Raw genomic sequence first — 288,358 nt, 5'->3', positions numbered from 1 at the left:
TGCAACCTCCTCACCACAGAGAAAGCCTAAAAAGAATAACACACCCCACAGCCCCCAAGGAGAGGTCCCTTTTCCCCCAGAGGATATGCCAGCTGTGCTTAAGGGCCAAAGCTAAACCCAGACAGGAAGCGTGGGTGGAGAAGAGGGCCAGAGAAAGAGGTCGCTGGGTTGCTGGCCAACACGTGGCTCGGAGCCCTCAGAAGCCCTGCTAATTCACACTGTCGAACTTCCCCCAGCTCCTCTGTGCCACTACCCAGTCTCACTATGAGAGAAGGAGACTGGTGTTCAGCGAAAGGAATAGCTCCTTTCTTGGGTTGGAGTGGGGGTACTGGGGAGCCTCCTCAACAGTGGCAGGCAATGCAAACAAGGAGCTGAAAAGAGAGGCTGCACATTTTGCTAATGCAGAGATGAGTGGGGGAAAAAAGTGGGGGCCGGAATTTAAGCACATAGAAGTCCCCCCACTGCACTCCCAACACAGAGACATGCAGGAGTAGAAAGACGAAGACCTAGGGTGGCTCTCTGCCGTGTGTCATCTCACCATGAAGTAACAGTCCCCACCTAGCGTACAGGCACACCAGAAATGATGGATTCTGCCTGCTCTCCTCAGCTCTTCAGAAGCAAGAAGTTGTCAGGAATATTCAATTACAAGGAAAGCCAAAACACCGAAACAAAAAGAATCAGAGTGTCTAAATTACAAAATCCATTTACAAAAAATGACCTAACAAAGAAAAAATTAAGATTGGCAGTAAACACCAAATGGAACAAGAATTATGTAATTTGATGGAAACTGGCATAATGAAGAGAAATTGAATAAAACAAAAGACAATACAGATTTTCAAGGAAATCAAACCAAATTAAGAATTCTTAATTTCCTTGTGAGTTCTGAAACTACTTAAAAGTATTGCTATGAACCATCTCTCTATATGTTATTTAGATAAAAGGAGAGGAGAGAGAACACATCACATGTGTGATCCCTACTGTGTGCCAGGGATTTGGGTTACAGTGCTGAATTTTAACATCAGTGAATTTTCTGTCATCTGCCAAATAAACCTGTTATTACCATCCCCACTTTAGGAGGAAAATGAAGCTCGGAGGTCCTGAGGCTTACTGGATATTTGGGTGCATGGACGAAGAGAATTGGGTTGCAGTTTCTATAAGCTGTCTTCCATACTAGGCAGCGTCCTTCCAACAATTTGCTTGTGGGTTATTGAAGTCCTCCCACTTTTTTTACAGCCTGCCCTCATTTATTGTTTCCTGCATGTTGATTAAAACATTCAGCTTTGCTAGATCTGATTATGTAAGTGGTCCGTGACATAACCCGACTTTGGTTCTACTATTTTAGTATGAATTTCTAGCCATCAAGAATCTATAGTTCCTTGCTCATCATAAAGGAACCTTCATTTATGATCTCCTTTGCCAAGTATACCCTCAAGCTTTATCTGTGCAATGGAGCTTATCGCCTGATAAAATTATGTGCAACCTCAGCATGGAAACCGCAAAGTGAATTGTAACTATTGTAATCATTAGGTAGCACATGCCTCATTTTTAAAAAGCCTCTCTGTTCATGATGATGCCATCTAAAGACACCACCAAGCTGTCAGTTCTTATAAACAAACTGCATGTTTTATTATAACAATCATACTAATGTCAATTAACTTGTCCTCTGTAGCAGTGGTTCTCACATTTGAGCATTCATCAGAATCCCCTGGAGAGCTTGTGAAAACAGATCACTGGACCTCACCCCAGAGTTTTTGGGTAAGCAGGTCTGGGATGGAGCCCAAACATTTGCATTTCTAACCAGTTCCCTGGTGATGCTGATGCTGCAGGTCTGGAGACCATATTTTGAGAACCACAGCTCTATAAGAAGGCTATAGAAAATGAACTAGCCATCCCTGCCTTTCTTCCTCAGTAATGAAACCCTGATTTTATTTCGGGATGGAAATGCATCTAGCTAAAAGAGTCTGTTTCTCAACCTCCCTTGCAGCTTGGTATGGCCACGTGACTAAGTTCCAGCCTGGAGCTATAAACAAGTGTTGTGTGGGAATTCCAGGAAGGCTGCTTGAGGGAAGCTGAGTCACTGGGAAGAGGCCTGTGCTACGTAGCCTCTATGATGCCACCTCCTAGGATTCAGGCCCTCGTACAATCCCCTCCGCTTGAGTGTGCATGGGATTTCTAATGGGAGAAGCCAGCTACTATGTCATAAGGCAGCCCTGTGGAGTGGCCCACATAAGTGAGCTTGGAAGGGGACCTTGTGAGGCCTGCCAACAACTGTAGAAGAGAGCTCAGAGGCGGATCCTCCCCACTTGAGCTAGAGATGACTGCAGCCCCTGCTGACACCTTGATTGCAGCCTGTGAGAGCATAAGCCACCACCACATAGCTAAGCTGCTCCCAATGATGAGCCACAGACACTGAGATAGTGTTTATCATCTCCAGCCCTCAAGTGTTGGAGTAATTTATTATACAGCAACACACCACTCATCCAGAACCCCCTGACCTTCCTCAGCTGTTTCATTCTGCTGGACTTGTACCTGGGTACAGGAGTGATCGCTGCACAAGCCTCTCTCCACCATAAGGACAGAAACCACAGGATGAGCAAGGCAGAGTAAAATGAGAGGCGTCTGGGTCCTGGGGATGCCTGAAAGCCAACAGAGGGCTGCACACTTCCTGACTCTCTTTACATGAGGGAGAAATAGACTCCTCTCTTCATTGAAGCTTAAAAAAAAAAAAAAAAAAAAAAAAAACATGTATGCCTGGCTCTTTTCCTTTCATCAAGTCTCTAAAATAGCAATATAATTTTTAATAGACACTTAGCTCTTACTATGTGCCAGACAGCCTCTAAATGCTCTACAGATATTAACCCATGAAATCGTCATCACAACCCTATTGTGAGTTTCACTTTGTAGCAACCTGAAGCTCAAAGAGTTTAAGTGACTTGCTGAAGGTCACCCAGCTAGGAAGTGGCAGAGCCGGGATTATCAACCCAGGCATTCTGGCTGCAAAATCTGTGCTTTTAGCCATGAAGCCCTTCTTGAATGCCGAACATCATGCTCATTGCTTCACACTTTTTACAGATGAGAAATCCGAAGCTCAGAGGGGGTTAAATACCTTTCTCAAAACCCCAATCTGCAAGTGGCAAGTTGACATTCAAATCTACATTTCTTTGCTTCTAGGGCAAGCACTCTTACTACTTGGGAAATGATGCTTCTATTCTGGGCTTCATTTGTCTTCAAGCATTCCCAGTGACTGCGTCATTTAGCCCAGCACTCCCCAAACTTGGCTGTGCTTAGGAATCACCCAGGGTTCTTGGTAAATAGAGATTTTGACTCTATTTACCAAGTAGGTATGAACCTTGGCCTAAGAATCTGCATTTCTCACACACCACCCACCGCCTCTCTTACCAGGTGACTGTAATGCCTCTGGCTCAGGGACCACAGTTTTCATGTCAGGGATCCACTTCCCCCTACACTTCAAGCCATATGGGAACGTCACCTCTCTTGTGGTAGTGCAGGCCAGTCGGCTCATTCCTTCCTGTGTCTTGTGGTCTCCCTGTCTCTGCTGACTGCCGGGGCTGCAGTTCTCCTGAAGGATGGAGTAGACTGACATTCTCCTTAGCAAAGCTTGACCTTAAGTAGCTATAAAACAATAGGGAGCTGGAGGAGGTGGTCAGTCAAGTTCCTTTCAGCTCTCAAAGTTCTTGATTTTGTGCACAATATGATATTCCACCATTTCCCACACCTTCATACTTCTCTGATGAAGCAACGGAGTAATCTGAATTACCACATAATTAAATGCATCTAATTTGACACGGGGAAGATCAGTGTGTCTGACAGAAAAGTGAAAAGACTTGCCAGGTTGTAGAGTTAGGTGACTGGCGAGCTGTGATCAGATGCTGGTGTTTCTCAGGCTTGACTATGCCTCTGGGAGTCCAGTTAAAATACAGAAGCTGGTCCAGGAGGTCTGGGGCAGCACCGGAGCGTCTGCGTTTCTAAGCAGCTCTCAGGTAAAGCCGATGCTGCTGGCCTGGGGACCTCACTTTGAGGGGCACAGTTCAGGGTGCTTTTCTCATGCCACTGTTCTCCTCTCCAGCTGGGCAACCGCAGCATCAGAAATGCAGCCCCCACGCTCAGAAGAGACAGGAAGAACAAAATGAGACAGGAAGGAATGAGCTGAGTGGCCCGAATTTAGGAGGACCACCACCACAAGAGAGGCGAGGTTCCCATATGGCCCGAAGTTCAAGGGGAAGTGGTTAGAGTCCCTGCGAGGGCTGAGAACACAACAAAAGCAAAGAAGTACATACACACAGATGTAACTTCCGGCTCTTGGGCAGAGCTTTTCTGGCATTTCTCTGACACAAGTGCCAGTCCCCCCCAGAGGTGATCTTGGCCTTGTAGGTAGGCACAAATCTGGGTAGCATTGGGAGTACAGAGGCCCAGCCTCAGAAGCCCCCAGGAGACAACCTGGCTTTCAGCCCTGGCTCCTGTGTATCTAGGAAATTTGTGACCTCGATTGAGTCTTGAATAAATAAATGTCCACTTTGTGCCCAGCACTGTGCTAGGTGCTCTGGGAGATATGAATAAAGTATAAAATATTGTCTCAGGCCCAGGAAGAAATATGGTCTTCCCCACATGCACATGTATATTTATTGCAGCACTATTTACAATAGCAAAGACATGGAACCAACCCAAATGCCCATCAATGATAGACTGAATGAGAAAAATGTGGCACATATACACCATGGAATACTATGCAGCCATAAAAAGGAATGAGATCATGTCCTTTGCAGGGATATGAATGAAGCTGGAAACCATCATCCTCAGCCAACTAACACAGGAACAGAAAACCAAACACCACATGTTCTCACACATAAGTGGGAGTTGAACAATGAGAACACATGAACACAGGGAAGGGAACATCATACACCGGGGCCTATTAAGGGTGGAGGCTGAGGGGAGGGAACTTAGAGAACAGGTCAATAGATGCAGCAAACCACCATGACACATGTATATACCTATGTAACAATCCTGCATGTGTATCCCCTTTTTTAGAAGACGAAATACAAAATATATGGTCATCCCCCAGTGGCTCACACCTGTCATCCCAGCACTTTGGGACGCCAAGGCAGGTGGATAACCTGAGGTCAGCAGTTCGAGACCAGCCTGGCCAACATGGCAAAACCTTGTCTCTACTAAAAATACAAAAATTATCTGGGCATGGTGGCACATGCCTGTAATCCCAGCTACTCAGGAGGCTAAGGCAAGAGAATCACTTGACCCAGGAGGTAGAGGTTGCAGTGAGCTGAGATCGTGCCACTGCACTCCAGCCAGTGCAACAGAGTGAGACTCTGTCTCAAAAGGAAAAAAAGAAAGAAAAGAAAAAATACCACACAAATAATATGGTCTCTACCCTCAAGGAATTTGTCATCTAGGTTGGGGAGCCAATATGAAGCAAGCTGGGAATTTAAGAGAGCTCCTAACTTGGCAGTAAGGTTCTGGATGTGCAGTGGGAAGTCTCAGAAAAAAAACAGATATGGGCCGGGTGCGGTGGCTCATGCCTGTAATCCCAGCACTTTAGGAGGCAGATGCGGGTGGATCCCAAGGTCAGGCGTTCGAGATCAGCCTGGCCAACATGATGAAACCCCATCTCTACTAAAAATACAAAAATTAGCTAGGCGTGGTGGTGCACACATATAATCCCAGCTACTCAGGAGGCTGAGGCGGGAGAATTGCTTGACCCTGGGAGGTGGAGGTTGCAGTCAGCTGAGATTGTGCTACTGCACTCTAGCCTGGGTGACAAAGCAAGACTCTGTCTCAAAAAAAAAAAAAAAAAAAAAAAAAAGGATATAGGTCTGAGAAAGTCAGAGAAGGTTTCATGGAAGAGGTGATACCTGAGTCGGGGCCTTAGGTAGATGTGGTCAAGTACTAAAGTGTCCCCAATTCCTCCGTGTTCTCTTCACCCTTTGCCATGAACCTTTGTCGTGCCCCATCCCTGGCCACTTTAATTCTGGACTCAGCCATGTGGCTTGCTTTGGACATTAGGATGTTAAAATTCTTCACAAAGCAGGGATCTGAAAAACTGCTTACAGTTTCCCTTGCCTTTTTTTATGCCTCATTACCACCAGGAAAATATGCCCAAGTGTGTGCCCAGGCAAGCAGGGCACAGCCAATTCACCCCAGTTGTACCAGCCAATAGCCAGCCAGACCCCAGACATAGGAGCAAACTTAATCCAGGTCATCAGAGCCACCTAACCAACCTCCCCAGGAGTGCAAGCACTGAGATCTTATTGTGTATGTCACGCAGGTTCTGTGACTGTTTTTATGCAGCATTATTATGAAAATAGGTAACTGATACAATAGGCAATGAGATTGGAAGAAAAGAACACTCGAACATTTCCTGCAGTGACTCCTTTAGAAAACTGGCGTTGTGTGATATTAACTGCTACTTAAAACAAGTTTCCTTTGGTTAAATGCACTTGAGAACCACAGTAAATGAAGATAACAGATTTCTTGATGAAGGGCTTTCCAGTGCCTTGGCTGTGAAATTGTGCATGGTGAATATTCAGGAGGCAGTATTCAGAATGCAACATGTCCCAAACATTTTTTGAAGTGTTAAGGGTGCCCCTGAACACCAGGTAGGACCTGTTAGTCTCAGCAAATCATGTGTCGTTTCTCAACTAGCAGATCAGTTGCCCCAGGACAGAGATCTTGTCTTTCTTGTCTAGTGCTGTGTCTGGAGACCAAGGGCAATGCTTGCCATATGCGCACCCAGTAAGTATGTGTGCAAGGAAGGCAGGAGGGAAGGAAGAAGGGAGGCAGCACAGATATGGTGTTTCTTGCCTCTGCTCTTCCATTTGTACAATTGCTTCTATGAACCATAAATGTATCAGCATTGTCTACCTGGTGAGCCCCAATTATCCTTCAAAACTCAGCTTACAAGTCATCATTTCCCTGAACACTTCTCTGACCTCCTCAAGCAAAGTTAGTGACTCATTCAGCATTATAGCTACTGTAAGTACCGTTGCTTCTGTCCACATCCCCCGCAGTGCTAGGGGCTGCATTGTCGATTTCACCTTTCCTACTGTGCTAAGTGGAGAGTCCACCATGCTGTAGGTGCTTAATGAGTATGCACTGGAAAGAGGCGAGGAGAGAGGGAGGGAGGGAAAAAGGAAAGAGATGGATGGGGAAGAAAGAGAGAATGAGGGAGGGAGGAAGGAAAAGAGGGAGCGAGGGAGGAAGAAAAAGAGGGAGAGAGGGAGGTAGAAATTAATGAAGCAAACTCAGATCGTTTTCATACTAGCACATGGTTGGTAATTATAGGATTGGAGAGGTTACCTGGGGACAGGTGATGGAGAGACGTGGATATAAGAAAATGAGTTTACCCTATATTCTGTAAGAAGCCACCGATTAATATTCTAAGCAAGAAGGTAGCGTTAGATAAGCTTTCCTCTCCAAATTGTTTTCTGTTGACAGGTAAAACGCTACTATACTATGTATTCCAAGGTAACCTGAATATAATTTAAGTCATTTACTTAATTAAAGGAAATCATATGTAGCAAAAAGAAAAAAAAAAAACATTGCACAAGGCCTTCAACTGCCTTAAACTAACATAAAGATTGCTGGAGATGGAATAGACGTGCTGCACTCAACTGGAGTCGGGTAACCAGAAACGGTCACTCATGAAATTGAACCATGTGTTTACATGGTAAATATTGAATCAAACCTGCCCTGTGTTGCTAAACAGAGGGATGAGTCCCAAGAAGTATAATCTGCAATCAGAGCGCAATTAAATGGTTTCTTTTTTTTTTTAAAGCCAATGACAGTACAAATAAGTGTTTAATCAAGATTCATTCAGCACTAGCCCTTATTAATGGAACATAAAGAGCTAGTCAAATTTACGAGTTCCATTCTCTATCCTTCACATTTTCAATTAGATGCTCACAGTTTCCTCATGGCTATCTTACTTGCCAAAGTTGAAGGAATGATTTGTATTTTTCTGAAAGTGGCCCGGCATCATAGGTATCTTAAATGTTCTACACTAAATAGGGGAAAATCAGAATGTAACAAGTGGGTCTGTTTTATACACTTGTAGTCTCAACTAATTCAAAGGTGGCTGAGAGCACTAAGCAAGCTAAATCTTATTTGTATTGACATTTAGAAGAGGTGAAGATTCAATTCTGCCCGAAAACAAGCCAAACGAATTACAGAAGTACATCAATTATCCAGAAGCTTCCAGAAATATAAGAAACTTCGTGGGGCGAGGCGGAGCGATGTGCACCTGCACTCACCTCCATGTGTTGCGGTGGGTTGGGGAGGCAGGAGAGGTCAGAATGGATTTGAAGAGATTTCAGCATGTGGATATGACAGAGCATCTGTTGCAGTCAATATATGGGGTTGGGGTGACATTATTTAGGCATATCCGGAAATGGCTAAGGTTAAGTAACAGATGTGTTACTTACCAGTATAACCTGTGTAGTCCATGTTAACTGTGGCTGAAAATGTTTGAGGACACCCACATCCCGTCAAAAAGATTTTGAATATAACTAGAAATTTAAAAAACTGATTGGATTATACCATGTTTAAAAAAGATCTTAATGCCAGGAAAAGGATGCTTATATTGGGGTCAAAAAGAAGGCTCGGTCAGAAAGCAAGAATCTGCCAATATCAGTGCAACCACTCAGGAGTGAAGGCACTGCACAGCCAAAATGGACACCCCACCCTACTCAACAGGTCTACCCGCTGCGGTAGGCTATAAAATGGCCCCCTAAAGGATATCCACATTCGAATCCCTGGAACCTGTGAATGTTACCTTACATGGCAAAATTGATTTGGCAGATGTGATTAAATTAGGATCTTCAGATGGGGGATATTCCTGGATTATCCAGGTGGGGCCTAAATTATGCCATCCTACGTATCCTTATAAGAAAGAGGCAGAAGGAGATTTGACGTACACAGAGAACGCAATGTGAAGATGGAAGCAGAGATGGAATGATGCAGCCACAAGCCAAGGAGTGTTGGTTAGCCACCTGGAAGAAACAAGAAACAAGATGTCCCCTGGAGCCTCCAAAGGGAGTGTAGCAACACCTTGATTTGGGCCCAGTGATACTGATTTAGAACTTCTGAACTCCAGATCTGTGAGAGAATACATTTTACTTGTTTTAAGCCACCCAATTTGTGCGAATTTGTTGCAGTGGTTACTGGGGACTAATACAACCCCTACCTCAGGATGAGTTCCTGAGGCTGTCAGAGCTTGAGGACACTAACCACTGCACTCAGACAATTCACCTCTCACCCCTTCCCCTTGTTCCTTCATGCTCTGCTGTCCCAGCTCTGATTTCTATCTCTCCTATTGGCCTTAAGGATTTTAATTTGGCTGTTTTTGCAGATTCAAAAGAGAGAGACTACATCAGTTTGTACCAGAAGGCACAAATTTTTTGGTCTGCTCAGCAGTGAAGTTTTCTATTGTGAATTCACTTCAGATATATGCATCAGTGTCTGTGAGACTGGCTAGAAGAAGCCAATCCCTCAAACTTGGGTCGCCTCAGTCACACTAACAGAATCCATTTTCTGGTGCTGCAGTGTTGAAGTCTCAACATACAGATTCATAATGATCTCTCCAACTTATACAGTGTCACACACCTATAGTCCCAGCTCCTTGGGAGGCTGAGGCAGGAGAATCACTTGAACCTGGGAGGCAGAAGTTGCTTTGAGCTGAGATCGTGCCATTGCACTCCAGCCTGGGCAACAAGAGCAAAGCTCTGTGTCAAAAAAATAAAAATGAGAGAGAGTATTATAATTGAACTCATTTCAGGTACTTGTATGATGCATCTTCTCTCCTCGACACATGTAAGAACATTATGATCAGCACCATAAGATAGAGTGAGAAAAAAATAAAAATAAGAAAAAGCATTAAGAAAATAGGCCTTTGGTGTACTTATCAAGACTCGTTCGGTTGCAAGTGAAAGAAACCCCAAATTATACACACAAGCCAAAAAGAAATTTATTCCCCTTCATAACTGAGAGGTTCAAAAAGAAAGCTTCAGCTTCAGGCATGGCTGGATCCAGGAGTCCAATAATATAATCAGGAATTTGTCCCTTTCTGTCCGTCTCTCAATTCTGTCTTCCTCTTGTTGACTTAGTCTCTGCTAAGCCTTCCTCTCTGGGTAGCAGGAATATCCACTAGAAGTTCAACACTAACTTACCCTTATATCTAGCAATCACAGCCAGAAGGGGTTGCCTCTTTACTATTTGTTGCAGCAAAAATTCTTGGAGAAGTTTTAATTAGGGTTTGAGCTAGGGTTTTAGCTCCATCTAGGGTTATAGCTACATCTTTGAACCAATCACTGTTGCCAAGTTTTGTGTTAAAATGTCTACACAGCCATTAACTTTTAATTAACTTTTAAGATGTTTCAGTATGAACCACCTGCAGTGGCTCACTCCTGTAATCCCAGCACTTTAGGAGGCTGAGGCAGCCGGATCACTTGAGATCAGAAGTTTGAGACCAGCCGGGCCAACATGGTAAAACCCATCTCTACTAAAAATACAAAAATTAGCCAGCCATGGTGGTGCACACCTGTAATCCCAGCTACTCGGGAAGCTGAGGCAGGAGAATCACTTAAACCTAGGGAAGCAGAGTTTGCAGTGAGCTGAGATCTCGCCACTACACTCCAGCCTGAGCAACAGAATGAGACTCTGTCTCAAAAAAAAAAAAGTTTCAGTATGAACAATGTAAAATATGTGTATAAATCAAGTCTGATCTCAGGTGCGATTAATATCTGAAATCCTCTAATCAGGAATCAACACCCCAGGGGTGATAATTAACATGGAACTACTTTCATCAGGAGTCAGCACCTTCCCAAAGTCGCAGCAGGAAAAAGGCAGCCCACTCAAATTAGGATAATTCAAAGACGAGTGTGAATAGAGGATACAGAAATCACAAAGGATAGTGAAGTACTCAAAAACTAGTCGCAACAAGGCTGTTACTACTCATAGGCCGAAAGGGATGAGGGACAGGAACAGTTACCAGAACCAGGCAGGAGAAAGTCATGTAGACAGTGTGCCACCTTGACAAGAACCTTGACCTTCCTGCTGGTCAGTGGGGCAGCCCTGCAGGGATGGGGTTGAAGGAATGATTACCCTAACCCTACTCTCCTCCCCTGTCCAATCATCCGCTGGACTCACCATTAGCCAAACTCACGTAGAAGCCAGAGGGAAAGGGAGCCAGAGTATAAGGGAGTCAGTCCAGACACGTGGGCCTCCCAGGCCAGAGAGCAAGGGAAGAAAGGCAAGCAGTGGCATCTAAACAGTCAAACAGAAAACATTCAGCAGCAAATGTGAGAATGTAGCACTTAAAATATACTATCGAAATCTACACCTAGAGTCTTTCCTAATTATTGATAATATAAAGAATGTTAAGTAAATGTTATTGGTGAAATGAGTAATATTCAAAGTAGTAAATGATTGGGAAAAATGTAGAAGTCCCCCTCTCCCATTTTGCATGAGGACCCGGTAAGCACTCTAAAGGCACAGGCAGCAATCAAAGGCCCAGAGCCCCACTTCCCTGCATCTCTCTACTTCAAGGAGAACCATGTCACCTGGCCCACGTACAGGGCTGGCTTGTCCTACTATCAGAATATTGTGGCATCCAGACAAGACTCTCATGCGAGGTGTTCTTTCAAGTATCCAAGTAAGAATGAAACTTCCAGAACTACAAAACATATTCATGGTGTTTTGGGGGCCTGCTTGCTAATAAATACTCACGCATTTGGTAGTATTTGGTCTAAGAATGGCTTTCATTGTAGGATGCTATCTGGGAATGGGGTTATGGGGAAAGGACACATGGCTTCCACCTGCTGCTGGCCACCAGAGGCTCCCAGCAACTGCCAAGAGAGGCCAACGTTTGTTGAAAGGCCAGTTGAAATCATGTGTCCAACACTGTGGCAAGGAGGAGGGATCATCTCCATCTAATCCATCTGGAATGGATTTTCCAGAAACAAAGTAAGTTCTACAAGAAGAAGGTTGGGGAAGGAAGGACAGGATATTAGGTGGACAATAATACAGCTGCCCCAGTTTACTCCACTTTCATTTATGGATTTAACATTCATGATTCCAACCATTCCTGAGTCACCCCGAATACCCGTGATAGTCATACTTTTTAATTTTGCAAAGGCACAGAACTGCACAACCCATGCCATAAAGCCAGAAAGCAGTAAAAAGGTACGTAGCCAATAAATGAGCCTAGTGACCACTTGTCAGCCACATCTCAGAATGGCTTTGTTCTTCTCTCCTGCATCTACATGGGAAGCTGGCAAAAAAAAAAAAAAAAAAAAAAGGCAAACCTTGTTCCTTAGTGAAAGCATCTCTAGGATGGCAGCAACTATTAATGCTTGTGCTGGAAGTGAAGAAGTGGCAAGATCTTTTATAAACACATTACAAATATGCTATATTAAAATCATCATAAGTCTGAAAGGGCCACTCAAATATTTCAGTCTTATTGACTGCATATTATGAGTGAGTTTAAGTGTCATCATGTATTCAAGAAGGGCCTACAACATACCTCATGAATGATACAGGCCTACTACATAAGCAATATCTGCATAACATTCATGATCCGGGTTTCAGTTATCTACGCTTGCATAGCAAAGTATCCCAAAACTTAGCTTCTTAAAGCAACAAATAGCTTATTTAATCACAGTTCTGCAATCTGGCCTGGACTCAGCTAAGCAGTTCTGCTGGTCTCGCCAGCAATCACTCATGTGCCTGGGCTCAGCTGGGACACTGGGATGCTTGGGTCTCCCTCTCTCTCTCCACATGGCCTCTTCATATGTTCTCTTCAACAGCGGAGTCAGACTTTTTTATGGTGGTTCAGCGCTCCCAAGAGTACAAAAGCAGAAAGTAGCAGGTCTTCCTAATGCTTCATCTTTGAACACACTCTACTAATTAAAATGAGTCACAAGGCCAACCCAGGTTCAAGGGATGGGAACTACACAAGGACAGGAATATAGGCAGACATAATTCATCGAGGCTATGGATGTAATAGACTACCACAACTCCCCTCATACTCTAGTCCTAGGTGCTTTAGGCTATTCTTTCATTAAATAAATCCAGATGGATCTTCATTTTATAGATGATTAAAGTGAGGTTTACAAAGGTGAAGAAAGTATTCCAAAGTCATCCAGTTAGATTTGAATCCAAAGGCAGTGCTCAATCCACTAACCACAGGATGTCATACTAGCTTCAGAATATGCAATTAAATTCAGTTCCTGGGAAGATTTTCATCAGGTGTTTCGATTGGGTGTTCCCTGGCAAAAGGGCAAAATACAGATGCCCTTTTATCTTCTCTTCTCAGCTCTTTATCCTCTACCCCAATATCAGCATCCTCTACTTCTGGACTTCCAGCAACTCAGATTTCAAAGGTAATCTCATCTGTTTTTTTCTAGGCACAAAATTAATGGTACTCACTTCCACATACAAATGGCACCCACTTGATAGCTAAGGCTGAGCTCAAGCACATCTACACCCGGACTTCCCTTGTCCCTGATTCCCCAGCCCTCCATGGCCCAAGGTGAAGGCTCTCAATACTCCTCAAAGGTGCTACTATGCTGCCACTCCCCACTTTGAGGTCCTTGCATCAGCTTTCAGCCCAGGTAGTAGCATCAAGGAGGTCTTGAGGCTGTAGACTGTGGGCCATTGAGCTGAAGGTGACAAGCCTAGACTTACAATCTCAGAAGGAGGAGAGGGCACCTCAGGATACAGAGGCAGGAATCCATGTGTAGGAGTTCCAAAAGCCACCAGGAAAGGGTGTTTTTTAATTAATTGATATCCCCAAAAACTTACCAGAGATTTAATCTATTCATAAATAACTTTAAAACACATTGACATAAAAAAATTGATGTTAACAGCTATTCCTAGCAGACTGGTACCAAGCCAGTACACTGTTCAATTTCAGTTCCCGTTTTCCCTGCCCTGGGCACCAAGATGGCTTGGGAAGATAAAGTACAAAGAAAATGAACAGAGAGCCCACTTGAGTCACACTTGGGCACACTGTTCCTCACATTTCATTAGTACCTCTGTACCCAAGGGTACACCCTCCTCCTATGATGCCACCACTCTCAAGCCCACAGTCTATGACCCAGAGCCTTACAGCCTTAAAACCTCCTTGACACCTACAATCCGGGCTGAAAGCTATTCGAGGATCCCAAGGTGGAAAGCAGCAGCATAGGAACCCTTTTGAGGAACACTGACAATCTCCAACTTGGGCCTTAGAGGGGTGATGAATGAGGGACAAGGGAAGCCCACATGTTTGTATATTTCAGCCCAGCCTCAGCTTTAAGTGAGTGCCATTTTGTGTATGCATGTGACACAATTTGAGATGAGAGAAAAATCTCATCTGCATCAGAGCAAGAAGAGAGAAGCCCAAAAATTGATTCCTCTCTGTAAATGTAATACTAATTACATCATTTAAGTGATCTGATTACCTCTTAAGCTAAATTACCCTTTAGTATTAATAGCAATTATGTACATATCATTAACATGTGTCCTGTTGATATGGTTTCAAGTTATAGTTGATTATGACAATAATCCATGAGACTTACTCTATGAGAAGTAATATATGAATATGAAATCAATCTTTTCGCTTTATAATTATATCATGAATTTTCAGTCTGTAATTTGCTGCTCATAAAATACATTGTAGTCACAGCTTAAACAATTAAAGAAAATGTTAACTATTACTCAAATCATAATGTTTTTTCTCTATTTAATCATTTGTCAAAAATTCTATAATTTTCTATTTAAATTATGATCCTTGGCTGTAGCACCATTAAATATCTTTTTTTTTCTATCAGACACACTTTTAAATACATAGTGATACGGTTTGTCTCTGTCCCCACCCAAATCTCATCTTGAACTGTAGCTCCCATAATCCCCACATGTCATAGGAAGGACCCAGTGTGAGGTAATTGAATCATGGGGGCAGGTTTTTCCCATGCTGTTCTCATGATAGTAAGTCTCATGAGATCTGATGATTTTATAAAGGGAAGTTTCCCTGCACATGTGCTCTTACCTGCTGCCATGTAAGACATGTCTTTGCTGTTCCTTTACCTTCTGCCATGATTGAGAGGCTTCCCCAGCCATATGGAACTGTGCATCCATTAAACCTCTTTTTCTTTATAAATTACCCAGTCTAGAGTATTTCTTCATAGCAGTATGAAAATTGACTATAATATATATGGTGTTTCTCTTCAGCTACACTTAGGCACATCTAACATCTTGTATTTCCTAGGACCAGGGCCTTAGAAGGAAAATGTGGCAGAACATTTCACCTTTACCTTTCATCTATATGTAATTTTTTTTAATTTACCTGAGCTTTATTGCTGGGCATTAGGAAAGCGGTATATGGGAGAAAGTGAAATCCCAGTTATCAAGGTGGTGGAGTACACAGCTGCATAAGAATCTTTTTTTTTTTCCAGTTCTTTTGGGCAGGGGCTATACATTACAAGATGCTAAGGGCCAAGGATGATAGGATTCCTGGGTGAGATCTCAACAAGAAGGCAAGTATCTCCAAACTGAAACAAAGATTGCATGAGCAGGCTTACCCTTCCATTTGCTTCCAATAAGATACCTGCTACAAAATGCCCTAAGCAAATTGGTGATTCACACATTTTAGGATTTTTTGGATGCAGAGGGGTAGCCTTCAAGAGTTACAAATAGGTCTTCTCACCAACAACCTCACTATCAAGTAGTGTGTTATAATAAAAGCAGGTATCAGACCAAATTCTGACACTCATACAAACAGTCATGCAAAGAGACATCTAGACAGCCATCTAATCGGTTCTGGAAGTTCAATGTTCTATCTTGGTGACCCTTTAGCTGCTCCTACTACATCTTACATGAAGGTTCACATGAGAAAAATGTGCAATGCTGATTGAAACTGTTGAATTTACCAAAACTTCTAGTCAGAATCAGGCAATCAAGTCCTCCAATAAATAGCTAAACAAGGGACCAGTCTGGAATCCTAAACCTAGAGTGCCATTTTAGAGGTCTGTGGGTTCTCCGTCTCACTGGATTCTTATACCCCTATTATGCAAGGCCAGGACATCATAGACAGTATTTCTAACAACACATCTTCTTGAATAACACTCATTTCACCAGTGAAAATCATTTCTAACATCCATTAGGCTAATTAACAAAGTCTGTGATATTGAGCTGAGGATTAAGATATTTGAAGGCTTATAGTAGTTGCTTTGGGAATGTTGATTCCTGATTAGACTCTCTTAAAAGCTAATAGTCTCTGGAATGAATATCCTCAATTAGAGGACTTCAAATGTTAACTAACAATCCCTAGGACATAGATTAAAACTAAATGCACAAATACATATTATACTATCTTTGCTGAAGCATTTTAAAGTAAATTATACCACAGCAGCCATACACTATGAGATGCAATGTTATGACAATGACTATAACAGAAGATGGGTTTTAATATTTTTGTTTGTTTAAATGAATAAGCTTTTGTCAAAACGAATGCCTTTGAGCTAGGCTTACAACATGACATTTAGTAGAATTACCATGTGATCCAGTAATTCCACTTCTGGGTATATCTCAAAAAAAAAAAAAAATGAAAGAAGGGTCTCTAACAGATATTTGGACACTCATGTTCATAGAGGCATTATTCACAATAGCTAAAATGTGGAAGCAATGCAAGAGTTCATCAGTAGACAAATAGATATGCAAAATGTGTTATGTACATGCAAAGTAATATTATTCAACCTTTAAAAAGCAGGGAACTCTGACATGCTACAACGTAGTTGAACCTTGAGGACATTATGCTAAGTGAAATAAGTCAATCACAAAAGTCCAATTACCATGTGGTTCCTCTTATATGAGGTACCTAGAATAGTCTAAATTATACAGACAGAAAGTAGAAGGGTAGTTGTCAGAGGCTGAGGGGAGGGAGAATAGGAAAGTATTAATGTTTAGTGAGTATGCAGTTTCAGTCTTGCAAGATGAAAAGAGTTTGAAAATGGATGGTAATGACAACTGATCAACATGAATGTACTTAATATCACTGAACTACACATTTAAAATGGTTAAGATAGTAAATTTTATGTTATGTGTATTCTACCACAATAAAAAAAAAATTGAAGAAAAAACCCCATCCACTGCTCTCTTGATGTTTGTGATTCATCATGAGATGAATGCTACCTGCATTTCTGTCACTCTGTCATTACCCTGACACTCCAGAGTAGTCTGCTGCTAAGGCAGGTGTTACGATAACCGTTCAGGGGTCTGCAAGCAGCCCATGTGTTAGAAATAAGGACTTGAGTGAGGATGTGATGAGAAATGAGACCAGAAAGGGTAGCAGGAGCCCTTGCAAAGGCAAAGCAACTAGCATGGGACAAGCAAGATATCTAGGGATTAACATTGAAGGTGACACTCACTGTCAAATGCCAACACTGCACTCGATGATCCTAAGAGTGAGTGTCTCCTTAGGTTTTGTACTCAAGGCAACTTGCTTGCCTCACCCTACTTCTATTCCTGCACTAGGGGCTTCATTTTCAAGGGCCCAATGAGATAGTTCACACCTGTAATCTCAGCTACTCAGGAGGCTGAGGCAAAAGAATCACTGGAGCCCAGGGGTTCAAGGCTGCAGTAAGCTATGATCACGCCACTTCCCTCCAAGCTGGGGCACAGACCTAGACTCTGCCTCAAAACAAAAACGAAGTGAGGAACTTGGATTACTTCCTGATTACTATGAGGAAGTTTCAAGGAGCCTAAGCAAAAGATTTAGGTTTTCAAAAGTCTTGCCACTGTGTAGACCAGGCGTCCCCAACCTTTTTACACAGGGGGCCAGTTCACTGTCCCTCGGACCGTTGGAGGGCCACCACATACTGTGCTCCTCTCACTGACCACCAATGAAAGAGGTGCCCCTTCCTGAAGTGCGGAGGGGTTGGGGGGGGCCGGATAAATGGCCTCAGGGGGCTGCATGCAGCCCGCGGGCCGTAGTTTGGGGGCGCCTGTTGTAGACAATTGATTAGAAGGAGGTAAGACTGGGAACAGGAAGATTAATTCAGACAAGAAATTAAGAAGGCCTGATCTAAGGCAGTTGCCTTTAGGCTAAAAAACAATGGATGCTTAAACAGGTATTCAAAAGGCAGGATTGGCAGTGTCAGGGCTAATTCAGCGTGGTGGTGAGAAAGAAAGGAATGGTCAACATAACTTGTTTTCTCACTTGGGCAATTTGGTAACATAGTGATGCTATCACCAAGAAGGGATATGGGAAGAAGAGATATGTGGGAGAAACAATGCATTTCATTTTAAGCATACAGTTTGAGGTATATGTTTTATATCCAAGTATCTACTCCCAAGAAATAGTTGGATTTAAGAATCTGAATTTAAGAGTCTGGAGCTCAGAAGAAAAGGCAGGACTAGAGGATAGATACAGGAACCACCATAGAGGGATAATTTTTGAAGCCAAAAGTGGGACTAAATCACCAAGAGCACACACAGAGAAACATGATCAGAGATAAGATTGTAGGCAGATCAACATCTAAAGCCTTGGTTCTTAACCAGAGGCGAGTTAGCCCCCCAGGGGACATTAGGCAATGTTTGAAGATGTTTCTGGTTGTCGCAATCTGGGGAGGAATGCTGCTAGTAACTAATGGGCAGAAGCCAGGACTGCTGCTCAGCGTTCTACAGTATACAGGATGGCCTCCCACAGTAGAGAATTATCCTGCCCAAAGTGGCAGTAGTGCCAAGTATGACTTACCCTGATCTGAGGAGATCATGAGAGGACTTGTCACTTGTCTCATTGAAATCTAAATACACTGTTTCTAACATCTATCTCCGATTATGTTTTAAATTGTATTTACCATTTCAAAGTAAGAAATGAGATTCTCTCTTCCTAGAAAAACACTCCTTATCCTTTTGTCTTCAGATTTGCCCAGAGAATGAGCTTTCTACTTCCCTTTCCATTTTAATCTCTTGGTCTTCTCCAAAGGAAGAGGAGATGTGAATATGAGTGGTGTTTGCCTAACCTGACAATATTTACCACTGGGGGGGACTACCTGCCTCTGACAGGAGAACATAGCTCCACACTGCCTCTTTGAAAGCCTGCTTTGTGGGTTGGATAGCGAGACCAGGACTTGCCTCTGCTTCCAGCTCCTATGATGTAAGCCCCCCAAGCAGGTCTTTCCCATTACTCTCTCCCTCCAACTTGTTGGGACGCAGGAGCATGGACTTCTCCAGCTCTTGCCAACCTTTTCACTCCCCGTCTCCATAGAGAAGGAACACCAAACAAGGTATCCTCATGATGGGACACCTGTGTTATCTAGTACACTCTATCCAAGCCATGACTAGGAAGGAGGCAGGCCTCTGGTCAAGAGCTGGCTGATTACTGAGCCCTCTCTGCAGTCAGATCCCCATGGGTATATCTGGATGTGTACCCAAACAGTATATACATTTGGGGTAGGATGTAAGAAGCCTCAGGTATATGCCACATTAGTCACACAATTCATCAGAAGCCTTACTTTTTATCAGATTGTAGAAACTTTGCGGAGGGAGCCAAGATGGCCAATTAGAAGCAATTGCGAAGTGACGCACTCACGGAGAGCAATGAAAGGGGCAAGTGAATACAGCACCTTCAACTGAAACATCCAGGGTCTTGCACTGGGACTAATCAGGGAAACAACTTGACCCACACAGAATGAAGAATTGCAAGGAGGGGTAACAGCCCACCTGGGAGCGACGCAGAGCCAAGGGAACCCCCACCCTCAGCCAAGGGAAGTGGTGAGTGAACGTGTAACCCTGAGAAACCACAGTTCCCCCCAGATCTTTGCAACCCTTGGATCAGGAAATCCCCTTGTGAGCCCACGCCACTAGGGCCTTGGGTTTGACACACAGAGCTATGTGAAGTCTTGGCACAGCAGCTGCTCAGGAACCACAGAGACCCAGGAGCTTTACATACTCCAGTCCCGGAATCCTCAACAAAGGTAACCGCAACTCAGGCAAGGTGGGAGGTCCATACATCTCCTAGAAAGGGGGCTAAATCCCAGGTGCTGAGCAGTGTTGGTCTGTGGGCCCCACTTCCAAGGCACCTCACAAGGTAAGACCCACTGGCTTGGAATTCCAGTCAGCCACCAGCAACAGGGTGAAGCCTGCCTGAGACAGAGTGGAGCCCCTAGGGTAAGGGGCAGGCCACCATCTTTGCTGTTTGATCAACTCAGCCATCCCAGCCTGCAGGCTTCAGAGAGTCCAAATGGTCCCCACAGGAAGGGTCTCCCCAGTGCAGCGCAGCTGCTTTGCCAGAATGTGGCCAGACTGCTTCTTCAAGCAGGACCCTGATCCATTCCTCCTCACTGGGTGGGACTTCCCAACTGGGGCCTCCAGCCACCCCTGCCCGCTTAGCTTATGGACAGAACTCTGATCTCTCCCTGGAATGGAGTGCTCAGGAGGAAGGGCAGGCCACTACCTTTGTCATTTGGACGACTCAGCCATTCCACCCTATGGGCTTTGGAGAGTCCAAAGGGTCCTGACTAGGAAGGGACCCCCCCTTCCTCCCAGCATAGCACAGCTGCTTTACCAAAGTGTGGCCAGACTGCTTCTTCAAGCAGGACCTGATCCATTCCTCCTCACTGGGTGGGACCTCCCAGCTGGGGCCTCCAGCCACCCCTGCCCTTACAGACAGAGCTCTGTTCTCTCCCTAGGACAGAAGACTGTTAGGGGGAGGGGGAAGAGGGGAGCAGAGCGGGCTGCCAACTTAGTTGTTTGGATGCTGTTCCAGCCTGTGGGCTTTGGAGATTCCAAGCTGACAGGGGCAGAGGCAATTTCCCAACACAGCACAACTGTTTTGCTGAGGCGTGGCCAGACTGCTTCTTTAAATGGGACCGATCCATTCCTCCTTGCTGGGCAGATCCTCCCAGCTGGGGCCTCCGGCAACCCCTGCCTGTGTTCTACAGCCAACCAGAGTTCTAATTTCTGCCTGGGACAGGGTGCCCAGTGGAGTGATGCAGGCCACCTCCTCTGCTGTTTGGGCTTCTCAGCTGGTCCAGCCTGCAGACCTGGGAGAGCCCAAACTGATCAGGGGCTGAAGGGATCCCCAGCATGGCGCAGCTGCTCTATGAAAACACAGCCACACTGCTTCTTTAAGTGGGTTCCTGATTCCATTCTTCCTGACTGGGTGAGACCTCCCAACTGGGGTCTCCAGCCACCTCCTACAGGTGCGCTCAGGCTGGCAGCTGGTCAGTACATCTTGGGAAGGAGCTCCCAGAGGAAGAGACAGGCTGCCATCGTTGATGTCTCACAGCCTTCACTGGTAATGGAAAAACTAAGGTGACTAGTCTGGAGAGGACCCAGCAGCCTTAGGGAAGAGAGGCTAGATTGTTAAAAGAAAAACCAACAAACAAAAACCACGTAAAACCTCAATCTAAAGGTCAGCAGCCTCAAAGATCAAAGGTAACAGCCCACAGAGAAGAGAAAGAATCAACACAAAAACACTAAAAACTCAAAAAGCCAGAGTGGCCCCTTTCCTCCAAAAGACCGCAACACCTCACCAGCAAGGGTTCAGAACTGGGCGGAGGCTGAAATGGCTGAAATGACAGAAGTAGGCTTCAGAATGTAGACAACAATGAAATTCACTGATTTAAAGTATAATAGCATGTTGTCCCAATGCGAGGAAGCTAAGAATCATGATAAACAATGCAGGTGCTGACAGCCAAAATAGCCAGCATAGAGAGGAACATAACCGCCTTGATAGAGCTGAAAAACACACTACAAGAACTTCACAGTGCAATCACAGGTATTAATAGCAGAATGGACCAAGTGGAGGAAGGAATCTCAGAGCTTCAACACTGTCTTTCTGAAATAAGATAGGCAGACAAAGAGAGATTTAAAAAAAAAAAAAAAAGAATGAAAAGGAACGAACACAACCTCTGAGAAATATGGGATTATGTAAAAAGACTGAATCTATGACTGATTGGGGTACCTGAAAGAGACAAGGAGAATGGAACCAATTTGGAAAACGTATTTCAGGATATCATCCAGGAGAACGTCCCCAACCTAGCTAGACAGGCCAACATTCAAATTCAGGTAATGCAGAGAATCCCAGTAAGATACTCCACAAGAAGGCTGTCTACAAGATACATAATCATCAGATTCTCCAGGGTTAAAATGAAAGAAAAAATGTTAAGGGCAGCCAGAGAAAAAGGCCAGGTCACCTACAAAGGGAAACTCACAGACTAACTGCAGATCTCTCAGCCAGAAGAGACTGGTGGCCAATATTCAACATTCTTAAAGAAAAAAAAAAAAATCTAACCCAGAATTTCGTACTGGGGCACAGTAAGCTTTATAAGTGAAGGAGAAATAAGATCCTTTTCAGACAAGCAAATGCTGAGGGAATTCATCACCACCAGACCTGCGTTGCAAGAGCTCCTGAAGGAAGCACTAACTATGGAAAGGAAAAACTGTTACCAGCCACTACAAAAACACATCGAAGTATACAGACCAGTGACACTATGAAGCAAGCACATAAACAAGTCTTCAAAATAACCAGCTAGCATCATGATGACAGAATCAAATCCATACATAAAAATACTAACCTTAAATGTAAATGGGCCAAATGCCCCAATTACAAGACACAGAGCGGCAAGCTGGATGAAGGACCAATACCCATCAGTATGCTGTCTTCAAAAGACCCATGTCACATGCAAAGACACACATAGGCTCAAAATAAAGAGATGGAGGAAAATTTACCAAGCAGATGGAAAACAGAAAAAGTATAGGTACAATGCTAGTTTCTGACTAAACAGACTTTAAGCCAACAAAGATCAAAAAAGACAAAGAAAGACATTACATATGGTAAAGGGTTCAATTCAACAAGAAGAGCTAACTATCCTAAATATATATGCACCCAATACAGTAACACCCAGATTCATAAAGCAATTTCTTAGAGAGCTTCAAAGAGACTTAGACTCCCACACAATAATAGTAGGAGACTTTGACATCCCACTGACAATATTAGACAGATTATTGAGACAGAAAATTAACAAAGATATTCAGGACCTGAACTCAGCACTCAATCAAGTGGACATATGACTACATGGAAATTGAACAACCTGCTCCTAAATGACTTTGGGTAAGTAATAAAATTAAGACAAAAATCAAGAAGTTCTTTGAAACTAATGAGAACAAACATACAATGTAACAGAATGTCTGGAACACAGCTAAAGCAGTGTCAGGAAGGAAATTTATATCACTAAATGCCCATATCGAAAAGCTAGAAAGACCTCAAGTTGACAACCTAACATCACAGCTAAATGAATTAGAGAACCAAGAGCAAACAAACCCCAAAGCTAGTAGAAGACAAGAAATAACCAAGATAAGAACAGAACTGAAGGAGATAGAAACATGAAAAAAAAACTTCAAAAAAATAAACAAATCCAAGAGCTGATTTTTGAAAAATCAATAACATAGATTTACCACTAGGTAAACTAATGAAGAAGATTCCAATAAACACAATCAGAAATGATAAAGGGGATATTACCACTGACCCCACAGAAATACACACAATCATCAGACAACACTAGAAATACCTCTTTGCACATAAACTAGAAAACTTAGAAGAAATTGATAAATTCCTGAACACATACACCCTCCCAAGACTGAACCAGGAAGAAATTGAACCCCTGAATAGACAAATAACAAGTTCTGAAATTGAGGCCATAATAAATAGCCTACCAACCAAAAAAAAAAAGCCCAGAGCCAGATGGATTCACAGCTGAATTGTGCCAGAGGTACAAAGAAGAGCTGGTACCATTCCTACTGAAACTATTCAAAAAAAATTAAAAAGGAGGGACTCCTCCCTAACTCATTCTATGAGGCCAGTATCATCCTGACACCAAAACCTGGCAGAGATACAACAAAAAAAGGAAACTTCAGGCCAACATCCTTGATGAATATTGATGTAAAAATTCTTAACAAAATACTAGCAAACCAAATCCAGTGCTATGTCACAAAGCTTACCTGTCATGATCAAGTAGTCTTCATCTTCAGGATACAAGGTTGGTTTAACACATGCAAATCAATGAATGTGATTAATCACATAAACAAAACTAAAGACAAAAACCACATGATTATTTCAATAGACACAAAAAAGGCCTTCAATAAAATTCAACACCCCTTCATGTTAAAAACTCTTGGTAAACTAGGTAGGGTAGGAATATATCTCAAAGTAATAAGAGCCATATATGACAAACCTACAGCCAATATCATACTGAATGGGCAAAAGCTGGAAGCATTCCCCTTGAAAACTGGCACAAGACAAGGTTGACCTCTCTCACCACTCCTATTCAACATGGGATTGAAAGTTCTGTCTAGGGCAAACAGGTGAGAGAAAGAAATAAAGTGTATTCAAATAGGAAGAGAGGAAGTCAAACTATCTTTGTTTGCAGTTGACATGATCCTATATCCAGAAAACCCCATAGTCTCAGCCCTAAAGCTTCTTAAGCTGATAAGCAACTTCAGCAAAGTCTTAAGATACAAAATCAATGTGCAAAAGTCACTAGCATTCCTATACACCACCAACAAGCAAGCTGAGAGCCAAATCACGAATCAACTTCCTTTCACAATTGCTACAAAAAGAATAAAATACCTAGAAATACAGCTAACAAGGGAAGTGAAGGATGAAGGACTTCTTCAAGGAGAACTACAAACCACTGCTCAAAGAAAACTGAGAGGACACAAATGGAGAAACATTCCATGCTCACGGATGGGAATAATCAATATCATGAAAATGGTCTTACTGCCTAAAGCAATTTATAGATTCAAGGCTTTTCCCATTCAACTACTATGGACATTCCTCACAGAATTAGAAAAAACTATTTTGAAATTCATGTGGAACCAAACAAAGGAGCCTAAATAGCCAAGACAATCCTAAGAAAAAAGAACAAAGCTGGAGGAGGCATCATACTACCCAACTTCAAACTATACTGCAGGGCTACAGTAATCAAAAGAGCATGGTACTGGTACAAGAACAGACACATAGACCAATGGAACAGAATAGAGAACTCATAAATAAGACTGCACACCTACAACCATCTGATCTTGGACAAACCTGACAAAAACAAGTAATGGGAAAAGGATTCCCTATTTAATAAATGGTGCTGGGAGAACTGGCTAGCCACATGAAGAAATTATACAAAATCAACTCAAGATGAATTAAAGACTTACATGTAAAACCCCAAACTATAAAAACTCTAGAAGAAAACCTAGGTAATACCATTCAGGACATAGGCACAGACAAAGATTTCATGACAAAGATACCAAAAGCAACTGCAACAAAAGCAAAAATTGACAAATGGGATCTAATGAAACAAAAGAGCTTCTTCACAGCAAAAGAAACTACCAACAGAATAAATAGACAACCTACAGGATGGGAGAAAAATTTTGCAAACTATGCATCTGACAAAGGTCTAATATAAGGAACTTAAACAAATTTACAAGAAAAATCAACTCCATTCAAAAGTGGGCAAAGGACATGAACTGACACTTTTCAAAAGAAGACATACATGTGGCCAACTATGATATGAAAAAAAAAAGCTCAATATCACTGATCATTAGAGAAAAGCAAATCAAAACCCCAGTGAGATACTGTCTCACACCAGTCAGAAAGGCTATTATTAAAAAGTCAAAAAATAACATGCTGACGAGGTCGCAGAGAAAAGGGAACACATACACTGCTGTGGGAATGTAAATGAGTTCAACTACTGTGCAAAGCAGTATAGCAATTCCTCAAAAGGCTAAAAACAGAACTACCATTTCACCCAGCAACTCCATTACTGGTGTATACCCAAAGGAATATAAATCATTCTATCATAAAGACACATGCACATATGTTCATTGTGGCACTATGCACAATAGCAAAGACATAGAATAAACCTAAATGCCCATCAATAATAGGCTGGATAAATAAACTGTGGTACATATACACTGCGGAATACTATGTAGCCATAAAAAAGAATGAGATCATGTCCTTTGCAGGGACATGGATGGAGCTGGAGGCCATTATCCTCAGCAAACTAACACAGGAACAGACAACCAAATACTGCATGTTCTTACTTATAAGTGGGAGCTAGTGATGAGAAGATGCGGACATATGGGGAGCAACAACACACACTAGGGCATATTGAAGGGTGGTGGGTGGGAGGAGGGAGAACATCAGGAAGAAAAGCTAATGGATACTGGGCCTAATACCTGGGTGATGGGATGATCTGTGCAGCAAGCCACCATGATGCACGTTGACCTATGTAACAAACCTGCACATCCTATACATGTACCTCTGAACTTAAAAAAGTTGGGGAAAAAGAAACTTTGGACTATACTATCTTAGCCTATATGCCACACAAAATAGAGCCTGAGGCCAGGTGCAGTGGCTCACGCCTGTAATCCCAACATTTTGGGAAGCCGGGGTGGGTGGATCACCTAAGATCAGGAGTTCAAGACCAGCCTAACCAACATAGTGAAACCCTGTCTCTACTTAAAATACAAAATTAGCTGGACGTGGTGGCTCATGCCTGTAATCCCAGCTACTTGGGAGGATGAGGCAGGAGAATCACTTGAACCCAGGAAGTGAAAGTTGCAGTGAGCAAAGATGGCACCATTGTATTCCTGCCTGGGCAACAAGAGCAAAACTTCATCTCAAAACAAACAAACAAATAAATAAATAAACATAATAAAATAGAGCCTGAGTCAGGCCTAAATTTTAAGACTACCAGGATGTGCAACCCTAGGACAAGGAGAGTGAAGGAATAGGGAAGTGAGGCAGCGAAAGATGAAAAGCAAAGGTAAAGATGATGCATTCCTGAGCTAACACCGCTTCTCGAAGAGACACAGCCAGTCACTTAGCCGTGCAAGATACCTCTGAACAATCTACCTGCAAAAAAGGGGGGAAAAAAACAACCTTGGTGTTTCAGAATAGTCCATGGAAGGGAGGTAGGGAGAGGGAATGTATCTGCTGATTAACCTCTGCTGTTTCCCATAGGTCAAAGTTCACCCCATGTGGAGTTAAGTCACCTGCACTTTCCCATTGCATCACTTGAGTTCTCTGACAGTTAGTCACTGGGAAAATCAGATCCCACACCCTGAGGTTGTACTTGAGTTGGGAAATGGTGAGAGGAGCCAAGAGTCTGGACCCTAGGCTCAAGAAAAAGACCACTTAGGCCTACACAGAGAGGATTGCCATGGAAACACAAATAGCAGAGGGTCCAGGAGACAAATGAGGCTGAGAGAATCTGAAGAGGAAGATAAGATGGTCTAACAGACAAGGAACTTTCAGATGCCATTAACTAAAACCCAGAAAGGAGGGGGAATCACTTTTCCATCCTTAGCATTTCTGTCATGATTGCTTAGAAAATGCATGCTGGATTCTACTGGAATGGACAAAGCATCTGGAGCAGATACTATTTGTTGCTTACTCCAAAATCTATCCTGCCCTTCTCTGTAATAAAACTTCCAACTCTTAGGTGAGCACATGGCCACCCAAAATTAAGACTACATTTTCTGGTGTAGGTATGACTCTATGGTTTAGGTTTAGCCGATGAGACGTAAGTGAGGTTGTATGGCAGCATCCAGAAAACCTCTTTAAAAGATTAGATGAATTATTTCCCCTTCTCCACTTTTTAAAAATATTCTGGAATGTAGATGCGATTATTGGAACTCTAGCCATCACTGTGGATCATAAGGATAAGGATAAAGCGGGTGGAATAATGAGCTGAAAAGAACATGAGTCCTCAATGACTTCATGAAGCCACCATATCCGCCTCGTGGTCTATGTTTTATTTACACAGAGAGAAAAATAATCTTCCATATTTTATGCTTTTGTTATTTTGATTTCTAACACATGCAGCTGAACCTAATCATTCTAATAAAATCTTTCAGCATCTTGCTTGGGATCAAAATCAAATTTTGCAGTGATTCCACTTTCTTTACAGTTTTGAAAATGGCCAATAACGTTTACCTGTCTCCAGATTTCTGGGACATCCCTGTTTTCCATAATTCTTGAAAGCTGTTTATTGATTTTTCAGCAATCTCTTTTACAATATTCATGTCAGGCTCAACTTTGAACTAATTCAGATTGTTTACCAACATCCAAACTAATTAACTAGTTGTCTTTCCTGATGCAATCTTTTCACTTATCCTACTTTACTCATGCCTCTTACCATTGTTTTATTCTCCATGTCAATTATTACATAGACAATAAGGTGAATTAAAGATGGCCAGAAATTATTTGTTATTCTCCCATCAAAAGATGGAGTTTATTTCCCCTCCTCTTGAATCAAGGATGGCTCCGTGGCTGCTTACCAAGAGAATCCAGCACCAGTAGCACTGAGCCAACTCTTGGCCTACCTTGTAAGAAGACTGGGCAGCTTCCACTTTTGTTTCCTCTCTCTTCAAATACTCACATTTAAGACGTTCCCTTTTGGAAGCCATCTGCCATGCTGTGAGAAGCAACGTGGAGAGTCCATGGGTAGGTTCTACTCAACAGTCCTGACTGAGCTCCCAGCCAACAGCCAGCATCAACAACCAGCCATGTTAGTGAGCCATTGTGATGTCCGGCCAGGTCAAGCCCCCAGATGATTACAGCCCAGTCAATATCACATGGAGCAGAAGAATTACCCAGCTGAGTCCAGTCAACCCTGAAAATCATGAGAGATAATAAATGGCTATTATTTTGAAACTACTAAATTTGGGGGTGGTTTGCTACACAGAAATAATTTCTGTGCAGTAATAATTTTATGATACAGTAGTTGGCAATTGAAGTGGAATTTTTTAAATGACAAAATTCCCAGAAATGCTAGTGATTTAAGGGAGGAGAAAGCTTTATTGAGGATGCGATATTTCATTATTTCATGCATTCATTCAGCTCACATTTATTACCTCTGCCAGGTATCTGTTAAGTGCTGAATTACCACAAGGCACATTTCTTGATCTTAAGGGACTCACAGAGTAGTAGAATTTGAACTAAATGGAAACAATTCAAATCATTTTACATATTTCTGAACTATTTTTTCTAAGAGTCATACAGTGAAAATTCCTCACACTGAATTTGACAAAAGAACACCTATTTCTGTCCATGTATTTCTCGGGAGCAAATCTTGAAGGCCATTTCAGATAGAATCAACTATAGTCAACCCCTGAAATTCTGTGCCACTGAGGGCTCAAGAGAGGTTAAAAACTAGCTTACAAGAAATGCTGCCAGGTGCAGTGGCTCACATCTGTACTCCCAGCACTTTGGGAGGCTGAGGCAGGCAGATCATGAGGTCAGGAGATCGAGACCATCCTGGCCAACACGGTGAAACCCCATCTCTAAAAAAATAAATAAATAAAATAAAAAATAATAAAAAAAGAAATGCTATTGCCCTTGATCCAGAGCAGGTGTCCCCAAACTACGGCCCGCGGGCCGCATGCAGCCCCCTGAGGCCATTTATCCGGCCCCCCGCCGCACTTCAGGAAGGGGCACCTCTTTCATTGGTGGTCAGTGAGAGGAGCACAGTATGTGGCGGCCCTCCAACGGTCTGAGGGACTGTGAACTGGCCCCCTGTGTAAAAAGTTTGGGAATGCCTGATCCAGAGCAATAGTGCTACTAGCTTTTGAGGGTGTGGTCAAAGCAGACGCTTTAACATTTCTGATGGGTTCAGCATTTTTCCTTTCAGTAATGATCAGTTTATATAAATAAGGGCACAGGCCTCCCCACCTCCCATCCTACACCTTCCCACATCAGAATAGGCGGTCTGAAACTGTCTCAGCGAGGACTTTAGACTACAGCTGGAGAGACAGTAAATCTTCACAGTTCTATAGAAACAGGGAGACAGGAAGGGAAAGAAATATTGCAGAAACTTCCAGGAGAATTATGTGAAGAAGTCCTGCCAGGACAATACAGCTGGGCAACAGCTTGCCTTTCTTTTTTCTATGGAAACTCTGCTCAAAACACACACACACACACACACACACACACACACACACATCATACACGCAACAACAACACACACGCAGTAAGCAGAATTTGCCAGTTTTGCTAGCCAGGCTTAGTTTTGCAATCAGTGATAAACCTCAACAGGACCAGCTTCTGCGTGGCTATATTGGAGTAACCCGGGGCAACCAAAACAGATGGCCAAAATACTCTTCAGAATTCAAGCACGGGTTTCTGTTGCCAGGCCAAGTGGAACCCCCAGGAAGTAAGGCTTGGGAGAAGAGTGAAAAATGCGAATTTCACTTATTTTTCAGCTACACATATTAGGAAACTGCCGTGTCAATAGTTTTGGGTTAACTACCCAAAGAAGGATATCAAGATGTAAAGAACCCAGTCCTTGCCCTCTCTATGAGAAAAAGTTCTTTCTTCTCTCTCTCTGCCTCCTTGGCCCTTACATAGATAGTTCTCCTAAGACTTCCTCAGAGAAGCAGTAGACAGAAGCTTTCCCCCTACACTCCCCTCCCACATGAGACATTTCATGAATACAGACAGAAGTCTAACATCCGTTCATCTTTCCTCAGGTGGCAAAAATGTTAGCAGAAATGCCCCTTTTCTCGCACCTGATTTTCTTGATCCAGCCTTGCTGTCTTTCTCCATTATGAGCACACCAGGACAGGGCTTCCTTACCTTGCAAAAGAGACCTTCCATTTTCTACTTTTCCCGCCCTTTACTTGGGCAATTAAAGGCTAAAATAGTAGACAGATTGATGTGAGCCTTAGTTCTGATGAGAGGCCCTCTTTCTCGCTTCTTTTATCACCATGAGAAGAAGAGATCACGATTAAGCCAATAATTCAAGAAGGATGAGAGACACGTGAAGAAAACCTCAACTCAACCTACAGTTAGAGCTGCCCAGCTGAATCTAGCTGGAATCAGTAACGCTGCCCCCACCAAGCTGCAAACGTGTGGAAACTTAAAGCTTATTATCATGTGCCACTGAGATTTCGTGGTTAGTTGCAACAATAGCCAGTTGATACAGAAACTGGTGATCATAGGTAATTGAAAGGCTGAACTCTGGATTCCAGTTGCTTGGGTTCAATGGCAAACTCTCCAAACCAAAAACTGATAAACTCAGACAAGTTACTCGCACTCTGTGTGCTTCTGTTTGCATATCAATAAACCAGGATAAGACTGTTTTCTTTCCTCAGAGGATTGTTGTGAAAACCAGATTTCTCAACACACTCGAAGTATATGAAGCAATACCTGGCACACAGTAAACATTCAATAAATGTTTTCCAGCATTATTTTATCTAACAAAGCTGATGTTGTATTTTGGCACATGAATACAAATTTTTTAATCAACTTCCAAACTTCCACCAAAAAATTCTGCAGGGATTTTTTTTGGGGGGATTGCATTAAATCTATAGGTCAAGTAAGAGGAAATTGGCATCTTGATACTGAGTCTTTCAATCCATAAATGTGCTGTATCTCTCCATTTATTTAGGTCTTTAGTTTTTCTCAGCCATGTTTTCTAATGTTTAGCATTAAAATCTTGCGTGTATTTTTTTACATTTATACCTTAGTATTTCACATTTTAACAATATTGTAAATGGCATTATTTCAATTTCTAATTATTTATTTTTGGGACCTAATTAAATTAAAGCACTTCTGCATGGCAAAGGAAACTATGAACAGAGTAAACAGACAACCTACAGAATGGGAGAAAATTTTTGCAAACTATGCATCTAACGGAAGTCCAGCATCTATAAGGAACTGAAACAAATTTACAAGAAAAAGGCAAACAACCTCATTAAAAAGCGGGCAAAGACATAAACAGACACTTCTCAAAAGAAAACACACATGCGGCCAACAAACATATTTTAAAAAGCTCAATATCACTGATCATTAGAGAAATACAAATCAAAACCACAATGAGATACCGTCTCACACCAGTCAGAAAGGCTGTTATTAAAAAGTCAAAAAATAGCAGATGCTGACAAGGCTGTGGAGAAAAGGGAACATTTATACACTGCTGGTGGGAGTGTAAATTAGTTAAACCATTGTGGAAAGCAGTGTGGCAATTTCTCAAAGGGCTAAAAACAAAACTACCATTTGACCCAGCAATCCCATTACTGGGTATATACCCAAAGGGACATAAATTTTTCTATCATAAAGACACATGAACACATATGTTCACTGTGGCATTATGCACAACAGCAAAGACGTGGAATCAACCTAAATGCCCATCAATAATAGACTGGATAAAGAAAATGTGGAACCTAAACACCATGGAATACTATGCAGTCATTAAAAAGAATGAAATAAGGCCGGGCGCAGTGGCTCATGCCTGTAATCCTAGCACTTTGGGAGGCCAAGGTGGGTGGATCACCTGAAGTCAGGAGTTCAAGACCAGCCTGGCCATCATGGTGAAACCCCATCTTAAAAAAAAAAAAAAAAAAGAATGAGATCATATCTTTTGCAGGAACATGGATGGAGCTGAAGGCCCTCATCCTTAGCAAACTAACACAGGAACAAAAAAACAAATGCCACATGTTCTCACTTGTAAGTGGGAGCTAAATGATGAGAACACATGGACACATAGAGAGACAGAATGCACACTGGTGCCTACTTGAGGAAAGAGGGTGGAGGGTAGGAGGAGGGAGACGAGCTGGAAAGATAACTAACGGGTACTAGGCTTAGTACCTGGTTGATGAAACAAACCCCCATGACACAAGTTTACCTATATAACAAACCTGTACATGTAGCTCTGAACCTAAAATAAATGTTTTTGAAAAAAATATTCATTGCTAGGATAGTGTATTTTGATCTTGTATCATGCAATGTTGCTAAACTCACTTAGGAGTTTTAATAGCTTTTTGACAGAATCTTTTAAATTTTCTAACTAGATGATCATTTTATCTGTTCACAAAAACAATTTTATTTCTTCCTTTCCAATTCGTATGCCTTTATTTCTTTTTCTTGCCTTCTTATACTAGCTAGGACCTTCAGTACAATGTTGAATAGAAATGGCCAACACAATATACTTGCATCGTTCTTGACCCAGGGGAGGAAGCATAGCCTTTCGCCATTAAATTTAGCTGTAGATTTGTCAGAGGTGCCCCTTACCAGGTTGAGGAAATTCCCTTCTATTCCTAGTGTCCTGAGAGTTTTTGTCAAAAATGAGTGTTGAATTTTGTCAAAAAAAATTTGCAACAATTAAACTAATATTTTTCTTCTTAATCTGTTAATACTGCAAATTTTATTGATTGAAACAACCTTGCATTCCTCAGATAAACCCCACTTCTTTGAGGTACAGTATTTTCACAGGTTGTTGGATATGATATGCTAACATTTCATTTGCTCGTTTTGAGAAGGAGTCTTGCTCTGTTGCCCAGGCTGGAGTGCAGTGGCACTATCTCAGCTCACTGCAACCTCCACCTCCCTGATTCAAGCAATTCTCCTGCCCCAGCCTCCTGAGCATCTTAGATTACAGGTGCCCACCATCACGCCTGGCTACTTTTTGTATTTTTAGTAGAGAAGGTGTTTTGCCATGTTGGCCAGGCTGGTCTCTAACTCTTGACCTCAGGTCATCTGCCTGCCTCAGCCTCCCAAAGTGCTGGGATTACAGGCGTGAAAACCATGCCCAGCCTGATAATATGCTAACATTTTGTTCAGAATTTTTGCATCTGTGTTCATGAGGGATAGTAGGCTACAGATTTCTTTTCCTGTTATGTCTTTGTGTGGTTTTAGTAACAGGGTAATGCTGACCCTATAAAGTAAATTGAGAAAATTTTACTCCTATTTGATGGAAGAGTTTGTATCGCAATGATATTATTGTTTCCTTAAGTGTTTACTACAATTCACCAATAAAGTTCTTTTGGGTGGGGGAGAGGGAGGTTTTACACTGTGAAAGCAATTTCTTTAACAGCTATAAGGTGATCCTGATATTCATTTCTTCTTGAGTGAGCTTTTGATAATTGCAGCTTTCAAAACTTTTTATCTAGTTTATAAAATTTATTGGCCTAAGGCTGTCCACAAAATAGTCTTTTGGTACCTATACACCATGGAATACTATGCAGTCATTAAAAATGAATGAGATCATGTCTTTTGTGGGACCATGAATGGAGCTGGAGGCCATTATCCTTAGCAAACCAACACAGCAACAGAAAACCAAACACTGCATGTTCTCACTTATAAAAGGATCGGTTCCAGGACCCCCACCGCTGATATGAAAATCCTCAGATGCTCAAGTCTCCCGGCTGGCTGTGTATACTCTTCCATATGAAAAGTCTGCCCTTGGTGTCCACAATTTCTGCATCCAGTGATTACTATGTTTTATATTCACAGTTGGTTGAGTCTGTGGATGCAGAATTCATGGATACAGAGGGCCAACTGTATTCTCTTATTATCCCTTTAATGTCTATATAATCTTTAGTGATGTCCTTTCTTTAATTCCTGATGTTACTAATTTCAGTCTTCTCTTTTTTTCTTGATTAGTCTGGCTAGAAGTTTATAAATTTTATTGATCTTTTCGAGCCAACTATTAGTTTCACCTATTTTTTCTATTTTTTTCTGCTTTCTATTTCATTGATTTCTGCTATTATTATTATTATTATTATTATTATTATTATTTTGAGACAGGGTCTCACTCTGTCACCCAGGCTGGAGTGAAGTGGTGTGATCATAGCTCACTACAGCCTCGACCTCCTGAGCTCAAGTGATTCTCCCACCTCATCCTCCTGAGTAGCTGGGACTATAAGTTCATGCCACCATGCCCAGATAATTTTTTTTTTTTTGTAGAGATGGAGTCTGCCCAGGCTAGTCTCAAACTCCTGGCCTCAAAAAATTCTCCCACCTCGGCCGCCCAAAGTGCTGAAATTATTCTTATTTTTATTCTTTCCTTCCTTCTCCTTGCTTTGGATTTAATTTGCTCTTCTTTTACTACTTTCTTAAGGTAGAAACTTGACCCATTGATTTGATCATCTTTTTTTATTTCTAATGTAGGCATTCAATGCTATAGATTTTCCTCTAGACACTGCATTACCAGCATCCCACAATTTTTGATATATTCAATTACAAGTATTTTCTGATTTCCCTTGCAGTTTCTTCTTTGGCAATGATGATATTATTTAATTGCCACATGGATCTTGCATCTATTTCTCAGTTGGTTCACAGTGTATATGACCAAGGAGTGTGTACTATTAGTATCCCCAACCCAATTACCCACCAGGATCTTACTGTTAATATGTGAGGTCAGATGCATGAAGGAAGTGCTAAAGACCAGTGGATCCTATAGACCTCATGTATAATAATTGCCTAAGTCATTTTTTAAAATACGGATTGATGACTTCTACCCTCAGAGATTCTAATTCGGTATATTTGAAGTGGAGATACAGAAATCTACGTTTAAAAAAAAAAAAAAAACAAAACACTACAATAATTCCCTAGGGAACCAGGATTTTCAGCTAGATTTGATAACTCATGTTAAGGTATAGAAAAAGTGTTTTCAGTAGAGCCTGGACTAGAGGGAGGCAAGATAAACACCTAGGGTACAAAATTTAAGGAGACACTCACTCTGGGGGTCTCAGGTATACTTGTCCATACCTGAAAGTGAGTGCCACCTTAAATTTTGTGCCTGGGCAGTTCTCTTGCCTCACCCTAGTACCAGCCCTGGTTTTTAGCATAGGGTGGGTGGGGGGAGTGCACAAGTAGCAGGAATCCCTACTCAGCCTGACTCCTTGTCCCACTTAGCTCCGAGGGTTGCTCTACAAACCATCCTGAAGTTACACTAAGTTCAAGTGATTCTCCTGCCTCAGCCTCCTGAGTAGCTGGGACTATATAGGTGTGTGCCACCATGACGAGCTACTTTTTTTTTTTTTTTTTTTTTTGTAGAGATGGAGTCTGCCCAGGCTGTTCTCAAACTCCTAGCCTCACTTGCTTGCCAACTTGAATGAACCCTTTCTGTAGGTTCTATCTTCTTAGCCAATCCCAGCACCCACATTCTTATCTTTTGCCTCCTATGTGACCACACCTCAGCCTTGTGTTATTATCTCCTAACCACTAAATACTACCTTGTTCCTAGCTCTTTTCCCCAACTTGAGAATGAGTTGCTTCCAAGTCTGTTCATATGCCAGTTGTTTAGGATTTGAAGGATTTCAATCTTAATTCTAAGGACAATGGAAAGTCATTAGGAAATAACTGAAGAGTTTTAAGCACGTATCATAAATTCCACGTCTCAAACTGAATTCTCCTGCTAAACCTGCTCCTTTTGTATTCCCAAAGTAAATAATACCACTGTCTACCCAAACTAAAAATCTGAGGATCATTCTACACTCTTTTCTTTATTTCAGCTTCAGTTTCCAACTAGCCACCAAATCCTGTCACTTCTACCTCCTAAATATCTCCAGACGTATCCAATTCTGTCTATCCCCACAGTTCAAGCTGTCCTCATCTCCTACCTGGAGGCAGTAACCTCCTAAGTGGTCTTAATACTTCTAACATCCATAGTGTGATAATTTATTGGGACAGTTGAGTAAAAAAGAGAACCAAAAAGAATTAAAATTATGTAATTTTAGAAATGTTTACTTGATCAATAAATTAGCATTGTTATATTGCTATAGAATAAAACCATAAGATAGTTCTATTCAGAAACTATTTTAAGTAAAATTCTAATAATAAAAGTTTTGTGTATCTATACATATCAAAGCAAAAACTCTTTAAGTATATTTATTCTTTGACCATTAAACACACACAGCCAGAAATTATTCTCAGTGCATATTCACATATACATCTTGACATACTTTAATTGGTTTCTTCACCATATACATCTCTGAATAATATTTCATTGTATGGAAAGACCACATTTGGTTATCCATTCATCAGTTGATGGACATATGGGTTGTTTCGCATTTTGGTTATTATGAATAATGCTGCTATGAGCATTCATGTACAAGTTTTTACATGAACATGTTTTTAATTCTCTTGGGTATGTACCTAGGAGTGCAACTGGTAGGTCAAATGATAACTCTGTTTAAATTTTTGAGGAGCTGCCAAACTACTTTTCATAGGGGCTGCACCATTTTACATTCCCACCAGCAGAGTATGCGGGTTCCAATTCTACACATCCTTGCCAACACTTACTTTTCAGTTTTTGTTTGCTTGTTTGTTTCTTCTTACAGCCATCTTAGTGGGTATAAAGTGGAATATCTGAAAGATATTCTCAATTTATTTTTTGTTGAAATATATGAATATATAAGCCCAAATATTTTCTCAGGTAGTGTCTTTTTTACTCCATTTGGAATACCTTTCTTTGACAAATATTTTTATGAGACAAAACTAATTAAATAAATGGTTTCAATGATCTTTCTTACTTCTTTGCTCAACTTAGAGGCTGCTCAATTTCTATTTATTTTGGTACAAACTATAAATTTTTCCAATTAAAAATAGCAGCTTCATCAAAAGCCACTTCAGAGTTAAGATATTCTAACATTCAATTATAGAATTGTGAAACTAAAATCTTATAAAGCATTTGAAATCTCATTATTTAATTTATTTAGTTCCCCTCTTGTTTTGAAGGAATAAATCTCAATGTCTTTCTGTTTGAAAGCTTTGTTTTCGATGATTTTACTTTCCTAAAATCTTCAAATGTGAACCTTCTTTGAATACTTTGATTAAACATTTCCAAATGGCTTTGAGAAAACAATGAAATAAGATTTAGAGGACTCGTAAAACTGTTCAATGCCAATGTAGGACACTTAGACTGATTTGCAAAGTAGTTCTTCAAAGGCTAAAACATTTCTAAAGTCCACTTGATGACGCACGTGCTGTCATGCTAAGTATTTTACTTCAACATAAGTTTTATTGTACAATTTTTGTATTTCAGTTACTCTAACATTGTATAAATAGAAATATTTGTAAATTTTGACAACTACAGCTTCTATTTTGATTAGTATAATATTGCAGCTTGTTTGTACATAATTAATTAGGAATTATGTATGCACCATGACTATAGTTTACTTCCATGAATTTTAAAATTTTAGTTAAGAACATCGTTTTCATCATGATGTTATTATGCTGCACCAAATTTGTATTTTAACCATCATCCCCAAAACAAATAATTTTATCTTCAAATGTTGAATTTTTTTTTTTTTTTTTTTTTTTTGAGACAGAGTTTCGCTCTTTTTGTCCAGGCTGGAGTGCAATGGCTCTAACTCAGCTCACTGCAACCTCTGCCTCCTAGGTTCAGGTGATTTTCCTGCCTCAGTCTATGGAGTAGCTGGGATTACAGGTGCACACCACCACACTCAGCTAATTTTGTATTTTTAGTAGAGACAAGGTTTAAACAAATTGGCCAGGCTGGTCTCGAACTCCTGACCTCAGGTGATCTGCCCGCCTTGGACTCCCAAAGTGTTGGGATTACACACTTGAGCCACAGCATCCAGCCTAAATGTTGAACTTTTAAAATGAACTTACTATACTGTTTACAACAGTGTGTCACCTTTGACAGACCGAACCTCCAAAAGCTTATTTTAGATCCATGAATTGAATGAAAATATCAAATTATAATCGGAATGAACTGGTTTTTTTTCTTCAAAACATCTGAAGACACTAATAGAAAACTGGTATCACTTATCTGTGAACTTTATCTTCAGATGGAGTTAACACATTGACAGCTATCGCTTGACTTCTTTTATATATATACTTTAAGTTCTGGGATAAATGTGCTGAACGTGCAGGTTTGTTCCATAGGTATACCATGTGCCATGGTGGTTTGCTGCACCCAACAACCCGTCATCTATATGAGGTATTTTTCCTAATGCTGTCCTTCCCTAGCCCCTCACCCCATGACGGGCCCCATTGTGTGATGCTCCCCTCCCTGTGTCCGTGTGTTCTCATTTTTCAACTCCCACTTATGAGTGAGAACATGCAGTGTTTGGTTTTCTGTTCCTGTGTTAGTTTGCTAAGGATGATGCTTTCCGACTTCATCCATGTCCCTGCAAAGGACGTGAACTCATCCTTTTTATGGCTACATAGTATTCCATGGTGTACATGTGCCACATTTTCCTTATCCAGTCTATCATTGATGGGCATTTGGGTTGGTTCCAAGTCTTTGCTATTGTGAATAGTGCTGCAATAAACATACATGTGCATGTGTCTTTATAGTAGAATGATTTATAATCCTTTGGGTATAGACCCAGTAATGGGAGTGCCGGGTCAAATGGTATTTTTGGTTCTAGATCCTTGAGGAATCGCCACACTGTCTTCCACAATGGTTGAACTAATTTACACTCCCACCAACAATATAAAAGCTTTCCTATATCTCCACATCCTCTCCAGCATCTGTTGTTTCCAGACTTTTTAATGATCGCCATTCTAACTGGTGTGAGATGGTATCTCACTGTGATTTTGATTTGCGTTTCTCTAAGGACCAGTGATGATGAGCTTTTTCTTGTGCACAAGAAAAACCCAGAATAAAGTTCAGCCAGTAGAGCTATATGAAAATATATGCTGCAAGAAGTGATATGTACATACCCTTAGACAAGAACAAGGATGACCCCTTCTGGGTCCAGAACTCTAGGGAGCCTAGCATATCACAAACACATATCAAAAAATAAGTACATTAAAAAACTGATGGGCAGTCCTCTCACTGGAGATCCAAAATTCAGTGCTGGCAGACTGCAAACCAACACCCTAAATGTCCACACTCAAGACATACTTTTCAAAGTTCAGGAATCTTTTTTCCACAACTCCTTCCAAGTATTCTAGAAAGAAAAAGTAGCTGCATCCAAATGCTATTACTGAAATCAGAGACAGAAACAGTTTTAGAGTGCAAAGAGGAGGTGAGCAGTGGAGAGACTTATATAAGAGAAAAAGGAAATTAATTAACGTGTCAAATGTGTTTCCCTACAGATAGAGAGAATGCTATGGATTTATGCATGACCAAGTATCATTTTCCATTAATGCTGAGCACCTTGCTTTTCTTTTTGTTCCACTTCTTGGTTCCAGAGATACTAATGATTTAGTGTCTATTTGTAACATTTTCCAATATTAAACAGTTCATATTATTCTTAAATGCGTATGTCCACATATATATGCATTTATTTAGTTTTATATATTTATGTACAAGTATATATAAATCCAGCTGTAATATGGATAAAGCATGCTTCAGATTCTTTACACTGGCAACTAGACACTGAACCCCAGAATTATGAATAGTTTTATTTTTATAAAAATCCTTAGCATACTTGGATTTTAATTTCAATTTCAAAGATTAAATAAAATTTTTCACTTTTATTTAATTTTGATTTTAAAATTTCATGATATGCATTATAACTTGCATGTTGCCTTTTATTTTTAATTGATAAATTTTAATATTTTCTAAGAAAAATATTTTTAAGAACATGAAGTCACTTAATTTTTTACATTTTAAAGTTAATTTACACATTTGAATGAACATGAATTCAAATTGTATATATTTTGAATGTAATTAGATTTTAGTTTTTAATCCTTTAGATCTTTACTGTCAATAGAATGCAAACTATATGAAAATCTTGAATACAGAAATATTAATGGTTTTGCTGAAATGAAGAAGACTAAATTTTATGGAATAAACATCTATTAATTTATGAATTATATATTGCTTTACTTGTCTTACTCCTCTAAACTTTGCCAAGCCATCAAGACAACATTCAGACATGTTCAATATTTAAGTTCAGTCATCTTTGAGTTTTTGCCAACTCCATATAAAAACCATAGCTTTACACATTTTTTTAAAATTTTGTCATAATGAAGGTATTTTTGTTAAGGTAGGAGCATAGAGCGTATTTTACTTAACAGCTTGCTTGCTTGATTTATAACTTGTAAATATTTAAACCTAATGGAATGTAGGCTTTCATTTGTCCTCTTGTTGCCCCAGGCCCACAAATGCCAGGGGCAGCCAGAACACACCGTCTGCAGCTGCATGTGGTAAATCACCATCCCAGGCAGTCTTCTCACGGTGACAACTACTTTTGAAGCAGATAATAATGCTTCTTCAGCATCTTTGTGCCTTCTGTTTTCCATGTGGTCAGTGACATTTCTATGGCCTCCATGGCAGGTGATAAATGTCCACAAACACTTTGTGCAGATTATACACTCAACATCAATGTTCTTGAGAAGTGAGAATTCAGTACTTCATTTTTCACTTAACATTCCCTTGAGTTCATTGCTGCCAAAAGGATTTATTGAAAAAAAAAAAAAAAAAGGATTAGCTAACAATACAATAAATAAGTAAATAGATTTTGTGTTATACAATAAATGACAAAAGCCTGTGGGAAGAACAGAAAACCAAACACCGCATGTTTTCACCCATAGGCGGGTGATGAACAATGAGAACACTTGGGCACAGGCGAGGAAACAACACTCACTGAGCTAGGTGGGGAGGTGGAGGGGAAGGGAGGGGAGGGGAGGGGAGGGGAGGGGAGGGGAGGGGAGGGAGAGCAGGGGCGGGGCAGATGGGAAGGGATAACACCGGGAGAAATGCCTGATGTAAGTGAGGTGGGGGGGCGGGATGTGGCATGTATGTTCTTACACAACAATCCTGCAGGATGCAGTATGTGCACATGTACCCCAGAGCCCAAAGTACAATAATAATTAAAAAAAAAAAAAAAAAAAAAAAGCCTTGTGGGAAAAGCATTGAGATGACTCTTTCTATCCTCCATAGCAGAATTGCTCAGCCTTTCTTTCCTACATATACTACACATACATCTAACCTATGTTGTCCCACGTTTCTCACTGACATTGCCAAGAGGTAGCCTATGCAGCTTCACATATGTCTCAGGCTGCAGCATGAATCATAGCAACTGCCTGGTAGACAAAGAGGCTGGCAGGGACAGTGGCTTCAAGTATTTCTCCCATCATCACCAGAGACCAGAAGGACTTTGATCAGAACCACTTGGTCTTATCAGGGAACAGCCTACATGTTCCCCTTCATTGAAAGGCGGATATTAACCACCTTGCATCTGGAAAGGGTAAGAAGAAGAGAATCACGCTCATTGGTTTTATTCCAGATTTATCTGCATGATAGAGACCTCTGCTCAGTGAATATTCATCGAAATACTAGATAAGACCATGACAGAAAATGAAAGTACTAAATGGAGGTTTACCAAATTTGCCCCAACTTATTTTAATGCTTAATAAATATACTTGATCTAAAAATGAAAAACCTACGACAAATGCTAAACTGGGCAGAATCCCAGGACAAGGGTAAATCAAAACTGCCTCAGGCCAACCCAGACCTAAAGTCACTCTAAGTATCCCCCCCCCCCCCGATTCATTCTCCAGAATACAGCCAGGGTGATTTTTCTAAAGCATAGCCCTGATCAGATAGTCCTCTGTTTATAACTCATTAATTACTCTCCACTACTCTAAAGTTAAAGTGTAACCCCCTTGATGCAATAGGCTCTCTGAACCCTGCCCACCACCTCATCTTTGACCACTTCTCCCCATCCCTCCACTTGGCCTGAACTGAGTCTCACCTGATCTTCCCTCTTCTTAGACTATTCCCCACCCCCCATGACCTGTCTTTGATTGACAAACTGTCCATTCGTCAAGATGCATGTTAGCCATCCTCCTTTCTGGTAAGATTTCCTGACCCCTCTCTTCCAGCCAGGCTGTCTGTCCCCTCTTTGCCAATAATGCCTTTTACGTATTCCTAACATGAGGTTTATATCACAAATCTATTTATTCGTCCCTTCCTCCTCGTCTGCGAGCACTCTGAAGATAGAAACCTTGTCATCTCTGTATCCTCAACACGTAACACTTTAGTCTAGACAGAGCTGGGTTGGATTGGGTTGGGTTGGACACGATTTGAAAATAAATACTTGAAGCCCAAATATGGAGAAATGTTGGTGCCTGACTGATAAAATGACGCTGTGGTAGATGGCTGATGAAGACAAACGGGGAGATTTTGAGCAGAAGTCATGTTGACAGTATTATTTTTAGGAAAATCAGTCTGGAGGTGTATAGAGGGTGAACTGAATTTCCGCTCACTGTAACATGCTCCCCACTAATAATGTTCCCAGTCTCTCTCCGCCCACTCCATCCAAGCCTATCAAAGTAGCTAGCACAGGAGAATATGGAAGGCTTTTCTAAGTTAATATTTTTCATTTTTAATGGGAAATGTGAATATCCTTACTCTATAAACAGAGAACCCATATAAATAAATAGGAAAAACACTAACACCAATTGGACACCAAGAAGAGGCCACAAATAGAAAGTTCACAAAAGAAGAAATTGGACCAAGTCACCAAAGAGACAGCAAGCTAAATGAATAACGAGATGCCAGTTTTGCCTATCAAGTTGTGAGAAATTATAAAACTAATAATAGTCAGCATTGGCAAGGGTTTAGAAAAAATGGCCTGAAATAAGAATTTCACTCTTATACATTAGACAGAGACATGGAAATTAGCCCAAGGTTTCTGGAGAGGAAAAAAATCAGAGATAAGGTCAAAGATACATGAACAAGATATTCAGCATATTTATAAATACTCAGAAATGTGTAAAACAATTAAATGACAGACAAGAAAAGAATTTAAACTATCATAATGATTTGATTTTGTTTAAAATCACATTATAACAGAATATTAAGGACTTAGGGAATTTCATATTTATATGATAATTTTAGTTTTAAAAACAGAATACAGACATAGACACACATAAAGTCACACCGAATACGTGTTTTGGATGAATGTTAAGTGGCTGAGTATTGAAATTGATATTTGTCTGAAACTGAATCTCACTATCACAGAAGGAACTTCAGGAATACAAGAATAAATCAAGACTTTTATCCAAAATTTAACTATAATTATTATCATACTATTAAAATTTTTAGTAGTCAAAAACTTAAAGTCACCATTATAGTACCGGGACAATAATTTGGAATATTCAATAAATGCTCAAATTCTGCTTGAAGCTGGTAGAAGAGCAAGATATTTCTGTGTCATTCATTTTTCTTCCAGGACAATTTCCTCATATTTTTATGCTCTTTGTATTTTTTAATCATGTAGGGATTGAGGGCAACATGTCCGAAATGTTGTTATATATAAGTTTAGACTTTCTCCTTTCATATTATTTACATTTTCATAAACATTTATAGGCTAAAAAAGAATATCATGAAGTCCCTGAAGTTTTGAGCTAACACTTTTTCTTAATATCCTATCATCTTTACACTTTTTTCTTCATCTATTTTAGGATTCCTAATTATTTTATTTAAAATTAACAGATTTTACAATCTTATAATAATAAATAAACATTTATATTACACCTGATAAGTGAGTTTTCACTACAAAATGCACATAAGATATTCACTTCAAGTTATATCTAGAATGCTTATCCATATTTGAAAGCAAACAAGTAATTAAAAAATCAAATAAATACAATTGGCAGACCATCTTCTTATTTCTGAGATAGCTGAGTTTTTAAAAATTTAATCTAACAATTTCTGCCTTTCAGTTGAGGTTATTTAGAACATTTATACTTAAACATATTACTGATATGGTTGTATACAAATCTGTCATCTTGCTATTTGTCCCGTTTGTTTCATCTGTTCTCTGTTCCCTTTTTTTCTTTTCTTCTGCCTTCTTTGGGATTGAGGTTTTTTACGATTCTGTTCTTTTTTGTTGGCTTATTAGCTGAAGTTATTTGTCATTCTATTGTTTGCTTTAGGGTTAATAGTACACCCTTTAACTTATCACAGTCTCTCTTCAAGTAATAGACGACTTTACATATAAGAACCTTACAATATACTTCCATTTTCTCCCGGCTAGCCTTTGGCACTCAGAATCTGTAAGACTCCACATCTGCCCTCTGCCTGCTTGTCCCTTCATTCCTCCTCCATTTTTCACTCAGCTTCACTTACCCCAGTAATACGTCTTTCCTCCTGATACACTTTGACCCTGTAACACTTTGAAAAAAAAACAACAAAAAACAGTGGAGTAGGCTGAATGATAACCCCTAAAAACATCCACGAATTAGTCCCCAGGACCTGTGAATGTTACCTTATCGGTATAGCAAAAGGAATTTTGCAGACATGATTAACAAAGCATCTTGAAATGGAGAGATTATCCTGGACTACCTGAGTGAGCCCTAAATGCAATCACAGGGTCCTTATAAAAGGAAGGCAAGAAGGTTAAAGGAGACAGTAGAATCTGTGATGATAAAGGCAAGAGGTTCGAATGAAGAAATTAGAGTGATGTGAGTAAAGGATCATGAGCCAAGGAAAGCAGATGACTTCTAATGATCTAGAGGCGAGGAAACGAATTCACCCCTGAAGCCTCCGGAAGGAATACTACCCTGCCAACACATTGACTTTAGCTCAGTGACACTGGTTCTTGATTTCTGACCTCTGGAACTGTAAGACAATAAATTTATGTTGTTTAAAGCTACAAGCTTTGTGGTTATTTGTTACAGAAGCAATAAGAAACTAATATACTCATTAAGTTGCAATTTTGAAATATGTATGCGTTTCATGAAGACGTTTATACATAAATACATTTTTTTTTTTTTTTTTTTTTGAGACAGAGTTTCGCTCTTGTTACCCAGGCTGGAGTGCAATGGCGCGATCTCGGCTCACCGCAACCTCCGCCTCCTGGGTTCAGGCAATTCTCCTGCCTCAGCCTCCTGAGTAGCTTGGATTACAGGCATGTGCCACCATGCCCAGCTAATGTTTTGTATTTTTAGTAGAGACGGGGTTTCACCATGTTGGCCAGGATGGTCTCGATCTCTTGACCTCGTGATCCACCCGCCTCCGCCTCCCAAAGTGCTGGGATTACAGGCTTGAGCCACCGCGCCCGGCCTCATAAATACATTTCTATCAGAAGATTAAGAAAGGGGCTGGGAGCAGTGGCTCACACCTGTAATCCCAGCACTTTGGGCAGCTGAGGCAGGTGGATCACTTGAGGTTAGGAGTTGGAGACTAGCCTGGCCAATATTTTGTAGGCCCCATCTCTACAAAAATTAGCCGGGCATGGTGGTGCACACCTGTAGTCCCAGCTACTTGGGAGGCTGAGGCAGAAAAATCACTTGAACCCAGGAGGTGGAGGTTACAGTGAGCAGAGATTGCACCACTGCACTCCAGCCTGGGCAACAGAGAGACTGTCTCAAACAAAAGAAAAAAAAAGACAAAAAAGAGTCTGAACTCCAAGGCCATTGTCCTAATAGACATTGTTTGGTTGCAGTAAACTTGAACCAATTCACATTTGCATGAGTAAAAGGGAAATGATGACAGTACGGATAGAACAGGCAATAGTGGAGGCAGACATCCAAGGAGGAAGCACAGTCTTGTCAGGCCGTGAGGAGGCAGCCACCAGCAAGTCGAAAAAAGAGACTAATTCTGGGGTCTCCCATGGGTCCCAAAGGGTCTCTCAGCAAGTCTGATTCAGATCCCAGTTTCTTTCAGCTATCACTTTTGAAAGCCAGCGTTAGATAAATTTTCAATTCAAGAGTCCTCCATGGAGTCTCTATCTGGGTTCTTCTGTTTCAGTTGTCAAAAGCGATGATCAAGAGAGAATAAGCCAGTCCGCCTCACGATTAGCTGCCCTGAATCAGGTGTCTATACCCAGCCCAATCCGCTGAGGCCAAGGGTTACACAAAACAAACATGGCTGTCTACGCCCTTCCCTTCAGCAAGGTCAATTGCAAAGGAGAGGAAATTCGGTTGGCATCCCCAAATGGGTGTGACACCTACATGTAAATAAATGTAGTATGAAAGGCCAAGACTGTCAGCTCTATTTCTCTTTGGATAACTCATCAACAGGTGACTAAGTCGCTCAGGCTTGGAAAAAAACTAACATTTGCCCAGCATCCCTTTGAAGTCAAGGAAATTGAGGCAATAATGAGCAACTCTTATCATAATTATTCATATTAGAAGACCTATAAAGCAGCCTGAAGGGAGAGTATCAAAGGGTGTGGAAAAAAGGGAAAGTGAGATATAAACAGAGAAGAAAGAGGAAAAGGAAAGGAATAACTATGTATTGAACACCCACTGAATGCCAGACAATATGCTGGGAGCTTATAGGTTTTCTGGTGTGTTTGTTTGACAAGGAGAAGGAAGGGAGAAGGAAAAGCAGGCTAGAATAAGAAAGGTGAATGCTGCTACCTGTTTTCCCATGGTATGGATTTATTTTAAGAGAACTCACTATTTTTATATTACCTGTAGAGCAAATCTGTTATCAGAAAACCTTAGGTGACAGTTTTTCCAGGTTTAAGCACAAAGCTTCTTTCAATTTTGATCAGTTTACATGGATGAATCTCAAATATTATGCTTAATGAAAGAAGCCAGGCAAAGGACTACCTACTAGGGTTACACAACAACAAATGTACAAAAGTCCTAGAAAGACACACCTGAAAACGATGAATCTCATTGTCTGTAAATTACGCCTCAATAAACCTGTTTTTAATTCTTTTTGTCAGTTTGGATTGAAGTCTTTTGAAATTCTGTTATATGTCATCTTGAATTTTCTGTAGCTAAGCATAATTTTACCTTTATCTATTGATTTGGGATTTGAACAGAATTATGAATTCTAATGATTGTTCTCTTCTGTATAAAACTGATGCCCTCAGAGTCTATTTGCCCTATACCATATGGTCCTAGATGGCTGTGCTTTTGGAGTCTCTGTGACTGCTTTATAATTTTTCTTTCTCCCTCCTCCTATAAGCTCTCAGCAGTGACTCCCCCTGTGAATGTACTCTCCCAAAACAGCATTTCTAAACTGCTGCTTCTAATCTGTTGTGAACTGTTGGGGATAGGAGTGAAGGCAGATAACTACATTGATAAGAACTGTGTGTGTTGTGCATTGAGTACAAATAAATAAGGTCTGATTAAGAGTCTAGGACCAGGCGCCGTGACTTATGCCTATAACCCCAGCACTTTGGGAGGCTGAGGCGGGCAAATCAGTTGAGGTCAGAGGTTCGAGATCAGCCTGGCCAATATGTGAAACCTCATCTCTACTAAAAATGCAAAAATAAGCTGGGCATGGTGGCAGGTTCCTGTAATCCCAGCTACTTGGGAAGTTGAGGCAGGAGAATCCCTTGACCCTGGGAGCCGGAGGCTAAAGTAAGCCGGGATGGCGCCACTGCACTCCAGCCTGAGCGACAAAGCAAGACTCAGTCTCATTAAACAAACAAACAAACAAAAAGGTCTAGAGTCTAGAAAGCGTTTCAATAATAAAGTGAATCAGCTTTTGTGCAAACGTTGAGTGATATCTGATTTAGCTACTAAGAGGTCTGTTTTACTTATTTATTAGTTCTTGACTAAGTTCCCGACAGGTCAGTCTGCTACATCACTGCACTCATTTGAGGAGAAGTGTTATTATAATATTTTATTCATACACACAGTCACACATACATATTTACACACCGAACAAAAGAAAGAAAAGAAAAACACTGCTTAAGCAACAAGCAGAAAGGAAAGCACAAAAAGAAACTTTCCATTCTGGATAATTCAGAATAGGTACAGCATAGAATACTACAGTTTAATAGCAAAAATGACACTAAGAGGTAAAAAATAATGTATTTCTTTAGTTAGACAGAAAGAATATGGTTCATTGCCCACAGGATAAGGTCTCGTATGAATCAACCAACTGATAATGCCAGGAAAGCATTTTTAAAGAAACACAAACAGTAAGGGCTATTTTTTTAATCTCTTCATCAAACAGGATATTTGATTAACCTTTTTTCTAAGATAAAGGAGTCAATTACATGAATATCCTGTTGCATGTGTATCTGCCCACAATGCAACTATTTAAAATCTTTGTAAAAATAAGATTTCCACACTCACAAGTCTAGATGAAATTGTATTAATTCATTCTTAGAGGACATAGTAATTAGTGCAATATTTAAAGTGACAGGAACTAATAATGAAGCTTTGGCGTTCTGGCATAAAATGGCATCATGACTAGAATGCGGAATTCCAAGTCTTGGCTTCTCTGTGCTAAAATCTGCACAGTTCAATTTGTAGATGACATTAGTTACATTCGTCAGACATCCTCATTTTGCATCTCTATCTGCCCTGTAATTGCTATCATTTTCAGAATGGCTTTGTAAGAATGAAGGCATTCATTTCAGATTTATATTCTTCTATTTTTGAACTGCTATTTTGTGTCAGGCACTGTTCAGGCCCTTTTAATCCTCAAAAGGCTAGGTACTAATATTATCTTCATTTTGAAGCTGCAGAAACCAAGGCTCAAAGAGGTTTCAGTAGATTTCCCAAAGACACAAAGCTAGTAAATTGGAAGCTTGTGAATTTGAAGATAGGACACCACACAAATGTCCTTGAGCTCAATGACATTACTTTTATGAAATAAAAAGTAGAGTCCTCCATTTCCTTTCAATTTTCATAGCAGAAAGTCTCTGTGAAGTTCATATATTTGTATATTTTTAAAAGTAATGCTACCTCTTGTGCCTTTGCTCATCCAACGTATTATTCTGTCATCATTCTATGTGAACCAACAAAGTGTTTTTAGTAAATGTGAGCCATAATCTGCCATATCCAGGAATTTCAAATTCTCTCTATAATGGGCCAACTTCTTCAGAACCCTCCTTTCATTGTAAAAACATCAGTTTCATCCTTTCCAAGTATAAAGATGACCACCACAAGGCTAAGCTTTATAAGACTCAGCAAAAGAAAACTAACTTGAGGTCTTCATTTTCTGAAGAAGGTCTGCATACTAAACTGTAGTATTCTACGCTGTACCTATTCTGAACAATCCTCCCTCCCCTCATCAGTAGAAATGATCATCAGATCTTAATATAAAACAACTTTGGCTGTCTTAACAGCTCCACACGATTTAAAGACCCGAAGTAATAGGAATACTTCATCAGTCCCTTGACTTCATCTTTTGATGATTGTGTGTCGTTTTTAAAATTGCTTGGCTCTGCCTCTCTTTTCAAGTGACACTGTAGAAACTGTAGGAAATGGAGGACTCTACTTTTTATTTAGAGCTTTGAGGAAGTTTTACAGAGAAAGAAACTGTTGCCCAAAATGCTGGCCTCAGTCTCACAAATTGATGTAAGAGCCAGTCCTGAAGTTTGCTCCTGTCGTCTTCCTCTTATTTCATGTGACCTTCGGCTGGCCTCATTCCCTCTTGTTTTCTCTTGATATCTGGTTTTCTTCAGTCTCTCTGTCAAACTGCTCAAAGAGAAAGCTGTGTTCATCACTTCCCTAACAGAAATATCTTCCAAAGTTCTAATAGGTACCCATTTGCTTCTCTTAATGATACTTAAGCACTGCCCTGCTGGTGTTGACTTTCCAGATCATCAGATAATGAATTGAGTCACCTCTATGTGCCATGTGGCTGGGACATGAGTTGCTGACTAATGAGAAACTCAATGAAAGGCAGGGAAGCAATTCTGAGGCATGGAATCAGAGGAGTAGATATCGATTCTTTTGGTACAATTCTACTTAAACTTATCAGGTCGAGATAACCTACCCCATTGCCAAAATCTTAACAGGAAAAGAGAAATGGGAATTCCTTGTAGCTCTCTCTAGTCTTGTTTCAGCTTACACGTCTTTCAAAAATTATAAACTAAAATGAAAGCAGGAATGAGAGTAAGGAGAGAAGAGTGATGACCCTAAGGTACAAGAGGAAGTTAAAAGGAGAACATCCACTCCACATTTCCGACACTCCCCGATAAAGAGTTGGCTCTCTTCCTCTATATAAGCAGGAAGACTGCTCCAAGCAATTGGCCACCTGTGAAATATTGCCCCATGCTAGGTTTTCATTGGGAAAAACCAAGCCAAGTTTCCTCATGGAAAATGCAAAACACAATACATACCTCAGAGTGTTGTGAGAATGGTGTGATATAACAAATATGAACATGCTCTAGCAGAGGCCTGACACACAGAGAGCGTTTCTGGAATGTTAAGGCATGCAGTGAATATGGGAGCGTCACTCCCTTCAGTGGTGGGTTCCTGTACCTGCTGCTGGAAGTGCAGTCAGCAGGCAGCCTCCAGCTGCGGGACCCTCTGGAGATGCCTCAGCTGCAAAGAGACTCCTGGGCCCTAAGACACACCCTTCCCTGGGCAGCCTAGACCCTGGAAAGGCAGGATTATGGTGGGCTGACTGTTTAGGCTTGACACAGGGCAACTTCGATGGGCCATTTTAGTAGCCCAGCTCTCTCATGGGAGCTGGGCCCTGAGCTGGGCTCGCTTCACAGGTCAACTTCTCTCTTCTCCTTTTCTCTCCTCCCTTCCACAGGTGTTGGCTCCAAGGGCACGCTTAATAAACATCCTTCCCACTAAACTCTCAGAGCCTGCTTCTTGGAGAACCCAACCTGTAGTAGGAGAATATGGAAACAAATAAATAGTTGGAATTTAGGGTTTTAAATGGTGTATAGCCCTGGCTGGTACTACTAACTTGTCCAAACCTATTACCACAAGACCTGCAGCACCAGGAATCCAGAGCAACTTTCAAAAACGAACTCAAGTTAGTACTACTTGGTAAATAGGACTGGGAAATTGATGTTGGGAAAATTGATTATTTAGGGGGAAAAAAGCATACATATAGGCTTCACTTTCCATGTCTACCAATTAATTTTCAGATACATTTGAGAGTTAGAAGCATCTTTTTAAATACAGGAAAAGAAAAAGGAAATAGAGGCGAGTATTTAGCCAATTCTTGCCTTTTATGAAATTGTAAAAGTAACTTTCACAAGTGTTAAATTTTTAATATTTTTTGAGAAACTTAGAAAGTTACAAAATTACAAAGAAAAACATAAACTCCTCTAGTCCTATCGCCCAGAATTAACAAGTTTATTTTTTTAATTAAGATTTTATAATATTTGCTTCTAGTTATTTGTTAAAATTTGCATGCGTGATATTTTCTCAGTTTGAGTGCTTGGATGCCAGAAAGCAGAAAAAGGAATTACTGGTTATTGGATCATTAGCAGATAGAAGGAAAGTCTGGAGATGGTTTCATAAGACAAGCCAGTGCAAAGACAGCCAGACAATAGGAAGCACAGCGAGGTTATGGCACAGGAACAGTTTTAGCTACCACCATTGCTCCTACCTTCCCTGCACATTAGACACCCCTGCTTCTGGGCTCTCAGTGTGGCTGTTTCAACCACGAGTAAGTTTTCAACTCTTTCTGAATCTTAGCATCACTCTCTCAAGATTCAAAGTCCATTCAGGTGGCCTAGGTTGCACTCTAGCTGCAAAGGCTGGGGAGAGGGGGTATCTGACCCCCTTGCAGAAGCAAGACACTATCTTTCCAAAATCCCCACAACATAGGAGAGTCCCGGTTATGAAGCTATTTTATTGCTGCTTCAAGCTCAGTCTCCTGTATATCCCTTTGTGATGTTAGGGCTGAGGCTCTCTTTTTCTGTAAACTGCATTTCTCCTTCACCACCTGCTCCCTATATTGACTCTGCCAATAGAAGACTCTAAAAGAAAACTAGAAGTCTGGGGAAGAAAGAAAGGTCAATGTTCCTTCCTATTTACTTCCGACGCCTGTCAGCATTACTTTAGTAATGCTTCTTCACCCCAGCAGTGGTGATTCATACCTGTAGTAGCAGTAAATTCCAGATTGCAATATTTCCAACACTCCCAGAACCAGCTCATCATGCCCACTCTAAGCTCAAAGACACCAATACTTTCAGCATTCAGCCCTCATCCTCCTCAGAGGTCCAAGTTTATGCCCCACGGGGCTTCTCCAAGCCTCTACGTTTTAAAGACTCCAACCTTTTCCCTTGGTTCTTCTGTCCTTAGGAGTGGTAGTCCTTCATGGCTCCTTTTTGCTTTCAGTTGTCCAATGCCTAATTAACAATTCTTTAAGTTAAATTCTCTCTGTTAAAATTGCTGGTAGGCTTTCTGTTCTCTGGTTGAAAAAGGGATTCCCCTAAAATAGGAAGAGTGTTTAGAGGGTGAGTATTCCCCACCAAAAATAACCCCAAATGTCTGCTACAGATATTATCCTGTTTCTTCACTATAGAGAGAGAGTATTTAAGTCCTATCCATGCTGATGTAGACACAAATGTTTATCATTTTTAACTACCATATCCTGTTTCATTGCATGAACATGATTTGTTTATTGAGGTACATTTATGTTGTTTCTAATTTTTCACTATTAAAACCAATGCTGTAATTAAGAGAAAAGAGAAAACCTGTGTTTGTCTCAAATGACTCCAGAAAAATGCATTCGACAAAATTCAACACCAACTTGTAATGAAATCTCTCAACAATCTAGGAATAGAAAGGTACTTCCTTAACCTGATAAGAAATATCAATTGAAAAACCTACGGTTTTTATCATACTTAATGGGGAAAGAGTGAATGCTTCCCTCCAAGGTCCAGACCAAAGCAAGAACATCTACTCTTGCCACTTGTATTCAATATTGTACTAAGGGTCCTGGCCAGTGAAATTAAGCAAGAAAAATGAATAATAGAACAGCCTGACAAGCAAAAAGTAAAACTGTATTTATTTGCAGATGACACAATGACATGTGTAGAAAATTCTAAGGAATCTATAGAAAAAGCTATTAGAGCTGACAAATGAGTTTAGTAAGGTCATAGTATATAAGGTCCATATATAAAAATTAATTGTATTTCTATATGCTAGCAATGAGCAATTCGCAATTTAAGTGAAAAATCATTACCATTTACAACGGCATCAAAAATATCAGACATTTAAGTGTAAATTTAACAAACTTGAAATATGGATGCACACTGAAAACCATGAAACATTAATTACTGAATTTAAAGATGACCTAAATAAATGGGAAGACATATCATACTCATGAATTGGAAGACTCAATCTTGTTAAGATGCAATTCTCTCCACATTGACCTATACATTCAATGCAATCACAATCAAAATTCCAAAAAGCTTTTGTTTAGAAACTGACAAGCCAATTCTGAAATTTATATGGAACAAAAATTTATGATGAACAAAATTAGACTTAAAGATGAACAAAATTAGAATTACTACCTAATTTCAAGACTTACTATAAAGCTACAGTAATCAAGACCAGTACTACAGAGCAGTATTGGTGAAATGATAGACATATAGATCAATGGAACAGAGTAGAGTGTCCAGAAATAGATTCACACATATATGACCAATTGATTTTCCATAAAAGTAGCAAGGTAATCACATGGGGAAAGAATCTTTTCAGCAACAGTGCTGGAATAAGATAACCATTTGGAAAATGATTAACCTCAGCTCTTACCTCACATCACTCAAAAAACTTAACTCAAAATGGATCATAGACCTAAATGTAAAGGTAAAATTATAAAATTTCTAAAAGAAAACATAGAAGAATATCTTCATGGCCTTCGTGTAGGCAAAGTTTTCTTAGGGCACAAAAGCATGAACCATAAAAAAAAAATTGGTAAGTTGAACTTCATCAAAATTTAAAACTTTTATTATTCAAAAGAGCCTATGAAGAAAATGAAAAGAGAAGCCATAGCTAAGAGAAAATTTTATACATATCAAAAGACTTATATCCAGGTTTTATAGAGAACTCTTAGAATTTAATAAAAAATCAGACAATCTAATTTTAAAATGGTCCAAAAGAGTCAAACACTTTATAAAAGAATATATGCAAATGGTCAAATAGCACACAAAAAGATCCTTCACATCTTTAGTCACTAGAAAGATGCAAATCAAAATCACATGGAGATACCATTATAGATCCATTAGAACAGCAATGATGCAGAACAACTGGAACCCTTATACATTGCTGGTGTAAATTAAAGATAGCACAACCACTTTGGGGAACAGTTCCATAGTTTTTAAAAACGTTGAACACACAGTTAGGACACAACCCAGCAATTTCACTCCTGTGTACTCCTATGTCCCAAGAAAATCAAATATCTATGTCCATACAAAGACTTGTACATCAATGTTCACAGCAACTTTATTAACTACAGACAAAATTTAGAAACAACTTATGTCAATGAACAGGTGAATGGATAAATAAATTGTGATATGTCCATACAATGGAATGCTAGTCATCAATAAAAAATAATCACTTACTGACACATGCAAATACATTGAGAATTTCAATCACATATGCCAAGCAAAAGAAAACAGATGCATAATGCATTATTCCATTTCTGTGAGACTCTAAAAAAAAGACAAACCTAATCTTTAGTGACAGGGCAGACCAGTGGTTCCCTGAGGATAGGGTTGGGGGCTGGGAGAGAGGATAATTGACTGCGATGGGGCAGAAGAGAATTTGGGGGTGATAGAAACATTCTGTGGCTTGATTGAAATGGTAGTTACATGAGTATACAAATTTGTCAAAACTCATCAAAATGTCCAGGTAAAATGGGTGCATTTTGTTTATAAATTATAGTTCAAAAGACTTCTCAAAAATACTGCCATGAACATTGGTGTACATATCTCCCCCCACCATACTTGTGAAAAAAAATAACCAGAGGATATTTAACTAAAAGTTCATAAGATATGTGCATTTTCTATTTTGTACATGCTATAAATTGTTCTCCAAAGTGGACATTTTTTCTGACTACCCAGCATCTGTGCCACCCCATATTATTAGTCTGAGCCCTGAGCCCATCATGGAAATTCCATCTTCCTTGCCAGTGCTTATTTTGGGAATTGGTGTCTGACTCAATTCTGGCCACTGAGATATGAGAAATTGACTGGGGGCCTTTTGGAGAATGTTTCTTAGATCCTAAGCAAGAGACCTATAGTTCTAAATGTAAATTGCAAATTAGTCTGAATGTTGAACTGCCTAGATGTCACATCTGGAACATCCATGACCCTGTTACTCATCATTATGGACAGAATTATGTCCCCTCAAAATTCATATGTTGAAGCCCTAACCCTCAATTCTTCAACTTGTGGAATCCTTGGATATAGAGCCTTTAAAGGGGTAATTAAGTTCAAAATGTTGGCTGGGTACAATGGCTCACGTCTGTAATCCCAGCACTTTGGGAGGCCAAGGTGGGAAGATCCCTTAAGCCCAGGAGTTTAAGATCAGCCTGGGCAAGATGGTGAGACCCTGTCTCTACAACAAATATTAAATGTTAGCTGTGCATGGTGGTACATGGCCATAGTCCCAGCTACTCAGGAAGCTGAGGCAAGAGAATCATTTGAGCCCAGGAGTCCAAGACTGCAGTAAGCTATGAATGTGCCACTGCATTCCGGCCTGGGCAACTGAGTGAGATACAGTCTCTTAAAAAAAAATGAGGCTCTTAGGGTGGACTCTAATCCAATATCATTCCTATGTTTATAAGAAGGGAAGGATACCATGGATGTGCTGGCACAGAGGGACCACCATGTGAAGAAGCAGCAAGAGTGTGGCCATCCACAGGACAAGAAGAAAGGCCCCAGAGGAAACAAATACCCATGCCCACGCCTTGATCTCAGATTTTCAGCCTCCAGAAGTGTGAGAAAATAGATTTCTGTTGTTTGAGCCACCAGTATATGGTACTTTGTTATGGCAACCCTAGCAAACTAATACACCAGCTGAGACTGAAACCAACATTAAAGATGGCAAAAAGGAAAGACAGAACTTGAATTCTTTTTAGCTATTATCAAGTCACCAAATGAATCAGTACTGGAACCTGTCCTGCCTCAGAACTAATATAAGACAATACATTTTCTTATTGTGTGAGCTAGTTTGAGTGAGTCCTCTGTTACTTGCCTCCAAGTAAGCAAAACACCACATATACTTCCAAAAGCAATGTATGAAAGTTTCATTTCCCCTTGTCCTTGCAAAGACCTGATATGTTTCAACTTCTTTCTTGCTATTTATATGGGTGGACAACAGTATCTCATTGTTGTTTTAAGTTGTACTTTCCTGATAATGAAGTTAAACATCTTTTCATATGTCTATCTGCCACTCAGATTCCTCCTCTGTTGAATCACCTAGCCATATATTTTATTCATTACTATTGCACTATTTGTCTCTTTCTTATTGATTTATAAGAGTTATTGACATATTCTTGATCAATGGCCCCCAACCTTTTTGGTACCAGAGACTGGTTTTATGGAAGACAATTTTTCTACAGACCAGGGGTGGAAGGAAGAGGGCAGGGAGGATGTTTTCAGGATGATTCAAGTGCATTTCATTTATTATGCACTGCACTTTATTTCTATTATTATTACATTGAAATATATAATGAAATAATTGTACAACTCATCATAATGTGGAATCAGTGGGAGCTCTGAACTCCAGGAAAACCTGCAGTTTTCCTGTAACTAGATGGGTCTCATGTGAGGATGATGGGAGACAGCAAACAGATCATCAGGCATTAGATTCTCATAAGGAGCACACAACCTGGATCCCTCACATGCGCAGTTCACAATAAGGTTCATGCTCCTAGGAGAACATAATGCCACTGATCTGACAGGAGGTAGAGCTCGGGCAGTAATGCGAGTGATGGGCAACAGCTGTAGATACAGATGAAGCTTTGCTCAACCACCACTAACCCGTCACTCACTCCTGCTGTGTAGCCCAGTTCCCTAAAGGTCATGGACTGGTATCAGTCCATAGCCCAGGGGTTGGGGACCCCTGTTGCAGATGCTAATCTTTGTCAGTTATATGTATTTTGAATACTTCTGCTCATCATATGGCTTTTAACATGTTTGTGACATCACGTGCCAAACAAATTGTATTTTAATACACAAATTTATCCATGTTTTCTTTTATGTTTGCACTTTCTGTGTCTTATTGAAAGAAATAAAGAAAGGAGGAAGAGTAAAGAGAGAAAGAGAAAAAGAAAGAGAGGGCGGAAGGAAGGAATAAAGAAAGGAAGGAAGCTGACCCAAGATTACTCATTAATTCATTGAACAGATGTTTATTGACTGTCTACTTTCTTCTTTGTTCTACTATTCCATATAGTAGTAAATAAGACAGACAAAGCCCCTGCCATTGTGGAGCTTACATGAAATATAATTGGCTGTCTGGGAGTGAAGAGGATATGAAGAAAAGTAAACAAGGGTAAATGGATAGAGAGGAACTTTACCTTGGGTGGTCAGGGGATGCCACTCTAAGCACAGACGTGGATGGAATAAGAGAATAAGTCAATGCACGTATCGGGGACAAGAGCATTCCAGGCAGAGGGAAAAGTCAAAGAAGAGGCTCTGAGATGGCAAAGATGTCTAAAGTGGTTAAGCAGCAATCAACAAGAAGGCCACTGGGGCTGGAAGTTAGTAAGCAGAGCCAAGCAGTAGGAAACAACGTGAGAGAGGTACACAGGACAGGGGACATCTGTGGGCCACTGTAAAAGAAGCAGAAAAGAGACCTTATCTTACTTACAAGGTAGAAGAGCCAATATGTTATGAGCGAAGAGATAAAGGGAGGCATAAAAGAAGGCAGGGAGATTCATTGGAAGGGTACTGCAGTAACCAGGCAAGAGATAATAGCTGCATATACTAGGTCACCGAGATCTATATATTATTCTCTTTTAGAGCATTGCTTGTTATTGCTGTTGCTGTTGCTGTTGCTGTTGTTGTTGTTGTTGTTTTAACCTTTAGAACTTTAATCTAGCAGAATTTATTTTGAGATGTGATGTAGGGATCTCATTTTAACTTTTTTCCATATGGAGAGCCAATTGTCCCAACACCACTTTGTGAATATAGTCATTCTTTTCCCAATTGATTTGTGAAACAAGTCATGTTAGATACTAATGGTTCTCTTTTAAGGGAGCTCTCCATTCTGGTTCATAGATTCGTTTTTCTATTTCTGTGTGAATGCCATCTTTTCAAATTGCTGTAATCTTGCACTATCTTGATATCTGGTATAGTTCTAAGTTACATATATTGTTCACTCATTCACTCAATAAATATCTCACTCCCCTATCCCACCACCTTTTGTTTCTATTTTTCAAAATTTGTAAAGACTTTTGTGCACTTCATAGTTGCATATTAATTTTAGAATCAATTTGCTTTTGCATTTCCCCAAAACTCTGTAGATGTATTGTGTTTTAACTACACTTAATATTTTTAGATGTCACTTCCCCCTAGGGTAAGTTATAAATTAAGTCTCCCAAGTGTAGACAGAACCAGCTTTCCATTTATCAGTTTCTTCAATAAAGTGTGAAAATTTTCTCTTCATAATCTTTTCAGGAAATGTATAGTTTTTATTGTTATTACAAACATCTTTTTTCCTATTGGGTTTTTTATTGGTTACTACTGATGACAAAAAACTAGACTTTTAGTATCAAGAAATCCTTATCAAGTATAAAAAAGGCAAACCAACAGAAAAATAGGGGACAAAGGACATGCACAAATAATTTTCAGGAGAAACACAAATAACCAATTAACATATTAAAGTTTTTAGCCTAATTCATGATCAAAGAAATGCCAACAACTCTGAGATAATCACTTGACAACTGCCAAAGTAAAAAAGTTTGTTTTTAAATTCTTTTCTTGAGACAGGAGTCTCACTCTGTTGCCCAGTCTGGAATGCAGTGGTACAATCACAACTCACTCCATCCTCAACTTCCTGGGCTCAAGAGATCCTTCTACCTCAGCCTCCTGAGTAGCTAGGATTACAGGCACACACCACCATGCCCAGCCTGTTTTTAAATTCTTGTGCTGACTTTGTTTTAAGGATAATAGTAGCAGGCATCTTAATATCCACTTGGCAAGAGTGTAATTGGTACAACTTGGAGAAAAAGGACTGTAAGAAAATGTTCTAATAACTTTAAAAACTGTTCATGCTCAATCCTAGGGAGTCCAGCCTGAGGGAAAAAAATGCGAGATTGTCATAAGTGAATGTTCATCCAAGAACCATTTCTGATAACAAAAACTTGACAGAATCTAAATGTCTGACACCAGGGGAACACTTAAGAAAGCGTGGTACAAGCCATGTGATAAAATGATGTAGTCATCATCATAACCATGTCTGAAAATCTTTTAATGGCTGAGAAAATTTGCAGGAAGAACCATCAAATGAAAAGAATCTCTAGGTACATATAATTAGATTAGAGAAAATACATCATAATATAATCATATTCATCTCTGACAGTGGACTACCAGTGCTTTTCATATTTTCATTATGGCTTTATTTCCTGAATTTTCTACCATAAGCATGTATTATCAGGACATAAAAATATTAAATAGATAAATGATCAAAACTGCTATAAGAAACTAAAAGTGTGAAAGGATCTATCAGTTTACTTTTCAATGTTTGGTTTATTATTTGCAATAACAGATACACACTACCTGTGGACAGACTATTCTCTGCTTGAAAAGTGTGAAGTGTTGGTTGTAACAATCTAGCTCCTACCAAGAAGGAGCCCACAGGATACTCTTAAGATCCCTGATTAAAGCAAATGCAGTGGTGAGACGCGAGAGCTGAACAGTGTCAGGAACAGGGGGTTTGTCTAGGTGTCTTAAAATGTGCAGGATTTCTTTAAACCAGCAATTCTTTATAGTTCTAAGTTACATATATTGTTCACTCATTCACTCAATAAATATTTCCATGCATATTTGAATCTAGACTTTAATGCAATGTTGACATTTTAAGAGAGATGAGCGTGTTGTTATTTTGGCAAAAACAAACACACTATTTCAAAGGTTTCTGCTGTCACTTGGTCCGGTGTCCAAGTCCAGCGTACCCGCGAATATAATCACACCCACAACCTTGCTGGGTGCTGTAATCCACTCCTCTCGCTCTTGCAGCCAGGAAAGATTTCAGAGTATCCTCTTACACTTACATGTAAATGCCTACCGAGATATTTTTATCGTATCCTCAAAACCACTCATCTCCTTTTCATTTGCCTTTTATACTTAGAATAACTTCAACTCTTTCCTCTTTCTGAAAACAAGGAAGTTCTCTTGATATTTATGTATTTATTTTGCTAGGAAACAAATTGGAATGGAGCCCATATTTCTATTCAGTGTCAATAGAGCTCAAAGAGACCAGCTTCCCCCTCAGTTTAGGCCTCTTGGTCAAATTTACTCAGCTTGCCAGTCAGCAATTCATCCCACTCACAAGCCCTGGGCTCCTCCAGAGAATAAATAACCTAGGCCTGGAGCTCTGTGACTAATCATGTTTGCCCAGTCCTCACCATTCCTTCATTAAACGGCTTTTAGAATTCAGCTTCCTCTGTCTACCAGTGAGTAACAAATACAGAGACGCTCCGGCCCAAACTCCACTCTAACATGGCAGCTTCCTCTTCACTGGTTCCCAGCAGCATGCATGTGGGTGCACTTATTGTTAACGTGCTGTGTGTTCCTGCTCAGCATTTGCTCAACTCTACAGACACCCTCACCCCCGCATCTGCCCCCATTGGCGCTGTCTACATTTAGATGCAAGCCCTCAGTCAACAAGTGCATAGCAAATATCGCTAGGCAGGATTTTTATGCCCACACACACAAAAAAAAATGACGACACTGCATAGATGAGGCACCTAGAATAGTCAGGTTCATAAGGGAAGGAAGTCTAAGGGTGGTTGCCAAGACCTGGGGGAAGCAGGGAAGCGGGCAAGTGGGAGTTGGTGTTTAATGAGTACAGAGTTTCTGTTTGGGAAGGTGACAAAGTTCTGGAGATGAATGCACGGTGGTGGGTGCACATGAGTGGGCATGTATTTAACTGTATTTGAGTGTGCAAAAACTGGACTGAGCACTCAGACATGTAAACGGTAAATTTTATGTTACGCATATTTTAGAACAATTTTTAAAAACTCAGATAGATAGAAAGAAAAATGACCAGGAAAAAGCAGCCCTGTTTCTCTTGTGTAATCCAAGTCCCTTTTATCTAGATGCTGCCTCTTAACATTCCAGATGGGTGAGCTCTTACATTTTCAGAGTTCCACACCAGGTCAACTGGTGACAGGGAGCTGGGAAGAACAGGAGAGAAAAGAGACTTAGATGCACCAGCGCCCGTGAGAGCTTGCAAAGAAACTGCATAAAGAAAGCACCCAGGCGGGCTTTTTTTTTTTTTTTTTTTTTTTTCTTTTTTGCCCCTGGCTTCAGAAGTCCTTTCAAGGCACTTGTTTCTGGACCTTGCCTTCTTTTGGAGTTAGCAGCTTCCTCTCCAACTCCAACCAAGTTAATTCTTGTTATTTGCCCAGCAGCTTCACATACTGCCACCCTGGATAAAAGGTAGTTGGTTTCTCCCTCTCCCCAGCCCTATCCAGCCCCTTGGGACTCTGCCCCAGCTGTGCCTGCCCCTAGCCCAAATATCAAAGACAGACGAGACTGGACAAGTAAATGGCAGCAAGCATCCAACTCTGCATTTTTCTGAGCCTTCTCCCCAATTCCTAAGTAAAATTCCTAAAGTAAAAGTGGAATTTTTGCTGGAACAATTTTTAAATCTAACAAATCTGCCACATTCCTTAAACGACAGCTGCGGTAAGTGCAGCTACCGGGCTGTTGTGCAACATTCAGCCAATATTGGCACAACCGAGCACATGGATAAAACATGACATGCTTTCTCTGTTTTCCATGTTTTGCCACAAAATTCTGTTCACAAAAGTCTGTGACTCTTCAGTGTCTGTCATTTCTGTGGGCTCATCTGGAAATTTACAAAATGCCCTTTCAGTTGAAATTCCTCCCTTGCCAAATGAGAGCGGTCTCTCCTTTGCCTTAGATAACACATTCCTTTCTTACCTGAACAAATGTTTACTTGCATATACTAAAGCAGCAACAATCATTATTTTTGTTTTGAATTTTCAGGGGATAATATGTCAGGTTGAGGATTTTTTTAAATCCTGCTTTCCGAGATAACAGAAGACCCACTAATCTGTAAAGATCAAATTCTTCCACTCAATTAACGTTTTACAACCTCCCTACTCTGTGGCAACAGTACTGGTAACAATTCTAAACAATTTGCAATCTGTTTGAGTAGAAATTGGTAGAAATTAACAGCAAGGTGTTATTTGAAGTGAACTAAAGCAACAAATTTTGAATCTGAAATTATAATTTATGCTTTACAGTTCTGACATATCAAAAAGGGAACGAAAAAATCAGAAAACTACTCATAATGCCACAGGAGTATCTCTAATTTAATTGGACTATCCTCAGCAATAGGAAAAACAAAAATTTTCATTTCTAGGAAATTGATTTTTTAAAAATATTCAGAATGTCTTCTGCCTTCTTGGAAAAAAAATTCATTATTCTTTTAGTTAAAGGATTCTAACAAATTAAAGAGAAAACTAGTAAAGAGAGTTGAAAAGCTTTGTCAGATTAAAAACAAAATATCTACAATGCCAAGCCAAAATATTTTTCCAAAGCCAGGTTCTAAGAAGTGAATTACATTTTTCAAGACCCCAAAGGATCATTCCAGATTGGATTTCATGAAAATAAGTACAATCCTGACCAAAAAATTTATTCAACAATAAGATTGCCAAACCCTAACCAATGACCATGCACTATAACAAAATTTTAACACAATATTAATATTAATGCTTTCAGTGAGCTGTGATCATGCCCATACACTTCAGCCTAGGTGAGAGAGTGGGACTCTGCCTCAAAATAATAATGATTGTAATGCTTAAAGCAGGCCTTGCAAAGCTCATATACAGTAGATGATAAATACAAAACAATACAGAAGCAGCTTGCCTAAATATAATGATGTTTTCCTGCAAAGATGAAGGTAATTTAGATTTCTGTAACATTAAATCATATTTTTAAGATCAAGAAACTCTCCACCTAAAAGAACACTTTGGTAAGCTTATTAAATAAAGTATTTATTTATGTGCTAACTTATCTGCTTATTTCAGACATCAGGCTTTCCTAAATGGGAGATTCCCACATAATACAACCTTCAGACCTTTAACATGGCCCCCTATAAAAGAGTTCATGTCCCCTTTGAACACCTAACTACTAATTATGTAAAATATCCACATTGTGGAGAATCACACTTATATAGGCAACTTTATGTGGTCCAATCGTTTTCGAAAGTAGGATTGAAACAAAAGATTGACAATAACCTAAATGGCCACAAATGGGGAAACTGGTTACAAAATCTATGGTGTTTCCTTACACTGGAATCTTGTGCAGCTGTAGGAAAAAAAAAAAAATGCATGAGGATGCTCTGTATGTGGAAAGTCCTCCAAAATATAATGTAAGGGTAAGGGAAGCGAGATACAGAACACGGAGTTAACAATCTATCATTTGTGTAAAGAGGATGGGAAAAAGAATATAAATCTGTATCTACTTGTCTATGCATTTGTATCTGTATTTGCCTATGCAAATTCTTGGAATGATGTATTAGCAATTAACAACTGCAGTGACCTGTGAAGGGAGGTAAATGGGGAGACAGAGGAATGGGTTAGGAGACTTTTCACCACATCTTATTTTCTACTTTTAGATTTTTGAACCATGTAAATGTATTACTATTTGAAAAACATAAAAATTTTATAAAAACTCCAAGTCAGACCAAGCCATCATGAGTCACGTATTTTCTACAAACTCATTCCGTCCATGGGAGCCTTTGTTTCACTTCCCTGAAGTCAGAGCCATCCACTTTTCTTAGAAGCAGAGCCTGAGACTGGTATTTGAATGCTAATAACTGACTGAAGGAATGCACTCAGGAGAAACCCGTTCTGCTGTTATGGAGTGAAGGAAACAGAATAGAGCAGGGAAAGTGTCAAGCAAGGTTACAGTCTCAGGTAAAATCCAGCCTTGGGCTGAACCACACAGGAACTTAGGAGCATCACAATCTCTCTCTTCAAGAATAAAAGGCCAGCTTTGTGTACCCCAATATCAGACTCTAGGCCCCATAGTAGGAGAAAGTGGGCTTTACCCTCTCAGATTATGTGGCTCCTGTTCAGCTAAGGGCAAGACTTCTGAGATGGGGGGCAACTGTGATGGTTAATTTTATGTGTCAACTTGACGGGGATGCCCAGATATCTGGTAAAACATTATTTCTGGATGTGTCTGTGGGCGTGTTTCCAGAAGAGATTAGTTTTTGACTGGTAAAGTGAGTAAAGCATATGGCCCTCCCCAATGTGGGTGGCCATCACCCAATCCATTGCTGAATGAATAGAATAAAAGGGTAGAGGAAGGTTGATTTCTCTCTCTGCCTGTTAGCTTGCACTGAAACATCAATCTTCTCCTGCCCTTAGTACTCCCAGTTCTCAGGCCTTTAGATTCAGACTGAAATCTACACCATTGGTTCTCTGGCTCTCAGGCCTTCAAACCACACTGACTTTCCTGGGTCTCTACAAAAATCAGATCATGGGACCTCTCACCTTCCATAATTGTATGAGCCAATTCCGTATAATGAATTTCTGTTTCTCTAAAGAACACTGACTAATACAGCTGTATTAGTTCATTTCATGCTGCTGATAAAGACATATTCAAAACTGGGTAATTTACAAGGAAAAAAAGGTTTAATGAACTCACGGTTCCATGTGGCTGGGGAGGCCCCACAATCATGGTGGAAGGCAAAAGGCACATCTTACATGGCAGCAGATGAGAGAATAAGAGCCAAGAGAAGGGGGTTTCTTTCCCCTTATAAAACCATCAGATCTCATGAGGCTTATTCACTACCACTAGAACAGTATGGGAACTTGCCCCCATGATTCAATTATCTCACACCAGGTCCCTTCCACAACACATGGGAATTATGGGAGCTACCATTCAAGATGAGATTTGGGTGGGGATGTAGCCAAACCGTATTACCAGCCAACCAGTATTCACAGCAGCCTGGGGTATTTGGATAGGGTACCAGCAGCATCCACTGCACCAGGGGTCCTCAACCTTCAGTGCATATCACAATCACATGGAGAGTTTCTTAAGGCAATTCACTGGGCACCTGCCCCAGAGTTTCTGATTCAGTAAGTAGAAGAGGGGAGGGGAAGGAATATGGAGGGGCTCAATAATTTGCATTTCTAGCAAGTTCCCAGATGATGCTCTGCTGCTGGTCCTGGGACTGACCATATGAGAACCACTGTCCTACATCATCTTTGCCTCTTGCTTTCTCCTTTACCTCTGTAGCCGATCTCAGTACCTTCTTAATTTCCTTCTAATTCCTTTCTCAATGTACTGTTTCCTCTCTGTTCCTGCTGCTGACACTCCAGTGCAGGTCCTTATTTTGTCTGACCTAGATTAGAGGCAATTATTACATAGACAAAGAAAAAGCAAGACTTTTTATGAATTACCTTTATTGTCTGACTATACCAATTAAAACCCTAAGGTAACTGTCCAACTCGTTTTGTCTGTAAATACCACATGGAGGGCTTGACGTGTGTTCAAGCAGTGAAGGAACTGCTGAAGTTCCTAGCCAAAAATCCACAGGCTACCTTTATTCTTTTCTAGAATAAGTTATAGAGATCACCTAGTTCAATAGTAGCATAGTAGCAATGTGGTACAGAGAACTCGTTCTCAGAACTGGGTGAGCATTGGTCTCCTGGAGTGGAGGAAGCAGAATAGAGCAGGTGAATTGTCAAGCAAGGATACGGTCTCAGGTAAAGTCTACAAACCTTCTACTTTATAGACGAGGAAACTGAGGCCTCATTCACAGGCATATGCCCTAGAGTAATGCGTAACTCCTTGTCCTGGGGGCACCCCAGCTTGGTATCCAGAATGAAGACCTCAGGTTTGGGCCTTTCACAGCCCAATAACTTCCACAGCACTTAGTTCACCAACTTCAGCTCCATCTCCTGCTTTCCAGGATCCTTGTCCTGAAGAAACAATGAAACTAACATTTATTGAGCCCCTAGTTTGTTCAATAAATTGTACCAGGGCTAGCACATATACTATCTCTTTTTCCCCCTTACATAGCTCACCAAGACCAATGTTGGGAGTAGAGTGAGGCAAGAGACATGCCTCATCCCAACACGGATCAAGACTACTACCTTGAGAATGGGAACAACCATCTTCTGGATGCCCTGGTCCTGGTATCCCTGACAAAGTCAAATCATCACAAGTGACACTGTGCATGCAATTATGGCAGTACTACACACCTTGAGAAATTATAGTTGTGTAACAATTGTCAATAAGAAATGACCATTTGGTTCCTACAATCACCAACTCCTTTATAAAATAGGAAGCAGTGGCAGTCACCCAGAAAAGCTATCTGTAACCTCAATTTTATCTCCTAGGCCCTGTCCTTGGGGTCATGTGAGAATGGAGGATTTGTTCTACATGGAGTGTCTCCAATGGGAAGATTTCTTGCTCCTTTGATAGAGTGGCTTCCTTCAGGCAGTTCCAGTGTCTAGAACTCTGTCATCCAATATGGTAGCCACTAGCCACATGTGTCTATTTCAATTTAAATTTAAATCAGTTAAATAATAGCATTAAAAAATTTTATTCCTTAATCTCATTACCCGCAGTTCAAGTGCTCAAGAGCCACATGTGGCTAGTGGCTATGGTATTGGACAGGGCAAATAAACATTTCCACCATTGCAGAAAGTTCTGCAATGGACAGGCTGGACCAGTTTTCCCTATACTTGATTCACTCAAAATCTTATTTCTCAGAGTCACCTAGAAAGAAAAAAACTCATTTCCTCCTTAATTAGACAGAATCTGGCTTTGTCTTTATCATTCCTTAGTTCCTCCATGACTTTTAACTGCCCGAATTCACTTTAAAAATAAGTTTATCTATGTCCACAGTTCTCAAATTGGAATTCAGGGATCCATGAGTGTCCCCAAAACCCTTTCAGGGGGTCTGCAAGGTCAAAACCATTTTCATAGTTATATAACCCACAAAGTAATAGCTCTTTGGGATCCACAATTATTTTCAAGAGCATAAAAGGGAGCCTGAGATGAAAAACTGTCAGCACTGCCAAGCTATGTTATTAGTATTAATGGCATTAGTATTAACGGCCATTTTTGTTTTAATTCTTATTTTTGACATACCCATCACTAGATAAGAAAGACTAGTCCCAGCCCAGAGTTCCATTGTTTTCAGCTTGTCTGCAGCAGCATTAGGCAAGCAGTCATCTCAAATCCCTTGTAGAGCAAAACTGGCATCAATAGGAGACTAAGGGCTCTGTTGTCCCACTTGTAAACAAGCAAAAATGAGCATCTTTTCAGGAAACAGAACAGCAGGCAATAAAAGTGAACCGCAGAAATGTTCCTCTACCCATTATCTTTGCTCTCCCCAGACCCTGTACCTTAGAGAAGAACTGAAAAAAGTCCACAGCTGAGGTGGGTACAGAAGCCAAGCCCAAGGAGTGGGATGTCAAAACAAGACTAGGGTGAGCAAGGGTCACATTTGAATCCATGGCTGCTAATAAGATTGGTATCAAAATAAACTATTTAGAAATCAATTAAGGAGTGAACAAATGTGCACTTGCATGTTTTAGGGGTTAATTTAAAAAAAAAAAAAAAAAAGCCAGTCTGAAGAAGTATCTGTTTCAAGCTGTTTAAACTTAGTGAGATGTACTTTTTTGCTAAAGAGTTCAAATGGCACAGAAATCAGGAACAGAGAAGAAGTAAGGCCTCCTCTAAAAAAAAAAAAGTTGGTATCGGAGAAGATAACAAAATTGAAGAGCATACCAAAGCTATGAATATCAATAAAGTGAAATCTAGGACCTGGAACCCAGGCTGCTAATCTGAGGGAAACTATCAAAAAGTTGAAAGAATTGTATTCTTTTCTGTCCATTTTTCTCTTTGGAATGAGAATTTTAAAAGGGACAAAAGGAAGCTGGGAAGGGGGAAATATTTTCCAAAGGCTTAACTATGCTTCTTCTTCCCCCTTCTTCGTAACTTCACCCTCTCTCATTCCCTCAAATAAAAACAGCAGCAGTAGTGGCAGTAATACCTGCCATGTATTAAAGCCTTGCTGTGTGCAAGGTACTGTTCTAAACACTTCAGATGTAGCAACTCATTTAATCATCACAAGCCTATGAGGTGGGTACTCTTATGAATCTTCCTTTTATAGACAAGGCGAGTGAGGCCCACAAAGGTAAAGAAATTGTCCAAGGTCTTTGCACTTCTAAGCCAAAGAATTCTAAGGGGTGGGGAAAGCATAGGTTTAAGTGGGGTATATGATGCTTGCAGTTTACTATAAGAAAAAGTACCATTGGAGCCTACATTTTTTTCTTTTAAAGTTATTCTTCAGTATATTTAAAAATAATTATTGGAAAATTATTTCATATTTATGCTGTTTAATATTTTCGTGTTTCAACAATTTCCAGATGTTGATGAGGTGGTTAACGGTGCACACACTTGTCAAAACTCATCAAACTACACTAGAGATTTGTGCTTTGTATTGTATATAAATTATGCCTTCATAAATTTTAATACTATAAAATTATTTCATGTTTATACTGTTTAATATTTTCTATTTAAGCCTTAATAGGAAAGAGCGAAATAAAAAGAAAAGAGAATGGTATTTGTATTTCTTTCTCTTTACTGCCCACATTTAAGAAGAACTTAACTGCTAATACTCAGCTGCCTCTTCTGAAAAATGGGGATAAAATACCAACTTGTTAAGGTTGCAGAAGGACTGGATGACAAAAATACAAACAGTGTCTAACACTGCCTGGCACATATTAGGCGACTAATAAGAGGCAGCTGTGACAGTGGTTCTCCCACCTCCACCTCACTTCCACTGTCTGTGTCGATCCTTTTCTTTCTTCAATATTGGTTTCATTCCAAGGCAGACAAGCTCTTCTCTTATGGTGACAAGAGGGCTGCGAGCAGGTTCAAGTTCAAACTCCCATCTCCTCAGAAACTTCAGCAGAAAAGCAACTAAGAGTTACAACCAAAGCATTAAGAACTGTGAAGGATCTGGGATTTTACATTTCTCCATGTTTTGTGAATGCTACATGAAGACAGGAGACACCTAGGTCAGAAATGAAGGACAGTTTCTTACAACAATCGCAGTAGCTAGAGTATCTGCTAACCAGCACTGTGCTGGTTCCCCAATATCCAACTCCCACAGGGCAAGATACAGAGAGCCAGATGACACCTCTGCATACAACGGATTGCATTACAGGAGAGGAGCCTTAAGTTTAATGAACCTGAAACTTTTATAAGGGGCAGAAAGCATGCCTGCTCCTTGTTCTAGACAGAGAAATTATCTTCGTTATACTGGACAGTAAGCGTGCCTGTCTTTTTGGCCTGAGGGAGATAGTATCACAGTCTTTCAAGGTTGTTGATACATGAACCTCCTTGAAAAGATAATCAACAAAGAGCATTTGATACCTCAGTTGTAAGCCATGCAGTAATGCTAGAGACCAATGGAGAACTGGCTCCTAATGCAGAGTTCCAGAAATGCATTTCGTCGGTTTACCTTGGGTCATGTTCTCACCCCTGATCAATCACTGTGATCAAGTGGAATGACTGAATTGAATGGCTGGGCCTGAGCCATATCCCAGAACTGGGGAGAGGGATTGACTCCAAAGGTAAAACAATACAATAGCACCACACCTCCCATTCTCCGATGTGACAAGGGATGGCAAGCATCACGCTATGGTTACACATCTGTGAAAATACCTCTCAATTCATAAGGAAAGTTTCTATTTTGGTACTAGAACCACAAAATTATAGCACATTAGTAATATGTAGCAGCTATAACTAAGTACAATGCAGGAATAATACGAAAAGAAAGTAAAAGTAAAACCAAAGAATATGAGATGACATTTTGAGGATAGCACTCAATAATTAAGAATTCCTCTAGACAGTCTTTCTAAGAATAAACTTTGTAAGATAGTTTGATGAAAGCCACATTGATAAACTGCTACCTTTATGTTTTAACTCATCAAGTTATTCTTTTGTAACTTAATAGTTTAGGTGAGTTCTCCCTTAGAATGTTCAGTGAAATAATGAGAGTCGCCGTGTTGCTCATCTCAGTACCAAGGTCTATTTTTTTAATGCTGTTTTTGAATTTGCCAAGGTAACCATCAAACAAAGTCTGGATGACCAAATGTCTGGCAAGGATGTTATGAATGGGATAGGAGGTTATGATAGATGTGTTTTCCAAACTGAATGGAACCTTTGATTGTCTCATATGTCAACAGGTTTTTGTAAGAAATAAATAAATAAACAAAAGACAAGTTTCGTGGTTAAATTTAAGAAACATGCTACAAAAGTAACCAGGTTTCTTTACTGCAGGCCTTTTCGGTGCCTTTGAAGTGTTAACATGTTGGGAATCTCCACACAAGAGGTATGGATGCAGCATTCCTTATACTTCTTTGACCTCAGAACCACCCTTTTTTTTTTTTTTTTTTTTTTTTTTTTCACAGAATACCTAAAAATAATTCCATGAAACACAGGACAAAATGCATGTTAACAATTCTTACCAAATCCAAGATTTCAGAATTCTATTATTTTATCTTCCATTTCAGACCTAATCGAAATATGACCAGTGATTTGCACTTTGATATAATTAACTGACAATGTGTACAGGACTAAATTTTCCCCAGTAGATTACACAATTCTTCAACAAATTACTGAAATTTTAGTTCAGCTCCAAGTTCTTTTACTGTAACGAAGAATTTAGGGTTTCATATTTCTAACTGAATGTGTCAAAATTAAACATGATTATTACAGACCAACAGACAAAATAAAGTCAAAACTATCTGAACACTGGCATTTTCTTCAGGCTAAAATATACCTTTTCCTATGTGTGTAGCCATAAAACTAGCATTTGTGTCAGGCTAGGATTAGTATTATCGTACTGCAGATGCACTGAGGTGCTTTTAGCAATTTCGAAAGGCAGCTTCATATTCCCAACTGTAATAGTGTGCCTGAGAAATCACACCCGCCTTTCTAAGACCAGCATAATTATGGGAATAAACACAACTAAATAGCTTTGACACAGCCCTTTGGCTGTCTCAAAATACGAAGACATTAAGTTAATGCAGTCTGCTGCTCTGAAGAAATGTGGATTCTGCCCTTCCATTCTAGTTTGAAACAAAAATTGGTAGCATGAAATTGAGAAGTAAATGAGCCAAGATAGATGTCCATATTTTTTGTAATAACCTTGCCCCTGAAGAATAAATCCCACACTGAAAAAGTAGTTAGCCATGGAAAATGAGCAAATCACAGACAATCAGATGCAAAAAGGACCTTAGAGATCATCTGGCAGTATGCAGACCAAGTTGTGCAATTTATTTTTTTGAAAGCAAGAAGTTTGGCCATGGGGAAAAGATGCCTCGAGGTGGATAACATCTTACTACACTTACTATTTCACATTCCTTGCCAGTATGATACTATTCCAACAATTGCACACACTCTTCCCAGACTAAAGTTGGGAACTAACAAAATATAAAAGCTGGGACAGTGGAGAATCCATCTTGGTGTTGGTGGCAACAGCACTGACAGCAATGGCAGCCACATAACTCTACTGGTGTGGTGACACAAGCTGTGGCATCCAGTGTTCACTGGAAGCAGGAGTGTCACATTGAGATGTGATTTTTAGTGAAGTTTTGACCACATCAGCTAATATTTGAGCTAGTTTCCAGCCATCCTGGCAACACTATGAGCTACCCAAAATCTTTTTATGAAATTTTTTCCCACTTAAGTCATCCAGATTTCATTTTATGCTTCCAGAGAAAGAGAGGGTGTGGGATGGTCTCCTAGGGGTGGTCTCACTGAAGTGTACTAAACTCAGGTATCCATGGCAGATAACCCCCCTTTTTTTAACGGTAGGAAGAGCCATTATTGGTTACAACAGGAAGTAGAAGAGGGAATAGGAAAGTTCCCTCTCCTGGGGCAGCATCTGCAGACTTGGTTGTCACCCTCCAAAGGCCAGATACCCTTATTTGACACCAGCCTTTTGTTCAGATTTCAGGAACACTTCTGCTTTTCTGGGTTGCTTCAGAAATATCATCAAATTCTAGGAGCACCATGCTGTACTTTCATATACTGGCCATAGGAGAAAAGGCTAGAAAAGTCTGCAGGGCCAGGCCTAAGAGGACTTTGAATGTCAGACATGAGCTTTGCAAGTTTTTGAACAGAAGGGTAGTATGACTACAGCAGCACTTTCATCAGCTAATGATACACAGAATTAACTGAAAGGAGGCGGGAGCCCTCAGCCCACTTCTGCTTTCCATTGCAGCTGTGTGGACAGTTGCCAGCAGACTACAAGCATTCTACTGTCCCACCTCATGATCTTCTATGTCTCTCAGCTTTTCATTTTTGCCTCGGGACTAAAGCTTTTTCACTAAAGTTTTTTCCAATGTTGTTTCCTCATGCAGAGCAGTCCAGAAGCACAGCTGGGGTGGGGGATGAAGTTATTATCCCAGAGAAAACTCTCAACAAATGGTTAATGAGAGTAGATAAATGCTCCTGTGTCCCCCAACAATAGGGAGACATTTCCAAGGTGTATTCCACACATTGAGCCCCAGTTGACCACTGGAACAACTAGCTCATTAAAGCACATTTGATTGGTTATTCCTGCTTCCCTATCTCACTCACACAACTCCCTCATCCTTACTTCCTGGGGTCATTTCTCAAGCTACCAAGCCCTTGTTTCAGGGTCTGCTTTCAAGGGAACCCTAACTAAGACCACAGTGGACATTTGCTCTGCCCAGCATCTTTTGAACAACTCTCTTATATTTGGGGAATTCCCACCTTAGGTTCCCACATCCCAGAGGTGGAAACCCACATGCTTCTCCACCCTCCCTCACAGCTTGGGCACAGGTGTTTTTCCTAAGCTCAACCAATCACATGCACCCACCTGCAACTTTCATTCAGAAGACAGCTGGGTGAGAAAGTAGGCATTACATAGAATCATTGTTTAAGTGAGTGTGGCAGATGTGACAGAAAGGCGTCGAGCAGTGCTGGCCATAGCATTCGATACAGTTCTGCCATGTTATGAGGCTGTATGGTGACTGTACCCAGCAAGACCTCGACTAGAGCAGACAAGTGGTGTAACTAAAGTATTATTCCTAGCTGTATAGCCTCCAAGTGAGATTGTTTGACCCTCCCCGTGTTTCCCACGACACCAAATTCTTTTGTTGTTGTTTTAGTTTGAGTCTTGCTCTATCACCCAGGCTGGAGTGCAGTGGTACAATCTCGGCTCACTGCAACTTCTGCCTCCTGGGTTCAAGCGATTCTCCTGCCTCAGCCTCCCGAGTAGCTGAGACTACAGGCATGTGCCACCACACCCAGCTAATTTTTGTATTTTTAGTAGAGACAGGGTTTCACCATTTTGGCCAGATTGGTCTCGAACTTCTGATCTCAGGGGATCTGTCAGCCTCAGCCTCCAAAAGTGCTGGGATTACAGGCATGAGCCACCACACCCGGTCTGAATTTTTTGTAATAAATTATCATGGACAAAACTAGCTAGAGTGGTAGGGTAGAGCCTGACTAGTGACTCACCAAATCTCTTCTTCCTGGCAGAAAACAGGATTACATTTCCAAGCCTCTCTTGCAGTTGGCTGTTGCCAAGTATTTGAGTTTGGACAATGAACATGAGTGGAAGTGATGCATTACTTCCAGGTCCAGCCCATCAAAGCCTCTCAGGCATTATCCTGTAGCTTCTTTCACCTTTTCCAGCTGAATGCAGAGAATGCTGAGGCACAAAGCCATAAGAGAGAAGGAACCTGGGTCCTGAGTGGCCACTTGGAAGGCCATCTATGAATCAAGAACACCCATTTTGAGCTTTGCTATGGTCTGAATGTGTCCCCAAAATTCATGTCTTGGAAACTTAATCCCAACTAAGGGACAGATTTATTTAACAGATAAATCCCAACATCTGCATGGCTTTAACACAATACAAACCCATATATCACTCCCATGAAGCCTGTCTTAGTTCATTTGTGCTGCTATAACAGAATATCTAAGACTGGGTAGTTGATAAACACCAGAAATTATTTTCTCACAGATCTGGAGGCTGGGAAGTCCAAGAGCAAGTTACCAGCATCTGATGAGGACCTCCTTGCTGTGTCCTCACGTGGCAGAAAGCAGAAGGACAAAAAGGGATTAATGTTGTATCCTCACATGGCAGAAGAGCAGAAGAGAGTGAACCCACTTCCCAAATCCCTTTTTATAATGGCATTGATCTATTCATGAGGACAGAGCCCTCATGATTTAAACACCTCCCAAAAGGCCCCACCTCCTAACATTGTTGCACTGGGGATTAAGTTTCCAAGACATGAATTTTGGGGACACATTCAGACCATAGCAAAGCTCAAAATGGGTGTTCTTGATTCATAGATGGCCTTCCAAGTGGCCACTCCGGACCCAGGTTCCTCTCTGATGGCTTTGTGCCTCAGCATTCTCTACATTCAGCTGGAAAAGGTGAAAGAAGCTACAGGATAATGCCTGAGAGGCTTTAAGCATTCTACTGTCCCACCTCATGATCTTCTATGTCTCACAGCTTTTCTTTTTTTGCCTCGGGACTAAAGCTTTTTCACTAAAGCTTTAGTGAAAGCATTCCCATAGGTACCCAATTGTGAAAGTAAAGTAGGAAGGGGCTTAAAGTAAGGTAGATTTGGTTGACAGGAACTCCGGAAATCTGTATAAATCAACACAGATCTGCTTCTCTGTGCTCTGGGATGAGTATAGGCAGTGCTAAAGAACAGAAAAGGCTGGTTTCCAGCCAGATGAAATCGTGTTTGGAAGCCTATATCTCTCATAAACTCAGCAGAAATGCCTGGAGTGCTGGCTTTTGATTACAATGAATTGGTGCATCATCATTTGGCAAACTCCAGCACCTTCTTCTTGTCTCTTTGAAAGTACATCAAATGTCAATGATTATTCAACAATCAGTAATTTAATGGGGGAAATTGGTAAGTACAGTAATGGAAAAAATAATAATGGGCAAATAGAAAGTGAGGTGTAAAAGGCTTGCACAAGGTGAGAGAAAAATATGCTAAAATGGGGGAAATTCTGTTTAAAGAGATTATTTGTAAAATACTAGCTATTTCCTTCTTGTTCCCAGAATTAGGGGCTTCCCAGATGGTCCCAGTGTGATCTTTTTCTTACTTAACTCTAACAAAACTGTGTTGTTGCATTCTCTCTGTTATCACAGGCAACATCTTCCCTTATTAGTTCATTCACTGGTTTTCTTAATAGCATTATATTGCACTACATTTGGAAAATTTCAGTATATGGGCTGAACCAGCAAGTCAAGCCTTTACATCTTACAAAACCCTCACAAAAAGCCTTCCATTAAATAGTGTTTGCTGAAAATTATACCATTATCAAGATCCCATGAGGCAAAGAACATTAGACATCCTGGTGAAAATGTCTGCCATCCTCAAGATGCTGACACAACTCTATTATTTTCCCTTTGTGACAGTTCACACTTGCACCGGGAGCAATTATTCTCAGCAAGAGCCACTTCAAGGATTATTTTATGTGGAAGTATGACTGATTAACCCTACCCTCATCTCTCCTCTGGCAACAGGAAGTCTGACCTATGCTTCATGGAAAAGCACACATCTAGCTAATGGCTTGTTTAAGAAATATAATCTGGGTAATTAATTCGGAGAATTTAAGTGAAAATCCAAATTCCTCATTTTTCACTTCAGCTCAGCACCTTTCTTCCAGGTGACTACTGTCACCTGTCAAATGGTGTTGTACATGATGAGCTTTGCTGGTCTCAGGGATGGTGCTAGAGATCAGTACCTTGCTGCCAGAAGGAGCTCCTAGATCTTGTCTACTAACTAAACTTTCTGCCTTGGTCAGATGTGCAATGTTCAAACTCAGTTGGTCATCTAACACTGGTATTTGCCTTCATATGAGTAATCTGAAGCCCTTTAGCTGGACACAGAAAATTATTTTGGAGTTAAACTTCTTCCTCATTTGTTCCTCATCATCTCATTCTTTTTGACAATTCTTTGGTGTTGCACAAGAGCCAAGCATCTCCTATAAATTATTTCATCTGTTACTCTCTACAATCTGTAAGCAGATAAGGCAGATGTTACTTCCACTTTACTTATGAGGAAGCTGAGATATAGAGGGGTTCAGTAATTTGGCCAGGGACATGCAGATAGAAGGTGACAGAGAAGGAACTCAGGTCCACAACTCCTGTCACCTAACCCAGTGCTCTGACAATTATTCCCCTGCTTGCTTGGCCATGATCTTCTATAAGGAATCATCCTTGTGGTTTCTGATTATTTGCCTGAACTATCTTGGCTCTGCTGTCTTTGAGATTGGTATTCTCTTGGTTCTACTTGTCTCATCTTTGACCATTATGTATATGTATACAGCAGATGCTATCAGAGCCTTGCTTATTTCCCCTTGGAATATGCCATCCGTATACATCCTGATTCAATAATTTTCAACTACAAGCACCTGTAACTGTCTGCCTGGGACTTTCTCTGACTACTGGAGGCCTCTTAGCCTGTGTGTAGCTAATTAATACCTCATCCCCTCAACATAACCAGAAACAGCCCTTAACCAAGGGCTGATGGAAGTTGGTAGATAAATTCACCAACTCCCTTACCTCTTTGGTAGACTATGAAGCATATTCTGCATTGTCTCCTACTGTTCTCCAGAAGCCCCAAGTGCTCACAGCAGTTTGCTGCTAATAATCCCTGCCATATTGGTGTATTAGTCTTTTTTCATGCTGCTGATAAAGACATATTCAAGACTGGGAAGAAAAAGAGGTTTAACTGGACTTACAGTTCCACATGGCTGGGAAGGCCTCAGAATCACAGTGGGAAGTGGAAGGCATTTCTTACACGGTGGCAGCAACAGAAAACAGAAGAAGCAAAAGCGGAAATCCCTGATAAACTCATCAGATCTTGTGAAACTTATTCACTATCACAAGAATAGCATGGGAAATACTGGCCCCATGATTCAGTTACACCAATGGGTCCCTCTCACAACACATGGGAGTTCTGGGAGATATAATTTAAGTTGAGATTTGGGTGGGGACACAGCCAAACCCTATCCTTCTGCCTCTGCCCTCCACCAAATCTCATATTTTCACATTTCAAAACCAACCATGCCTTCCCAGCAGTCCCCCAAAGTCTTAACTCATTTCAACATTATCCCAAAAGTCCACAGTCCAGAGTTTCATCTGAGACAAGGCAAGTCCCTTCTGCCTATGAGCTTATAAAATCAAAAGCAAGCTAGTTATTTTCTAGATACAATGGGGGTACAGGTATTGGGTAACTACAGCCATTCCAAATGAGGTAAATTGGCCAAAACAAAGGAGTCACAGGGTCCAAGCAGGTTCAAAATCCAGTGGGGCAGTCAAATTTTAAAACTCCAAAATGATCTCCTTTGACTCCATGTCTCACATCCAGGTTATACTGATGCAAGAGGTGGGTCCCCATGGTCTTGGGCACCTCTACCCTGTGACTTTGCAGGGTACAGCTTCCCTCCTGGCTGCTTTCACAGGCTGGCGTTGAGTGTCTGTTGCTCTTCTGGGTGCACAATGCAAGCTGTTGGTGGATCTACCATTCTGGGATCTGGAAGACAGTGGCCCTCTTCTCACAGCTCCACTAGGCAGTACCCCAGTAGGGACTCTGTGTGGGGGCTCTGACCCCACATTTCCCTTCTGCACTGCCCTAGCAAAGGTTCTCCATGAGGGCCCCACCCCAGCAGCAAACTTCTGCCTGGGCATCCAGGCATTTCCATACATCTTCTGAAATCTAGGTGGAGGTTCCCAAACCTCAATTCTTGACTTCTGTGCACCCACAGGCTCAACACCACGTGGAAGCTGCCAAGGCTTGGGACTTCCATCCTCTGAAGCCACAGCCCAAGCTGTATGTTGGCCCCTTTCAGCCATGGCTGAAGTGGCTGGGACAAGGGTACCAAGTCCCTAGTATGCCCACAGCACAGGAACCCCGGATCCAGCTCATGAAATGACTTTTTCCTCCTGGGCCTCTGGGCCTGTCATAGAAGGGGCTGACATGGCCTGGAGACATTTCCCCCATGGTCTTGGATATTAAGGTCTCTGACATGGCCTGGGGACATTTTCCTCATTATCTTGGGGATTAACATTAGGCTCCTTGTTACGCAAATTTCTGCAGCTGACTTAAACTCTCCCCAGAAATTTTTTTTTTTTTAATCACATAGTCAGGCTGCAAATTTTTCCAAACTTTTATGCTCTGCTTTCCTTATAAAACTGAATGCCTTTAACAGTACCCAAGTCACCTCTTAAATGCTTTGCTCCTTAAAAATTTCTTCCTCTGGATACCCTAAATCATCTTTCTCAAGTTCAAAGTTCCACAAATCTCCCAGGCAGGGGCAAAATGCCACCAGTCTCTTTGCTACAACATAACAAGAATCATCTTTACTCCACTCCTCATCTCCATCTGAGACCACCTCAGCTTGGACCTTATTGTCCATGTCACTATCAGCATTTTGGGCAATGCCACTCAACAAGTCTCTAGGAAGTTCCAAACTTTCCCACATTTTCCTGTTTTTTCTGAGCCCTCCAAACTGTTCCAATCTCTGCCTGTTACCCATTTCCTAAGTTGCTTCCACATTTTCAGGTATCTTTTCAGCAATGTCTCACTCTACTGGTACCAATGTACTGTGTTAGTCTGTTTTCACACTGTTGATAAAGACATACCTAAGACTGGGAAGAAAAAGAGATTTAATTGAACTTACAGTTCCACATGGCTGTGGAGGCCTCAGAATCATGGCAAGAGGTGAAAGGTACTTCTTACATAGTGGCAACAAGAGAAAATGAGGAAGAAGCAAAAGCAGTATCTCCTGATAAAACCACAAGATCTCACAAGACTTATTCATTATCACAAGAATAGCAGGGGAAAAACTCGCCCCCATGATTGAATTACCTCCTTCTGGGTCCCTCCCACAGCACATGGGAACTCTGGGAGATACAATTCAAATTGAGATCTGGGTGGGGAAACAGCCAAATCATATCAATTGGCTTCCTTTCCTTCCCTGTCTCACTTTCTACTTCCTTACCAATGCTTCCTGGTCACCTCCTGCATAAACTGTTTACACTCAAATTCTCATCACTGGGTCTGCTGAGCAAACTCAAATAAAGACAACATACATGTGTTATGCTCTTATCCCAATTTGACTTCCTATGAAGAAACAGTTTTACTCAAAAGCATTCCCTTGGCCTCAAACAATTGCTTCCACCTTGGCTGCTGACTTCCAGATTGATCCTAATTCCAGCCATTCCCATGCCTTTCTCATACAGATGCTCTAAGCACATCTCTTTTCCCTGCACCCTCAGCCAACAGTGCCTCACACTTCCATCACCAATACCATAGCCCGATACATTACTTGGAATTTGACTGTGTAGATGAATGTCGAGGGCAAATTTTTAAAATTAATTTCTTGTCTATCATTCACATCAATTATAAATGAATTTCTATATTTGGATCAGAACACAGGATCTTCTCAGTTAACCTAATACATATTCAGTAACTTTCTAGGTCATTTTGTAGACTGTAAACTTTTTGATCTCATTTTGCAAAATTTAATAACTTAGACCATCGATTGTATAGAAACAATCACATTCTAGAGAAGCATCCTCCTTCCTGTTACATTATTTACATGTGGGTATAGCTGTTTTTGTTAGAACAATGGATTTTAAGAATGCCCTAAAGGGTAGTTGGGGGTGGAGGGGAAGTAGGGATAATTAATGGGTTCCCAAAAAATAGAAAGAATGAATAAGACCTAGCATTTGATAAAATAACAGAGTGACTATAGCCATTAATAATTAAACCATACATTTTAAAATAACTAAAAGAGTACAATTGGATTGTTTGTAACACAAGGGATGAATGCTTGAGGGGATGGATACCCCATTTTCCATGACGTGATTATTGCTTATTGCATGCCTGTATCAAAGTATCTCATGTACCTCATAAATACATACACCTACTATGTACCCACAAAAATTAAAAATTAAAATAAGAATGCCCTAAAACAAATCTCTTATTTTTTTGTTCAAGTACTAGACTATCAATTACTGTCTGGATATCTTTTTAGGAAAATAGTTCTCTCCTCACTTCCTATCCTAAAACCAATTTAGAGGGAAACGCAGGAGGTCCAACTGCACAAACCTCCCTGATCCAAAACACACTAGAGTTCAAATGCCTTTTTCTATACCCCAAGTCTAGGCCCAACCCACTGGTAGTAGAGTAAGGGAATCAGCCTCTGGTGGAAAAGACCTACTACCAACAAATTTCCTCTACCCTACCCAGAATGTTCTAGCATTTCTAGGTGCAAGAAAATGGAAATACACTCAAATTAGCTGAAGGAAAAAGAGATACAAGGTTATGTCTCAGAACTCAATGGCAATAAGCACAGCCAGGTATCAAAGAGGCCTAAAACAGGAAATTGAGAGGCCGGAAGGCTGCTCTCTCCAGGGCTGCTCTCTGAGGTTATATAGGCCTTACTTTGCTTTTTTCTGTGCTAATGTTGCTCTCAATCCCTCTCTAGGGGCTGGCTGTCTCTGCCTTAGGGGGCATGTGATAAAAATGGCCACTCCAGATGCAGCTTACATGACTTACCAGCTTCAAGGCCGAACATTGACCAGCTAAAGTCTCTGTGTCTCAATTCAGATCCCCAAGAGACACTTGGATTGACCTGTTCCTGGTTCTGTGGCCAAGGAGGTAGTCACACAGTACTAACATGAAGGCTAGAACCATCCATCAGCAGGGATTGAGGTTGGAGAGAATGGTTGGTTCTTAGAGACAGGGCTATAGCCTGGGCTTCTTGCTAGCTACCTTGTTAAAGTATCATTTCCAACTATTCAGAATTATGCCTCTGATATTGATTCAATGGCCAATAGAGAGGAAACCTTATTCCATCCATCTATTTTCCTACCACTTCCAGGATGGTAGAATGAAATGAACATTGTCCCAAGTGTCAGAATAACCTGGGTTCCTAAAGTAGTTCTACCCATTATGTTGAACATGTTTCTGCCCTTGTAAAATAGAAATTGCAACAGGGCCTTGCAGCAAGACCTGCTTCAGAATTTTTTATTTCTTAGATTTTAGAAAGGTAATATGGCATAAATGCCATGTTCTTCATATATTACCAATGGGGTCTGGGCAGCACCCAATAATCAAACACCCCAATGTTTCTGTCACAAACATGAATATTCACACTATATGAGCCAAAAATGAACCTAACAACAGCCTGGGGTAGGTTTTGTCACCAAATGATTTTTGGCACACATTTCAGGGAAAAAAATCTTGTTCCTTGGAATATTTTTAGTTTTGGAATTATGGATAAGGCATCATGGGCCTGAAGCTGGCTTTACCTGCCTATATCACAAGGTTGCTATGAGGAAAAATAAATATACATTCAGTAATATTGGTTGCCATGTGATTTGTGCCATGTATTACGCTGAGCTCTAGTGAATCGGAAAGTAATAAAACACAGCCCCTGTTGCAGAAGATCTCACAGTCTAGAGAACACAGTAGGGAAGATGAGGGAATACAGTTGGTATAACAAATACTATAACAGAGATCAGCAGGGGTGTTATAGTTACCAATCAAAGGAGGAGCCCAGAAGAAGGGCACCTTACTGGGTGTTAACCAGTGTAGACACCATACCTTAAGGAAATTTAATTATCTGCCCATATCCCCTTAGATTTCAAACTTCTTGGCTGTTTCTTTTCTTTTCTTTTTTTTTTTTTTAATTTTATTTTAGGTTTTGAGGTACATGTGAAGAACATGCAAGATTGTTACATAGGTACACACATGGCAGTGTGATGTGCTGCCTTCCTCCCCATCACCTATATCTGGCATTTCTCCCCATGCTATCTCTCCCCAACTCCCCAACCCCCACTGTCCCTCCCTTATTTCTCCCTGACAGACCCCAGTGTGTGATGCTCCCCTCCCTGTGTCCATGTGTTCTCATTGTTCAACACCCACCTATGAGTGAGAACATGCAGTGTTTGATTTCCTGTTCTTGTGTCAGTTTGCTGAGAATGATGATTTCCAGGTTCATCCATGTCCATACAAAGGACACAAACTCATCGTTTTTTATGGCTGCATAGTATTCCATGGTGTATATGTGCCACATTTTCCCTGTCCAGTCTATCATCGGTGGGCATTTGGGTTGGTTCCAGGTCTTTGCTATTGTAAACAGTGCTGCAATGAACATTCGTGTGCATGTGTCCTTATAGTAGAACAATTTATAATCCTTTGGATATATACCCAGTAATGGGATTGCTGGGTCAAATGCAATTTCTATATCCAGGTCCTTGAGGAATCACCACACTGTCTTCCACAATGGTTGAATTAATTTACACTCCCACCAACAGTGTAAAAGTGTTCCTATTACTCCACATCCTCTCCAGCATCGGTTGTCTCCAGATTTTTTAATGATCGCCATTCTAACTGGCATGAGATGGTATCTCAATGTAGTTTTGATTTGCATTTTTCTAATGACCAGTAATGACATGCATTTTTTTCATGTTTGTTGGCCTCATGTATGTCTTCTTTTGTAAAGTGTCTGTTCATATCCTTCACCCACTTTTGAATGGGCTTGTTTATTTTTTTCTTGTAAATCTGTTTTAGTTCTTTGTAGATTCTGGGTATTAGCCCTTTGTCAGATGAGTATTGCAAAAATGTTTTCCCATTCTGTTGGTTGCCAATTCAGTCTTTAATCCATCTGGAGTTAATTTTAGTGTAAGGTGTCAGGAAGGGGTCCAGTTTCTGCTTTCTGCACATAGCTAGCCAGTTTTCCCAACACCATTTATTAAACAGGGAATCCTTTCCCTATTGCTTGTGTTTGTCAGGTTTGTCAAAGATCAGATGGTTGTAGATGTGTGGTGTTGCCTCTGAGGCCTCTGTTCTGTTCCATTGGTCTATATCTCTGTTTTGGTACCAGTACCATGCTGTTTTGACTACTGTAGCCTTGTATATAGTTTGAAGTCTGGTAGTGTGATGCCTCCAGCTTTGCTCTTTTTGCTTAGAATTGACTTGGCTATGTGGGCTCTCTTTTGGTTCCGTAAGAAGTTTAAGGTGGTTTTTTCCAATTCTGTGAAGAAGGTCATTGGTAGCTTGATGGGGATAGCATTGAATCTATAAATTACTTTGGGCAGTATGGCCATTTTCATGATATTAATTCTTCCTAACCATGAGCATGGAATGTTTCTCCATCTGTTTGTGTCCTCTCTTACTTCGTTGAGCAGTGGTTTGTAGTTCTCCTTGGAGAGGTCCTTTACGTTCTTTGTTAGTTGTATTCCTAGGTAGTTTATTCTCTTTGTAGCAATTGTGAATGGCAGTTTGTTCTTGATTTGGCTCTCTTTAAGTCTGTTATTGGTATATAGAAATGCCTGTGATTTTTGCACATTGATTTTGTATCCTGAGACTTTGCTGAAGTTGCTTATCAGTTTAAGGAGATTTTGGGCTGAGACGATGGGGTCTTCTAAATATACAATCATGTCATCTGCAAATAGAGACAATTTGACTTCCTCCTTTCCTAATTGAATACCCTTTATTTCTTTTTCTTCCCTGATTGCTCTGGCTAGAACTTCAAATACTATATTGAACAGGAGTGGTGAGAGAGGACATCCTTGTCTAATGCCAGATTTCAAAGGGAATGCTTCCAGTTTTTGCCTGTTCAGTATGATATTGGCTGTTGGTTTGTCATAATAGCTTTTATTATTTTGAGATACATTCCATCAATACCTAGTTTATTGAGGGTTTTAACATAAAGGCTGATGGATTTTGTCAAAGGCTTTCTCTGCATCTATTGAGATAGTCTTGTTGTTTTTGTCTTTGGTTCTGTTTATGTGGTGAATTACGTTTATAGACTTGTGTATGTTGAACCAGCCTTGCATCCCTGGGATGAAGTCTACTTGATCATGGTGGATAAGCTTTTTGATGTGCTGTTGCAATCAGTTTGCCAGTATTTTATTGAAGATTTTTGCATCTGTGTTCATCATGGATATTGGCCTGAAGTTTTCCTTTCTTGCTGAATCTCTGCCGGGTTTTGGTATCAGGATGATGTTGGCCCCATAAAATGATTTGGGAAGGATTCCCTCTTTTTGGATTGTTTGGAATAGTTTCAGAAGGAATGGTACCAGCTCCTCTTTGATGTCTGGTGGAATTCGGCTGTGAAGCCATCTGGACCTGGGCTTTTTCTGGGTGGTAGGCTCTTAATTGCTGCCTCAACTTCTGCCCTTGTTAGTGGTCTATTCAAGGTTTTGACTTCTTCCTGGTTTAGGCTTGGGAGGATGCAGGTGTCCAGGAATTTATCCATTTCTTCCAGGTTTACTAGTTTATGTGCATAGAGTTGTTCGTAATAAACTCTGATGATGGTTTTTATTTCTGTGGAATCTGTGGTGATATCCCCTTTATCATTTTTTATTGCATCTATTTGGTTATTCCCTCTTTTATTTTTTATTAATTTGGCTAGCAGTCTATTTTCTTGATCTTTTCAAAAAACCAGCTCCTAGAGTTATTGATTTTTTGAAGGGTTTTTTGTGTCTCTATCTCCTTCAGTTCTGCTCTGATCTTAGTTATTTCTTGTCTTCTGCTAGGTTTTGAGATTTTTTTATCTTGCTCCTCTAGCTCTTTCAATTTTGATGATAGGGTGTCAATTTTAGATCTTTCCTTACTTCTCATGCAGGCATTTATTGCTATAAATTTCCCCCTAGACACTGCTTTAAATGTGTCCCAGAGATTCTGGTATGTTGTGTCTTCGTTCTCGTTGGTTTCAAAGAACATCTTTATCTCTACTTTCATTTCATTGTTTATCCATTCAACATTTAAGAGCCAATTATTCAGTTTCCATGAAGCTGTGCGGTTCTGAGTTAGTTTTTGAATTCTGAGTTATGATTTCCATTCTTCTGCATTTGCTAAGGGGATTTACTTCCAATTATGTGGTCAATTTCAGAGTAGGTGTGATGTGGTGTTGAGAAGAATGTATATTCTGTGGATTTGGGTGGAGAGTTCTGTAAATGTCTATTAGATTTGCTTGGTCCAGGTCTGAGTTCAAGTCCTGGATATCCTTGTTAATTTTCTGTTTCATTGATCTGTCTAATATTGACAATGGAGTGTTAAAGTCTCCCACTATTATTGTGTGGGAGTCTAAGTCTCTTTGTAAGTCATTAAGAACTTGCTTTATGTATCTGGGTGCTCCTGCATTGGGTGCGTATATATTTAGGATCATTAGCTCTTCTTGTTGAATTGATCCTTTTACTGTTATGTAATGCCCTTCTTCGTCTCTTTTGCTCTTTGTTGGTTTAAAGTCTATTTTATCAGAGATGAGAATTGTAACTCCTGCTTTTTTTTTTTTTTTTTTCTCTCCATTTGCTTGGCAAATCTTCCTCCATCCCCTTATTTTGAGCCTTTGTGTATCCTTGCACGTGAGATAGGTTTCCTGGATACAGCACACCAATGGGTTTTGGCTTTTTATCCAATTTGCCAGTCTGTGTCTTTTGATTGGAGCATTTAGCCCATTTACACTTAGGGTTAATATTGTTATGTGTGAATTTGATCCTGCCATTTTGATGCTAGCTGGCTGTTTTGTCCATTAGTTGATGCAGTTTCTTCACTGTGTTGATGCTCTTTATCATTTGGTATGTTTTTGGAGTGGCTGGTACTGGTTGTTCCTTTCTATGTTTAGTGCTTCTTTCAGGAGCTCTTGTGAAGCAGGCCTGGTGGTGATGAAATCTCTCAGTAATTGCTTGTTCATAAAGGGTTTTATTTCTCCTTCACTTATGAAGCTTAGTTTGGCTGGATGTGAAATTCTGGGTTGAAAGTTCTTTTCTTTAAGGATGTTGAATATTGGCCCTCACTCTCTTCTGGCTTATAGGGTTTCTGATGAGAGATCTGCTGTGAGTCTGATGGGCTTCCCTTTGCAGGTAACCCGACCTTTCTCTCTGGCTGCCCTTAGCATTTTTCTCCTTCATTTCAACCCTGGTGAATCTGATAACTATGTGCCTTGCAGTTGCTCTTCTTGAGGAATATCTTTGTGGTGTTCTCTGTATTTCCTGGACTTGAATATTGGCCTGCCTTGCTAGGTTGGGGAAGTTTTCCTGGATAATATCCTGAAGAGTATTTTCCAGCTTGGGTTCATTCTCTTTGTCACATTCAGGTACACCTATCAAATATAGATTAGGTCTTTTCACATAATCCCATATTTCTTGGAGACTTTGTTCATTCCTTTTTACCCTTTTTTCTCTAATCTTGCCTTCTCGTTTTATTTCATTGAGTTGATATTCGACCTCTGATATCCTTTCTTCTGCTTGGTCAATTCAGCTGTTGAAACTTGTGTATGCTTTGTGAAGCTCTCATGTTGTGTTTTTCAACTCTATCAATTCACTTATATTCCTCTCTAACCTGTTTATTCTCATTAGCATTTTGTCAGATCTTTTTTCAAGGTTCTTAGTTTCTTTGCATTGGGTTAGAACATGTTCTTTAGCTCACAGAATTTTCTTATTACCCACCTTCTGAAGCCTGTTTCTGTCAATTCATCAGATTCATTCTCTGTCCAGCCTTGTTCCCTTGCTGGTGAGGAGTTGTGATCCCTTGTAGGAGGACCGGCGTTCTCGTTTTGGGTGTTTTCATCCTTTTTGCACTGTTTTCTTCCCATCTTTGTGGATTTATCCACCTGCCATCTTTGTAGTTGTTGACTTTCAGATAGGGTCTTTGAGTGTACATCCAGTTTGTTGGTGATGAAATTATTTCTTTCTGTTTCTTAGTTTTCCTTTTAACAGTCAGGCCCCTCTGCTGTAGGACTGCTGAGGTCCACTCCAGGCCCTGCTTGACTGGGGATCACCTGCCGCAGCCTCCGCGCTTTTGCTGGGAGCTGCAATCTTGAACTGCTCCTAATTGGCCATCTTGGATCCATCTCCCACTTCTTGGTTGTTTCTTACTGCAAGCACCTCTGATTCCCTCTCTGAGCCTGCACATACACCAGAAAAGTCAAGGAACTAACGCCCCTAGCCACAGCATGCAATCAAGACAGGTAGGAGTTGGTGGGTTTATAACCCAGTTTCCTCATCCCATGGGAGGGACAATTCTGAAGCCTGGTATATGTAATCTCCCAGAGGTCCCTAGCAAGATTGAACCCCAGTTGCCCACAGTAATAACCTGCTTATTAAACACATCTTGTATTGTCTCATTTCCCCCTTCCCCAGCCAATACTTCCTGGGATCCCCTCCCAAAAATAAGCCACTCACACTCAAATCTCTGTCTCAGCATGTTGTGATTATCTATTGCTGAGTAAAAAATCACCCCAAATCTAGTGGCTCAAAACAATAGCCATTGAAAATACTATAGGAGAGGCAGAAGTGAGTGGAGATATATATGAAATAAGAATGGCCATGAGTTAGTAAGTGTTAAGCTGGATGAGAGGGGCTTTATTCTACTCTACTTTTGCATATGTTTGAAATTCTTCAGAATTATAAATGTTTTCAATCAAAAAAGCAGTTATTTATTGCTCATGATTCCAGGGGTCAGGAATTTGGGTAGGTCTTAGCAGGGATGGTATCTTGGCAAGTTCAGACTGTTATAAAAAAATTACCATAGACTGGATGGCTTAAACAACAAACATTTATTTCTTGCAGCTCTGGAAGTTGAAAGTCTGAGGTCAGGGTGCTAGCAGGGCCAGGTTCTTGGTGAGGGCCCTCTTTCTGGTTTACAGACAGCCATATTCTTGCTGTATCCTCACATGGTGGAAAGAGAGCTAGCTAGCTCTCTGACCCCTTCTTATAAGGGCACTAATCTCATTCATGAGGGCTCAACCCTCATAACTTAATTCCTTCCAAAAGGCCCCATCTCCAAATATCATCACATTAGAGGTTAGGACTTTAGCATATGAATTTTAGGAGGACACAAACATTTAATCCAAAACAGATGACGGTCACTGCTACAAGTGGTGTCACCTGGGTTGTCCTAACTGGGGTGGAGGATTCAAGAAGGACTCACTCCTGGTCTGAGGCCTTGGCTCTAAGCTGTTGACTGGAGCATCTCTGTGGTCCTCCACATCCTCTTTCTCTCCATGGTGTCTCCCTCCAGCAAGACAGCCTGGATTTTTTACATGCCATCTGGGTTGTGAGAGCAACAGTAGGAGCTACAAGAACTCTTAATGATTAGGTTTGAGAGGACCACAATGTCATTTGCACCACATTCCACCGGTCAAAGAAGTCCCAAGTCCAGCCCAGAGTCAAAGATTGGGGAAATAGACTTCACCTCTTGGTGGGAAGAGTGGTAAAGTCATGTTGTAAAGGGGCATGGTAACAGGGAGATCTGATTTGTCAGTGGCCACTATTAATGATCTACCCACAGAGAGCTTGTTTCTGAGAAAATCCAGTCTAAGAGAGCCAGCAAATGGTTTCATGAGAAAGTAACCCTTGAGCAAATTCCTAAGGATGGAGGGGAACCATAAAGTAGATAGATGAGGGTGTATTCTAGCCAGAGACAACAGCATGAACAGAGACAGAGATGCATTTGTGAATGCGAGACTAGCAGAGGTTTCTCTATGTCTGGAGAATTCTGTATATCTAAGGAGAAGAAAAGGCAGGTGATGACTAAGAAGAGGGGAGCAGAGACTACATTTTGAAGGGCCAGGCATGCTCTGTGAAGTTTAAATTTTATCCTGGAGTCAGTGGTCAGCTCTACAAGGTTTCAAGCAGGAAAGTTCCAAGACAAGATTCATATTAAGAAAAATTATACTGAAGCCTCTGTGGAAGGTAGACTAGAATAAAATCTTGTATTAAATCAAATAATGGGTATGAGAGCACAAGATGATTGAAAGCACAAGTAATATATTTTGAGTTCTGGGGTAAATTCCCCTCGAAGTCTTTGTTTACATAATGTAATGCCCTTCCCTGTTCCTCCTCCAACCCAGGCTGGGATCCCTGATGGCAGGAGGCAGCAGTGGATTTATTCCACCATTTGCTCAGTACCTGCTATGTTCCAGGCACTAACTAGGATTGTGTTGGGGATAAATAATACCAGTCCCTTCCCTGGCAGAACTCGCTATTCAACTTCCGGAACTCCCTGCCCCTGGAACCACCCACACGTCCTACCATAGGCCTAATTACAAGAGTTTATAACTAGGCATTCCAAGGCTCTGATTACACTGTACACACTGACAGGAACTCTGGTGTGAGACCAAAAGGGATTGGAAGATGGGGCCAATACCAGATGTGGAGACTATTCTCGACTCTGACAAGCAAGAAGAAATGAAGTAAAGAAAAATAGAGGAAACAGTATGACTGATTGTAGGCATATTGCACACCCACAAGCACTCAACATACCTTGTGTCGTCTGGTTCACACAGCCACCCTGACAATGATACTATTATCCCTGGTATAAAGCACACATCAGAGAAGTAGCAGAGCTGAGAACCCAGAATAGTCCACCATGAAAGGGCATGCTGGTAACGACTACAGCTAATGAGAGATTCAAATAGACCACTGGACCTGGATGGGGAAGAACTAGATGTGAATGTATGAAGGAAGAATGGCTGATCAGAAAAGATAAGACAGGAGGAGTCTTGGAGCAATCGCCTCCAGGGAGGAAATATGAGGTGATGTATTTCCATAGACTTTTTCATATATTTTACATGAAACTGACAATATATTAAAGTATGCATACTCAACCGTCATCCTGCAAAATACCAAAATTCCTAAGACAACACACAATACTGGTGCCTATTATTTTTTACTAAAATCATTATTTTATTTATTTATCCTTTAATTTTAGTGTACCTGCTAGATTATTAATCTTATATTTCCTAATGAATTGTTGAAAGGTAAACTATACAAATAATTTTGCATGGTTTTATATTAACAACAGGAGAGGTTTTCATCATTAAAAATAAAATTTTTACATCGCTGATGTTTCTCTTTTTTTTCTAAAATAAAACATAATGCCACTGAATCTAAATGGGATATATTTTAAAATTCACTGACAGTTATACCAACAGTATGAATAATAACTAAATGATGCATTGCCTGAATGAAACAAGAGCATTTGCTAACTTTAATAATATAAAAAATAAGTTTTTCTATGGATGATGCTAATTCTCTAAATATAATGTTTTTGCATTGTAATATTCTGCATGATAGCTACTTTATAGCTAACATTAATTCTCTAAATATGACTCAACACACAATAGCTTTGCATTTCAATATTCTTGGTAATGGTTGGTTTATGTCAAAGAGAATAAAGGTTATTATTTGATGTAATCACTACATTATATTTTTACATACTATTTTTTATTAAATGTTCCCTTCCAGCATCAGAACTGACCTTTTACAGAAAGGTCTGGTGTAGAGACACCAGAACAGAAATTGGTCTCATAAGGCAAAAGGGATATTAAATAACAGAGCTTGTCAGGAATGTACTATTGCATCCAGGTCTAGCATTTTGCTGCTTTTGTATCTTGCTGACTTCCTACAGATATAGTTAATATTCAAATGTGAACTCATCAAGGTCATTAATAGTAAACACAAGTCAGTGAGATGGATGAAAACCAAGACGTATGTCAATAAGCATCTTGACACATGACTCATAAATTTAAAAAGTAAAACTCAACAAGAGAGAGCTTCAAACTTCATCTTTGGCTATACATTCTGAATCCCTCTTCTACCCTCACACTCAAATGTTTTTGCTTTTAAAAAATCTCAAAATGGAGAATGGATTTGTGCTTCATGTTGTCTGTGTGCACTTTTCTCCTCCATCAGTCTTTACAGGCCTTCATTTCCCATGTGTTTCCTCCAGCTTTAGAATGTTTACAGGGCCCATCCCACTTTTCTTGCTCTTGGGAGGCAGAGACTGGCTCATTTTAGAAGAGATAAGAAGACTTGTACAAAATACAGAAAATGATAATATTACAACTTTTCTAAAGGAAAAAATCTGAAAAAAAAACACACACTTAGATCCTATATTGCAAAGATTTTTAGCTAAAAAGAAAGGATGACAAAGAATCTTTGTCTAGAGCAAAGGACTGTCTTGATAAAAGATTCTTTTTTTTAACTTTCCCAAGGTGAAGCTGATTAAGAAGGTATTGGGGAGAAAGAAACTACGGATTTTTTAGTAAATATAGACTGAGAATAATTGATGACATCATCTGTGTGGGTTTTCCTTACCACTGACTCATTATGTAAGTAATGAATTTTGGCCATGCTTATCTTTCCATCTTTATCATGAGAATTAAGCCCTATACTGACCATCTAGGTAATAGTGATGTTTTGATTCTTCAAATGAGCTCAGTCATCTTTGAGCCCTCAAATGACTAAAGTCAGAAGGTCAATCAAATCTTGGTTTGAATTGCAAATCAAGTATCCTTTCCTCCAAACCCATCCATGTCCCCCTTATATTTTAGTGTTTTCTATAGCCTGGTAACCAATGACTGATATTCCTAAAGAAGAGACATGTCAGGATCAATTTACAGTTTACTAAGCATTTTTGAGCTACTGATAGGTTCAGCGCTCTGAAGGGTGATATGGAATCTCACTACTTGAAGTGAGTACATGGACCAAAGGTATCAACATCCCCTAGGAGCTTGTTAGAAATGCAGATTTTCAGGCCCCTTCTCAGACCTGCTGGATTAGAATCTGCATTTTAACAAGAACCTTAGGGATTCCAATGCACATTAAAGCCTGAGAAGCTCCAATACAAAGGACTGAGGAAAAATAGTGCCCACACAGGCACCAATGTGATAGGACCTTTCTGGAGAAAATCCAGGGACTCAGAGAAAGACCCCAAAATATGCTCATTTGCAGTTAAATACCTCACATCCCTTACATAGGGGTCACGGCATTTCATTCACTCCAGAATCACAATTTTTTTTTTTTTTTTGAGACGGAGTTTCGCTCTTGTTACCCAGGCTGGAGTGCAATGGCGCGATCTCGGCTCACCGCAACCTCCGCCTCCTAGGTTCAGGCAATTCTCCTGCCTCAGCCTCCTGAGTAGCTGGGATTACAGGCACACACCACCACGCCCAGCTAATTTTTTGTATTTTTAGTAGAGACGGGGTTTCACCATGTTGACCAGGATGGTCTCGATCTCTTGACCTCGTGATCCACCCACCTCGGCCTCCCAAAGTGCTGGGATTACAGGCTTGAGCCACCGCACCCAGCTTATGTGTTAAGTCTTTGTTTAACTTTTTGATGAACTGTCAGACTCTTTTCCAAAGCAGCTGCCTCATTTTTCCATTCCCACCAACAGCGTATGAGGGTTTTAGTTTTTCCACATCCTCACCAAGCCTTGTTATTGTCTGTCTTTTTGATTAAAGCCAGACCACATGAAGTGATATCTCATTGTAGTTTTGCAGTCCATACTTTTCGTAGACACCACTTGACCTTGCCTAAGGATGTGGAAGAGAAGACACTCTCATCCCTTTTCCATGGGGAGGGAATGAAGTACCCCACTTAGCACATTGTGCTTCCGTGTGAGGATTTATTACCCCATGACTCCAGCAACTCCCTCCCCACTCTTCAACGTACAGAGATTGGAAGAAATCGTGCCTCCCCGTTTCTCCTCTGCAAGGTGTGATAACTGACAGGAAGGGGGCCCATTCTGTGAAGTGCCTGGTCTTAATAGTTTGTGGCTGTCTTTAGAATGTGGAGCTACCCACTCCTTCTCTGTCCTCAACGTTAGGCCCAAAGTCCCAGTCAACATTCTTTCCTAAAAAAGAACAAATACAAACTTGTAAAACTATTATCAGAACTACTTTAACCCCAAACAAATTGCTCTTTGACCAAAAAGGCTAACTCATTTTGGGGTAGGTTTTTCAATTTATCCTCTGCTCCCCACAAATATGGATGGGATTAGCCTGACTGCTTGGGTCTGATGGTGTCATGTCAGTGGGCAGGAGAGAGAATGCAGAAAGGTCAGAACACGCTTGGCTGAGAGGAATTGAAGCCAGAGACAAGTGAAGTGATCATAAGAGAGCCACAAGCAGCTATAAATGGATTTTCATCTTCTGACACAGAACAAATGACAATATGAGGGAATTTAGACAAATGCAGTTGAAATTGCTGAGCCACTGCTGGTAATTCTGAGGGACTGTGGGGAAGAGAAGAGCTCAAAGATAGGAAAGGGAAAGTGTCCCAATTTCCCAAAAACTGTAACCTCAAACTGGAAATGGAATTCACTCAAAATTCTAAAATGAATTATTAAATTGAGTGGCTTATGGGTACTTAGAAAGGGAAGAGGGGTTGGCCAGCAAACAGCTTGGAACCACTAAATCATGCTGGGTGAGTCCCATTTCCACGTGAATAGAGTTAGTGCCCTGGCAGATTAGGGGCATGTTCTGGCATCCATACTCCACAACTAGATTTTAGATGGGTTTGTCACAGGTTTTTACAAAATTCCATTTCCTGCTAAGATGGAGAATTAAAAATAGGATGAAAAACAGTGGGGGATGGTGCGTGTCTGGAGCTGGTTGAACAACCCTACTCAGAGAGTGCTGATTTAATGCTAACCCAGAAAAACTCTGGTAGTAATAGTAATAATAATGATAACAGCAATGACAGTGATGACACTAATAGTTGCAGCTACTTACTGAGCTCTTACTGTCTTCCAGACATTGCCAGAAATGCTTTTTGTGTATTATGCTACTTAACTCTCACAATTATGTACTCTGTGAGGTAGGAAAGACCCCAAAATATGCCCATTTGCAGGCAAATACCTCACAATTATGTACATCATGACGTGGGAACCGTGATTATGTCTGGGTCTATAGATATGGAAAGTGAGCAATTAAGTTATTTGTCTAAGGCCACACAGCCTTAGACAAATGGTTCTGAAGAGAAAAAAATCTGAACAATCATACTTAGACTTCATATTGCAAAGACTTTTAGCTGAAAAGAATGGCAACGAATCATTGTCCAGAGCAGGTGACTGTCTTGACAAAATATTCTTTTTTTTTTTTAACTTTCTGAGAATGAAGCATTCTAAATGATGAAGCTGGGATTTGAATCCAGTCCTGTAGAGAACATGTGTATATGTTGGCACATACATTCAAGATCTGGCTATAGAAACCCTGACTTCAGGAAGTAGGATTATGTTTCTTCCATAGTAGCTTGCCTCTTTGGGGTTTTTGATTCAATAGGGGTTGGGCTATGAGTGGATAGGTAGATGATACAGCCACTTCTGGCTCAGGCACCACCGTTTTTCCCATTTGCCCAGCATAGGTCATTCTTGCCTTCAGTGGGAAGCCAAGCCGAGGTGGTGGGAGAAACCCAAGCTGTGGAGTCAGAGCAAGCAGGTTGATGTGTGAACTTTCAGTGCCCTTCCTCTTCCAGGAGCCTCTTTTCTTAAAATTTGTGATTCTGGGCCGGGAGCGGTGGTTCAAGCCTGTAATCCCAGCACTTTGGGAGGCCGAGGCGGGTGGATCACGAGGTCAAGAGATCGAGACCATCCTGGTCAACATGGTGAAACCCCGCCTCTACCAAAAATACAAAAAATTACCTGGGCATGGTGGCGCGTGCCTGTAATCCCAGCTACTCAGGAGGCTGAGGCAGGAGAATTGCCTGAACCCAGGAGGCGGAGGTTGCGGTGAGCCGAGATCACGCCATTGCACTCCAGCCTGGGTAACAAGAGCGAAACTCCGTCTCAAAAAAAAAAAAAAAAGACTTAACACATGACCCAGCAATTCAACATATGTCCACACAAAAACTTGTTCACAAATGTTCACCACAGCACTATTCATAATAACCAAAAGTGGAAACAACTCAAATCACCTACTACCTGAGGAATGGATGAACAATATGTGGTCCATCCTTATAATGGAGTATTATTCAGCCACAGAAAGGAATGCAGTCCTGATACAAGCCACAACATGGATGAACCTTGAAAACATTATGCTAAGTGACAGAGGCTGGACAAGAATGATCACATAGTATATGATTCCATTTATATGAAATGTTTAGAATAAGCAAATCCATTAAGATAGAAAGTAGATTAGTGGTTTCCTAGGGCTGGGTAGAGGGGAAGGTGGGGGATAATGGCTAAGTGGTACAGCATTTCTTTTTAGGGTGATGAAAATGTTCTAAAATTGATTGTGGTGATGTTGCAAAAAAAAAAATCCATGAATATATTCAAAGGCATTGAGTTGTACACTTTAAATGGGTGAACTGTATTGTACATTAATTATATCTCAATAAAGCTGTTGTGAAAGAAGAGAAAGAGGAGAAAGGAAGAAAGGGGGTGAAAAAAAGCAGCAACATGGACTGGCTCCCCTTCTCCAGCTGGATGCTTGTCGAGGGGCAGAACCTGCAGGCTCACCCTAGTGCAAACATCAGAGTACGATGAGGGAGTGCTAGGCAATGTCAACACTTATGTGAACAAAGAAACTAGTGCCTACTTCCAGCCTAGAAATATAGAACAAGGTAGGGCAAAGTGGATGCTGGAACAGCCCACCTCGAAATAACAGTGAAAAGGGGTGGCAGTGGACATACCGCTCAAAAAGGCTGCCCACTAGACAAAGGGCTCCCCGCAGCAGCAAAACCCAATGGTAGTAGCTGAGGGAGAGGGAGAAAAAGAGGCTGACCCAGATCCCCCATCAGGCACCTAGAGGTACACTTAGAGGCCCCCAGGTACCTCTAAGGTAGCGTGTCTCAACCTTTCTTATGCCTATGGATTACCTGGGGATCTTATGAAAATGCAGCTCTGATTCAATGGGTCTGGGAAGGGGACTCTGCATTTCTAATGAGATCTCAAATGATTCAGATTCTGCTGGTCCAAATCAACTTGGAACAGCAGAGTTCTGAATCAGTAGTTCTAAAACTCTGGTCTCGGGATCCTTTCATACTCTTGAAAATTATTAAGTATCCTAAGGACTTTTTGTTTATGTGGGTTATAGCTACTGATATTTACTGTATTCGAAAGCAAAACTGATCATTTTTATATTTATTAATTGATTCATTTAAAAGTAACAATAAAGCTCATTACATGTTAACATAAATAACACATTTTGTAAAGAAAACCTTTTTCCTAAAGAAGAATAACTGTGTTTTCCAAAACAAACCAACTAGTGAGTGGCATCATTTTACATTTTTGCCAATCTCTGATTTAACAGAAGACAATTGGATTATCACATCTGCTTCTATATTCAGTCTTTTGCAGCATATTGGCTTTGCTGAAAAATATGAATATCAAACCTCACACAAATATGTAGTTGGAAAAGGAGCATTTTAATAGCCTTTTCAGGTAATTATAAATATTATTTGATACCACACCAAAAACCTTATAACAGATTGTTTCTTAAAGGTTAATGCAATGTGGAATCTGAAACCATAACAGTGAACTTTTCATACTGTGTTACATTAAAATCCATTAGTCTGTCTTGCACTTTGAATGTATCTTTTACATGGTTTTGTAAAATCATGCATTAGTAATTTGAAAATATTGGATTACTGAGTTATGCAGATGTTCCAAATGTTGGTACATTTTATTAGACAATGTCAAAAAGTTGTGTTTGTTAATATCACCACTGATCTCACCAGTTATCTCACCAGAAAACTTTTTAAGTACTAGGAAGCTTTCAAGCTCACAGTAATAAAGACAGGTCTTCCAAAATTTTAATTTTTGCTTGAAAGCTCAAATTGTATCATTGACAACAAACACTATCTGTTTTCCTTGAAGAGACAGGCCTCACTTAAATCACTTGCAAGAAAATGACTCCAATACCCACGCCTGAATAGCCAATTTACCAGTCAGGCATTTCTTCCAGTGAAAATGATGTTCCATGAAAATAAGTGGCTGGTTCAGCTCACAACTCAATCATACACATAATCTTTCTCGAGACAACCATTATACTTCACTATGAGACATAAGTGCTTTATGCATTACTTCTTTATGCATTTTCTTACACAGAATAGTAAAAAGGCATGTGCTCAAAGATCAAAATTTAATATAATTAGCAATTTTTACTGTTTAATCAAGGACATTCTTAATTGCAATTGGAGTTTGTTTTGGTTTGGTTTGGTTTGGTTTGTCACTAGGAGTACACGACAATGAAGAATACCACAACTACTGGTACAGTTTGGTGCTGCTGCCTTGATTTGTGCTAAGGCACTGGCAGTCTTATCCATCACTGCTTTTCCACCATCATTGTCAATGCCAACACAGTTAAATAGACAAATGACATCTTAGTATCAACATGAAAATAGATTTCATTTTGATTTCAAAGACCAAAGAAAAGGTTTCTAAGAACCACTGCCCTAATGAACTCACCATGTGCCCCCTCCGCTCCCCGCCAAGAAAGCTGGCATTTGGAAGCCTGCCATCAGAAGGCACAGAGGCCTGGCAGTGTGCACCAAAGAAGAAACACCAAGCAACAGAGAGAATGACAACAGTAGCCCATTAAGTAAAGAGACCCTTGTCCCTTTTCTTCTCTCACCTGGCCACAGCCAACATGCTTGGCGAGCTGTCTTGAAAGGTGGGTTGGGGATATTTTAGCACTAAACCAGGCCACGCCAACCCAGCTCAATTTAGGCTCGGGCAAGGAGAGAAAATGAGATTGAAATCCAAGTTGATATTGAGATTTTAAAATGGGACTGGATGTCTAATAATCAAAAATGACCGGAAAGTTATAGAATTTGCTCAAGATATTATTAAGAAAATGGGAAGGGCAATAAGACAGAGCACAGCTGGAAGCAGGGATTAAAGCTAAATAAAACACTTTCATGTTTCTATCCCCACCAAGTTGAGACTCTTCATTAAAAAATTATTTCTAGTCACCCTTTCATTTACAATACATACATATCTGAGTTAATTGAAAACTCCTTATGTGACAAGCCATACTCCTTTTCTTCCTTGTCAACACCGCATCATTCATCTATGCAACAAAGTTTGATTGAATGCCTACTGCGCCAGGCAGTCTTCAAAGGGCTTGTGAAACACCAGTGGAAAAAAAACAGATCCATTGGTGGAGCTTCCATTCGTAATTGTTTCTTTCTAAAACTTTTTTTTCCAATTAACCATGCAACCTCAGCTATAAAGCATGCTCGGGCATTGGAGCAACATAGCAGGGTTCAGTGTGGCTTAACTCAATATTATGAGTGGCCCATAAGGCTGGTCCCAAGGAACATCCAGCAATCTATATGGCAATGTTCTGGGGCCTGTCCAGCTGGCTCCAACAGTCAAGGTTATCTGACAATCTAATGGGAAAGATCAATAAGAATGGCAGCATCTTGATTTCAGTGGACTCTAGGAGGCATCCAATCCCAGACAATAGCTGGGTACAAGGAACAGAGTTCCAACTCCCTCTAGTAAGGAGGCTAGTGAAGGCTTAGCAAAGATAAGATCTTAGTCAAATAAGTTGGTGTTCATTTGGGAACTTTAGCTGCAGAAACAAAAATCAACACGTAGGGTAGAATAGACACTCCAGATTGGATTCAGGACAAAGGGTCATTTGGATATGTGACTGTTGCCTGCTGGGGTGTACTCCAGGGCCAGTTTAAAACCATTACAGTCCAGGCGCGGTGGCTCAAGCCTGTAATCCCAGCACTTTGGGAGGCCGAGGCGGGTGGATCATGAGGTCAAGAGATCGAGACCATCCTGGTCAACATGGTGAAACCCCGTCTCTACTAAAAATACAAAAAATTATCCGGGCATGGTGGCGCGTGCCTGTAATCCCAGCTACTCAGGAGGCTGAGGCAGGAGAATTGCCTGAACCCAGGAGGCGGAGGTTGCGGTGAGCCGAGATTGCGCCATTGCACTCCAGCCTGGGTAAGGAGAGCGAAACTCCGTCTAAAAAAAAAAAAAAAAAACAAAAACAAAACAAAAAAAAAACCATTACAGGCAGCTCTGGACCCTGAAAAAGACTTGTAATATAGAATAAAAACAACTCTACACCAGAAAATACATATAAGAAAGTCCAAAGTAGTTCTCTTTTTTCCCATAATGTCTTCTTCAAAGTTGTCTCTTAATATCCCACTCCTTTAACTGTATGTGTATGTGTGTGTGTGTGTGTGTGTGTGTGTGTATGCACGCACGCATGCATATATATACTCTATAGTGTCTGTGTGTACCATGATCTCATGCTTATTCTGTTGTTTAGGAGTCATCTATACTGATCTACCCCCAGCCCAGCAAAGAATGTCAACGATATACAAAGTGAACCACTGGCATCCATGCGATGAACCCTGAATGGATCTTCAATTTTATTACCCCCTCTCCTTACTCTCAGCCTGTTCCTTTACCTCTTTGGCTTTATTTTAGGTCAGCATTTCCAGTCTGTGACCCAACCACCCTACTGCTCCAACACTCTGCAGTCTTATTTCATTCCTGCACTTGTCTTTCTCCACTGCGGTGCTCCCTTGGAACAGCTCTTTCAGGGATGGTTCATTTCAATTTGTCTCTAAGTCCCCTTTGTACACTCTTGACTTTCTAGGAGACCTAACTGGGCACGATCCAGCTTTCTACCCCACCTCAGCTTGGACCCTGGAGGAATGTCATAAGGCCTGAGGGAAATGCCAAGGCTTTAGAAAGTAGACCAATAAAAAGAATGCTAATAACCTTATATTTAATTATCATAAAAGTATTAGAGCGGAGCTTCCCAAAATGTTCTGTCATGCCATGCGCATTGAATCATTGTAGGCTGCTTGTAAAAACAAAATGCAGATTACTGGACTCGACCCCAGACCTACTGTGTTAGTTTGAGTTCTCTGAGCAGAAGACAAGGATTCTATTGCAGAAGTTTGATTTGGGAGGTGGTCCCAGGAAACATTGAGAGGGGAGTGGGGAAATGAGACGGGGAAAAGAAGGCAGCCAATAAAAGGTGCACTCTCAAGCCAGCTACTACTGTGAGCAACTGGAGTTTAGTCCACTGGGAACTTTGGAAACAATATAGTACGTGCATCTCAAAATTGTGCCACTGAAGAGGAGGGGGAGTTGAGGCAATTGGACACCAAGTCCTTCAATAATTGGTCAAAGCTGCGTTGGGGGATCATTAATTCCCTGACACTTCTGGCCTGCAGAATCACAGCCCTCTGGAAAAAGATGTAGGTGCTGGGAGTTGGGGATCAGGCTGGGGTACACTGAAATAATAAGGGCTGAAGAAACATGGGGGGCAACATCATCTGCTATACCAACCAAATCACCATGCCTGAGCATGGGGCTGGAATCTGCATTTTTGAACAAACTCTTCACACTACCGCTGGAGAACACAGGGTGTTAAGAATATGTAGTACAAGTGGGATTGGCTTTCTAATTTCCTAAGGTTTCTGTGAAAGAAGGCACCTTCACCCTATCATCCCTCCCCAACCAAAAAAAAAAAATCCCTAATTTTAGTAAACCCTCTTTTTCTAATAATGAAAGCATAAAACTTGAGTCTACCACTCACCATTATGATCCCTGGGCTGAATTTTCATTTTGTACCTGAGGAGCTATTTTAGACAAACTCTGTGAACTTAAATAGGGAAAGTGATTCATTGGCATGTAAGGTCCGTTTCATGTTGATGTCGGGATGGAGAAATCAGATGGTGCTAAATGTTCTCTCAGGTCAATACTTGATGACTTCATAGCTTTCACCAGCGATCTTAATGGTTCGACATTTAGCACTCAAGTCCAGGAGCTTTTTGTCAGCTCTTTGTGAAGGGGGAGGAAGGGGGAGATGCTATTGAAAGGGTTTTTCAAAAGGTTAGTTAATGCACTAGGGCATGGATTTCATTACATGATCGCATAACACTGAGTAGCAGAACATATAGTGGGCAGTCTAAAAATAATTACTGCTCAGATGTCGATTAACCGAGGGTTGGCCATGAGCTGGGCTTTGGAAATGTGAGGCAGGGGACTGAGAGTGCAGGTTCCTAGGACCCCACGCTTCAATAACACCGAAAGTTGGGAGGAAATACAATCAAATTTCTGCCATTGCCATCCTCACTCCTTCTCCCTTCCTGTTCTCCGTAACTGGCACCTACTCGATACCCACAGGAGCTGCAAAGGGCTAATAAAGGGCTGCCATCATCCTTTTCTACAGTCAGGAGTCATCTTGTGTATGTTCAATATCAATGTAGAACCTCATGAATGCTTGCTTATCTGTGCTGAGTGCCGCGCCCCTAATACTGCCCGGTTTAAAAAGTACGATTGATAACAGACACCAAGGGAAAGAAGAGAAACTAGCCCAGGGTGTGGGGCTGAAGCTTCTCCTAAGAGAACCAGTAAGAAATGCTCAGGAAGGGAAGGGAAGAATGCTCAGGAGAGGAAGGGAAGAAGGATATGTGGAACTGAGTAAGCCATCCTGAGCTTCTGCCCTCTGCCAAAGTTCTCACCATGCTGTCTTGTCCTGATCTCTTTTCCTGCTTCTCTCTCCTCTCTTCTGCTACCCACACTGAGAGTTCCTTGAAGGCAGGGGTCGGGTACTGTTTGTTCTTGAATCTTCTCTGCCTGATACACAGTGAATTCACACTGCATTTTGGTTGAGTGAATAAAGAATTAACTATTTTTTAAAACAGACCTGTAGTGCCAGAAAGTAGGGAAGAGGCCCACACACCCAACACACACACACACACACACACACACACAAATAGGGATATGTCAGAGTGAAATACAAGCCAAATAAAAGAGCTTTCAATAGCCATAGTTGGAACAGTTTGAGCAAAAAATAATAATAAAGTAGTATTCGATTATAATCCGAAGTATAAAATATTCATGAGCCCATACTGATGTAAGTAAATGAACAAATTAGTACAGGGGGAAAAGAAACAAATCTCCCATGCAGAAGAATTTCAAATAAATTTTGTAGATACTCCACCCTAAACAAAGTAGAGCAAAACTCCCCGTTCCTTAAACATGGGCTGCACGTAATGACTTCCCTGCAAAGGGTACAGAATGGAAAGGAGGAATAACAACAACTTTACGGTGGAGAAAACTGAGCAAACAGTATTTCAGCCAAGTGATGAAGGCAAACATCAAGTCATAAATCATCTTGATGGTATGTACACTTGATATGATATGATGAAAATGACACTTTACCTCTGTGGCCTTCCTTCCAAAAACTCACAGACCCCAGCCCAATCATGAGAAAAACACCAGATAAATTCCAATAGAATGGCCACATACCAAATACCTGACTGGTACTCCTCAAACCTGTCAAGGTCATCAGAAGCCAGAAACATCTGAAAAACAATCAGCTAAGATGAGCCTAAGGAGATGTGACAACTAAATGTAACGTGGCATCCTGGATGGGATCCAGAAACAGAAAAAAAGAATTTAGAGAAAATTTGAATGAGCTGTATTGACTTCAGTTAATAATATGTGTTACAATTGGTTTATTAATTGTGATAAATATCCTAATTTTATTCTAATATCAAATGTTAGTATTAATAATAGGGGAACCTATGTGCTGGAGGGGGCGCAGGAAGTATCTGAGAACTATCTGTACTATCAGCTAAATTTTTCTGTAAATATAAAACTGTTCTAAACAATAAAGTCTATTTAAAAAGAGAGAGAGAAGGGAAGGAGTTGTGTGGGGGTCATGTGCTCTAGGTTATGGCCAGACCTGCTTTGGAAAACCTGTAAGAAAATATAAATGTTTTCACTCCTAGGACCCACCACACAAACAAAGTTAAAAGGCCATTGCCCCATGGTGCAGCAGCAAGAATTTCAAGGATCAGATGTGAGCTTTGGGCCTGAGTGAGGAGGTGTATTGAGTACCAGGCCACTGCCTTATTTGGTGGTATGAGTTGTTTCTGGATGGTGACATGCTGGAGTTTAAAAGGCAATGGGAGGTGGGTGTGGTGACTCACACCTGTAATCACAATTACTTGGGAGGCTGAGGTGGGAGCATGACTTGAAGCCGGGAATTCAAGACTAGCCTGGGCAACATAGGAGACCCATATCTACAAAAATTTTTAAAGTTAACCAGGTATGGTGACACATGCCTGTAGTCTCATCTACTCAGGATACTAAGATTGGAGTATCGCAGGAGTCTAGAAGTTTGAGGTTATCATGAGCTATAATTGTGCCACTGCACTCCAGTCTAAACAACAGAATGAGACCCTATCTCAAAAAAAAAAAAAAAAAAAAGGAAAAACAGGGGCAGGAAAATGCAATGGCCCATGACTCTGGGCTCCTCTGGCCTAGGGAACATCTCACTGTTTTCAGGCTGCCAAGATCACTAAGAAAAGCCAGGCAAGTAATGAGGAGTGGTTTCTACAATCCTCTGTTCTTTTCTATACATTTGCATGCCTTGTTAGCTGCTTTGGGAGAAAACAGAAGTAAAAGCAACTTAAACTTGAGTTCATCAATCTGGCTCATCTTTGCCCTCAAGCCAGAATCTAGCCTAATCTCTGTGTAATCATGGACTAGTTTGGCCATGGGGCTGCCTCATCAGGTGAATACTGCTGTCTTCTTCCATTCTGAAAATCTGGCCTGCACAGTGAACTGACATCTACCTAGGGCCTCCTGGGTGCTAGCAGGTTTTATGCGTCAATCCAACTGTACAGCAGGGGTTGTCTTTCCCTACCCGGAAATGAGAATTTGAACTTCTCTGAGAAGTTGAGATCACACCATTAAGGGCAGAGCTGTCTTTACACTTCCCCATTGTGAGGACAGCAGAGTAGACAACCAGTGATCACAGGAGATCCCAGGCCCCTGGTGATCTCACAAGCTCTCCAATCCACAGCTCTACTTCCTCCTGCTCACCTACCCTTACCCCTGGCCCACAATGAACTAATCTGTTGGAAGGTAAATCCCAGATCTGTTCAAACCTCATACAGTGATCAGCATAACTATGGCCTAGAATCAGAGACCATTGGTTTTATTTCAGTTCCGTCACTGACTTGTTACAACAGGCTTTAGTGTTCATGCTGACAGACACTCCAGAGTGGTAACAGCATAGAAAGTGCTGACAAATTGGGCACACGTGTTTGTTTACTCATATTGATAATAACTAGTATTCACATCGTACTTTGCAGTTTGCAGTGTTCACACAAACCTTGTCTCACTGATTTTCAAAAGAATTCTCTAAGATAGAGAGTTATTATTGTCCCTGTTTTACAGAGGAGGAAGCCAAGGCTTGGAGAAATGAAGCAACTGATAAATTAATACGGCAAGAAAGGCAGTAAGGAGGCAGGAACATAGACAGCTCCTCTTGACACCGTTAGGAAGCAGATGAATAAAACTCTAGCTTAATGGTGTCTCCCAGGGTGCCCTTTCTGCTCCCCTGATAATTTCCATTGATTGGACTTATTTTTTTTAAATCTTGAACTCTCACAGGTCTACAAATTGGGGTCATTGTTAAAAATAAAGACAGATTCAAAGTTACTTGCCCAATATCATACAGCTCATAAGATCTCAGCAAATAAGAACCCAGCTCTAATGAGACAACAGAGCTCATGTTCTTCCCTCTGTCACAGTCCTTTCCTAAAGTTACAATCTCCCTGGACGACATTGCTCACACCAAAACCTAAAATGCAATTTAAAAAAAAAAAAAAAATCTGTCTCCAGCCCAGACTTCCTTCCTGAGTTCCAGATCTATTTGTACAATGGTCTAGTAGAAATCTCCTCTTAAGTGTCCCATACACATCTCAAGGCCAACATATCCTAGCCTGAATTCATTATACATACCCCAAGCCAGCTCTTCCTTGAGGTCTTCCAATTGTAGTTAGCAGCACCGTAATCTAGTCCACTGGACAAATCAGAAACATGGAAGTCCTGTGTCATTCCTCTTTGCCCCCACAGTCAAACAGTGAGCCTTCTCAAGCTTTTCTCCTAAACTTGTCTCCAGTCATTCTTCTGCTTCCGCTCCCCAGTGTCTCTCAATCCTTTATCATTGGCAATAGAGTCTCCATTGATTTCCTTGCCGTGAATCTCAGCCCCATCCCTCCCTCCCAGGCTCAAACTCCTCTCAGCCTGACCAAGTAACCCTCTTAGATTTGGCCCCTGCCTAGCTACTGCTCCAGCATCATTACCCTCACTTTACCCCTGGCACATTGTGTTCCAGCAAACCCAAAGTATGTGCAATCTACCAACGGTCATGTACCTTCCACCTAAAATGCCCTGTCCCCATTTCTGCGCTCAATTCAACAACTACTGTCACTTCCCTCATTCCATTCCCCAGGGAAAGTTGCTTGCACATACTTGGTCAGGCAGAGAGGAGTTTGAGCCTGGGAGGGAGGGATGGGGCTGAGACTCATGGCAAGGAAATCAATGAAGACTCTACTGCCAATGATAAAGGATTCAGAGACACCGGGGAGCTGAAGCAGAAGAATGATAGGAGACATGTTGCAGCTATGTTTCCTTTATAACACCATTGTAACTTGAACTTGCCCCCTATCACATCGAACCGTAATTCTTGGCTTACATGCCTGCTCCTCCTGCCTGCCATATTGGGAAATCCTTGAGAATCAAGACCAGGTTCTACCTATCTTTATAGGTGCAGCACCTAGCCCAGTGGTCAACACTTAGCAAGCACTCCGTAAATATTTCATGAAATGTATGCTGGAATTGATCACCACTGCGTTTTAGAATATGAAGGAAACTTAGAGTGAATTGAGTCCACTCCAAAGCCTAATTTTACAGATAATGACACCAAGGCTCACGGATGATGTGACTTGCTAAGCTACATAATGCCTTGGCAGCAATGGTAATAAATAGATTCAAACCTCCAGATTGAATTCACTCCTTTATTAGTTCTTTTTCCATGATTTCTCATTGCCTCTCAGATTCAAAGCAGAAAAGCCATTGAGCCTCTCAGTGTCTCTGTTTTCACTCATAAACAACGGAAATTATTAATGCATTCCCTTTCTATGGCATAGGGATTTTATTTAACTATGGTTGAACGCTGTCTGTAAAACTGCTTTGACTTTGGAGAGAGATACACCACAGCCGCGACTCGGCAGCCCACCACTTTGATTTCAACTTCTCAGTTTACTCTCTCACTTCCTCTATTGACTTTCCCTCCCATGCAGCCTGCAACCCAGCAGAAGCTGGAAGAGAAAGAGGTTTGTGCTTTCCTCTTCCACCCCAACTCTAACTAAGAAGAAAGGTATTGTAAATAAAATGAAACAAAGGTTCTTGAACAACTGCATACAAAATATTGCTATTGATTACAAGTTGAGAATGAGAATAAAAGGAGGTTTAAGTTTGGAGTCTTGCACTGGGAATGATTATGACACTATTTAGAGACTCCACATTTATATATGTATGTCCATATATAAATAAAATAGGCTGCCAAACCTAGGAGGTTTTTAAAATTCTGACATTCTTTTAAAAAGCAGGAGGATGAGAGTTAACTTGGAAAAATAATATCATAAAAGACAAAGAAAGGCTGTGGAAATGTTCCAGATTAAAGGAGGCTAAAGCAACATGACAAGCAAATGTAATACTTGACCCTACTGGATCCTATATTGGAGGGAAAAGATGCCATAAAGGACATTATTGGGTCAATTGTCAAAATTGGAATGAGAACAAAAGATTAAATAAATGTATTGTATCAATCTTAATCAAATGAAAGTTAACAACTATTGTGATTAGGTAACAGACTATTCTTAGGAAATACTCACTGAAGTATTTAAGAACAAAGGCCCATACTGTATGTAACTTACTTTCAAATGCATCAGAAAAGCATTGTGTGTGTGTGTGTGTGTGTGTGTGTGTGTGTGTGTGTGTGTAGAGAAGATATACAGGTAGATATAAAGTAAATGAAGTAAAGTGTAGATAGTAAGTGAATCTAGATAAAACATGTAGATGATATTTGCGTCATTTTTATTCTTGCAACTTTTCTGTAAGTTTGAGATTATTTCCAAATGAAAGTTTTTTAAACATCATGTCTGGGCCAGGTGCAGTGGCTTATGCCTGTAATCCCACCACTTTGAGAGTCTGAGGCAGGAGTTCGAGACCAGCCTGGCATTACAGAGAGACCACATCGCTACTAAAAATGTTTTAAGTTAGCCAGGTGTGATGGTGAGCACCTGAATTCCCCGCTACTTGAAAGACTGAGGCGGGAGGGTTGCTTGAGCCCGGGAGATCGAGGCTGCAGTGAGCTATGATTGCACCAGAGCACTCCAGCCTGGGCAACAAAGCGAGACACTGTCTGAGAAAAAAAAAAAAAAAAAAAGCATGTCTGCACAAGACTTTGCATTTTTGATATTTAACAAGTTATATTGTTACATCTATATTCATCCATCTATCTTCAGTAATCATGTCTCCAGCACTCAGCAAAAATGCTGTAGAGACTGAAGAGAGAAATAGGCATTTTTTCTTTAAGTAGTTCATTTGTAGTTCAGAAGAGAGGACGCAAACACATAAAAAGACAGAAATCATGATTAACAGCAAATGCTGACAACCAAATAAGTAGTAGCGGTAAAGGGAAGACAAAACGGAATTTCAGGGCTTCAAGGAGGAGACGGAAGTTGAGTGAGGGGCTGGGTTTGGAAAAGAGCAGAAGAGCAGAAAGGGCACTCCAAGTGGAGGGCACAGAAAGACCCAAGGTGGCAAGGTAGGAAAGCACACCCTGTTCGAGCAGTGTGATTCAAGAGGTTTCATTGGCAGGGGTGCGGGGAGGATCAGGGTAGGAATGTTAGTTGGGGCCAACTGTGGACACCTGGAAATACCAGGTTAAAGAGTGTGGAGTTGATTGCAGAGGCCAGAAGTCAGCAACAATTTAGAAGTTCTGACCCCTCTTTCTTCTGCTTCTAGACAATACAGTTCAAGCTGTGAGTGGGCTATGTCAATGATGGTGGAAAGACGCCAAGAAGATTCCAATATTTGGAAACATCTTCTTCATAGATCCTACCAACCAGGAATCCATCTGAAAACACAACTATCTTTCAGAAGCAAATCTGGTAGTTATTGTTTACAATTAAGTGCACTTTACTCAGTTAAACACACAGCTGTTTGCAGCTATGTAGTCAGTCACACTGAGGGAATGGAAACGTTTAAAGGAGGATGAAGAGCAGTAATTTTGGAGAATTGGGTGAAGGAAGACTGACAGGACAGGCGTATTAATGAGGGTAATTAATGCTAGCTGCCGTAACAGAAAAAAATCTCAGCGATTTAACATAGTAAAGGTCTATTTTTCTCATTCATTCATGTCAAAATCTGGTACAGGTGGGGCAGCTCTCCTTCGTAGGTCTCTCTTAATTAGTGACTCAAATCAGCTTCTTTCTTGTGAGGCTACCATCTTAAACACATGGCCTCTGAAATCACCATAGGAAGGAAAGATTGAGAGGGATTACCACACCAAGAGTTTTGTGGCCAAGCCTGAAGGTGACATCGATCACTCTGCCCATGACTTCAGTCACATAGGCTCAACCAGACTGCAAAAGCCACTGGAATATGTAGTTGTTCTGTGTGCCCAGGAAGAAGAAATAAGATCATAAGTATCATAGTTTTGAGTTCCCCTAAACTCTGAGACAGGGATATGGGTACGAATAGCTTAGGTGAGAGGTGATCTCGGGAAATGCAAAGAGGAGAACAGGAAAAGGAAGGAAGCCAACGCAGAGTGTGTTCATGAGCCTACCCTGTGTGCCTCAGGCTGAATCCTACTGGAGACTTCTTGGACAAAACTTCTATACAAAACAAGCCCGAAGTTGTTCCACCTGAGAGGTGAAGAAGCTGAGCAATTTCTCCACCAACTCATGTCCTTCATGGGCTGTGGGCTAATCCCTGGGATATTAACTCTGGCATTTCTGGCAGCAGGTCAAGCATGCTCCAGTGGCCAGAGAAAGTCCTCAGGCTGAGAGTCACATGTGCTTCCTTGTGAAGCAAGCAGTGTATACTGAATAGTGAGTGCTGAATGCATGTGAAAGGGACACTAAGATCATCTGCTACACTGAGCACCCACCAGTAGCAGATAACCCTGATCAAAGTGTTCCTTGGGAGCCAGAGAACAGCTTGAGGTCGTGGCTCTGGGGTGAGTCCTGGAAATGCATTTTCAACAACTTTGCCAACATAGGCTCAAGCAGTACATTTATAGATGAGCACTTCGAAATACTTCCCATTCTTTACTCAAACCTTTGTCATTTCACTTCTCTCAAAACCGCTTTAGTGGAACTGTTCCCTATAAGGTCACCACTGCCCTCTACTTCAAATTTCATTGTCTCCTCAAGTCCTCAACTTAGTCAATCTACGAATGTTACTATTTTCTTCTTCTTGAAACACTCCTCTTCCTTACAGGATCGTCTGCTCTCCCAGCACTTCTCCTACCTTCCTGGATGCTCTCTCCGCGCCTAATAACCACGCAGCTCACTTTTCTGTGGAGGTCCGTCATTGCTCCTGCTCACCACACCTAGACTTTGAGAAGAAACCAGAAATGGTAAGTGGATTTATTGGTAATAGCTGCCTGAAGCCATGCATTGAGAAGGATCCTGAGGCTGCATGGCCATTTAGCTATGTCTGCCATGGGTGTTGGCATACAGTGGGCAGATTCAGACTTCAGTCAGCTCTGCTGTATATCTTTCTCAAGTTTCCATCTTCAGTGATCTCTCCTGACAATCTCATCCACTGCTGAGGCACTAGCTATCATTTCTATATAGACACCACCTAAATATATATTTCTATTCATGACCTCTCTCAGGAGTTCCAAACCCATATTTCTAACTTTTCAGGGAACATATTAACCTCGATTTTTATTTTCTAATTACATTCTCTCTCATCTACATTCTCCATGTCACATGATGGATTTACCATCTTTCAAAACACCCCATCTTAAAACCTTGGCAATACCTTCACTCCTTTAATATTTTCTCATCACCTTTCCCTATAGTTTAACATACTGCTCAATGAATTGTTTCGGAATTACTTGCTTACTCTCTGTCTGCCCTAAAACACTGTGGATTCTCTAAATAAAAGAACCAAATCGAATTCATCTAGCATCTTCAGCTGCCAGAACTGTTTCAGGCACAAAGTAGACACTGAGCAAGTGCCTAAGGATATTTACATGTATATGATGTATATGTGTGTGTATATTACATATATATAATTACATGTGTACATTAGGGGTGTGTGTGTGTGTGTGTGTGTGTGTGTGTGTGTGTGTTGTTTCTTCTCTTTAACTTTTCAACCGCTTCCACCCTATACAGCTAATCAGTCAATAAGCTCCATCTATTCAATTGCTTCACAAAGACATCCACATATGCCAGCTTCTTTTCCATCCTCATTGCTTGTCACAGGTTGTGTGCCCTGGAAAACAGACTCAGATAGAGATTTAAATACAGAAATTGTATTAGGAATGCTCTCAGGAACAGCACCTGTGGGGCAGTAAGGGCAGCAGGATTAGGTGGTTGGGCTACAACACAGTCGTAACAAAAGTATCAGTTGACCCTAAGAGGAGCTCTGGAGCTAGGATGGACCTTTGGTGATTTTCCAAATTGGGAATACTGCCTGGGCTTTTGTAACACCCCCTCTCGCCATTGGCAAATTATTAGATGTGGGCTACTCCAAAGAAAGTGTGTGATTTGGGAATAGTAAGTTCTCTTCAGATGAGAGCAAGTCCCAGAAAGAGATTCCACTGAGAGCCATCAGTCACCAACATTTCCTGCCGCTGGGGTAATGAATGTCTCATTCCTGAAATGGGGATCTAAGAAGAACATCACAGCATCCACTACACTACTGGCAACCTAGTTCAGGCCTGCATGACCTCCCCTGCTGCAGGCATTGCTAAGCAGTCTCACTGCCTCCAACCTCTTTTTTCCAATCCATTCTTGGTCCTGCCACCCAGACTAATTTTTCACAAATCAATCTGATATATTCCCGATATCAGAGTCTACACAGCTTATTTAGCAGTATGTGAAAATTCAATTTGCATGGGGGAAGGGAGAGAGAAAAGTTGTGTGTGTGTGTGTGTGTGTGTGTGTGTGTGTGTGTGTGTGTTTATAAATATGCACATAGAAAAGTATTTCTGAAAAAACCCATGGGACATAAAGTAGATTCGTGGTTGCCAAAGGTTGGAGGGAGGGAGAATGAGGAGTGACTGCTAGTGGGTATAAGGTTTCTTTTTGAGGTGATGTAAATACTCTGGAATTAACAGTGATGGTTCCATAACCCTGTGAATATACTAAAACCCACTGAATTGTACACTCTAAAATGGTTAACTTGATGGCATTTGAATTATATCTCAAGTATCTCAGAGTTGACATATGAAAGTGATAGTGGTGATTATATCAGGTTTTTATCCTTTATGTACCCTGGCTTTTCAGACTTTTATAACATATTTTTTAATATTAATTTAGGGAGGATGAAAATTCACCCTTCAAAATCACTTTTCTGCTTTAAAACCTCATCCCTATGCATGGAGTAAAGGCCACACTCCTTGCAAAGTTGTCCCGGCCCTTTCTGAGCAGGTTCCAACCTGCTCTGACAGACACTCATCTTTCACTCCCCTGTGACTCTACTCCCCTGACTTCAGCCACTTCAGATTTCTTCATTTCCCAAACATACCCTGGGCTTCCTTGTCTCTGAGGCTTTCTTCCCTGATACTCACAGCCACCCTTTTCTTTGTCTGCTCTCTGATCCAGCCCTACCTGCAGGAACATTTCCTGGTTCAGAACAACTCTCACTTCCCCAAAGCTGCAGCTGAAATATCTCTCTCTCTCTCTCTCTTCAGCTCTGCTAACAGTTTGTGTAGCACCTGCTTTTACAGCATTTATTACATACTGCCATTTTATATAATCAGTTGTGTATTTCTTGTTAGGCTGATTCACATTTGGTTCCTCTACAATGTATAGTACATGGAGTAGATATTGAATAAAACTTAATTTTTAGTTCAAATTTTTTGGGAAAAAAAGCAAATCTACATTTACACATTTGCTCAGTCAATGAGTTCTTAGTGGTGGCATACTATGTGTCAGGCAATAGTTCCCAAGTCTGAAAATGTCCTCATTCTCATGGAACCTACTTTTGAACTTTTTTATTCATCTATGACATACATCGACTATGCACAGATATTTAGTGTATACCTCAATGACTTCTTAAATATGTATATACCCATGTAATCACCACCCACATCAAGGTATAGAATATTTGTAGCACCCCATGCTCCTTCCCAGCCAATGTCCTCCTATCTAGAGGTAACCACTATTCCAAATCCTACCACCACACATTAGTTTTGCCTGTTCTTGAATGCCATATGAGTGGCATGGAATATTTTGTCTTTTGTGCCAGGCTTCTTTTGTTCATCATAATTTCTGTGAAATTCATCCATGTGGTTGTACGTAGCAGCAGCTCATTCCTTTCATTGCTGTATAGTATTCCATCGAGGATATTCCACTGAATATTTCACAATTTATCTGTTCTCCAATTGATGAATATTTGGTTTGGTCCAGTTATGAATAAAGCTGCAGTAAACATTCCTGTATATGGCTTTTGATGGACATAAGTATCCATTCCTCCTAAATATATATTTAGGAATAAAATTGCTGGGTCAAACGTGGCTTTGCTAGATACCACCTAACAACCTTCCCAGAGGTTTTGTGCCCATTTACACTCTTACCAACAATATATGAAAACAAGCAAACAAATAAATAAGTAAAATATCTAATAGTGAAAAAAGCAATGTGAAAATTAAGATCAGATGATAAAGCTACTTTAGATTTGGTGACCAGGAAAGGCTTCTTCAACAAGGTGAAATTTAAGCCTGAATGACAAGAAGATGACAGTCATGTACATGTCAGAAGAGGAGCATTTCAGACAGGGGGTGAAACCACAAAGGCCCCAGGGCAGGAAGTAACTGGGCTTGTTTAAGGAACAGAGAGGAATCTAGGGACCTTGGGGTAAGTGGGGAAGTGAAGAGAGCAGATAAGGAGTGTGTTATTAAGCTAGTTGCCAGAGTAGGTGACTGGGAGCTTAATTCAGTGGGGGAAATCATGAGGAAGGGATAAAATACATGCTTCAGAATTATCCAAGAAAAGGGAACGCTTATACACTGTTGGTAGGAATGTAAAGTAGCCCAACCTCTGTAGAAAACAGTAGGGAGATTTCTTATTTTCTTTCTTTTTTTTTTGTTTTGTTTTTTGTTTTGTTTTGGTTTTTTTTTTTTGAGACGGAGTTTCACTCTTGTCACCCAGGCTGGAGTGCAATGGCACGATCTCTGTTTACTGCAACCTCCACCAACCTCCACCTCCCGGGTTTAAGTAATTCTCCTGCCTCAGCCTCCCAAGCAGCTGGAATTACAGGTGCCTGATACCATGCCTGGCTAATTTTTTGTATTTTTAGTAAAGACAGGGTTTCACCATGTTGGCCAGGCTTGTCTCAAACTCCTGATCTCAGGTGATCCACAGGCCTCAGCCTCCCAAACTGCTGGGATTATAGGTGTGAGCCACCATGCCTGGCCCAACATTTCTTAAAGAATTAGAAGTAGGTCTACCATTTGATCCAGCAATCCCACTACTGGGTATCTACTCAAAGGAAAAGAATTTATCACATCAGAAAGACACCTGCACGTGTATGTTTATAGCAGCACAATTCACAATTGCAAAGATATGGAACCAGCCTAAGGGCCCATCAATCAATGAGTGGATTTTTAAAATGTGGTATATATATACCATGGAACACTACTCAGCCACAGAAAAAGAATGAAATAATGTCTTTTGCAGCAACTTGGATGGAGCTGGAGGCCATTATTAGAAGTGTAGTAACTCAGGAATGGAAAACCAAATACTGCGTGTTCTCACTTATAAGTGAAAGCTAAACTATGGCTACACAAAAGCATGCAGAATGGTAAAATGGACACTGGAGACTCAGAAGAGGGGAGGGTGGGAGGAACACGAGGGATTTAAAAAACTACATATTGGGTACAACGTACACTACTTGGGTGACGGGTACACTAAATTCTCATACTTCACCTCTAAAAAATGGAAAATAAAAGAATAAATAAATATTTTAAAAGAAACTATTTTTAAAAGAAACTATTTTAAAAGAAATCTTTTAAAATAAATATTTTAAAAGAAATCTTTTAAAATAAATATTTTAAAAGAAATCTTTTAAAATAAATATTTTAAAAGAAATCTTTTAAAATAAAATAAATATTTTAAAAGAAATCTAATTAAATATTTTAAAAGAAATCTTTTAAAATAAAATAAATATTTTAAAAGAAACTATTAAAAAAAAAAAAGAGTTACCCTACCCAAGAGCTGAGAAAGCAGGGATCATTGGTTGAGGATTACTGCTAGCAGCTTGGGGTTGGAGATGTTAATTTCCCAGCAGATCTGTATCTAATATAGGCATTTTCTTCCATGACTGAGATTCAGTATCTTCCTTTTTATCTGGGCCTTTAACTTCATCTTGTTTTCATTGTTCTTTCCTTGACCCTTGGCCCCATACCCAGCTCCTTGAATTCACACTTCTCTACCACCATAAATGTCATCAGCCATTTGGCCCACTTTCATTCCCGTGGTCAGCCTCTCTTAATCAGGTCCACCATTGACTTTTACTTTTCCTGGATGGCCATTCACTAGGTATTCTACTCAGCACAGAATCTTGCTAATACTAGACCCAGTACATGCATGCAGCATAACTGTTGGTAGGGAATCCATAACTACGGTGATTTGCAAAGACTTCAAATTACTGTTAAACCGCAGTTTGATTCTTGCTACTTCCTGCAATCCTTCCAATCCTTAGGTACTTCCTGGATGTTTTCCTGACAACTAAAGCCTCACTTTCTGTATCAGTTATCAATGGCCACATAATTCTGTGTAATAAAACACCCCAAGACTCAGCATTTTTAAACGATAAGCATTTATTTTGTTCACAAGTCTGTCGGTTGGCAATTTAGGCTGGGCTCAGATGAGCAGTGCTTCTGATTTCAACTGGACTCACTCATAGATCTTACAGTCATATGCAGTTCAGCTAATCTAGGATACCCTCAGCTGCAATGACTAGAATGACTCAGCTCTGCTCCTCATGTCCCATCTTCCAGCAGGATAACCTGGTCATGTTCTCGTGAGAAACACAGAACAAGTAAGTGAAAACACTCAAGGCCTTTTGAGGCCTAGACCTGGAACTGGCCCACCACCATTTCCGCCCCATTCTATCACCCAAAACAAGTTACAGGGCCAGCCCAGATTCAAGGGAAAGGAAAATAGACTCTGCCTCCTCAGTGGATGAAATTCCAAGGTCACCTGGTAAGGAAGAGGTGAAGGAAGAGGTGAAGAAGGACGGTCATTAATGTAATCTATCGTACTGTTACACTTGCTTTCTGACTTAGAAGTCTGAGTATATTTTGAATGTCAATCACACCTCAGTAAAATGGTTTTTAAAACAAGAATATTGAATGTTTATTTCCTTTCCTTTCTGGCTCAAAGTTTCTATAGTTTAAAACATCCAAATAGACAGAAAATAAGCAGCGCTGGCTTTTTGGTTTGAATTATTTGCTATTATTTCAGTTCTCCATTTCTATAGATGCAGACATCAAAAAAGTCTGGAAAGTATGATTTCACTCATAAATATCCCCAGTAGACCTTAAAGACAGGATTTTAAGTAACCAAGTCAACACTCATCTTGAACAGAAGTCAGATAACATAACCCACAAATTAGAGTTTATTTTATTTTATATTGAAGATAAGGATGTTCTCCCTACATCTAATGTCTTCACTGGAAGAGAGGCTGTGCGAAAAGGTGCTTAAATTGTGCGTCATTCACAAAAGGGAACAAAGGAGTTGCCACTATTACTGCCGTTGCCATGGTCATATCATATTAAATCAGGATAGAGGAGGTTATTGAAATGGCTTTTCAAATAAGGTGTCTTCTCATAAGACGTCTCTGCCAGTGACACCAGCTGGAACATTGGGTACAGAGTGTCCACTGGAGAGAACATACAAACTATTCAAGCCGATGAAGATCCTGTGAATCAAATGGCCTTGCTATGCTCCACTCAACACTATTTCTGTCTTGCATGAGGTGTGTGTCCTGAATTTGATTTACTATCTTTAATGCCATTCATCCACAGTCCCTGGTATACTATGTGGATGCAGCAAGGCACTCCAATTAGGACCTGGAAGTCCACTATAGTGCAATTAAAGCATAACAATTTGAAACATAGTAAAACAGTGGAGAGAAAGAGGGATGTAAAGGCAGCATGTTCCTAATGTCCTGCTTAGAAAGAAAGAGCAATGCGGAATGGTGATTAAGAAGCCATGTTTCCGTGACAGTCTCAGGTTTGAGTCCAGGCTCTGCCACTGCTCACTATGTGAGTTCAGGTAGGTTTCTTATGGTCTTTAAGCCTCGGTTTCTTTATCTGAAAATGAGAGTACTGTTGAAACAACCTCAAAGGTTTCATGGAAGGGAAAAATCAATATGTAAAACATTTTGCAAGGTGCCTGGCACAAAGTGAGCACTTATTTAATGAGAACTATAATTTTTGTTTTGAGACAGGGTTTCACTCTGTTGTCCAGGCTGGAGTGCAGTGACGTGATTTTGGTTCCCTGCAACCTCTGCCTCCTGGGTTCAAGTGATCTTCCCACCTTAGCCCCCTGAGTAGCTGGGACTATAGGCGCGAGCCACCACACCCAGCTAATTTTTGTATTGTTTGTAGAGACAGGGTCTCACTATGTTGCCCAGGCTGGTATCAAACTACTGAACTCAAGCGATCTACCTGCCTCGGCCTCCCAAAGCACTGGGATTACAGCGTGAGCCATCACACCTGGCCTAAGAACTATAAATTTTTAAACTGGAAGGGGCCTAGGAGGTCACCGTGTAAAAGCTCCTCATTCACAAGATGAAAAACAACCACAGAGAAGGCTAAAGGAGTCCCTCCTCAGTTACACAGCTTAGTGGCACAGTTAGGGCTGAAAACCTAAGACTTTCTGATTTCTCTGCCTCTCTGTATTATCCCTCCACTAACAAGCCCCTCTTGCGTACCCTCTTCCACACTGTGGAACTTCAATAAATAGGTAGGAGTTTTCCCCTGTCTCCTGGAAAGCCACACCTCAGGCACAGGACACGCTGAAAGGTATGGAATTTTCTAATGAGCTATTTGCCGCCTGCTCACTTTAATCCACTGCAAGTGTCTCTGGGAAATAAAATATTGGCAGGTCTGTCCAACAGCTGCTCAGCCTAGAGACCACAGCTTATTTTGGTCCATTTATGTTAACTCATCTGTCTTAAGCTCTTTGTTAGTGACTCACCGCATACTGCTACCAAAAATATACACCAAAAATCTGAGAATCATTCATGTGAAGGGCAAACATCTTCCTTAAAATACCACATTTCTGCCGTCGTGTTTTTGTGAAGTTTTTCCTTCCTCCCGCCTCCACATCACATTTTCTTCTCTCCTTTCTTCCTTCTCCATCTTTGATCGCCTTCAATGGCATGGAAGCTGCATGCGGTGATCAAGAGAATTCTAGAATGGACATCAGAAGGCCTGGTTCTGGTCCTGAGCTGGCAGTCTTTAACTGTAAAAGCCTAGCAAGTCACAACTGGTATGTGACTCGGATTTTTCTTATCCATAATACAGGAGGGTTGTATTAGCTCTACACTTTCCACCAATACAACCGCCAGGAATTTCTTCATTGCTTTCCCTTGAAAAATTCCAAGCTTTGAAAGATTTTCATCTGCCACATAATCTGCCTTTTAAAATAAAAATTAATATTCTAATATTCCCCATTTTCTATAAAGTTTGGGTAAACAACCTAATTTACATTAGAATCAATAAATAACAATAAGCAGGAAATAAAAATGTTTAAAGTATTAAATTAACTTTTTTATTAGGATGGCTGGTATTTCAAATAGTATACCCAGAGGAGTCACAGAAAAGTATATCATCTTTGTAAGAATTGTTGATATATTGAAAATGGTTCAAATACTATGTCATATATTTAAAAATAGGTAGGCACAGTGGCTCACACCCATAATCCCAGCACTTCGGGAGGCTGAGGCAGGAGGTTCACTTGAGGCCAGGAGTTCAAGACCAGCCTGGGCAACATAGGAGACTTCCATCACTACAAAAAATTTTTTTAATTAAAAAAAAAAAATTAGCTAGGCACATTGGTGCAAACCTGTAGTCCTAGCTATTTGGGAGGCTGAGGCAGCAGGATCACTTGAGCCCAGGAGGTTGAGGCAGCAGTGAGCTATAATTGTGCCACTGCACTCCAGCCTGGACAACACAGCAAACCCCCATCTCAAATAAAAATAAAAATAGACATGGTAAGGATACACAGCAACTTCAGGATGATGGTAACTTCCAGGAAAGAGGAAAAGGATGGAGATGGGGAAACAGCCTTCGAGTATATCTGTAATATTTCACTTATTAAGACCTGACACAAATACAGAAAATAATTAGCATAATAAATCTGAGTGATAGATACATGGTTATCAGTTATTAATATTATCCTTTCTTTTATGATTGAAATACTTCAAAATTGAATATTTAAATTTAAAGAAGCTTATCAATGGAAACTCTTATACATTGCTGGTAGGAGTGTAAAATGCTATAACAACTTCAGAAAATTTTAGCAGTTACTTAAAAAAATTAAACCTACCACTACCATACCACCCAGCAATACCCTTCACAGATATGCCCAAAATAAGTGAATACACACATTCATAAAAAGACATGTACAGGAATGTTTATGCCAGCCTTATTCACAGGCCAAAAACAGAAAAGAGCCCAAATGCCTATCAATAGGTGAAAAAATAAACAAATTGTGATATATTAATACACTGAAATACTACTTAGCTATAAGGACAGCATACCTTTTATCCAGTAATATGGATAAATCTCAAAAAACATGCTGAGCAAAAAGTCAGATACAAAAGCAAGAATACATACTGTGTGATTCTATTTACACGAAGTTCTAAACCAGGTCAAACAAATCCATAGTAATAGAAATCAGAGCGGTGTTTGCCTATTGTGTGGGGAGATTGCCTAGAAAGAGGCACAGGGACATTTCTGGAGTAAGGAACATGTCTTGAGGAAATAAGTATCTTTTTAAATTTTTTCTGTATTTTTAGTTTCTGTGGGGACATAGTAGGTATATATATTTATGGGGTACATGAGATATTTTGGTACAGGCATGCAATGCATAATAATCACTTCATGAAAATTGAGTATCCATCCTCTCAAGCATTTATCCTTTGTGTTACAAACAATTCCATTATACTATTTTAATTCTTTTTAAATGCACAATTAAATTATTATTGGCTAGAGTCCCCCTGTTGTCTTGATTGCGGTAGTGGTTACATGAGTGTTTGCATTTGCAAAAAAATAAAAACACCTCTTCAAATTGTGCATTTCAGATCTGTGCATTTCACTCTGGATAAATGTTACCTTGGTTTTTAAAAATACCTAAAGCTCATAAACTCACGTACTAGTATCAAGGACTCCCAGGAGATCTACGGACCTCAAGACAGGAATCAGCCCTGGAATGACGATCCCTGCCGTGATTCTCATTTCTGAACAGTTTAAGATTTTACTTTTCTATATTGCTCTTTACTCTCATTATAAATGAAATCTTTCTTTGAGGAGGTCTTTCAAAGCAATGTGCTGTAACGGAAAGAATACAGACTTTAGAAATCGCCAGAGCCCTGGGTTTGAGCCTGTGCTCCCTAGCTCACTGGCTGTGTGACTCTGGGCACGGGAGTGACCTCCTTAAGTTTATTTTCTTAACCTTCTGCTGAAGCACACAAAGTCTACTTCCCGGGGTTATTCGGAAGATTAAATTAGATCACACAAGCAAAAGTGTATTTCACACAGCCAGGCTCAGCACAGATGCTCCATACATTCTGGTTTCCTTTTCTTCCTTCCTTTACTTTTTATAGACCCTCTGCAGAACGAAAGCTTCGTATCTCCTCCATCATCACAGTTCAAATCCTGAGGCTATAGGAATAGCTTCCTTGTTCCTCCTCAAAGGTAGCAAGCAAAAATGCCACACTCAAAGGTAGCAAGCAGCAAAAGGGGCTGCTTCCCTGAGCCCCATGATTCAACGGGTTCTGCTCTGACACCCCCCCGTAGCCACAGTCTTCCCCACAGGGCAGGAGTCAGTAGAGCTAAAGGGCTATGCCCATCCAGAGGCCGTGCGCCATCTAGCCCACATTCCAGGTTCCAGGACCCCAGAATACACTGCCCGGGTGACCAAGAGCTGGCTTCCACGGGCACCATGGTCCCTCCCCTAGTCCATCTTCCCAATAGCAGCCCCTATCACAAATGAGCACATCCCTAGTCCCAGGGAACCATCAAAGGGCAGTTGTTTGGGGCTGCGTAAACAGAGCTTGGACACATAGGCAGGGTGTCCATCCACATTGTGCAAAACCCCTCGCGGTGTTTGCAGGACTCTGAGGTGGGAAGAGAAAGGGAGCTTGACCTCTGGCCTGGGCGCAGGAGCCAGGGGCTGGCGCACCCCATAGCATCAGGTTCTGGTGCAGAACTCTGAGGAGGCCCAGAACTCTAAATCCAGACTTGGCCTTCTAGGCCAATATTGATATGTCAAGAAGATGAAAGAATACGTTTTATAATATTTTATAACTTTCCACATTTAGACATAGAGTACGTGGGTTTCTGTGTGTGTTCCATTTGCTCTGGGCTTGCCAAATGCTCGGGATAGACCTGCCCAGCATATTCCCCTCTCGGGGCGTTTGTGCTTGTGTTCTTTTACCTTCTCCCCAGATGTCTACTTAGCCTCCTCCCTCCTCATTTCCTTCATGTTCCTCTTCCCCTCTCCCACTTTCACTTCTCTGACCATCATGTTTAAAATAGCTCCCCAGCCCTCATGCTCTATGCCCTTGCTATAATTTCTTTTTCTTATTACAACTTGATATTTTATTCGTTAAGTGCCTGACTCCTACATTAGAGTATAAATGTCAAACCAACTGAAAATTGTCTGCCTTGTTCACTACTGTGTTTCCCTCACTCGGCATAGTATCTGGCACATAGGAGGGGCTGAGCAAGGTAATTATTGCATTAATGCATGAATGATTTCTATTCCCATGCCTTATTCTCTGTTCTGGTCCTAATGTTTCACAACATAAAAGCCAAAAAAAAAAAAAACTTTTTAAACAGGCCAACTCACTTGCATTTCATATTTTATTTCAAATTTAATAAACCTGCTGAACACAACCCCCAGTCTTCCAGCTCTCTTGGTCTATTTTTACCACTGCCGTCTGTTCTTATTACAGAGAACTCTGGCCCCTTGACATCCTCTACTTTGTCTTCATCCATCAACCTTTATCTACCTCCATTTCCTGCCCTTTTCTGCCTAGAACTCACAGCCCATCACTTCAACCATTCTTTGGGTGATACTCTCAAGTACTTTGCCCTTTCGCCTGGCAAAACCCTAACTCTGGATCAAATCAAGGAACGTTTCCATTTCTACCCTTGAGCTACATCACAGGATAATAAATTAACAGGGGTAGCAAAATGATCTAAAAATATAACCGTTTCTTTCCTGGCCAAAACTCTTGCCTACCAACTATTGCACATTCTTTACATGGCTAAAATTAAATATGCAAGTCTTCCGTGGCATTTAATTAGCAATCTGGCAGAAAGAAAATGCTGCTCTACTTTCATTCACAAATTTTAGTTTAATTACATTCCATACCCTTTTCCAAGCCAAGATGGTTGGGTTCAAATTTCTGGTTAAGAAAATCTAAGGTAAATGTTACGTCACTTTTGAAAAGCCTGAAACTCACACAATCAACACATGTTCTCTCTCTCTCTCTCTCTCTCTCTCTCTCTCTCTCTCTCTCTCTTTTTCTCTGACTTCTTCCAGCTAGACTGACTTAGCTTCCTTAGTCCTATTTTGCAATATTCCTATAGAAAATTCCAGATCTCTTTTCAAAAGTGAGTTGACAATAATAAGCAAAATACAAATTTCAGTTATATATGAGGAATAAGTTCAAGAGATCTATTGTATAACATGGTGACTATGGTTAATAACAACATATTGTAGTCTTGAAAACTGTTACAAGTTTACACTTTAAGTATTCTCACCACAAAAACGATAATTATGTAAGATAATGCATATGTTGATTAGCTCAATTTAACCATTCCACAACATACATAGATTTCAAAATGTCATGTTGTACATGACAAATATATACAATTTTATTTGACAATTTAAAAAAATAAAATAAACATTTAAAAAGAATATAATATTGTATATTAAATACAATATATGGGTTGAGTGTGTGTAAGAATACAATACTGTATGATTGCTACTATGTTTAAAAACATAAATGTGTATGGACAAAGAGTAAAAGCCAACAAACAGAAATGATAGTAGTGATAATAGTAGCGATATTAGGAATTTGAGGGTTTTTATCTCTGAACACTTTTAGATGTTATAATATTGTTTTTACAATTGAGAGTGAAGACAGGGTAGGAAGGAGGGAGAGAAAGCCAAATTTACTGCAGAGAGGGTATGATAACCTTTTGAATTTCAAATTACCATTGGTTCCATTGACACCTAGAAGTAGCATTTCTCTGATCTTTAATAAATGTCTTAAATAAGTTAAAGTGGTCATGGTAGTGCCATTATAATCCTGTAGTTTTAATGTCACATGTACTCCACCTATTACAAATATCTTTCTAGCCTGTGCCTTTGTTTGTTTTAATCTCAAAAATACAGAAAATTTAAGCCATGTGACATGAATTCCAGGGTCTAGATCAAGTTGCAAGAGAAAATCACTATTAACTCTACTGAAAATGCAATATTTTAAAGATTATAAATAATAAATGTCTTACTAAAATTACCTTATAATATAGACATATTGCTTTTCCAAGGATAAAAATGAAAGCATAAGAGCCCAGAGGCTCAATTCTTGCAGATGAGAAAACAAACTCCTTAAAACTGGTATTAAATCTCTGAACTTAGAGAAAATATGAGGAAGGGCCTTACCATCCCCTTCAGGTCCATGCCCACAAAGAACCCAGAGTTTCAGTAAACAAACAAGGTACATAATCCGTTTGTGATAGCACCCAATTCATGTGGTTACTTCCTAATCGAGACAAAAATAAACCCTAGATGTACATGCATCTTGCTAGTGGCTTCTCCATAAATAACACTGCAAATCAATAATTATGCTCATTTCCTTAGAAATGCCTTAATTATTACTCCACATTTTTGCGTAGAAATATGAGTAGAAAATAAACAAAACTAAATAGAGAATATTCCAGCATCCCCATAAATTGACTTTCGATATATTTTTCTCAGCAAATCTACTACTGTTCTTTTTTAATTTTCATTTGTATTTTTTCAGACACACATGCTTGTTTACCTAAGGAATCCTTTGGGGGTAGGAGGACCAGACTGGTACAGTTAAATGTCACAGTACATTCTAATAAGGAATGATGATAAGTTATAAACACTTCGGTTGAATTATCAATAGTAACATGTCTCTACTAACATTCAATTTTCTCCCAAGAACAAGCTGTTTATGATTTCATTTATGTATGTGTTCCTTTTATTTTGTGCCAAAATTCGTTTACAGAAATAATGAAAAAGGATTGAAATAAAAATTAAATGGATTGATCACGAACAACTTTTGCAGAGGCAGCAGCAAGGGAATGTGCCACCTCTTATTTCTTAGGTGGCCTGCTTACTCTTTATGTAAAAGAGCATTATTAAGTAAAAAAGCACAAACAGAGTGAAGGATGATGTAATAATTCACACTTCCCACTTTGTGCTCTTTCAGCTCGAATTGAGCTCCAGTCAAGGGACAGTTATACCACTAAATGTGTTTTACTAAGCAACAATAAAGAGTCTTAGGAGATTCTCTTGTAATTCTCACTTTTAATTAATAGCCAAAGAAAAAGAATCATTTCTAACAACACGGGAATCCACTAGGACTTTTTTATACGCATAACTTTCAAATAAAATGTAAATTGTACCCACGGGAGGGAAGCTAGGCCTGGGGAATAATGACGGTGATTCCTCAACTATCTGTGGTGTGTCCCCAGCGGCACAGGTATTCAGTGCAAGCCAATAGGTTGCTTTTGGGTTCTTGACACTTTTAGGTTTCTGTGTTGGGGAGGGGAGTCATAAAAGGAAAATAGGCTAAAGTACTTTTTCAGAGTTTACCTGAATTATTGAAGAGAATGTGTGGAACCTCACAGATGCAAGACAAGTTAGCAAAGAAGAAAGACTGAGTAATAGGCCATGCCATATTCTATCATAGAATGCCTTCCTCCATGCAACATGGACTATCATGGAATATTGGCTTTCTGGGATTCTAGATATTATTCAGTATTTCAAGCTTTATATATCTAAACTAAAGATACTCATATCTTGACAAATTATAAGATTCTTCCACCTCTTCCTGGTTTGAGGCATCCTCTCCTATTTTTTATTGTTGATGTCAATTAATCAAGTAGACATAAATCAATGGTACTCTAGAAATAAGAGATACTATGGGCAGCAAGTACAGTCACCAAAATATCTCTGTAGGTATCAATATTTTTTATCCAATCATGAGAATGAGAGAGAATAAATGAGTGAGAGCATGAGAGAGAAGAAATTTTTCCCACTCCTTTTACATTTTTACCAGTTTTGTTCTGAGATTTCTCTGTGAAACTACACGAAGATGTAGACTATTTAGTGGTTTTCAGCTCTAATACAGTATACTGAAACCAGATTGTCCTCTGCTTTTTACTGCCCCTTCCTAAAATACTCCATTGTCATTACCCAATGATGATGTTCTTTAAGGATATTATACTTTCAACTTGGTGTTTATTGAACAGGGATATTTATTGTCCCTTGGTGGCCTGCTGAATTGCATGGTGAAGGTAACCTAAAGGGAAAATTAGAAGTTGTTTGAAATGATCATTTTAATTTGACTCTTGTTCTGAATATTCTGAACTATTTTCTAACTTTAAGGTTATCATTAAGTCATTTTTAAGATTTCTTATTGGGTGAAATAATAACATCACACAATGCATAACTGAATGAAAACCTACCCTCTTCTTATATGGAGGATGAAACAAGCCCCGAGAGAAAAAAATGACTTACCGAAGTCATAGAACTTCGTAGAAACAGGGATCCAGCACCCAGGTGTTCTTTTTTTCTTTTTTAATGTTTTTTAATAATTTCATTCTCCCACTCTTATGTATATACCCACAGAACCCAGGTGTTCTAACTCCTGGACAAGTTATCTTTGGCCTACACATACAGTACATAACATCTGAACATACCAACTTCAGGCACATGTACCCCCAAACCTAAAATGCAATAAAAAATAAAATTAAATTAAAAAAGAAAGAAAGAAAAAATCAGATTAAAAAAATAAAGCAGAAGCTGTAAAAAAAAAAAAAAAAAGCAAAATTGTTATATTAGATTTGTAGCTTTTCTTTCACTGTTGTCATTCCCAACCCCTAGCAGAGTTTACTTGTCCTAAACTCAGGACCTTTTCTTCTGTGTTTCGGGTGGCATCTAATTACTTAAGTAATTAAGTCATATAATAGTGAGTATCATGTGGCTTCATGCTAAGCTTTCAAATATAGATTACCACCGGTATAAGACCAACTTCTGTGGGTTAAGTTAAGCCAGGGATTAAATATTATGGTCCATCTTCATCAATCATCGAACTTTCTAAAGAAATTAGTTGTGGAAGAGAGTGATGAACATCTTTGCCCCACTCCAGATCCACTCTCTACCCCTCTTTACCTGGTTCTGTGCTCCTGGAGGCTGACCTGTATGGAATGCATCAATGGGCTCCCTTGTCTTCTGCCTCCTAGTTGGGTTTGAAGAACAAGAGGCACCAGTGGGAGATCAGAGGGTGCAGGGAACAGGAGGTTGAAGTATTGATTCTTCCAGCTCTGTCTCTACAGGATCTCTATAGGTTGGCTGCATCTCCCACCATGGAAGGCCACAGCTACTGTCAGACAGCCTTCTACAGGCAGCTGAGTCACAATAGCCACTCTTTCCTTTTGCTCTTCCAGGCCTACAGGTGGTGAGAGCTCCTCAACATTACTTATCCCAGGGTACTGCACTAGCCCTTCCTGGTTTTCCTAACACCTGAGGATGCTTTCGTAAATAGTCCCTCTATTAAACCCTCCTGGGTTACCCAGTTTGAATGGGCCATCTGTTTCCAGGCAAGACCCTAACCAATATAGAGTCAAAAACATTAAATAACTTGACTAAGTAATTTAAATATTTTTATATTTTATTATAAAAATATATTTTATGATATATTTTAATATAAGTATATTTTATAATATCACAAACATTATATATTTTTTATATTATTAAAGCACAAACACAGACATATATAAAAGAGCCAAATGCAAAATATGAATTTATTGTTCTCTGCTAAAGGGCATCTCCATGGAAAATTTCAGGGCTCACTGGCAAATGTCATTCTCTTTCCTTAGGGAAAACGTGTAATAAACAGAGCTCAATCAGAACTTCGGCATTACCACTTTTTCCGGTTCTTTGGCTTGTAGTAAAAGAAGAAATAGGAAAGGAGAAAAAATGAAAAGAATTTCATGGCAGGAATTCACCTTATAAAAATGTTCTCAAATTATGCCCTGAGATCAGAACACTTAATTTCCTATTTTTAAAAAGTGAATCTTTACATTTACAACTTTTTCATTTTTACATTTCTACCCACAAATATAATTTTACAAAAATACATAAATGTGATCTTACTATACACATTTAGATTTTCGGTGCAGTCTTTTTTCCTTCTTTTTCCTGGTCAGCTTGGCTTCCCTCTCCCCTTCTCTTGCCCCACCTCCTGCACATATCCCCCTTCCAAATAATCCATGATCGCAATTACTCTATCCAAACATATATACTCCAAGCTCATATGATTTTATACATAACACGCACATATGTCTATATGCTCATACACAAATAAGGGGTTATTTTGGTCATTGCTTTAGAAAGATGAGATTATATTATACGTGTTTTCTGAATCTTGCTTTTCTCCCTCAAAAATACCATTTGGAAGTTTTCAAGCACACTGGTATACCTCTGATTCGTTTTTTAGCTGACTGAACAGTACTTCATTGGATGGTGATACCATAATGTATTCAACCATTTCCTATTGATGGACATTGACCTTGGTAACCATCTTCTACCACTATAAGGTGTGTGTATATGTGTGTGTGTGTGGGTGTGTGTGTTCACAATTGTTCTTAATTTCTAAGAGTTGGATACCCTGAAAAGGGATGACTCCGTCCAGTGGTATGGGTATTTTTAGTTTTAATAGATGTTGCCAGATTGTCTTGCAAAAAGCTGTAGCAGATCAAATTTACTGTAGCAGATCAAATTTCCTTTAGCAATAAATGAGAGTGCCCTTTTCCCTGCATTCAACCAGCAATAACTGTTATAGATCTTTTCAAATTTTGTACCTGTTTCATGGGCAAAATCTTATTGTTACTTTAATTTGTGTTTCCCTTTGCTAAGAGTATTTTTTCTTGTATTATTGACCATCTGGATTTGCTCTTTGGCCCATTTTTCTATTTGCAGAGAAATTACATGTATAAAATAGAAATGTTGAAAGCTTAGGACATGTAACTGCAATGATTTTTATATTTATCTTCAAATTGCCTATTCTACAAAGGATATTTTTGAAGCCTATAAAGAGTAAGCTGGTCTAGATTTTCAGTGTTTTTCAATTGTTCAGTAAAATGTGTCTCTTCAAAAAATTAGGTTAATAAATTACTTTCAAAAGTGAGTTTTGAAATAACTGCCTCTTTAAACTCTTTGCCCACTTTCATATTGAGTTTAAAAGTTCCTTTTATTAAAAATATTATTGTGTTTGTCTGCTGTTGCCAATGTTTTTCCAAATATATTGTTTGTCCATTAACTTTGTGGGCATTTTTACATATTTATAAAGTTAAATATACCTCAGCTCGGTTCTGGTTGAGAAGGTCTAACCCACTCCAGCTTCTACATGTAGTTTCCTAGATTTTCTAATGGAATGTTCTGTTTTTTATTTACTTGATCCAGCTTAAATTTATTTATCTTTGTCTACAATGTATAAGGTCAAATTATATTTTCTTCCAGATCCACAGGATACTTGTGCATGCCCTAGGTATTTAATATTAAGTCCATCTTTTGGCCGGGCCTGATGACTCATGCCTGTATTCCCAGCACTTTGGGAGGCCAAGGCGGCGGGGGAGGGGGGGATCACCTAAGGCCAGGAGTTCAAGACCAGCCTGACCAACATGGTGAAACCCCATCTATATGAAAAATATTAAAAAATTAGCCGGACGTGGAGGCACACACCTGTAAACCCAGCTACTCAGGAGGCTGAGGCTGGAGAATCTCTTGAACCTGAGAAGCAGAGGTTGCAGTGAGCCGAGATTGCATCATTGCACTCCTGCGTGGGCAGCTGAGCAAGACTTCATCTCAAAAAAAAATTATATATATATATATATATATATATATATATATGTCCATCTTTTACCCACATTTCTTCCTTCTGTTTCATAGTTCTTCCATTCTCTTCCATAACTCCTCGTCTCTCCCACAAGTCTCCACTTTCTCCCCCATTCCTGCTTCTCCCACAATTCCATCTTTCTCACAATTCCCTATTCTCTGCCACAATTCCCCATTCTCTCCCACAATTCCCTATTTCTCCTATAATTCTCCATTTTCTCCCACAATTCTTGGTCTCCCACAATTCTCCACTCTCTTTCAATTTCTAATCATTCGTGCAAATTCTTGTCACTCATTCAATTCCTGGTCTCTCCCACATTTCTATGTTGTCTCCCTCAATTCCCTATTTTCCCCAGAATTCCCTCTCTGTTTCTGCTTTCCTAAAATTCCCTTTCACATAATTCCTTGTTGCTCCTCCAATTCTCTGCTCTCTCCAACAATCCTCCATTCTTTCCAACAATGAATGCCCTGTCCCTCCCACAATTACTTGTCATATATTAAATTCTTGTATTGTTGAAATCTTTTTCTGGACTGTCTATTTTGTTCCATTACTATTTGTCTATTCTTATTTAATTACCATATTGACTGGGCCTTATAATATGTTCACTTATCTGGGAAAACATATTTCCCTTTATATTCTGATATTTTCTAAAATGTTGACTTTTCTCACACATTCTTCTACTCAAGAAAAAAGAATATTTTATTCAGTTTTTTGAAAAGACATACAAAAAATCACCTATTAGGATTCTAGCTTGAATTAACTGATTTTATATGTTAATTTGAAAAGAACAAGGTTTCGGCTTTTTTTAGAGACAGAGTCTTACTCTGTCACGGAGGCTGGAGTGCAGAGGTATGATTATAGCTCACTGCAGCCTCGACCTCCTGGACTCAAGCAATCCTCCTGCTTCCGCCTCTTGAGTACCTGAGACTACAGGTGTGTACCACCACACCTAGATAACTTTTTAGTTTTCTACAGATAGGGTCTCACTGTGTTGCCCAAGCTGATCTTGAACTCCTGGCCTCAAGCCATCCTCCTGCCTTGGCCTCCCAAAGTGCTGGAATTACAGGCGTGAGCCATCGTGCCCAGCTGAGAATCAAGTTTTTTATATTGTCTTCTTTTCTAATATTTGAAGTGTCTTTCCATTTAATCAGGTCTTGTTTTATGATCTGCAATTCAAATTTATAGTGTTTTCATGGCAGCTCTGAATCTGTCTTGATATCTTTCTGTTACGTATCTCATGGGATTTTTTTTACATAGTAAAGCTATCACCATAGCTGGTGTTAGTGGGCAATGGGAACAGTTGTAGAAGATGCAGTCAGAGAAATATCCTTGAACAAGATTACATAGTACTTTATAGGCTTCATCAATTATCTATTACTGAATAACAAACTACCTCAAATTTAGCAACTTAGAGCAACAATAAACATTTAATATCTCACAATATCTGCAGATCAGAAATTTTTTAGTACTTTAGTTGGGAGTTCTGGCTCTTGGTCTCTCTTGAGGTTAATGTCAAAATGTCAGCTGCAGCTTCAGTCATCTGAAGGTTTGGCTGGGGCTGGAGGATCCAATTCTAAGATGGCTTACTTGTAAGAACTCTGCTGCAGTTATTTGTGATTTACACATCCAAAGCCAATTCCTACTTAATGCCTGAAGTAAAACCCTGAAATGTGTGCACATCCACATTTATTTGACTATATGTCCCTGCTTCTGGGCTAATTTTGAAAGACATGTTTTGAATATGAATTCATCTAAATGTCAAATCTTGGCTACAAATGTCATGACTCATGTATATTTCTAAAGCCTGTAAGTAATCTCTTTTGGAAACATAATAGCATTTATAAGTTCAAGGGGACAGTAAGTAAGGAAGCATGAATATTTTAAATCAGGAAATATGGGGAGCCTACAGATTTTTAAGAGAAATTCTTTGACAAAATACTGTATGTAGCTCCTGTTCTCTTGCAAACATACTATCTCTCAGCACAGAGGCTCTATTACAGCCACCTATTTATAAAAGGGGAGGCCCTGTGTAAATGAAATTGGAGCAGACTGGGCTGGAGAAAATTACTTCATCCTCCAGTAGCCAAGTGACTCCTTTCAGAGTTAGGTTACAAGCTTATTCTCAGGCTGTGACCCTAGAATTTGCATAAGTTATTGTTCCATCTTTTTCGTTGTTTTATTAAATTCATTCTTATTATGGGAAGTGGAGTTGCTCTCAGTAGCCAATTTTCTGTGGACCTTCTCCTGATCAAACTTGCTGAACCTGAGAAGTAATAAAGAGCTACAGGTCCAGGAGGTAAAGGCAGAAGCCGAGAACTAGGTGAATCAAGCAAAAGTCAGAAAGAAGACAATGTCTTTGATGAAAACTAACAAAATTCAGGAAGATATCCAGGACCCATCCAGCAGAACAGCTGTCAAGAAAAAAATGTCAGTGCAATGAAAAGGATATTTAGAACTTCCCCACTGACTACAATTTTGTTTTTGAGAAGAGTAGTTCATTAGCATCTAGCAAAACCTGGATACTATATTGCTTATCATCATCTGATTTCCTGTCTCTGTAATTCCATCCTCATCAATGTGACCTTCTGATGAATAAGATGGCTTCTAGGTATACCAGCAAGATAGTACCTTGGAGGAAAGACTCTGTGGTTCAAGTCATCACTAGAAAAGTCTACACCCTTCTGTAAATTAATAAAAGTTTCATTCTGGCTCACAAACTGAACACCTATAAATTTTACTTTATGGTTTGCTGGGACCTGATTGCTTTCCAGAACAAGAGGAAATAAACTGGTGTGCTATTGTTTCTTTTCTTTCTCATTTTATATTCAAAAGGAAAATCAATACACTAATGGTAAAAGCACTTAAAACGTTTTTTAAAATCTTAATAAATACAGATGGAAAAGTCTGAAATAGGGGAAAGTCTGAATTGTAGGCCCCTGCTATGAAACAGACTTTGTCATGTACACGTATACAATAATCTAACCTGCTAACAGACTGTTTGTAAATGGGGGACATGTAGAACTTACTTCATTTAATAGGAGATTCGTGTCTAATTAGCAAAATCCATTTGATCATGAGTAATTACACTAATGCACAGAGGACTTCTTAGCCCCTAGTGAATCCCCTGATATTGCACGGACAGTTTCATGTACATCTGGGTGTATTAGGTAGTACTCTTTCTGATTCAAGTGAGAAATTCTCAAACCAAACTTGTTCAAACAGAAAAAGAGAAGTTAGAATAATGATTTCTCACAAAAATCTAAAATCAGATACATGATTTGCTGAGCCTTAGAAACTATTAGAATAAGAGATACATCGAGATTCTCTTATGAAGTGGATTCTCTCATACTTCTCTATACTCCTTGGCTTTATTCTTCTTCCTTGTTGCAAACTGAGTTCTTCCATGTGATGGGAAACATGGCTAATGATGGGGTTCAGGACACACTACCCCAAAATATGAGACCTTGGCATTTGAGAAAACCACAGAAGCAGGAAGGTTACTCTCTGGCCTTTCCTTCATCTTTATCCCCTGAATCAGGTAATAAAAGCTAGGAAGGATTCTCAAACCTTCTCCTGAAGCAAATCATAAAATCCTCATTCAAGAGATGCCCTCCTTGTATCTATAAGGAACATTGTGGGAACAGGTGCGGTGGCTCATGCCTGTAATCTCAGCACTTTGGGAGGCTGAGGCAGGTGGGTCACTTGAGGTCAGGAGTTCTAGACCAGCCCAGCCAACATGGCAAAACCCCGTCTCCACTAAAAACACAAAAATTAGCCAGGCATGGTGGCAGGTGCCTGTAATCCCAGCTACTCGGGAGGCCGAGATAGGAGAATCGCTTGAGCCTGGGGGACAGAGGTTGCAGTGAGCCAAGATCTGCCACTGCACTCCAGCCTGGGCAATAGAGTGAAACTCCATCTGAAAAAAATAAAAATAATTTTTTTTTGAAAAAAAGAATATTGTGTAGTCTGTTTTGTGTTGCTATAACAGAATGCCACACACTGGATAATATATAAAGAAAATAAACTTATTTATCAAAGTTCTGGTGGCTGGGAAGTCCAAGAGTATAGTGCCAGCATCTGACAAGGAGGGTCTTCTTACTGTGTCATCCCATGACAGAAGGTGGAAGGGCAAGAAAGCACAAGAGAAAGAAAGCAAAAAAGTACCAAACTTGCTTTTATAACAAACTCACTCTCACAATAACAAACCCACTCTCATGATAGCAACATTAATCCATTCATAGTGGCAAAGCCCTCAGACCTAATTGCCTCTTAGAGGCCCCACCTCACACCACCATTGCACTGGGGATTAAGTTTCCAACACATGAACTTTGAGGAACACATTCAAACCATAGCCAACATCCTTATCTCTGAAGACAAAGAATCTGAACAAACAGGTCTTGTTAAATTCCCCTCCAGTTTATTACCATTAGATCATACTTTTTAATCCAATCATACATCTCTAAGACTATTCACTTCTCCATCAAACCTAGCAAAGTACACAATTTTACCTGTTTTTTTGGTGTTTTAATTTCCTTATGAAGGCTCCTCTGTCACATAAAGCTTATATTTTACAAATTTGTATGCTTTTTTCTTGTTTATCTGTCTGTTGTTATAAAGGCCTCAGCCATGAATCTAGCAATGTGTGAGGAAAAGATATTTTTTATCACCTACACTAACAAGTGCTTCTGAGCATTACGTCTTACTTTTTCAAGCATCTGAAGAGAGACTGGCTGTCTTTCTCCCTTCCAGTTCTAGTCTTAGGTTCAGACTCTGATTGGCTTGACTTGGGTCAGGTACCTGCTAACCAATCAAATGCAGACATGGATGGGTTCTTGTTGTTTCAGGGTTGGGGCTCATAGACAACCAAGTGAATGGAAAGGCAGTTCCCAGAAGAGAGGTACTAAGCAGATAATTACAATATGTGTCTGCCACACTGTATGTAGGTTTTGGGGGGAGATAGATGTATAAATTCCATGAAATTCTCATAGGGTCCTGACCTCCAGATGTTTATGAACTCCTGTCTTAGTGCAGCTTATGTTCTTAAACATTCTCCCACCCCAGATCAGATAAACATATACTCCCCTCAATGTTTCTATACTAAATTGTTGCTTAAATTTTGTGAAGGATTGTACAAGGTAAATACAAATAAAATTGCCACAAATTCTAAATTATTAGAATCCAAACTAACAATTTTGTCATGGCAGACATACAGATTCCATAGTCAAACTCTTGACAGTGTTTAATTGTTTTCTCTTGTTATACATTACTATTTAGTTACTGTGATGGTAGGCACCAATCATGTCTTCAGTTGAAAAATCATTATCATTGTGTGTGTGATCTTTTATTAAGGCCTAGCAATTATAGTTCTAAGATTTATACTAGTAAGAAATAGAGCATAAGTAATTTCAGACCGAGAACCAGAGCTCACTAGAGAAGTCCCTGCCTCTGTCCTTGAATACTATTAATATATTTGATAGTTAAGGATTTCTCTCAATACCTTCTCTTGAGCTTCTTTGTAAGGTAATAACTTCTAGAAATTGCATCAACTCTCATGACCTCTTTATTCAGCCTTTATTATGCAAGCCACAAAATAGTATGAGTTATTAATAAACTTAGCATACAGACTTAATAAAATAAGGAGCTATTTTCTGCATCAACCTAAACTTATGCCTAAAGAACATTCAAGTTAGAGTAGATTATATTGTATATAGCTATACCAATTTGTTAAGCATTATTTTATAATTCAGCTGTATTAGCCCAATTTAATGCCCTCATAAACAGAGATAAAATTATGCTATTTTGAAGCACACAGTTAAGGGATTAACAGATATGGAAGGAGTATCTCTTTTTCCATCAAATACTCAAGTCAACTCACTAAAAGGTTATTTACTTGTGACTGGTGATACCTGTAATGTAACTTAAGTCAACAGAAAAAATAGAAATCAGGTTACAACTGTTTGATAGATTTATATCATTAAATAAGCAACATGGAATAAGAAAGAAAGATCTGAGGCCGGGCACGGTGGCTCAAGCTTGTAATCCCAGCACTATGGGAGGCCGAGGCGGGTGGATCACGAGGTCGAGAGATCGAGACCATCCTGGTCAACATGGTGAAACCCCGTCTCTACTAAAAATACAAAAAATTAGCTGGGCATGGTGGCGTGTGCCTGTAATCCCAGCTACTCAGGAGGCTGAGGCAGGAGAATTGCCTGAACCCAGGAGGCGGAGGTTGCGGTGAGCCGAGATTGCGCCATTGCACTCCAGCCTGGGTAACAAGGGCGAAACTCCGTCTCAAAAAAAAAAAAAAGAAAGAAAGAAAGAAAGAAAGATCTGAAGTGAATTGGATTTTAGACCTGGATTTATTCCCATTCTACTTTTGTGATCTTCGTATGATTTAACGTCCCTGGTCATCACCTGTCAAATGAGAGCAGTGAACTGCATAAGCTCTGATTGAGCCATCTTCCAGCTGTAAAACGCTAAAATCTTCTTTCTATTAGTAGGATTCGGTTTGGTAGCAAATAACAAAGACACAAAATAACTGTGGCTTAAACAAGGTAAAGATTTATTCCTCTCACACATAAAAATTGAAAAGTACTCAATTCGGACCCAGTATAGCAACCTTGCTTCACAAAGTCCTCAAGAACCCACACTCCTTACAATCTTGTGGTATGGCCCTCATCCTCACTGTCTAAAATGGTGGCTAAAGCTTACCATCACATCCATGCTTTAAACAGCTGGATAGAGAAAAGGAAAATAAGATGAGAAACAAAGGGCACACACCACCTGTCTTTTAAGGAACATACCTGAAAACTGCCAAGCAGCATTTCCGCCAATATCCCATTGGCCACACCGAGTTGCCAGGGAAATTGGGAAATGTACTGTTCATTTTGGGTGGCCATGTTCCCAACTAAAGGAGGGGAGAATGGTTACTAGGAGCACTTTGAAGTGTCAGACACATACATGATCTAAAACGCTTCTAATAAGGTGCTGGGAAATCTCATTCAATATTTATCAGTGGAGCTATTCACATCCATAAGGAGTTAAGATCCTTTCTGTTTCAATTCACTTCAACAAATATTTGATAATTTCTCTTTACCAGTCAATGGACCAGGTTCTGGGGATACAAAAAATATATAAGACATGTTTAGTCCCATTTCTTATGGGACTCACATTAGAATGGATAAGATTATAAATAAGTAATTATAAGTGTAATGATTATTACAAAAGAGAAAGGACATGGTGCTTTCATATCTGTATCAATTTATCTGCCAATTCATCTATATTCTCCAGATGTGGAAAGAACATGATATTCATTCCCCATCTTTTGTCACAAGGATCAAAAATGAATTTTCTAGGATATTAATTAGTTCCTTTCTCCCGTGTTTCCTTTACTCCTCTTTCTGACAATGCTGGGAAATGGTCTGAGTTCACCAGTTTTCCACAGAACTCTGGCAAATTATTGGCCAGTTTTTACCCTGAGAGTCCAGCATGTTAAAATCTGTGTGGGAGAATAGCACCAGAGGAATTTATGGGTTTTCTTGAGTTTATATTCTTGGGAGGAAGAAGCCCTGAGACAGATTGAATGAATAACTTTATAACTGATTGGACATACTTAGAGAAATTAGATTGTATTGAGAATTCTTCTCTGTTAATTACTGTCCAATAAGAATTTTCCATTTCTGCTTTGGCTTTATTTTAATATAATTTTATTGAAACTTTTCAAATGTATATTTGCCATTAATCATTCACTATGAAGCAAGTTGTCTTCCATCTACAGTATTCATGTAGGGTTTCATATATGTATACATATAGTGCATGAGCAGTTTACAGAGAATTGCTCAATACCTATAACGTATTCAGAGATTTTAAAAGGAGCCCTTCAGAAATAAAACAGGTTTAACAGAATTGTATGTAGAGGAACGTGTTAAACACTTAGGTATGGGAGTATAATTTTTTTTAATAATGAAGGAAGTTCATTACAATGTTCTTCACTTGCCTTCAAGCAGGCAATTGACTTTCCTTTAAAACAATCATTTCTTTCTCATTAAATTACTAAGAGTCAAAGAGCTCTAGAAAGCACTTAACTATAATATTGGATTAAATAGTGTCCCCCCCCCCAATTCGTGTCTACCCAGACCCTCAGAATATGACCTTACTTGGTATAAGCCAAGGAATGCCACAGATTGCCAGCAACCACCAGAAGCTGAGAGATGGAACAGATTCTCCCTTAGAACTTCCAGAAGGAACCACCCTGCTGACCCTGATTTTGGACTTCTAGTTAACAGAACTATGAGAGAATACATTTCTATTGTTTTAAGCCACTCAGTTTGTGGTACTTTGTTTTGTCAACCCTAGGGAACTAATACAACCATCATGCAAGTAAAAAGGAGTCTCAGGAATTGCTGAGTCTATATAGCTGAAGGATGGAATGGAATAGTCTCCAAGATAGGGCAGTCAATAGGAAGTACATTCTGATGTCACTATATTCTAGAGCTTCTGTGGGGACCATTCACAAAGCCAAATACAGTAAACTGATTCTGTGCAATGATGATCTACTCAGTGCCTAAGATTGTGCTAGACACTGTGGGAGGTTGCCAACCCCTGCAGGAAGTTGCCACCTGATAGAGCTAGGTCATGGCCCTGTAGCTTATCTTTTCCCCACTCACCCCACAAACACTACATTTTCCTTCTTTTACCAGCTGACCTGTGTTCAGCACAGGTCCTCTTATTGGCATCTCCTGTGGTTAACATTATTGATTGTCCACCAGCAAGGAATTGCCTGTCCCTACCTTCTTCCTTGCTCATAGAATACAATTTCATTAATTCATTCATCAACAAATATTTCTTGATGTACCTGCCACATAGCTGGCACTGTTGTATGCACTGGAGGCACAGTGGTGAACAAAACATACCACCTTGTTCCAATAGAACTTATAATTTAGCCAGAAAAATATTCCCTCTCTCTCTCTCTTACTCTTGCTCTCACTCTCTCTCTCACTTGCTCTCGCTCTCACTCTCTCTGAGTCTCTCTCTCCTGCTCTCTCTCATTAAGTACTATCAAAAATTAAAACAGGGAAGAAGAATAGAGAACAATGGAGGTGAAGGCTGCTATTTCAGATAGAGTGGTCTCTGTTCGTATGTCAGCTGAAGGAAATGAGGGATTAAGTTATGCAGATACCTGGAGGAAGAGCTGTCTAAGCACTGAGAATAGTATATGCAAAGCCTTCACATACACGTGTCCTGTTAAGAGAACAACAAGGTTGAAAGTGTGGCTGAAGCAGAGAGAGCAAGGGAGAGAGTGGTATGTAATAAAGCTACAGAGAAAAATTTAAAAAAATAAAATAAAATAAATAAAGCTACAGAGAAGGAGGACTATATTGAGTCTTGAAGGTTCTCTAGGCCTTGAAGGCTGCAATTGACAGATACCTGCTTTCCCAGCCTCCATTGCAGCTAGTGCATGGCCATGTAACCAATCCTGGCCACTGGAACATGAGGGGAAATATGCAGGTTGTCAGGTTTATAAAAGGGATTTTCCTCTGATTAAAGAGAAAGAGAGAGAGAGAAAGAGACCTATGGGGAGAAATTCCCCTACAGTTCCTTAGGCTACTATATTATCTACATCTGACAGCTACAACTGTGGGGCACATCTGGCAACCATGATGGGATGAGCCGGAGGACCAAGCAAATCCTCTGAGAATTCTAGGATGAAAAATGTGGAAGCAGCCTGGCCTCTGACTGCATTTTCAAGCCACTGAATTAACTAACCTCACAATCGCCCGACAACTAGTCCTCTTATTATATAAGGAAATGAATACCCTTATTCCTTAAGTTACTTCAATTTGGGTATTCAGTTCTTTGCAGTCAAAAACATTCCAAATGAGAAGCCTTCGTTGGCATAAATACAAAGTACAACACTTTAACTTCATTTTACATTTGCTTTTGTGCACCACTCTAAAAACTTAACCACTGAGATAAAAAGATGAACAGAATAAAAATTTTGTGTGAAAAGGGGCAAATCTCTTCCAAAAAATAACTTGAATAGAGAAAAGATTATTCATCTTCAGTCAAATATGTTTATACAGATAACAATGACATCAGTGGTCTTGAATTATTTAATACTTTGTTCCACACTGTCACTTATGAGCAATGTCTTTTGCAGTTCAAGATCAGAAGCATCTTAACTTTGCATTTAATTTTCCTTGGTCATATAGTCTTCGATCATATATTTTTCCATGTTGGCTATGCTTCAAGTTCTTCTTTCAGTTTATTGAAAACTTCTGGGTTGAACCTGTGCAAAATACAACAGAATACATGCAAAATACAAAAATAAAGAAAATGGGAATAAGTAAATAATCACCCCAAATAAAAATTCACAATCTAAAACATTGATCTTATTATACAAAGAGTTAACACAGCAAGTAAAAAGAACTGTAAATGACCAGCAAACTATGGCAACAAAACTTGTGAATAGTTCTATTAGATAAAAAATACGTTAAAAAGTATGTCTCTCTAAGGTGAAGCTCTTATGACATGAATGGGTTTGGTGAATGAGTCTAGATGCTGAGTAGAAGCTTGAAATAATACCGGAAAAAAAGCATAGTTCAGCAGCAAGGGCTGGAAAACTAGAAAGAATAAGTAAAATGAAGCCAAGGAGGAAGATGAGATCACAAAAAGCAATCTGCTTAAGGTTCAATCTGATATTTGTGTAATTAAAGTGAAAACTTTTCCATTTCAGAGACTGGAATTATGTTTAAATGGATTTTGATAAAACTCACTATTCAAACTTTATGAGTAAAACCCTATAATTGTTGCCTAACCATTATATTGAATATACCCATGGAATTCTGCTGGCCAAATTAGTCATGACTCATTGACATGTTTTTATAACATTTAGATATATTAGTTGCATGAACAGTTCACGGAGTGTTGTTCAAATGTGCCTCAGTCAAAATACTTCAGTAATCCCTAATATTTCCAATAAAACACTAAAACATTAAGAACCATTAATGATATAAAACCATTAATGATACTTTAAAAATTTTAACGTAGACTTGGGTGAGTAAATTATGTCTCATTAATTCCAAAGAAATTTAGCAATAACCTAACTAAGACCATCGTTGGCACTGTTTTTAATATTAATAATACTCCCTTTCAATAGAAATAAATATTGACTTCGTTATTCATTCATTTATTCAACATTCATCAGCATTGCTCTGTGCAAAGCCCTGAAGTATGCCACATGGGGAATGCTCAGATGAATCAGGCAGGGACTCTGCCCATTCTGATGTCATAGTTAATGACATAGTTAAGGAAGATAAAACACACACAAAAAAAAACAACAAAACGTGATATAAGAGGTAGTAAATCCTAAAAGAGACATGAACATAAAATTTAAGGAGCATGAGAGTATATTTCCGTCAGAGAGGTATAGGAAAGGCTTTATGGAGAAAATGTTGAATACATTCCTTCTTTCAAGAAAAATTTGCTGGAAATGCCCCTACTCTCACAGAAAGTGCAACCTGATAGGGAAGATGGACAATGGGCAGATAAAGATTTAGGGGTGGAGTGCTTTAGGGAAATATAAAGAGCTTAGTGAAATCAAGAAACAGAAATAGGGCCAATGTGGGCAGAGGGTAACGGGAAAAAGGGAGAGCCATCAGAGATGAAGTCAAAGATAGGGTTCAGATCATGTAACACCATGTAAGCCATAGAAATAAATTTGAATTTTACTATAAATGCTTTGGAAAGCGACTAATGGGTTGAGCAGGAGGGTAACATGATTTGGTTTTCATTAAAGATCACTGTAGCTTCTGGGTGAAGAATGCATTATAGGGAGGTAAGAGCAGGAGCAGGAACATCTCTCAGGAGGCTACTGAGAGAGTCCCAGTGAAAGATCACAGTAACTTAAATTCTAATGGCAGCAGAGGGGCTAGAGAAAAGTGGATCTATTGTGAAGTCAGAGCCAAAAGGACTTCCTGACGGACTGCATGTGGAGTGTAAGGGAAGTACAAGAATGTAGATGACTCGGCCGGGCGAGGTGGCTCAAGCCTGTAATCCCAGCACTTTGGGAGGCCGAGGCGGGTGGATCACGAGGTCAAGAGATTGAGACCATCCTGGTCAATATGGTGGAACCCCGTCTCTACTAAAAATACAAAAAATTAGCTGGGCATGGTGGCGCGTGCCTGTAATCCCAGCTACTCAGTAGGCTGAGGCAGGAGAATTGCTTGAATCCAGGAGGCGGAGGTTGCGGTGAGCTGAGATCGTGCCATTGCACTCCAGCCTGGGTAACAAGAGCAAAACTCCGTCTCAAAAAAAAAAAAAAAAAAAAAAAATGTAGTTGACTCTCAGACTTTTGGCTTGTGAATGGTGGTGACATTTACTGGAATTGAGAAGGCCTACAGAGAGAGTGAATTTGAGGGGAGAAATAAACAAGAATTCTAATTTGACCATGTTAAGTTAAATGCCTGTTGGACATCCAAGTGGGGTTATCAAGTTGACAGTTACATTTACAAAACTGGAATTCAGTGGAGGAGTAAGAGTTGAAGATTTGTGAGTCATTGGCAAATAGACAGTATTTAAAGCCATGGACCGGGATACGATCAACAGGGAAAAAGTGTTGATAGAGTAGGGCAGAGACCCAGGACCTAGCCCTGGGGCACTTAAAAGATGGATACTATTTTAATAGGTAGAGATGGAAAGCTCACTGAACAGGAAGGAAAAGCTCAGAGACAGCAAAGTGCTTAGCACAAGTGGGGAAGCATGGGCTATTCATTTAGGGAGAATTCATAATAGATACCAAGTCCTCGATTTGGTCCACAGACTTCAGTGAAGAATTGTGTAAGGTTTTAAACTTACAGAATGGTTCTGCATCTGATAATATATGAGTAGCTCCCATATGTGATCACTCTTCTCTAGATAACAACTATAAACATTGGACAAAAATATTTTTTAAACCCTACCTAAAGGCACAGAGAAAAAAACAAAAGCAGGCAGACACTAGAGGAGGTCGATACTTGAAGAAAAACATAAGATTTTTGTGAGTTTCCCATATTGACTTTATAGCTTTTTGCCCAAAGAGCAAGTCCCACTTTTAATCAAGCCTGGGAGATAAAACCAGCAGTATTATTGGCTCGAAGAACCAGAGGACAAAGTTTGGAAAACGGGTGGAAATTTCCAAAAGAAAAGAGCTTGAAAGGGGGTACTTTAAGTTCTGTGTTTAAACTTTGTCTAAATCTCTGGCTGATCCTGGAAGTACACACATATAGGGCAGACTCCAAGAAGCCTAGCTAAGGCTAAAAAAATTGGACTAAGATTTCAGCTGCTCCCTACCACACAGGAGACAGAGTTTGGAATTTGAGCTCAACCAAGTTCACTGCCTGCAAAAACGAACAAAAAGACCTTTGAAGGTACAGAACAGAATCCACAATGCCTAAAATGTGTCATTTACAATATCCAGGATATAATTCAAAGTTGCTAGACATACGAAGAATTAGAAAAACAAGACCCATGTTCAGAGGAAAACGATAATCAAATGGAGAGAATCAATGGAGATAACCCAGATGTTAGAATTAGCAGACAAAAGGAAAATATGCTTGTAGTGAATAAAGCTGAGGAGTAAATTTATTATTCTGTATCTCAGAAGAATGAATCTTTAACTGGTAAATAAGATTAATTTGAGGATGCAGAGGCCAGAGGTGGGAAAAAGGTAGGGAAGCTATTAATAGGCCAGTAGTTCTATAGATACAGAGAGTAAAGTTGACAAAAAGATACTTTGAACTATGTCATTTAATTATAGAAAGAAGAGAGAGGAATTAGATGGCACTGTGGTTTCAAGTATGGTTGAAACAATGGTAGTACTACCAGCAGAAACAGAAACACCAATGGAAAACATAAGGCTTGGATATAGGATGACAAATTCCATCTTGGAAACATTGAGTTTGAAATGCTAACATGATATCCAGTTGTAGTATTCAACATGGAGTTGCAAATTCAAGATGGAGCTATAAGAAAGGCAGGGTCAAGCCTGAGGAGAATAATTTTGAGTCTTTTCAAGTGATGATTGAAGTGTGAAATTATATTAGATTTCCAGAGAAGAATGTATATAATTAAGAGAGAAATAATATGCATTAGTTACCTATTGTCATGTAGCAAATCACAAACGCTTAAGGCAACAACCATTGATTGATTTATACTTCCACAGGCTGGCAATTTGGGCTGGGTTCAGCTGGATGTTTGTACTTGTCTCTTGTGAGCTCATTCATGCATTTGCAGTCAGCTGTCAGGTCAGCTTTGCTGATCTTGACCAGGCACCCTCCCATCTTTCAAGCCTTATCTAAGATGGCTCATCTCTACTCTAGGTGCCCTCTCATCCTTTAATAGTCTAACCTGGGTTTGTTTATACAAATTCCAAGAGAGTAAACCGACATGTGCAAGATTTCTTGAGGCTCAGACTTGGAACCAGTACCACATTGCTTCCATCACATTCTATTGGCCAAAAGCTAGTCATCAGGCTGTCCTAGGTTTAAGTAGTAGGAAAATAAACTTCATAGTTTGATGGGAAACTGTAAAGTCACATTGCAAAGGAGCATGGATACAGGAAGGGGAATACTTTGTGGCCATTTCGCAATCTACCACATCAAGGATAGAACTTTGGATTTGCACACCCATGTTCAGAGCAGAATTATTGACAATATCCGAGAGGTGGAAGCAACCCATGTCCATTGACCATGAATGGATAAACAAAATGTGGCATAAACATTCTGTTTATTATAAAGGACGTTACAAAGGATATGAATGAACAGCCAGTTGAAGAGGTATATGGAGTGAAGTCCAGAAGGGTCCTAAGGCACCACTTTCCTAATACATGGATGTGTTCACCAACCTGGAAGCTAACCAAACCCCATAGTTTAGGGATTTTTTATGGAGGCTTCATCACCTAGGTATGATCAATTATTAACTGAATCTCCAGTTTCTCTCTCTTCCCAGGAGGATGCGGAGTAGGCGGCTTGAAATTTCCAAGTTTCTAATCATGCTCAGTCTTTCTAGTGACTAGCTCTCATCCAAAAGCCCACCAAGAATCACGTCATTAGAACAAAAGACACTCCTATCACTCAGGAAATTATAAGGGCTTTAGGTGCTCTGTGTCAGGAACTGGGGAAAGAGACATAATGTATATTTCTTATTATGTCACAACATGCGATTTGGTATTTTTCAGCCTTAAAAATCCATATTTGGGGGTGAACAGGAAAAAGAGAACAAAAGTAAACAAATTTTGCCCAATCTGGAACTAATGGAAACCAGTTTACCAAGTGGAGTTTGAAAATGGTTCTCTTCTCTTCGTTCTTCTCTACTACTTTCAGATAAGGGGCTCCAGATTTTAGCCTTTCCTCACTGGAGGGAAGATAAGAGCCATCTGCTCATCTGGCCCTCACCTATTCAGGATTCTAGAGTTCACATGATTTATCCTGTTTTCCATCCTTATAATATCTTTATGAAAATTCCAGCCCTGGACCTACCTTCTTTTCTTATTTTTGCCAGTTCCGTCTCCTGATCCTGGACCTCAGTTCTAGCCTTGGCTTCACATCAAAATGACTAACCATTATTAATAATATGGTCTGCCTCCAAGGCTTCACAGAACCACAGCTCCATCTTGCTCCCAGAGAGCAGACATCCCTGGGAGAGTGATACATACCCAGAGTGGTTCTAAAGTTCTGCCACACTCAGGGATTTGTTTACCATGGGCTGTTCTTTTGCCTTGGCCCCTGCTTGCTCATTCATTATATCCAGGATGTTTTGTGATCAGACCTGGAAAACTTCTCACTTGAAGCTACCACAGATGTTAAAGTTGGGGACATGGGCAGATACCAAGAGCCAAATGAGATTCTGAATTGAAGCGACATTTAAAAACAACCGTAACTCTGTCCATAATCATATTTTCATGATGGTCTCAAAAATGTATTTACAATTAGTTTGTTCAAATCAAGATCCAAACAAGGTCCACACAATTCCTCTGGTTGTCTCTCTCAATGCAAAGAATTACCCTTCCTCTTTTTCATTCATTCCATTGACTTGTTGCTGAAAGCGAGTTAACCAAACCTAGAGAATATATCACATTCTGTATTTGTCTATCTGCTTCCGTGTGTGTCATTTAATTTCTTTCTCTAGTCCTTTTGTTCCCCGACAAAAATGAAAGTTGGCTCTAGAGCAATACCTTCCAATAAAACTCTCTGCCATGGTGGCAATGTTCTATAATGTGCACCGTCCAATACCATAGCCGCAGATGAAGATTGACATGTGAAGTGTGGTTAGTGTGAATAAGGAACTGAATTTTTAAAATTTATCATGTTGGACAGTGAAGCTATACAGGATTAACTGAATTCAGTTTCAGGTTTTTGAAAACAATGCTTCATAGGTAGCACTATCTCTTATTGCATGACATAAGAGTCTTACAGTGTCTGGTTGTCTCACCTTTACTGATGCTAAGATTAATCATTGGTTTCAGGTGGTGATAGCCTGATCCTTTCGATTTCAAGTTCCCCATCCACCTTTCATTTAATGGCCTTATTCATTTATGATTGTTGCCTGAATCAATTATTCCATTATGGTTTTCAAAGTGGTGCTTTTTTATTATTATTATACTTTAAGTTCTGGGATACATGTGCAGAATGTGCAGGTTTGTTGCATAGGTATACATGTGCCATGGTGGTTCACTGCACCCAGCAACCCATCATCTACATTAGGTATTTCTCCTAATGCTAGCCCTCCTCTTGTCCCCTACATGCCAACAGGCCCCATTGTGTGATGTTCCCCTCCCTGAGCCAATATGTTCTCATTGTTCAACTTCCACTTATGAGTGAGAACATGCGGTGTTTGGTTTTCTGTTCCTGTGTTAGTTTGCTAAGAATGATGTTTTCCAGCTTCATCCGTGTTTCTGCAAAGGACATGGACTCATCCATTTTGATGGTTGCATAGTATTCCGTGGTGTATATGTACCACATTTTCTTTAACCAGTCTAACATTGATGGGCATTTGGGTTAGTTCCAAGTCTTTGCTATTGTGAATAGTGCTGCAATAAACATATGTGTGCATGTGTCTTAATAATGGAATTATTTATAATCCTTTGGGTATATACCCAGTAATGGGATTGCTGGGTCAAACAGTATTTCTGGTTCTAGATCCTTGAGGAATCGCCATACTACCTTCCACAATGGTTGAACTAATTTACACTGTCACCAACAGCGTAAAAGCATTCCTATTTCTCCACATCCTCTCCAGCATCTGCTGTTTCCTGACTTTTTAATGATCACCATTCTAACTGGCTTGAGATGGTATCTCATTGTGGTTTTGATTAGCATTCTCTAATGACCAGTGATTATGAGCTTTTTTTCATATGTTTGTGGGCCCCATAAATGTCTTCTTTTGAGAAGTGTCTGTTCGTATCCTTCACCCACTTTTTGAGGGGGTTGTTTTTTTCTTGTAAATTTAAGTTCCTTGTAGATTCTGGATATGGCCCTTTGTCAGATGGATAGATTGAAAATTTTTTCTCCATTCTGTAGATTGCCTGTTCACTCTGACAATAGTTTCTTTTGCTGTGTAGAAGCTCTTTAGTTTAATTAGATCCTATTTGTCAATTCTGGCTTTTGTTGCAATCCCTTTTGGTCTTTTAGTCATGAAGTCTTTGCCCATGCCTATGTCCTGAATGGTATTGCCTAGGTTTTCTTCTAGGGTTTTTATGTTTTGGGTCTTACATTTAAATCTTTAATCCATCTGGAGTTAATTTTTTAATAAGGTGTAAGGAAAGGGTCCAGTTTCAGCTTTCTGCATATGGCTAGCCAGTTTTCCCAACACCATTTATTAAATAAAGAATCCTTTCCCAACTGGCTAGCCATGTGCAGAAAGCAGAAACAGGACCCCTTCCTGACACCTTACACCAAAATTAACTCCAGATGGATTAAAGACTTAAACATCAGACCTAATACCATAAAAACCTTAGAAGAAAATCTAGGCAAAACCATTCAGGACATAGGTGTAGGCAAGGACTTCATGACCAAAACGCCAAAAGCAATGGCAACAAAAGCCAAAATAGACAAATGGGACCTAATCAAACTCCACAGCTTCTGCACGGCAAAAGAAACAGTCAGTAGAGTGAATCGGCAACCAACAGAATGGGAAAAAATTTTTGCAGCCTACCCATCTGACAAGGGGCTGATATCCAGAATTTACAAAGAACTAAAGCAGATCTACAAGAAAAAAACAAACAAGCCCATTCAAAAATGGGCAAAGGATATGAACAGATACTTTACAAAAGAAGACATACAGGAGGCCAACAAACATATGAAAAAATGCTCAGCATCACTGGTCATCAGAGAAATGCAAATCAAAACCACATTGAGATACCATCTCACACCAGTTAGAATGGCGATCATTAAAAAATCGGGAAACAACAGATGCTGGAGAGGATGTGGAGAAATAGGAACACTTTTACACTGTTGGTGGGAATGTAAATTAATTCAACCATTGTGGAAGACAGTGTGGCGATTCCTCAAGGACCTAAAAATAGAAATCCCATTTGACCCAGCAATCCCATTACTGGGTATATATCCAAAGGATTATAAATCATTCTACTACAAGGACACATGCACACGAATGTTCATTGCAGCACTGTTTACAATAGCAAAGACCTGGAACCAACCCAAATGCCCAACGATGATAGACTGGATAGGGAAAATGTGGTACATATACACCATGGAATATTATGCAGCCATCAAAAACGATGAGTTCACGTCCTTTATAGGGACATGGATGAACCTGGAAACCATCATTCTCAGCAAACTGACACAAGAGCAGAAAATCAAACACCGTATATTCTCGCTCATAGGCGGGTGTTGAACAATGAGAACACATGGACACAGGGAGGGGAGCACCACACACTGGGGTCTGTTGGGGGGAAATGGGGGAGGGGCGGGGGGTGGGGAGGTGGGAAGAGATAGCATGGGGAGAAATGACAGATACAGGTGAGGGGACGGAAGGCAGCAAAGCACACTGCCATGTGTGTACCTATGCAACAATCTTGCATGTTCATCACATGTACCCCAAAACCTAAAATGCAATAAAAAAAAAAGAAAAAAAAAAAAAGAATCCTTTCCCCATTGCTTGTTTTTGTCAGATTTGTCAAAGATCAGATGGTTGTAGATGTATGATGCTATTTCTGAGGCCTCTGTTCTGTTCCATTGGTCTATATATTTGTTTTGGTACAAGTATTATGCTATCTTGGTTACTGTAGCCTTGTAGTATAGTTTGAAGTCAGGTAGCGTGATGCCTCCAGCTTTGTTCTTTTTGCTTATGATTGTCTTGGCTATATGGGCTCTTTTTTGGTTCCATATGAAATTTAAAGTAGTTTTTTTTTTTTTTTTTCTAATTCTGTGAAGAAGTCAATGGTAGCTTGATGGGAATAGCATTGAATCTATAAATTACTTTGGGCAGTATGGCCATTTTCACGATATTGATTCTTCTTATCCGTGAGCATAGAATGTTTTTCCATTTGTTTGTATCCGTCTTTATTTCCTTAAGCAGTGGTTTGCAGTTCTCCTTTAGGTCCTTCACATCCCTTGTAAGTCGTAGTCCTAGGTATTTTATTGTCTTTGTAGCAATTGTGAATGGGAGTTTGCTCATGATTGGCTTTCTGTTTGTCTATTATTGGTGTATAGGAATGCTTGTGATTTTTGTACACTGATTTTGTATCCTGTGACTTTGCTGAAGTTGCTTACCAGTTTAAGGCGTTTTGGGGCTGAGACGATGGTGTTTTCTAGATACACAATCCTGTCATCTGCAAACAGAGATAATTTGACTTCCTCTCTTCCTATTTGAATACCCTTTATTTCTTTCTATTTCCTGATTGCCCTGGTCAGAACTTCCAATACTGTGTTGAACAGGATGGTGAAAGAGGGCATCCGTGTCTTGTCCTGGCTTTCAAAGGGAATGCTTCCAGCTTTGCCCATTCAGTATGATATTGGCTGTGGATTTGTCATAAATAGCTCTTATTATTTTGAGATATATTTTGTTTCATCAATACCTAGTTTATTGAGTGTTTTTAGCATGAAGGGGTGCTGAATTTTATTGAAGGCTTTTTCTGCGTCTATTGAGATAATCATGTGGTTTTTGTCATTGGTTCTGTTTATGTGATGGATTACATTTATTGATTTGCATATGTTGAACCAGCCTTGCATCCCAGGGATGAAGCCGACTTGATCATGGTGGATAAGCTTTTCGATGTGCCGCTGGATTCGGTTTGCCAGTATTTTATTGAGGATTTTTGCGTTGATGTTCATCAGGGATATTGGCCTGAAATTTTCTTTTTTTGTTGTGTTTCAGCCAGGTTTTGCTATCAAGATGATGCTGGCCTCATAAAATGAGTTAGGGAGGAGTCCCTCTTTTTCTATTGTTTGGAATAATTTCAGAAGGAATGGTACCGGCTTCTCGTTGTACCTCTGGTAGAATTCGGCTGTGAATCTCTCTGGTCCTGGGTTTTTTTTTTTTTTTTTTTTTTTGGTTGGTAGGCTATTAATTAATGCCTCAATTTCAGAACTTGTTATTGGTCTATTCAAGGATTCGACGTCATCCTGGTTTAGTCTTGGGAGGGTGTACGTGTTCAGGAATTTATCCATTTCCTCTAGATCTTCTAGTTTATTTGCATAGAGGTGTTCATTGTATTCTCTGATGGTAGTTTCTATTTCTGTGGGATCAATGGTGATCTCCCCTTTATCATTTTTTATTGTTCCTATTTGATTCTTCTCTCTTTTCTTCTTTATTAGTCTGGCTAGTGGTCTATCTACTTTGTTAATCTTTTCCAAAAACCAGCTCCTGGATTTATTGATTTTCTGAAGGGATTTTTTTGTCTCCATCTCCTTCAGTTCTGCTCTGAACTTAATTATTTCTTATCTTCTGCTAGCTTTTGAATTTGTTTGCTCTTGTTTCTCTAGTTTTCTTTTTTCTTTCTTTCTTTCTTTTTTTTTTTTTTTTTTTTTTTGAGATGGAGTCTTGCTCTTTTGCCAGGCTGGAGTGCAGTGGCACCATCTCAGCTCCATCATCACCTCCATCTCCCGGATTTAAGTGATTTCCTTGCCTCAGCCTCCTGAGTAGCTGGGACTACAGGCATGCGCCACCATGCCAGGCTAAATTTTTGTATTTTAGTAGAGACGGGGTTTCACCATGGCCAGGATGGTCTCGATCTCCTGACTTCATGATCCGCCTTGGCTTCCCAAAGTGCTGGGATTACAGGTGTGAGCCACTGCGCCCAGCCCATCTCTAGTTCTTTTAACGGTAATGTTAGGGTGTTGATTTTAGATCTTTCCCACTTTCTCCTGTGGGCAGTTAGTGCTTTAAATTTCCCTCTAGACACTGTCTTAAATGTGTCCCAGAGATTCTGGTATGTTGTATCTTTGTTCTCATTGGTTTCAAAGAACTTATTTATTTCTGCCTTCATTTCGTTATTTATCCAGTGGTCATTCAGGAGCAGGTTGTTCAGTTTCCATGTAGTTGTGCAGTTTTGAGTGAGTTTCTTAATCCTGAGTTCTAATTTGACTTCACAGTGGTATAAGAGACTGTTACGATTTCGGGTTTTTTTTTTTTTTTTGCATTTGCTGAGGAGTGTTTTGCTTCCAATTATGTGGTCTATTTTAGAATAAGTGTGATGTGGTGCTGAGAAGAATGTATATTCTGTTGATTTGGGGTGGAGAGTTCTGCAGATATCTATTATGTCCACTTGGTCCAGAGTTCAGTTCAAGTTCTGAATATTTTTGTTAATTTTCTGTCTCATTGATCTGTCTAATATTGACAGTGGGGTGTTAAAGTCTCCCACTATTATTGTGTGGGAGTCTATAAGTCTCTTTGAAGTTCTCTAAGAACTTGCTTTATGAATCTGGGTGCTCCTATATTGGGTGCATATATATTTAGGATAGTTAGCTCTTCTTGTTGCATTGATCCCTTTACCATTATGTAATGCCCTTCTTTGTCTTTTAAGTCTGTTTTATCAGAGACTAGATTGCAACCCCTGTTTTTTTTTTCTTTCCATTACTTTGGTGAATCTTCGTCCATCCCTTTATTTTGAGCCTATTATTGTCTTTGCACATGAGATGGGTCTCCTGAATACAGCACACCAAAGAGTCTTGACTCTTTATCAAATTTGCCAGTTTCTGCCTTTTAATTGGCCCATTTACATTTAAGGTTAATATTGTTACATGTGAATTTGATCCTATCATTATGATGCTAGCTGATTATTTTGCCCATTAGATGAATGCAGTATCTTCATCGTGTCAATGGTCTCAAGTAGTGTTTTTCTAAGCCTAGCATTCTTTCCATATTTCTAAGCCAGAATTCTTCTATAAAGACCATTCTTTCATCAACTAATGCTATACAGGTTCACCTGAAATACAGTTTGTACAAGAAAAAGCAAGATAAATTCTAAATTTTTTAATATTGCCATTAATGGCTGGCCAAAAAAAAAAAGAAAGAAAGAAAGAAAAAAGCAGGCATCAGCCGGGCGCGGTGGCTCAAGCCTGTAATCTCAGCACTTTGGGAGGCCGAGGCGGGTGGATCACGAGGTCGAGAGATCGAGACCATCCTGGTCAACATGGTGAAACCCCATCTCTACTAAAAATACAAAAAATTAGCTGGGCATGGTGGCGTGTGCCTGTAATCCCAGCTACTCAGGAGGCTGAGGCAGGAGAATTGCCTGAACCCAGGAGGCGGAGGTTGCGGTGAGCCGAGATCGCGCCATTGCACTCCAGCCTGGGTAACAAGAGTGAAACTCCATCTCAAAAAAAAAAAAAAAAAAAAAAAAAAAAGCAGGCATCTTGCATCTAGGCAAATCTAGGCAAAGGTGCCAGGATTTTATCCTGAGCTATGGAAAGCCATTGTGGATTTTAAGCATGGGATGAACAACATAACATTTTTATTTTAGGATGCACTCTTAAGCCATTTTGTGGAGAATGGGTGAAAGTCAGGAAGGCTCTGAAGGGAGCTGTCGTAATTCAGGCCAAAGATGGTGAAGGCCCAAACTGGGGCGGGGGTAGTGGAATGAGAGAGAGTTTGACAGAATCCAGATTAGAAAGGAGAATCCAAATATCTAGTAAAATAATGTGGGAGGTGCAAGAAGAAGGGGAGACAGAGGAGGGTAGGATGACATAATGAACCCTATATTTCTAATTTAGTGAATTAAATAGATGGTGATGCCACAAAACACCTTGAGAAATACAGAAAAAGAAGTACAGAGGAGATACTTTCTAAATGAAAAACAAAGTCTGTCAAAACATGGACTTCCCAAACAGAAGGAAAGATCTAAGAAGTTACAGTATAATTTTTTTCACTTCAGTCAAATAATAGTGAGTATATACTAGGGGAAAACTACTCATATATAGTGTTGTCTGGATTCTGGAGATCTATAAAGAAGAATCAGGGATTATTTCGTTAGCACTAAATGTTTAACCTGAAGAAATTAAATTCTAGGCTCTATTCCTAATCCATTTGTAAACACATTCCAAATTCCGCTCTATTGTTATTTTTTCCCCTGTTTCTCACAGAGATATGCCTACTGTTTTAGGAAATCCTTCATAGTAGACGTAGTGTTTTCAGAAGTGAAAAATGCTTTGAAAGTGTATAAGCAAAAATCTTCCCATTCGTTGTATTAGTTTCCAAGGACTGCCATAACAAAGTACCGCAAACAAGGTGGCTGAAAACAACAGAAATTTATTGTCTCAGAGTTCCAGAGGCTAGAAATCCAAAATCAAGATGTTGGCAGGGCCGTGTTCTCTCAGACTCTGTGTAGAGTCCTTCCTTGCCTCTTCCTAGCTTCTGGTGGTTTGTCAGCAAATTGCGGCATTCGTTGGCTTGTAGATGCGTCGTTCCAATCTTCTGTCATTACCTGGCATTCTCCCTGTGTCTCTCTCTTCACATGGCTGTCTTCTTAGAAGGAGACCAGTACTAATGCATTAGGGGCCCACCCTACTCAAGTATGACCTCATTTTAACTAATTACATCTGCAACAGTCCTATTTCCAAATAAGGTCACATTCTAAAGTAATGGGGATTAGACCTTCAACATATCTTTTTGGGGGAATCGTAATTCAACCCATAACAGTAGTCTAAAGACCCATAGTAAACTATGAAAACCAAAAATTTCATTTGAAAATTGTCTATTTTAACACCCTTTCAAAAGCTTTATAATGCTCTTTGGAGAAACTAAAACTTATTTTCTTTTTTTTCAAAATGAAATTTCATAGAGTCTTACAGTGTTCACCAAGGTGAAATAAAAAAAGAGAGCAATATGGTATATGAGCATATTTAATAAACATAATCTTTTAAATACTTATTTAATGGTATTTTGGGATACATTTTCCTAAGCATTTTCCTGAAATTTTTGAAAGAACTCATTATAGTAAGAAATATTCATTCTTTATCAGAATGAAACAGTAACCTTTGCTAACAGTACCTATTGTTTAAACAAAATGAGATAATCTATGTAAATCATCTAACAGTTTTCAAGTACTCAACAGCTGTTAGCTGCTTTTTTTTTTTTTTTTTTTTTTTTTTTGAGACACGGTCTCACTCTGTTACCCAGGCTAGAGAGCAGTGGAATGATCTCTGCTCACTTCAACCTCTGCCTCCCAGTTTCAAGGGATTCTCCCGCCTCAGCTTCCTGAGTAGCTGAGACTACAAGAGCACACCACCGCACCTGGCTGATTTTTGTATTTTTAGTAGAGACAGGGTTTCTCTATGTTGACCAGGCTGGTCTTGAACTCCTGACCTCAGGTGATCCTCCCACCTCGGCCTCCCAAAGTGCTGGGATTACAGGCATAAGCCACCATGTCCAGCCCTGTTAGCTGCTACTAATTTATATTTAGTACTCTCAGCATTGCAATGGTGATTAAATTACGTGTAAAACACTTATATCAACATCTGACACATAGTAAGTACTCAATAAGTGTCTAGCCATTGTCATCCTCATCACCACCATTGTAAAAAGTGTCCAAAACTTTTGGTAAAGTGTCCAGAACTGCCAATCCTACTTCCAAATGGCTTATTCTTGTTTAAACATGAACTCACCATTTGCATACAGTCTTATTAGGTGGGGTTTCTTAAAATTTGTAATAAAGCCATTTAATCTATAGAATTAATCTCCTATTTACTAGGCAGTTGTAAACTATTTCAATTTATATTTCTTATTTAAAAAAGGAATTCCTTAATATTTAACCCCTTTCCAGGCATTTATTATTTTACTAGTTGCCAAGAACATGACTTGAAAATAAACTAGTGAAATATAATTGATCTGTTGCCGAATGAAAATGTACTTTATTTACAAATATGGCATTATTAATCCATAGTAGTTTTTCCAGCAATGGACCTGATTTGAAAGTGCCTCACTCACACAACTTTTGTGCTTAAAGCTGCAGAGTTCCCAAACATAGAGATTTGAGATTTAGCTGGTGGTCAAAGAAGGGAGTTCCATTTAATTCCGCAGTGTTCTGCAAACACACTTCCAGTTGAGGTCTGGCTATGGGCTGGTCTTAAATACAAGTCACTAGAAGAATTTTTTTTTAAAGTATCTTTTGCAGCTGCAGACTCAAATTTGCATTCAAAAGCACAACTATAAAGTTTTAAAAAACATAACCACAGTAACAGCCGTGTTTTAAAGCAAGAGTTCCATAAAGTTTGAATTTTTTTTTCATTGTGATGAGTAGGAATTGGTGGTCCTTGGGTTTTTGCTTCTAAATGGTTTGTGGACTGAAAAAAAAAACGTGAGAACCACTGTTCTAACCAGCCAAAGTAAATTGATAGTTATAAAACGGGAATGTTTATTCTCTGAAGGAATACTTTATACTGACATTTTTGCTTAATGTTAAAGCAACCATTTTCAATATCAGTTTGAAAATGAAATTTTAATGTATTATCTCCCTCTTATGAATTAGTGTTTATAAACAAGAACATTTAGAGGGCCTTTTCAGTTCTAGTAAAATGAAAACTAAAGTAAAACAGTAGCATATTAAAGCTCCCAGAATGGCTTCTCAGTTCCTTGTCAAGTATCAAAGCCCCATAATTCTTTCCCTTCAAATGACTCCTGGAACAAAATGACACCTCTAAGGATTAGACATTTTGGAAACCAATAAAAGAAGAAAACATTAAAGCACATCTGACGCAGGCCTCTCTTTCATACTTCCCTGTTCTTCCCATTCTCCCTACGTAACTATGAGTCAGGTAATGTTAACTGTGAATCATACATTTGTTAGTTTATTTTGATCATTATATAAATATAAGGTTTTGATCCTAGCCTACGAAGCCTATGAGGCAACTGACCTGTAATCATTTGCATTTCAACATATGTAGCTCAAAAAACAGAAAAGTTGCTCTACATTCTCTTTTATTTGCTTTTCACAGGAAGTTACTCACAGTATCATTTTTGTGATACAAGAATACCTTAAATAAATAGATCACACTACAATAAAATGCTCACACAACAAATGGAAAGAGGTAACTTTCAAGAGTGAGATATTTGAATTACATTACGTACGCAGGAGTACTCCCTTTCTGAAGCTGATAACAATAGCTCCCTTTATTGAATGTTTCCTACTCGGCAGGCACCATGCTTAATGCTTTACAGACGTTGCCTCCATTTAATGTTCCCACCAATCATACAAAGCAAGTATTATTATCCCTATTTTCAGATGAAAAAAACAAAGCTTATTCTGCAAATATTTGTTGAACAGCAACTACATGCTGGTCTAAGCAAAGTTGAAGCTTAAAGAGATAAAGAAAACTGAAGTTTGGCCACGGGCCTGTCTCTGCTCTTATCATGACCCCATCTTGCCTAACCGGAAAGAATGTTAAACATTTCATGTTTTTGTATTATAGACTGCCTTCACCTTTACAGATTTTACTGTCTTTTCATCACACACAACTCTAAAGTCTTTGAACTTTATATCTGGAAGGGAACCTAGAACCTTACGTTTTCCAAAATTCAAATTTTCTCAAATAAAATGTTCATATTGATGTAGAAATGCCTGTTCTTTAAAATGTGTGTTGATGAGGAAAATAGCCTTAATAATTTTTATTTGAGACATTTCAAGGGAAAAACAAAATTCACACACATGAAACATGGGTCACCATGTATTTTGTTAACCTATTGTCTTATATGAGATAAGATTTAGTGAGATAAGATTTGAGCCTAAATCTTATCTTTCTTTCTCTCTGGAAAGAAAGTTAAATAGTCTCTGATGATTACCTTTCTTTTTTTGATGAAAATAAATAGGCTTTGGATAAATACGGATCCAAATAAATATGCTTTGGATAATATAATTTGGGTAATCTGGATGAAAGAAAGAAACTTTTTCCTGGAGGGGATGATGATTGCACTTTTTGGGTTTTCTATAGCAATGACAAATCTATATGTATAGAGCTGCGAACTTTGGATGTATATGAGGTAGAGATTGCGCCATGAGCCATAGTTAGTCATCTTGCAACTTTTCCAGACTGATGTAACTCCACTTTTGAACAAATGTTATTTTGTTAAATAAATGCCCATTTAAACGTGTATACAAAGGTTATAATTATAGCAGGAAATTGTTGGGGGCAGAGGAGGTTAAATCTAGTTATCCCGTCATACATTAGGAATGATTTCTTGGAAACCTCCTTCAGATTTTCTACTGAGGTTTGCTGTTTCCCTCTACTGTAGTTTCAAGTAATAACTTTCCAATATTTTGGTTCTGACTGAGAGATTTGTTGGGGAGGGTGGGGATCAGTAGGTAACTGAATCAGCCCTTTCTGCTGATTCTGCCCTCAGGAAGCCAAAAAGACGTTGGAATCTGAAGATATCGCTTCACATTATATGACTTGTAGGAATACGTAAAAGGCTCAATGTTAAAAGACAGCTCTAGAGCAGTGCTGTCCTATAGAACTACAGTGTGAATCTTGACAAGAAAGCCACATATGTAAGTATACATTTATAGTGGCCACATTAAAGTTTTTAAAGGGTGAACTTAATTGTAATGAAATATTTTATTTAACCCAATATATTCAAAATATTTCAACATGTTGTCAATATAAAAAATTATTAATGAGATATTTTATATATTTTTTTTTACTGACTCTGAAATCTTGTACGAACTTTGCATCTCAACTTTGACCAGCCAACCTCATTTGAAGTGCTCAGTAGCCATGTGTGGCTACTGACCATATTAACACCTGCAGGTCTATCGACCTGAGACAGCTATTCTTTGAACAGCTACATTTAAAGTTCTCCTTTGTTAAACAGAGGGGAAAGTAATCCTGCCAAGGACAGTCTCAGCTTCAATGTTCAAATAACTCTTTTTGCTGCTACCTACAAGAAAAATCCTCTAGCTTCATTTTATTTTTCCAAATTCTCCTAACCAAAGAGAGTGGTTACACTGCTCTTGGATTTAATAGAAGAAATAAAAGAGATAAAGCTTATTGTTAACAAAAAAAATTCATTTTCTTAGCTTTGGGGGCAAAAGGAAAAATAATGTTCTTCTAAATCAATTCATTCAATTCGCAAATACATATCAAATTGATCCTACGTGCAAGACATCTGTGGTAGTGGTACTTTAACTTTTTTTTTTTTTTTGAAACATTGTCGCCCAGGCTGGAGTGCAATGGCACGATGTCGGCTCACTGCAACCTCCGCCTCCCGGGTTCAAGCGATTCTCCTGCCTCAGCCTCTGGAGTAGCTGGGAGTACAGACATGCACCGCCGTACCCGGCTAATTTTGTATTTTTAGTAGAGACGGGGTTTCACCATGTTGGCCAGGCAAGTCTGAAACTCCTGAGCTCAGGTGATCCACCCACCTCTGCCTCCCAAGGAGCTGGGATTACAGAGGGGAGCCACTGCACCCAGCCACTTTAACCCATTATGAACAGTTCATTTAATACTTAATTAAATGAAATGTGACCACCGCTCACATTACTTTTACAGATCAGGTAACTCTGTTTTAAAAGTTATTCCTCTGGTCCTCAAGGTCAACAGAGATCAATAAGTTGATATTGAAAATGGCATACAATTTGCTTTAAAAATGTCAGTTCGTTCTTTGCGTGGAGTAACTAGCACTAAACAGCGTTAGCCACGTAACTGTCTCTCTTCAACTACGTATGTTTTTACAAAAGCAAGAATGTTAACTAGAATAATTGATCAAAGGGTAGGGAGAGCTAATTTACTTTAAGCCAATCGAATTAACGAACTTCTTTTCGCTATAAGGAGTGGTCATGTGACTCTGCAATGTAAATGAATATATTAAGCATTTTGTGCATAAATGCAAAATAGTACATAACTCCTTATCCTCCTAACTTCTGCAATAGCGTTTTGTCGTCGGGAATTACACAGAGAAGGTGCTGTCAGATTAGCTGAGTTTGGGCCCAGGTTGGATTTGCAGCACCTGAACATAGCATGTTAGGAGAAGTGACAAAATCATGAGCCAAGTTGCCCTATTCGTCTTCTCCCCCAGACCAGGTTGAGTCTGCCCAGATGTTGCCCATCCTGAGCTGTCCCCCTGAGTCCAAAGCTTAGGGAGAACGCTCGCCACGAGGACTTCCTGCCGTCTGCTCAGGCTCTCTATAAACAGTTGGAGCCTCCCGAAATGGCCACGGCTCCCCCGCCTAGAGCCTGTGTCAAGGGGCGCGCTGGCGAAGGCAGCAGAAAGAACCTAACACCTGCCTCTCGCAGGCCCAGCGAGAAACCTTGCACCGCCCGCGCAGACCTGGCCGGCTGGGTGTGGGGCTCTAATCTCATCCTCACGCCTGCTTAGGGAGGCAGGCGAGGGTTCTCCAGGTGTCTGGGTCCCGGGAGGATGAAAGGAAGCTTTTAATAGGCGTTCGCTGGGAGCGCAGCATGGGACGCGCCGCGGTCGCTGGGCGTGGGAAGACCGGGATGCCTGGGCCGCGGCCTGAGGGACTGAAGGGACAGGCCGGCTCGGAGATTTCCCTTTGCTTTTTCTCTTCCCCTCGCCGGGCGACTAGCCAGGGGCTGCAGTAGCTTTCCACTCAGCCCTGCGACTTTTACACGTTTCTGCCCGGGCGCACTTAGCGCGCAGCGTCTCCTGGCGCAGTGAACGCAGGGTCGAGTCCTCCTGGGACGCACCCCGGACGCTCAGGCCTTCCCCCCAACCTCTCCCCGTCCTGTGGGGCTCCGTCGCCGTCGGGGCACTGGGTTTCCTCAACCCAGGGCTTCCCCATCTTGGGCAGGAGGAGGAGTTAGAACCCCTCCCCTCCTTCTGTCGTCCTCCTCCGCCCACGGCCAGCCTGATTTTTTAATCTAATCTCTTATTTAAAGTCAACAGAGGAGCAGGAACCCCGCGCTCCTGCCTACAAGATATTTTTAAATAATTCTCCAACCTCTGCCGAGAGGGATAGCCTTAAGGAACATCCCTGTTTTCTCCCTCTTGAAGATTTAGGTAGCAGAGGTGGGGGGGGGGCAGGGGTTCGAGGGTCTAGGCTGAAGGCCAAGAGCTCTGCGCACTTGAGGAGAATTTGGGCCGGTCAGGGGTGGGGGGTGTGCGAGGGAAGCGACTAATACAAGCTGAATGAATACCAAATAACCACAATTTAACACAAGAGCGTCAACTTGGAGAGACTTGAATCAAGCCGGGAGCCGGGCCCCCAGGAAGCTCCCAGGCAGGAAGCCTCCAGTGCCTCTGTCGGGGGAGGTTGGGGGCAGGTGAATTCCCAGCATGTGACCCTGGAGAGGGTGGGTCTTGGGCCATTACGGGATGCCCCTAGAGACTAGGAGCGCACGCACGCACGCACCCCCGGAGGAGACAGGCCGAAAAGACACTCCACACCCCTCCCCGGGTCCTTGGGTCGGGACTGCGCCCCCAATACTTTGCCCACCTCCCTCCGCAGCTGGGCGGGGACCACTGTTCTCCCTCATTCCCAAGGAGCCTACGACCTGCTTGGACATTTGGCAGTGAAAGCCTCCAAGCCTTTGCCCCTGCTGCCTTTCCCATTTCTTTCCCCCGGCTACCGCCGACGCCCCCAGATCTCTTGGGCTCGCCCTTCCTGAAAGTAGGCGAGGCTCAGAAGCTGAGGTTGGGGCGCAGAAGGAGAGGGGTGGGAAGAGGGAGGAGCGGAGCGCGCAGCGAGGGGCGTGTCCTCCGCTAGCCCAGCCCCTGGGTGCGCGCGGCGGTGGCGGCGGCAGCCGAGCCTCGCTTTGAGAGACAGGTATCGCTTAGGCGCCATGTTGTGAGCGGAAGTGGGGGAGCGCGCGGCTGTCGCTGTTCTGCTGGGAGCGGGCGCGGGAACCGGCGGGGGGGGCGGAGCCGTAGTCTCGGCGGCGGAAGGAGGAGAGGAAGAAAGGGGCGAGACCCGGTGCCCGGCGGAGGCGCGAGGCTCTCGCTCAGCGCGCGGGCGTCTCTAGCCAGGCGCGCGGCTTTCGGGCGGTCGGCGTCGGCGTCGAGCCCTCTGCGGGGCCGCCGCCGCTGCTACTGCTGCTGCTGCTGCTGCTGCTGCCGCCGCTGCCGTGGGGCTCGGGCGGCGACGGAGCGGGGCCGGCCGCGGGGCGGGCGGGGAGGGAGGAGGCGGTGAAGGCGGCGGGCCGGGGGGGAAGATGCCGCTGGCGCAGCTGGCGGACCCGTGGCAGAAGATGGCTGTGGAGAGCCCGTCCGACAGCGCTGAGGTGAGTGCAGCAGGGTGACTGGGGCTGGCGCGCCTCCTCCCCGCGCCCCCGCCGGCTCGCTTCGCTCGCCGGAGCTAGCCACTCGGCCCGTTCTGATCCCGCTCGCGTCTTTCCCCCGGGTTCAGGGTTTTGGTTTGGGTTGTCTGGGTGGGTCTCTTTGCCAGTCTGACTATCTATTCCTCCCACCCGCACCTTCACCTCCTTCCCTCGCTCCGGGGGCTGCCAGTGTGGCGGCGCGTGGGGTTTGGAGTGGGCGCTGGGGCTTTGCAAGAGGCCAATTTTAATCAACTTTGCGTGGGGGAAGCGGGAGGCGGAGCGGGGGCTGGCGGGGAGTTGGGAAGTTTGCCCCAGCCGGGTCGGGGGCTTCCCCGGACCTTACCGATTTGGGGGGATGTGGGAGGGGTAGCGATCGGATTCACCGAGGAGCTGGGACTCTCGAGTCCGGCCGAGGGAGGGGTTGCTGCGGAGAGACCGGCGCGCGGGGCCAGGGGCGGCGACCTGCGGGGGCTTCGGGTAAGGGGTGCAGGGTTTTTGCCTCCCCTTCCCCGTCTGCCGCAGCGGTTTCTGCTGCTGCAAAGGAGAAAGTGGAAGCCCAAGGTCGCCTACCCCCTCCGTTTCTAAGGTCGCAGAGCTCGCCCTCCGTCCCTTCTAGTTTAACTTGAGTTTCCTGTCCATGGAGGTGAGAGGGTGATATTCAAGGAGATCAGCGGCCGCCGTAAAGGGCTAGGTTTTCCTCGCCCGGGATCTGGTGACCGTCCCTGAGACACTTACCCGAGTGCCCAAAACCCAAACAATATACCCAAACAGCGCAAAACAGAATTTCTCAGGGCGCATCGCTGCACCGAGCTTTTCTCAGCACCCCCTATCCCAGAGCATCTCGGGGTCTGCGAAAATAATCCAGACAAGACCCTTTCCAGCCTATCACCGCTCCTCTCCGGAGTGGAAAATCAGTTCCTGATGGTGGCGCGTCTGTGATTCTTCCTTCTTGACTTTTCGCTGCCTTCTCTCCCCGCCTCGGACTTTGGGGGATTACAGGATGATAGGCTGCGTGTGTGTAATAGTTACTGAGTGAGTGACCCCATTTCTGGAAAGCATGACTGAAACGCGGGGGTGGAATGGGGCAGGCTCTGATGAGTGGTGTGCTTGGCGGCAGCCGCTGCCCTGCCGGCCTCCGCAGTGTGAGAGGTAGATAAGGTTACCGGTTACGTCAGTAAAACCGGGGATCAGTTTGATCTGAGATGCGGGACACTTTTATTCTCGGGTATAATGGAGAGGGCGGGAATCAGTTCAAATCGCTTTTCACTTTTTTTCCCCCCAGTCACTTCCACTGTTGTATAAAAATGTTTGCTTGTTCTCTTTAATGCACGAAGAGTTGTAATAGTGCTTATGATTGGTGCTTAGTATTTTGCTACTTGGATCATATTTGTAAAACCTGAACTAAATGCTGCTCTTCAATGGAAAATACACTGATAATATGTTGAAAGAAAAGGAAAGAAAGAAAGGAAATCATGTTTTTAAGACTGGCAGAATTACAAGAGCTTTATTTAAAATTCTTGACCAGACTAATACTATAAATCTTTTATTAAAAAGCCAAATTTTTGATGTTTAATCATCCTTTGAATGGATAGTGTGAAACACAGTGTGCAAGGGCTCTTTTCATATTTTTCCCTGGAAAATTTTTTGCATTAAATAATATAGCTAAAAGATAAATAAAATGTTCTCAAAGTACTGAACTTGTGGAAAGAAATTAAACTTGCTCTGAGCTAATCAAGAAATTAAACTTGATTTTTAGATAGAAACATTAACAATTGCAACTCAAGATCAGTCCACATTTCTGCTTGGCATGTGTCAATGTGTAGGAAAACAATATCATTTAAAATTCCACCTTATCTTTTTTCTACAAGGAATGCATTTGGATAAGGAAGCACAAAACTGATGTTTATTTAGCACAAACTACATGCCAGGTACTGTGCTATGTTACTGTTTCATTTGATCCTTCCTATGACCCAGCAGGGTAGGGTTATGGTCCCCATTGTTATAGATTAGGAAACCAAATCTCAGAAGTTAAAAGGCATAAAGATTATAAATAGTAAATGGCAGAGCATAATGCAGAGCCAGGTGGATACAATTCATGTGTTTCATTTTATATCAGGGTAGCTGCTTCAAATCTTTTGTGGAAAAATTCAGGGTATAAATAAACCAGTAGTTAGAGGTCATGTATTTTCCAGAAACAACTAGAGTATTATAAGAGGTCTCATTTGGTAAAGCCTTATTATTTCAGTTACTATCTTGTTTTCCAGAACTTGACAGATAGGACTCCACAATTTGCTATTTTCAAAGAATTTTGCTATTCTGGCATAAGATATGTCAAACAGAGCCAGTGTTGCCAAGATTTATTAAAACTAAATTCTAACAAATTGCTTTTAGATATTTAGTTTCCTTTGCTTGTTCAGCTATTTCAAGTAAATTGCTTCTGATACAATTTGGAAACAGAGAAGACAGTGAGAGAAAGGTTGAAAAAGTCCACTCAGAGGTCTAATATTTTCACTACTATGCTGTTTCCTCCCCAGTAGGTTCCTTCCTATCAGATAATAATTGTATTTTACCAGAGTAACATCGTTTATTTAAAGAATCATTTACTTGAGTAAATACATCAAAATATTTCTCTCCAGGTTAAAAGATTTCAGGATTAGTCTGTGTAGGAGTTTATATTTATGGTCTCATCCCTAGCACACTGTGAATTCTTGAAAGCAGACTCCCCCCCACCCCCCCACCCCACCCCCCGCCTTTGAATCCTCAGCATTTAACACAATGCCTGGCACTTACATATTGTAGACTTAATAATTATCTGCTGAATGAATCATGAAAGTCAAGAATAGAATGATTATGAATCTTATCTCTTTTTTTTAATCGTTTTAATCTCATTAAAATATGAACAATTTAAAAAGACCTCAGTGCCTCAATAACAACTCGGGTAGTTTCTTTAGTTCCTTTACACTGGCCTTCTTGCTTTAAGACCTCACACGAATCTCATGGTGTTCAAAACAAAAAAACCCTTGTGGTTAAACTCAAACGTGGGTCAGAACATGATAGGCTAGAACTAGGCCAAATGTTTAAAGAAGCAAATTTAGGATAATAAAGGAAGTGCTATGTAAGCAAAGTAAGGGTTGGTACAAGATAAAAAACAAACTAGCTTCCTAACTGGTCTAGGTGAACTCTTTAGTGAGTTACTTAAAAATACTAATATGCTTTGGAATATTTGACTGTTTAGAGGATGAATAGGTAGGAACTATGGCTCTTCTGTTCTACAAATTCCTTGCCACTGCTGTCAGAGACAGCATTTACTGGATCATAAGCCTGACCTAGAGTAATACTTTATTCTTCGTTGCAATAGAGTAGGTATAAATGATAGTAAATCTAAATATGAAGTTTTCAAAATAATAAAATTATGGAGGTTATTTTTGTTTTATAGAAATGTTATATAAAATAGCCACAATATAATGTGTTATATACAATGTGTATTTTACAATGTGTTGTGTGAACATAGCTACCTTTAAATAACAGGTACCCACGATACACTGAAAAATATCGAAAAACATCAGCTATATAAGTATTTTATTATAGAAAATGAGGCTTTTGTGTGGGAGATCGTTTAGTGAATGTGCAGCCATTTTTAACCTCAAAGATTATATAGTATTCTACAGTATAGTACGTAGATTTTATAGTATTTCTACTTTATCAATATATATGGATTTCTTATATTTTATCTATAGGGAAAATGTTCTATTAAAGTATAATCATTGATTTTGAAAAAAATGTTTTATTGTTTCTTTTCCTTTTCCTGTTTTATTTTTACCACCTTTCAGGTTTTTTTCTTTCCCCTAAGTGAAGATCTGAGGAGAGGACAGGTATTGTTACATGTCAACTGTCAAGTAACTGTGACACATTACTGAACACTTCATTGTTTTCAGTGATTATGGTAGAGGGTGTCAGTTTTTTAAAATCTAGAAATCTTTGCTTTATTTTGGCAGCTTGATTCTGTAGTAATGGGGTAGATTCAAAATGTGAAACTTCCTGGATGCATTTAAATTTTATTAATAAGATAAAACTTTAATTACAGAAACAAGTATAGGCAGACCTTGTCTTCTCTTTAGTGTGCATTTCTGGAAACCACAATAAGTATATCTTATTTTTAATAAGAAGGGTGGCATAACTGGACTGTGCACTCCTGACCAAGGATTTGACATTTGCCAAATTATAGAATGATCAAAAATATAGATCACTTATCTAGAAGTTTTAATTCCAGAAGAATTGTCCTAAAGTTTTTAAATATTTTTATTACTAAGAAATTCATACCATTGTGATAATTAACAAGATTTGCTCCAGTTCCGTTCTCAGGGACATGTGGTCTGCCAGGCTGTGAATGATGTACCCAAGGTCACAGTTGCCTGGTTGACCCAGTGCAGAATGGGTTGACCCAGTACAGAATGGGTGATTTAGACCCAGCAGTTCAGATTATGATGAATGACACGCTGACATGTTGGTGGTCTCACTGGTAATTCCTGAGTGTGATAATGCTCAGTTGTTTATGTGCTTTGCTGGATAACACATTTTAAAGCATTGGAATGCAGCTGTGCAAGTACATATATTATACATCCATTCCCCTGTTCACATAAATAGGAAAAAAAAGTATCTAAATTGTAATACCTAGCATTCAATGTCTTTCTTTCCACCCCACTCCCATCACTGTGTTCTTTTGGAATTAATACAGTGACCTGTATCATTACCCTGGAGATACTAGATTTCAGATATTCTGGTTTATCATTTTAACACCCAAAAGCATTAAACCAAGAGAAAACTACCCTATTTAATCATTCAGTAAAAACTACCATATTTAATCATTAAATTTCGTCATGATTTAGCAAAACAAGCACAGATATATCGTGTGTGTTTGTGTGTGTGTGTGTATTTTATAAAACAGATTCAGGATAAAATGTATTCATATAGCACATAATGATTATTTCATACATTTGGCCTATTTATTTTTGACAGTTTATCAAATTGTACAATTTAAAAGCCAATATTTATTAATCCCTAATGTACAGAAACATAGGAGGAAGTTGTCTTTTTTGGTTAAACAAACTTTTAAAAGATAAACTTTGGCACACCAACATTTTTACTTTTTAATTTATAAAAATATTTGTATGTTCTTACGGGGTACATGCAATATTTTGTTCCATGCATAGAATGTGTAATGAGCACATCAGGGTATTTGGGGTATCCATTAATCATTTCTATGTGTTGGGAACTTTTCAAGTCCTTTCTTCTAGCTATTCTGAAATATTCTGAAATATATAATACATTGTTATTAACTATAGTCATCCTACTCTACTCTACTATCCATTATTAGAACTTATTCCTTCTATCCAACTGTATGTTTGTATTATACCTGTTAACCAACCTTTCTTCACCCCCCCTCATAGCCCCCACACTTACCCTATCCTCTAGTAACTCCCATTCTACTCCCTACCTATGAGCTCCCCCATGTTAGTGAAAACATGCAATATTTGTCTTTCTGTCATGTGGCCTGTTTTAAGCAAATACATTAGTTACTACTACTAAAGTATTTTGATTTTTGCTTATTCTTAAAACTTAGAAGGAACTTTGTGGGATTATTTGGATTAATAGCAAAGTGTTAAAGAACATAAGCCCTGGAGCCATAAAGACCTGTGTTTGAGTCCTGGCTCTGTCACTTAATAACTTTGTAACCTTATGCAAGTTATATTTAATATCTCTATACTTCAACATCCTAATTTGTAAAATAGTGATGAAAATAATGTCCACATCATAGAGTTTTGGTGAGAATTAAATGAAATGATACTATATGTATGTAAAGTACTTGGTTCAATACATGGTTTAAGGTTTTAATAAGCAACAGTTACAACAGATCATCTCTCTTAAAAAACTGACTGAGTTCTTTGTTTTTCCTCTGGGGTAATTTTTTAGAATCCAGCAAAGCAATTAAAAGTGATTTATTTGATCGATCGGTTTAGTCATTGTGATATCTGAATGTAATTGAAAGGGCAAGGTGAACAGAAATGTCTTGAATCTTGTCCTTTTTGCATTGATCCCTTCTTCAATATTATCTTTAAAGGGAAAAAACAAAGAACATTGTGAAGAATATGTGGAAGAAGGAAGAAAGGAAAGTTTGTTCACATTTTAATATTGCTCAAATTGGAAGATGTCTCACAGTCCATGGCATGTCACAGTTTATTTACCAGCATGTTTTTTCCTTAACAATATATGAAATAATAGTGTATCTGATACTTGATTGTATCTTTTAATCCATAAAATATAGTATATCCTGGATATCTACCTCTTGAAGGTAATATGTCCCTGAAGAAATGGTTAAAGTCAGTTTATAGCATCAGTAGGTAGAATTTTAACTTTCTTTCTAAAACATACCATCACAAAATGTGCATACCTTTTTATATTTTAGGATGAATCCATTCCATTAATTTAATTTTTAGGGAAAGAAATTAATGTCACACCTCCCTCCCCATTACTATAAACACATTTGTTTTAGTTATTTGGAAATGCCATAGGGTAACTGGGTTTTCCTGTCTAGAAATGTAATCCTTTAGATTTTGTCTGTAATATGCTGTTGGTACTTAAAGAACTCTAAATAGTATAGTATTTTTCAAGCTAAAAAGTCCCTGGAGATGTGATGTTAAAAGGTATATCCATGCCTCAAGAATCACTCCCCTCCAAAAAACAAGGGAGTATGGCATAATCAAGTAACTCTGGGAAATGTGGCATTAAACAAGATTTAACCTGTCTTTACTGTATAACTTAGAACATTTAAGATGTTGTATACAGTGAATCTGCAAAATGGATAGGGCCCACAGCATTTGAGACTTGATGTCAGAACCCCTTTCTTGTGAACCACCTATTGAAGTCTCAGTGGACGCAAAGTGCTTTGCAGAACACAGTTTTGGAAAGTCTGATAACTACAGTAATGTGATCCAGTATTGCCTGGAAATGAGCTGTTACGTTTAATTGACTATATTGAAGTATTTTCTTTAACTGTCAAGAGTTTTGTTTCATTTTGAATTGAAATCTTTCTAAATTAAATTATATTAAAATGTTCCATCTTAATAGTGAATATAAATTTAAATATAATTTAAATAAAAATTAAAAATAATTTACACTTTTGATTTGATGTTCTGAAAATTAATGGTCATATTCTACTTTAATATCAAACTAATTGCCCCTACTAAATGGCCTGTACATTGACTGTTTCTGGAACTTATGTCTAATATCTGTAGTTTAAAACTTCTCTTACTATATGCCACTTTATACTACCGTTTAATCTGCTTTTCTCTCCCATTTTCCTATTTAAATTAATTCTCATTTTCATTTACTAGAGAATAGAGCTAGGGTTAGTAATATAAAAAAGTCACAGTTTTCAGATAATATAAAATAGCATCTTCACCCTTTTTCTGGTCTCTGCTCATCACGTACAAATACCTCTGGGGTCAGGGATATCTGCTGGGCATATTACTGAATAATGAATAGTGGTTTTATGTTTTACATACCATAACAGAATGGCTCAATTGCAGGCATTACCTCCCCTGAATATTTACCTTCCTCTCTTGAAGATGTCAGCTAGAAAGTAGAACATATATGAACTAAAAAACAGGCAGCTATAAAATGGAAAGCTTGCCTACTACCCTGCCTGGAGTCAGGTCTCCACATTGTGAGTCCTTTTCTGTTGTTCTCATAAAATGTGCTAGTTCCCTAAATATTTGTTACTGTACACTTAGGTGTAAATCTAAAAGCACTTTTAGATTTCTTGTCATAATAGATTTACAACCATAGCATAGGTTAAATCGAATTTTCCCATTTTAGCTAGTATATCTGTGGTCTGTCTCTTAAATACCTTAAAAACTAGTTTTGTTTTGTCCACCATGTAAATTGATTTTTATAATCTTAGGTATGATGATGATCTCATCTTCAAATCTGACCTGGTCATCTAGATTTCTGTGAGCTTGGCTCTAATTCTTTGGCCAACAAAGCTTGTTATAGGAAACTTGGTTCAGTCATTTGATATGTGTTAGAAGCAGATGTCAAATGATAGCCTGAAGCAAAAGATCATTTTGACATTAATAGACTGAAATGCATTTCAAGTGCAGTGGTTTGGGATAAATCTTCACTCCAGAAATCTTGTAAAACCTATAGCAAAAACCTCAGCTACCTAGAATGTTACTTCAATTCTTCACATTTAGGAACAGAGACATCTATCTGAAAATAATATAATAAAGATTTACTTAAAATAACAAAAAAAATTCTAGATCAGCACTGTTCAGTACAGTAGCCGCTACCCACATGTAGCTTTTGAGCACTTGAAATGTGGCTAGTGTGGACCTGAATTTTTGAATTTTAACTAATAGTCACCAGTGGCTATTGGCTACCATGTTGAACAGTATAGTTCTACATTATAGGATTAATGCAAATTGAATCCATTTTTTACACCAGTGTTTTTTCGTTCCTACTTTGTATGATTTGTATCTTGAAATTAATAGGCTAAAGCTTTTCTAAAAACAAATATTTAACATGCTTTTTCAAATTATGTTTAATCAGGTTTGTTTTGTCCTTTTCTACCCTGAAGATTCTAATAAACCCCCTAGTGTGGTACATACCCCACAAATCACCATTCTGCTTTTCCTACAACTTTAATAGTTTTACTGTGATATCTAATTCAAGTGATAGCACTGAAGCATTAGGGGAAATTTAAATATCAAAAAATGTTGTAATTATAAGTTTCGTCTTGTGTACCAAGCTTACATAGAGAGATATAAACAGTAAGAATAATATCTCTGGGTAGAAAAATATATAATTATCTTCTATATTATTGGATGAATGAATTACTGTATGGTAATTTGTTTAAGTATTGTGTTGTGTTCACTGTACTGTGCTAGTTAAAACCGAAAAAGTGGATTGGTACATCTTGAAACATGGAAGTATTTAAATTTTTTTAGCATAGAATTTTAGAGCAGAAAACAATTTAGCCCTACCGTATTTATATAAGAAAATTGAGACCTTTTCAGGCAGACCTGCTCCAGGTGATACGTTAACAAAGTCAGAGCCAGGGTGTGCAACACATTCACTTCACTAAAATTTATTTTGCCATCCACAACATATCAATACAGTTTTTAAATTTTATCAAAACTATCTTAAGTACAAATTCTGAAAGAGCCACAATGCATAAAATTTCAAGTATTACCTTTTCTCTACCCTCCACTAATTTTAACTCATTTGCGGTGGCAGAGTACTCAGATCCAAAATAATATACAGCTTTGTCTTAGCCTTAGTTTACAAGTGTGGAAAATATAGTCCTTAGTTTACAAAAACAACTTTAGAATGTTTCTGCCTACAAACAAAGGGTGAGGGGTATGTTGAGATCACTGCTCTTTCTTTCCCAAGTGAAAATGGAAGGCAGCTCACATGTGTTGAATGCTCCCCTTAACAAGTCACTTTGTGTATATCAGCTTGAATGAAGTATACATAATTATCCTCAACTTAGAGATGAGGAAACTGAAGCCTAGAAGGGTTAAATAATGTGCTTATGGTTGCACAGCTACTAACTGGAGGAGCCAGAATTCAAACCCAAGTCTCAGATTGCAAATTCTATTGACTTTTCACTACACAGCCCTGTTTGAGTTGAGAACATCCAGGTGAGTGACTCAGTCTAGATGAAATCTGCTACAAGGGAAAAGGATTCAGATAGTTTACATGAGTAGCTACTGGGAAGATGTAGAGGATAACCTAGAGAGATAGATTACTTCTCATATGTATAAATGTATGTATGTACGTAGCACAAAGCCTTCTTCTCACCAAGGAGGCCTGTAGAGATGACGTGATCCTGGCATGAACTAGGAATGCTGTTCATAATAGAGACAATGCTTAAGTAGTCAGCAGGTAGTTAGAAAAGTTCGTAAACTGAGTGAAGTTGGTATTAGTTTCCAAATACAGTGGGTTAAATAGGCTTTTGTGAGTTGACCTGAAAAACAGCATTTATGACATTGGATGGGAAGACTCTTTGACATTTCTAAGCAGCTGTCTTATAAGTAAAATAAAATGTCTAATGTTTGAAATAAAAATTGCCGTATTTGGGATAAGGGGAATCTTCCTGGATATTACCTAACAGCTGTCCTTACAGAAGCCCCTAGGTATATGCCTGAGTAAATGTGTTCTGCTCTTCGATTGCAGCTTATTAAATCATTACCTCTCTATCTTTTCATCCTCTTTTCAGAAAAATCTACTTGATGTTCCCTCAAAGTTCCAGAAAACAGAATTTGGCTCAACCCAAAAAGGTTAACAATTATCTTGCTATAGTATAAGAAAAGGAAATTTAAAAGGAAAGTTATACAATTATTGCTTTTTTATTTCTTAGACTGTCAAGTCAAATAGTCCTAATTAATTCTTTTTTTGTTTTTTTTTTTTCTTGTTTGTTTGTTTTTGAGACAACTTCTCACTCTGTCACCCAGGCTGGAGTGCAGTGGTGTGATCTGGGCTCACTGTAACCTCTGCCTTCTAAGTTCAAGTGATTCTCCTGCCTCAGCTTCCCTAGTAGCTGGGACTACAGGCACCTGCCATCACGCCTGGCTGATTTTTATATTTTGGGTAGAGATAGGGTTTTACCATGTTGGCCAGGCTGGTCTTGAACTCCTGACCTCAGGTGATCCACCCGCCCCAGCCTCCCAAATTGCTGGGATTAAAGGTGTGAGCCACTGCGTTCTGCCCAATTCCTTTTTTTTTTTTTTTTTTTAGATGGAGTTTCGCTCTTGTTGCCCAGGCTGGAGTGTGCAGTGGTGTGATCTCAGCCACTGTAGCCTCTGCTTCCTGGGTTCAAGTGATTCTCCTGCCTCAGCCTCCCAAGTAGCTGGGATTACAGGCACCTACCACCACCCCCAGCCAATTTTTTGTATTTTTAATAGAGACAGCGTTGCGCCAAGTTGACCAGGCTCATCTCGAACTTCTGGCCTCAGGTGATCCAGCCATCTCGCCCTCACAAAATGCTGGGATTACAAGTGCGACCCACCATGCCCAGCCTAATTCCTTTTTTAATTGAGATATTTACATACTATAAAATTCAGCCTTGTAAAGTATATAATTCAGTGGCTTTTACTATATTCACAAGATTGTGCAACCATCAATACTGTCTATTACTTAGAACATTTTCTTCACCCTAAAAAGAAATTTCATACTCATTAGCAGTCACTCCCCATTTCCTCCATTCCCCCAGCCCCTGGCAATCACTAATCTACTTTCTGTTTCTAGATTCACCTATTCTGGACAATTCGTATTAATGGAATCATACAATATGTGTCATTTGTGTTTGTTTTTAAGGTTCATACATGTTTCAAGGTTTATACATGTTATAGCATGTATCAAGACTTTATTCTTTTATATGGCTGAATAATCTATTTTGTATGGATATACCACAGTTTGTTTATCCATTTATCAGCTGATAGACATTGGAAATTGTTTCTACTTTTTGGCTATTATGAATAATGCTGCTGTGAATATTTGTATTAAGTTTTTATGTGAACATATGTTTCCAGTTTTCTTGGATATATACCTAGGAGTAGAATTGCTGAGTCATATGGTAAGTCTATGTTTAGCTCTTTGAGGTACTGCCAAACTTTTCCAACTGGCCTGCACCATTTTACATTCCCATCAGCAGTGTATGAGAGTTCCAGCTTTTGCACGTACTTGCCAGCACTTATTATTGTCTTTTTTACTATAATCATCCTAGTGGGTGTGAAGTGTTATCTCATTGTGGTTTTGATTTGCATTTCTCTAATGACTAATGATGTTAAGGATCTTTTCATGTGCTGCTTGTCCCTTTGTATACATAACTCTTGTGCTTATTTTGTTACTGTTTTAGGAACTTAAATGGGCTTTGCTCTAATGCTGATATAGAAGTGCCTTGTGTTGTATATGCATTTCTTCTCAGAAAAGTTCGTTTTTCAATATGTGCTTTTAAGATATTTTCTTTGTTTTTAGATTTGGTAAATACAAAGCTTTTCCTAAAATAGTGGTTTTCCACCTCAGTTAATAGAGCTCTAGGTTCTATGAAAGTACCTTAGGATACCTCTAACCTAGGACACCCTGTCTCTCAGCCAGAGAGGAATTCCTAGAGGAATACAACAAAGAGTTAAATATTGGTTATATAACTTTAAAAAAAGAAAGTTCCAGAAATAAAAGATTGGGGCAGTGATATTTTTCCTTAGACTCTCCTTTGCCTAAACTATTCTATGGTTTCTTATTTAAAGCAAAAGTACAGGAGTTAATTTAAGATTAATTATTTATCTTAATAATAGAAAAACAATAAGCCTAGAATCTCTGAAATTAAATATAAGTCAACAGATAAATGAATTCAAGAATCCACCTCAAGTGAAGTAACATATACAGGTATGTTATTTGAATAAGTAAAAATGCAAAGAAAACAAAACCTTATTTGCCTCCCTTCCTTCAAGTTCCTGCTAGCTATTGGTATAATTCAAGAGTAATAGCTATCAAAATGGATGTTCAGGGTCAGGTGCTGTGACTCATGCCTGTAATTTCAGCACTTTGGGAGGGCAAGGTGGGTGGATCACAAGGTCAAGATACCAAGACCATCCTGGCCAACATGGTGAAACCCTGTCATTACTATAAATACAAAAAGTAGCTGGGCATGGTGGTGCGCACCTGTAGTCCCAGCTACTCAGGAGTCTGAGGCAAGAGAATCACTTGAACCTGGGAGGTGGAAGTTGTGGTGAGCTGAGATTGCACTACTGCACCCCAGCCTGGCCACAGAGCAAGACTCCATCTCAAAAAAAAAAAAAAAAAAAAAAAAGATGTTCATGTTAAGTAATCCTTAGAGAAATGTCATCGGCAAATTAAAAATAAGTTTTGCTTTGGATTAATAAAAAAAAAAAGAGCTCATAAATGAGTTTTAAAGCTATCTCCTGCCCCCCACCCTCATTCTTCTGAGTATGTATAGTATAGTACTAGGTGAAAGTGAATTAAATGGAATTCTTTCCTTTGGAACATTAAAATCTGAAAGTACTGGGGTGGACAGGAAGTTTAATAGCATGAAATGAGGTAAACTAGTAAAGAATAATATAAGCAGATGTAATTGGATCTTCAGGAGGAAATTATGACCTGTAACATACAGCAGTTTTCCACAGTACATTTTGAACCATAAAGTGGAAAACTAGAAAATAAATGTTATTTTCAAGATAAAAATTAATCACTTGGAGGACACTTCTGGTTCTGCCAAGATAGCGAACCCCTATTCCTCCTTGATCCTCCCTTACAGCTGAAACACCTTAGACATAACACAACAGAGACACACAGGAACACTCTAAAGGTGGAAAAAGAAGGCAAACAATCTGCAGACCCTGGGACTCAAGAAAATCCAGGGAATTCACTATTTGTATTCTTCCTATTGCCTCCCGAATATCCTCAGCAGGGTGCTATGAAAGCCTCTAAACTAGAACTGCCAACAGACACAGACAAAAAGAACCCTGAGAAAAGCCTGTTTTCTTTAGACAGACAACTGAGGGAAAGGTAGCCAAATAAGACTAAACCTTTTTGACAATACTCAACCTACCCTGGCCAAACACCTTCAGAAGAACCCCACCCCACCCCAAAGAAGCAAAGAACAGTGCTTTCACTCCCCAACCCAGTGGTGTGGGCTAGGGAGATCAGAGACCTAAGCACCCATTTCTTTGCCCAGCAAAAGCAGACAGCACTTTGGTTCCACCTGCTGGGTGGTTTTGGCAGACCAGGCAGGAAGCTTTTTCCCTCATTTCTCTTCAAGCAGAAGGAAGTTGTGCTCTTGCCAGGGTGGTGTCTAGCAGCAGTGGGGTCTAGCAGCAAATTGAGCCTCCACCCCAACCCAGGAGTAATGTTACTTAATAAGCTGGCATGAGCCAGGGCTAATCCATACTCTACCCTCACCTGACGTCAACAAGGCAGAACAACATAGTTGGAGGTAGGATTCTCAACACTGCTTATCTCCACTAATGTCAGTGGGGCCCAGTGGAGAACTGGGCCTTCACTCCCATCTGGGGGTACCAGGGCTAGTTGGCATTCTGCTTCCTCCTCTACCCTCCCCTGTTAGCTGGGTCCTTTGGGGAGCTGAGCTTTTGACTTTTTAGTGCAGCAACAAAGAAATATGAGTCAGCCCTCTGCTTTCCTCCTCCCTGTCATCAGTGGGGCCCAGCAGGGACATGAGCTTACACCCCTACTCAGAGGCAATGAGGTGATACAGGTTGGTGCCCTACTTTCATTGGAACTAAGAGCGGAGCTGAACTTCCACCCATCTGCAACAAAGCAGTGTGAGTCATTGCTCCACTTTTGCCTGGGTGATGTTGGTAGAGCCCAGGGGGAAGCTGAACATACACACTCACCCTCTCCTCACACTCCACCTCAACAGGAGGACTGCCTCCTTCAGAAAAAAAAAAAAAAAAAGATTAAATAGGAAAGAGTCTTATAGTCTCCAAAAATATCCATTAGACAGTCACAAATCACTTCCACCAAAAACCAGAAAAATTGCAACACGAATGAGAAAAGACAATCAACAGACATCAGCACTGTGATAATTCAGATGTTGGAATTATCAGGCCAGAATTTTAAAGCAGCCATCACAAAAATGCCTCAGTGAGCAATCACAAACACACTGAAACAAATGAAAAATTAGTCTCAGAAAAGAAATGGAAGATATAAGGAAGAACCAAATAATACAATAACTGAAATAAACTTACTACATGGGCTAGATAGAATGGAGATGACAGGAAAGAATAACACTGAAGATAAAGCAATAGAAATGAACAATAGAGAAAAAATAAACTAGAAAATGAACAGAGCCTCAAAGGCCTGGTGAACATTAACAAAAGATTTAACATTTATGTCATCAGAGTCCCAGAAAGGGAAGAAAGAAAGTGGACCTGAAGAAATAATGGCTGAAATTTCCCCAAATTTTGCAAAAGACATATTGTACAAATTCGGGAAGCTAACTGAATCCCAAACAAGATAAACCCAAAGTAATCCACTCCTAGACACAATCAAAATCAAACTTGGAAATGAGTAGTTTTTTTTTTTTTTTTTTGTAGTTTTTGTCTAATAAGTATACAGTTTCAGTTGTGCAAGATAGTTCTGGAGATTAGTTGCATGGTGTGAATATACTTAATACTACTAAACCATACACTTAAAAAATAGTTCAGATAGTGAATTTTATGTTATGTGTTCTATGACAATTGAAAATTTGAAATACCAAGCTTTAGAAAATTAAACACAAATCTTTAAAGTAGCTACAGAGAAATAACTATTACCTATAGGGAACAATGGACATGACAGCAGATTTCCCATCAGAATCTACACAGTGGCTTATACCTATAATCCTTGCGTTTTGGGAGGCTTACGCCTGTAATCCCAACACTTTGGAAGGTCGAGGCTAGAAGACTGCTTGAGCGCTGGAGTTGGAGACCAGCTTGGGCAACATGGCAAGACCCTATTTCTACAAATAATAATAACAATAATAAATAGCCAGGCATGGTGGCACATACCTGTAATCCCAGCTACTGGTGAGGCTGAGGCTGGAGGATCACTTGAGCCTAGATAGTCAAGGCCGCAGTGAGCCATGGTCGCACCACTGCACTCCAGCCTTAGCAACACAGTGAGACCTCATCTCAGAACAATTTATGAATTCTAGAAGGATATAGCACAAAATTTTTCAAGTGCTGAAAGAAAATACTATCAACCCAAATTTCCATACTAATTGAAAATATTCTTCAGGAATAAAGGTAAAGTCAGAGTGGTCTTGGATACAGGAATACTAAGAGAATTTGTGAGTAGCGGACCCTGAAAGAGAATGACAAAAGAAGGAAACTTAAGACGATCAGGAATAAAGAATAACAACATAAATTCTACATAATCTCTTCCAGAAAATAGAGAATACTTCACAACTCATTTCATTAGGCCAGTATTACCCTGATAACAAAACCTAAAGATAGTACAGAAAACTACATGTCAATATCCCTGAAGAAGATAGACACAGAATCCGCAACAAAATACTAGCAAAACAAATCCAACAACACATAAGAATTGTATGCCATGACCAAGTGGGTTTTATTCCACATCAGACTCTTTCAGCATTCAAAAATCATTCAAGGTAGTCTATAATATTAAAAGGTTAAAGAAGACAAATCACATGATGTTAGTGAAGAGAACATATTGTTTCTTGGTCATAAAATGGTTTATAGGAAAGAGAAAAAATAAAGTTAGCTAAGTTAAACATTCATTCATAATAAAAACTCAGCCAACTAATGGGGACTTGCTCAACTTGGTAATGAACCCACAGCCAACATAAAACTTAATGGTGAAAGATGGAATGCTTTCCTCTTAAAATCAGGAGCAAGGCAAAGATGTCCACTCTCTCCGCTGCTATTCAACATTGTCCTAGTAGTTCTTACGATGTAATCGGCAAAAAGAAATAAAAGGCATAAAAATATAAAAAGGAAGTAAAACTTCCTATTTGCAGGTGATGTGCAGTTTCTGGTGAAAATCCTTGGAAATCTACAAAAAATTAGAACTAATAAATGAGTTAAACAAGGTTGTAAACAAGATCAGCATACAAGAATAGATTGCATACATGCGAGCAATAAATGTGTGGAAACAAATAAACTATGATTTATAATTGCTAAAAAATACTTGGGCATTAATCTAACAAAACTTGTATAGGACTTGGATGCTGAAATCTGAAAACTGTTGATGAAAGAAATCAAGTGCTAAATCAGGATATATGATGTTCATAGATTGGAAGACTCAATGTAACAAAGATGTCAGTTCTCCCCATATTTGTCTATGGGTTTAACAAGCTTATTCTAAAAGTTATATGGAAAAGCAAAGGAACTAAAATACCTAAAACAAAATAAGGGCTGGGTGTGGTGGTGCATGCCTGTAATTCCAGTGCCTTGGGAGATCTAAGAGGGAGGATCACTTGAGGCCAGGAGTTTAAGACCAGCCTGGGCAATATAGCAAGGCCCTGTCTCAAGAAAAACAATTTTTTAAAAAATTAGCAAGGAATAGTGGCATGCATCTATAGTCTTAGCTACTTGGGAGACTGAGGCAGGAGGATCACTTGAGCCCAGGAGTTCAAGACTGCAGTTAACTATGATCACACCACTGTACTCCAGCCTGGGCGACAGAGCAGGACCCTGTCTCTAAAAATAAAATGGAAGGAATCATTCCACATGATTTTAAGACATGCTGTATAGCTTTACTACTCAAAATACTATAATATTGGCAAGGGGATACACACATAAATGAGTAGAATAAAATAGAGAACAAAAAGTAGACCCACGTAAGTACAGCCAACTGATTTTTGTCAAAGTTACAAAAGCAGTTTGATATAAGGATAAATAGCCTTTTCAGCAATGGTGCATGGAGCAATTACACATCTATAGGTAAAACAACAAGCCTCAACCCAAACCTCACACTATGCAAAAGTTAATTTAAAATGGATCATGGATTTAAATGTAAAACTGGAAAACTTTTAGAATTTAGACATAGGAGAAGATCTTCAGGACTGTGGGCTAAATGAAGCATTTAAACATGAAACCAAAAGCAAATTCTATAAAAGAAAAAAGCAATAAATTGAACTTCTGAAAATTGAAAACCTTTTTATCTACGAAGAAGACTCTGTAAAGAGGATGAACCTGTAACTGAGACCGGACTTGTATCTACAATATTCAAAGAACTCTCAAAACTCAGCAGTAACAAAAACAAGCAATCCAGGCAAAAAATAGACCAAAGAAATGAACAGATACTTTGTTAAAGAGAATAGCAGATAAGCATATAAAAAGATGTTCGGCATGGTTAGCTATCAGGGAAGTGAAAAAAAAAAATGCGATATCACTACATACCTATTAGAGCAGCCAAAATAAAAAATAGTGACAATATCATATAGCGAGGATGCAAACAAACTGGATCACTCGTATATTGCTGGTGAGGATATAAAATGATATAGCCCCTTGGGAAAATAGTTTGACCATTTATTAATAAACATATACTTGCTATACGATCCAGCAGTTGTACTGGGCATTTAACACAGAGAAATAAAAACTTACATCTACGTAAAAGTCTGTGCGCAGATGTTCATAGCAGCTTTATTTGTACTATACAAAAATTAAAAACCAAATGTCCTTGAATGGGAAATGGTCAAACAATCTAGCACATCCACATCATAGAATAATACAACTAGGTAACTAAAAAGGAATGAATTGTTGATACACACAACAGCTTGGATGACTCTCAAGGAAATTATGCTGAGTGAAAAAAGATTACATGCTGTATGATTTATAGGACAGTCTTAAAATGACAGAATCATTGCAATGGAGAATACTGATTGCCAAGAATTAGGAAAAGGGAAAGGAAATGTGGTCATAAAGGGGTCACATGAGGGATTCTGGTGTCAATAAACTGTTCAATATCTTTACTGTAGTGGTGGATATAGAGACCCACACATGGGATAAAATGACCTAGAAAACACATACACCTATATACTTGTAAAACCAGTGAAATCTGTGTAGGATCTGTGCATTGTACCAGCAGCAATTTCCTGACTTTGGCAGGAAGTTATATAAGATGTTACCAGTGGGGTGAAGTGATGGGTGGGACCTCTCTGTATTATTTTTACAACTTCCAGTGACTTTATGATCATTGGATCATTTCTAAAGGTAAGAAAACAAGTTTAAAAAGCATTAGATAAAATGTCTATTCTCAATTAAAAACTTATTCCTAGTAATTTTACTCATAGGAATAAAAGGGTGTGTGCTTAATACTTAAAAAATCATCTCAAACCAATAACCAACATCATGCTTGATAGGGACATTTTATAGGCATTTTCATTAAAGCTATGCCTGCTATTTTCACTTCTATTTTGCATTCTAGAAGAGCTTGCTGATGCAATTAAATAAAATAAAGGAGTATTCAAAAGAATAAAAGATTATTCATATATGATATAATTATCTACTTTGATTATCTAAGGAAATCCTCTAAAAAGGTTTATTAAAACTAACGATAGTCTAGTAAGATGATATTAGACAAAATGTATTCAGAAATCAACAAACAGCTTTCCTGTTTATGAGCCATAAACATAAACTATAATGGAGAAAAGATCTCATTCAAAGTGGCACCAAAAATATTGAGTGCCTAGAAATAAATATAATAAGCAAAGGACAGGACCTAAATGAAGAACTGAATTGTGTTAAAGAACAATTTGAAAAAATGAGAAAAAAAAACTATGGTTTTTTAACGTAATTTAAATTACTTACAAGAGGATTTGAAGTTTGTTTATTCTTGGTTTTTAAGATTTGAGGTAACTTCCTTTGTTTTGAATAAACTCAGATTTTTAGTTTTTAAAAATTTCCTTAGGTTTCTCTAAGTTACTGCTTATGTGAGCAGTTAAAACTTAACAATTTTTAGTAAAAAAAATTTTTTTTTGAGACAAGAGTCTCTGTCACCCAGGCTGGAGTGCAGTGGCACGATCTCAGCTCACTGCAACCTCTGCCTTCTGGGTTCAAGTATTTTTCCTGCCTCAGTCTTCGAGTACCTGAGACTACAGGCATGCACCACCATGCCCAGCTAATTTTTATGTTTTTTGGTAGAGACAGGGTTTCACCATGTTGGCCAGGCTGGTCTTGAACTCCTGGCCTCAAGCGATCCACCCATCTAAAGTGCTGGGATTTCAGGCATGAGCCACCGCGCCCAGCCTAGTATTCTTATTAATACTACTTATGCTGAATACATATACATGTAGAATTAATCATGGAGCTCTAATTAGAAACTATATTTGTGGTTATCTTTTCAGAAATTAGTTTTGGTGGCTTTGCTACTAGGTTATGTTTATACCTAGTTTTAAATATAGATGTACATATTTTAATTAGAGTGAATCATTTGGATTGTTTCTTCCAAAGTCAATTCACCTAGAAACATGTCTAAAACACTTTGTATTGAGATACAGTTGATACTACACAAACAGGAATCCTGTTAAACAGGTTCTGATTCATTGTGTATTTGAGCAAGTACCATTGTATTATACTTGTAAGTTATTAAAGATGTTTGTTAGAGTATATATAAGTGTTAACAGTTATATTATCAATAATGTTTATTAGTTCATTCAGTAGACATTTAGCATCGCTTGTCTTACAGATGGGGAAACAGAGGTTTAAATGATTTTTGCCACAGTCACAGCAAATAAAAACTTGGACTTTGAAGCCCAGCATAATGGTGTATCTGTTTTGGATAGGAGGGCTTCATTAAACCTCTGGAAAACAGAATAAATCACTGGACTTGTTCATAGGACTCCTGAATTAGCTAACCCAAGTAATACGTTAAAAGGTTATCCAGAACTCAGATATTTAGCCGTAGAAATGGAGGTGGACCCATTAGGGCAAGGGGTTCTTAAAATCCGCTCAAATAATAGTAGTTGTCATTTCCCCTGCAAGATGAGCAGGGAGAAAGAGAAGCTGATACCTCCAAAACACCCAATGTGGCTGGGCATACTGAGCTGTACCACAACCTCCAGCATAATTAGTATCCAAATTTTATGGATTAGAAAACTGAGATTCATGTTAAGTCGCTTACCCAAAGTCACACCTATAATAAAGAACAAAGCCAGGCTTTGAAACTTGATATCAGACTCCAGAGCTCATGATCTTTACACTGGCATTTCCCAGTCTTGTCTAATCACAGGTGTCCTCTAACATGCCTGTTTGAAAAATAATATACTTAACCATGGGGCTTCTGGGAATTCTGATTCAGTGTCAAGCTGAGATAGGTCCAGATAATATATATTTAACAGGAACCTTAGGTAATTTTGATCATCATGCAGATTTGAAGAATATTACCAATGCCATCATGTACTGAGGGTTAGGGTTTGAAGGTATTGGAGAAGCAGGAATAGGATTAGGAGTGGATGCCATTTTTTTAATTGTCACTTTACTAGTTTAGTAAAATAGATAAGATTGTAGAAATTATAAAATTGCTTTAAGTTCCTTAATCTGCACAGAAAATATTTTTTTCTTTCAGTTGACAACAGTCGTACATCAGTTCTTTGGCATTATCTATGTTTACATTGGGGAACAAAAGTACCACTGACAAATATAGATAAAACTATTCTGAATCCAGAAGTGGAAGAAAAAGTTATACTTAGAAGTAACATAAAAACAACTTCAAACATAGAATCAGTAATTTCCTTGGGTATGAAAACCCCACGAAATTTTAAATAACTTTAATCTAAAACTATAATTCTTAAAGTTTTATAGAAGATCTTAAAACTTTCAAGCTATGAAAGCTCCTGGATAGTCACATATTTATGGATGAAGCAACCACAACTTAGAGAGGCTTGGGGACTTGCCCACAGTTAGTGGCAGACTTTCAAATCCATGCTGGCCAAGATTACATAGAACTCTTACGGATTACAGATAAGTACCAGAAAAAAGTGACTTTTCCAAGGATACACCAGTTTTTAGAAATAAATGTAGTGGCAAGTCATGTTTTTCGTATATTTCCTACTTTGTTTACCTAATTTTTCTGTTTTCTTTCATTTTTCATTGCCCTAATGAGAATGAATATATTTAAAGGAATTCCTTTTAGGAGATTATATAATTTGAAATATTATATCTGATCAATGATATGTTAGAAAAATGAACCATAACCTTCCTAGAATAGCATATTTAACAAATAGATACTTTCAGAACTTGTTATGTTAAAGAACTCTAGTTTTCTCCACTTTAATTACAAAACTATTTTATGAATGGAGAAAAATGAGCATAGCTAGAAGCCTGTATATGAATTCTTACAGCAATATAACAGTATTTCTATGTAAGTAGTAGGAGCTTTGATTTGAACTTGGGTTTAATTATCTGCAAATTTAATAGCTCCGTGATCTTGGACAAGTTATTAAACTGTCAACTTAACTTTTTTTTCTTCTCTGTGTAGTAAATTACCTCATAGATGGTTTTTAATGATAAATCGGGATTAAATGAGACTATGTGTAACACAGGTAGCACTGTAGTTTGAACAAAATAGGCAATGAATAAATGATAGCTGTTACTTATTTCCTTGACCCAGTAGTTATTTAGAATATTAATTTCTGAGTGACTGCTTTAGTTTTATTTCCTTAATATTTTATTATAATACAAAAATATGATCTGTGTAATTCCTGCCTTTAAGAATTTTAAGCTGGCCAGATGCAGTGGCTCATGCCTGTAATCCTACCACTTTGGAAGGCTGAGGTGGGAGGATTGCTTGAGACCAGGAGTTTGAGGCTGCAGTGAGCCAAGATTGCACCACTGCACTCCAGCCTAGGTGACAGAGTGAGATCCTGTCTCTCAAAAAAAAAAAAAAAAAAAAAAAAAAGTTTTACATTTACTTTATGGCCTAGAACATGGTCAGTTTTTATAACTTTTCGTAGAAACTTAAAAGTTGAAAAGAACCCATATTCTTTTTACATTATAAAATTCAGTATCTAACTGTTCTAATATAAATTATTTCAAATGTTCTGTCCTTTTGTTCATTATGCTAGCTGATATTAGTGCACTAAAATTTTCTCATCCATTTTGTTTCCATTTATTTTATGTCATAGTCTCCAAAGCATCTGCTTTTGTGTTTTGTGGTTGGTTTAGTCATGGTTAAATGTTCAAAGCTATTCATTTGCTGTTTTTAATGACTTTTTTGCTTAAAAAATAACACATGCTAATTGTAGAAAATCTGAAAAATAAACATACACAGAAGGAAATAAACCTCTGCACTTTTACTATGGAATATTATTAGAAGATTTTTATGTGATTAAGAGTAGGGGTTTTAGGGGTATGTGCAGTGGCTCATGCCTGTAATCCCAACACTTTGGGAGGCTGAGGTGGGCGGATCACTTGAGGTCAGGAGTTCGAGACCAGCCTGACCAACATGGTGAAACTCAGTCTCTACTAAAAAATACAAAAATTAGCTGGATGTGGTGGCACGCACCTGTAGTCCCAGTTACTCAGGAGACTGAGGCAGGAGAATCACTGGAACCTGGGAGGTGGAGGTTGCAGTGAGCCAGGATTGTGCCACTGTACTCCAGCCTGAGTGACAGATCCAGGCTCTGTCTCAAAACAAAAAACAAAAGAGTAAGGGAGTTAGAATTAGATTTAGGTTTGAATTTGGGCTCTACTTATTAGCCTTAGGCAATATACTAGACTTTCTCATCTATTCAACAAATATTTATTGAACACCTACTGTATGTGCCAGGCATTTTGCTAGGGGGCTGGGGATCCAGTGCTTAGAAAGATTGACATACCTATCTTGGCTTAATTTCCTCATTTGTAAATTGGTGATAATACCTCATGAAGTTGTTAAGAAGCATCAAAGATAATAGTGCTTAGCATTTGCCTGGTATGCGGGAAGAGCTCAGTAAATGATAGCAATCATTACTGTGTATATTAATATTGATTATATCTTTAATTAAAATGACTTTTAATCAGCATAAAGTCTTTTGCTTTATATTTTATTTTTGGTATTAATGCCATAAACATTTGTTTTAATTTTCTTTATACTTACCTGTTTGGTTTGAGTTTCTCTTTAAAGTAGTAAATAGTTGTTTGTTTACTTTTTTAAAAATATAACTTGATTCTTAAAGTTTTGATTATTGACAATTTTAAACACGTACCAGACTGGAAAGAGTAGTATAATGAACCACCGTATTCCCTTAACCCATCCTCAAGGATTATCAAACTGATGGCCAATTTTGTTCCATTTCTGCTTCCTTTTCTCATTCTGCCAACCACCCCCTTCCCCGATAAATATTTGCATTTATACTTCTTAAAAGATAGACTTTTAAAACTCATAAATACCTTACCATCATCACTCATAAGAATATCAGTAATTCTTTAATAACATCTAGTCACTTCCTTGCATAATTAGACACTTAAACTTTACATTTCTTACATTATTACTTTTGGAATGATTTCTGTCATTTTATATTTTTTATTCTTGTGAGGTTTTTTTTCTTCTTCCATACAAATTGTTTGAGGATGTTATAAAATATAGAAGAAAGAATTATGGAGGTAAAAAGACCTGAGTTTGAATCCTGCTTCTGCCATTCAGTAATTAAGTTGGCTGAGCCTTGGTTTCCTCGACTATAAAATAGGAGGGAGTAATTATACCTGACTCATGTTCTTAGGGTTGAATGTGATGCCTGCAAAAAGTATTATTAATAGTCTCTGCCAGTTATTTCTTTAGTGATTTGGACTGTAATATATATTCTTGGTTACTGTATGGTTTTTCAAAACATTCCAAAATTTATATTTACTGTTACTAAAAATAATGGTTTTAAAATATCCTTCTAGGAAAGAGAATTTAGAATCTTTGCTTCTCCTACTACCTCTTTTATTTTGAGTTCACTTTAATTTAACCTGAGATTACAAATCCTACTTTTAACTTTCTAAAGTGTTTTTTTCTTTTATATTGTTTATATACTTATATCAATTATTCTTCCTTATTGACCCCTTTCCTTTAGTGGGATTAACTATTTTACTCAGTTATTTCTAGATACTAAGTGGGTATCAGTATACTTCTCCAGTTCTTTTCTACCTCAGTATTCTTTATCTCTTTTTTTAATTCTCTTTTGATGGTCTAGGATGTACCTTTGAACAATTTATTTTTTTTTTAAACTACCAGGATGGTGAAAACTTGACTTTGCAGATCTAAGAATAATTTCCTGTGACCTTTGTACATGAAAAGCTAGGATGAGGTATAAAATTCTTAGATCATAACTTTTCCTTTTCAACTCTGTAAGTGATTACTTCATTGTCTTCTGGCATTTTATTGTTGCAGAGGAGAAATCTGAGGTCAGTCTGATTTCAGTTCCTTTGAAATAACCTATTTTTTTTTTCTGCTTGTATGCTTGTAGGATTATATCTTTATCCTTGAAATTTAAAAACATTTGCCAGGACATGTCTTGGTGTTGATGATCTCTGTTGAACCTTCTCAGTCTCCAGTCTCAGGTATTTTTTTCAGAACTGGAAAGTTTTCTTATACTTTTGATTGATTAAACTGCCTGTTTTTTTTTTCTTTAGGAACATCTGTTATTCATAGATTATTTCTATGTCTGTCTTACATAGTTTTTAAAATCTTTTCTTTCTTTTCTTTATTTTTTTTTTCATTTACTCAAGTTTGTTCTCTGTGGCATGGATTCCGTTTTCTGCAGTGTCAATTCTAATACTTGCTATTCACAATGCAGATTTAATTTTGGCTACTATGTTTTCATTTCTTTATTCTTATCTCAACATACTCTTGTTTCATAAGCAGAATTCCCCTTAGAGGGTAACAGTTCAAAAAACATGAGGTGGATCCAGGCCTGAAACTTGGCCACAACCACAGGACCAGGGAAAAAAAGTTTCTGAAAGGGTCCTCCTAAACTTAAAAATGTAGATATAACCAGAGGTCATTCCTACCCTCATCTAGAAAATAGAACAGTGCTGGGTACTAACAGACCTTAAGTAGCTAGAGGAATAGTAAAGCAGGCACAAGGGCACCTTAACTAGAAATAAACTGATTTTTCTAATTACATGTATTGTTTTCTCTTTATAAAATTTATACATAATAAGTGCATATAACTTTGAAAATACAGTACAAAGAAGAAAATCCTATGACCCAGGTAACGACTGATAAGATTTTATATGTTTTGCCAGTTACATGCACACATGTTGGGGGGGGGGATGCAAAATTGGGTCATAGTATATAGTTTTGTATCCTTTTTAATTTAATATATTACAAGCATATTTTTTGCATCATTAAATTTTCTTTGAGGCCCTGATTTTAACCATTGCATAGTATTCCTACATATGAATAGATGTATTATGATTTATTTAACCAGTCCCTTGTTGGTCACTTAGATTGTTTTCTATTTTTCAGTATAATGAGTATGATGAATATCACTGTACATAAGTCTTTATGCACATCTCTGATATTTCCTTAGGATAAATGAGGAGCTGATTCTTAATCCTGTCACATTGGTAAGGATTATATACATTCCTTATTAAGAATATAAAGTGCTTGTTACTTATTGTTTCAATGTGATTGCATAGAAGATTCTTTGGATTCTGAACAATTTGATGGTATCTTAACCAAAGTTTGAGAGAGGTTTCTAATGCCTCATGCTCAGCACCTTCAGGATGGAATTCCTATTGCATAAGCTTTTGGACAGGAAAACTACTGCTGATATCAGGGAGTTTGGACGGTAGATGTACCTGTGGAATTAAAAAAAAAAAAAAAGTATGGTCCTTGCTCATTCCTACAACCTGGGTCTCCATATTAATACACTAGGGCTCTGGATCCTTTCTTTTCCTCCTCCCTTCCTGTTACTTCAGACTGTTACTCTCTGTGAAGATTCTTCTGATGTCCATATGTCCATTTCATTTCTAGGTAGGAGAATGTCAGTAGATGGTATGCCCTGCTGAGTTCAAGGTAGCATTTTATCAGTCACAGATTATTTTTTGGTCCTAACATACTTAGACATGATGATGTCCTGCTGAAATCAAAGTATTTTTTTAACTAATTATATTTTCAGAGGTATCAAACAGCAGACTGGAAAAGGACATTGTTGTAACATGCCATTACAACAAAACAATCTGCTTAATAGAATTGCTTAAAATGCAAGTTTTTAAAGTAATAAAATATTTTTAACATCAGAATTTTCCTTAAAATACTTAGGAATACTCTAGTGTTCCTGACGCCTTGGTTCAGAAATAATTATTTGAATTATTCTTCCTCTATAAGCTTGGAAAATGATCTTAGGTGACAATTTTTACAACATTGAAAGCAATACCTGCTGAAAGTCAAGGGAACAATCTCCTTTATCTGATTTGTTCTGATGAGACCCATATTGTAGGTTATTCTATTGTGTGACTTTATACACATTTCAGGCTAACAAAGTAAAGCATGATTAGCAATTCCTAACCTTTTCCAGTATTTCACATCACATTTGCATATATACAATCTGCCAGGCTCTGAGATTTTTTGGCTGGAAGGCATTATGGTGGGATGAGAGAGGATAAATACATTTGCCTTACTTTTAAACTATTTTTTGTCCATACTCATTCTCTAACTACATTGTATAAAAATATAGCACATATATAAATGATCTCTTCCACCTTGCTTGGTGGAAAATTGACTGTAGTGAATGGAAAATTGAATGTAGTGAACAGGTATTTCAGCACTCTCCTGTACTTCTGCATTGCATTACATCTTTAGAAGTTATCTGTAGAAATGTAAATGTTATACAGTCAATTGAGGCAAAAGAGAGGAAAATAAGTAACATTTACTGAACATAATACTGTCTCTTGGTGGATCTTTTTAATTACAACATCCTTATGAGGTAGATATTATGTGCATCTTGTGAATGAAGAAACTCAGGCTCAAAATATTAAATAACTTACCCAAGTTCAGGTAACTACACCAGTAAGTGACAGAGTTGGAGTTTAAATGTGGTACTGGCCAGCTTTAGAACACTTTTTTTTTCCCACTTGTTTCTTAAAATTAAATGTTTTCTTGTTTAACAGGTACTATTCCTTAAACTTGGGGGAAAATATGAAGTAAAATATTGAGTAAGACTGATAATCCATGTAACCTAATCTCTAATAAAGCCAAGGGTCATTTTCCAAATGGGAAACTTAACTGCAGAAGTAACCTTATCCTCATTTCTAATAGATATCCTTTGAATTCTTGGAGAACATTGGCTCACTGCTTTAAAAATTAAATTGTTCAGTGTTTTAAATTTTTGTTAAACTCAGGATGTAGATATTTTTACAAAAAGTGGAGCATAAAATACCCTTCAGATTATGTTTCACTCAATTTTTTTCTTAGGTTGCTTTGTTAGTATATACTATGCTATTAGCTGGGTGAGTAGTTGAGAAAAGAAAGTTTATTGTAAAATTTGAGATGACATGAAGCTAAAAATAGTGAAGAGGCTGATTGACAGATTTGAAATCTAATCTGTAGAGACTAGCAATGGATCACAGCTGGAAAGAGATGAATGAAAAATTTTAAAGTTTTATTCACGGAATGAAGAGTAACAACAGGTATGGATAGAGGATGCAGGGTGTGGTTGCAGTGCAAGTAAAGAAGACAAGGATTCAGTCAGAAAACCTGATATGTCAGCATTGTGTTGAGGGCATTCCAAAAATAATGCATATGTGAACTGTATTAACATAAGTTTATTTTCTAGGTCAAAGGAGGTAATATGCCCTTTACTCTGCCTTGGTCGTATGAGGGTTGAAATGTTAATTACATATAACTCCATATACCACCCTTTAAGATAAATTGGAGCATGCTCAGAAAAGAAGGTGGTGATGAGTCTTAGCTGTCTTAAAGAAAATGTTTGAAGGAACTTGTTATCTAGAAAAGACAAGAGTCAGGGCGGATTAGAGTCATAGATGTAGATTTATTACTCATCAAAATCACAGACTTCCTGTGACTTTGCAGATAGAATACAGGCAAGTTAGGCATCATTTATTAGTAATCCTCTTAAAGAGAATTTACAGCTGAGAAAAGTTGCTATATAATGAAAAATTTCATGCAGCAGGCAGTACATTTTTAGAGATAGTATAGTGCCTAGTGAGGTAGTACATTCTCGTCCTGGTAGTATTTAAGCATAAGTATAAGAATAAAGTAGAAAGAATTTAAACATATGATGTATAATAGGAACAGAAGACTTTTGAGATGCCGTACTAATTCAAAGATTTTTTTAATTCCAAGATCAAAAGGACTTCACAGAGTATTATTTTATCCTCAGGAGGCTACCTCATCTTAGTAATAGTAATGTACATTGATACAGCTCTTTACCATTTGTAAAGTTTTTTCTTCTGAATTCTCTCATTTTGGAGCCTGGTAATACTCCTTTGGGTAGGTAGACAGGACAAGTATCCTCATTTTGAACAGGTAAAGAAATAGGCTAGCTAAGAGAAAGTCTGAATTGCCTCAAATCATAAAGCTTATAAGCAGCAGCCTAGGGCTCTACCCTTGGTCTACAAATTCCAAGTTTAGTGCTGTTTCTCCTGTACCACTTTTCTTTAAAAGTAAGTTATAAGTTGTGATACTTGTTTTGCATACATTAAAAATTGCAAGGAACAGATGGTTCTTAAATTTTATTCCTAAGAAAAACGTACATGTAGCTCAAGTTAGACTGAGGGTTCTAAATGCCAAGCAGTGGGGAGTCACGGGGGCAAGTCTGTGTTACAGAAAGATAACTGTTTACAATTAATGAAAAAAATCTGGTTTGGGCTGCTAGATGAATGATGGTACCTTTCATTAAGATGGCAAATATAGGAGAGGGAGCAGGTTGGTAGGTAATTGAGCAGGTGAGGTAATTGAATTTTGGACATAAGAAAAATAGGTGACATTGATTGTTTACTAAGTGCCAGACACTATGCTTAGGGTTTTGTATCATTTAACTCATTTAGTCTTTACTACAACCCTCTGAAGATAAACCTTTTCAATCTTTATTTTCCCTATGAAGAATCTGAAAAGCTTAGATTGTTTAAAGAACTTATCCAAGGCTTCATAGGGCAAGAATAGGAATTTAAATCTCTATGTCTGACAACAGAGCCACAATTGTTAGGAGCTAGTTCTTTGGAACATTTGGATAAGAACAACCAGTATTCAGTTGAATAAATGGTTGTCACTTTGAGGAAAATGAAATATTCTAGAGATATATGAGTGTCCTTATACCAAAGAAGAGGACAGTGTTATAGCCTTTGAACATACCTTAGGAGAATAAAGATTTTATACCAGCTTCCACCTTTTCCTGAATTTTGGCACTGTTTCTGTGCTTCGTAGTATTATATAGGCATTCCCTAATCTAGGAACATCTTCTATGAATGGGTGAAAGTGAAAGGTGCCCTTTGTATAAGGTCAATAGACCCTTCTAGGATTGGGGCCATGTTTTATTAACTTTTATCTCCAGCTCAGTTCCTAGAACATAGCTTGAATGAAATGAAATGAATGAATGAACGAATGAATGGTAAATAGGGATGTGAAGAACAAAGAGGGGAGTTCATATTCAGAGCAGCTGCCTCCTGTGTAGTTTGAAGTGATAGGTGGGCTGTCTTTTTTTCCCAGGTAATAATGCTCCAAAGATGGTTAGCTTACATTCTTGTATACTTGTTGAATTAATAGTCAGGGGCTATTCCTTTTCCAACTGAGGGAATGAGAGAAGAAACTATGTGTTCCTGACTTCCGCTTTTGTGATTTTTAAAACTTACACAAATAATACATATTCATTGTAGACATTGTAGACACATTAGAATATTCAAATAAGCAAAAATAAACCATTTAAATTGTCTAAAATTCTACCACCCAGAGATAGCCACTGTTAACATTTTGGTGTATATCCTTCCAGAGTTTTTCCCATAAAAATATATACATTGAAATATGTATATATTTATTTAAAATGCGATCATTACAATCCATATTGTTTTGTAAACTGCTTTTTCACTTATTACATGTGACTGTCTTTCTATGTCAATGAATTTACATCTTTATCATCATTTTAATGACTGCATAGTATTCCATTATAAGGATGTACCATAATATATTTAACTAGTTCTCTATTGTTAAGAATTTAGGTTTCCAATTTGAAGTTCTTTTGGAATAAAAGTTATGGTGAGCATTCTTGTATGTACATCTTTGTACAATTATCTACTTTTAAAAAAATAGAAGTAGAATCAATGAGGCATTTCAAAACTTTATGTGTGCTATTTTGGTTTTTTTAAAACACAGACTCAGAATTGCCTTCCTGAAAGGTTGTGCTGATTGACACTTTCTCCAGCAGTATGTCCAGAGTACTCTTTCCCCGATACCCTCATTAACACTGAGTGGTTTTTTGTTTGTATGTGGTTTGGTTTTTTTGTTTTGTTTTGTTTTTTTGTAAATCATTACCAATTTGAAAGGCAAAAGGTATCTTTGGGTTAAATGCATTTCTTTGATGAGTACTAAGGCTGAACTCTTTTTTCCCTTATTGCTCATTTCTGTTGAGGTTCATCGTTTTTTCTTACAGGTTTGTAAAACAAAGCTCTTTATGTATTGAGGATACCAACCCTTTGTTATATGTTGCCTTTTTTTGTAATCAGTTTGTCTTTTATCTTTTTTCATGTCTGGCAGAAGTTTTAAACTTACAGATTAAAATGTCATTTTTTTCTTTATGATTTCAACCTTCCTTACCCCATGAGTGTTGTTCACTTATATTCTAATGTATAATTTTATTTTTGACATTTAAATGTTTAATCCATCTGGAATTTATTTTGATGTAGAGATTGGGCTTAATTTTCTCTGAAATAATTAATCAGTTCCCTTGATTAATTATGAATGAAGTTGGAATTTAGAATGTGTTTTGCCATACAGTGTTGTAAATGATGTTTGGTGAGGATTAAATAAGACCATTTGTAATGCATTTAACTATTAAACTCAAGGGCTCACGTGGAAAGGTAATAATCATTTATTATATTACTTCCATGGAAAAATGTTTTTATAGTTTCAAATAATTAACCTTTGAAGCACAGCCTGTTGCAAATTTAGCAACTGCATACTCATATGGTGGTTCTACTTCATTAGAGCCCTCTAGGGGTGAAAATCTTCCTCAGTTTTTTTTTGGTTTTTTTTTGTTTTGTTTTTTGGTTTTTTTTTTGGTCTGCCTTCATTTAACTTTAACTGATGTGAGGTCTGTTTTGGTAACTTTCTGCTTGCTGTGCTTTTCACAGAATGGACAGCAAATTATGGATGAACCTATGGGAGAGGAGGAGATTAATCCACAAACTGTAAGTAAAACATTTTATCACAAAGGGTATAGATAAATGAAATACTAAAAAAAGAAAAATATATATAAATAATGGATGAGCACAGACCAAAAAAAAAAGATAAATGAAATAATGTAAAGTTATTCTTATTTTTCACCTGAGCAGAATAATCATTTTACGGTATTAGAAACTCGTTGGTCCTTTCATATTAACTTTATCAAAATACATTATTGAGTATGCCAGGGAGCCCTCTAAAAACTATTTGATAAGAGTGATTTTAAGAGAAAGACAAAATTGCTTTATATTATTGAAAGTTCTTCATTAGTGCCTAAAGCTTATGTTTTTTTGTTTCCTGGGTTTTTTTTTTTTTTTTTTTTTTTTTTTGAGATGGAGTCTATCCTGTCGCCCAGGCTGGAGTGCAATGGGGCAGTCTTGGCTCACTGCAACCTCAGCCTCCTGGGTTCAAACAATTCTCCTGCCACAGACTCCTGAGTAGCTGAGATTACAGGCGCCTGTCACCACACCCGACTCATTTTTGAATTTTTGTATTTTTAGTAGAGTTGGGGTTTCTCCATGTTGGCCAGGCTGGTCTCGAACTCCTGACCTCAGGTGATCTGCCCACCTTGGCCTCCCCAAATGTTGAGATTACAGACGTGAGTCACCGCACCCAGCCTAAAGCTTATGTTTTTAAAGAACCAAACTGATCATAAATTTGTTAAAGACAAATTATAATGGCCATACTTCACAGATATGTTTAACATAGAAAGTGGATGTTCACCATTTTCTCATCTGGTTTTTTGTTGTTGTTTATTCCTGAATCCCCAGTAACTAAACCAATATGCCTGGCACATAATGGACACTCATTAAATTTTACATAACTGACTTAATAAATTGTTCCCTACCACCACACACAGAATAACTATTGTCAGCAGCTCAGTTATAGTCGTCTTGACATTTTTTACATAAGATAATTATTATTTATGATTACAAAATACATATTCTGCAACTCGCTCTTTTTACTTAACATGTCTTGAATATCTTTTTATGACAATACATATAGATCTACCTCTTCTTTGTTTTTGTTTTTTTTTTTTTTGTTTTGGGGGGTTTTTCGAGACAAGGTGTCTCTCTCTTTGTCATCCAGGCTGGAATGCAGTGGTGCAGTCATGACTCACTGTAACCTCAAACTCCTTGGCTCAAGCAACCCTCCCACCTCAGCCTTCCTAGTGGCTAGGACTACAGGCACATGCCATCACGCCCAGATAATTTTTTTTTAATGTTTGTGTTTTTTGTACAAATGGGGTCTTGCTATGTTGCCCAGGCTGGTCTTGAACTCTCGGCCTCAAGCAGTTATCCTGCCTTGGCCTCCCAAAGCATGGGGATTACAGGTGTTAGCCACCACGCCCAGCCAGATCTATCTACCTCTTTTTGAAGTGGTTACACAGTATTCTATTTTATGAATATCCTATATTTAATGTAATTTTCTCCTATTTATTTTTGTGAATTTGTGTTTTAGTAGGATATAGTCTTAGAAAAGGATGTACTGAAACCAAGGTTATAAACATTTAAATCTCAGTAGACATTTATCAAATTTTCCTTCAAAATTTCAGTATATGAGAATACCTGTTTTAGTATTGCCTACTCAACACTAGATATTATTAGAAAATATTTTTAATTTGAGTGACTCTAGATAAATAATACTTTCCCTTTTTTTTTTTTTTTTTTTTTTTTTCTTATTTGAGACAGAGTCTTGCTCTGCCACCCAGGCTGGGGTGCAGTGGTACGATCTCAGCTCACTGCAACCTCTGACTCCTGGGTTCAAGCCATTCTCCTGCCTCAGCCTCCTGAGTAGCTGGACTTATAGGCACCTGCCACTACGCCCGACTAATTTCTACATTTTTAGTAGAGACAGGGTTTCACCATGTTGGCCAAGCTGGCCTCAAACTCCTGACCTCAAGTGATCTACCCATCTCGGTCTCCCAAAGTGCTGGGATTACAGGTGTGAGCCACCATGCCTTGCCAACTTTCCCATTTTAATTTGCATCTCATTTGATTACTAGTGAGGTTGAGTATCCATACATTATTGGCCTTTGTTATTTTATGTTTTGCTCAGTTTTCTTTGGGGTTACTTGTTTTCTTATCAGTCTGTACAGTCTCTGTATATGTTCTGGATATTAACTCCACGTCTATTATATATCTTGTAATTTTTTTTTAAACATTGATTATGTGTCTTTCATTGTAGTACATACAGAAGTTTTCATTTTTAAATAGTCACATCTGACTTCTGGGTTTCTTGCTTTGGTTAGAAAATCCTTCCCTACACTAAGGTTATAAAAATATCCTTTTACATTTTGACCTTTTATGGTTTTTTGGGGGGTTTTCATTTTGTTTTGCATTTAGATCTGTGATCCCCTTGGAATTTAGTACCTGGTATGAGGTAGAAACCTAACTTTTCTTTCCAAATAGATAGCCTATTGTCCTAACTTCTGTTTATGGAATAAATAAAATCTATTCTTTTCCCCACTCATTTGAGATACCTCTTTTATCATGTATAAAATTGCCTTATACCCCTTGTATCAGTTTCCTAATTTGCCATAACAAATTACCACAAACTGGGTGGTTTAAAACAGCAGATGGCTCTCGGGGAGGTTCCTTCCTTGCCTATTCCAGCTTCTAGTGTTTGCCAGCAATGCTTGACATTCCATGGCTTGTAGATACATCATTCCACTCTCTGCCTCAGGCATCAGATGATCTCCCTGTTTGTGTCTGTGTCCAAATTTCCCTCTTCTCATAAGAGCACTAGTCATTGGATTGGGACCATCCCACTCCATTATGACTTTATCTTAATTACATCTGCAAAGGCACTGGTTTCAAATAAGGTCAAATTCATAGGTACCAGGGTTTAGAACTTGAACATACCTTTTTGGAGGGCACAATTCAACCTATAACCCTCCTGAATATTTTGACTTTACATACTTTTTCAATTACTGTCATTTTATTATATGGTTTTTTAATACGGTAAAGCAAGCCTTCCCACCTTTTTTACTTTTGTAAGAACTAGTCTTAAGTCTTATAAATGTAGTCCTATACATTTAATCTTCCAGATAAACTTTACAATCAGTTTGTCAAGTATGTCTGAAAAATTTATTTGGATTTTTGTGAGAATTACCTTAAGTTTACAGACTAACATGAAAAATTATTTTAACAATATTGAGTCTTCACATTCATGAACTTTTTTTTTCTGATTTTCTTTTACATCTTTTTCAAAATTTTGTGGTTTCTTGGCTGGGCGTGGTGGCTTACACCTGTAATCCCAGCACGCGGGAGGCTGAGGTAAGAGGTTCACTTGAACCCAGGAGTTTGAGACCATCCTGGGCAGCAGAGTAAGACCCAGTCTCTAGCACAAATTAAAAAATAAGCCAAGCATGGTGGTGTGTGCCGGTGGTCCCAGCTACTTGGGAGACTGAGGCAGAGAATCACTTGACCCCAGAAGTTTGTGGCTGCAGTGAGCTATGAGCATGCCACTGCATTCTAGCCTGGGCAACAGAGTGAGACCCTGTCTGAAAAAAAAGTTATTTTTTTTTTTTTTACATATAGTTCTTATACATTTGTTAAGGTAAGTTGTGAGCATTTTATAGTTTCATAGTCTTTGTTCTGTTGTAAGTGGGATTTTTTTCTGCTATGTTTTCCATCTGGTTACTGCATATATATATATATATATATATATATATATATATATATGTGTGTGTGTGTTTATGTATGGTTTTTAGCATCTTAGGAGTGTTGACTTTTCAGAAATCAAACAAATTGTCATGAACATTATGTCAGTTGTGGAAGAATAAGATCAGTTTAACCTGCTTACAACACCTCCATAGTTTTATGGTTCCTTTAAATAAAAGCCCAGCCTCCATAACATGACCTGCCAGGCCCTGCATAATAAGGGTTTGTACACTTCTCTCCACATCCTCTCTAGCCACACACCTCTCCCCTCTACCGAAAGTCCAGTCACTCAAATGTATCACCTTTCTTTTGCTTCTGGGCTTTCATAGGGAATGTTCCTTCTCCCAGAATTTTTGTCCTTTACCGCCATCCCCACCACTTAATTCCTGATCATCTTTCAGATCTGTTTAGATATCATTTCAATGGAGACATCTTCCCAGTACAACTACCACTTCCACTTTCACTTTGAGTTAAGTGTTTTTCCTTTTTGCTGCCACAGGACCTATGCATACCCTAAATGGCAACACCATACTAGATTCCACTGCTTTTTTACTTGGTCTGTATTCCCTACTAAACTGTGAATTGAATGAGGCTGTGACTAAGTCTGACATATTCCTTGTTTTATGTCTGTGTCTAGCATCCAGTTAATGTTCAATAAGTATTTGTAAATTAAATGAATAAATGGATTAGGTTTTAACTAGCTTAGGGACCCAGGCATGGAGCCTAGTGCCCAGAGCTACCTTCAGATTCCTACCTTCTCCAAAATCATTTGAGGCAATTTACTTAATTAGTTTATAGTATATATATTTACATGTAAGCAAATGTAAAAATAATCAGAAGGAAAATCTCCAAATTTTTTATTCTCTGTAGTCTAAAAGCATTTTCCATTGTGATGTTACATGGTTTGTACTTTCTCCTACTCATGGCTTTAGTAGCATTTACATCTGCAAGAACCTGCATTCTAGAGATAGGTCAGAAAGATGCAGGACTAAGATATTACCAGCAATGTGGATGAAGCTGTTGAGCAGATCATTCCAGATTATACAAATTAGGCTTAGGTGTCAGATAAAAGCCTGGTATTTAACATTTATTTAATGATATTAAATCCAAATGATTGTCAAAATGTTTATTAACCTTATAATTTAAAGTTGTATTTTTTTAATGTATAACTGAAAGTTTTTCTTTTGCCAACTACTAATACGTTACATAGGGAACTTTGAGATGTTTCAACCAAGATATTTTCAGATACGGACCTACTTTAGGAAGTTGCTGGAAAATGGGTTCTGCCAACACTAGAGGGTTCTTAACTGAGTAAGAGAGACATGGGATTTGGCAAACAAAAGATCAAGTACTGCAAGCATGATGAAAGTTTCTTCCCATTATGATGATAAAAGGAAGCTTCAGAAGACTAGTTCATTTAGTAAGCTTAGAGAGTACTCAGTCCAGATTGAAGTAGACACATAATTCCGGGAATGTTATCTCCAGGAATGGGATTGGGGGAGGAGGTGGGGGAATACAAGTGATGAATCTAAATAGGCTTGAGTATTGAAAATTCAGTTGACAGGCTATTGCAGAGTAGGTAGACATTGAAATAGGTACAAAGAAGAAAAAAGCGAATTAAAAAACAGAGCAACTGTAAACTTAAGGACAAACAAAAATCGTACACAAGAGATGTAACTCAAGTATATTCTTTACTTCAGCAGTGAACAGTGTTTACATAGTCATAATAATTGTAAAGACTAAATATTGATTTAACCAAAATCTGTGATATAAGTGCCAAGTCATCTATAATAGGATGTCTAATGGTAACATCTGAAATTGATGAATCAAGAGAAAGTATTATAAGGTTATTATTTATCATATAAAGGAAAATACCAGAGGGAACAATGAAAAGAGCTCAAAGGATACCAAGAGCATAGAGTACTGCTGCTTTCTCATTGTAAGCCTTGAAATGCTTTTTGACCCTTTAGCCTTTGATAAAAATTTAAGTGGAATTTAAAAAGTAGTTGTAACTGGTACGACCAGGCAAAAATTCACAGAAGGCATGAAATTTAACCTGAGTCTTGAAAAGTAGCTGCAGAATTTTTGAGAAGTAGATGTCAACATTTGGGTAAATGCACATTTATGGGAAAATAGTGTAAACAAAAGTCAAAGAGATGAAAAGTGAGATGTGTTGGAGATAGCTAAGTCAGTTTAGCTAAAAGGATAGTCATAAAGGAGAGCCCGATTTCTCCTGAATATTAAATATCGTAACTCAGACCTTCTTAGTGTATAGAGTTTGTCCTGTGATGTCTTTTGAACGTGTCCCCTAGGTTTCTATTTGTGATAGAGCCATTCTTTTCTGGCTGGACTTTTCTGTTATTTACATACTTCACCTCTTCTTCTCTTGCCTTTGTTCTTTGTCGTTCCATTTGCCTGTCTCCCATATCTCAGATCCACTTCTTTTTGGAAACAGGGTCTCACTCTGTCACCCAGGCTGGAGTGCCATGGCTCACTGCAACCTTCGCCCCCCAGGTTCAAGCAATTCTCCTGCCTCAGCCTCCCAAGTAGCTGGGATCACAGGCACATCCCACCATACCTGGCTAATTTTTATATTTTTTGGTAGAGACAGGGTTTTACTACGTTGGCCAGGCCGGTCTTGAATTCCTGACCTCAAGTGATCCATCCGCCTCAGCCTCCCGAAGTGCTGGGATTACAAGCATGAGCCACCACTTCTTTTCCATCTTCTGGAATTTTAATGCTGTTATTCTTTCTTCTGGCTTTCTAAAGGTTCAACCCTTTCCTGTCTTTACTTACCTGAAGTAAAAACTTTTACTTCACGCAAAGCTGCCTTAAAACTTGCATTTGAGCATCCAAAATGATCCTTACAGCCATGTGTCCAACACACCATTCCACACCTATTATAGTTATTATGATTCAGACACAAACTGTGGGAAGAGAAGCCCTAGCAGAGTAGACAGTAGGCAGTGAATTACTCACTCAACACAGGAAAATACAATAGAGTGCTCATTGGCAGGGAAAATTTGTACCATGGTGTATTAATAACACTTATTGACTAATTGTGTTGAGTGTTGTCTGCCATTCTAACTCTTACTGGCTGAGAGTGTATTTGAGCACTCAGAGCTTGGGGGAAAATACCCTAGTAGATTTGAGTATATACCATTTAGGAAAATATTTCTGAGATAAGTAGCAGTATAATTAGTACTACATGGTGGAATTAAATAGAGTGTGTATACACCAGGAAAATTTTCAAGCACAAGCAAAGGTTTCCCTTTGCTACATTTTTGGCTCTCTTTCAGGGCTATTTTTTCAGTTCCTAGTATCCCGTTCCTCTACCCCTGAGAGCTTAAAAAAAAGACCATCCCCTTTTTATCATGGCTTACCTCCCTCGTGTGGTGCCTCTGACCTAAAATTGCTTCTCTTCTCTTCTAGTGTAGTCAGCACAATACCCATTTCTTCATTTTCCGTGATCTCATCCATATTTTGAAAGAAAGCAAAGTGACGTAATTATGTTCAAATAAGAATGGTTGGTTGAGTCAACCTGAAATACTGGCATATGGAAAGTTGTAACCCCTTTACCTAAATGAGTATTTTAATTTAACTTTTAGACAAGCATGACTAAGTAAAAAGAACTTCAGTCTAAGCAAGAAAAAAAATGTGTGGACAAGGAGAGAAGTGATAACCACGTAGGGTATATTGTGACTTACTGGAAAATTCAGACCTGGGGCTATGGTGCTGCTGCCTCTTACCCTCTCTTCATGCCCACAGGAGATTCAGTGAGTGAAACATAGCATGCTTTCCATTGAGACAGGGCCTGGAAAGTGCTCTAGAAAATCCTGCTCACTGCTCTAGGAAGTCACTACCATTTGTTTCAAGTTGATCAACTTCATGAAACTTATTTCCCATCTCTGGTTTAAAACCTTAGGCTCTTAACACTTTATAACACCATCTGTTGATGGATGCGTGCTTAAAAAAATTAACTCCTGCACATAGATGAAAGTCCTTATAAATTAAATCTTTTAGTGTCTGAAAAAAGGAATGATCCACACAAAAAAGTATCCAATGGAATCAGTTAAGAACATGTTAATTTTAAGTTTTTATCAGATGGGTCTTTTTTTTTTTTTTCAACAGGGTTCAGTCATCATGGGGTCATGAAGATGGTTAATAATTAGGTTTGACCGTGGTTGGGGTTTTGCCAGACAAGTATAATGTATGGTGTAGAAAAGTTTTCAGGAACTCTACCATGGTCCCCATACTCAGCCCTCTTCCTTCAGGGTCTGTTGAAAAGGTTTAGCACCTCCTGTTTTTTTACCTAAGTCAGCCACCAACCATTCATGTGCACTCTCCTTCCCCAAACCAACTCACCTGGTTATGCTTCTACCAACATCATGACCATTTCCACATCCAAACTATAAGAACTTGGGCAGCAAATTATTTAATTTCTCTTTAAGCCTCAGTCTGTTCATCCATAGTGTGGATGGATAATAGTTCATACCTCATTGGTCAGAATCAGGTGAGATAATTTTACATAAAATGCAGTGCCTAGAATATAGTAGTATCTTAAATGTTATTGTTATACTTGAAAGAAAACTTTATTAATAAAAGAATTCAAATAAAGCAACTAATGACTCGGTGAAGGAAACTAGAAAAAAAGATCTACAAAGTAAACCTATAAAAAGCAAGAGGAAGGAATTAAATATAATTTCAAAAATCAGCAAATTAGAAAACAAGGGAAAACACACAAAAGCAAATCCACATTAGGAAAGCAAAACAGGATATAAGCACAGATAGGAAGGAGATTAAGACATCATAACAACCCAAATATTTACAGATACAATGATACAATGTCTGAGATTTGCTTCAAAATAATTACAGGAGTTGGGGAAGTGAGCATAAGAAACAAGATTGGCTACGAGTTGAAAATTATTAAACTTAGGTGATGAGCACGTGAAGGTTATACTATTCTGTCTACTTCTACATATGGTTGAAATTTTTCTTAGGTTTAATTTCAAAAACTTAATAGAATACTAAATGTAACAGTATACTAATATGAAAATTGGTGAAATCTGTGGTTTTTTAGGAAAATCTAAATTTGGAAAGGGAGAGAGAAACAGTATACCAATAGCCTTGGGAGAAATTTAAATCATAAAAAATTAGCACTACCAAACTTTCTGCTCCCCATTATAGTGCCAAGCTCAATGATTTCTTTTTTTATCTTTTTAATATATATTTTTTATTGTACTTTAGGTTCTGGGGTACATGTGCAGATCATGCAGGACTGTTGCATAGGTACATATATGGCAATGTGGTTTGCTGCCTCCATCCCCCCGTCACCTATATCTGGCATTTCTCCCCATGTTACCCCTCCCTAACCTCCCCACCCCCCACTGTCCCTCCCCTAGTCCCCCTAAACAGACCCCAGTGTGTGATGCTTCCCTCTCTGTGTCCGTGTGTTCTCATTGTTCAACACCTGCCTATGAGTGAAAACATGTGGTGTTTGATTTTCTGTTCTTGTGTCAGTTTGCTGAGAATGATGGTTTCCAGATTCATCCATGTCCCTACAAAGGACATGAACTCACTGATTTTTATGGCTGCATAGTATTCCATGGTGTATATGTGCCACATTTTCCTTGATTTCTTAAGAGAAAAATCTTTGAAACTTTGAAGATATAGATCACTCTGTGGTCTTTAAGTTGCCCCAAAACATAGGAAAAAGTCTCCCTTGCCTTCTAGTTTGTTTTATAGAATAAGCATAGCCCTGAAAATGAGTTAGCATAGAAAATGAAACCATATGCCAATTTAATTTATGAATATAAATGCAAAACTCCTAAATAATTTACAAATTAGTATAGAATTATATTAAAACAATGGATTTTTCCCGGAAATATAGGCATAGGTAAGTATTAAGAAATCTCTTTGTCTAAGTAATCTAATCAGTAGATCAAAGGAGGAAAAATTAAGTGACAATATTAATAGACAAAAATACATTACACAAAATTTAACACTCATTCCTCTTTTAGTAAAGAGGAAATTGTCAGACTTTAACATGATATGTCTAAAACCAAATATTCACATTATGTCTGAATGAATTAGTGAGCATATCTACAAGTCGGGATCAAGGTAGCATTTACTACTGCTTACTTTAAGCTCTGTAGACTATGGAAGTTTGGAGTTTGTTCTGTGATGGAAAGCCATTGAAGAATTTGAGGTGGGGACATAACTTGTTCTGATTTCTGTTTTAAGATTATTCTGGCTGCTGTGAAAATAAAGGATTGCACAGGGAAAATTTAGAAGCAGAGAAACCAGTTTTCTGGCAATAGATGATCGTTTGTACTGGGAATGGCAGAGGAAATAGACAGATTTGAGGTTTATTTTTGAGATAAAATTAGAATTTGTTGAGGGGTTGAATATGAAAGGAAGGAAATTAGATAAGAAAGGAAAGACCAAAAAGGACTTAACAGGTTTTTGAGAAAGGTAATAATGTCATTGCCTAAAATGAGTAAGATTGGTTTCCCATTCCACCTGAAATAAAATCCAAACCCAAACATCATTGGTCTAAGGCCTGACTTAATACGGCCCTAAGCTACCTCTTCATCTCCTTTATCTTTCATTGATGTTCCTCTCATTCTAGCCACTGTGGCCTTTCATTTATGTCTTGAATTCATTAAGCTAATTCCTATCTCCATCCTTGGGCATTTGCTGTTCATTCTGTTTGAGGACTCTAGACCATGCGTCAGCAAACTTTGTCTATAATGGGCCAGATAGTAAATAAATATCTTAGGTTTGTAGGCCATATGATCTCTGTTGCAAATACTCAACTCAGCGGTAGCCATTGTAGGGCAAACACAGTTGAAGTTAATATTTAAACAGAGATGGACATGGGCAGATTTGGCCCTTAGGCTGGCCACGCCTGGCTGTAGTTTGCTCCTTCCCAAGGTCTTGATGTGGTTCCCTCCTTATTATTCAGGTTCTTCTTGGAGGACAATGTGCCAAATAAGTTAGGATCAAAAACCCTGATGCTGCATACTCTTGACTTTACAGTTCTACTTCTAGAAATTATTTCTAAATGTGAATGTATACAAAGGACGACGGGACAGCACCATGGGGTAGATCAGAGACCCAACAATAGGAGATTTGTATAATAGAATTTTCAACAGTCATTAATAATGCATTGAAGGCTATTTAATAATAGAGAATGGGGTCAGCAAACTACACTCATGGGCCTGTCACCTGTTTCTGTAAAAGGTGTTTTATTGTAACACAGCCTTACCTATTCGTTTTCTCACTGCATTGGCAAAGTTGGCAGAAACCGTATGTCCTGCAAAGCTGAAAATATTTACTATCTGTCCCTTTACAGAAAAAGTGATACTATGTGTAGTATGGTCCATGTGTGTACATGGAAAAGACTGGAAAGAAAATCACCAAAATAGTGACTTTTTTTTTTCCCTTTTTGTTTATCTTTATTATCTAAGTTTTCTATACTGGGCAAGCGTTATTTTTATAGTAATAGTTACTTTTTAAATAATAAGGTAAATAATTAAATCAGATGTTTAAAACAAATTTTTTTTGAGACAGAATCTTGCTCTGTTGCCCAGGCTGGAGTGCAGTGGTGTGACCTCAGCTTATTGCAGCCTCCGCCTCCCAAGTTCAAGCGATTCTCCTGTCTCAGCCTCCGGAGTAGCTGGGACTACAGCCGTGCACCACTACGCCTGGCTAATTTGTTGTATTTTTAATAGATATGGGGTTTCACCATCTTAGCCAGGATGGTCTCCAATTCCTGACTCCGTGATCCACCCACCTCAGCCTCCCAAAGTGCTGGGATTATAGGTGTGAGCCACCGTGCCCAGCCTAAAACAAAAATTTAGTAAAATAAATTTTAAGAAATGTATGGATGGAAAAAAAGAACAGTATCTAGTTTCATGTGCACCACCACACAAGTAGTATCCATTTCAGATTTCAGCATATGATACTTATTTAGGCAGCCATTTATTTGAGGTCTTATGTGTGATATTTGGTATTAATCTCAAGATTAATCTGGGCAATGGGATGTGCTTAAACAGTAATAAATACCATAAGAGATGTACCAAAGAACTTGAAGAGCTCACATTCTGGTTAGGAGATGGATAACACTGGAATAAAGTAATTTCTCATTGATGATTTGTAATGTGAATATAAGGAATTCCAATCACATGAGCTAGTCTTTTAACTTTGTTTATGGTGCCTTTTGATGTAAAACCCTTTTAAAATTTCATAATCAAATCTGTATTAATACTTTCCTTTATGGTGTCTACATTTTCCAAACATGTAACCATATGTCCTAACATCTTCCTCTGATGTACAGTGCCACATTTACTCTTTTCTGTTGCTCTGTTTGGCTTTTATAGCGATACCACACTGTTTTAATTATGGTATCAATTTCAACTCAGAGACTTATTTCAGATTTTGGTGTCTGAAATATTGCTTCATTTCTTAGTGCCAGTATTAAAAAGCATAACACATGGCAAAATGTGAATTATTAACCTGAGCACTAGTAGTAATTAAAGCCAATTTTCACTAATTCTTTAAGTTTAAAAAACTTTGGTATTTGGTTGCTCACGTTTAAAAATATTACTTGAATAAAGTCGATGACTGCTACTTATAGAGATATCCTACTTCATGAGTTGTGCAGTAAGCATGATGTTTGCTTTTTCCTGGCATAGTTTCAAGAGCCACCTCATGTTCAGATTGCCGTTCTGTGTTAGGTGGTTGTCCTAGCCTCGCTGCCCTTTTAGTGTAAGGAGTCAAGTAATTCCTTTTGGGAGATGGAAGAGTTCCTAAGTACCTCCCTTGCTGAAAAATTGACACATGTGTTTTTAAACAAGAGAAGTATACAATTTTCCAGACAGAATTCAAAGTTCTATATTGGATATTTATTTGGGTTTCTTGTTGCTGCTAATATATTTGGTTATATAAGATAATTTTTTTAATTGAGCAATTTTTTTTTTAGTTATTCTTCAATTTCCATTAGGTTGTTTATAGAACATTTTCATAAATATTTGATAGAGGAGGAAGAGCCCTGGCTTTTTATGTAGGATCTGTAGCACATAATAGGCTCTCTAATGTTTGCTCAATAAATGGGTAATAAACTGGACCCCCATTATAGATAGCTCTATCACCAAATATGGGCCTACCTCGACCGCAGTTTCTTCATCCAGAAAGTGAGCTGATTATTCTTGGTATTTTCTAGAGTGTCTTCAGGTTTTGAAAATTCCATGATTTTATTAAATTCTTACAGGCTGTGTAGGTTAACACTTGAGGTTTTTGTTGGTTCCACATAGATTAAATTGTTCATTAAGTAGAGTGTTATCCCACAACTCTTGAAGCTGCTGTCCTTTGGTTGTTCTAAATGCCACTATTACAGTGATTGTGTCCTGAATATTGGCATACTTATAATTTTCCAAAGCACAGTACCTTAGAAAAACTTCTGTAAGGTATTAGAGGATGAAATGAAATGGAGTAAGGAATTACATGGTAGCTTGACCCCTCCTTCTTTTCCAAGATGGCTTCTTAAGTGTTCCATTTTGCTAATAAACCCAAGGATTGGACTTTTTTTTTAATCTTAGATTTTATCAACTAGGAATATGAATTTTAGCTGTAGACCTTTAAGTCTTTAACCTGGTTGATAATTAATGCTTATAACTAACAAATTCAAAAGTGATTTACTTTCATTTAAGACAGGTAGCATTTGTCCTTACATCACAGTTTTTAAAGTTTCTTGCCTATGATCTTTATTTTCTACCTATAGTTATGAAACTCTTCCTCATTGACAGGGAACACCCATGACATGCCTGTGTATAACCTTAAAATTGCCTTGAGACCACAGCTTGAGTGTGTGTATAAACACCACAAAGGGTCAAATTCCACATGTGCATTAGTTTAGCAACTTTTAGTAGTTTAGTAGTAACAACTAGTTTCAGCTGTTTTAAAGGGTCGTATAGTTAAGAAATTCTGGCATTTCTCAGGATTCTAAAATAACAAGTTTTGTTTCACTGCTTGTGAAAATTGTCCGGATTGCTGGGAACCAGGAGAAAAGAACATTTCAACAGGATTTGGCTATCAGCAAATCTGTTTTGGTTTCCTGTTCTGGCCTGCCTACCTATCCAGCTACATTAGTGCCCCTGCCGGCAGGTTTCTTTCTTTTACCACAGGAAAATTGTCCGGCCTCTTTTTCTAGCATTTTCAGGACCCGCCTGACAGGAAATTTTCTAATTGCCGGAACAGCTGGTAGGAGAAAACTTTGCAAGGGCTTGGCCTTCCCTTTCTAACTTAAGTTTTACTGGCAGAAATTCTTTTGATACCATCATGGTTTCATAGCCATGTTTAAATTTTTGTCTTTTCGTGTTCGCTCTATACAGGTAAGCTCTGTTCAGCTTCTTTTAAAGAATAAAATGTTTTCATTGGTGCTAACTCTAATTATAGTAATTAAATAGTTATTTCGTTTTATATGTTCTTTAAAGCAACTTCAAAATTCAAAGCCAGTTTTGATAGAATTTTTAAAGGATAATATATCTGTTTACTAAAAGTAAGCCAGTTATGTGTATTATACATTTCAATTTGTATATGTTTTCAACTTATTTTTACTTTTTTAGTGCTAGAATAATTTTTATCTTGTTAGTGTTTGTAATTTTGTATAGTAAAACAAATGACTGTAACTTTCAGCATTAAACCAGGCATAAACAGAATTGCAAATTTGCTAATATTTAGGAGATTACTATAATGAGAACAACTTTGGAGGGCAGGAGAGTATGTTTTTTTAAGCAGTCAATAACTTAAAATCACATTTTGGTGGAAATTGGTTCCTGTAAAAGAAAGTTTTTAAGCAACTCCATATTTAAGTAATTTAAGCAAGTAATTTTATCTTAGAGTAGAAACAATTTTCAAAGAATTATTCTGTTAAAATGGGCTTAGTGGATGTTAATTTGCAATATATTTAATCTACAATCCTGCCAAAATCAGCTTGATGTTTTGCCATGAGAATTGTACCATCCAGCAGCTCTTTAAAGAGAATTAAATTTGCCAATCGGTATTCCAGATTGGGAGAAAACTCTGCTCTTTGTGGCAGTGATTAGTAATGTTTATCTGGAGAACCAGCTTGTTGTTTTCTCAAACATGGGTAAAAGGAGCTGACTTAAACGAGCTTAAAGCTCGCTTAAAGAATTTGGTTAAATGAAAAATGTTGAGCTTATTTATCATTCCATTAGCAAATGAAGTAAATTGAATTCAGTCAGATTGTAATCTAGAATATATTAATGCATAGTTTTATACCATGACTTGAATAACCAGCCTAATTTTGTTTCACAGCCAAATAATTTTTATGTATCTTGATTGTCTAAAAAAAGGTTAACATATCTTTTTAAAATTAAAAAACTATGTATTAGAGAACTATAGGTATCTATATAAAGGATGATAGCTTAATTACTTAAATTTAGATTGACATTTAAGGGGTAAATACATTTTTCATTTGTAAGGTCTTTTTTATGGTACAACAAAAAATGGTTACATATCCATGGTTAGAAAATACTTACTGACTTTTACCAAGGAACATTTAAATATTTTACTTCAAGCTTCAGTAATGTTTTCTGGCATTCAAAACAATTTAGAAAATACAAATGCCTCAAGAACACACTTCCTGACTCAAGGGAGGGGAGGAAAAGGAAATTATGTATACAAGGCAGGGCATAATGCCAAATGTTGAATCATTCTTTGAAATCAGTTAATATCTCTCAGTTTGTTTTCTTAGCATGTTACAATATTAGGTTTTTGATAATTCAAATAGATAGCATTAATTTCAGTTTCTTTTCTTTAATCCTTTTTACATTTTAAGATCGAAATGATATTTTTCTTTCACAACTTGAAAACATGAGATTATTTTTCCCCCACTAAAAAGTGGACCTTAAAGACCATTGGGGTATAAACCTAAGACGTTTTGTTGGTCCTGGGAAAAAAAAACTGGATGGCTTTCTGTGTGACTGAGAAACACCGAAAGATTTACCTGCCCATAAATTTTCTCCTCCCATTTTTCCATGATGTCCAAAATGACTCTCTACAGAATTTCTAAAATTACATGTTTCAACTGAACTGACTTTGTTTTATCCATCAGGGGTCCTATCTAATAATAAATCTTTGAGATCCCGGTAAATTATCTTAGTATCTCTAACACCTAGTACAATACCTGGCCCATAATTTGAATGGCCTTCCAACAAAAAGGAATGGTCCTAACAGAGTACGTCATAGATCAGAAACATTTTCATTGGAACTAGGCATTCAGGAAACAACAAAAGCAGGAAAGCCACCTGTGTTTTAGTTCTCTATCTGACCTCAATTCTTCTCTACCCCTCTTTCATACCCTCTGATCCAAACTCTAGTGTCCAGGTGTGCTCCCACTCTGGCCTTTGTACTGGCTTGTCCTTCTGCCGGGAATGCTTTTCCCCTAGGTGGTTGACTTCCTTATCTCCCTCAGATCTTTCTCAAATAGCATATGCTTAATAAAGCCTGTCCTGACTACTTTATTGAAAATTACAACCCTAACTTCCATGTCTGCTATTCTCATCCCTTTACTCAACTCAGTACCTTTTCTTCATAGTATTTATCATGTTCTAACATTTATTTACCTATTATTATTATTTGGTCTGTTGTCAAAAAGGCAAAGGTTTTGTTCCATTTGACTTATTGTATATCTCAGCGCCTAGAAGAGCACCAAGCATGTATAAGGTTCTCAAAACTAAATGTCTGAATGAATGAATGAATTAGTGAATTCCCATACATAGCTTAAGGGTATTGAAAACCTAGGCCAAGGAAGGTGGCAAATGTCTGAAAGGGGTGGAAATGTAGGAAGAATGAAACAGGGCGTGATTGTAGCTCTGCTGCCATCCTCAAAATTTTGCCTACTTTTGCTTATCAAATAAACATAGACTTTGTAAAAACAGTATCATGGAATTTATTATTACTATTTTTAAATGCACAAAGTAAGTTTTTATGATAATGAATGGACAGATATCCATGTGTCATTTAAAATACAGTTGTGCCAGAGAATGTAAAAATATGTGAGCCTCACAGAATAATTAGAATATATATAATTTATATCTATGCTCCAGTTAATTAACAGAATTATTTTTCCATAAAACTATTAATATAGCTGCTTTACCATGTACTTATAGGCAAAAACACAATTTTACAAAATGTCAGGTGAAACTAATTTTATGTTTTTATGTGACAGATTTATTTCAGTAACAGGTGATTTAGTGACATAAGATATGTTTGCCACATGCACATGTCAGTCTGTTCTTGGCTTATTGGTGCCCTTGGAAATCTGATATTCCTTTCTGCATCCATCTCATTAGATTCCAAGTGTGAGGTAGAAAAGTACATTGTTGCTTTCCTACCTGTTGTCTAAGATTGCCCAAACATTAGTATTATGTCCTAGTTGAACCTTAGATTCATTTCTAAAATAGTCATGTTCCCATGACTTGGTGACATTAAGTACAATCTGGGCATGGAGATCTTAACCCAGGATATTTTGCCTATTATACTGCTGTAATTTTGCATATATATAAAGTAGTTAGAAAATAGTTTGCTGCTGTGATTAGTGAAAATTTAGGTCTTACAAAATTTAAACTTGGAACAGAAAAGCATGTTCAGGATAAAACAGTGGCAGGTTTTTGAAACTTGAGCCAATGTCGAACTTGCCACAGAAATTGATCTTTTCTTTCCACCCTCAAGAGTATTTTCCGTACGCTCTGAGCCCTGATTTAGAAAAATATCTTATAAATCCCTGTTTGTGTCCTCAGAGAAATTTGAAATGATTGCATCTATTTTGGGGGTAAGAGGGTAGGGAGTAGAGGAAGATGCTCTTAAAAAAATAACACACGCTCACACTAAGAAAAGGAACACTTGAAAATTTACTTTAAATTAAGATTTGCCAGAATAAAAAATTTAGTATGAAAGTGGAAAGGTAAAGTCAAGAAAGTCTCTCAGAAAAGTAGAGACAGTGCTGGACGTGATGGCTTATTCCTATAATCCCAGCATTTTGGAAGGCCAAGGCAGGTGGATTGTGTGAGCCCAGGAGTTCAAGACCAGTCTGGTGAGACCCTTTCTCTAGAAACAAATCAAAACATTATCCAGGTGTGGTGGCACATCCCTGTAGTTCCAGCAACTGGGGAGGCTGAGGTGGGAGGATTGCTGGAGCCCAGGAGGTCGAGGCTGCAGTGAGCTGAGATCACACCATTGCACTTTAGCCTGGATGACAGAGCGAGACTCCATCTCAAAAAAATAAAAAAAGAGTGGAAACAGAAAATACAATAAAAAATGACATAATGGATTCCATTTCAGACATACAATATTCAACTAGTACAGGAATCACAAAAAGAGAAGCTCTGAAAAATGGATGGAAAGAAATTATCAAAGATATGTTAGAATTCCCCACAAAGATAAAGAATTCAGGTCTTTAGATTATAAAGGTTCACCAAGCATCTAGCATTCTGAAGGGAAGAAAACCCTATTTATCTCACTAGTGTGGAATTTCAGAAACACAAGGACAGAGAAAATCTTTAAAGCTTCCAGAAAGAAAAACCAGACCTAGCAAAAAGTGTGAACAGACTAGCATCACCCATCTCATCAGCAGAACTGGAGGCAAGATTTTTTTTTTTTTTTTTCTGGAATTTGATACCAAGCCAAACTGTACAAATGGGAAGACAAAATAAAAACATTTACAGACGTGTGGCCGGATGCAGTGGCTTACGCCTGTAATCCCAGCACTTTGGGAGGCCAAGGCGGGCGGATCACAAGGTCAGGAGATCGAGACCATCCTGGCCAACATGGTGAAACCCCGTCTCTACTAAAAATACGAAAAAAAACAGCTGTGCATGGTGGTGCACGCCTGTAGTCCCAGCTACTCAGGAGGCTGAGGCCAGAGAATTGCTGGAACCCAGGAGGTGGAGATTGCAGCAAGCCTAGATCGCGTCGCTGCACTACAGCCTGGATGACAGTGTGAGACTCCGTCTCAAATAAATAAATAAATACATTTACAGATGTGTGATGTTCAGAAAGTTTTCCTCCACATCACCTTTCTTAGAAAGTTACAAGAGGGTAATCTAAGAAAGAGACATAGGAAACTGAAAACTGGATTCAACCAGAAAATCACTGAAGAGCTATGCCAACGTGATGACTGTGCAGCGGGCCTACAGAACCACCAGTCCTGATGGGAGGGTGAGAGAGGTCTCCAGGATATAAAAGAGCTCTCAGAAGAATAAAATATACTGCTAAGGACCGAGAAAATAATAAGAATAATGGTCAAGTTACTTCCCCCTTTCTCCAAGAATAGTGGAAGGCTGTTAAAAACAGGAAAAAATAGAAAAGTGCATGAGAAATCCATGATCCTAATAGGAATCAAAGTAAAATTTATCATGAATGTAAACATTTAATGAAGTGGTGGTGGGGTGGGGGGGATTCTCAATACTGTTTGTTTTTTAAAGTCCCCTTGGACTGGCCTGGGAGTCATGGGCTCATATAAAAGGAAATTTAATATATTATCTAGCCTTCCTATGAACCATATATTGTCACAATGATGTGAATGCTGTTGTATATAGGCTTTCAACTTTAGAATCAGGCTCTAGATAGAGTATGAATGATTTGGTTGTGGTTGCAGCAGAAAATGTTAATTTGCTTAAAATTAATAGCCTTAATATTGATAAAATTACAGCTAGAAGTGCAGGAGAAAATGTTAATTTTCTTAAAATTAATAGCCTTAATATTAATAAAATTACATACAGCTACATATTAGCCTCCTTTTTCAAGGGGAAGAGTTAGGATTCTGTCCAACAGAGAAAAGACAAGAAGTTTATGTAAAGGTAATATGATTGCCAAAGAATGGAGAGGAAGATGATGAAATGAAGGGGCATAATATAAGTAAGTCGCTCACCTTTCTTATTTTAAGTCACTAGACATTGTCTTAAGGTTGATAAATTAAGAAATTTTCAAAGTAGATGCAGAACTAATTTTTTTTTTCAAGTCCAGGCATGAGGGTGAGAAGAGACTTGCTTTTCACCATAAGCTATTCTGCCACTGTTTATTACCGGTTTGCATGTATTACTTTGATTTTAAAAACAAAGAGTTTAGGGAATAAGAAATAACCTAGGTTGACAACAGGCTATGTGTAAGAGAATATTGGGAGGTAATATCACAATAGTAGGTTGAGGCCATGTAATGGAGGACCTCGAATGCCAAGGTGAAGTAGTACATCTAATTTGAGAAAGCTTGGAGTTTTTGAACAGCCTGGTCAAATGACTGGAGCTGTATAATTTCAGAAAATGAATTTTTCAGAAAGATAAATTGGACCCAGGCAGAAAGGGATATTGTGAGTAACCAATCTAGTTTCAGTTTTCTAGGTGAAAGGTTATGAAGGCTTGTACCCTGATGATACCACTGGAAATAGAAAAAGAAAGAATGAAAAGTGTTCTCAATACTGTACTTGATACATAGTAAGTGTTTCAGCATGTGGTTGTTGTACCGAAGGGACCAAAGAGAGACACTACTTTTTTTTTTTTTTCTTTTGAGACAGGGTCTTGCTTTGTTGCCCAGGCTGGAGTATAGTGGCATGATCATGGCTCACTGTAGCCTCGACCTCCTGGGCTCAAGCAGTCCTTATGTCTCAGCTTCCTGAGTAGCTGGGACTGCAGGCTTGCACCAACAGCATACCTAGCTAATTTTTAAAATTTTTTGGTAGAGAGGAAGTCTCACTATATTGCCCAACCTAAACTCTACTTTTTTTTGTTGTTATTTTGAGACAATGTCTCACTCTTGTTGCCCAGGCTGGAGTGCAGTGGCACAATCTCAGCTCACTGCAACCTCTGCCTCCCGGGTTTAAGCAATTCTCCTGCCTCAGCCTCCCAAGTAGCTGGGATTACAGGCATCCACCACCATGCCTGGCTAATTTTTGAATTTTTACTAGAGGCAGGGTTTCACCATGTTGACCAGGCTGGTCTCGAACTTCTGACCTTAGGTAATCTACCGGCCTTGGCCTCCCAAAAAGCTGGGGTTACAGGCATGAGCCACCACGCCTGACCAGACTGCAGTTTTTAGTAACTTATTTGACATGAGATGAAAGGAAGGGTAGTCATCAAAGATGAGAGTAGTAATTGCTATGTATTTTGAAATTCATGGCCTGATTGTAGCTCACACTATTTTAGGGTAAGGGTTGATCCTGTATGCCTGCTACAAAATGGAATGTGTTTATAATTCAGTGATTGTTCTTCCCTGCTTGTGTTGCTTCTTTATTTGTGACAAACAATTTTTGTACATACTTGCTATGAAATGTAAGGTGGAAAAATACTGTAACCTGATAAATCACATCCCACTTACCTAAAAAAGAAAAATGGTAAAAAATATTTAACATTACAAAGTAGAGTTCTTCATGACCTCATGATTTAAAGGCATAAATGGCTGCTAGATTCCAGTTAGGCTGTTGAACAGATAGTTGTTTTTTGGGTTTGTTTTTTTTTTAAAATACAAGGCTAACTAACACATACTGGAATCCAGCCCATGAACTTGGCCCCATGAGTTCAAGTCTGTAATCCATTAGTCTTCAAAGTGTGATATGACAGCACTTTGGGGTATAGAAAAGAAGATAACTGCTTTATGTGTATATAATTTTAAGGATACAAGTATTGTGTATGTAGTTTGTTTGTTTGTTGGTTTGTTTTTTTGCTAAGGATGTGTTACCAAAAAGTCCAAAGAACACTGCTGTAATCAACTGAGCCAACAGACCAGTTATAAAGACCAGGGTCATAAGTCTATAGGTTTCCTGTCATTGATCTCAGTGTGGTGTAATGGTACGGGCCTTGTTTTTAAAATCAGGAGACCTAAAATTGAGCCTTAAGTCTACCACTTACTGGCTTGTGATCTTTGGCCTTCAGTTAATCTCTTTAAATTTCAGGCTGTAGAATATTCAAACCAGTTTGTTTTTAGAGAATCTGTCACATTGCTACTGGTAAATGGGGGAAATACATCGAAAACTCTGAAATGTTTATGCTTGTTCTAAGGTTTACTTGTTTGTATCAGTCCTCTCTAACATTAATATGTGGTCAAAGATTTGTCATGAAGCATGAATATAAAACATAAGAAAACACCTAACACAGAGTTGATATGTGGTAGGTGCTCAGTAATAGTATTTGCTAGATTTCTAGTCTTATTTGGAGAAAAGGGTATCTGAAACCCTTGCACCTTGGTCTTACTTGGAGGAAAGAGGTAGCATCTTAAGTGTCAGCTAATGCTTGGTTCTGTGCTAATACCTACTGCACAGGATTGTTGTGAGAATTAAAGGACATAACGCACAGGAAATTATGAAATAAAGACCTAAACTGATGTTAGGAAATGATTTGATAATTGTTGCCGAAGTTCTAGGAGAGTCCAATATGATCGAACTGCCTAAGTAATAAATAACCTACAAATTACAGCCTCTGTCTGAGAAATAAAGTAGTGGGCCTGAATTCCTTTTTCTCCTCTTCTAGGAGTTTTTTTTTTCCTTTTACTACTCATTTTCAAAAGCTACCATGTTAGGATATTCTGGTATGTCCTTTTGAGAAATCTTTGTAATTCTTTATATTGCCAACATTCTAAGGACATCTCAGAAAATGTTAATTGAGCACAAATGTTTATATGGGATACGATAATAACAAAAACAATGGATTATTTATGTTCACATAACACATTGAGATTCTACTAATGGTACTTATGCACCTAGAAAAGAATTATAGTCAAAATAGAAATGATAGTCTTTATTTGACAGGTTTATGTTTCTGATTTGGTCAGATTGTGTTTTGTTGTAATTTTTGACTATAACATATAGTTTGTGTCTTGATTAAATAAGGTAACCTAATCTGCTGATCTCACATAAGTGATTGAAATCCTGTGTATTTCATGTATTTTCTCTTTGTTATACTTTTTCTCAAATACATTAAAATGTCCACTGTCTTTTAAAATCCTTCTCTTAACCTAGATGTCTCTCACTGTTCCATCATACTGAATAGTCGTTTTTTTCCATGTCTGATTCTCCATCCAAATGATAAATCTTTTCTGATTTTGTGTTTTAGAGTTACTCCTTTCTCCCCTCTGAGATCCCAGATTATTCTAGAAGCAGAAAGTAACTTAGACATTTCAAAGGGATAAAACTTCAGTGTACTTAAACAACCACGTTGAGGTTAGAAATCTCCATGTTTACCCTGGAATATTTTTCAACTCCTCTCCTCAATAAATAGTTGGGTTTTTTTTTTTTAATAGCATTAGTTCTGAGTAATATAACCATACACCAGAGCACAGCAGATTACTCCGAACTGTTATTTTCAGACTTCTTTACACCCTCTGCCCCCACCCAATAAAACTATTCTAATTATCTCCAGTAGAGAGAACGAAGACTTGAAAATGCTTAGTACTAAATGTCATGTAGAGGTTAAATTGCCTATGTGATAGGCTGGTATAATACTATCTCTGACATTTACCCTGAAAGTATATATGTGTGGCATATACACTTGATACGTTGGTAAAGGGTGGTTTTTCTGTATGTTAATTTCAGGATTTCTAATATACTTAGAAATTAGATTGATTTCTAATTAATTTCTAGTATGATTAAATTTGTATTGTTTGATTTTTAGCAGGAGAAAACAGCTCTGGCTAACTCTGTTTGCTCCCCTTATATTTACCTCAACAGGAAGAAGTCAGTATCAAAGAAATTGCAATCACACATCATGTAAAGGAAGGACATGAAAAGGCAGATCCTTCCCAGTTTGAACTTTTAAAAGTATTAGGGCAGGGATCATTTGGAAAGGTAAGTCATGAGTGTGTGCTTTTTTAAAAGCTGTTTTTTGGAATTCATATGTATTTCACATACATGGGGAAACAGAAGTATTTTATGAATTGCTACCAGTCTTCCTACTAGCAGTGTTTTCTGTGTTTTTACATTTCTCACTATCATTAAGTGTGGGAAAGTGAATAAAGTCATTCAAAAGTACATTGGAAACTAGTAAATTGGTAGTATTTGCTTCATACTTTATCTTCAAGACCACATGACCTCTCCAATTGTGATTCTTTAATGGTTGAAAATCACAAGATATTCCCTTGATACACTGGTCTCTTTTCAAGTCCTTGGGTAGGGATGGAAGATGATCTTGCAATACAATATAACAGTGCATCTCAGCCTCCCTTCCAGCATACTCTATTACCAGCATAAAGTGAATAATTGCTCCCAAAGAAGTACAGTTGGGGGTTACTGCTACAAGTTTGAAATTTTCTTGACTACTGGCTTGTCTTTAAAATGAATGCAAAGTTTGCATTTTATTCAGTATCATCGTGTTTTTAATATCAAAAAATGTTTCCCAAAGCTACCAAGTGAAATTCCTCTAGAAGACAGAGTCTGCCTCTGTCACCCAGGCCAGAGTTACAGTGGCATGATCTCAGTTCACTACAACCTCTGCCTCCTAGGTTCAAGCGATTCTCCAGCCTCAGCCTCTTGAGTTGCTAGGACCACAGGCACATGCTATCACGCCCAGCTAATTTGTGTGTTTTTTGTAGAGATGGGGTTTCGCCATGTTGCCTAGGCTGGTCTCAAACTCCTGCACTCAAAGCTATCCACTCGCTTCAGCCTCCCAAAGTGCTGGGATTACAGGTGTGAGCAACCACGGCCGGCCAAAGATGCAACATCTTTATCAGTGTTTTTCATGTAGTGCTTGCCTCCCACCCCGTACATACATACTTCACACCTCAGGGGCACTTCTGTACTCCATTTTGAGAAGTACAGCATTATAATTACTAGTACTTGATCTGTCTAGACCAGGAGTCCCCAACACCTGGATGAGCATTGCTGCCTGAGCTTTACCTTCTGTCAGATCAGTGGCAGTATTTGATTCTCATAGGAGCACGAACCCTATTGTGAAGTGCACATGCGAGGGATCTACGTTGTGCACTCCTTATGAAAATCTAATGCCTGATCATCTGAGGTGGAATAGTTTCATCCCAACATCATCTCCCCCTTTCACTGTGCGAGTCTGTGAAAAAATTGTCTTCCATGAAACCGGTCCCTGGTGCCAAAAAGGTTGGGGTTCACTGGTCTAGATTGTTTCTTGGCAAGAGGAAAATTTGGAAATTGTATTCAACTTTCATGATGCAGTGATTCCTTACCACCTCTCTGTAAGGAGACATTTGAAGATACCATGCTTTGCAAGTTTCAGAGCAGTGCCAGTTTAACTCTCTTGTGTATTTTACTGGGACTATTTAGCAATTCTTGGCTAACATAGGTAATTTCTTACAGTTGTTAACCTCTTTTGAACCCAAAATGATGCTTTTAATCCAAATATAGAATAAGTAGCCAGCAGAGCATAATGGTTGTAAGTTTGGACTCTAGGTCAGCCAGACTTCGATTCAAGTTTTTTCTTCTATTTATTCACTGTGTGTGCTTGAGCAAGTGTGTGTACTTAACCTCTTGGGTCCATTTCCTTCCTCTAGCCGGTCATTAATATTGAAGTTCAAGGTTCCATTCTAGGTTACCTTCTTCTCTATTACTGATACTCTACTGATTGATTTTCTCTGTGCCTGCTGTCTTAATTGTCACTCACATACAGCTGACGTAACAGATTTACGTCTCCAATCTCGATTGCTCCTCCAAGCCCTGAATTATTATGCACAGCTGCTTATTCTTTTTCTGTGTCACAAAAGCACTTTAAAGTCAACATGTCTGAGACCAAACTCATCTTTCCCTAAGCCTCAGACTGTTCTATTTCATTTTTCTCTCATTAAGCAATTCAGAAATTTGGGAAGCATTCTTGATGTATATTTCTAGTCCCTACCTCCCCTATCCCACTCTATTCTGGCCCCAATCTTATCTATCACCAAGTGCTGTAGATTCAGTAAAGATTTCTCAAAGCCTGCCTGCCACCCCTCCAGAATATGCTACCACCTTTCTTCGTGGTCTTTCAAAGGGGTCTCCTAACTGGGTCTTTCCAAATGTATTTTTGCCTTGATCCATTATTTACTGATAGCCAGCATGAATTAATCTTTTACTCTACCCCTATAACCCTTCAGTGGCCTCCCGCCTCCCTTTGCTTTTTCAATAACAACGAATCTTTTTTTTTAGACAGAGTTTCACTCTTGTTACCCAGGCTGGAGTGCAATGGCGCAATCTCGGCTCACTGCAACCTCCACCTCCTGGGTTCAGGCAATTCTCCTGCCTCAGCCTCCTGAGTAGCTGGGATTACAGGCACGTGCCACCACGCCCAGCTACTTTTTTGTATTTTTTTTTTTTTTTTTTTTTTGAGATGGAGTTTCGCTCTTGTTACCCAGGCTGGAGTGGAATGGCGCGATCTCGGCTCACTGCAACCTCCGCCTCCCGGGTTCAGGCAATTCTCCTGCCTCAGCCTCCTGAGTAGCTGGGATTACAGGCACGCGCCACCATGCCCAGCTAATTTTTTGTATTTTTTTTTTAGTAGAGACGGGGTTTCACCAAGTTGACCAGGATGGTCTAGATCTCTTGACCTCGTGATCCACCCGCCTCGGCCTCCCAAAGTGCTGGGATTACAGGCTTGAGCCACCGCGCCCGGCCCTTTTTTGTATTTTTAATAGAGACGGGGTTTCACCATGTTGACCAGGATGGTCTCGATCTCTTGACCTCATGATCCACCCGCCTCGGCCTCCCAAAGTGCTGGGATTACAGGCTTGAGCCACCGCGCCTGGCCAATAACAACGAATTCTTAAGATGACTGAGGAGCCCCTCAGTCTGGCCTCTAGCTACCTCTCCAGGATCAGTTTACATACTTTTCACTCTTTGTGTTCTGGTCACATTGGCAGCCTTTTTTGATCCTTAAGCAGGACCCAAGTCCTTAAGCTCCGTCCCACTAGAAAGCCTTTCCATATTTGATTCCTTCTGCCTGAAACACTCTGCTCTACCCCTACCTCTTCCTCAGCTGGTTAGCTCCTTTTGCACCTGTGATCTCAAGGAAGCTTCCCTGCCATCCTGCCCAGGTCATGTTCCCTGGTTATACCCTCTCAGAACATTATATACCTCATCTTCATGGTACTTGCCATAATTGCAGTTTTTCATTTGTTTAGTTATTTGTTTAGTGGCTGTCTCCCCTACTAAACTAAACTAAATGTTCCATGAGTGAAGGGTCATGCTTTGTATCAGTCTCAGCATTGAACCAGTAGAACAATGCCTGGCATATAATTCTGGAAATAATTAATGAGTGTGTAATAGCTTTGACCCCATAGGATAGTAATGATAATTAAATGATAAAAGGTCAAGCACATAATATCTGGTATTAAATTGAATTATCACACCACTCAGTAAATTCAAATAGATGAGTAATTTTTATACATTAGATTTTCAGGGAACGCAATATTTAAGTTATTGGAATTAGCATGCTTCTCCCTTTATATTTTTAAAAGTATCTTAAATATCATACTATAATTACCAGACATTCAAAATAGGATGTCTCCTTTCTTACTCATTCTGAAAGGCTAGAGTAAGCCAAGGAAACAGGAATGACCTGTCAGAGACTAGAATAGCTTCATGGGGGAGTGAGAAAAGGTCAGAAACGCTCTGGTGGAGGAAGTGATGGCAGCTGGGACCGCTATTGCTCCTGCTGGGCTTGGCTGGTTTACTGGGAAGGGAACAGATAAAGAGCACCCTGAGCAGAAGCAGAATACTGGGTGACTAACATGGACTTTGTCCCAATACCTCCACTCTGACACTGAGCAAATTACTTAACCCCATAAGCCCTAGTTTGGACAGCTATAAAATAGGCATTGCTTAGTAGGTCTGCCTCCCAAAGTTGACACGATGATTTATTACAAATGGTTGTGAAAGTGCTTTGCAAACTAAGAATTGCTGAAGTATTAAGAAGATGCATTCAAAAAACATTTGGAAGTTTGGAATTCACCAGGAGAATTTTTCTTACAGAATGGAACAAAAAACTTGGTTAGGGAATCTTAAGGATGATTACATATCAAATAAATCCTAAGCCGGGCACGGTGGCTCAAGCCTGTAATCCCAGCACTTTGGGAGGCCAAGGCGGGTGGATCACGAGGTCGAGAGATCGAGACCATCCTGGTCAACATGGTGAAACCCCGTCTCTACTAAAAATACAAAAAATTAGCTGGGCATGGTGGCACGTGCCTGTCATCCCAGCTACTGAGGAGGCTGAGGCAGGAGAATTGCTTGAACCCAGGAGGCGGAGGTTGCGGTGAGCCAAGATCGCGCCATTGCACTCCAGCCTGGGTAACAAGAGCGAAACTCCGTCTCAAAAAAAAAAAAAAAAAAAAAATCCTAATTATCTCCACCTAATTAAATTTTATTTCCATCAAAAATATTAATATTATCTCTGATTACCTTTAATACTTAAACATCATTCGAGAACTTAGATCTACCCTGATTAAGGATGCTTTTCTCTCCCCATGTTGGCTCCTCACTAACTGGCTGAAAGGAGCTAAAATGTGGGGCATAGTGAAGGGGGTGGTGATTATAGGAGAGCAACACACCCTGTATCAGGCTTTCTCTGCAAGTTTTGGTGCTCTTCACTTGATTTGGGGTCATTTCCCATTGACTTGGCACAGTTTCTCAAAGTGAAAGACTGCCTTGTCCTAGAATCAGTTGAATGAATCATTTTTTAATTTTGTGCTGATAGCCTGATGTCCTAATTCACATGAATGAAGGCTGATCCTAAACTTAATTCCTGATTGTGATTGCCTTTCTTCTTCCCACCTGTGGCAGCTTAAGAACACTGCTACAAAAGAATGGATAGGGAAAAAGAGTTGAAATTCAAGTCTATTTGGCATATCTATTTAAAGTTTCAATGGAAATGATTATGAATCTAATGGTTAAAATTAGTAGGAGGGATATACTGGTAGTCTTGTATTAGCCACGTTATAGAATGACTATGAATTATTTAGAACAGGCTTTATTCATTTTGCACAAATATTTGGGAAGTCAGGATGCCCAGTAACATACCTAAGAATTGTGTTCTCCATATTTAGGTATATGTGATAATTTGACCATAAAAAGGTGGGGAGATGGATTTCGACTTAAGTCACATCAACTAATTTGTGCATAGGATTCTTCAATTTAAGTGTTTTCAATTGTTCTGCCGAGCAGTGAGATTTATGTGCAGCTTTTGTATACAGAAAAGACCCTTCATCAGTTAATACTTGTATCAACAGGAAATTGTTGTCAAGAGGAACCCCTGTATAACAATTTTGATGGACTCAGTAGAATTTTAGTTTTGTTAAAAGCAGAGCCATCATACCACCTGTGCTGTACTTTAAACATTTTGGGCTTTTTACCATCTAATTCATACATATGTAGTTTCAGGATTTTTTTCTGCCTTAAAGTGTTACATGCTCTTTGGGAACTGGCAAACAACAAGATGAAAAAAATGTATTCACTTATATTGACACTTTAAGTTATAACCACTGTTTATGACTAGTATTTATATTTGATACACTTTAGGGGAAATAATCTACAGTATATCAGGATCTATATTATATTAATAAACTGTATTACAACAGGGTCTTATTTTAACAAAAGTATAGTTTATAATACTTTGTAATATTTATTTTCTCTTATTTAAATGCAGGTTTTCTTAGTTAAAAAAATCTCAGGCTCTGATGCTAGGCAGCTTTATGCCATGAAGGTATTGAAGAAGGCCACACTGAAAGGTAAGTGCTGCTGCTATTTGTAATGTTCATGTAGTCTAAACAAACTGAAAGGTCTCAGTAGAACTCATGGGACTCCTTGGCATGTTATTTACATTCTGAATAGGTTCCTGTTACCAGCTTTAAATTTAGACTGACTTTTAGTGAATTTTTCCTGCTGGGCTAGGAGTCATATGTCTAGTGAGAACCAGAGTTACCACGTTACAAAAGAAGTGTTATAAATTCATACTGGGTTTTATACAAGTAGACATTTAAAAGATTAAAACTGGGTTTGATTCATCTTCAAATTTATATAATTAATGTTTTTTAAAACTTACTGATTTACTGGATGCAGAATAGCTTTTATTCTAAAGGTCTTTATTATCTTGACTTCTGGTCTCCAAATAAGTTTTTATTCTGAGCCTGTGATTTTGAAAACCCTAATGCAAGATTTGGCTCTCATAGGTAGAAAGTAGTTAAGAAGAAATTGTATATACATTTAAAAATACTTAACTCTTCCTTTTAATTTAGTGGTATCACTTATTTTAACCTCATAACCTCTAGATGTTTTATGTATTGATTACTAAAAGTCTATTTTTTCCTCTTCAATTTGCGTGTCATTTATAAAGCTTTTAAAATATTTTGGAATATTTGCAATGATCATTTATTACTTCCGTTTTTCCCAGTTAGTCACCCACCGTGGATATCCCAAGAAATTTCACCACTCTCTATAAACACTGTCCTTTGCTTCCATTGTGTTGCTCCCTTCCTGAACATATTTTCTTTCCTATTCAGTCTTACCCCATGGCATTACCACTTACTTGATTCTTGCTAGGACCAGAAAATTAAATTACATCCTCAATGCCCTACCTTTCCATCGCTGCGTTTGTTACTTTATACTAATGAATCCCATGTTACAAAGCTGCATAGATGAAACTCAGAGAGCTCATACACAAAACCAACAAAAGTAGTTTGATTTTATGTATTTAACAGGATTCGTATTGTGCATAATGTACATAAAGAAAACTACAAAACTCTGAGAAACCTAAAAGATACTAGGAAAGGAAATAAATGCCCAATTCCTATTAGAGAAGGCTAACTGTTAAGAATCTCACTACTCCTCTAGCCATTCGGTTAGCTCAATGTCATTAAGATTCCAGTTGCAGTTCCCTTAAAAGTTAACAAAATAATTCAGAATTTTATTTCTGAATCCAGAATATTTTGGAAAAGAATAATAATAAGGGAACAGGCTCTCTCAGATGCTAAAGCTTAAAATAGCAGTAACAGTGTGTTATTGGGGGGAGTAATACAGGCATAGAATCAGTGGAACAAAATATATATATCAAATTTTAGTATATGTTACAAAAATATTGAGTACCTGCCATGCTGTATGACAAAACAGGCATACAGAACAATGGCAAATTAAGTAATGATTTCATAAATTTTGTTTGAAATACCCCTGAGCTCAGCTGGGCATGGTGCTCACGCCTGTAATACCAGTGCTTTGGGAGGCTGAGGAGGGCAGATCACCTGAGATCAAGAGTTTGAGATTAGCCTGACCAACATGGTGAAACCCTGTCTCTACTAAAAATACAAAAAAAAATTAGCTGGGCATGGTGATGGTGGGTGCCTGTAATCCCAGCTACTCAGGAGGCTGAGGCAGGAGAATCACTTGACCCCTGGAGGCAGAGGTTGCAGTGAGCCAAGATCGAACCACTGCACTCCAGCCTGGGTGACAAGAGCAAAAGTCCATCTCAAAAAAAAAAAAAAGAAAGAAAGAAATACCCCTGAGCAACCTGGAAAACAATTTAGTCTTCTCTTAAACCCTGCATCATAACAAACTATACCCTAACTGAATTTTACAACTTAACATATCTAGGACACTTGTAAGGAAATATTGAGCAAATTACAAACAAATTGGTAATACAAAAATTGTTAACATTTCATACAATGAAAAATAGTATAAATAGGAAAACAGGGAAATGTTTACCTCAAATATGAATATGAGGAGTTGGCTAAGGGGCTTCTGCTGGCCAAATCTGGGACAACTTAAACATTGCAATAATAAATGATAGTGATAGATTACAACCCAGTTGAATAAAATAAGAATCCATAGGTTAATTCATAAATTAATTAATGGGGGAAAAGGGAAAACTCTTTCTTGCAATAGAGTTCCAACTAATAAATATAAAAAGAATGAAGGAGTTGAGAATTGATAAGAATTATCATTTTATCCTCCATCTGGAGGGTTTTTGAATAAAGTTTACACAAGGAGGTAAATAATCTTTGAGGCAATGTTCATTTTTGGTGAAAGTCAAAGATGCATATTAAAATAATAAAGCTGGGCCCAGTGGCTCACACCTGTAATCCTAGCACTTTGGGAGGCTGAGGCAGGAGGACGGCATAAGGCCAGGAGGTCGAGACCAGCTAGAGCAATATAGCAAGACCCTGTCTCTAAAAAAAAAAAAAAAAATCAGATGGTTGTAGTGGTGCAAGCCTGTGATTTTAGCTACTCTGGAGGCTGAGGCAAGAGGATCTCTTGAGCCTAGGAGTTTGAGCTTGCAGTGAGCTGTGATCACACCACTGTACTCCAGCCTGAGTGACAGAGTGAGAACTTTTCTCTAAGTGAATGAATGCATGTTATCATTTCATATGATGGCAGCATAAATTGGAAAATAGTTTTGAAATAAGTAAGAAGAGCCATTATTGCTGCTACATTAACCTGAGGAAATAACTTCAAAAAAGGATTCATAGGCTTGAAAATTCTTGTTGCAACATTATTTACAATAGCAAGAAGTTAGAAGTCACATACGTACTGGAAAAATAAAGGAATGTGGCCAGGCATAGTGGCTCATGCCTGTAATTCCAGCACTTTGGGAGGCTGAGGTGGGAGGATTGCCTGAGCCCAGGAGTTCAAGACCAGGCTGGGCAGCACAGTGAGACCTTATCTCTAGAAAAAATACAGTAATAGGCCGGGCGCGGTGGCTCAAGCCTGTAATCCCAGCACTTTGGGAGGCCGAGGCGGGTGGATCACGAGGTCAAGAGATCAAGACCATCCTGGTCAACATGGTGAAACCCCGTCTCTACTAAAAATACTAAAAATTAGCTGGGCATGGTGGCGTGTGCCTGTAATCTCAGCTACTCAGGAGGCTGAGGCAGGAGAATTGCCTGAACCCAGGAGGCGGAGGTTGCGGTGAGCCGAGATCGCGCCATTGCACTCCAGCCTGGGCAACAAGAGCGAAACTCCGTCTCAAAAAAAAAAAAAAAAAAAAAAAAAGAAAAAATACAGTAATTAGCCAGGTATAGCATGGTGGCCTGTGCCTGTAGTCCCAGCTAACTGGGGGCACTGAAGCAAGAGGATCACTTGAGCCCAAGTATTCAAGGTTACAGTGAGCTTTGATTGTACCACGGTCTTCTACCCTAGGTGAAGGGAGATCCCTTTCCTAAAAAAATTTTTTTAATAAGGAAAAATAGAGGAATGTTACAAAATTATGGTTTACCACTTAATAGGATATTACTAAAACAAAGTATCTTAAATGTAATTACAAAAATGATGTAGTGAAAATTATAACAAACTGAGCTACTACAAATATGTAAAAACTTTGTAGATACAAGCTATAAAAGAGATCATAGAAAAGTGAAAATATTTGGCTTATTGGAATTTTAGACTGCTTAATAATTCTGAATGTGTTCTTAAATTTAGTTTTTATTTTTATCAGAAGAATATCTATAGAGTCTTATCATGTAACATAGCAATGCTTTGCCCAGCCTCCTGCCTATTCTAATTCTTGGATAGGCAGAGACTATGACTTTCATCTCTTTAGCTGCTGGCATTTACATTTATATTCAACACTTCTATATTGCATTTCTTTATTTTTGTTTGGAGACATAATCTATTGCCTTTCTAACATGGACAACTAAGATTCAGTTCTCTCATGCTACCACCCACTCACAATTTCCCTTTTCACATCTTCCCAATATTGTTTTCATTGTTCCAGCTTTATAAAAATTGTTCCAATCTGAATGAAATAGTATACTAGAGTCCGATTTCCTTCACTTCTTTTCTGTATTCAATCTCTTTTCCTAAATTCTGTACCTACCTTTTTCTCAGTTTACTTTCTAGTTTTGATGGAACACATCTTCTCATAGCTACCTCAAAATGAATAAATGGATACTAAATTTTTTGTGACCCTGCATGTCTGGAAATGGCTTTATTCTATCCCCTCACTTGGTTTCTAATCTGGCTGAGTGTAAAATTCTAGGTCAGAAGGAATTTTCCACCAGCTGTTTGAAGGTATTGCTTCTTTTGTCTTCTAGTTTCCTGTGTGGCAGTGATGAAGTTAATTGCTGGTCTCACTCCCAATCCTTTGTGTGTAAGCTGCTTTTCCTCTTTGGAAGTCTTTAGAATCTACTCTTTATCCTGGTGTTCTGAAATTTATATAATGGCATTCTTTTTTTTTTTTTTTTTTTTTTTTTTTTTTTTTTTTTTTTGTGAGAGTCTCACTCTGTCGCCCAAGCTGGATTGCAGTGGCATGATCTCAGCTCACTGCAACTTCCAACTGCCAGGTTCAAGTGATCCTCCTGCCTCAGCCTCCTTAGTAGCTAGGACTACAAGCACACACCACAATGCCTGGCTAATTTTTGCATTTTTGGTAGAGACAGGGTTTCACCATGTTGGCCAGGCTAGTCTTGAACTCTTGACCTCATGATCCGCACACCTCAGCCTCCCAAAGTGCTGGGATTATAGGCATAAGCCACCGCGCGTGACCTTATAGTGGTATTCCTGAGTGTGGGTTTCTAAAATTTTATGGTATCATATATGAGGTGGTCTCTTTCAACCTAAAAACTCACTTCTTCAGTCTTGGGAAAGTTTTTGTCATTTATTCTTCATTTTGTAAGTGCTGCTCTTTGGATTTGTTGGTTAAACCTCCTGAATTGTTCCTTAATTTTCTTTATTGTTCCACCTTCTATTTTCTGTTTTTTCTATTTTCTGTGAAATTGCTTCAACCATCTTCCAACCCTTCTATTGACCTTTTTGTTTCTGCCATCACTTTTCATTTCCTAGATTTTCTTGTTCTCTGATTATTTCAATAAAACAATTTTTTAATTATGGAAAGTGTCAAACATTTAAGAAAGAGGCATAAGAGAGGTGGGGACTCACTTGAACCCTGGAGACAGAGATTGCAGTGAGCCGAGATTGCGCCACTGCTCTTCAGCCTAGTGACAGAGTGAGACTTCGTCTCAAAAAAAAAAAAAGAGACAGAAGAATATAGTGAACCCCCATATACCCTTCTCTCTGCTTCAACATTTATCAACTCATGGCAACTTTTTTTCATCAATGTTTTTCTTCTTCTCCTCTTGATATTTTGAATGAAAGCCCAGACACTATAGAATTTATTTCATAAATATTATATATCTCTAAAAGATAGACTCCTGTCCAGGCACAGCGGCTCACGCCTATAATCCCAGCACTTTGGGAGGCCAAGGAGGGCAGATCACGAAGTTAGGAGTGCGAGACCAGCCTGGCCAACATGATGAAACCCTGCCTCTACTAAAAATACAAAGATTAGGTGGGCATGGTGGGGTAGAAGGGGCTCCTGTAATCTCAGCTACTCGGGAGGGTTAGGCAGGAGAATTGTTTGAACCCAGGAGGCAGAGGTTGCAGTGAGCGGAGATCACACCATTGCACTCCAACCTAGGTGACAGAGCGAGACTCCATCTCAAAAAATAAAAAAATAAAAAAAGGCTCCTAAAAGAAATAATACAACTCTGTTACCATACCTTAAAAATGAGCATAAAGATATCTAGTCTGTGTACAAATTACTGTTGTCCCTGATATTAAAATTTATGTTTCTTTATGCAATTGGTTTAAATTAGGATTCATACATAGAAGGTCTCAACTTTGCAATTGGTTGATACCTTTTTAAGTCTTTTCATCTATGAGCTCTTTCTACATTTCTTATCTTTTCCTTGTAGTTTATTTGTTGAGGATACTTGTTCCTTCCTCCACCCTAACACCCTTTTTAAACAAGAACTCTTTTTAAACAAGAAACTTTTAAAAAGATGAGGTGCCATATCATCTTTGCTCCCACACTGGATATAAATTACAAGATTGAGTTTTCTTTTGTTGTATTGTGTTTAAGTTATCTTCTGTTCCTCACATCATCTCTGTTTCCCTTTATTCCGTTTTTCTGTTTATGTTTTTCATGTTTAGAGCCTTTCTCCAAATGCCTGGGGATCTTTTGTTATCTTTCCATAAGAGTCAGTTGCTAGAAAACTGATTAGAAAGAGTTCAATGGCAAGAATTTGCCTATTTTTCATTGGCTTCTTTTCCTTAGGCTTAGATTTTCAGTTTTCTCTGGTCTGCTTGGTCTGCTGGTAGTTACCACTTGCCCATCTTCTGCTATTGCTTCCTGTCCTTGTGAGTTTATGCAGTTTTTCCATTATTGTCATTTCCATGAGGTTTTGGAAGAATATAGAGAGTAAAAGATCCATGTTTAACCAGAAGTCTCTTCCCATCTTAAGGTTCCTATTAGTACCGTAAATGGGATCAAATAGAAGTTAATAACATAAGACAAAGTTAATTGGGACTTCTGTCCTATTAAGGTGGTCTGTTTGTCTAAAAGGTTTTGTAAACTGCTTTAAAAGGTCTCTTAATACGTAGTCCTAGAAACATAAACAACATTTATTCTTCTTCATTCTCATATTGAGTCAAGGAGGGCTTAAATCTAATAACTGCTGTAGAAGAAAAAATATTTCAGAGGAATCTAGTTGCTTTGCCAGCATGAGTCAGTATTAACCAATTCTATGTTTGGATTAGAAGTTGGCCCATATAAAACAAGCCTTCTTATGAATTAGTATATTCTAATCAAAATTGCTCATGATGGGATGATTTAGGATTGTCACTAGGTCTTTACATAGGCAAAAGAAACAGAATTATGACACAGTCCTACCTCAGACAAAATGAAGGAATCTTAAGTGAAGGAATCTCACTGCTCGTTTTCAGCTAAACAGTGTCTCATCAGTGTTACATATAAGGAAATGATGAAAAGAAAACTATCTCAAAAGAATATTTCCTCTATAAAATGAAGGGTTCTAACCCTTCATTTATAATCATTTAAATCATTTCATTGCTCAGGAAATCCCTGAGCAATGAAATGATTTGACCAAGGTAACTCATCTAGTTATTAGTATGCCACTAAACTGTAGTTCTTGACTCCCAAATAATTGTTCTTTCCTTTGTGATAAAATAATAGAAGAGGGAGATGCAGTGCATCTATTGGTGGATATTTTTGCTGCTTACTGAGCAGAGGAGTTATATAAGTGACAAGCCTTGTATACTGATTGAAAGAGGTAGAACTTTGGAATCCACCTTTAAGGTAATAGGAACTAATCCAAAATTGTGTGGTATTAATGAGAAAAGGACAGATTTAGGCTAGACTAGAAAGGAACTATCAGCAGGCCTTGGAGATGAACTTTACTCACATAAAAAGTAGAAAAGACATATCAGGCTGGACGTGGCCCACGCCTGTAATCCCAGCACTTTGGGAGACTGAGGTGGGCAGATCACTTGAGGTCAGGAGTTCAAGACCAGCCTGGCCAACATGATGAAATGCTGTCTCTACTAAAAATACAAAAATTAGCTGGGCATGGTGGCGTACACCTGTAATCCCAGCTACTTGGGAAGCCGAGGCAGGAGAATTGCTTGAACCTGGGAGGTGGAGGTTGCAGTAAGCCAAGATCACACACCACTGCACTCCAGCCTGGGTGACAGCAATAACCTATCTCAAAAATAAAAAGGGGGCATATCAGATGTAACAAGAAAGACACCAGAGTTGTAGTGATAGGGCAAGGTAATGAAATCAGAGATTGCTATTGAATTTGGTATACTAACTGGACAAGTCAGTTAAAAGAGCTGCCTAGATATCAAGAGCAGTTTATTCCTATTTCTGATTTGCCCATTTTTATTCAGTGGCATGAAAATCTCCCAGTTAGGATTAGAAAATTGGTAGAATGGGAAAAAATAGGGCATTTTTTAGTTCCTCTATTTTCCCCAGATGTCTTATTTCTATATTTTAAATATCTGCAGTCACAAACTGAAAATAAAACCAACTCAACATTATTTCTCTTCCAAAGATTCTCCTATTCTTTCTGTTTTAATCTTTGATATAACCATTCACAGAACTTAGAATGTATTATAATCATTTATTTACTTGTCTATCCTTCCCACTGGATCATGAGCTTCTTGAAGATTATCTTATTTGTAGGTATATCCCTAGTGCATTGCACATATACTTTGCTCAGGAAATATTTTGTTGCTGAAAAAGAGCTTTGCTCACCAGGTCAAATAAAAAATCATCTTGGCATTCCAACTTGTCAAGAATCTGGATCCTCCCCATTTCACCTTGGCGCAGTAGTAAATCTCATTTGGTTCCTCCCTGTTCATCATTCAGGCCTTTATGTCTTTATTTGCACTGGGTACTCCATGCTTGGACTCTTGTTTTCTAGGCCCTATTGTTCCTACCAGTCTAAATTCCACTCAAAAAGTATTAAAGCTTGTGCCGTGATCCTACATCTTTCTTCTAGCCTTCCTATGCAAGTTAAGACTGACCTTGCCCTTCCCTGAATCCCACAGTACTCATTGCTGTAGTAAATTGGTTTTTTCTTTTTTGCACTAACAAATTTTTATTTCACTCAAAGTAGAGCAAAAAATCTTCAATACATAAGTATCTTCCCTGCCCAATAATTCAAAGAAAAAACATCCAAAATTATTAGTAAAGAAAAATATAAAAATTAACAGACCCTTTAAATTTGTTTTAAATATTTTTAAGGTTAAAAAGTGTTTAATGTTGGTAATAGGAAAACATTATCTGAATGAATACCCTAATGGCAAACCACTGTAAAATGCTTCAGCTGCATTTTGGGGAGAGGAGTAGGGATTATCTTCGGAGCACCCCAGCTCTTGATGAAAAGGTCGGAGGTACACTTGTTTGTATTATTGCAATATCCATAAGGTGATCTAGGTTGCTTTTCCTTCAGCAAAGACTTTATTTATCAGAAGGACGTTACGCTTGACCTCCAAATTTGGCTGACAATTTGCTAATAAGATTCATAACCTTTGGGTTGTTCTGGTATTTTGACATATTTGCTGAGTTCTGAGCCACATCCTGGAAGGCCACCATAACTTCTGGATCCTGCATGGCTGCAAGAACCTCTGGATCACTAAGAATTTCATTGAGTCCAGGCATTCCGGCCATTCCAGGCATGCCCCCTCCCATTCCAGGCATTCCTCCAGGAAAACCAGACATTTCCCCCAGGAAAGCCACCTGGAAAAGAGCCATACTGAGCTCCTGACTGTCGTCTGGCTTCTTCCTCCCTCTGGGCTCTCTTGAGCTTTCTTAACTTTTTCTATTCTTTCTTTGATCTCTCGCTCTTCACGTTTTTGCTCATACTTTCTCTGATGTTCTGCAATTTTCTGTGCCCTAAGTTGAACTTTCAGCATTGCACTCCCATCTTCATCGTCATCCAATTTACAGGCGAGGGCAAGATCATGGGCTGTTTCTTCCCAGTGACCTAGATGTCTGTGTGCTTTCCCTCGCCACTTGTAAGGCTGAGCTGAATCAGTATTTATTTCAATGGCTCTGTCACAGTCTCAGATGGCAGCATTTGTGTTCTGTAATTTGACAAACACACTGGCCCTCTTGGCATACAAAATGGCCAAGCAAGGATTCAGCTTGATGGCATATGTGAATAAGTCAATGGCTTTCTGCAATTCACCATCATTTAAGCCTTCAATAGCAGCCACTTTCTTATCATTTGCCTGATCGATCATCTCCTCTGTTATCTCTGCATTTTCATCTCCCATTTCTTGAGGGACATCAATGTCTGCTTCAATCACACCTTCATTATCAATTTCTAGATCACTTTCCTCACTTGATAGTTCATTTGCCTTTAAGTCTTCCTCTATCTTCTTACTATCAGGTTTTTCTTCCTTGGTATTTTCTTCTGATTTAGCTTTCTGAGTAGCAGGTGGTATTTTACCCCCCCATACTCTCCACCCACTCCCTCAGGAAGCGCATTTCCTTGGTGTGCAGAACGCTTGGATCCTGCTTACACAACATCTTCACAAAGGCCCGAAGCTCGTTCACTTTGTGGGAGTCCATGGTTGGGAGGCGGTGGGCGAAACTGAGGGTCTGTGGCCTACTTCCAGGCCCAGGCACTGGCTCAGCATGACCGTGCAAAAGGGGCTGCTTTAGTAAATTGTTTTATCCCTTAATCATAGTCATGGTGCTACCTTGGATATAATAGCAATAGCTACCATTTAATTGAATATCTCATACATACCAGGCTGTAGGTATATACCTTATCTCAAATGGGCTCTTGCTCCTCAAATCTACAATAGTGTTATCCCCATTATGTAGCCAAAAGGTAACTGTGGCTCAAAGAGTTTAAATAAGTATCTTGCTTGTGATTGCACAGATCCTATATTGCTTTTGTCAAAAAATAATGATTACACAGATCTGAATTCATATCTTTCTGTCTAAACTCCAAAAAACATTTGCTCCTTCAGCCATACAACAGTATGTCCTCTCTCTCCCTCTTGCTTCCTTCTCTCCTTCCCTCAAAATAGACCTCTTTGGATATAACTGTTCTTTCCCCCATGTCTGCCACATTTTAGGTATACTTAATGAATGTTGAGTTTCATTGATAGGACTGATGGAATGTTGAAACCTATTTGGTATTTGGTTTATTTATTTATTTGTTTTTTTGAGACAGAGTCTTGCTCTGTCGCCAGGCACCGGGCAGGAGGGCAGTGGCGCAATCTCAGCTCACTGCAACCTCCGCCTCCCGGGTTCAAGCAATTCTCCTGCCTCAGCCTCACAAGTAGCTGGGACTACAGGCGTGCGCCACCACGCCCAGCTAATTTTTGTATTTTAGTAGAGATGGGGTTTCACCATGTTGGCCAGGATGGTCTCGATCTCTTGACCTCGTGATCTGCCCGCCTCGGCCTCCCAAAGTGCTGGGATTATAGGCATGAGCCACCACGCCCGGCCAGGATGCCTTCTTGTTTTTAACAGTTGCATGCTTTTTTGCCATTTTCCACAGCTGTAATTAAAATGTGTGCATTTGATGTTAAAGCCAATACCTAATGTTTTCTCTGTATTTTTTCCAACTTAAAAGCATGGATTTTGGCCGGGCGCGGTGGCTCAAGCCTGTAATCTCAGCACTTTGGGAGGCCGAGGCGGGTGGATCACGAGGTCGAAAGATCGAGACCATCCTGGTCAACATGGTGAAACCCCGTCTCTACTAAAAATACAAAAAAAACTAGCTGGGCGTGGTGGTGCATGCCTGTAATCCCAGCTACTTAGGAGGCTGAGGCAGGAGAATTGCCTGAGCCCAGGAGGCGGAGGTTGCGGTGAGCCAAGATCGCACCATTGCACTCCAGCCTGGGTAACAAGAGTGAAACTCCGTCTCAAAAAAAAAAAAAAAAAAAAAAAAAAGCATGGATTTTGTAAATATGTACAACTTCCTTTGGTTATTGATTTTGTAAATTCAAAAACTATAAAACATTCGCATTTTAGTACATATCAGCAAAATTTTATTTAACATGGGCACCAAAAAGAATTTGCTTTGAAGATTATCTTTGAAAGATATTACAATGTAGCATACATACAATCTTTTATAGTTCGAGACCGAGTTCGGACAAAAATGGAACGTGATATCTTGGTAGAAGTTAATCATCCTTTTATTGTCAAGTTGCATTATGGTAAGTATGAACCATCTCCCACGTCATCCCTTCACCTCATTTCTCAAAATCCCTGAGGACATTCAGATATACTAATATAAATAAATATATATTTGTATTTGATTAGCAGATCTATATAGTAAAATATCATGGAAATTAAACCATTATTTCTTACACAAACTTTAGAACCTTTTATTGTGTTTAGCTTATGTTTTTCTTAAATATTATAATTTCTGAGTGGTAGCTGTAGGAACAGGTAATGATAATCATTGCTTTTTTATTATAACAATAATGAATAATAGTATGCCAGCTTTTTATAGCCTATATGTGTTAGCCCACCCTAAAAGCCAAACATATCTCTAATGTCAAGGTCCTAAAACCGTTGTCACTGCTGTTCTTTTCCCCAAAGCCATATGCTTTTTCTCAGTGGATATGGTGATTCTTACTATGTGTAATTAAAACTAACCAACCCACATTTTTTCCTGTAGCTAGTGGCATGGTTTTTGTATGTTATTTCATGGTTAAGTTGTTTTTATTGTTAGAATTTTTTCTTATATATCATGGGTTTAGAACTGTTGTATTCCTGAGTGACTTGCCTGTAAAAAATCTAGTGGTTCCATAATAAGAAACACTGCATTTAACATTTCCACATGGAAACTAAGATAAATCAGTGGTTTTCTTCTAAGTAAAAGTAAGTTTAGACATTTGATATAATTAATTTGCTAAAATATTCATTTATGAATAACCTAATATAAGCCTAAAAGAATTATGGTGGACTAAATGAAAATTTTCGTTTCTTCATTCAGCTTTTCAAACTGAAGGGAAGTTGTATCTTATTTTGGATTTTCTCAGGGGAGGAGATTTGTTTACACGCTTATCCAAAGAGGTATATATAATTAATCTGTTTTCAATCTATTTATATACATCCTGTTTGAACTAAAGTTTTGTTATATTTCAGTATTATGCTTACTGCATTTTCTCTAGTGACACAACATTCTTGAAGAATCAGACCCAAAAAGAGTTCTTTTCCTACCTCTTGAATTTATTTTTAAAGCAGGACTTTAAATTGACAAGCAATCTTTGTCTTAATCCTGCCTCTTTGATAGTTTTTTCCAGAAGCAATAATACATCAACAAGGTATCCTTAAACAATTAGTACTAGAAATTCAGCATGCATTTTAAAGACTACTTTTCATTTCTAAAATGTTACTGTCATGGGACAACAGTGGCACAACCTGAATATACTTGTTACTGAACAACAAAATGTAAAATCATTTCTCCCATAGTGCATAGTTAATATTTAGTAAGTGATTGGTTGACTGATTAGATAACTTTGCAAATTCCTTTCATGAGTAAATTGTAGATAAAGTTATGTATAATTATCAGATTTATAAAATTTTTAGAATATTTAAACTCTGGAACTTTAAAAATTACACAAAAAAAATAAATTTAGAAAAATTATTGTTTTATTTTAGGTGATGTTCACAGAAGATGATGTCAAATTCTACTTGGCTGAACTTGCACTTGCTTTAGACCATCTACATAGCCTGGGAATAATCTATAGAGACTTAAAACCAGAAAAGTAAGGAATCATGCTACTAAGTTGAATACAATGTAATATAATTGTTTAGGAGGTTATAAAAAAGAAAGTGATTTCATGACGCCCCCATAGTATTGCACTAGCATTCCTATGCTTCACATCTCTGCTAACACTGTATTTTCATACTTTAAAAATCTCAGTTAATCAAAAAATATTGTTTTCATGTGCATTCTTCTTTTTTTTTTTTTTAAGATGGAGTTTTGTTCTTGTTGCCCAGGCTGGAGTGCAGTGGTGCAATCTTGGCTCACTGCGCCCTCCACCTCCCGGGTTCACGCAATTCTCCTTTCTCAGCCTCCCAAGTACCTGGGATTACAGGTACCTGCCAACACACCCAGCTAAGTTTTGTATTTTTAGTAGAGACAGGGTTTCGCCATGTTGGCCAGGCTGGTCTGGAACTCCTGACCTCAGATTATCCACCTGCCTTGGCCTCCCAAAGTGTTGGAATTACAGGCATGAGCCACCACGGTCGGCCCATTCTTTCATTTTTAATGAGGTTGAAATCTACATTCATTGGCAATTTGTATTTTTGTGTGAGTTTCTGTTCATTACCTTTGTTCATTTTTCTTTTAGAACGTTGTTTTTGGCCTAGCATGGTGGTTCTGTAATCTCAGCACTTTGCGAGGCCAAATCACATGAGCCCAGAAGTTGGAGACCAGTGTGGGCAACGTGGTGAAACCCTGTCTCTACAAAAAATTAGCTGAGCATGGTGGCACACACCTGTAGTCCCAGCTAGTCAGGAAGCTGAGGCAGGAGGATTGCTTGAGCCTGGGACATCGAAGTTGCAATGAGCCAGGATCGCGCCACTACACCTCCAGCCTGGGCAACAGAGTGAGACCCCGTCTCAACAACAACAACAAAAAATTACATTTTTCCAGTCTTTTAATTTAAACTTTATGTTGTTCAATATATGCGCTATTTTTTCCTTCAGGCAAATAGACCAATCTTCTTTCACCATTTATTTTGACTTTTATTCTTAGGCTTTCCCCAAGTCTATGATCAGATATTTTCCTTCTGCTTTTATAGTTTCTTTTGTTTTCTTTTAACTCCATTTTTTAGAATTTTTTTGGTGAGAGGGATGGTATAAAGCTAACCCTTTCTTTCTCCCCAAATACCACTTATTGAAAATTTACTTCTCCATGTAATTTCAAATTGTAAGTGTGAGTTGAGCAACTTTCCCACAGGTTTAATAATAACAGTCATCAAGAAGCAGATATCATTTAAATTGTACATATTTCTCTTTAATTTGTTGCTATTTATTTACCACTGAGTAAGAAAGATTAGGGGTTTTTTTTTTTTTCCTTTTTAAAGCATTATAAGCAAGAGCCTTGCTCTACCAGGAATATTTTTTAATAGCTTTATTGAATTATAATTAATATATTATACAAATCGTCAGCTGGGTGCAGTGGCTCACACCTGTAATCCCAGCACTTTGGGAGGCCGAGGCGGACAGATCACTTGAGCTCAGGAGTTCAAGACCAGCCTGGCCAAAATGGTGAAACCCTGTCTCTACTAAAAGTACAAAAATTAGCCGGGCGTGGTGGCATGCACCTGTAATCCCAGCTAGTTAGAAGACTGCGGCAGGAGAATCGCTTGAACCTGGGAGGTGGAGGTTGCAGTGAGCCGAGATCGTGCCACTGCCCTCCAGCCTGGGTGACAAGTGTGAAACTCAGTCTCAAAAAAAAGTGTACAATTCATTGATATTTAGTATATTCACAGAATTGTACAACCATAATTATCAAGAATTTCAAATATTACAGATATGAACAGGCACTTCTCAAAAGTAGACATTTATGCAGCCAACAAACACATGAAAAAAAGCTTATCATCACTGGTCATTAGAGAAATGCAAATCAAAACCACAGTGAGATACCATCTCATGCCAGCTAGAATGGCAATCATTAAAAAGTCAGGAAACAACAGATGCTGGAGAGGATGTAGAGAAATAGAAATGCTTTTATACTGTTGGTGGGCATGTAAATTAGTTCAACCATTGTGAAAGATAGTGTGGCGATTCCTCAAGGATCTAGAACCAGAAATACCATTTGACCCAGCAATCCCATTACTGGGTATATACTCAAAGGATTAGAAATCATTCTACTATAAAGACACATGCACACATATGTTTATTGTAGCACTGTTCACAATAGCAAAGACTTGGAACCAACCCAAATGCCCACCAGTGATAGATGGGATAAAGAAAATGTGGCAAATTTACACCACGGAGTACTACAAAGCCGTTAAAAAGGATGAGAGTTCATGTCCTTTGCAGGGACATGGATGAAGCTGGAAACCATCATTCTTAGCAAACTAACACAAGAGCAGAAAGCCAAACACCGCAAGTTCTCACTCACAAGTAGGAGTTGAACAATGAGAACACATGGACATAGAGAGTGGAACATCACATACTGGGGCCTGTCAGTGGGGGGCTAGGGGAGTGATAGCATTACAAGAAATACCTAATGTAGTGGACGAGTTGATGGGTGCAACAAACCACTATGGCAAGTGTATACCTGTGTAACAAACCTGCAAGTTCTGCACAGGTACCCCAGAACTTAGAGTTAAAAAAAATGTTAGTACAGAATTTCAATTATATATTAAGACAGGAAGAGAGAAAATGTTCATCTGGAACTCTTCTCAGTGATCATTTAGAAATTGTTGTACTTTTATATTTTACTTTGTTTTTCATGTGTTTTTGGATAAGTTTCATATGGTTTTGTTTATTTCCCAAATAATTGCTGAGTTTTCCTGATTATTTTCCCAACTTATAACTATCATGACACAAAATATAATTATTGGCGAGAATGAATATTGAAGCATATAGTCCTTAGAAAAATTACTATAAATATAAGATTAAACATTCATAAAAAGTATGTGTTTTATACTATTTAATTGAATATATTTACCAGAGACAATTGTATTGGCATTGGTCATAAAGTTATATTAAAATATGAGCCCTGTCTCAAGAATTAAATAAGATGAGATGTAGATAAGATTGCTTATATATTAAGATCTTAAACATACATGTCTAGATGATGCTATTAACTTGAAATAACACTTACTTGGTAAATTATACAAGTAAATACCACCATACAAAACTTGGGAGAAATTTAAATTTTAAGGCCCAATGTTTTATTAACTGTTAGGTGTTTTTAAGATTCTTTTAAACTAGAACTCTGTTATAGTAAATATGACTAAAAATAATTATTAACAATTGAAAGGGCATGTTATTTACAGTTGACTTTTTTTTCAAAGATAACATATAGGCATCATTTTCTTAAAATAATGCATTTGCTACAAAAGGCATAACTAATGCCCTTTTAGCCGTATTGTCTTTTTTTTCCTTTCAGAATTACCAAGAATGACTTGAAGGTTGTTTTGTTTTTAGAATTGTTTTTCATTTATTCATTAGAAGGGGGGATGATTTCTACAATACCTAATAATGCCATATATATTCTCTAGATGTGTTGATTGCTTCATAGTCAAGTATAATCAATATTAATACTTTTTCATAACAAGTACTTGTGATAAAGGAAACGTGAAAAATATGTCTCTACTGAATTACGTTCAGTGGTAAACATTGTTTTAATTATGTTTTTATGAAATAGATTGATAATATTTTTGTCATAGTAAAATTTTATAACAAAATTTGACTTGCACATTTTTTAGTGAAAATAAAAGTAAGGAAATGCCTATATTGTGGGATAGCTTTAAATATAAGTGAAACAGTTTATTGACCCCATACCTATCCAGAAATAATTAAGTTGGTGCAAAAGCAGTTGCGGTTTTTGCCATTACTTTTAATTAATTTTTGCACCAACTTAACATAATTATTGACTTACAGCTTAGTACGCTCTCCTTTCTGTAGCTCCTTGATTAATAGCATTACTCTCCACTCAAGTACCTGCTCAAGCCAGAAACCTGAGTGTCATTCTCCATTTGTTCTTTATCATGACCCAGTGAGCTAACTAAATGCCCTTTATTTTCTCTATAAATTTATCTATCCTCCATGAACGTATACCTTTTATGGTCTCCCTTGTCCTTAAGAGGAAGCCTAAACTATTTGGAATGCCCGGTAGGCCCTTTACAAACAGGCCTTACTCATTCAACATTTCTTATTTGTACTGTTCTCTGCCAGACCCTGAGCTATAAAGATGAATAAGGTCAAACCTTCTGGGAACTCACAGTTTACTGGGGAAGAGAGAAAACTGTGGAGCATGTATATAGTGAAGGGAGGGGTCAATGAAAAGGAGTATGGGAAAGGAGGAGAGGATTGTGTAGGTCATGTCAGGAAAATAAATAAGGAAACAATGATTGAGTCAGATACCTTTAAAATGACCAAGATAGCTGGCCACGCAGTGGCTCACACCTTAGGGAGTAATCCCAGCACTTAGGGAGGCAGAAGCAAGAGGATAGCTTGAGCCCAGCAGTTCAAGACCTGCCTGGGCATCATAGTGAGACCCTATTCTCCACAAAAAGGAAAGAAAGGCAAAATGAGATAACCAATAGCATGACAAGTCTGATGTTTTTGAATTAAATGTGTGGACCTTCTGTCTATTATGCAGGCACTAGGGGGTTTAGTCAGACCACGTTTGCAGAAAGGCATTAGAAAGAGCAACTGGGAGCCGGGCGCGGTGGCTCAAGCCTGTAATCCCAGCACTTTGGGAGGCCGAGGCGGGTAGATCACAAGGTCGAGAGATCGAGACCATCCTGGTCAACATGGTGAAACCCCGTCTCTACTAAAAATACAAAAAAAAAAACCCCAAAAACTAGCTGGGTGTGGTGGCGCGTGCCTGTAATCCCAGCTACTTAGGAGGCTGAGACAGGAGAATTGCCTGAGCCCAGGAGGCGGAGGTTGCGGTGAGCCGAGATCGCGCCATTGCACTCCAGCCTGGGTAACAAGAGCGAAACTCCGTCTCAAAAAAAAAAAAAAAAAAAAAAAAAAAAGAGCAACTGGGAAGAATACAGATGATTTCTTTTCCTAATAATTTTCAGGTGCCCCTGGCATATTAATAGAAGTTTATGGCATTGCCTTTGGGATTTGTTATAAATGTGTGTCAAAAAAATAATTTGTTTTTCCTTTACCTTTGACATCTTATTCACAGTCTAAAGCAATATTTTAGAATAAATGTGGTGATCTGATGCTTAAGGACATAATTTCAATCTTAGCTTCTGTAAATCTTTAGTATTTTTTAAAGATTTTCTTTGTTTTTTTCAGCATACTTCTTGATGAAGAAGGTCACATCAAGTTAACAGGTAAAAAATCCTCATTTTATTAAAATATTTTTTCCTACAATTTATACTTTCCTTTAAGATTGATTGTGGTACAAATACTGAGTAATACACTGTATTAAAATTAAAAACTTATATTAGGGCCAGGTGTGGTGGCTCACCCCTGTAATCCCAGCACTCTGGGAGGCCAAGGCAGGTGGATCCCTTGAGGTCAGGAATTCAAGATTAGCCTGGCCAATGTGGTGAAACCTGTCACTTCTAAAAATACAAAAAATGAGCTGGGCATCGTGCACGCCTGTAATCCGAGTTACTTGGGAGGCTAAGACAGGAGAATCGATTGAACTGGGAGGCAGAGGTTGCATTGAGCCAAGTTTGCCCCACTGTATTCCAGCCTGGGTAGCAGGGCGAGACTCTGTCTCAAAAAAACAAAACAAAATTTAAAAACTTGTATTAGAAATTTTAAATGATTAATATAAATGTCAGAACTCAAAGTTTAAAATTTACATATGCAAATTTATGTAGGTTATTTATGATACTTGTTTCGGCAGATTTCGGCCTAAGTAAGGAGTCTATTGACCATGAAAAGAAGGCATATTCTTTTTGTGGAACTGTGGAGTATATGGCTCCAGAAGTAGTTAATCGTCGAGGTCATACTCAGAGTGCTGACTGGTGGTCTTTTGGTGTGTTAATGGTAAGGTTTGGATTTGGGGTTTTTTGAGGGGAAGGGGTTTGTTTGTTAAGTGAGCATCAGCAGTGAATGTTACAAGAGAGAAACTGGTATTTTTATTTTGTGTATTTTATACCATATGTAATAACCAAGAAAAATTATTACATGCAGTTATAGAAGGACTGAAATCTATTAACTTCTTCTATCTCATCCTAATTTGAAAAGGAAAAAAGATATTACCATAGATTTCCTGCTAATAATAACAGTCTAAACTATTAATGATGTTTAGTCTTTTGGAGAAACTGGTCCAGAAATCTATTAGCAAATGACCCTTAAAAATAGGCCGGGCGCGGTGGCTCAAGCCTGTAATCCCAGCACTTTGGGAGGCTGAGGTGGGTGGATCACGAGGTCAAGAGATCGAGATCATCCTGGTCAACATGGTGAAACCCCATCTCTACTAAAAAATACAAAAAATTAGCTGGGCATGGTGGTGCGTGCCTGTAATCCCAGCTACTCAGGAGGCTGAGGCAGGAGAATTGCCTGAAACCAGGAGGCGGAGATTGCGGTGAGCCGAGATTGCGCCATTGCACTCCAGCCTGGGCAACAAGAGAGAAACTCCGTCTCAAAAAATAAAATAAAATTAAATAAATAAATAAATAAAATAAGTTTGTTTGGCCAGGTGCAGTGGCTCACACCTGTAATCCTAGCACTTTGGGAGGCCAAGGCGGGTGGATCACCTGACATCAGGAGTTCAAGACCAGCCTAGCCAACACGGCAAAACCCCATCTTCACTAAAAATACAAAAATTAGCCAAGCAGGATGGCACACACCTGTAATCCCAGCCACTCAGAAGGCTGAGGCAGGCAAATTGCTAGAACTTTGAAGGCAGAGGTTTCAGTGAGCGAAGATTACACCACTGCTCCAGCCTGGGCAACAGAGTGAGACTCTGTCTCAAAAAAAATAAATTCTCTGGGCGCAATGGCTCACACCTGCAAATCCAGCATTTTGGGAGACCAAGGCAGGCAGATCACTTAAAGTCAGAAGTTCAAGACCATCCTGGCCAACATGGTGAAACCCCATTTCTACTAAAAATACAAAAATTAGGCTGGGTGCAGTGGCTAATGCCTGTAACACCAGCCTGGACAGCAAAGTGAAACCCCATCTCTATTAAAACTACAAAAAATTAGCTGAGCATGGTGACACATACCTATAATCCCAGCTACTCAAGAGGCTGAGGCAGGAGAATCACTTGAACCCAGGAGATGGAGATTACAGTGAGCCAGGATTGTACCACTGCATTCCAGCCTGGGTGACAGAGTAAGACTACATCTCAAAAAAAATAAATAAGTTCATATGAAATTGGCATATCTGTCAAATTGTTCAAATATCTATACTTTAAAATTGCCATTTGAAATGTGATTGATGAAGCTGAGCATGGTGGCCCATGCCTGTAATCCCAGCACTTTGGGAGGCTGAGGTCAGGGGATCCCTTGAGTCCAGGAGTTCAAGACCAACCTGGGCAACATACTGAGACCATGTTTCTACAAAAAAAAAAAAAAAAAAAATACAGAATTACCCATTCATGGTGGCACGGGCCTGTAGTCCCAGCTACTCGGGAAACTGAGGTGGGAGAATTGCTTGAGCCTGGGAGATGGAAGCTGCAGTGAGCCGAGATTGTGCCATTGCACTCCAGCTTGGGCAACAGCGCCAGGCCCTGTCTCATAAAAAAAAAAAAAATGTGATTAATTTTTACTAAACTGTATATAGCTCAGTTGTTTTAGGAATCATCAAGTTCAGTAACAAATATGGTAGAAATAGAAAGCACTTGTTTTATTATGTAGCAATTTTAGAAGATTTGGTTATAATTAAGATGATGCTTTTTTTAACCTTCTGACCTTGAAATTTTATATTTATTGACTAATACTTCTGATTATTTTGCCTTTCTATAGTTTGAAATGCTTACTGGTACACTACCTTTCCAAGGAAAAGATCGAAAAGAAACAATGACTATGATTCTTAAGTAAGTACTCCCTTAATGTAGATGTCTTGATGAGATTTTAACATAAAAGCTTCAGGCTGAGCACTGTGGCTCAGGCCTGTAATTTCAGCACTTTGGGAGGCGGAGGTAGGTGGATCACTTGAGATCAGGAGTTCAAGACCAGCCTGACCAACGTGGTGAAACCCCATCTCTACTACAAATATAAAACTTAGCCGGGCATGGTGGTGCACACCTGTAGTCTCAGCTACTAGGGAGGCTGAGACAGGGAATCCCTTGAACTCAGGAGGTGGAGGTTGCAGTGAGCTAATATCACACCACTGCACTCCATCAGGAACAATAGAACGAGACTCCTTCTCAAAAAAATAAATCCTTCACACTAAAAAATGAGATTTTACAGTGTTGGCATGTTAATAATGAAATACTGAAAACTTTACTTTTGAGATTTGTAATATGTCCAGGATGCCCATTATTTCATTTCTGTCTGCATTGTCCTGGAAGTCCTAGCCAATATGATAAGTCAAGCAAAAAATTAAAGCGTAAGGTTTAAAAAGAAGAAATAAAATTATCATTATTTAGAAAACATAACCTTATCCATAGAAGATCCATTCATAATAAGCCTGTACCACATAGCAAAACCCCATCTCTACAAAAAATGCAAAAATTAGCCAGGCATGGTGGTGAACACCTGTAGTCCCAGCTACTTTGTGGAGTGGGGAATGGGGGCTAAGACTGGGGGATCATTTGAGCCCAGGATGTTGAGGCTGCAGTGAGCTGAGATGATGCCCCTGCACCCCAACCTGAATGACAGAGCAAAATCCTGTCTCAAAAAAAAGAAAATCCAGTGATGACATAAATTCTTGGAATTAATAAGAATTTAGCGAAATTATTGGATACAACAAAAATGTATTTATTGTCTCTATACTAATAATTAGAAAATAGAATTTTTATCCGGGCACAGTGGCTCACACCTGTAAGCCCAGTGCTTTGAAAGGCTGAGGTGGACAGATCTCCTGAGGTCCAGAGTTCAAGACCAGCCTGGCCAACATAGCAAAACCCTGTCTCTACTAAAAATACAAAAAATTAGCCAGGCATGTGGCAGACACCTGTAATCCCAGCTACTTGGGAGACTGAGGCAGGAAAATCGCTTGAACCCGGGAGGCGGAGTTTGCAGTGATCTGAGATTGCATCATTGTACTCTAAGGGCAACAAGAGTGAAATTCCATCTCAAAAAAATAAAAATTAAATAGAATTTTCAAAGGGGATACTGTTTACAACAATATAAAAATTATCAGATACCTAATGATATATCTACCAGAAGTTGTGTAAGACCTCTGTACAGAAAACCAGAAAATACTGTTTAAAGACATTTCAAAAGACCAAAATAACTTGAAAGGATATACCATGTTCATGTTATGACAGGCCCAGTGTTGTAAAGCTATCAGTTGAAATATAATGTGAACCATCCAGGCATGGTGGCTCATGCCTATAATCCCAGCACTTTGGGAGGCCAAGGTGGGCAGTTTGCTTGAGCCTAGGGCTTTGAGACCAGCTTGGGCAACATGGGAAAAACCCATCTCTACAAAAATAAAAAAATTAGCCAGATGTGGTGGTATATACCAGTGGTCCAGCTACTCTGGAGGCTGAGGTGGAAGGATTACTTGAGCCTGGGAGTTCAAGGCTGCAGTGAGCCCTGATCACATCACTACACTCTAACCTGAACAACAGAGTAAAGAGTGAGACCCTGTCTCAAAAAAAAAAAAAAAAAAGAAATATAATGTGAACCACATACATAATTTTAAGTTTTCTAGTAGCTACATTTAAAAAAGTAAAAAGAGGCTGGGTGTGGTGGCTCACACCTGTAATCCCAGCACTTTGGGAAGCCAAAGTGGGTGGATCACCTGAGGTCAGGAGTTCGAGGCCAGCCTGGCCAACATGGTGAAACCCTGTCTCTAGTAAAAATACAAAAATTAGCCAGGCGTCATGGCACACGCCTGTAATCCCAGCCACTTGGGAGCTTGAGGCAGGAGAATCACTTGAACCTGGGAGGCAGAGGTTGCAGTAAGCCAAGATCACACCACTGCACTCCAGCCTAGGTGACAAGAGAGAAACTCCGCCTCAAAAAATTAAAAATAGAAACAAAGTTAATCGTAGTATTTTATTTAACCCAGTGTGTCCAAGATGTTATTTCAGCATGTAACCAATGTTAAAAAATAATTGAGGTATTGTAAAATATTTTTTCATACTCATTTGAAATTCAGTGTGTATTTTTACACTTACAGTGTGGATTGGCCACATTTCAGGTGCTCAGTAGCCCTATGTGGCTAGTGGCTACTGTACTGGATGACAAACTATAGTTTCAATGCAAATCACATAAAAATCCTAACAACTTTTTAATGTGGATCTTGATAAACTGATTCTAATATGATAATACAAAGGACCAAAAATAGCTGAAACACTCTTGAAGACCAAGATAGGAAGACTTGCTTTACCAGGTATCAAGTCTTAATATAACAGTAATTAAGTTTATATGACATTGAAACAAGTATAGAAAGTAATAGAATAAAGAGCCCAGAAATAGATCTATATATTTGGATACTTAATTTGCGACCATTGGGAATTTCAGAGCAGTAGGGAAAGAACAGCCTTTTCTTAATAAATCATTCTGGAAAAGTTAATATTCATATAAAAAATAGACAGGAATTGGTGGCTCACCTGTAATCCCAGCACTTTGGGTGGCTGAGGCAGGAGGATCACTTGAGGCCATGAGTTCAAGAATATAAAAATTATCTGAGTGGGGTAGTACACACCTGTAGTCCTAGCTACTTGGAAGGCTGGGGTGGGAGACTCACTTGAGCCCAGGAGGTCAAAGCTGCAGTGAGACATGATCATGCCACTGCAGTCCAGCCTGGGTAATAGATCAAGACCCTGTCTCTCAAAAGAATTTACTTTAAAAGAATTAAAAATTGGCCTGGCGCCGTGGCTTACACCTGTAATCCTAGCACTTTGGGAGGCCGAGGCAGGTGGGTCATGAGGTCAGGAGTTCAAGAGCAACCTGGCCAAGATGGTGAAACCCCGTCTCTACTAAAAATACAAAAAAAATTAACCAGGTGGGGTGGTGGGTGCCTGTAATCCCAGCTACTCAGGAGGCTGAGTCAGGAGAATCACTTGAACCTAGGAGGTGGAGGTTGCAGTGAGCCAAGATCGTGCCACTGCACTGTAGCCTGAGTGACAGAGCAAGACTCTGTCTCAAAAAAAAAAAAAGAAAGAATTAAAAAAAAAAAATTTAAAGAAATCCTACCTTCCACCATACATAAAAATCAATGTCTTAAAGAGGGGAAAAAAAATCATTGTCAATCTATCAAGAACTCCAATCAGTAAGAAAAACCCAACTCAATAAAAACATGGGCAAGAGACTTAGGGATCTCACAGAAGAGGATATTCAGTGGCCAAAAAACTTATGAAAAAATACTCAATCTCGTTAATCAGAAAATGCAAATTAAAATCACAAGGAACTATCACTGCATACTCACCAGAATGGCTAAAATTAAAAAGATTGACAAGAGCATTCTGAATCATTTTTGGCCCAGACTGCTGCCCTATAACAGAATTTTTAAAAATTTAAAGACTGACAGTACAAAATGGTGGGATGTAAAGCAGCGGCAGCTTTTATATGTAGCTAGAAGGAATATAAATACTCATATAACCACTTTAGAAAGCAATTTTTGTCCTTCTAAAGACAAATATATGTATACCCTCATCCACTAATCTGCACACCTAGACATGCACCCATGTTAAAAGAATGATTACTCACACATCAAAAAACAAGTACAAAGCCATTCATAGCAGCATTATTTGTAATAGCCAAAAAGTGGAAACCTGATTATGAACAGAAGAATGAATTAATAAATGATGTTATATTTGTACAGTTGAATACCATAGAATTTTTATTTACTGTATGTGTTTTAGGTTCTGTGGACCACACACAGTCTCTGTCACATATTCTTTGTATTTTTTTCAAACCCTGTAAAAACATAAAACAATTCTTAACTTGAGAGCCATACAAAAACAGGCTGAAGACTTGGCCCATGGGTGTAGTATGCCATACAACAAAGAAAATGAACAAACCACAGTTACATGCACCAACTTAGATAAATCTCACAAGAATTTGGAGCTAAGGAAGTTCAAACACAAAAGCATAAGTACTGTGTGATTTTATTTGTGAAGTTTACAAAGCAGGCAAAACTAAAGCATAGTTTTTAGGGTTCATACTTAGATGGTTAAAAGCCTGAGGCAAAATAAGGAAAGTGGTTACACTGGATAAGGGGTTCTGGCAATGTTATGTTTCTTGGCCAGATGACTATTCAGTTTGTGGTAAATCACTGAGCTGTGTACTTTGGGTGTTTCTGTTTGGGGTTTTTGGGAGCATTTTATATTCTTCTACACAATAAAAAAAGGTCTAAAAAGATGTGCTACGTAAATGAATGTTCACTGAACTTTCATCACTGAACCTTTATCACTTCATCTACTTTGATCCCTCCGTTTCAGCAAACAAACACTCTCTTGTGTTGAAGAAACTAAATCTTTGACCTGGCCTTCCTTTCAACTTACTGTACCATCTTCCTGCATCCTTTCAACACAAAGCCTCTTTAAAAAATAGTCTAGGCCGGGCGCGGTGGCTCAAGCCTGTAATCCCAGCACTTTGGGAGGCTGAGGCGGGTGAATCACGAGGTCAAGAGATCGAGACCATCCTGGTCAACATGGTGAAACCCCGTCTCTACTAAAAATACAAAAAAAAATTAGCTGGGCATGGTGGCGCGTGCCTATAATCCCAGCTACTCAGGAGGCTGAGGCAGGAGAATTGCCTGAACCCAGGAGGCAGAGGTTGCGGTGAGCCGAGATTGCGCCATTGCACCCCAGCCTGGGTAACAAGAGCGAAACTCCATCTCAAAAAAAAAAAAAAAAAAAAAGTAGTCTATACTTTCTGTTAATACTTTTTTGGCTTCTTTTATTCCACAGCCTATTTGTCATTCATCCCCATCACTCTACTGAAACTGCTCTCACTATGGCTATAAGTGGTCTTTTGGTTGCTAAAACCAGTGGCAGGTTGTCAAAAGGCTGACTCTACCATTCATTCACACAATCCATTTAACAGATGTTTGAGTTCTTGCTACTCATACTTGAGCTGTAGTATGAACAAGTCTGAAAAGGTGTTTGGTGGTCTTCAGAGCTTATATTTTAGTGGGGGAGACAAGGAATTAATATCTAAACAAATAGTTTCAGATAGTAATAGGAGATATAAGGATAATAAATCAGAATACTCTAATAGTGTGAGGGAAGGAGCAGAAAGCAGGAGCCATATTAGATGGGACACTTAAGAAAGGTATCTCTGGCTGGGTGCGGGTGGATCACGAGGTCAGGGGTTCAAGATCAGCCTGACCAATATGGTGGAACCCATCTCTACTTTTAAAAAAATACAAAAAATTAGCTGGGCGCGGTGGCACGTGCCTGTAGTCCCAGCTACTCAGGAGGCTGAGGCAGGAGAATCGCTTGAACCCAGGAGGCAGAGGTTGCAGTGAACCAGGATTGTTCCACTGCACTCCAGCCTGGGCAACAGCGAGACTCCATCTCAAAAACAAAAAGAAAGGTATCTCTGAGTGTTTGACGCTGTTGGCCACTCCCTCCTTAGTTTTTCCTACTTTAATCTGTTTCTCCCACCTCTCTAACCATTCCCCTTTTGGTCCCTTTTATATGACCACTTCTCTTCCTGTTTTTCTTTTTTTGGTTATAAAAAATTTTCAAATATGAATTCTCAAAAATAGAATAATTCAGTAAACACATATACCTGTCATCCAGATTCAACATTTATCAAGATTTGGTCATTTGCTTTATTCTTTTTTTCTTTACTAAAGTATTACAAGCATTCCAGATGTATCATTTCTTATCTACTTAATTCAGTTTGCCTTGCTAAAAATAAGGATGTTTTCTTACACATCCACATAAAGCTAGTAATATTGTCCAGGTATCATCAATCCTTAACCAGTTTTTCAGATTTTCTTCAAAACTGTGTCTTTACAGTTGCATCCAAATCAAGTCTGTACATTCCATTTGGTTGTACTTCTTAAACGTCTGTTACTATAGAACAATCTATCCCTGTTTTTACCCTTCTGTTTATTCATAGAAACCAAGTCAGTTGTTTTATATAACTCTGCTTTCTGGATTTATCTTGTCAAAGAATGAGACCCCCTCTCAATATCTGAAACAAAAAGCGTAAAGCTTATTTTATTTTTTGCTATAGTAAGTGTAGAGTCTTCCCAAACCTAGTAAACCACTAATCTTATATAGGGTTTAGAGGAAGGTTGGAGCTCAATAACTGGCAGATTTTCAGGTCTATTAATGGGTTGACATTAGCTGGTTAAACTTTTTAGCAAGATTATTTCACAGCTAATACTGTGTGGTCCCTATTACATCAGGATGCTTACAATACCTGGTTGCCCCCACTTTAAGTGATGGGCTCCAGTGATTGCAGCTGATTCCTCCATTGTGCAGTTCCCTGTCAGGCTTTTAACTAGTGGTTCTATCCATTAATAATCATTACTTGAAATGATTATTTTATAAGGAATTCAAAAGTGATGAATTGCTTTTTTAAAAAGTGTTTTTTAGAGATGAGGTCTTACTCTGTTTCCCATACTGAAGGCAGTGGCATGATCACAGCTCACTGCAATGTCAAACACCTGGGCTAAAGCGATCTTCCTGCCTCAGCGTCTCAAGTAGCGAGGACTACAGGTGCACCCAAGTTCTTTAATCTTTTGTACAGGTGGTATCTCGCTATGTTGCCAGGCTGGTCTCAAACTCCTGGGCACAAGCAATCCTCCCACCTCCGCCTCCCAAAGTGTTGGGATTACAGGCATGAGCCACTATGCCCAACCATAATTTTCTATTATTTTTATTCCCTCCTCATTTATTAGCTGTTATTTTCTCAACAAACTCCCTCATCAACTATGATGATTTAATTACTTGAAATAAGGCTCATTCAAGAAAGAGAATAAATACTTAATTCTTTTCTTATTTGTTTCTAATGTCTGAGCCCTAGTTACTTCCAGTAGGAGTAGTATCCAATGAGTTGAGTGTTTTTGTTTTGGCTTTGCTTTTTCTTATTTTACTATAATAAACTCATGGGATTTAATAATCAGTGTGATTCAGGCAATCGCATTCATTATTTTTAATGCCCAAATTGTTTTTTTTCTGACTACCTTTTAAATGTTCTTCTCCCCCAAGATCCATCTTCCCCCTCTGTACTTACTTTCCTGACTGACTTCTGTCTTTCCGATAACTACCCTCAACATTTTAATTACCCTCAAATCACTCTCTTTCTTACATGAATTTACTGGGCATTAAACATGTGTTTCCATTTACTCACCTGCCTGGCCCTCCCAAAACATATTATATGCATGATTTCACATCTTTGAACTAAATGTATCTTTATTTGCTGTTCTTTTCTTCTTCTTAAACTCCCAGTTATCAGCATTTTCATGCACCCTCTTTCCTAAGCCAGAAACCTGGAAATCATTTATTTCTTACACATAACTAGGTATTCTCCAAATTCAATCTCAGAATTATTTCACTGTTCCAGCCTTTCCTCTGAATTGCACTGCTTACAGTATTTAGGCCACAGTAACCTCCACACTATCTGACCACATTCCTAAGTTGACTGCTTTCCACTTAGGACATCTTCCCACTCCAAATTTTTCTCTACTACCCTTGGAGTTACCCTCTTAAAAATAAGTCTGGTCATGTTACTTCACTGTTTCAAGACCTCTGCTGCATCCCTGTTACCTAATACAGCATTGTTTCCCCGGATTTGTTCAAGGGAGTATTAATTCTACAAGGTGTTAATAGGTATTACTTGAAAAAGAGGTGCTGGAAATAAATACTTAGAAAATACTGATTTCACCCATAATCCCAGCACTTTGGGAGGCTGAAGTGGCAGGATCACTTGAGGCTAGGAGTTCAAGACCAGCCTAGCCAACATGGCAGAACTCATCACTTACAAAAAAATAAAAAATATAAAAATTAGCCAGGTGTGGTGGCACACCTCTGAAATTCTAGCTACTTGGGAGTCTGAGACATGAGAATCCCTTGAACCCATAAAGCAGAGGTTGCAGTGAGCCAAGATTGTGCCACTGCACTCCAGCCTGGATGACAGAAATGACTTTTTTTTTTTTGAGATGGAAACTCGCTCTGTCACCCAGGCTGGAGTGCAGTGGCGCAGTCTCAGCTCACTGCAACCTCCGCCTCATGCGTTCAAGCGATTCTCTTGCCTCAGCCTCCTGAGTAGCTGGGATTATAGGCACGCACCACCACACCTGGCTGATTTTTGTATTTTTAGTAGAGACGGTGTTTCACCATATTGATCAGGCTGGTCTTGAACTCCTGACCTTGTGATCCACCTGCCTCAGCCTCCCAAAGTGCTGGGATTACAGGTGTAAGCCACTATGCCCAGCTGATTTCTTTGCTCTAGATTTCTCAGCTTTTTTATATGCGATGTATTTTAATTCTGTGTCTCTAATAAGGGGATATAACAGATAACATTCTACAAGCTCATTGGGTCATGAATTTTTTTATTGTTGCTACGTATCTAGAGGGATTAATATTATTCAGTAAAATTTGGGGAAACACTAGCCAAATGAATAAATTATCAGCCTTTAGATTGTATTCAAGAACTTTCATAATCTCCCATGTTAAATTAAATATCCCCTACTGGTCCCTTGTCACTCTTTGTGTATGCTCTTCTGCATTTATCTCTTAATATACTAGGATTATCTGTATCCATCTTCACCATGGACTGTGGGGTCTATGAGCTCTCTTTTATCTCTGTATCCTCAGCACTAAACAGTGTCTGGCATGTAATAGCTCACTAACAACTCACTGAATAATAAATAGATCTGTTTCTGAAATAGAAATTTTCCCCAGCTGTGTTATTATTGTCATACTTACAGGATCATTGGTTTCTTTAATTCATAGGTCTGGAAAAAGAATTAAAATTATATATTAGAACTGAAACAGACCTTCAAGTTCATCCAGGCCAGCAGTTTTTAGACTGTATATCTTCAGTATTCCATAATCCTCTTTCCCACCAGTTCCCCTTCCCTGCAGGGGCTGTTAAAGGGAATGGAAAGGAAAAAGTGGCATATGAAACACATGTTCTCTTAGCAGTTTTAAATGTTAGGTTTCATAAATTCCCTTTGAGGAGGAGTTCCAAGGCTACACTTTGGGAGCCATTGGTTTAGTGTCCAATCCCCTTGCTTATGAAGAAGTGATAACGGGCCCGGAATAATTGACTTTCCCACTGTCACAAAGTTCTTAGTAACAGAGCCAGAACTAGGATTCAAATGATCTTACTTTCACAGTTCTCTTTGCAATATTTTGAAAAATTAAAAAGCTCGTTAGATTATGAACTGAAATTCGGTTATGTGTTCACATGAAAACTTGTACATAAATGTTCACCATAGCTTTATTCATATTAGCCCAAAACCGGACACAACACAGATGTCTTTCAACAGATAATGGATAAACAAACCAATGTATTCATACAGAAGCCATATATGTAATAAAATGGCACAGAACTAAACACACAAATAAGTGCAAGTAAAACCAGTGCCATGTAAATGAGATTATTGGATTGTTTCCTTGTCAATATCCTGGTTATGATAATTGTATTGTAGTTTTGCACGATGTTACCATTGGGAGAAACCGGGTAAAAGGCACAGGTGATCTCTCTGTTTCATTTCTTACAACTGAGTGTGAACCTACAAGTATCTCAAAAAGCTTAATTTAAAATTTTTTTTTAAATAAAAGTACAGATGCCTCCAAGAAATAAAATAATTATGTGGATTTATTATTTAGAGCCAAACTTGGAATGCCACAGTTTTTGAGTCCTGAAGCCCAGAGTCTTTTACGAATGCTTTTCAAACGAAATCCTGCAAACAGATTAGGTAAAAATTTTAATTAATTTGTTTATGTTGTGTATTTGTTGGTGTTTGTTTTTAGTGGGGAGTGGATATTTATTTTATGGTGGAATTATTAACTATTTAGACAAGGCTAGACATGGTGGCTCATGCCTGTAATATTAGCACTTTGAGAGACCAAGGCGGGAGAATTACTTGAGTCCAGGAGTTCAAGGCCAGTCTGGGCAACATGACGAAACCCCGTCTTTACAAAAAGTACAAAAATTAGCCAGACCTGGTGGTGCACACCTGTAGTACCAGCTACTCAGGAGGTTGAGGTAGGAGGATCGCTTGAGCCTGAGAGGTTGAGGCTACAATAAGCTGAGATTACACCACTGTACTCCAGCCTGGATGATATAACAAACCCTTGTCTCAAAAGTAACTAATTAATTAGGCAAGTATTGAAAGCAAAGGCTGAACAATATGTATATTTCTCCTTGAAATAAAATTACCAATGAATCCATTTTTGATAGGTGCAGGACCAGATGGAGTTGAAGAAATTAAAAGACATTCGTTTTTCTCGACAATAGACTGGAATGTAAGTATAGAATGAAAACTTGCTTGAAATATTTCATTAGAATTAAAATACGTCTAAGTCTCTTTTTTTTACTCCAGAAACTGTATAGAAGAGAAATTCATCCACCATTTAAACCTGCAACGGGTAGGCCTGAAGATACATTCTATTTTGATCCTGAGTTTACTGCAAAAACTCCGAAAGGTAAGGAGAAAATGTGAAAATCAGATATAAGATAACCAATATATATTTTTTCTTGTTCAATCAGAAAATATTTTCCAGACTCTGGGCACAGTGGCTCACGTCTGTAACCCCAGAACTTTGGGAAGAAGGCCAAGGCAGGTGGATCGCTTGAGGCCAGGAGTTCGAGATGAGCCTAGCCAACATAGTGAAACTGTCTCTACTAAAATACAAAAATTAGCCGAGTTTGGTGGCATGCGCCTGCAATCCTGGCTACTTGGGTGGCTGAAACACGAGAATCTCTTGAACCCGGAAGGTGGAGGTTGCAGTGCATCAAAATCACACCACTGCACTCCAGCCTGGGTGACAGAGCGAGACTCCGTCTCAAAAAAAAAAAATGAAAACCTTTTCCAGGATAACCCTTTATGCTATTTTCAAATCTCCTAAATTTGCTGTAGATCCACCTTATATCTCCCCCGTTCCACCCCAGCTGGGTTATTATTTATTTATTTATTTATTTATTTGGCTGGGTTATTATTGAGGGCTACAGTGTCTAATATGTTAGCCAGTAGCCACATGTAGCTAATTAAATTTAAATTAATTAAAATTTAAAATGTAGTTTCTCAGTCACACTGAGTGTGCTACATAGCAGAGAAATAGGCACATTTCAAATGTTGAAAAGCTGCATGAAGCTAGTGGCTATCATATTAGACTGTAAAGATAAAATTTCCATCATTTCAGGAAATTCCATGGGACGGCATTAATTTGAATATCATTAACCCTATAATTCATCAATTCTTCAAATGAATTAGCTATTTTCTAGGCTCCAAGGGACTAGGATGTTGGTGTCATAATGGCAATACACAATCAGAAAAGATCTGATACAGTGCCTCACAGGTATCCTGAAAGGCAAGAGGTATATACTGTGTACCTGAGAAATAGAATTCCAGAATAAGTGAAAAAGGTCATAGTGTCAACAGTTTTTCCCTTAGTTACCTTTCAAATGAATCTTGTCACTTCTTACTCTTTTCAGATTCACCTGGCATTCCACCTAGTGCTAATGCACATCAGCTTTTTCGGGGGTTTAGTTTTGTTGCCATTACCTCAGATGATGAAAGCCAAGCTATGCAGACAGTTGGTGTACATTCAATTGTTCAGGTGAGTGGATGTCTAAATAATTTTAGATTTGGAATGTTATAAGATATAGTTCATTCTGTGAATAATTAGATTTTTTTCTGCTGACTTTAAATGAGCAATTTAAAATACATTTTAGACTGGGCGCAATGGCTCACACCTGTAATCCCACCATTTTGGGAGGCCAAGGTAGGTGGATCACTTGAGGTCAGGAGTTTGAGACCAGCCTGGCCAACATAGTGAAGCCCCCATCTCTACTGAAAATATAAAAATGAATTGGGCGTGGTGGTGCATGCCTGTAATTCTGGGTACTCAGGAGGCTGAGGCACAAGAATCACTTGAACCTGGGAGGCGGAGGTTGCAGTGAGCAGAGATTGCAGCACTGCACTCCAGCCTGGGTGACAGAGTTGAAACTCTGTCTCAAAAAATAAAATAAAATAGAATATGTTTTATATCATTAACTTTACTCTTTCAAATTTTTTTCATTTATCATCGAAAAGGTTGCAAGAGCCAAAATCCTGGATACCCATGTGACTTGAAACTAGAGTTGAGCCGTGTTATTTATGTCCTCTCCTGTGCCTCAAAATGTTTTTCATGCTGAGTTTGTTTCACTCTTTGCCTCCATCAGGTCAGCTATGATGAACTGAGGTCTTCTGGTTCTTTGATGCCTTAGAACAGGGGTCAGCAGACTTTCTCTGTGAAGGGTCAGATAATATTTGAGGCTTTGTAGGCTATATGGGCTCTGTCACAACTACTCAACTCTGCTATGTAGCACAAAGCAGCCACAGACAATACATAAGTAAGTGGACATGGCTGTGTGCCAATAAAACTTTATTTACACACACAGGCAGTAAATCAGATTTGGCTCACTGACCATAGTTTGGCAACGTTTGCCTTAGAAAGATACAAGAAATAAAAATGAACTCAAATCTTAAGTCATCTTTCTAATCGAAGGGATCTAGATATATCTTTTGAAGCAGTGGATTGTTTTTAATATGTAATTTGTACTTGAATTTACTTGATGATTAAGTTGATTTTGCTCTAAAGTTTTTTCATGAGTCAGTTATCCTGCATTCCACTTTGTAGAAAACCAATTAAAACACTGGTTTTTAAGCAGAGCTCATGTTGGAATAGTCTCTGCCATTTACTATGCAAGCACATGAATGTATGGCAACTTTTTAAATTATAAATTCTGTGCCTAACATAGAAACCACAAACTTGTATATTCTACAGAATTCAAGTTTTAATGTATAGTATACAAAGCTCATGATGGAGGTCTCTTATCAGTATAGCCAAGGGCAGCACAACTTTCCTCAGCCTGTTTATGGAATCAATAAGTTGCTGTTCATCATGTGCTGTATATGTTATTAGTCCCTAACCCATGACCAGCTTCTTTAGCAGAAGTTGTATAAAGCTATGACTTCAGGGTGAAGAAAGGAGGGCGTGGCTACTGAAAGTCCAAAATGGCGCTAATAGGTATTGCTTGCAAATACATTGTTTTTATTTAATCTTCAGCATTACTCTCTGAGAAAATACAGGCTGAAAGTTACACAGACTTTAAATGGTGCAGCTGAGACAAGAATTCAGATGTTCTAATTCTGAATCCTTCTAAATCCTTTTCTTCTATACATAGGTTTCAAACTTCTCATTTGCAAAGGTGCTTGAAAACCTATAGCCGATTCAGAAGTGGAATGAGGCTGAATCACAGACAAGGATATAGGCCCCACATCAAGTAGCTCCACTTTTTCTATTGTGCAAATTCAATTTTTATTTTTAACATAAGCTTTTTTAAGGCACATTTCTTGCTCTACATTTCATTGTAAACACTTCCAAAATCACTTATAGAAGAATAAGTACTATAAAGATGTATTTTTATTCTTACTCATTTATATGTAGAGCATCAACAATGCATGCTGAGTAACATACTTCCCTATTATAAAATGCACTAAAGGCATTATGGGACTCTTCACCAATTTATAATTTTTTGTAGCAGTTACACAGGAATAGTATTCAATTTACTGATGGATATGAAGTAAAAGAAGATATTGGAGTTGGCTCCTACTCTGTTTGCAAGAGATGTATACATAAAGCTACAAACATGGAGTTTGCAGTGAAGGTAAATATTTTTTATTTAAAATCTAGTTTGTACAGTTATTGTTAATGCATGTCAGTACCAGTTAAAAATTACACTCCTCTCATTGTTAAAAATGTCTTTTGTTATAAAAAAATTAAATTTAAATATCTGGCTAGTGATATTCAGAGACCTTAATCTATCTAGAACCCTATAAGCTAAAAGGTAAGGTGGTTATACATCTAGTTTGCCCAGAGCAGTACCAGTTTACACCTCAAGTGATTTTTAAAGTATCTTTTTTGCTCTCAGAAGTCCCCATTTTATGCTCAGGGTGTCAGCAGATTCCTCAAAATTGTATGCAGAATTTTGTATGTTTGTGTCTTCTCTGGCAAAAATGTTCATACCTTTCTTTACATCTAAAAGGATCTTGGAACTAATAAAAGAAAAAACCAGTATCATAAAATTCATTATCATTGGCTGTTTTAATTTCATCAAGTATCCTAAGACAGAATTTTCTAAACCAAAAACCAAGGAACCTAGCTGTGCAATAAAGCTTGAATTTCAAACCTTTGTTTGTTCACTTACAACTAAGTAAGTGAACAAACACTATATTCAAATCTGTCTTTTCACTTCTTAGAATAGTAGCCTCTGCTCTCCAATCTCAAGCAATTCAAACAACATCTAAAGCTTTCAGCTTATTTAAACCTTAAGACTGGTTTATAAATATACATAGCTCCTGTTTAGAGAGATAGTGACATTAGTTGTTATTACTGTTCTAAACTCAGATGTAACTGCTTCAAAGTCATCAGTGTGTATAGGGCTTTTGTGTGGATAGGATGAACCATAGAAATACATTTAATTTGCTTCATTGGAAGGACAGTAAAGCTAATTTTAAAGAAGGAAATAAATTTTTAAAGAAATACATTTAATTTTCTATTTTCTTATTCCTTGCTCTTACTGAAATCTAAGATACATAGAAATTTTCAAATTGCTTACATGAAAGGAGAAAAGACTAACAACATATTTGGTGGGCAGTTTAAGGATGTGTCTTGCCTCCATAAATACATGATAACAAGCAGAAATGTCCTGAGGCCCCTTTGCATTACAGAAACCTTGAGGACTATGCCTAAAACCTCAAAAATATCTCCAAGCTATTTGTGGATATTTGTGACTTAAATGATTCATAAAACCCATCCCAATACAACTGGATTCTACTGAAATTACTACATATTTGAGGTCCACAAGCACAAGTATAGATCTAATGTAAACTGGGCTCAGATTAGCAGATCCACGCCAAAAATAACCCCTCTCAGTGTCTTCTGGTTTTCAAAAGACTAGTCCCAGATCGTCTCTTAAATTAGCATGTCTGTTCCATATACCTGTCCTCTTAATCACCCATTTGCCTAATTCCACACTATCATTTGCAGTTGATTACAGTGGGTACCTATATGTTTATCTTCCCTCTTCTCCAAATACAGAACTGTTTTACGACTACAGTCCATCCTTGAATAACACAGCACTTAGGAGTGCTGATCCCCAAGCAGTTGAAAATCTGTGTGTAGCTTGACTCCCCTAACTTAACTACTCATAGCCTACTGTTTACCAGAAGCCTTACTGATAGCATATACACACATTAACACACATTTTGTATGTTATATTTATTAGATACTGTATTCTTACAATAAAGTAAGCTAAAGAGAAGGAAGTGTTATTAAGAATATCATGCCAGGCACAGTGTCTCACGTTTGTAATCCTAGCACTTTGGGAGGCCTAGGTGGGAGGATTGCTTGAGGCCAGGAGTTTGAGACAAGCCTGGGCAACATAACCCTGTCTCTACAGAAAAATTGTTTAAAAATTAGCCAGGCATGGCCACGTGTGCCTGTAGTCCCAGCTACTCAGGAGGCTGAGATGGAAGGATTGCTTGAGCTCAAGAGATTCAGGCTGCAGTGAGCTATGATGGTGCCACTATACTCCAGCCTTGGCAACATAGCCAGACCTCATCTCTACAAATAATTTTTAAAATTAGCTGAGTGTGGTGGCATGTGCCTGTGGTCCCAGCTACTCAGGAGGCTGAGGTGGGAGGATCACTTGGACCCAGAAGTTCACGGTTGCAGCAACCCATGATCGTGCCACTACCCTCCAGCCTGGGCAACAGAGCAAGACCCTGTCTCAAAAAAATTATAAGGAAAAGAAAATATATTTACTATTCGATTAAATGGAAGTGAATCATAATAAAGGTCTTTATCCTCATCATTTTCACCTTGAATAAGGTGAAAATGTAAGTAGGCTGAGGAGGGAGGAGGAGGAGAAGGAATTGGTCTTGGTGTCTCAGGGGTGGCAGAAGCAGAAGAAAATCCACATGTGATTGGTACCTCATAGTTCAAACCTGGGTTGTTCAAGGGTCAACTCTAAATCTATTTCAGATAGAAGATTGGGCTCATACTGAGAGTTATAACCTCTTTCCTAGGTTGCTGGAGGGCCTGGGTATTTAGTACATACATTAATTACTAAGCTGTTTAAAATTGAACATACAAACGCCACTTAATTTGTTTCAGACCACCCTTTGAATGAATTGAAAGCAAAATTTGTCTTTTTTATATAATATTAGTTTAGCAGATTAAAATATTAAGAGAAATATTTTTAAGGAGCAGCCAAAATAAAAGGGTTAGAAAGCTTCATTACTATTTTAAAGGGCTTATTGAAATAATTAAACTAAATTCTAACCAAATAAAATTCTAGGTGTGATTTTCTGTGTAGCTTTCTGCCTAACTTCAAAAAGAAGATTGTTCTGCTTAACTGGTAATTAGCTTTTATAAGTAGCTTACAACTAGCAGGATATCCAATTGAAGAATTTTATTAAAGGAAATATTCAATAAGCAGATGTTAGTGGTGGTATTATATCTAGCTCTTAATTATCTGTATTGATGGGGGGGTTAGAAATTGATTAGAGTTCCCAAGTGTTTAAGACCTTCAAGGATAGAAGAAAATATACGTTAACTGTGTTCTTGGTACCTTTTCTCAAGACTTTTTGAGTTTTTGGTAAGTCCTAAACTTACTGCCGTCTTACATTGGAGAGGCATGGTGAGAATGTGACTCATGAGTTGTAATTTATAGCCTTGCCATCTGTATTAAGATTGGCTTTCTGATTAAACAATCTGGCCAGGTAGTTGAATAAAACTGATTGATAAATGACTTATTTATATACTATTTACATGAGGTAATGCCCAAGGTCTGCAGCTATAAACACTTAATAACTGTATAGTTCATGAGCTTCTATTCTAAAATATTTGCCTTCTAGATTATTGATAAAAGCAAGAGAGACCCAACAGAAGAAATTGAAATTCTTCTTCGTTATGGACAGCATCCAAACATTATTACTCTAAAGGATGTAAGTAGACTCTTTAACATGGATCATTTGAATCAGTTGTCTAACTCACATTGAAAATAGTGTATTTTCAAAAGTCGTATTGTAGACAAAGGACTCAACATAGGCTGAGCACAGTGGCTCACATCTATAATCTCAGCAGTTTGGGAGGCCAAGGCAGAAGGATTAATTGAGGCCAGGAGTTTAAGACCAGCCAAGTCAATACAGCGGGAACCCCATCTCTACGAAAAAAAAAAAATTTTTTTTTTAATTAGCTGGGCCAGGCATAGTGACTCACACCTGTAATCCCAGCACTTTAGGAGGCTGAGGCAGGAGGATTGCCTGAGCCCAGGAGTTCAAAACCAGCCTGGGCAACATAGGGAGACCCTGTCTCTACAGAATATTTAAAAATTAGCCAGGCATGGTGGCTCACACCTATGGTCACAGCTACTCTGGAGGCTGAGGTGGGAGGATCACTTCAACCTGGCAGGTCAAGACCGCAGTGAGCAGTGATTGTACCACTGCACTCCAGCCTGTGTGGCAGAGCAAGACCCTGTGTTAAAAAAAAAAAAGAACCTCAGCATGGTAAGTTTAAAAAGTAGATTTGAAAACAATGTATATGTGTATATGGCATAATTTCATTTATCAAGAAAGATATGTTTATACAGTTATTTTTTGTACTTTTGCTTTAAGAAGAAAAGTACTTACGATATTATTGCTTTTAATATCTGCATTTACTTGAACATTTACCTAAATGTTCAGTGTTAATATTACTGTTAGTTAATATTCAATATTGACTAGTCTCATTCTCCAGCTTCCCCTAAGGTATCTTCCACATTACTAGAAAGCGATTAACACTCATAACTACCCATTTAACTTCCCTGCCTATAGTCTATAATCTCCAGCCCCTTAAGACTCTGCCTTCCTCTGTAGTTTTCAGACTTCTCACACACACTTTTTCATCCACCTTATGCTCTGTGTTCTATTATGTAAACTTCTTGCACATGCCTCATTTTTACCATGCTGCTCTAAATTTATAGTTCCCTTAGTTGCTAACACCACTTATTTTCTTTGCCTGGCTAACTACCACACATAAAGATTTTGCTAAGGCACTGCTTCTTCCAGGAAGCATGCCCTGCCCATTGCCACCCCAAGGACAAGTAAAGTATCTTTCCCTGGACTGTTATGATACCCTGCTGCCTATGTCCCTCTTGACTTTTATTATAACAAAGTGTTGGCAAAGAGTGTGAACTCCCCAGGTAGTGTTAAGTCTTCTGTTGCTAATGATGTTCACAATAGGCCCAAAGCCCATATCTGGTTGTTGTCAAAACTCAAATTTCCTCAGATTATCATTGCTCATGAAGACACGGCAAAACCTCATCTCTACAAAAAATGCAAAAATTAGCCGGTTATGGTGCCATGTGCCTGTAGTCCCAGCTACTTGGGAGGCCAAAGTGGGAGGATCACTGAACCCAGGAAGTAGATATTGCAGTGAGCCAAGATTGTGCCAGTGCACTCGCGGGCGACAGGGCAAGACTCCATCTCTAAATAAATAAATAAATAAATAAAATTTTTCTTGAATATAAAATGTGTTTCTCTTTTATATTTTAAATTTTGTTTTAGACACATACAAAGCTTCAAGTAATATTTACATTTTGATGTTAAATTTTATAGGTATATGATGATGGAAAATATGTGTATGTAGTAACAGAACTTATGAAAGGAGGTGAACTGCTGGATAAAATTCTCAGACAAAAATTTTTCTCTGAACGAGAGGCCAGTGCTGTCCTGTTCACTATAACCAAAACCGTTGAATATCTTCACGCACAAGGGGTAAGTCTTTTTAAAACTCTATACACACATGTACACATGCGCACACACACACACATACACACTTTTTTTCTTTATGTTTGAGCTAAAATTACGAAGATAGAAGTTGCTTTATGCATGTAATGGAAAAAAGCTGCTATTAGCTGAATTATCCTACTGGTCTTCCTCTATGTAAACTTTTCTCATTGAGATTGAAGTGTTCTTTGATATCCTAGCTTGTTTATGTTAAACTCCTGTGCTTCCAAGAAAAGGTAAGTGATCTCTTCCGACCTGGAAAACAGCATTGTGTCTGCTAGGTCACTCTGTACTCATGAAAACCAGGCCAACTTCAGGTTAGAAGCAGAAACAAGGAATCCTGGTTTGTATTCATGTATAAAAGGAAATCCTTAAAACAATGAGGTCAAGTAGTCACATGCTTCTGGCTGATGGATATGCTCTTCATTCTCTTGTACACAGATTTTTAGTAAACAGCAAAAAGAGAAATCGTATTTCTTGGCTGGGCACAATGGCTCATTCCTGTAATCCCAACACTTTGGGAGGCTGAGGCTGGCAGATCCCTTGAGATCAAGGGTTTGAGAAAATCATATTTTTAAAAGAAGGCAGCTGGACATAGTGGTTCACTGTAGTCCCAGTACTTTGGGAGGCCAAGGCAGATGGATCATAAGGTCAAGAGTTCAAGACCAGCCTGGCCAAGATGGTGAAACCCTGTCTCTACTAAAAATACAAAAATTAGCTGGGCGCCATGGTGCATGCCTGTAATCCCAGCTACTCAGGATGCTGAGGCAGGAGAATTGCTTGAACCAGGGAGGCAGAGATTGCAGTAATCTGAGATTGCGCCACTGCACTCCAGCCTGAGCGACAGAATGAGACTCCGTCTCAAAAAAAAAAAAAAAATCTGGGAGGAAAGGAGAAAATGAGGAGAGGGAGAGAAGAAAGGAGAATAACAGAGGAGTGAAGAGGAATGGAAACTAAGGGGAAAATAAACATTTTTTTAAAAGTTTTTAGTTGACAAATTATATATATTCATGGTATACAACATGATGTTTTGATACATGCATATATAAAAGTTTACTTCGTAAGGAGTTCAGTTTCAATACATTCTTCTTGTTTTGTCTTTGCCTCAAAAGCCAACAAAAGTAGAATGTGTTAATTCTAGCACTTCCTGACTTCTAACTTACCAAGATTTGCCTTGTATTATACCTTGAAATTAGTAGAACTCAGTATTCACTGAGAAACTTATGACCTTGCAGTCATCAGTCTTCTGTGTTCTTTTCCCAGTGCCTCATCAGTAATTCATTATTAAAGTAGTCTGGGAAAGTGATGTCCTGGATGTGAGGAACTGAATCTAATATAATTGATTAGAACATAGACTCAGAATTTGATGATGGAAGGCACACTTAAGTCTAAAAAGGAATGTCAGAGACGCTTATGATAAAAGAAGTAGAGTAGTCCCCTACTAATCTGCAGTTTTGCTTTCTGTGTTTTCAGTTACCCACAGTCAACCATGGTCCAAAAATATTACATTATTTTAAGAGACCACATTCACATAACTTTTATTACAGTATATTGTTACAATTGCACTACCTTATTAGTCATTATTGTTAATCTCTTACTGTGCCTAATTTATAAATTAAACTATATTATAGTTATGTATATCTAGGAAAAAATATATAGTTTGGTATTATCCTCAACTTTAGGAATCCACTGGGGGTCTTGGAACATATACCCCACAGATAAGGGAGGGCTACTATACTCAGGTAGATCATTAAAGGAGGAAAATAATATTGAACTCTAAAGAAAAGGTTTCTTTCTGCCGGGCGCGGTGGCTCAAGCCTGTAATCCCAGCACTTTGGGAGGCTGAGGCGGGTGGATCACAAGGTCAAGAGATCGAGACCATCCTGGTCAACATGGTGAAACCCCGTCTCTGCTAAAGATACAAAAAAATTAGCTGGGCATGGTGGCACGTGCCTGTAATCCCAGCTACTCAGGAGGCTGAGGCAGGAGAATTGCCTGAACCCAGGAGGCGGAGGTTGCGGTGAGCCGAGATCGTGCCATTGCACTCCAGCCTGGGTAACAAGAGCGAAACTCCATCTCAAAAAAAAAAAAAAAAAAAAAAAAAGAAAAGGTTTCTTTCTGCATATTTAACATCTTGTATAACAAATAACCAATACCAAAAATAAAGTCCAGATTTGTTTTGGTTTTTTCCTTTTTATTCCTCAATGCTCTCTCTGTACCATTTAGTCTATCAGAATGTATTTGTTGTGTGTGTGCCTTGTACATGCTGTTGCTTCTAGTTAGAATGACTCTCACCCACTGTTCTTATGGCTCATTCATTCTTTTCTTCAGATACTGGATTAGATGCTACCTCATCTAGAGACCCTCCATGATACCCTATTTAAAGTGACCTCCCTAGTTACGCCCCATCTCTCAACCTGTCTATTCTTTGCTTCCCCCAGAACTGTGTAAGCTCCTAGCATGGAAAGGCCAAGATCTTTTGGGTCTTGTTTACCACAGTAGCTGCAGCAGCTTTTTTGAGACAGAGTTTCGCTCTTGTTACCCAGGCTGGAGTACAATGGCGCGATCTCAGCTCACCGCAACCTCCGCCTCCTGGGTTCAGGCAATTCTCCTGCCTCAGACTCCTGAGTAGCTGGGATTACAGGCACGTGCCACCATGCCCAGCTAATTTTTTTGTGTTTTTAGTAGAGATGGGGTTTCACCATGTTGACCAGGATGGTCTCGATCTCTTGACCTTGTGATCCACCCGCCTCAGCCTCCCAAAGTGCTGGGATTACAGGCGTGAGCCACCGCGCCCGGCTGCAGCAGCTTTTATAATACCCTGGTACATGATAGATACTCAGTATTAAATGAGTGATCAATCCAGAGGTGCATTATTGCTGTTTGCATTTTTCCTGAACCCAGTTACTCAATTGGACAAAGAGGAAGGAGGTAAATACTATTCTTTCTTTCTCCTCCTCCTTGTCCCAGGTCTATGTTAGAGAGTTATGCTTTATATTATCAGCATTTTATAATGTTGGGCTACTGTAAAGGTCAGCGCTCATCATCTTGTTAAGTGCATTGCTTGACAGTTTGTGAATAAAGAACTTTCAGTAATGGAAATATATTGTTAACATAACTCTTTAATTTGTATTTCAATTAGGTGGTTCATAGAGACTTGAAACCTAGCAACATTCTTTATGTGGATGAATCTGGTAATCCGGAATCTATTCGAATTTGTGATTTTGGCTTTGCAAAACAGCTGAGAGCGGAAAATGGTCTTCTCATGACTCCTTGTTATACTGCAAATTTTGTTGCACCAGAGGTAATTGTGAGAGAGTTTGCTTGCAGTGTTTTAGTATGTTTTAAAACTCATTCCCTATGTTTCATACAGAATTATTAATAATCATTTAACTGAGGACTTGCTGAACAGATAATTAGGATAAAATGCCAGCCTTTCATTTCCCTGTTTAATGTTTCAGTGACATCTAATAAATAGCCTACAGAAGAATCTCAGTTTCCTAAGAAGGTATTCTAAAAGCCCTTGAGGCTGGGCACAGTGGCTCATGCCTGTTATCCTAGCACTTTGAGAGGCTGACGCAGGAGGACTGTTTGAGGCCAGGAGTTTGAGATCAGCCTGGACAACATAGTGAGACCCCATCTCTACAAAAAAATTTAAAAATTAGCTGGGCATGGTGGCGTGCCTATAGTCTCAACTACCCAGGAGGCTGAGGTAGGAGGATCACTTGACCCAAGGAGTTTGAGGTTGCAGTGACCCAAGATCACACTACTGAACTCCAGCTTGGGTGACAAAGCAAGAAGTCCTCTTTTAAAAAACAAAAAAGCCCTTCAGTCTCTCTGGTATTCCCTACCCAAAGTTCTAGACACACTGAACTTCTGGCCTATCTCTGAGCCTGCTCTGCTTTCTTCCATATAGGTCCAATATAAGCAGGCGCCCTCTAGCCTTCTTTCTCTCCCCATGTCAAGAATAAATTGCTTCCTCATTTTCATACCTATAACATTTAAGACATGATTTGGGGTTTTTGTTTGTTTGTTTAGGGGCAAGGTCTCAGTCTGTTGCCTAGGCCAGAAGGCAGTGGTGCAATCATAGCTCACTGCAGCCTTGAACTCCTCAGTTCAAGCAGTCTTCCTGTCTCAGCCTCTCAGGTAGCTGGGTCAGGGGAACACCACTGTGCCTAGCTGCTTTTTAATTTTATTTTTTATTTTTTAATTTATTGATTATACTTTAAGTTCTGGGGTACATGTGAAGATTGTGCAGGTTTGTTGCGTAGGTATACATGTGCCATGGTGGTGGTTTGCTGCATCCATTGCCCCATCATCTACAGTAGGTATTTCTCCTAATGCTATTCCTCCCCAATCCCCCCACTCCTTACTATTCCTCCCCTAGTCGCCACTCCCCAGGCTCCGGTGTATGATGTTCCCCTCCTCGTGTCCGTGTGTTTTCATTGTTCAACACCCACTTTGCAGAAAGTTGAAACTGGATCCCTTCCTTACACCTTATGCAAAAATTAACTCTAGATGGATTAAAGATTTAAACATAAGACCTAACACCATAAAAACTCCTAGAATAAAACCTAGGAAATATCATTTTATTTTTATTTTTTAAGGTGAGGTCTTGGCCAGGTGCCATGGTTCATACCTGTAATCCCAGCACTTTGGGAGGCCAAGGTGGGTGGATCTCTTTTTTTTTTTTTTTTTTTTTTTTTGAGACGGAGTTTTGCTCTTGATACCCAGGCTGGAGTGCAATGGCACGATCTCGGCTCACCGCAACCTCCACCTCCTGGGTTCAGGCAATTCTTCTGCCTCAGCCTCTTTGAGTAGCTGGGATTACAGGCACGCGCCACCATGCCCAGCTAATTTTTTGTATTTTTAGTAGAGACGGGGTTTCACCATGTTGACCAGGATGGTCTCGATCTGTCGACCTCGTGATCCACCCGCCTCGGCCTCCCAAAGTGCTGGGATTACAGGCTTGAGCCACCGCGCCCGGCGGTGGGTGGATCTCTTGAACTCAGGGGTTCAAGACCAACCTGGGCAACATGGTGAAACCCTGTCGCTACTAAAAATACAAAAATAAGCCAAGCATGGTGGCACATGCCTGTAATCCCAGCTGCTTGGGAGGCTGAGGCATGAGAATCGCTTGAATCCGGGTGGCAGAGGCTGCAGTGAGCCAAGACAATAATAATAATAATAATAATAGAGTTCTTACCATGTTGCCCAGGTTGGCCTCAAACTTCTGGCTTCAAGTTATCCTTCCACCTTGGCCTCCCAAAGTGCTGGATACCAGGTGTGAGCCACCATACCCTACCCAGACTTGATTTTATTATAATATTTACCAAATTGAGTTGTTAACTATTTTTATGTTTATTTCCCATCAAACTCTTTTTTTTTTTTTTTTAAGGAAATCGGGGTTTTTTGTATTTGTCATAGTTCCTACCTGATAAAAGTTGGTGATTTTTGTACTAGGTTATGTGTATTCTTTTGTGTGTGTGTGTGTGTGTGTGTGTGTGCGCTCTTAAAAGCATTTTTTTGTAAATATTTCTGTAGCCCCAAACAAAATACAAATTCATTAAAATAAGAAAGATATCTTCAGTTTGTTTTATATTCCTGTGTGTCTACAACACTCAATAAATATTAATTTCAATACCAAAATTAAATTTATATATCAATTATTAGTCGTAGAATGTTCTAGAATAGGATTAATGTATTGCCTTATTTGGTAACCATGTTCTGTTGAAATTTCCTTATAGGTGTCAATTTGGGAGATATAATTCAGTTCATAGCCTGTCCAAATATATATACAAAATGGTGGTATAGTAATACTGAGATTTTACTTTTTCTAGGTTTTAAAACGACAAGGCTATGATGCTGCTTGTGATATATGGAGTCTTGGTGTCCTACTGTATACAATGCTTACTGGGTGAGTATATATGTATATACCATATGTTCTAAGCACCTAAGCATTTGTTCATCAATATTTTGCTTAAGTTATCTAGGTTTTTGTTTTGTTTGGGAGCATTTTTTGTTTGCTTGCTTTTTTCTTTAGAGACAAGGTCTCACTCTGTTGCCCAGGCTGGAGTACAGTGACACGGTCATAGTTCACTGTAGCCCCAAACTTCTGGGTTCAAGCAATCCTCTGACCTCAGCCTCCCAAATAAGAGTAGCTAGGACTACAGGGGTGTGCCGTAACACCTGCCTGATTTATTTATTTTTTTGTAGAAACAGGCTCCTGGCTGTGCTACCCAGGCTGGTTTCAAACTCCTGGGCTCAAGTGATCCTCCAGCTTTGGCCTCCCAAAGTGCTGGGATTATAGGCATGAGCCACTGTGCCTGGCCTATGTAGTTTTTTTTTTTTTAATCCAGATGTCATATCTTTACACGTTTTCTCATGTTATCTAATATATACAATTCTGTAACAAGTCCACATTTATGGCTACATCATTACTGATTTTTATAATGTACTATTTATTAATGTCTTAAGGTCCTAAATTGATTTTTTCCATACTTTTTTGTATTCTTGTCATGTCAGAAACATACACTATTTCTTAATATTTTATTCTATAATGTGCCGTGTCTTAAAGTATATTAAGTCTAATTAGTGTTTTATAACCTATACCTTGACCTGGTACTTTATGGAGCTTTATTTTATTGATTTTTTTCACTTTGGTATATTTTAATAAAATATTACATTAACTGAATTAAAGTAGTTTTGAGATTACCAACCAAATAAAAAATTGTATTCATTAATATTTTAATTTTATTATAAATTAGTTACACTCCATTTGCCAATGGTCCTGATGATACACCAGAGGAAATATTGGCACGAATAGGTAGCGGAAAATTCTCACTCAGTGGTGGTTACTGGAATTCTGTTTCAGACACAGCAAAGGTAAGTATGGCTTCTTCTTATAAGCTTTTGAGAAAATGATTTTTTATGATCCATAGTGAGAAAAAATACTACCAGTTAGAAACTTTTGTTTATAAGTTAGTATGTTAAAGTAATGTTACCAAATAATTTGAACTCAAAAATTGACCCATTATTTTGTTTCTTTCCCAGCTGACTTTGGTTTGGCCTTATTATTTGTACTTCTAAAACTGTTTCTCAGGCCAAGCGTGGTGGGAGGCCGAGGCAGGTGGATCACGAGGTCAAGAGATTGAGACCATCCTGGCCAACATAGTGAAACCCTGTCTCTACTAAAAATACAAAAATTAGCTGAGCATGGTGGCAGACACCTGTCGTCCCAGCTACTTGGAAGGCTGAGGCAGGAGAATCGCTTGAACCCAGGAGGCAAAAGTTGCAGTGAGCTGAGATCATGCCATTGCACTCCAGCCTGAGCAACAAGAGCAAAACTCCGTCTCAAAAAAAAAAAAACAAAACAAAACTGTTTCTCACTGAAGAACGTGATAAATTATAACAGTGGTAGTCTTCATGATTTGTCTGTCTATTGTGTGCCTCTTCACATGCCACTTTGTACCAAAATTATGTCATGTAATCCTTATAACACCCTGTGAAATAGGTGGTAGTATCCCCATTTCACAGAAAGAAACCAGAGCCCAGAATGTTAGTTTGAACTTGTCCATGTTATATACCAGGTAACTATGTGGATGCTTCAAACGAAATACGACTCCACAGCCCTCATTCCCTAGAATAATTACACCATGTTCTATTTTTAATTTAGATTATGAAGAAAGGGGTTTCAGTTTTTTTCACAATAAACAGAGGTGTAGTTTTGTAGTATCTGCATGAAATCATTTGAAGAGCCTTTCTCACTGGAAGATCTGCCATCCTCTGAATAGCACTGACTTGCTTTCCAACTCTGCTCTATTTTTACTTTTTTCATAGAGAATTCTTTAAAAGAAAAAAGAATTAAGTTTTTACTCAAAAATAAGAAAAACAGAGTAGATAAAGAGGATACATATTGGTAAAAGTGCATATTCTTTTTTCTTAGGGGTGAAAGCTTGAGTTGAGATGATTGTGTAACTAAATAAAACACATCAAATATATATATCGATTCTATTGGCATAGGGCCTGAAGCCTCAGTTAAATAGTTTAATGTCTGTATAGATAATATTTGGTGTTTTTGTTTTTGTTTTTGCTTTTGTTTTTGAGACGGAGTTTTGCTCTTGTTACCCAGGCTGGAGTGCAGTGGCGCGGTCTCGGCTCACTGCAACCTCAGCCTCCTGAGTAACTGGGATTACAGGCACACACCACCATGCCCAGCTAATTTTTTGTATTTTTAGTAGAGACGGGTTTTCACCGTGTTGACCAGGATGGTCTCTGTCTCTTGACCCTGTGATCCACCCGCCTCGGCCTCCCAAAGTGCTGGGATTACAGGCGTGAGCCGACGCGCCCGGACAATATTTGGTTTTATAACTGCATTTAAAATGAAATGTTGGCAGTGGCTCACACCTATAATCCTAGCACTTTGGGAGGCCGAGGCGGGCATATCACTTGAGGTCAGGAGTTCAAAACTAGCCTGGCCAACATGGTGAAGCCCCGTCTCTACTGAAAATACAAAAAATTAGCAGGGCATGGTAGCAGGTGCCTGTAGTCCCAGCTACTCGGGAGGCTGAGGCAGGAAAATTGCTTGAATCAGGGAGGTGGAGGTTGCAGTGAGCCAAGAGCATGCCACTGCACTCCAGCCTGGGCAACAGAGAAAGACTCTGTTTCGGATGGATGGATGGACAGACGGACAGACGGTGTGTGGGAGCTGGCACCCTACAACAGACAGGCAGACAGATAGATAGATAGATAGACAGACAGACAGATAGAAATGTTAGCCTTCACCTTTTTCTAACAATAAAATGTCTTAAACAAGATAATTTCTTTCTCTGGGTACCTGTTTCCTTTGTAGTTCCCTTTTTGAGTCCTTCATTTATTGATGTGCTTAATAAATGAAGGCCTTAGAGATCAAAGATGTGACGAAGATAGAATTCCCTGTCTCAGGTTGCCCACAGTCTAGTTGGGAGACAGCCAGAAATATACAGTACAGTGTCACATGTGCTGTAACAGTGATATAATTTCGGTGCTAAAAAAGTTCACAGATGCATGATGCTTAGTCAGAAGGATTTTAAGGAAAGCTTTCCAGAAGCAGTGAAGGAGTTTGCCAGCCAGATTTGGGGACCAGAAAGATGAGTCCCAAGCCGAGGAATCAGCACGTGCAGATAGGTGGTGATGGTAACATTGAGAATAGCAGAATGCCTCCAGGCTGGTCATTCCATGTGACTAGTGCACTGATGAACCCAGATTTTGAAACGCTTTGTGCCTTGTGCACAGGATTATGGGCCTAACTCTGGGTATTATGGAGCTGTTAAAACATGTTAAGCAGTGCAGTGATCAGATTTTCCCTTTTTTTTTTTTTTTTTTTGAGATGGAGTCTCGCTCTGTCGCCAGGCTGGAGTGCAGTGGCACAGTCTCAGCTCACCACAACCTCTGCCTCCTGTGTTCAAGTGATTCTCGTGCCTCAGCCTCCAAAGTAGCTGGGACTGCAGGCACACACCACCATGCCCGGCTAATTTTTGTATTTTTAGCAGTGACGGGGTTTCACCATGTTAGCCAGGATGGTCTGGATCTCTTGACCTTGTGATCCACCTGCCTCAGCCTTCCAAAGTGCTGGGATTACAGGCATGAGCCACCACGCCTAGCAGATTTTCCTTTTTTTGAGACAGAATCTCGTTCTGTTGCCCAGGCTGGAATGCAGTGGCATGATCTCAGCTCACTGCAACCTCTGCCTCTCAGGTTCAAGTGATTTTCCTGCCTCAGCCTCCTGAGTAGCTGGAATTACAGATGCACGCCACCACACTTGGCTATCTTTTATATTTTTAGTAGAGACGGGGTTTCACCATGTTGGTCAGGCTGGTCTCGAACACCTGACCTTGTGATATGCCCACCTCAGCCTCCCAAAGTGCTGGGATTACAGGTGTAAGCCACCGCACCCAGCCCAGATTTTCCTTTTTAAAGTGCATTCTGTGGAGCAGTAAGTAATTCTTAGCTATGGAGTCTACCACAAACTTTGTCATGATAGGTTGGGAGGTATATTAAGTAATGTTACCAATAATAAAATATCAGAGCTTACACATTAATTGATTTTTAATAAGTTAAAGCAAGTTGAAGTTATCACTATGATTTTATTCATTCACTTGCTTGCTGGTATGCTTTTTTGGTGAGAGAGAAAGGGCAGGTGAGAATGGAGACATGGAGCACAAATAATTACATCGAGCTCACAGCCTATCTTATAGACTCCATGTTACTACTAGTAACTGTTACTAATATGTACCATTAAGACTTGTGATTACAAGCATGATGTAATTCCATGATTAGCCACAAGATAGAAGGGAAGGCTCTAGCAATCTGGGTGTATCCCCTCAAGAGCAAGTTACACATGTGAATGTTGTCAGTCATGTGGGTCATATGTGGCTTTGAGAACGAGAAGACCACAGCTGGGATTTACTGAGCATTAATGTGCCAAGGACTGTGCTAACACTTTTACTTATGTTTCATTCAGGCCTCACTGACCTAATATTAAGAACAGTACTTGTAAGGTATTGCAATATTTCAGGTCATGAATGATGAGGACCTACACTAGAGCAGTTGTGATGGAAGTTGAGTCAAATGGAAGAGAAATTGGGGAGGCAAAATAGACTTGATGGTTTATTATACATAAGAAATGAGAGAGAAGCAGGTATAATGTATGTAGTCCCCATTTCTACCTTGGGCAGGTGGATGAGGGGTGGTATCCTTCACTGATTTGTGTAATACAAAAGAAGTAGTATTGAGAGGAGTGGTGGTTGCAGATTTGACATTATAAATTAAGAGATGTATGTCCATCAGGCAACTGTCTATATAGTTACATGTCTTAAAAGAGAAATCTGGGGTGACACTTAAGAGTTGTCATCATTGATAGTAGCTAAAGCCATGAATATGAATGAGATTATCTGAGCAGAGTGGTAAGAGAGCCAAGGAAGGAATTCCAGAGAGCACTACTTAAAGAGAAAGCTTAAGAGGAATAGCCATTAAAGGGGTGGCAGGAAAAGTAGTAGTTTGAAGTGAGTTTGCCAAAAGTTCATTAGCGTACAAATATGATTAAAATTATAATTGAGTTTTGTTGTACCTGGACAATTTTGCAACATTTCATGCAATTTTAAGCATTTTTGCCTACTTTCAGAATTGCAAAAGGGAGGTTCCTTTTTTTTTTTTTTTTTTTTTTTTGCTTTTTACTTCCAACTGTGTTCAATTGCTTATCCCTGTTCTTAGCTGTTAATAACTAAAAGTAAGAAACCATAAATGTCTCATAGCAGAGGAGTACCTGGGACAACATCACCCCAGTTCCAAAGATCTGGTCAACTACCAGATTCTGTCAGTTCTTTATCCTAAATACCTCAGTTCCATCCATTTTTCTCCTTTTTTTTTTTTCTTTTTTGAGACAGAGTCTCACTCTGTTGCCCAGGCTGGAGTGCAGTGGTGCAGTCACAGCTCACTGCAACCTCGAACTCCTGGACTCAAGCCATCCTCCTGCCTCAGCTTCCTGAACAGCTGGAACTATGGGCATGCACTACCATGCCCAGCTAATTTTTAAATTTTTTGTAGATGGGTGTTCCCACTGTGTTGCCCAGGCTGGTCTCCAACTCCTGGACTCAAGTGATGCTCCCACTTTGGCCTCCCGATGTGCTGGGATTACAGGCATGAGCCACCATGCCCAGCCCAGTTTTCTCCATCTCATACACCTCCGTGAAGCTGTCATCTTTCACCAGTGCATTTTCCTCTACACTCAGTGAGTGTGATCTATTTAACCACATCACTCCCTAACTTTAAATACTTTATTACCATCAAATTAAGTCCACATTTGCAAATATGGTTTACAGGGACTTTCCTGGTCTGGTCCCTTCTCACCTCTCGCACTTTGTCCACTGCCACATTTTCCTTGACAGTAAATTTATGCTGCAGCCGCATTGTACTCCTGCCAATTCCTTAACTGTGACATCTCTCTCACCTGAGGGCTTTCCTCCAAACTCACTCTCCATTGTATCTACTCTACCTGAAGCAGTGTTTCCCCCTTTGTTTCTCTAATCCAGCTCCTGCTTATCCTACAGGTCTTAACTTCCTCTTAAAGAGTCACTTTTAAGCCACCTCACCCAGTTCAGATCAGGTATCTCTTTGTCCCTCTAGCTACACCTGGTATTTGTTCATCCTATCAAAGAACTTACTTGCTTTGTGATTGATTCTTTGTCTCTCCTTCACTGAACTGAAAAGTTCATGAAGCTATAACTCATTTTGTTTTTTGTTTTTTGTTTGTTTGTTTATTTGAGACAGGGTCTCACTCTATTGCCCAGGCTGGAGTACAGTGGCTCAATCATGGCTCACTGCAGCCTTGACCTCCTGGGCTCAAATGATCCTCCCACTTCAGCCTCCCAAATAGCTGGGACCTCAGGCATATGCCACCACACTCAGCTTTAAAAAATTAATTTGTAGGTCGGGCGTGGTGGCTCATGCCTGTAATCCCAGCAATGGGAGGCCGAGGCAGGCAGATCACGAGGTCAAGAGATTGAGAACATCCTGGCCAACATGGTGAAACCCCGTCTCTACTAAAAATATTAAAAAATTAGCTGGGCGTGGTGGCATGCTCCTGTAGTCCCAGCTACTCAGGAGGCTGAGGCAGGAGAATTGCTTGAACCCTGGAGGCGGAGGTTGCAGTGAGCCGAGGTCGCGCCGCTGCACTCCAGCCTGGTGCCTGGTGACAGAGTGAGACTCAAAAAAAAATAATAAAATAAAATTGTAGAGACAGGGTCTCACTATGTTGCCTAGACTTGATTTCTGTGTTGTTCACTGCTAACTACCCAGTGCCTAGCAGAATGCCTGGCCTTTAATGGATACTTACCAAATGTATTTTGAATGAAAAATCTTTTAAATGGTGGCTTTTATAAATGACAGTTGTGTTATTTCAAAGAGTGTAAAACCATATGGCGATTATATGCATCTACATTCTGTGCATAGGAATGGCATGTAGTTAGATATGCAGTGCTAACAGTGACTTGTCTCTAGAAGAGTGGGATTATGGTGTTCCTCATGTGCTTTCACTTTTCCTGTATTTTCTGATTACTCTCTAATGCCCATGGGTTGCTTTTGAAGTAGGAAGGAAAAAAAAAGGAATACTATAATCTTTTCAGGGGCATTTAGAGCCCTCCAATTAAATTCCTATTATTGGAAATTCATGTTGTTTTTTTAGTATTACCAGAAACACACCCAAAAAAAATCTTAAGTAGCTGAATATTACTGAAAAATAAACTGGCCAGGGACGATGGTTTGCACTTGTAATGTTAGAACCTTGGGAGGCTGAAGCAGGAGTAACACTTGCATCCAGGAATTGGAGACCAGCCTGGGCAACATGGTGAAACCCCATCTCTACTTAAAATACAAAAGTTAGTGTACATCTGTAGCTCCAGCTCCTCAGGAGGCTGAGGTGGGAGGATCACTTCAGCCTAGAAGACAAAGGTTGCAGTAAGCCAAGATCACACTCCAGCCTGGGCGACAGAACAAGACCCTGTTTCAATAAATAAATAAATAAACATATAAAAATGTAAGAAACTGAGAAAATCTGAAGGAAAAAACAGCCAGAGTACTTAAAGATACATAAAATGTGCTCAATTGACTCCTTGTAGTGTACCAAATTACTATTAGCAGGGGGAAAAAACAGAGACTGATTTTTTTTCCCCAAAATTACCATGTTGACCAAAGGGGCTGTTACCAGTAAAAAAAGTGTCATAGAAGCTAAGAAAGAATGTTCATTCATATCGAGAGCCATAGAAAAAGAAGCAAAACAGGCTGGGTAGGAGTGGTGACTCATGCCTGTAATCCCAGTATTTTGGGAGGCCAAGGTGGGCAGATCACCTGAAGTCAAGGGTTTGAGACCAGCCTGGCCAACATGGTGAAACCCCATCTCTACTAAAAATTCAAAAAATAAGCCGGGTGTGGTGGCGCGTGCCTGTAGTCCCAGTTACTTGGGAGGCTGAGACACGAGAATTGCTTGAACCCAGGAGGCAGAGGTTGTAGTGAGCTGAGATCATGCCATTGCACTCCAGTCTGGGCAACAGAGTGAGCCTCTGTCTAAAAAAAAAATGAAAGAAAGAAAAGAAAAAGAAGCAAAACAAAAGGTTTAAGCTTGTTTTATTATTATTCCCATCACAGGACTTGGTGTCAAAGATGCTTCATGTAGACCCTCATCAGAGACTGACTGCTGCTCTTGTGCTCAGACATCCTTGGATTGTCCACTGGGACCAACTGCCGCAATACCAACTAAACAGACAGGATGCACCACATCTAGTAAAGGTGAGTGGCCTCATACAGTCACTGTTTTCCACATGTCCTCTGGAAGTCTCCAGAGAGACTTCAAGAAGCCTGTCTGTGCCCCCCAGCACCTTTCTCTTTCATCCTGCATCCAGTTCTGTTGTGGGATTCTTTTACAGTGGGTGACTTTAAAAAGCTCAAGGCTTGTCAATATATTAGTAATAAAACTAGTTTAAGAGTGATTTCTGATTTCTCTTAGTCTACATAAGTAGGTATTCACTATCAATAAAGACAGATTAAGCTTATGGATTTCCCAACTTAAAGAGCATGTCTTGCTGCCTCTTTAGTTACTTTATGCATTAAAGGAGTACAAAGAGAAAAAATGTTGAACAGTCCTGAGAAAAGTGAGGACTGCCTATTACGAGCCTACCTTTGTTCTCTCTCATACCTAATTCTAACCTCCCACGTTGGCCTCTACAGTTTTGGTGAAGTCAGTAGATTGGAGCAGTATGGTTATTTTCATTATGAACTAACTAAAATCTATATACATTGAGTATGAAGAAATTATCGGAAAAAACTCTTCATTTTGTATTTGTGTACATGTGACTGTCCGTTGTCATTTTTGTTATTACCTTTATTTCCTTTGTTCAGGGTGCCATGGCAGCTACATACTCTGCTTTGAACCGTAATCAGTCACCAGTTTTGGAACCAGTAGGCCGCTCTACTCTTGCTCAGCGGAGAGGTATTAAAAAAATCACCTCAACAGCCCTGTGAAGTGACCTCAGTGAGATATTTGGTACCATGGTGTAAGCTGATAGCACAAGTTCTGGCGACAGGTAGCACATATCTGAGAGACACCTGCAAGCACACACTGTCCCATCTGGTACCCATAATGCTGCTGCTCCTGCTGCTGCTCCTGCTTTCGTCTCTTCTCGCTTTAAATGATTGTTAGCAAGTTAGATTTTCCTGGAGCTTCGGATGAAATGAAAATGGAAACATGATGAAGATACAGTCACTGAATCAACAAGAAAAATAATGAACATATGAATACCACCTAAAAATACACTGAATAAAGTACACCATATAGCATTATTTTTATAGGAAATATTTCATGTCCCTTAAATATTCTTTGTTAGTTATAGGGATGGACAGTTTATGTTAAGCACTTAGCTTAAACAATCCGTTTATATTAGCACTGTATCCCTTGTGCCATCCAACATTTTGTATGTTTTTGTAAACAGTTCATATACAGTACATTTCTGTACTGCTTTCTTTAATGTATACATGCCTTGTTTAACTTGGAATCTATTATTATTAATCAATTGACTATTAAATCTGGTTAAATAGTTCACCTGGATTAACAGTATTGTTGGACAGCCCTAAAAATGGCCAGATTGTGGAACAACTTTTGAATGTAATACTTCCAAAATGTACATATCTTTCCCTATGTCTGTTTCACTGGTTCATTCATTTGTTTGTTTCTTAAAGTCAGGTGCTCTGTCAGACTAACCTAGAGAGCTGTTATGGTAGAGAAAGTTACCATACGTGTGTGGCATGAACTCAAGAATACACCTATGAAGTTAGTCCGTATACTTTGCAACTCCTTAGAGTTCCTTTTCCCTTAATTAAGGAAGTAGTCCTTGCACTTTTAATCTTACATAGCATCCATACTTAGAATTTGGCATATCATTTGGGATTTTGCCAATATACATCAAAGCCCTTTAAGAGTCATGGTAAAGAGATTGGTGAAGGAAAATATAGCAACAGGTAATTGAAGTCCTATTGGATATTTCATGTTTAAATAGATATTCTATATTAAACACTCATTTGAATGTAATAAAGGCCAAAGGCCTCTATATGAAATTGGATTTAAACTTTCTTATTTTAGGGATTAAAACATTATTGATCAAACAGTATCTATACCAACCTAAAATTATAGGTAGGGCAGGCTAAATGAACATTCAGCATTGAGTGTTTTCTGAATTCCTCATGATAATTTATAGCCATATACTGCTTCCTTTGACATCAGGAATGATCAGGTTTTATAATGGCCACTGGGTCTGCTTAGATCACAGTATTCATTATCTGCATCTAATTTGGTAGTTTCTACAATTTTATCTGATGAAAGAAACTTCAGTAGCCATCGTTACCTAGGTCTTTGCCAAGCTACCTAGCATACATCAGCATTTAATGTAAAAGACATATGAGCAAGGAAAAAGTGGTTTAACTTACCTTATTAAGAAAGTACCCAAATGGGCCGGGCGCAGTGGCTCACACCTGTAATCGCAGCACTTTGGGAGGCTGAGGCAGGTGGATCACCTGAGGTCAGGAGTTTGAGACCAGCCTGGCCAACATGGCAAAACCCCATCTCTACTAAAAAAATACAAAAATTAGCCAGGCGTGGTGACACACGCCTATAATCCCAGCTACTCAGGAGGCTGAGGCAGGAGAATCACTTGAACCTGGGAGGTGGCAGTTCCAGTGAGCCAAGATCACACCATTACATTCCAGCCTGGGAGACAGAGTGAAACTCTGTGTCAAGGAAAAACAAGAATGTACCCATATGGATTTTTCTTAGTCATGTACTAAGCCATGTATATCAGAAACCTTTTTTCCTGCCAGAAGCTTTAAATTTTCCCCTAAGAGTACAAAGCCAAGAGACTGTGATTTATCTAAATGTCCTGAAATCCACTTGTCATTCCTTAATTTCTCCTCTATGCAATTAAAGAGAAAGGGAAAATCTATAACGTTTCTTTTGCCCAAGTGACACAAAAATGATTATTGCATAGAAATCAAATGTAAGTTTCATTTCTAAATGAAAAACGTGTAAGAGGGATATCAGAATATCTAGAGAAAGTATTTTAATGTTCTTGAATATATGGATGCTAACGATTTAAAGCTGCTTTCCATTGCTTGGAAAGAGCTTTTTTCCCTCCTCTATTCAGTGTTTCAAATTATGGTCATCTCAAATTATTGTCACTTTTAAAATGTTAATGTCATTCTGAGCAGAAAGAAAAGCTGTGTTTTCAGATTTTTTACACTGATGCTACTCCATAATTGCTTAAGTGTATTGTCATCATAGTCTTTTAGAACTAGAAGTAAACACATAAATCCTTATGAATTACTCGGTCCAACTTTCTCATATTGCATGTAAAGAACCTGAGACACAGTCTAGAATCCTTAACTTCTCCCCATTTAGGTTTTTTTTCCCCTCATAACACCATGCTGCCTTTCCATCATATCACCAACCAGTAGCTGAGTTCAAAAAACTACATATTCCTTGGGCAGTCCTCTACTGGTATATGATGCCAAATTTCTTTCAAAGATAATTGCCACCTTTGCCTAGTCAAGCAGCCAGTTTTATTGGAGAAAAGCAAGTTATATGTTCACAAAATGGAAGGCCTTCTACCTACATTTATTTCATCTATGGTTCTGGTGTTCCCTTCCATTGCTTTTGACATACAGTCGAAAAACTTGGCCAACAATATGCTGTAAATATAGTGCTTGTGCTGGGTTAATTTTTCCATTAATTTCTCAACATCAATTCTTCAGGCCCCTACAATTGTGGTATTGAGGCCCCTGAAGTCTTCTGCTTTTCACCAATTAGTGCTGCCAGTTACTGGTGCTTCTCCCAGAAGGTATCAGTCCACAAGCTTCCTCTTAGTCTCTAATCCAAAATAATATCCAAAGCGAGAGATTGAATTTAACCTTGTCAAGCACATACTGGAAAGTATGAATTACACTACCATGTGTTCGTATCTTCCTTTCAAGTGATGATGTTAATGAAGGTAAGTTTTTCATCCTTTTTTAATTTTTGTTTTTTATAAATCATTTCAGCTTTTTCTGGTTTGTAGAGGTGTCTTCTTTCTAATGCAACAGACCCCCGACTTTAACAGATTTGATATGGATGCATTAATTACAAGCAACCCCAAAAGTCCAAAAACAGAATAATTTTGACAAGGCCCAAAGTTGAAATGCTATGAAGCTTGTGTGTATGAAAAGTCACTGATGATTATCTGGAGAGAAGGTGTGATGTGTATGCTGTAGAGTTTCCACATTTCACATGTAGTGCACTCCAAAAAGTGGGTTTGGGTCAACCATTTCCCATCTCTTTTAAAGACGTGACTGCTCTTGGGGCAGGGGACATCATGGGAGGTGGGGCTGTCCAGTTAGCTGTGCCCTGCACCTTCAGCCCAGGAAAGATTTGAACAGAGGGTAGGTGGGTGCAAAGGCTTGAAGAGAGCAGAATGTATTGGCAGAAAAGGGACTGGGGTAAGCCCAGCCTAGGATGAGAGCAGAAAGGCATTCAAGATTTGCCGGCCTTGCTACGGTTGTGTTTAATCACCATGGAGGCCAGCAATACACATCTTAACATGGCTTTAATATTCCCTACTTCCTGGCCTTTAAAAATAACCTAAAATCTTTGTTTGCTTCACTATATAAAGAAAATTCTGTCTTACAGTTGATTGAGCATTGAGACTTATGAAGGCATTGGGGTAGATAGCTCAGGAATGTAAAGGTTCAGAAAAGGTCTGTTTTCTCAGATTAACAAATACAGTGTATTCCATGGCTGACCTTGGTGCTTAAATCAGGAGGTTTCAATCTAGTTTTAGAGATCTGTTCCTCTGAAAGGCCCAATGCCATGTGACTAACTTTAAACTGGATAAATACTTTCAGCCTTACTTAATTCACAGATAAATTGACTTAACTCAGTATTTTATTTCAATTAATGAAAATAGTCCTCTTTTCAACCCCAGGTTGCTTACATTTTGCTGGTCTCCCCAAGTGACCATTGGTGGAGACCAATTAATGAAGGAATGAAATTCACTTTCTTGGGACTGTGGTATTCTACAGAGCCACACTTAACCACTTTTTCCAATGAAGAATCTCCAGAATGATAATGCCCAAATATGGATGGCCAAGAAGAATTTGTATCTACAGTGTGCTTTATGTGTTTTTGACACTACTGTATTCTGTGTGATCAAGTGATTTGCAGCTGGTTCCAATGTGACAGTGTTCTCAAAGAATTCTAGTAACTAAGTCAGTTTTCTTAAGCCTGGTATTACTGTCAGCCTCACATTTACCACTTTGATTCTAGTTTTTTAACTGTTCATAACAGGGCATACCAAGGGTTGGGATGAGAGCCTGCTTCCTACCTCTTAAGGCACTTTCCTCATTATTTTGCCATATAATCTTGAACTACATGATAAGCTGTTTAAATGTCCGTGACTTCTCTCAGAGCAACTAGCAAAGTATCTTACATTTTGATTAGAGATGAGTGGGAAGGAAAATTTAGAGATTTAAGTTCAGAGGTACAAACCTCAAGAAAACCTCTTTAGAGCAGATACCATGAGTAGAGTATATGTAAGCGTATATGGGAAGAGAGCCGCTGTAATAGTCCTCTCTAAGTAGATTAGTTCATCATTTAATGGAAGTGAACATCTTTACTCCTATTATCACTATAGTACTGAATGAACTGTGTACTGAGTTTTTCAAACAAGTACTTAAAATAGAACTTTTACCTACAAAGCAAGGGCATAAAGATAAAGATTTTGGTTTGTGTTTCTATAAGTGTAGTTTACCATCTAAAGCTTTGTTTTTTAATTTTTAAAAAAAGTTTCAAGGTATTGCCATTCCTTAGCATCTTTATTCATTATGGGTGATGAGTTTTTAACTCTTAAAATTGTATACATGTATTAGTTTATCTTAACCGTTGCCCTAAGCAAAAGGGAAGGTATACACCTAAGGGATGTACTTACTTTGCATTTTTGGCCAAGGGTGGGAATGGGGTGGTTGCCTACTTAAATCGTTTTTAAAAAAGAAAAAAATCACAAATATTTTTCTACTGTTATATATGATCTTCCTTTATACTAGTTTATCGCTAGTAAGGCATGCCAGAAGCCCAAGATACCATATCATGAATTCTTACGTATTGTACCTTTTGTTGGTGGTTAAATCGCATCAGATGCTTGGCATTGCTGCCATAATTATGAAATGCTTGTAAAGGATCAAATATCACTAAATACTTTAAATTGTTTTACTTAAGAGTCTAATCTGGGAAGTTTTCAAATCATACTATTAATGTGTAATCTAAGCTCTTCAGATGTATCCATGAATAATCCTGGAACAATATTGCTTGTACTCCTGTCATAGAACAGGTTTTGTAATCTTTAAAAGAAATGAAAATTTATATAATAAAGTTTCAAATCAATGCATGTTTGTCCCTTTTATCAGATTATTTTGATCATATAATCCTTTATAATATAAAATTCTGTCCAAAGTATATTTATGCAATTAGATTGATAGAACTTAAAAAAGGAATATTTGCGTTAAGAAGTGCAAAATAATTTTCAGTGCATAATCTTGTTTCATTCGAAGGGTTTGTAGAGTCAAACACATAAATCATAGATCTTACCCAATACCAAACTTTAATGAATTAAAGGATATGGGATGATCACCAGACACAGATGAAACATTATTTTAGAGAAGTCCGAAATGTTAAAAGAGTCCGGCTCCAAAAATTCCCTTTTTCTCTCTCAGTACACTTTGGATTCAAACTTAAAGGACAAGTGTTTTTCTGAGCATTGTATGTCGAGACCTTGTTCAAACAAAGGGAGTCATTTAATTTTGCAACATCTCCTTTTTATACTTCATTATGCAGTTTAAATGAGCCCTCATTCTTCAGCCAGTCATGCCTCACAAATCCCTAACAAATTACCAAGTTTTGCAATAAACCATCTATAAAGACCAAGTATATCTTGCTAAAAGCATTTTAGAGATAAGGACTTTCCATTTTCTCTCTGGTAATAAATATCAGCACATTTTAGAGGAAATTTGATTGAGGTCATTGATTCTTGGTAGAGAGGGAATGGGTTATGCAGGCCTGAAGTTAGCCTTTTCTTGCCCAGTTGACATTTCTTAGTAGTTCCATACTATGAAATACCACACATTGAGTGATTTAATCAAAATTTATTTTCTCAGTTCTGGAGGCTGGAGGTCCAAAACCAGGGTGCTTGTAGGGTTGGGTTCTTTAGAGACCTCTTTCTTTGGCTTACAGGTGGCTGCCCCCTTGCTGCCTCTTCACATGGTTGGTCCTCTGTGCATGTGCAGCCTTGGTATTCCTTTTTTTTATATATATATAAGAATACCAGTCACATTGCATTAGAGCCCCACTCTAACAGCCTCATTTTAATTCAGTCACCTCTTTAAAGACCTTATCTCCAAATACTATTACATTCTCAGATACTGGGTGTTGGGACTTCAACATAAGAATTTGGAGAAGAGGCCAGGCGCAGTGGCTCATGCCTGTAATCCCAACACTTTGGGAGGCCGAGATGGGTGGATCACGAGGTCAGGAGTTCAAGACCAGCCTGGCCAACATGGTGAAACCCCGCCTCTACTAAAAATACAAAAATTAGCTGGGCATGGTGGCGTGTGCATGTAATCCCAGCTACTCGGGAGGCTGAGGCAGGAGAATTTCTTGAATCGGGAAGCAGCGGTTCCAGTGAGCCAAGATTGAGCCACTGCACTCCAGCCTGGGTGACAGAGAGAGACTCCAACTAAAAAAAAAAAAAAAAAAAAGGATTTGGGGAAGATACAATTCAGCCCATAACAGCTGGTTTAGGGAGTATCCACTTGGATTTAGGTACTTGAGATAAGACGGCAATCTTTAAGGTCTACTTGGAGTTAATGCTGAGGCAACGTAGGAATGTTAATTATATTTGCTTTCTACCATTTTTGTAACAAATTACCACAATGTAGTGGCTTAAAACAACACAAATTTGTTATCTTACGGCTCTGGAGATCGGAAGTCCAATACAGGTCTCACTGAGCTAAAATCAAGGTGTCAGCAGGGCTGCTGCGTGCCTTTCCGGAAGCCCTAGGCAAGAATTGATTTCCTTGCCTCTTCCAGTTTCTAAAGGTTGCATTCCTTGACTATGGCCCATTCCAGTATTTTCAAAACCACCAACAGTGGGTCAAGTCCTCTCCACATGCATCTCTCTGCCCCTTCTCTTCTGCCTCTTTAAGGACTCGTGATTAGATTTCACCTACACAGGTAAATAAATGTAGGATAATCTCTCCATCAAGGTCAACTGATTAGCAACATTAATTGCATCCGAACTTTTAGTTCCCTGTTTCGATGTGAGATAACATATTCACAGATTCCAGGGATTTGGACATGGGCATCTTTGAAGTTCATTAGTCTGCCTACCATGATTAATGATTACAGAAACACCTGGCTCCTCAGACAGACTGACACAGAGTAGCAGTATTGGCCATGGTCAGGCTTCTGCAGCTTTATATTAGTGTACCCTGAACTGACAGAATTGGCACATTTAAAAACTAGGAAAAGGAAGTGCAGGATGCTGTAGGAATATGTAGCAGGGTTGCCTAGAACAGAACTTCTAAGGAAACAATTATTAATCCGAGACCTAAAAGGGCAAGGGAGAAGGGTAGAATAGAATGTATAGAAATTCAGAATTAGAGGCACTCGAAATTAAAAGTTCTGTATGACTAGAACTTAAAATGTAAGAGAAGAAGCAAGATGTGAGACTCAAGAGATAAGCAGGAGCCAGATAATCAAAGGCATAATAAATCACATGAAGGAATTTGAATTTTATCCCTTTGGGATTTCCCCCACAGTCCCCAGTCTTTGTTTCCTTTTCTATCCAGACTGAACCTCATGGCCCCGTAATTGATAATCTGGAACTTCTCTCTCAGAAGCCCCCAAAACTTCCTTATATCTTTCCCTTATTCTGTACCCACTGAGCAAAAAATCTCCAATCCTGGATCATTTTGGTTAATGATTGTATGCAGTGAGCTATTGTATGGAAGAAATGTAACCACTCAATGGATTAACTTTGCTCTGCCTAGACAGAGCCAATTTATCAAGACAGGAGAATTGCAATAAAGAGAGTAATTCACACAGAGCCAGCTGTACAGGAGACTGGAGTTTTATTATTACTCAAATCAGTCTCCCTGAGCACTGGGGAATCAGAGTTTTTAAGGATAATTTGGGTGGGTAGAGGGGCCAGTGACAAGTGCTGACTGGCCAGGTCAGAGATGAAATCATGGGGGGTTGAGGCTGTCCTCTTTCAATGAGTCAGTTCCTGGGTGGGAGCCACAAGATCAAATTAGACAGTTTATTGATTGGAGTAGTGTAAACTGATCCATCAAGTGCAGGGGCTGCAAAATACATCAAGCACTGATGTTAGGCTTTACAATAGTGATGTTATCCCCAAGAGCAATTTGGGGAGAGTCAGAATCTTGTAGCCTCCAGCTGCATGACTCCGAAACCATAATTTTCTAATCTTTTGGCTAATTTGTTAGTCCTACAAAGGCAGTCTAGTCCCCAGGCAAGAAGGGGATTAATTTTGGGAAAGGGCTGTTATCATCTTTGTTTTAAACTATAAACTAAGTTTCTCCCGAAGTTACTCCAGACTACACCCAGGAATGAACAAGGACAACTTGGAGGTTAGAAACAAGATAGAAAAAAAAAAGAAAGAAAGAAAGAAAGAAACAAGATAGAGTTGGTTAGGTCAGATCTCTTTCACTATCTCAGTTACAATTTTGCAATGGCCGTTTAAAAAATCATACAGTTATGCAAACTGATGCCACTGCAAATTCATGTTTTCTAATCTCATCAAACCCTCAGTACCATTTGTCAATTATTTTATTTTTCCTTAGATCCATCTCCTATTTCTTTTTTTTTTACAGTTTTACTGAGATATAATTTACACGCCATAAAGTTCACCATTTAAAGTGTACAATTTAATGTTTTTTAGTACAGTATTCATAGAGTTGTGTGATCATTATCATAATGTAATTTCAGAACGTTCTCACCATCCCAAAAAGAAACTTTGTACCCTAGTCCAATCCACAACTGTCTTTTGTTTGGACTGTTACAGTAGCCTCCTATATGGTTTCCATTTCCACCCTTGCCCCTACAGTCTGTTCTTAACACAGAAACCAAAATTATCTATTTAAAAACCTACTTACTGAAAAGCCACGCACAGTGGCTCACACCAGTGTGAGCCTCCCAGCACACTGGGAGGCTGAGGCGGGCGGATTACTTGAGGTCAGGAGTTCGAGACCAGCCTGGCCAATATGGCGAAACTCCATCTCTACTAAAATACAAAAATTAGCTGGGCATGGTAGCACATACCTGTAATCCCAGCTACTTAGGAAGGCTGAAGCGGGAGAATCGCTTGAACCCAGGGGGCGGAGGTTGCAGTCAACGGAGATCGTGCCACTGCACTCCAGCCTGGGCGATAGAGTGACACTCTGTCTCAAAAAAAAAAAAAAAAAAAAAAAAAATCTACTGAAGATTACAAGTGATCTGGCCTCTTTACTTCTCTGATCTCATCTCTTCCAAACTCTTCCGTTGGCTCAATTCATTCTAGCCACACTGGCCTTCTTTCTTTCTTTTCTTCCTTCCTTCTTTTCTTTCCTTCATTTATGTTCTTCCCTCCTTCCTTCCTTCCTTCTTTCTTTCATGGCATCTCACTCTGTTGCCCAGGCTAAAATGCAATGGCACAATCATAGCTCACTGCATCCTCAAACTCCTGGGCTCTAAGGATCCTCCTGCCTCAGCCTCCCAAGTATCTGGGACTACAGACATGAACTACCATGCCTGGCTAACCTTTTTATTTTCATGTGTTTATTTTTTTAATAGATGGCCAGGGGGTCGTCCTCACTATGTTTCCTGGGCTGGCCTTGAACTCCTGGCCTCAAGTGTGATCCTCCCACTTCAGCCTCCTGAGTCACTGGGATTACAGGTGTAAGCCTTTGTGCCTGGCTTCTTGCTATATCCTATTTCCTGCGTATGCCAAGCATGCTCCCACTCAGGGCCTTTGCCCTTGCTGTTCTCTCTCCTTCCAAGGAATTAAGATGATCAGTCAGATGGGGAAACCATCCTACAGTAGAGAAACGAAGTCTGATTTTTTTTCTCCTTTGAGGTTTTATACTGGGTAATTGACAGAGACTTTTGATTTTTACACATTTAGAGTTCCAGACTCTTAGATTCGAACTACTTATCATGTACCAGACACAATTGCTAAACACCAAATGCATTATATCAATTTAATTCCTGCAACAACCTAATGTGGTAAGTACTATTCCTTTTTTTTTTTTTTTTTTTTTTTCTGGTTGAGTTGGAGTTTCACTTTTGTTGCCCAGGCTGGGGTGCAGTGGTATGATCTCAGCTCACTGCAACCTCTGCTTCCTCGGTTCAAGTGATTCTCCTGCCTCAGCTTCCCAAGTAGTTGAGGCTACAGGCGCCCACCACCATGCCCGACTAATTTTTGATTTTTGAATTTTTTTTTTTTTTTTGAGACGGAGTTTCGCTCTTGTTACCCAGGCTGGAGTGCAATGGCGCGATCTCGGCTCACCGCAACCTCCGCCTCCTGAGTTCAGGCAATTCTCCTGCCTCAGCCTCCTGAGTAGCTGGGATTACAGGCACGCGCCACCATGCCCAGCTAATTTTTTGTATTTTTAGTAGAGACGGGGTTTCACCATGTTGAACAGGATGGTCTCGATCTCCTGACCTCGTGATCCACCCGCCTCGGCCTCCCGAAGTGCTGGGATTACAGGCGTGAGCCACCGCGCCCAGCAGGTTAATACTATTCCTACACCCAATTTACAGGTGAGAAAACAGGCTTATAAAGAGATTAAAACTTGCCCCCCTCAAAAAAAAAAAAAAAAAAAAAAAAAAAACTTGCCCAAGAACATAGAGTATAAGTTACTGCAGAGCCTGTATTTTGAACCCAGGTCTGTCTAACTCCAAAGCTCAAGTTCATAATTATTTGACCTTGAAGCAAAATTTAAATAAATTTCATAAAAAATCCTTTCAGCCGGGCACGGTGGCTCACGCC

The 288,358-nt window shown here is 39.1% G+C and overlaps 1 protein-coding gene and 1 pseudogene across 13 annotated transcripts; one reads left to right on the top strand and one right to left on the bottom strand.

The window, feature by feature from the left end:
• Positions 1-109,644: 109,644 nt before the first annotated feature.
• Positions 109,645-282,696, top strand: RPS6KA3 (ribosomal protein S6 kinase A3). 13 transcript variants are annotated; one of them, XM_074391543.1, is made up of 25 exons: positions 160,463-160,543; positions 185,550-185,643; positions 186,618-186,654; positions 191,673-191,693; positions 192,394-192,450; positions 215,888-216,004; positions 221,799-221,880; positions 233,543-233,623; positions 234,409-234,488; positions 235,077-235,183; positions 240,417-240,454; positions 240,979-241,121; positions 243,047-243,117; positions 253,000-253,088; positions 253,574-253,638; positions 253,716-253,818; positions 254,828-254,952; positions 256,919-257,044; positions 260,298-260,387; positions 262,038-262,196; positions 265,351-265,512; positions 268,049-268,125; positions 268,976-269,093; positions 276,387-276,527; positions 277,137-282,696. In XM_074391543.1, the coding sequence occupies exons 5-25, from the start codon at positions 192,409-192,411 to the stop codon at positions 277,257-277,259; spliced, it is 2,139 nt and encodes a 712-aa protein (XP_074247644.1). In that variant the 5' UTR covers positions 160,463-160,543; positions 185,550-185,643; positions 186,618-186,654; positions 191,673-191,693; positions 192,394-192,408; the 3' UTR covers positions 277,260-282,696. The 13 variants fall into 13 exon arrangements, with proteins under 13 accessions (XP_010333173.1, XP_010333176.1, XP_039331368.1 ...); XM_074391544.1 differs by having other exon boundaries at positions 186,554-186,654; XM_039475436.2 differs by lacking the exon at positions 191,673-191,693.
• Positions 230,922-232,019, bottom strand: LOC101047537 (putative protein FAM10A4; annotated as a pseudogene).
• Positions 282,697-288,358: the final 5,662 nt, after the last annotated feature.

The sequence above is a fragment of the Saimiri boliviensis genome, chromosome X, assembly GCF_048565385.1.
Source record: "Saimiri boliviensis isolate mSaiBol1 chromosome X, mSaiBol1.pri, whole genome shotgun sequence".
Classification (NCBI taxonomy): Eukaryota; Metazoa; Chordata; class Mammalia; order Primates; family Cebidae; genus Saimiri; species Saimiri boliviensis.
This window is presented reverse-complemented; position numbering and strand designations above follow the sequence as displayed.

Excerpts from the sequence above, each read along its gene's own strand:
- RPS6KA3 (XM_074391540.1), top strand. The coding sequence starts at position 191,622 with ATGAGTACTAAGGCTGAACTCTTTTTTCCCTTATTGCTCATTTCTGTT. Across the intron at positions 192,451-215,887 it reads AGGAGATTAATCCACAAACT|GAAGAAGTCAGTATCAAAGA; the intron begins GTAAGTAAAACA and ends TTACCTCAACAG. Across the intron at positions 260,388-262,037 it reads ACATTATTACTCTAAAGGAT|GTATATGATGATGGAAAATA; the intron begins GTAAGTAGACTC and ends TAAATTTTATAG.